Raw genomic sequence first — 218,530 nt, 5'->3', positions numbered from 1 at the left:
AAAGTGGGAAAAGACAGGGAGACCACACCAGAATACACCATCAGTTACAGCTTGCAGAGAAGAGACGCAGCAAGGAAATCAAAGTAACAGAAGTGAAAGGCTCTGACATTTAAAGCAAGGTAAATGCTGAAAACAGTACAAGGGAAAATAAAGTGAATTATTACATGAACCTTGAACCTCTAGAAAGATCTAAAATGGATACAAACTGGAAAAAATTGTCACTGAATTAAAAGCCTAGAGTGCTTTATTTATTGCATAAGTGAAAAATATAGAAAGTAATAAGGCTGTAAACTATATCTGACTTAAAGACTTACAGGAAAACACAACCATAATATGCTGTGTTGAGATATTCAGCCTCTGGAGATGCTGAGGCATTCTTCTATTACTGTATTTTGACATTTATTTTGAATAGCCATGAGTAGTTCAGGAGGTAGGCAAAGAGGAAATAAAAAACAAATGCTGCATCAATGTAATTAGGGAACAACACAAGAAAAAAAGTTTTAATCCCCCTGTCAAGTGATGGGGAAAAAAAATACATAAATATAGGGAAAAGTCATTACATATCTGGGGGTTGACTTAATGGAATAACTCAAATAAGTAGCATGAAAGAATAAAGAAATCCTGTTCCTTCTCACTCACAAAAGGTTTTTTTAGTTGACATTCTTTAGAAATCATTTATGAAATGTGCTCATAGTGTGTCATTGTCCAAATTTAACATGTTCCTATAGCTTTTTAAAATCCACATGGTTTATTAATATAGAAAGAACCACAGTCCTGCTACTTTTCATGCCTGTGCTGAATTTTAAGGATAAGAAAAGGTATGAGATGACTGAGGATCAGGCAGGTTGAATTCTGTGTGCTAAACCCCTTACATCTTCCCAGGACTCTGACCAGTTTAATTGTACTGTATGGCAACAGAGGAGGAAATAAGAAGCAGTTGTGCTTTGCAGGGGGCTTTTGGCTGCTCCATAACGTGTGACTGTTGGCCTTATAAAATAGGTCCAGTCTCTCTCAACCTTTGCCAAAACTATTGCATCTCCCTGAAGAGAGGGTATTTTATGGTGAAGGTGAGATTGATTTTTTTATTTTTTGTTTTACCCAGGCAGCCTTTCTCCATCCAGAACCAAAAAAACATTTCTGATGCACTAGCATGTTTCCCTGCTCTATTGGTAAGTAGTGAGATACAGATAGAACAGGCCTATGTATGTTCAGGGGAAAAAAAACAAGAATTTCATGGAGCTCTTTCACTGTTGAGCCTGAGAAGCAAAAAATCCCTCACCTGCAAAAGTCTAATACTTAGCTAAGCGATGCCCTAAGAAATTTACCTTAAAAGTATTCACAAACTCAACTCCTTTTTAACATTGAATGTATTGAAATCCAACTCCTTTTTAATGTTGAAGGTACTGATAGGCATTTTCTGCTTCTAATCTAAGAGAAGGTAGAAGATTGTGGTTTCCTAGATACAGTTTTGGCGCCATGAAGAAGGAAACTTCAAGAATCTTTTGCCATGGTTATCATGATCATCAGAGACAGTCCTGCACAGGGGATTTATACTTCCAAACCTACTGCCAGCCCACATTCAAGTCAACTCCAGACCACAGCCTTGGATGTGTCCAGCTAAAATACTCTTGGCTGTATTTTTCCTGAGGATATTAAATATTGATTGTATCAATGGATGCAAATACCGATCTTTGTATCCAAACAGATTTGTGGACTCACTAGAAATGAGGGGGTTTACGTGTTTTACACACTTTAAACATGACTGTTATTTCGCTCTTATCATTGCATAATATCTATAAAAATTAGAAGGAAAATATCTTTAACCTCATCAGAACACACTGAAACTGAAAATTGAATGCAGTGTTCCTGCTGAAGCCTGAGATTCAGAATTCACATCTGGATCTTTAACCTTGTAAATCTTTGGCTCTCTGGATCTGATTGATGAGATGCATCTTATCCAGGGATAGGAGAGACCCCTGAGGATATCTAGCATCTGCAATCTGCTTCTAGTTCTTAGGAACTGTACTTCCTGTATGGCACTTAAAACTTTAGCATTAGTCAGGAGTTAGTAATAGACTGACTACTGTCAAAACAAGCCCCAGCACATGCATTATTTAAGTAGTAAGATGCAAATATGATTTGAATTAGTCAGCCTTCCAGACAGGTTGAAATATTTGGGAATTTGTTAAACTTGATGATAGACTTCAACTAGGACTTCAGTCCTTTGGCATTTCTGGCCTAGCTGTGTAACTGGGGGAGTTCTGGGCGACTATGCTCATCTGAAAATAAAAATAATTGTAACTTGTAAATTCCTTTAAAAGATTTTTAGGAGAGAATTTGGTGTGTTTACCATTCAAAGATAAAAACATCCTTATTTACATTCCAGCCTGTCCATATAGTGATAAAGAGATGGTCCAATTTACCTGCCATGGCCTCATTAGCAGTTCTGCTGTTTTTCTGTATCAAACATTAATGCCAAGTGTGCACACATGAGTTTGCCATACCTAGAAATGCTTCTACAGTGCTAACACAGGACACTTGGCTTCTTTCAATATTCTTAGAGAGCCATAAAAAAGGGAGCTAGATGGTTAATTATCAGCAAAAATAATTTTGCACAAGCTGTGTTACGTGGTAAGAGTACTTTGGCTTCATGTGTTTGACAGGCTGTTTTCTGACTTAGCATCACTTACTGGAGTTCTTTTGGCATGAAATGAAAGGCAAAACTCGGAGTAACAGGGAACACCGTTTCGTAACAGGACACGATAGCCATTTCTGTCTTCACCTTTTTTTAGTTCTGGTTTTATATAGTGGTGCCAAGGATTAAAGGTGAGATATGTGCAATTCAGTTCCATTTCTCTTGTGCTGTTTTCAGCTGCAGAGATCTGAAAGCTTGTCTTTAAGGTATTAAGAGAGTGGGTCCAAAATGGTGTATTTATTTCAGAACAAGGTGTTTATCATGTAAATTATATACTCCTTTCAGTATTACAGTGACAACCCGAGGGGGCTTTCCTTTGGAGAATCACCCGTGCAACCTTGAAGTCTTTTAAAACAATGCCTTGGTGAGAAATGCCACGGTTTGTGGCATTTATCACTGCCCAGAACAGCTTTTGGAGCAGCTGCATTGACAGATCTGCTGCAGGATTTCTTGGGGAGCAAAAGGGGGAACTGGATGGGCTTCTTTGTTGTACCTAATTGCTCTAGTCTGAACATCCTAGAAGACAGCTGTATTCCTTTCCTCTCACAACCCCACTATTTAAAGGCTTGTAGTAGGTTTTGTATGACTCTTCTGCAAGCAGCCCTCCTTGAGCTCAAGACCAAGTAAGAGAAATCTTCAGCCAAATTCCTTTTGAATTGGAAAATTTAAACAACTTGAGGAAAAAGGAGTAAGACAATGGAAAGTGGAATCCAGCCTTATTTGTAACAGATGCTATTAACACATGCTTAGTTTTATAGCCTATTCTGGCAGCCTTTCACCTCTTTCTTGTGAAAAAAACTTCTAATATTAAAAGTTCATTGCCAGTCCCAGGCAAAAGTGCACAAATAAAATGGTCTCAATATAGCTCAGTATAGCTGATGGTCTCAATATAGCTCATGAAAAATGCATTAAATACCAGTTAAGGATTAAGAATTATCTTTTCATTCCTTTCATCTTTTCCTTTATTCCTGAAATGGGGTGCAAGTAGGGGAAAGGAAAGCTTTGCTGCATGCTTCCGTGCTTTGATGACACCTGTGTGGTGAAATTACTGCAGTTCTGATGTGACTGCAGATAACCAGGGGGCTCAGCATAAACTCAGACCTGAAGCCTGGCGTACTCAGTTATTTCTAAATACACAGCAATCTAAAAACAACCATGAGAGTCTTCAGTTTGGTGGCACAGGGTTTCGTGCTGCAGTACTAATGCAGCAATATTTTTGCAGCTACAGATTCTGTTTTGACCAAGTGGAGTACATGCCTTGCTTTTCTTGGTACATAGGCAGATTTTTAGCACAGAATGTCAAATCAGATAATTTATAAAGTAAAATTAGCGAAATGAGACAGTTTTTCTCACTGCTCATTACTCATTTTTTCTGATAAATTTCACTCATTTTAACTAGATTGTACTTCTGCTTACAGAGGGGCTTCCCGTTCCACTTATCTTTTTAGATATTCAACAGATAATTCAAATTCAAAATGTGAACGGTGCCACTTATTTTTAGAACCTGACATAAATATAGGCAGACATAGGTTTGAAAATAAGTTAGGAGAGACCAGAGAATTCTGAACCATTTGGGTAAAAAATGTTGGTAGACACCTGTTCTAGCTCTCTTTGGTACAGCCTGCACAGGAAAGGGAATCTCTGTCCCCATCTCTTCAGACATCTCCACCTACTCATGCTGGAGAACAGGAGAATGTGATATCATGGTACAGAAGGTGAGATGATCCTTTGTAAAAACTAAAAGTGCTACAAAACTGAATAGAATGAACTCCAGCAAAATTTTCTGTCTGACAAAGATAAAACCTACTCTACATTTTGAAATTTCCAAAATGAGCAGCACAACTGGACTAGTTCCGATACCATCTCTGAGGAAGACATCTCTTGCAGGCATGTTTTATCCTTTTGTTGCAGTGTTGCCCAGGTTGACCTTTTTGGGTCATTATTTAAGTGTTGAGTCAAATGGGGAAACTAATTTCTAGCTCTTGTAGTCAGTTTGAGCTTTACAAGCCCAGGTGGTTCATGGGTTAGCTCATGGGCAAAATAAACAATTTTTCTTAGGGTCCCATATTTGTGAATATTGAAACTCTTTCTCAACTCTGATAAACTTGTCTCTCTGGGGACCCTGTGTGCCAGTGCCAATATATTCTGTGTGTGGTTTTCTGCTCCTGAGAGTACTCATTGCACAGACCCACCTGAGTTGTGTAAGTCCATACTTCAGTCCTGCCTCCTGAATGTACTTGGGGACCTCCCCCATAGCAGATCCAGGACTTGTGTGTCAACTTTTCCAGTACCAATCCCATTGTTGTTTGCACCCAGCTACACAAGCAGATATTGACACCTAAGATGAGATGTAGGCTGCCGTAGGTTGCGCTATGGTAAGGAGTCCCAATTCCCATGGTTTAAGCTGTGCAGGAAGGAACTGGTAGATAAGAAGCTCCAGCAATGTCTGCTCACAGCCCAGAAAGCCAACCGTGTTCTGGGCTGCATCCAAAGCAGCTTGGCCAGCAGAGCAAGGGAGGGAATTCTGCCCCTCTGCTCTTCTGAGATCCTACCTGCAGTGCTGCATCCAGCTCTGGGGCCCCCAACACAAGATATGGACCTGTTAGAGCAAATCCAGAGGAGGACCACCAAGATGATCAGAGGGCTCCTCTGAGAGCACTTCTCCTATGAAGACAGGCTCAGATAGTTGGAGTTGTCCAGCCTGGAGGAAAGAAGGCTCTGAGGAAACCATCTAGCATCTTGCAGTACCTTAAGTGGGCCTGCAAGAGAGCTGAACATTCTACAAGGATGTATAGTAGTAGGACAAGGGGGAATGGCTTAAAAATGAATGAGGAGAGGTTTAGATTAGATATTAGGAAGAAAGTCTTTACTGTGAGGGTGGTTAGACACTGGAAGAGATTGCCCAGAGAGGTTTTGGATGCTCCATTTCTCAAAGTGTTCAAGGCCAGGTTGGATTGGGCTTTGACCAACCTGGTCTAGTGAAAACTGTCCCATGGCAGGGGGGCTGGAACTAGATGAGACCTAAGGTCTCTTCCAGCCTAAACATTCTATGATTGGGTCCACAAATTCAAGATTTCTTTGGTCAGAAAAAAGGAGTCATGTGGTGTTTTGTTGCTGAAAGCGAGAATTGAAGACAGGTGAAGATCAACGTCTCGGTTTCGAAGACTGATGAAGTGTTGCAACTAAGGACTGTTTAAATATGAACTTCTGACTTCAACAACTTGTGTAGGTGCCTCTTCATGCAGCTGATGTGCTCGAGGCACACTTCTGCTTTTCTTACGATGTTCAGAGTGGATTCTGCTGTGGGACTGAGGACCTGCAAAGCTGGAAACATCTGGCTCTGAGGAGTGTGAGGCTGCTGCATCACTCCCCTGGCCAAGCACTCCACCTTTGCATCGAATTCATCATCTGTGGCATCAGACCACTGAGCAGATGATTGCCAAACACAAGGGCTGAAACAAGGAAGAGTGTAGGGACAAAGAATGCATGGTCTAGGGCTGGAAGGGTCAAAAGCAGCCCTGCTTGAGGTGGGACAAAGTATCCAAGGTTCCCCTCCTGACATGAGATCAGTCTTGGTGACACCCCTGTGGCCACATGCATTGATGCAAGAGCAGAGACATGAATCTGAAGTCCTCCTGGAGCAGAGTCATGGTACATCTGGGTGGCTCATACGTGACAAGCCATGCTTGATGCTACAGTGAAAGCAGAGGTGCTCTCACTCCTCTGCCACCCTCACATGCAATCTATGAACATACTAAAAAATTCGATTTACAAATCCAGCCTAGCTTCTTGTGGCACTGTCTGACACCTTTGATCTCTGACTCCGAGTGCAATTTGCAGGGCTGACCACCAGAACTTGTGAAAGCCAACAGACACCACCCATTGGCTTTGACAGCCCCCAAGCCATGTGCCTGGCCCTGGCTGTCTTTAATAGCAGAGCTGTCCCACCAGGTGTGCCATCACATCCCCAGGAGCTGTGGAGCCAGGAGGTGACTCACCCCCAGCATCCAGTGAATCAGTGCCAATGGCAGGGATGGAAGTGAGATACTCAAAACCCCGGGCCTCTGCTCTACCCAGCAGACCGCACCCTCCAGGGTTTCCTGCCTGTGGTGAATTGTGTCAGGTTTTATATGTAAGACAGGCTTAAAAGCAAAAAACAAAAGAAAGAAAAAATAAAAGCCCCCAAAAACAAGCAAACAAACAAACAAACAGTAAAACCAACTCAGTTCTCATGAATGAAAAACTACTCAGGCTTCAAAAGCTTTCTCAGCCTTTTGGGGAGCAGCATATCACTCAAATAACTGAAGAAATGTTGTGGGTTTCCTCTATTTCTTATGACCTTCAGTCTGACTAGCGAGCTTTTACCAATGATAGTGAGTGGTAAACACTCACTGATAAAAATGGTTCCACCTTTCTGGGGAGCCTTTTTATCAGGTTGCCCACTTTGGGAAGAACAGCTCAGAGATTCTAGTCTAAGCTGACTACTCAACTGTGCTATAGAAATGAAGGGCGAGTCAGACACACATCCCCTCTCGCTCATACACGCCTATATTTAAGAAAAGTAAAATTGATACACCGGGGCTGTAATAATCAGACTTGTACATGACATGGTCAGCCACAACTGACCACATGGTGGTAAACACTCATCTAGAAATAGGTGTCTGAGGCTTGCTGGGAGGTGTTATCTGTATTCATAGTGTCACATTCTCTCTAATGGAGTGTTTTTCCCATCAGCCAGATCCAAAATGAAGTGTGCTTGCAAGATCAGTCTGGTTGCTTTACACACGTTGTTCATATTTTTTTGTTTCAGCTTATACAAATATGAGTGAATCTCACTAAATGACTCTCCTTTGAAAGTGGCCAATGGCCAATTTGCCATCAAACATCCTTCCTGTGCTTTTATCATGCTGCAGAGAGCAGGGAGGAGAACAAAGACACAGTGGGCTGGTGGAGCATCATCTGAAGTGACTCATACCACAAAGTGTGGGCTCTTTGGAATGATGCCCTGAGTGTTTATTTCCTTCTATTCTTCATCTTGTTGGGGTGTTTTTGTGTTTTCTTCCCACTTCCCATATCTGCATTTTGTTTGGGTTTACATCTATTCAGTTCCTCATATTCTAATAAAACCCAGTTGCTGCCATTTTGTCAGAGTCTTGGGGCTGGTTGGTCTTTTTGGTGTTTGTTTTTCGTATGTTTTGCTTGGTCTTTTATTGGGAAGAGGTTTTTTATATATTTGACTTATTGGAAGGGGCTGTTACCTGAGGGGGATTTTGCAGTGGCAATGTATTTTCTTTCTTAAAAAAAATTTACTCTTTTCACCAATGTAATATTTCAGCTTAACTTCAACATAACAAAGGTTTTCTCTGTGGCAAAACAGAATCTGTTTGACAAATCCTGTTATATCACATTTGAAATTGTGCCATTATGGCCCTGGGAAGGAAGAGGAGGTGTGGTGGGACTAACACCAGCAGGAGTTAAGGGTGAGCAAAGGTTCAGTCTCCTCAGACCTGTCTGTTAGTAGATCTACCCCTGCTCGCAGACACTAATACATATCCTTTTGCTTTTATGTTGGTTCCACAGGATGAAAACTGAAACTAGGACTGCTCTAAAAAGCACAATGCCTTCCTGAGTGTGAGGAGTAAGCTCTCCAGCTTCACAGTACATCATCTGCCCTTCCTGCATACCTGGTGGAAGATTCCACTGCAGCATCCCTGCAGCTCTTACCACCTGCACAAGACTGCACCAAGATGGTTTTTCATCTGTTGTACTGCTCTGCTCTTCCCAACAGCCATATAGATGAGGGGCAAGGGGCTGACTTACCAGGCTTTTAATTTTTCTGTGGAGCTTTTGCCTCAGCAATCCTTTGTGTGAATGAGTCCACAGGTTAGAGAGAGTGAGCAAGTTTGGGGGATTTTTACAAGTTTTAGCTCCTGTGCTCATGTGCTATTCAGACTATTATCCTAACCCATGCAACAGTTTATCATTCACAGTTGCATTGCTTTTTCTTTGCTGGGGAGAGTTTTGCTGCTCACTGAGTTAATGAGTACCTCTAAGTGTCCTGAGGTGCCTCCATTCCCATAAGGAGCCTTCCCTCATGAGTACCAGCTGTTCCCAGGCACAGACACAGTGGCCTTGGCCCACGCTCTCCAATCCACACCCACGGTCTCCTGACTCTCTCGCTTGCCCAGAGGGCCATGCAGGTCAGGCTGCATTTCTGGAGACACTGGTGTGTGGAATTCCAGGGACTGGGACTCCTTAGCACTTTCCACCCTTCCGGGAGGCACTCTAGGGCAGCAGGGGGAAGAGAGGCTAGTACACAAAGGGAGTTCAGTGAAGCAACAGAGAGAGTGAAGACTTGGAGACAAGTTATGGAGATGAGTCAGAAAGCCTAAGGAAGAGTGAGCTAGCCAGCAGCATGCAGGGTGAGTGGAGGTCATACCTGTGAGCAGTCCAGGAACACCTTCCCCTGCTCTGGTTTGGGGAACCAGAACCCTTTGGTGTCCAAATGGGGTGGTGATGACACCCAGGCAGCAAAGCCTTTCTCCAGGATGTCATGAGGATGGTGCACTGGCTGGGATTGTAGCCCTGTGGTGTGACAGGGGACACAGCCCTCCTGCAGCCTCTGCCTCCCCAGATGTCCAACAGGCCCTAAGGTGAAGCAGAGGTAGACAAGGTTTGATTCTGAATCTGGGGACAGGCAACAAAGAGAGTGACAAGCCTTTTCCTGGGGCTGCCCAGAACCTCCTCAAATGCCCCTCTGGTCTCTGCCTGGCCAGGCTGACCAGGACAGGATGGTCCCTTGTCACCCCCCAGCAAGTTCAGAGATAACGACAAAAGGCTCACAGATATATTTCATGGAAGCCAGCTCAGAAGAAAAAGCAACCCATCATTTCAGGAAACCTCATTTTTCATTTGTAAAACACTTTCATTCAGAAAAAAGGGAGGTGGGGAGAGAAGCAAAGCAGGGTGCTGCTTCTTCCCAACCATAGCAAATACACTGTACAGCAATTTCAGTCTTTGAAAAATGCAAAAATGGGACACAAGGAAATCCAGCAGTTACCTCTTGCTTCTAAGTTACAGTTGCTTGTAATTTTGTTCTAAAATACCCTAGGTTGGAGTCTGCCCCAGTCTATTTTCTTTGCCTGGAAATTTTAAGTAGTTGCTGAACATTTAGCTGGAAGAAAATATACTCTTTCTCCTCCGCTCCATGCTTCAAGAAACTTGGTGACCTTTTCCTCATGTCCCCAGGCTTTGGAAAAAGGACTTGAAATGTGGCAGAACTGTGGCTTGGGTGTCAGGAATGTGCTGCTTGCCTGCAAAAAACCTCCATCCAATTTTTGCCAAGTTATAAACCTCTGAAGAAATAAATCATCCTGCTCACAACACTCCCTAGAGTTGGACTAGAACTAAAAAAAATCCTTCTTAGCTTTATTCCACACCCAGGGCTCCCCATGAGCCCCCTGGGGTCTGCACCTGAGCCCCCCTGCATGGAACTTTGTGCTGCAGCCCCAGGGTCTTGGTAGGGTCTCACCTAGGAGGAAGCTCCCCCACCACTGTAAGAGCTGACAGCGCTGGCGGCAGCAGCCAGAGCCCCGGGGCTCTTGGGGACAAGGCAGGAGCTGGCGATGGAGGGGAGGGCAGACGTGGCTTGGGGTAGGATGAGGGATGAGAGAGGGAGAGAGAAGTTGTGCCTTAGAGATGGTGGTGATGGGAAAGGGAAGTTCCTGGAGCATATTGGGACATACTGGGTGAGGACCAATCTTAAGGATGGCAATTCAGAGCACCTCTGGAGGTGTAGCATCAGGCTACAGCCAAAAAGGGTCCAGTGAAATGCACTCCCATCTTGTTGCTTAATTTTTCTGTCCCTTGCATTTCTGTCTCCTTAAGCTAAGGGAACCACATACCCAGGCACACAAACACTGCACAGACAAGTCAAACGTTGACACCTCTTAAATTTGCCCATGTAGCCTTCATAATATTCTCCTCTGTCTGCAAAATACTGTAAGTGAAGTGCAAAATAGCAATAAAAGAAAAAACAACCCAAAGCAAAGAAGCAGGGTGAGACTTTTGTGATTAAAAAGATTTCCTTTGAGAGTTCAAGGCAAGGTACTTTCATCAACAGATTTTGTAAACAGGCAGGATTGTAAGTGATGAGGGGGTTTGTAAATAAAGGGTTGACTTTCTGAGAAGCTGAACACCCACCACTTCAGACAGCGCTACAGTGGTGACCAGCACCTCTGAATCATGGGCCATGAGGTTTTTCTGTATTCTGAGACCTGTGCCAAAACCATCCCTTATCGCTGCTCTTTTTCCCTAGCTTTGCAAAGAGACTTTTCATGCGCTGCGCTTTCATTATTCACCTCTTTTAACCTCCTTTTGCACCCACAGAGGTACCCAGCCCTGGGAGGACATGGTGGGTAATCACTCCAGTCAGTCCCAATCCTTAGTCAGAATTCTGGCATGTCCTTCCTAATTAGTATAATGGATGCAATTGCTCACAAAAGTAGGTTGCTGAGGCCTGGGGTTGGTTGGTGTTGCTTTTGATAGGTATTGATGGTTGCTCTGTTCAGTCAAAAGCAAGGTATAGGCCTGGAAGGTGTAGGCCTACAAAGGTGTAGGCCCTGGGCCTACAGCAGCCCCTCACTGCCGCCACTGGCACCATCTCACCATTTCTCCAGCCGGCTCCTTGCAGTCCTTGGCAAAGTGACAGGTTGTGAATTGTTGTCACATGCCCCCCACCAACACCTCATCTCTGTACACTGCGTTGAGACCCTGACTGCTAATGCAGGGCTGGAAAAGCCTCCTGCCAGCCCTGGTCTGTAGCTCTGCTGATCCTTCATTTCTCATCTGCCTGTGAGCAAGGACAAACAGGGAGCAGCATCAGCTCCTGGAAATGCTCCTTTCACCACCAGCTAGGACAGCACTACCAGGGCAAGGGCGAAATCTGAGATATGAGCTCATGAGGGAGAGTTATGGGCCCTTCCTGGAGCTGGGCACCCCAAAGGCTCCTTGCAGCAGCCCTGAGTACCCAGGGCAGGTGCCAGTCTCATGCTTAAGACTGTAAAGGGGTCCATGGTGTGATTTCTAGGTCTTTAAGCATATGACTCCATTCAAAAAATTCTGTCCATATTTTAAAATTTCTTTTCAACTATCAAAACTGTAATATTTTTCTTATCAACCCTCTCATTATATCACTTTTTCAAAGGTGGCAGGGGAGGGATCTAGTTAGTAATGTTTCCACTCTTCTGCCACTTGCCCCATTGACTTAGACAGGAAACTTCTGAGGGCAAGAAATGTCATTTATTAGAAGCCACTGCAGCTGCCAACCTCATTTTGGTTTGGTGTCTAGACAGTAAAGCAGAAGAGGGCATTAATAAAAATTGAGCAACCAAATGCCTGAAAGTTCTTGTTTGATGGTCTCAAGCTTACCTTCACATGAGGTGAAATCAGACCTGCAAGTTTTTTGAGGGTTTTTGTTGGGTTTGGGTTTTTGGTTCTGTTTTGATTTTGCCTCCAACATGAAGATGACCTGATTTGTGTATGTGTCTTCTGCATACACGTGTGTGCTGATTGTGCCTGCTTCTAGTAATGGAAGTAGGAAACTTCATATAGGATGTGCTACTTTTTCAGAAGTTACACTGTTAGTGCTGGAAAAAGGAAAATCAGGTTGATTCTTAAAGTGACCAGTATAGAAAGATATCCCTTGTTTTTAAATTCCCTAACTCCAAGTAGGGTAGCCTCAGTGTTTAAAAGGAGATAAACATTTCTGTTTATCTCATCTTCTAATCACGTGGGCCAAGGACTCATGTCTGTGTGAATCTTTTCTAGAAAAATACTTCAGACTGCTCCATTGAGCTCTCTTCTGGCTGCTACAAATCCCTGTTTATGTTGCCATGGCTTTATAAAAATGACAGGAGAAGAAGAAATCAGCCCTCCATTTATACATGTTCTGAATTGCTGTCATAAACAGAGGCCTGGATTCATCAGTTTGGGAATCCTTGAAGTGAAAGCAGCACCAATTCCCATCACCATGCTGTGCACTGAGAAAGGGCAGCAAGAACGCTGTGGCTCCTTGAGACATTTGGTTGGTGAATCTGGGGATCTTCTGAGTTTCAGATAAACTGGGAGGCCTATTTCTGCCTGCAGCACCAGCGTTCCTGGAGGTAAGGTCAAACCACCACTGCTCTCTTTCCTTCCCTCTGAGCACAGGTTTTGAGCAAATGTGCTTCCTGGCATCAGACACCTCCCTTGAAAATATTAATCCAGGAATAATCCATGCTCTGCATCATCCTGCATTGCAGGGAAACAAACCTCTTAGTTTTGCAGCTTGGCTATGTTTTTTTTAAAAAATTAGGGGTTTGGGGAGGAGGGAAGAAAATCAGGAAAACAGCAATGGTAAGGGAAACACTAATAAAAATGTTCTTGGTCTATCCCTGGGGGAAAAGAAGAGCCCCACTTTCATTTAAGATGACATAAGCCCCTCACACCCCTCAACAACTTTCTGGAGGATGAAGTCTGCTCTCCAACATGGCCTTTGCAGAGGGATCCCCACATCCAGGAGCAAAACAGCAGCTCCAGCTTGGCCAGCAGCACTCAGTTGTCCCTGCACCCCCTGCACACACTTCAGAGCTGCAATTCATACAGCGACTGCTGAAGTAAAAACAGGAGAAATGGGGACTATATATAAAAGAGCTGGAGTAAAGTCAAGTATTGGATTCTGCTTCTCAGTAAGTCTGCTGTTTTTAGAAGAAGCCAAGCTTTGCACACCCAGCCCCTGAGCAGCTCAGCCCTGCAGTGCTGCCATGAGCGCCTGCAGTGGGGCCCCAGCCTGCAAGGAGCAGCTTTGCCTCCAGGCTCTGCCTCGCTGCCTGAGCACCCAAAACCACACTCCACTGCATCACACAGACCTGGCTCCTAGAGTGCCATCCCCTCTGCTGGGCTTTCTCTCAGCACCTATGGAGCATAGTTCTGCAGAACCAGGAGTACTCCCAGCAGGCTGAGGGCTGAGCCTTGAAGTCATTGATTTTGGCAGGGGTGAAGAGGTGTCCTCCTCATCAGTGAGCCTCTGCTCCACCAAGGTCAAGCCTCCTTTGCTCATCCCTGGCTGCTACTTCCAGGGACAGCAGTGTCTGGGCATCTCAGTATCTCTGCTGAGTCACCTGCACCCATGCATGGCACAGGTGTCAACACCAGAGCAGGCAGGTGACTGGGGAGACTGGACCTGGCCAGGCCCCCACTCCTGATTTCAAGCTTTCTTACTGGTGTGAAGTACTTTTGAATGGCTTCCCTTTGATATTATTTTATTTTATTTTATTTTAATTGTTTCTTGGAGACGTTTTTCCCCAAGAAAAATCTTAAGGAAATCTTGCTTTCCTCCCATCCCTTGCTGAATTTAAAAAAAAAAAAACCAAACTAGACAACAAATAAAAGCCCAAATTCCAAATGTCACAAAATCCCCTGTTTCTTCTGCAAAACAGAATTCTTATTGTCCCACAGCCCCAACTTATTGACAGGCAGAGGCAAAGCAGACAGACCTGTGGCAGCAGTGGGAAAGAAAAAAAAGCACACAAGAAGGAAAAAACACAAACACTTCCACTTGGGATGCAGCTCAATTCCCGAGGTGCTGCTGCTGTGAGCGTTGCCCAGGCTGCAATGAGGTGATGGAGAGTGTGGGGTCAGAGACATTCCCACCACCCAGGACAGGGGCTTTCCAGATGCCATGGGGCTGGAGAGAGGTCTAACATGGGGCAGGGCCATGAAAACAACACCAAGGAGTTTGTTTTGCTGTCTGTCAAAGCCAAACTAGCACAGGCAGTGACAATAGAGCTGTTGCAAAAAAATGAACACCAGGGAGCCACCTTGCCTCCCTCCTCAGTCAGTGCTTCTGAATTACAGGGAGGCAGAAGTACTAAGTGAGAATAAACAAGCAATGGGGAAGGAAGAGTAGAAGGCAGCTCCATTCAAACTGGGTAAGAGAAAAAAACAACTTTAAAAAACAATCACTGGTGTGAAGTTCCTGATGCCAACCACAGAACAAAAGGAACTACCCTTTGGTCTAAGTAAATGTGGTCAAGTAGCTGCTCTCTCTTCCGGCAGGTTCCCAACAGTAATGAGGGTTTTACCTGCAGGTGAAGCTTCCTGGTCCCTCTCAGCAGTGCCCAGCCCATGCAATCCCCATTTCTGAGCAGCAGGATCTGCCCTTCTCAGGAGCAGCTGGAAATGAAAACTATTTCAGACAGACAAAACATCCAGTACCATCAGCTGTGGACATGGTTTGAGAACACAGGGCTGCAAAGCCCTGGAATGGCAGGAGCTGTGTGGTGTGGACATGTGCATCACACAGCCACGCCTTTGTTAGCTTTGCTTGGGGCACATTCTTGGTTTATGCTGTTGTGAGGGTTTTTAATATCCTGGAGAGATTTTGGGCACACATCTAGTGGCATTAACTCATCTCTGATTGCACAGGAGGCCCTCTGCCTCTCCTCTCACTGTTTTCCTGGGGATGCCCCTGTGGCTGATGGTAGAGGATGTTGCAGGACACACTTGCAGGCTCTCTCTTCCAAGGCACCCAGCATGGCCAGCATGGCTGTGCTCAACCGGATGCCAGCAAAAATGTGCTGGTGCATTGTGTGTTGCAGGATGAGCTGTAGCAATGCTACTTCTTGGCTGCCTTTGTTATATTCACCCTGCCACCTTCTCCCAGACTTCGTAGTGTGGCACCACACAGAGCTCCCAGCTGGAGCCACCAGTGCTTAGTGACAGAGAAATGCCCACACACTGCCAGAGAGCTTGTCTGATTTGAACCAAGACAAGACACAGTCTCACCAAAACCAGCATGGGAACATCAGGATGGGCCAGAGGTAATGCCAGTCCAAGTATGAGCTTTTCTAGATTTATGCTGTTCTGTACATCTTTGAAATGACAGAACTAAGTCCAGAGCATATCCCCTCTGTTTCCATTGACAAAATATATTAGCTGGTGCAGGACAGGGAGAAGCTACATACTTACTTTATTTTTGCCGTGATGTATTTGAGGAGAAACAAGACCTATTAGAAGGCTGAGCCTGACTTAGTACGATGAGTTTGGTGCCAGCCAGGGCTGGCAGACTTCAAATCAGAGTAAGAGCTGTGAGTAGGAGAGCAGCAGTGCAGAGGAATCCCTGCTCCAGTGTGAGAGGCATCACATACTTGGGAGCCCAGAAACTGTCCCTCTCTATGCTGCATCTCAGTTCCAGCTCTCTTGCAAGACACTGACTGAAAGATTAGGCCATCGAAAGGCTGGAATTAGTTATTTATGGGCAAGTTTCTTTTAAAGTGAGTTTTGATACAGAAATATTTTCTCCTCATGCAAAGTCATCTGAGGTGGTCAGGAGGGAATTAATATCCTGTAGGCTGTCCTGCAGGATGGAACACCCAGAATCAGTACAGGTGGCCTTTTTATCTTTGTAATCATAGAAAGATGAATTCAGACAGGCAGAGACAGAGACTCTTAGACACTTTTGGGTTATCATGCCTGATACAGCCAGCAGGAAGAGTCTGATTCACTTCTGGAAAAATGTTACACCACAACCAGACTGCCGAGCCCTTGGCTGCAAAGCAGGCCTGCAACTGCTGCAAGCACAAAGTGAATCAGCCACACCACGGGCAGGCTTTTTTAGGTACAAGCCTCCAGCTGACAGCAGGCAGTGGGAGCCTGGCTGCCAGAGAGAGAGAGAGAGAAGGCAGCTCAGCACTCCTGGCAGCCAGACCTCCATCTCCTACCTGCCCGTGCACAGCCCTGGTGTCTTTTGCTCTGTTTCACCCACAGCAATTTTGGGTACCTGCCCCTCGCACTCACGGGCACCGTTCCCATGGAGGCCCCCCGTCTATTCTTGTAAAGGAACCGATTCAAGTAAACTCTGACTCTATATTCCCACCTTTGCTTGACAAACAGAACAGGGAAATGCCATTAACACGCAAGCCTTCCTCAAACTACCTTGTTTTTGCTGCCAGTCACAGTGGAAACAACACCACTTCCTCCCACATGCTGTCAGTGCCTAGACTGTATTATTTGCTTTTAATTGAATTAAAACCAGCCCATTGCTTTTTTGTTATCCTATACAAAGTGCTAAGTTCTGCAAACACCTTGCCAGAGTGACTAAATCAGATGGTGAGATAATTATTTCCACCACATCAGTTGCTTCAGTTCCAAATTGGCCATCAAAACACAGGCAGGTGGCTGTGAGGTTCATGGAATGTCCTCAGCAGTTAGGTAACACCACAGACCCACTCCCAAATAACTGAAATCATCTCTGGTTTTTTAAAACATAGAGTTTTCTCTCAGGGGTGACATCTCAGCCCACAAAGTCAGTGGAGTCAGAATTTTGAGCCTCCACCCCAGCCCTGTCCTTCTCCAGCTTCTTAGATTGTGTTACACCAACACCTCAGTTTCCACTAAAATAATATTTATTCTGTGGTTGTTACTGCTGTCATTAACGCGATTGCACTCAATTTACATTATTCCTTGCAGAGAAAAGAAAACCTTTGCTTTGATCATCAGCATAAGAAGTGATAAACGGCACATTTGCTTTGTGTACTTCTCTTAAAACTCACCTCCTTCCAGAGCATTTAAAAGCAAACCTGAATGATTTCTTACAAATAAGCACAGGACTGTTTCAGGGGTGGAAGAATGGCTTTGGGTAGCCTTTAATCATGGGTTTACTCTGGACATACTCCAGACTTTTATTCGCCCCTTAGCAAACCTCACCAGGTGTTTCCCCACTCACTCTGGGGGCAGGTTAACTTTCTCTCTTGCCAGGCAGAAGACCTTGTCCCATGAATCCTTCTCAAGCATCGGGTAGGTGACCTTTGCCTGGTGCATTTAGCCTCTTCCCTCCACCCATGGGATGGGGGAAAGGAGCAGTGGCTTCCCCAGCCCAGCCCACAGAGGGGCTGCAAGGGGCTTGGGGAGAAGATGGAGACAATCAATGTGCAAGGCTTGGCTAAATGCTCATGGAAAGGGAAGGACATCTCTGCTGGACTGTGTGATCCAGAGCAATCCCATGCATTCTGGGAACATAACACTTCCTTGCACCTGTGCAGCTCACAGCAACACCTTGCTGGAGCATGGTCATGGCAATGGTAGTCCAAGGAGCTGGGCTTTCCGAAAAAGAGTTGACTAGCAATGGCAGCCTGTGCTTTTGCATCATTGGCAATAAAATCAATGATTAATTGAACTATTCACTACTTAAAATCAGCCTTCTTGGCCCATTAAACCCATGGCAGTCTTCGTGAGATTCCCTGGTGGACTGGACAGGAACTGCTGTCTTTGTTCCAAAAGTAATACTCTTCACTTTCTATCTCCAAACATGGAGCTGGAGATGTCTGGGCAGGAGCAGGAGCACGTGGGTGTCTGTGGGGAGATACTCACCTAAAGCCAAGGAAGCTTAGCTTGACTTTGTTGAGGAACTGAGGAAATATTCAACATCCCACTTTCACTAAGGCTTCACCACATCAGGACCACTTGCTAACTTTCACTCCTCTTAAAAACGTTCTTCAGGCTATGCTCTGCTCCTTATCTGATCTCTGGGCTCTCAGTTCCTTCTCTATGGCCACCTTTGTCTCTCCCTCAACATCATCTTCTTGTCTTTCCACCTGGCCCTGCTGTGACCTTGGCTATATCACTGGCTGTGGCTTTGCTGCTTTTTTCATCCTCTCCTTGTCCCTCTGCACAAAGATCCTTCAGGTCCTCTCCAACAGCTCTGAGTCTCCTGATTTTATGTCTCTGTAGCACTGGGTTTAGTCTGGGTCACTCTATCCCAGCTCATGAGCTACTTTTACCCCATTCTCCAAGTGTGGATAAAAGCCTCCTGGCAAGGCCTTCCAATAACCCTCTCCTCCAGCTCCTCTGGACCCAGCCACACACCTAACATTGACTCCTCTAAACACAACCAGATCCTTTCTTCTGACCATCATCATCCTCCATCCTCTTCTTCTTTCCTTGCCTCCCTTCCTCCTGCTTGCCAGAGCACCTGTGGCTGCAGCATCCCTCTTGCTGCTCCGCCTTCTGCTCTTTTTCTCCCTTCAAGCTCATCCTCAAGCTTCCTCCCCTATTCCAACCACAACTCACTACTCTGTATTCCTCAAACTCCCCCTTGCCCTCCACTTACCCCATATTTAGCAGCCCCACTGTCACCTTCCCTCATGGCCAAGGCCCCACCACTGCCCCTTGGGAGGCCCTTTCACTCCCTTTTTCCTCCTCCATCCTCCCCTAGGATGGTCTCCAGGCTCGCTTCTGGCCCACCCTTATGGTATCCCTCTCTCAACTCTCACTGAGCAACTCCAGACATGCCCTCATAACAGCTCCCATTCCCCTCATATTCCCCCATAACTGACCCACTGACCCTGTGTGGCCACAAGCAGCAGCTCATACCTCTATACTTGTCCACGTCTTTTCCCAGCCAAATTTAGCTTGTCCTTCTTTTTTTTTAACTTTCTTTTTTTTTTTTTTTTTTTGAGGGGAAGATCTGTCTTTATACACTGATTCTTATTTTTACTTTTTTTATGCCTTTCCTGCTCCCCATGTCTGCACGTGCTGCCTTATTTCTGAGAACTAGCTGACTTCTCCTCGTGGCCAAAACCCACTAAAACCCACTTCTCTACTTCAGACTCTTGCAAAAGGCAGAACGCACTAAATGGCCCTAATGAGCCCCAGGTATACCTGCAACTGAACTGTCCTCAACCTGCTGTCCTTCTCCACACTTTGTCCTTCCATTCACTGGGTTCATGCCTGCAGCCACTGTCCTCTGCCTCCTTCACCCAAAGATGCAGAATTTTTCCTGGCAAAGACGCGTTTTGGCTGGAATGGTAGAGAGCAGTGCTGATGATCCTTACATCCTGCCAGACTAACTTCAGTACTATCCTATCCCACAGGGCTTTGCCAGAGGGGCTGGAAGAAGAGGCTGCACATGAGCATTCACTTTCCCCTGCCCACAGTCAGCCTACCACCCAAGCTGCTGGCCAAGGGAAAGGGTTGTTAGTGCCAAGAGCTACAGCCTTCATCCTGGGAACACCTGGCATATGAAAGGAGGAAAAATGGGTTTATTGGGCCCTAGGGGTATGTGCTTGGTTTTCCACAAGACCTTGCAGGTAAGGTGGAGTTCTGGAGCAGAAATAGCCTGCAGTGCAGCATCGGGGCGTTAATAAGGCACAAGGAATCAGTGGACACTCCTCCTCTGGTGGAGTCCGAAAAATTAGGTGCCTAATATGTGTTGAGAGCCTGCAGCAGATACTGATTTGCACCTGATCTTGTTTCCTCTCCCCAGGCCAATATTTTCACAAAATGTTTAGGGTGTCATTAGCACCTCCTTCACAAGGGAATAAACCCTGCCAATTGCGTAAAAGATTATTGAAGAAGGGTGAGAGTGGCTTGCTAGCTGCACACACACACACACGCACTCTCTGTATGCAATATCTTCATTTTTTTACCTAATGCTCTGGTTTTGACATAAATTTAGCAATCAAAAAAAGTAGTCAACCTTCACAATATAAAAATGAAGCCGGGCCAAATAACTTAGCCAGATTATCTGCAGCTAGCAGGCTGCAGGATGGTAAGCAGCACAGAAGTCATGCTTCAACTTCCTGCATTCATCGTCCCTGCGCTCCCCTGCGTGCTGGAGCACCCCCCACCACTGCCTCCCAGAAATGAACTCATTCATTTCCAGAAAACGCCGCACCGCCCCCCTCCCTGCGGCTGGGACCCCAGGTGCCCCGGGTGCCTTTGGCTTTTGCGGGGGTGCAGGTGCCCCCAGGACGCAGATCCAGGAACTCCACGTGGGCAGCTCCCGGGAGAGCGGCAGAGCGGGGATGTGCGCGCCGGGGACCCGGGACGGGCTGGGCAGTCCGGCGGCGGCGTCACCTCTGGAGCCGATGGCGCAGGTGGGACCGGGTCCCTGGGCACACGCAGCCTATCACAGCTCCAGCCTTTCAACTTCCTTCTTGCGGTTTGCGTCGCCTCGATTTATTCATTTCCTTGTAATTCGCAGATAGACATCGATGCTATATTTAAACGGTGCCTGTAACTGTGTGGGGATTGCAGGTAAGCCATTTTATCTGTAGAGTGATGGTTTTAAAGGAAAGTGAGACTTCAGAGTCATTTTCCAGGCTGGCGCTGTCTGCGGGTACGGGTGACCCGCATCCACGCCCAGTGCCACCACGCAAACCCCCCTCCCTGGCCCGCGGCACCAGGCACAGAGAGCTCCCAGCTCCTCCAGCTTCCTGCCACCAGCACCGAGAGGGCCCTTCTGCCTCTGTCCCACACAGACTGCTGTACAAAGCTCAGCAACCAAACCAGCTAATTAGTTCAAATAATAAAATTGCAATTAAAACTTCCAGGATTCCGTTATATTGGGGGTGGAAGAAGCTTAAGAAGAAAACACTGTGTTTGGTTTTAAAGGGTGAAAAGGATTTACAATATTACCATGCAAACATCTGTCATTTATTTCACCACTTTCCTTTGGAAAGTCCATGTTAAGCAATGGAACATAGGATGGCAATCTATGTTAAAAACCACAGAGCAGCCAGTTCTCTGGATGGAGGGTCACCAACTAGTTCGGGAAAAGATGAGATAAAGGGTGAGGGCATCAAGAACTCTTCAGACAGAGTCTGGATTTTTTAGCTGAGTTGTGAAACCCCCATTGCTCTAAACAGCTCTGACCTTTCCTATTTCTTGGAGACTGACGTCTCTACAGCAGATGAGGTCACTCACCCTGTTTTTGAAGTCTCTCTCTCACTACTCTTTGCATGGGTTTTTTTTCTGTGGGAGGGGACAGTCATGAAGAGGGCTAAACCTCTTGATCATGTGTGAAAAAAGGAAATGAAAATGAGCTATTGGAGATGTATCAAGCCCTGACCCATAACTTTAGTTTCTGAGGATATAAAATCATGAAACCCAGAAGTTTGAAAGGAAAAAAGTAGGATATCTAGCTCTAAAAGTGATTTTATTGGAGGCTATATACTCTGTGCTAGAAACCAGAAATGCTCATCATTTGCTTTTATGAGACAGTTATGAGTGGCTCTGACAGGAGCATGAGAAACCACTGATTCAATCACCCTGAGAAACTGCAATTTGAGTGTGGTGCCTTGGGTGGAGAGAAGCTGCACACCAGCTTCCTACAGGAAAGCCTAGCTTAAATGATTGCCATGATTATATTCTGCAGATCAGTTCATGGGCTTGAGGGTCAGAATCACAACTGGGAAGATACAAGAGCATCCTGCTCACAATTACAGAAATTGTGGTGCTGTCTAGAGACTAACCTTCAAAGGTAGTGCCCCGTCCTGCTTGGCATGCTCAACTAAGAGGCACTGTCTGCCTTTAGGTCTTGCTGCCAGTGTAGAGGAAAACTGATAGAGGACCCAAGAGAGAGTCAAAAGGGTTAGCTAGACCACAGCAAGGTACCTAGCAATGTCCATTACTAGATGGCTGCAACCACCAGGAAAAAAGGGAATTTCTTGATGACAAAAGGGAATTTGCTGAGGCATATTAGTCCAGGAAGAGAAGGCATAAGACTGTATGAGACAAATAGTCCCTGGTATATGAGTAGGAGTTATCCATGGACAATGACAGGCTAATGCACTTTGGAGACACACGGCAGAAGTGCTTGAACCTGAAAGCATCTGACCACTGCCTGTGCTGCACTGGCCATTCCCAGGTCAGAGAGAATCTGCATCTTGCAGACCTGAGGAAATCAGGGCTCTCTATCTGCCTGATCCAGATTTAAACATCTTCATGAAGGAAGTGAGAAGGAGCAAGATGAACAATACGGTGAGGATGGGAAGAAATGTGCTTCATGTACACACTGCACTTGGACTGACATAGCCAGGAGAGCTTGGAAAGCATATTTCAGGTAAGATGCAAGTGTCTGCTCTAGCTTCACCATGTTCACATGGACATTCACAGAACTTCCTCTGGGAGGTGGTTTCATTGATGCTACATGGACATAATTTCTGCCGGGCTAGGAAAGGTAAGCAGAAGGACAACCAGAGCCCCTAAGTTTTTGGATTTCAGACATTCCTAGAGCAAGAATTCAGAAGCCTGGTCTCAAAATCAAAACACAGAAAGCCTAAGGGTCAAAGATGAAAACACTTCCCAGAAATATGGAGGGAATGCATTAGCTGTGGTTTGTGAAAAGTCACCTGGATCTCTCTATTCTCTTAGCTTAAAAGACAGAATTTTTTTGCATAATTCATGACCTGTCTTTTGTAGGGAGCAGGAAATGATAGCTGAAGTCTGGAAGACTGATCTGAGAGAAGTACCCAGCACAACAGGTCTGGCCTCAGCTGGCAGCACTGTAGCTGGAGTGGCAGGAGGCTGCCAGCTGCTTGCAGAGACATTCAAGGCAGTCGTGCTGTGCAGAACAATAAGAATGCATTTGTGAAATGAAGTCCTGTGTTTCATTGCCATCGTTTACCAGACACTACTCCTATCTAAGAGATGAAACCTGGACTGGGCTCTTCACACCCTTGATAATTGCCTTTTCATGGAACATCACCCTGGGCAGAACCACTCAGACATCAGCTGTCCAGTCAGCCTCTGCGAGGGCCAAGCAGAAAAACAAGTCCAAACCCAGAACCAAGGCATCTAGCCTACTTTTCAGTTTCCACTTGGGCACAGGTGATTGTCTTTTCCTATTGCCAGCTGGCAAAAGGACAGTGATAACCCATCCAGTCAGTGTGTTTGTAAGTTATTTAACATCTATTGCTGCAAGAGTCTTATTCTGAGACACCTAAGTTAGCTCCTCCTTCACTGTCATTTCAGCACAGTCAGGGCATGGAGCATTCCTCAGCCATTGGGCCAGCTGGCTCCTGAAGCCCAGCAGTGGAGCTGGTTGTGGGTCAAAGTGGATGTGACCACTCCTCTGGGATGCAAGGAGGATGTGCACACCTGACTACACACTTGGAAGTTGAGTGCTGGAATGGCTGCACACAGCTACCTCGCAACTACTCCGAGTCACAGGGACCTGGTGACATCTCTTCAGAGTCAACCAAACTCATAAGCATTAAATCAAAAATCAGTAGCTCTCAGCCTACTACCAGCCAGATGAGAGTTCAGATAAAAACCACCCTAGCAATCTTTATTATCTTACCATCCAAGTTCATCTAAATTTGACACAGAGTTCTGCCTGGGAAAGGAGATACGATTGTTTCAATTTGCTTGGCCTCTCTGGTGAGTGCTCTTTCTCTTTCTCTCTTCCCTCCCCCTTCCTCCCCCCTGCCTCTCTACTAGTATACACAGACAGTGATCTGACAGCGTGCAAGAGAAAATGCTTTACTTTTTCCTGAAAGCCCTGTGCCGAGGGTGGTGTTTCCCCACCTCCACACTGCTGACAAACGCTGATGTAAACACCATGAATGTGCCCATCTAAAGGCCACAGGGGTTTTCACGTGAATCCTGCGTTTTTTCCACAAAACCCATTACACTGTACTTCAGCTTAAAATATATCTCTTTGTTTCTGGTTAACCTACAACCCCTCTAAGGCTAATATAGTTTACAGACAAACTACTCAGCAGAACGAAATTTGGAATATAGGTGCTTCTCTGCTACAAAATCCTTTCAAGAAACGGTTGCAACTGTGGCTGTATTAAAATCAGAAAAACCAATACTGACACAAAAAACGTTTGAAAAAAAACCAAACAGTTATGCCTTCAATGTTGACAGGAGTAAAACATGTCATTTAAAACGCCACCGAAAACATAACAGGAAGGAAGCAGACCTCAGAAACTATAAACAGAATTTAACAGAGGTAGGAAGTACCTCAAATGCTTTCACGTAGTGACTGTAAAAAAGATACTAAAAGGAGAAAATGTTTCCAGGTTTTTTTTTTTTTCTTGTTTGCTTTTTGTTTTTTCCCCACTTTGGAGATTCATAGTTATTTTGAACAATAAGAAATGGTCACAAAAGTAAATGCAGCTTTAAGTTGCAAAACAATTTATGGTACAAATAACAGCTTGATTTTCCTTCCACTCACCCCCCTGCGCCATTCCTCCAAGCAAGTTGTGTTTGGCCAGAAATTAGATGGTGCTCTTCTAGCTCCTCTCCCTCCCTCCTTCTCCACAGCTGCTGGCTTTAAATTATGCTACTTCAAGGACAATAATTAAAAGCACATTCCAAAGCCAAAAATTATAATGCACCTTGATAGTCAATAGGAGTCTGCACAAAAAGAGAAAATACTCTCCCCCCCCCCATCTTCAGACACTTTACAGATCTCATGACTGTATTATTTCACACCTTGCTTGCTCTGTAAGCTCCTGCACCCAAAAACCCCTCAGGACCCTGATTTCCAGCAAAGAGGGGCTACCGGGTAAACTCCCTCCTCTTTGCAACTCCACTACTTTGGTTTGCTTTACCATCCTCCTTTTCACCCTTTCCTAGCTTTACTTACTTTAAAGTGCACTGGAAACTCTAACAACCAGGAACCAAGTGGCAGTCAGAGGATCCCTACATGCTGGGCTGGGCAGGAGAGCACCAGCCTGGTCCCCCAGCCCCAGAAGCCCTGGAGGGGCAGAGCATGGCAGCACCAGATCCCCAGCTGCAGGAGCTCTGCTGCGCTGACCATGGACCTGGAAACCAACAGCCGAAGGGGAACCTCTCTATTTTCCTTTTTTCTGCTACCTGTGGCTAATATTGCAGACATTTCCGTAAACAAAAATCCTTACCTTTTGACCTTTCTCTGCACTTTTGGCTCAGAACAGAGTTCCCCATAGACAGCCAGCAGTGCTGCCCAGGTTCACAGTGCAGAACCACACGCGTTAGATTTCTCCCACTACTGAAAACAACACATACGCACCGAGTTGGTAGGGAAATAGAACTTTATTCCAAGACGTGAGCTGAAGCAATGAGCATATGAAGCAACAACCACTAGAAAAAAAGTGAAAAACACATCAAATATTTGTATTGTACCAGTTAAGTCTGAACACAGAAGTCCCTTTCAGTAAAATGTACGCACAGGACAAAAGCACATGCGAATCTCAGATGGTCACCCAGAGCATTGCTTTTAATGTCTAAGAAAGAGGTCTCCCCTACAAAAATCTTTAGCCAGGAAAAAAACCCTTCAAGTAACAAAGTAGAAATGACCTGTTCATTCTGCTTGGCATTGTGAAGAAGAAGAGGGATAATATATCCCAAAAGAGTATGCATCTTTAAGATGTATAAATTCAAATTCCCTAACACAAGTCTGCTGCCAGACCAAGTACCGTTTTTTCTTCCTCATTTAGGAAGTCAAGTGAAGTATGTCTGCTAAACACAGGGAGATCATGTTCTGGAGTGAAACCTACTAAGACCACATGGGCTGCCTGCCAGCAAGGAAACTTCATTGACACACACACCCAGAAGACTTCTTTGTCTTTCTAAAAGCACCCTACCACTGAAAGCTGCAAACTGCATCAAATTCTACAAACATTCAAACAAGTATTTCCTTGACTGCCTTAGTACAGAAGGCTAAATGCTGCTCTCCTTGAGCTCTCCTTTCACATTCATTTCAGTACCACTGGAAGAAAGCTGCAAGTGCACAAAAACAGCAGAGTTGGCTCTGTCCAAGTCACGGGTGGTGGTTATTTTAACCTGGCTTATGTATGTGACATCAAAAAGGGGTAGCTGGACCATTTCTGTGCTATTTGCAAGGTCTGCCAACTTAATTCTAATGCATACATACATACATACATACATATGTACATATATATGTGTATGTATAATGCATGCATAGTAGCTTACAATTATAAGAAAAAAACAATTTATTTATAAACCTGCTCTTTGGGAGTCTAGAATTTTAGTGGTTAATCCACTAAATCCACAGGTAATATGAGTTGAACGGTCACTCTTCTTAACACAGTACCATAAATGCATTACCTTAGAAACTGCTATCATGGAGGCTAATCCAATAACAACAATGGCAGCAACAAAATTCGTTGTCAGGACAAGTGTCAGTCAGACATTAAAAAAATATGTCTCTGAAGAATTGCATTGTTTTCAAAAATACACTGAAATATTCTATACAAGAAAATAGGCATCACACTTATGAATCTAAATTTATAACCACGTACATGTATTAGCTATTCTCAATAAACCATCTACATTTGCTACCCACCTATAGTAGCTACAGTTTCAAATTGGGAACACTGCAAATTTATGTACTTTCCCTGAGATCAGTAATCCAAAATAAATAGCCCTGCAAAGGAAACAGTGTAAACTCTGGATTTAAGTCTTCGGTATGGATCAGTCCTCAAAAGCCAAGAAGAATATTAAAGCAAACGTAAACACAGCAATCATTTTGTCAGTTTCGAGTTAATTCTCAGCAACAGTGGAACCCCATGTGAGACGTAGCATCCAAATGTTGAAGACCTGTCAATTTTATTGTACAATACAGTTGTCCTAGTTGCTCACTTTCCTATCATTGTACCCCTGGAGGCATCCAGCTGGGATTGTGGATGTCCAAATCGTGACCCAGATCTGCTCTTCCACTCTGCACAATCTTTACAGTGCCTTTTTAAAACCACTCTTTCTGAGGTTCTTACTCTTGAATAGAGGAATGGCGAACAGATGTGTGATAATCCTCTGGACTAGTCACAAGTTCTGGTAAATCATAGCCTCTCAGCAGATGTCCACTGTTTTGTTGAGCAAAGTAATACAGCTGCCTGGCAAACATTGGTTCAACCTTAAGAACAGACAAAATGTTAATCAGACATGTGACAAAACTTCACGCTCCTCATCTTAGTTATTCAGGGTGGTTTTAAGTTAAAAACAAGTTGGGGCAGAACAGTTCTGCTTCCTGGAATGGGAATACAATTTCAATGGTTTTACTAATGTCTGTTTTAAACTAGGTCTTGCCTAGCCTAGCCTAGCCCTGCTGCCCAGTGTCTGCACACACTCCTTAGTGTCTACCTGCACACACTCCTTACCTTCACCACCTTCATTATAAGGGACTGTAGCAGTGACACAAATGATGTATCAAAAATTGCAGCCCCTTAGCCAGCCCCAGGCTGTGAGCAATGCCCACAGGACACACATGCCCACAGCCACTCCAAGTGTTTAAATACACATTGAACATGCCAAAAGTCTTGTCTGCACTGCAAAGTACTTTGAGGACTTAACTTGAAATGTTGGAGCCCTCAGGTAGGCAGAGATATGTTGCCAAATGACTGTGTCTGAAGTTAGATTTCAACCTAACATTTTAGGTTACTTTTGTTTCCGTTCATTCAAGCTCTGATGAGAAATTTGTTCAACCACCAAGTGGGATTTGTATGAGTTAACACTGCCTTCACTTCTGTCTCTTCAGAAACCACCACTCCCTCTCAGAGCTTTGGGCTCTGACTGTAAATATTTGGGCTGTACACTGAGAATAAACACCTGAAGCTCTCCTTACTCTCAGTGAAGGACAGGCTGATGACACTTGTCCACAACCCTCTCCTGCTGGTCAGCCAATACCTCCATGTTAAAAGACACAGGCACTGTTTTGGAGGAAATAAATGCCAAGGTGGAGATGGGAAGGCAGTGGGACACGTGCCCCAGGCAGCTTTCAGTGCATTACTGTTTGGTGGGATGGTAGGGTCCCATCAGCCCACAAGCCAGGACAGATCAAGAGGATGAGCAGACTGAGCAATTGGCAGAGGGGAAGCAAAGCTCTGGAATGAGCAGGAGGTACAGGCTCACAGAGAAGATACCAGGATAAGAGATGGATAAGGGGGCTGGAGGGAGGATGGTATAAAGCAGGGATGGAAAGCTGGAAAGTCAAAATAAGAATGGGAAAAAGTTGAAGGAGAGTCAGGGATGGGCAACCATCTCTAACTAGTCATTGCACAGCTCAGGATGGATTTGTGAGCTTCTCAACTTCCACCCCAGAGATCTGCCAGGCAGCAGTGTGGCAGCACAAAAGCTACACAGCTAAGCAGAGGCCACAGCTTATGGTAGAAATCTGACTTGGCACCCATCCTGCTACCAAAGGGGCTTTCAAAAAACTTAAGAGACACCAGTTTTCTTCTCAAGGATGCAGTAAGCAAAGCCCTGCCACTAATGTGAGCATTACCACCTCTCTTGTGGTTTTATGGGCCAATACAGCCAATTCAGAAAGTACCTGGTCTCAGTCTCCACCATCACCCTCTCTCAGAGAGCATCCTGAAACAGCAGCTTTGAGTGTGTGTGAACTGAGGTCAGCCAGCCCATGAGCCTGACAGCTACTGAACCCTGAAGCTGCACAGGCAGCCCCTGCATCCTATCAAGGGCTGAGGCCCTTGAGATGCAAGCTGGGATTCTGGAGCACCTTCAGGTGCAGTGAGTGTAAAAGCACCACAACCTGCAGTGGCCAGGCAACCCAAGCAGCTGCACAGCTGGGCTGGTGCCAGTAACAGCACAGCCCAGCAGTTCCAGGTACATTTCAGCTTTAGATGGGATTTGAAACAGATCAAAAAATGCTCTACAGAGAGGGAAAATCAGGTGCTCTGCCCTACTGAGGGCTTCCAGTCAGTCCCTGGCAGATCTGGGGATTAAACCTTGCTCTGGAAAGTGCTGCATCTTCAACAATTTACTACCTCCCTCATAATCTACATGAGGCACAAAAGCCTGACTGGCAGATTCATATCCTCCAAGGAGTGTGCTTCTTTTAGGTAAGGCAGAAATCCTACTTACATGGGCTGTAATTAGTTTCCTCTGCCTCTGTGGATCTGGAAATTCCTCCCCAAAGCACAGAGCGACCTGATATCTCGGCAGCGGACGTCCATGGTGAGCAAAGGCTTGCAGCTCTGGGAAGAGAGAAAGTACCGTGCTCTGGAATAATCAGGCAAGCATCACACAGCTACTCACTCACTCCCACCACCAGCATGGGAGAGAAAAACAGAATGGCAAAAGGAAAAAAATGTGTGGGTTGAGATAAAGACAGTTTAATGGGTAAAAAGAAACAAAGAAGACAAAACAAAGAAAAACAAGTGATGGAAAAAGCAATCACTGGTGACTGGCTGATCTACACACGGCCAGTGCCCAAGCAATAGCAACCTCTGGCAAATTCCCCCATGCCCTGTTTTACTGCAGAACACAAGGTCATATGGAATGGAATAGCCCTCGGCTGGGATTGTTGAAGCCCTGACTGTGCCCCTTCCCAGACTCTTGTCCACCCCAGACTGCAGCCTGTGAGGGCAGAGTGAGACAAGGAGAAAACCTTGACATTGCGCTTGCACTGTTCAACATCAGCTGTATTGTCCCTGTGTTATCAGCACAAATTGTCCCTGTGTTATCAGTTATTTGTTTAGGTCACAAATCCAAACCACAGCATCACAAGGACCACTGTGAAGAAAATTAACCCTGCTCCAGTCAAAACCAGTACAGGCCAGTAAGACTTTGTGGATGACCTTGGAGCACAATGGAGAAGATAAAGTAACTCCAGGGGTTGATGAGAGAGGTCAGGAAAAAGACAAAAGGTAAGCACAAGACACTGAGTTTGGAGACATTCCCTGGGATCATGGGGAGCTGGATATTTACAACACTGCAACTTTTCTGTTTACTTTGTCTCGCAATTAATTTCATATGCACAAACCAAGATGTCTTCCAGTTAGTACTTCTAAGGAACCCTGAGTGCAGACACCTCTGGTACCATTCAAGGGAACCATTCAAGCAGACACACAAAAGCAGCACTGAAATGGCTTGGTAGTGCCAGAGACACAAAATACTGCCAGGCCCAAAAATTAGCCACAGCCAGACTGTGACAGAGGTGAGGTAAGGTCACTGTCACACTGTCATTGTCACACTGAGGTAAGGAAGGGGAAAGGGCTCTACTTCAGCCATGTACTGAGCCAGCAAAAGAGCTTTCTGTGTCTTCTGTGCCCCTGCACTCTCTTTGCTAACCCATAACCTAGTGCAAAGTGAAATGATGAAATATTGTTATTCTAATAGTCAGTGTCCCCTGTGAAAAGTAGCAGGGGAGGCCTTTATAAGGTACTCCCACTCAGACCAGAATCTCCAGTGTTGTGGACCAAATGTTGTTGTTTTGATACTGCATTTCCATCCAGAAAAGAGAAAATTCAATCTAACACAATATCCTTGCTAAAGTGTGTGTTGAGTGTTGTGTTTCTACACAGCTGATAGATAAATATTCAATTTTAATTTATAACCCTGTTCATGCTTTCTGGAAAAAGCTGCAATTAACATTAAAACTGATGTATTATAATGAAGCCCCCTCCCTGCTAGAAAGGGAAAGGAGAGCCTTTGAACTTGACATGACAAATGCATCTTTTCCCAAAATACACCCCTGCCATTCCTACTCTAACTGCAAGCTTTTCAGACCAAGGTGTGGATTCAGTGGCTATCTCAACCCTGGCTTGGACTACTACTCCTACTGAGAGGGCCAGTAAAACAAGTAAAACAATGGGCAGCTTGCTTAAAACATGGAGTAAAATGAAGCTTTCTCCAAAGTCTCCCCAGAAACCCCTGAAGTGTGCCATACCCTCTGGGGATAAGTCAAGAAAGAAGAGATTTTTCCATGGGACTCTGCTTCCCTCTGTGCTGTTACAGGACAAAGAAGGATGACCCACCCAAGGCCAATCCAGCTGATGTACGACTTCTTTCACCTTCCTCTTTCCCTTGTTTTACTTGGCCTCAGCAATTCTCCAAATCCTGAGTACCTGTGGGAGTGCCCATAGCACAGAGCTGGAGAAGAAAGCCCTTTCTTTACCACCACCAGGACAATCCTGGTTTGAGTTCAGCCCTGCACTTCTCCAAAACCTTCTGCTCGCTCTGTCTTCCTTTCTAGGCCCAAGTGCATCATCCAACATCAAAGGGCTCCCCCTGTGCCTCCCCAAACCCTTCCCACTTCCTGATACTCCTGCTCCAGCTGCCATTCCTTCTGTCCCACCAACTATTCTCTGGCTGCCACCCTCACACTCCAAGCTCTCTTCCTCTGCTCTCCTACTCTCTACCCAGCCCAATTTACAACAATTACCATGCATTTACCTCTCTCCACAGAGAGCATTCTCCTGCTTTCTGATTTATTGCCCCATTTTAGCTTTCTCGGCAGCAGAGGCTTCTCAGCCCAGGCCCCAGTGTTCCACTGCAGTTTGCATTTAGGGTTCAGCTCCTCAGTGGTTCCCCAAGAGCTGTAGCACTTCTGCATCTGTCCCCTTCTCTGCTGTTCATGATTCCCTCTCCTGGCAGAGATCACCTGCCTCTCTTCCCAGGGGAGTCCCAGTTTCCCAGAGTAGGGGAATCCCTGAGCTTGCTTGCAGGCTGAGACACCAGCACATTCAATTCACACAGCAGATGTGTCAGGCCCATGGCAACTCACTTCCAAACTGCACTGAGCATCATCACATGCAAAAACTCACTTTGCACATGCCACAGACCGTGACTGCAACCACACACTTGGGTTTGCACAGGCACTGGTGCATAAGTAATTTAGGAGGGGTGAAAAATAACTATTGCTTGAGCTTATCTTTGGGGTGAGGCGTCTAAAAAGAGATGTCCTGTCAACCATTTGGAAGAACCCAGAGCACATCTAAAAAACCACCTGAGAAAAGGGAAAGGGATTTCCAAAACCATCACCAGGCACAGAATTATACATCTTTAAATTAGCATGTGATTGAAGCCCAACCCAATGCCTGACCTCAAATTCCCCTTTCTAACTGTCAATTCTCACATCTATATAAGATTTCTCTCTTTAAATGCAATTTTTTCTTGGCTGTTTCTCTAGGGCAACGTATCAACCTTGGAATATAAAGTACGCTAAAACTGATGATTTGGATTTCATTTGTTGGGTTTTTTTAAATTTTGCAAGGCATTATTCCCCTGAGAATATCATGCCAGTGCCGATGCTCTGTTCTAGTAAGAAAACACACCAAACCATAGCAACTTAGTTCACCTCTAAGTGATGCCAGAAATATCCAGAAAGGACCAATATCTATTCCTGCCGCCCAAGCTGTTCTCTGGGACAATGACCATCTCCCACCAGTTCCTCAGAGTGGACAGCTCTCCTCTCTCTAACTGTGCAGGTGTGCTGGGAAGTGGGGTTGAAGCTTTGCCCCTCTTCCCTTCATGGGCTGTAAGGAGAAGGCACTGTCCTAAAGCACTCCCCTGCTCCCTCTGCACTGCCTTGTGCAAAATGAGACCTTTCCAGAGAGCTCTGGTGCGGTATGCACCTCCTTGCTCAGAATGTTAGGCAGTCCTGAAATTCCAGAGCTTGTGAAACCCTTTTGAATTCCTAGATATCTTTTACACACTGGCACAGACTGAAAAGAAGGCTTGCTACTGAAATTTGTATACTCAGGGCAAGACCTCAGACTTGCTCTGGGTCAAGCTGAGCGGAGTGCAAGTGCAGACCACAGACCTATCCAGGACTTAGACTAGCAAATCCAAGATGAGGATCCAATTTTCTGTGTCAATTTATGGAAAAACTATTTTGCTAGATTCCTCCTTATGCTTCATATAGAAATGTGAGAGATTGGGTGTCACCAGCTGAGCCTCAGCTGACTCCTGCTGGTCTGTGCAGGGGCATTGAATGTGCAGAGAGAAAAAATTTATAGGATTGCTCAGGACTCAAGCACCTCTTGGCTGCATTTGCCCAGACGTATCAAGAGGCAATTCTCACTTGAATGAAAAGAGCACTCCCATAAAGCTGATTTGGACAGTGACCAGGTGACATTTCCAAGAGGGTATCAAAGCCACAGTGGGAATTACCTGCTAAGAAGCGCTGAGTGTCGAAGAGTTTGCACGTTTGGTCCCGCTCCAGCTTGTTGGGTCGGTCACTGCAGAGCGCCATTGGCCCATCCCAGTAGATCCTGCTTTGGCAAAGTCTCTTAGCGTAGAGGCCATCAGGTGCCATCCACAGAATTACTCCTCGTTCCAGGTGGCTCAGTAGTTTTTCTATGTTCTTCCTCTGGCCATTATCCTCTGGATAAGGGAAAACAACTTGGTCCAGGCTGCTGACCTCGTAGCTTTGGCCGTGGGATATCCTACAGCCCTCAGGGCTAGAAGTTGTCACCTCCTTCACCAGTATTTCACGGTAGTACAAGCAGATGTGGAGTCGGCAGTCTACAAGGAGAAACAAACACACAAACAAAAAACAATCCCTGTGATAAATTAGTATGGATGTTTAATGTTTCGGATCTGTGCTAAGGCCAAGAGACAAGTTTGCGTAAGATTTCTGAGCCCAGTGGTCAGAAGGTCATATTAGTCAAAAAAATAAAAAGAATATAAATACTGAAATTTTAGGGGCACAGTAGCATTAATGCTCTCTCATCTTATTAAAAGGGCTACTGATGCGTGGGAATTTCGTAGAACTAAAATCCCACCAAGTTCACATTTCCATTTAAAAGGAAAAATCTGCACAGAAAAAGTTGATGTTGGTCACATTTTCCAAGCTCACGTCACAATTAAACCCACGGGCTCAGTACACTTCCTCAGATTTAACAAGGAAGTAGCTGTGCTTCCCCCCAGATTTTGCATAGAAAAGGCTCCTGCACAGGAGACCTGCAAAGCTGCACTCAGCTGCCTGGAGAGAAGCAACTGCTGGCTCCAGCTCCAACAGGGCTGTACCTAAAATCCCCTGCCTTGCCTTCAAATGGCCATCTGGTCCACCTGGCTGACTCCTATGAATTCACACAGCACTGAAAATATATATAAAATACACACATGTGTGTACAATGTATGCTCACATACACACACAAAGACAAACACATCTACACACCCACACTGACCCTGACTCAGGAGAACAATCCCACTTAAAAAACCCACCAAGCAGCACTTTACAGGTCTATCCACTATCTCCATGAAAAGCACATTCCCACACCTTTTCCCAGAATTACTCAGAAAGTTCCCCAGCATCCAGACATCTGCAAACCTGGCTGAAAAAACTTCCCTTTTCTTTCCTGAATGTCTTTTTTTTTTTTCTCCCACCAGGAATAACAAAGCAGAGCAAAGCCAGATGGCACCAACAGGAACACTACAAGCACTACCAATTTTAGGGGGGGTTCTCCCAAATGAAAACCTGAGCCTGAAGTCACTGACACTCCTAAATTGCCAGACTCCCCAGGGAAGGCCTGATTTGGTGTCTTACCAAAGCAACCCAGCACTAACACCACAAGCCAGCCAAGCACTTTCATAAACTTTAACCACCTCCATCCCTTGGAGCTGGGGCTGGAAGTGCTCAAGTATCCTGGAAAGCAGACTTACAACCATACACCTAAATTCACTCATTAAAGAGGATTAACTTCCTTTTTTTTTCTTCTTCTTTTTTCCTTTAATCTGAAAAGAGAGATGGTGCCTGGGCAAGGCAGAAGTGTGAGTCTCTTACCAAGCTCCCCAAGAAGCCTGGGGGATTATAGACCTTACCTGAGAGAGCGAGGGCTTCACCAGACCTTATGCTTGGCTCAATCGGGATGCCAGGAGTCTGGGACTCAGGAGGAGCACAAGCATAAAAGGTTCCTGTCACCTGACAACCTGTTTTCACAAACAAAAGTCAGTGACAGAGGCCTAAATCCTGGAGGAAAAGCTAGGGCAGAGATCACAGCAATGCAAAAGTGAGTTTTCCTGGACCCCAACAGGAACTTTCTCTCTCTTTCCCCTTCTTCTTAAAAAGCTCCTATTTCCCAATTCCTCCAGGTAGGCCAACTCTACCAATCACTCCAGATGTTACCTGGACTATATTTTCAATTGGGTCAGCATGAAATAATCCCTTAGTGTTTCTATATTCCCCCTAGTCCTTTTCCTTACTTAACATGTTATTCCATTAAAGAAATAATTTAAATTTTTAACTAGACTACAGTGCTCTTAAAAGTTGCCTGCATGAAACAATTCATATTTCAAAAAAACTTTACTCATGATGGGTATAACAATAAAGCTGGGATTAACACTGTTTAAATGTAGGTGAAGAAAAATATGCAGCAGAAGATTATTAGGGTTTTATTAGCAGAACTACTATTTAGAACTACTAAACTGTTCCAACAGATGCCTTTGAGTAAGTGGATTTTACCATGGACAACTGATGTTTTTCCTGTTTCTTAATGCCAATAAAAGTCTCTGGAGGATGATGCAAGTGACTGGCAGACAAGAACGCATTACCTTTCCCAGTGGCAAAACTCACCAGGAGCTGGAGTAACTGGGATAAAAAACACCCACCCATCTCTTGATGCATTTTATAGCCCAGTGAGAAACACAGTATCAACCACTAACAACAGCCTACAAATTCAGCAAAGGATCCAAATGTGTGCAAGTGCTGCAGAGGATGTACTTCAGGGCAGAGCTCATTCTGCTTGCTACCTTGATTTTTTTATTAGCAAATAACTCAGCTAAAGAGCAAAACATTCTGCCTAATAATTCCAATATACTGCCAGCAAAAGTTGCAGTGCACTGAGTATTTACTTTTTAGCAGATCCAAAGATTTCTCTGCATCAAAACCACCAAAGAGTTGTCCTCTGAAAACATAGCACCTACTCCAAGGGTCCTTTCTTGCTTTCCATCCTTTCCTGCCCTTCTGAACCAAGTGGTTCTCCTCACAAATCAAATGCCTGCATCCTCAGGTGAGTTACCCTGCAAGGGTCTACAGCACACAGCTCCCTTTCTCTTATGTTTTATTCCCTGCAAGCTTCAGCATTGCCAATTTTCACAATTTGGGCTTTTTCCTACAGATGCAGAGCTTGGAAAGCCATGATTGTGTTAGGCTCTGGTACTATGAGATCTTTGGGGAAGGAAACATTCCTTTATTCTGTTTCTGCTGTACCAGTCCCAAGAGAATCTCAATCCATGACAAGTTGTCCCACTGCCACAGCACAAAAATAAAGTAATAATTTCAGCTTTCCCCTAGGGAGAATAATGTCAGTCTAACCCACAAAGCTGGAGGGAAAACCTCTCTGGTGTATGCCTCAAAAAGTCCAAAATCAGAGAGAAAAGCTAAAGAACATATGTTCCCATTTGGGGTTTTTGTGAGGGCTGGTTGCCTTCTTTATTGCTCAGGGCTTTTGAGACAGCTGAGGACTTTTGGGGGCTGATTTCTATCAATGCAGAGAACTGCACAGCCCACACACCACACATACAGTGGCAGTGGACGCAAGAGCCAGGACAAAGGTGGCTCCCTTTCAAGGGAACCCAGCCCCCCTCTACATCCACATCTGTTAAATCAATCAAAGCCACAAATAATGAGCCTGAGGAATCTGGGGTTCCTCCAGGTGGCCAGCCTCAGCAAGCAGCCCCAAACAGGGGTGTCTTACCGTTTTCACAGGCGGGCCCTTGCCAGTGATGGCCGCGAGTGGCGAAGGGGATGCTGGCGCACTGGTACGGAATGTCGGGATGCGGCTGCTCCGGGGCAAACTCCCTCCAGTTCCGCTCGTGGGGCACCATGTAGTTCGGCACCTACTCGATTTAATGAGGTATTCTTTCAGCAGGCAGCTGTCACAACTAATGCTATGCATTGCATCAGCTCTCTCATCTCAGCTCCTTGATTTTCCCTGCCAAAGCCCATGGAGGTCTGAGCTGTGCCCAGGCTACGCGGATGGCACTTGGCCACCACCACCAGTGAGGCTCTCAAATGAGTTTCTCACCACTGGTGTAAATAATAAGAGGAGTGGAATAACAAAAGGCAGTCAAAGCACTGCTGGTAAATGTCTGCTTGAAAGAGCAAGGCTTCATTGGGTGCTCACATTCTGGCACCAGGAGAATGGCAGTGCACTAGGAGCTGCTGTCCAACAGAGAAGAGCTATTACTCTGGGATAAACAACACCAAGGGAAATCAATTGCCCTGTGGCCTCATCTGACATTAGAAAAGTTGCTTCTCAATTTCTCAGTTCTCATAATGAAGTTTCTTCACAGGGAGAACCTGAGAGCCCCACCAGCAAGGACAGGCATAGCACAGAAATCGCTGCTCAGCCTAGAGGCACCAACCAAACACTCAACTAATGCCATACCTGGGATGGTAGTGCAGTGTAAGGAGATGTTATTGGAAAGGGATGGTTCATCATTAATGGCTGTTCCTCCATGCTGATCTGTTTTGCACCTGTGTTCACCAGAGGAATAAAAATAAATTACGTCAACCACGTCTTAAGGAAATCCGAAATCGGCACAATAAAGGCAAATCCACACAACCTGCCACTGAACAGAGAGAGGCCAAAATGCCTTCCAGTGCCCACTTGGGACTGGACGCCCTGGGCAGTCTGTCCCAGTGAATCCAGGGGGATTCTGGATTCTGGGCAGTCTGTCCCTCTGGGCTCTGCAGTGCCCCACAGCACAGTGTGTCCCAGCCTAGTGCACAATGATGCCAAGCCTTTCCTCTCAGGCCCTGCCTGGCACCAGGGCCTTCTTAGAGAGCAGGCACAGCCCTGCCCCTGCCCTGGAGGCTGCAGGCTGGGCATCCCTCACTCCCAGCTCTTTCCCCCCAAGGCAGTTACCTACAGTCTGCCCCAAAATTGCTCTTTCCTGTATTCAGAACCTAGATCCAGCATGCTTTTTTTTTTTTTTTTTTTGCCTGTCCCTTGAGCCACCTGCTTGGCTCTCACTACACAGAACTGGCAGGGAGGCTCCAGCTAAAAGAGCAATTCCTCCAGTGATGTGCAGAAGCCTGTCTGCATCTTCCTGCAGGGGCTCCCTTTCAGTGCTCCAGCTCAAACGCCAGCAGTCCTCCTGCAGACACAGCCTCTCAAGTCACAGAACAAGCTGCACTTGAGCCCTCATTTTGGTCCCTTGAAAGACTTAAAAAGGCTGCAGGGTCATTCCAGAAAAGCACACTTCAGTCCTCATATGCTTGCAATGAGACATTTTCACATTCTGTTACACAGGGAATTTGAGATGCTTTACCTTTTTTGGCTCCTTCTGGCACTATTCTGTACACTTTATAGGGATCTGAGATGTCCAGCTGGCTTCTCTCCACCAGTTCTTCAAAGTCATTGCTCTTGTTCAAAGCACACCTTAATCTTGTCTTCCAGGTAGGGGGATCTGGTTTATCAATGCCCTCTCTGAACTTTCCTTTAAAAAGAGCCCAAGCCTGGAAACATTTCAGATAATCAAAAGAGCAGGAAAATGGAAAAAAAAAAAAAAAAAAGGAAAAAAAGGAAGAAAAAAAAAAGAAAAAAAGAATCAAGTACAAGGCATAATGCTTGAAACAGCATACGTGTATGTGCTTACATGTGCATGAATTGTTCACGAATTTACTCCCCACAGGTTTAGGCTAAAAAATAGCAGCATGGTAAGGTACAAAAAGCAGTTTAGTGGCCATAAGAAAGGGGAATGAATGTGGAAACATATGTGCTGTGGTCCCAGAAGCATTTAGCTCCACGCAGAGAACTGGGGAAGGGTGGGCTGTCCCACAAACACAGGGACACTAGGGCAAAGCCAGGCAGCGCCCAGCAGCAGCCAAGCAGCAGAGGCAGCCTGCAGAGGCAGGTGGCAAGGATGAGATGGTGAGGGGCATCCCTCGTGCCCTGCCAGCATTCCATCATCCCAAGCCCAGGCTGAGCCCTACCTTGAAGAGGGCGGCGTCCTCCTCGCGGTTGTAGTCCTGCTTGCCAGCGTGCTTCCAGGGGATGCGGAAGATGCTCTTCTCGTCGTTCTCCCACACCAGCCCGGGGTACTTGCCGCTGTCTATCTGGTCGATCAGCCACTGGCGGAGTTTCCCATTGCCACAGCTCACCGAGTTCATCCCGCACTCGCCCGGCTCCAAGTTCATGCCACTCCTGTCACAGGTTGGGCAGGGGGTTTCGGGGTGCCCCACCAAGCTGACCTCTCCACACAGGTCCAAGCACCGGCTCTCTGGGAGGCTGTTGAGGGGGGGGAAATGGGCAGGATGTGGGGAGAGGCCAACCCACAGGTTGAGCGCTGGGCTAAGTCCCCACCAGCGGTGCCCAGTCCCTGGTGCCACACACACCGCACCAAACAGCAGCCACGGCGTGCTGGGGGCCCTGGGGGCCCCGGGAAACACGGTACAGAGCCTCAGGAAATCGGGCACAGCCCCCCACAGCCCTCCCCAGGCACTGCCTGTGCTGCAGACTTTGACAGACTTCCCCCTGTCCCAGCACTGCTATGCGTGAACAGACATCAGTCGTTGAAGTTTTTGTTGTAAGTGACTTAAGGCACAGCTCCCTTGTCCTGCTGAGAGTTCAACTGGGAGTTTACTTTTCAACCAAACTAGTTAAAAATTGCGTTGAAATAGGTTTGCCTGTGACGGCGCACACATATGCTATCAGACATGCCACGCACACGATTCCGAGGGCTTCACACACAGTTATGGTTTACATGGCATCTATCTATAACACCAAAGCAGCTTCCACAAGCTCCCTTCAGCAAGACACACTTGAACACATGATGTCCTATACATATCTACCCCTCCAACTGCTTCCAGCACGCACACATAGCAACATTCAAATCTATACGCTGCATATACCTAAAAGTGGAAAGACAGCAGCCCACAGAGCCCGGCATCAGGGCACTTATGTCCCCCGGGACGTGGGAGCTGGCAGCCCACCACACGGAGCCCTAGAGCTGCACGCAGAGGCGCAGGCGCGCACGGACGGAGAGCGGCGCGGCTCCGCAGGGATGGGAACGCGCCGGGAAGGTGCGAACTCCGGGACACCGGCACCAGGGACGGGGACCCGGCGTCAGGTTTGTCTCACCGAGCTGGTAAATGCTTGAATGCCCGAAATCTTAGGGATCACCAGGGATCTTTGCCTCTACCCACGGGGAGCCTTTCCGAGATCCTTGCCCGACAGGCGCACACTACTGTGGGCAGATGGGCAGCACCGCTCCGCACCCCTTACACCCCTCCGCAGGGGCAGCATCCCCCTGCACACCAAACTCGGTCCCTCGGCATCTCCCTTGCACATGGTGCGTCTGGGGGATGGGGCGCGCTCGGGACCTCGGCTCCCCAGTGCGGAGCCCGTAAGGAGTCCGTGCGAAGACCCTAAAAAAGTCGCATTCCCCCCTTTCACTGTGCACGAAGCGGATCCCTCCCACACATTCCCGCGACCCTCCCGAGAGCAGCGGGAACCGGCCGGGCTGGGGCCGGTGCGCGCCCTCACCTCAGGAGCAGATAACGGGCGGGTGTTGTTTCTTTTGCTTTAAATTAAGGAAGAAATAGAATGAGGCGGGGGGAGAAACAAAAGGGAGAAGAAAAAAAAAAAAAAGGCAAAGGGCTCGCTCGGGTGCCGACAAGGAGCCACAGGAGAAGCGCCCACCGGGCAAACCGAGGCGCCCGCACCGCCCACCCCGCCCTGCCCGGCCCGCCGGGAGCGCCGAGCCCGACGGGGGCTGGCCGGGGGTCCCGGGGGCTCGGCCGCCCCTCGCTTACCTCTGTCACCGTGCTGGGAGCGGGCAGGGGCCGCCGGCTGCCGGGCGGCTGCTGAGACGGGGCGCGAAGCGGCTGGGCCGACGGCACCGGGAAGTTTATATGATGGAGGGCGTCGTGCCGGGCGGGGGGAGGCGGGCCCGGAGGTGGAGCCGGCGGAGGGGAGCGGAGACTCGGCGAGCTGGAAAACATCTGAGGCAGTGACACATAGCCATTGCTGGTAAACACGGTGCGGGCGGGAGGGCGTGCAGCCCGGCGCCCTCCGCGTCCCTGCTGGGTTGGGTTTTTTTAAATCTTTACAGACAGACGCACATACATAAATAGCCCAGGGAAACTCCTACCAGTGAGAGCCGGGCGGCTTTTCCTGTAAAGACCCAGCTCGCTACACCCACCAGAATCGTCCTAGACGGCGCCGGCCGGGCCCCCGGGATGCTCGGGGAGACGCGGGGGCATCCGCGCACCAGCCCCCGCCGTGCCCAGGTCGGGACCCCCGGCCGGCACCCTCTGCCACCCAGCCCCTCTTTGCTCGGGTCACAGAGCCGGGATCGCGGAGTGGAATGAGACACACACCCGCCTCCTTTCCCCCCCAGGGCTCGGGCTCTCCCCGTCCAGTCCATTCCGTGTTTGGCAGCCCGAAAGGTGTGAACTGGGGGGCAAGGTGGGGTAGGGCGACACCAGCGGCGCCGGTCCTGGAGGCAGCGAGCCCCGATGGGGCGGGAGCGGGGAGAGCCACCAGCTCCGGCCGGGAGCGGGGACAGCCACCAGCTCCACCGGGAGCGGCTCCCTCCCCGCTGGGCCCAGGGGATGCTGCCTCCGCAAAGCAAAGCCCATCTTGAGGCGCCAGGGCTGGAACCCGCTGGCTCGCCTGCCCTCAGAGCCTCCTGCCCCAACGTGGTGGACGAAGGAGCGAGCTCCGGGCTTGCATGAAAGTCTCTCTCGCCGCCTCTCGGGTTTCAAGCACGTGTGTCGTGGCACGACACTCTGGTTTTGGTCTGTTCTAACGTCCCCAGCGCACATGCATCCACATCCTCTCTGTGCAAGGTCTCAGGTCACAGAATCTGTCACCGTGCTGCGCCGGAGGTTTAGGATATTAATTGCAAATCTTCAACGCCATCTTCTGAAATTTAAATGTAATTATCGCCGCGTTCGGAGGGAGAAGTGAGAAGTGCAGGCGTTTTCAGGTACTGGGTTTGTAACACACCATCAATCCTCCAAAAAAGCATTGGCAGGGCCAGTATGAAATCCTTTCAGTCATGAGCCAAGGCACCTTTGGAACACTGGAATACATGTCTGATATTGGAGGTGACTGCTACCATAAATCAAGACAAGTAACCACAGCTTTACCAAAAGGCATCTGAAAGACTTACTAGAAATCCAGTTTCAATTTGCAGGGTTAAGACTGTGTGGTACTCAGGGTGCCAGCTGAAATTTCACTAAGTATAAAACCATCTTGAAATATATCACTGTAAAAAGAACACTTCTCATGTCTTCTCTTTTGTGGTTTTTAAACCAGGAAATTTGGGACCAGGGTGAAACATGCAGACTGGACCTGCACTAGGTCAAATCCTTCATGAGAAAAATTAAAACCTTCTTTCTCAAATACTGGAGAATATTAAAAAGAAAAAATAGTTGCTGTTGTCCAAAGAAAACCATGTATAGATGGAGAGGTAGGTAAGTTGCATGTCAAGAGAAGATAAAGTCAGTCATGAAACTCCCAGAGATTACCTATGTAGGAAATTACCTCGTTGCTTTGGTTAATTTGGTTGCTTTGCAGCAAGAATTCTATTAGAAAACTGTCTCTAGTTGCCTAAATGTTAGAGGAGATGATTAAAGCCAGACCCCTACATGCACACTCGGCCTTTGCAAATCAGTCTTCTCATGAGTAAGACATTCTAATCTCATTAGCTTTGGTGACTTCTTTACACAGTGTTTCTGGACATCCTAAATCCATTTCCATTTAGGATGGCAAAAATATGTAGAAGCACCATTTTGGTCTGCAAAGTAGGAAGCTCTGATCAATACCTCAGCTCTGGTGTCTCCATTAAATGCTGCATCTCTGGGTGCTGTTTGCATATCTCAAGAGACTATTCCTCCCTAACCAGCCTTGCTAGTGACATGAACACTCCAGCACCTCACAGCCTGGCCTGTTCATCCATTTCTGGTGTTTTCCACACCATTGCGAGTGCCTGACTCTTCAAACCTTACCGAAAAGCCCTGCTGCCTTCATGGAAGTTTTCTGAGTTAATGCCTGAAGTCCTCTTGTGAAAATGCTCTTGCTGCTGTTTAACCACGGCAGTCACTGCTGGGCCCCCTGTTTTTCACACTCTTAAGGTCACACTGACTAAAGGCATGCCAGGAAAAGTGACTGTTTCTTCTCAACAGTCTCTAACAAGCCCTCAGTGCACAAAAAGATGGCTTCTGCTTTCACCAAACCCCTCTGAAGTCCCAGCTGACTCACCTGGGAATTGCACACAAGGTACAAAAGCAAAGAGAGACGGATGCCATGTCAAAGCAGCTGCCAAGGGCTCTCTGAAGTGGGTCCCTACAGAAAAGGGCAGTGCAGAGCCATGAAGGACACATATTAAATGCTCTTGCACCCAGCAGTTTACTCCTCCTTTCCTTCAGGAAGGTTTCCCTTCCTCTCTGGCTACAAAGGCTCTCCTGTCTCCCTAAAATACCACTGGGTGAACTCAGTCCCAAAGCCAAACAGGGACCTGTTGTCCCCTGTAGGCTGAGGACCATAAATCTGGCAGCAGAGACCTTTTGAGGACTGTGGCTTGTTCAGGAGCTCCCTCTGCACCAGAGACCGTGAAATCCCCTCGGGCATCAGCACAGGGGAAGTTCCATGGTGCAGAAGAGGAACCTGCAGAGGGGAGTGAGGGGCACCCACTCCGTGGCGCTGCTCTGTCCTGGGCTGTCCTAGCTCTCCTGGCTCTCCTGGGCTGTCCTGGGCTGTCCTGGGCTCTCCTGGCTCTCCTGGGCTGTCCTGGGCTGCTCTGGCTCTCCTGGCTCTCCTGGGCTGTCCTGGCTGTCCTGGGCTGTCCTGGGCTGTCCTGGCTGTCCTGGGCTGTCCTGGCTGTCAGGCTGCCCTGGGCTGCTCTGGCTGTCCTGGCATTCCATCTGCACATGGCTCTGCTGGGAGTTTGCTCATGGGGGCAGCTCCTGGTGCTCAGTAAAGGTCTGGCCCTCTGCACTCTGGCTGCAGCCCAGAGCAGACCCACCAGTGAGCAGGAGCTCCTTCCCCAGATCTCCTCTCAAGTGGAGACCCTGACCAGGGCTCTTCAGGAGCCCAGCAAACCTTGGGCTGAAGCCCTTTGACAAATGACATTGGTAAAAGCATTTTCAGAAGTGCATTAAGCTCCTAAAAGTATTTTTGGAAAGCCCACAGCTACCTGTGTACACCTTTAGCTGTCCCAAAACCTGTTCCCTGAGATGGAGGTTGCTGGTGGCACAGGTTTCTACCATGGAGTTTTCATCCCTCAGAAATCCTTGTCAATCCCTGGTTGCAAGTCCCTGTGGAATGATGTCCTCCACTGCCCAAAGCAGCAGCACAACTCAGACCCAAACAGGGGCACTCTTAAAGCCTCCCAACGCCACACTTCAGTCAGCAGCTCTGAGTCATGGGGTTGAGTTCAGAAGTCATTCGTACATCAGAAATATGTCCGTGGATGTAACTGAATGAATTCAGAGACACTGTGGATATTTGGGGCAGATTTCTGATTACTTTGGTTTATTCCAGCAAAGCACCTGCTCTGTAAGCAGTCTAACACGGTTCAAACAAAAATAAAAAACAATTTTACGCATCTTTTATTGTAGCAACTTCAACTCCTGGTGTCATAAGAGCTGCCTTCTCATTTTGGAAGGGTATTTGCAGTTCCTCCATTTAAAATACTGACTCCTAAAACAGTATTAGTCAGTTATATATTTTCCATAATACTAATTGCAGAGACATTTTAAACTACTAGAAATAAAGCAAAGTGGCAAGCATAGCTGTGTCTTTCAAGCAGAAGAGCCTCACAGCCCAGTTGACATTATTTTAGGTGGATTTGGTTAATGTTTTCTTTTCTTTTCCTGTACTTCCCCTCTCCTTCATAGCTAATAATATTTCCAACCAATTCCCATTAGGCTGCTTTCATGCCTCTGTACATCAGCCTGTGCATGGGTCTGAAGGAACCCTTCACCACCTGTCCTCACTCCTAAGTCATTACAGAATCATGGATTCAGTTACATTGGAAAAGCCCTTGAAAATCAGCAAGTGCAACTGTTAACCTAGCACTGGCCGAGTCCACTGCAAGATAAGACAATACATTAACTGCAAAATCTATTTTTTAGAAAACCCTGCAAATTAGCATCGCATACAAATGCTATTCTGTGTCCTTCCTTTGGAAAGAAAAAGTTGGGAAGCACACCCAACCAGTGTGGCACACAAGCAGTGTGGTGCCCTTCCCCAGTGCCCAGATGTCAGGCCAAGAGCTTGGAAACCCTGGGTTGGCACTTTAGCCTCTGAAAACCAACAGCAAAATTTTTATGGACTTCCTGCTCCTCAAGGAAGGAGGCTCCTTGCCTCCTGATTGAACAGCCTACCCATCTCCCCAGAGCATTTCAACCTTTGGTATTCCAGCTACTTTCATCAGCAAACAGCAGTCATGAATCTAAAGAAGAGGAAAACTATAGGAAAAGAAAAAAATTAAGTAGTTTTCTAATTAAAAAAAAATTAAAATAAGGAAAGCGCCTGATGCAGGCCAGGAGCTGTTGAGAGCAACTTCTCCCTTAACTCAGATAATCTCAGCCTTCATCTCTGCAGGGCAGCTACCAAGGACTGCCATGGACTGCTGGCATGGAGGCAAGGGAATCCTGGTCCTCTGCTGGAGATGTGAGGCACAGCATGGCCGTGTGTCCCCTATGCCCTGGAGCAACAGGTCCAGCTCACTGTCACCTGGGAACCTGTGCTACCCTTCATCCAGTGGAAAAGGCAAATCCAAATTATAGGATTTATCTTTTTTTCATGTCCAACCTCCTTTATTTGCAGTTAAAAAGATGGGGTGTCGGGTAGGAACTCCAGGCCAACAGCCCACCTGACCAAATTTATTCAACTATGTTGTGTCCTCAGAGTATTTCCCATAAAGGCAGTTTACAGGCTGCACTCAAAGACATCCCAAATATGATGAGCACTAACAAAAAAAAAACACTTACTGCAATTTGATCACAGAAGTAAGGCCAAACTAGGGATGGACTCTCATCACAGTGGAGAAGTGGGACTGCTCCAGAGGTCGTACCTGATCTAAACGTGATTTATTACAGCAAAGAACAAGGTAAAGACTGAATTCCTGCCTTGGACACATTCCATGTTTGGAGTCCATTTCCAAACTGTGGGACACACAAGGAGAGGGCCAGGCTGACTGTTGTGGGACAAATATAGAGCTGGTGACAGGAGTGCTGTCACCTGTGCGTCTTGCTGGGGACGCCCTTGGGATCACTGTCTTAAATACAGTCCTCCAGCAAGGAAGGAGTTTCCAGGGAATTGGGGAGCACTGAGCACTGTGTGGCTGACACATTGTTTGATTCCTGGCACATTCTGAACTTGTCAAGAGTCTGTGGCTGGATGACACTCAAGTGCTGGACACCCTGGGATGCTGTGAGAGCCCCATGCCCTGGGGAAGGGAGGCTGCATATACAACCACTTAAAATACTTTAACCAATTGTTGCCAGCTTTCATACCAGGAAATGTAAGAAATGTGCTTGGGTTCCTTTCTCTCTAAGTTCAAACCCATATGATTTTCTGGGTTCAAAAGATCAGCTTGGTTTTGTATATTATGGAGTTGAGGTTCCACTTCCAAGGAAGTGAGCTGCAAGGACCTCTGTTAAAAAAGAAAATTACTTGGAGAGGGGAGGGATTAGGGTGGCACAACAAGAAAACTCACTAAAAACTAAGCGCTATTTTAAAAAACCCACAAAATATATACTGCATATGTATCATCCATTTTGCTCCTGCTGTCTACTACAATTGTCCATTAAATTTAAAACTGTCTGGGGTTTCTGTCCTTTTGAACTGGAGCATCTTTCTGAAAAGCAGTGCAAAGCAGGAATTAAAATGATAGAGAAAGGAACTCAGGTGGAAGTGAGCTTTGGGAAGTTCCACAAAAGTCATTGATGTGGGTGCCACTAGGATTTAAAGAAACTGGGAGGATTGCCAGTGGCACACTTGGGGCATATGCAACACTGTGCAAGGAGCTTCACCATTTCAAACATAATTTGGTTTCATCCTGTCTTGATTAGCAAGGGGTAAATCCCCAGCCCTGATTTACTGAACAGATGGTGATGACATGCAGATCGTTGTGAGAAGGAGGTGGTGATGGTCTAGCAGTTTGTTACATTCTTCTTTCTGATAGACAAAAGAGGAACCCAGAGCCCCAAAGGAAAAATACTTAGTGAGCAAGGAGGGCTATAACCTAAAGTATTTAAAGAAAAAGAAAAACCCATTTATCTATTGCTCTTCTTTAGGCACCAACAAAAATTACATGCCTACATTTTGTGTTGAGGAGAGACCTGGCTCATCATTCACAGGGGCACAATGTGAGTTTGGCTGTGATCTACAGGGAGTGAGCAATCAAGCCCTAAATGAATGTACCGTGGTATTTCACTTTGAAAAGAAGCAGCTCGGCCCTATTAGATGTGCAGGAGAATGATTTAAAAGGAAACAGGTTTTTGTAAACAAGGATTTCGGTGGAGGGCGAGAATGAGGGGTAGCAAGTCAGAATTTCTCCTGCTATCAGTGATCAGTCTAGCACGCACAGAAACTGGTAAAGGCTTTCTAAAAGTTTGCAGAAACGTGTAACAGCAAATCCAACCAAAAATCACTTTACAGCACAACCCCAGATGAACCACTGGATGTTCAGTGGTTTCAGCTCTAGCCCTTAGATCAGCAGGCCCCACAAAGCTCTCCACTGCCAGCTGTCCTGGGCAGGGGCTTTAATGCAAGATCTTTCCCTGCAGGAGGAAATTCATCCTTCTGCAGTCCTGTGACAACTGGGACATTTGTGTTACAGTCCTCCTTGTCAGGTACCTCTGTGGATGAGAGGGAATGAGAGCATGGAGAGTGCTTGACAAGCTTGAAGTAACCCCTCTCTCCTGGGATGTCAGCATCTTTCAGCCTAAAGCAGCTTTGGCACCTTTTGCATCCTGGGTGATGGAGGATAAACCCACTAAATGTGAGGGGAAATTCATAAGAGCTGAAATGTTGTCAGAAGACAACAGGAGGAAACTCCACAGCATTGTGACATAGTGAACACTTCAGAAAAAGAGATTTGGCTGCTTTTGGAAATGTCTCCCAGAAAAATTAATATGTTAAATAAAATAATGATACAGTATTACATCTGCTCCCACCTTTCTCCACCCCAGATCACAGCAGCTCTTGGTATCACTGGAAAAGGAAAGGCAAGTGCAGTGCTGTATCCACAACTGTCTCATCGGTGGAACAGCACCTGGGACCACCAAGGGCAGATTTACAGAGGTAGAGGCTGAAGTTCTCAATAGAAGTGAGCTGCTGCCTTCCTTCCAGTGACATGGGAAATACTCCCCTTATTAGACACATTGCTTGCATGGCTTTATTTCACTCTTTCTCAGGAAAATTCTGAAAATTCTCCTAATTTTGCCTAGCAGTTGATGCAGGCCCACAATGCCTTCTGAGGACTGAACAGCTGCAGTGACTGTTGACAGCTGATGCTGCCTGGATGGCCTCTTTCATTGACTTTTGTACCAGGTTGCTCTTTTTTAGTGGTGAAAAAGAAGAGATCTTTGCATGCATGGCTACTCATGGTTAGCATGAACAGGAAGGATGCTCTGAAGGGTGACTTACTAGCATGGGGGAATGCATCCCTTTTGAAGCAAAATATTTTTTTTCACATTGTCAGTGATGAAAGCTTAGCCACACACACTTCTGCTGAAGGTAGCTGCATGCTAGAAAACACCAAGAAATTCCCTCACCCACTCAGCATTACTCATTTTGTTACATAATTTTATTTTTTTTCCCCTTTTGCTGTGGATTGGGTCAATAAATACACTGGCCCTTAAAAAAAAAACAGCTGTCTGTTATGCTTGTTTATAGCAAATGCAATTTTGGCTGTGACTGAGTGGGAAGGCACCATGGGCTACTGGTCCCAGCAAGATGGTATGAATACCTAGCCACTGGTTTTATTGCAGCACCTCAGGCCCATCGTGGGACAGCTCACCTCTGGATATTCAGACCTTACAAAGGCCTACAAAATCCTCTTGCAGTGCTCCCCAGCTCCTGCTGTCCAGAAGGACACAAGTCACTGGCTGCTGTAAGAAGGATATTGTCAAATGTGCTACATTGTTTTACAATTTTTTCTAACCCTTTTCTTTCATTTAGTCCTTGCAGATGGGAGAATTTATTGGTGATATGAGCAGTGAGATAAAATCCCATTTCATCTCTATGTAAAGCAAAATCCTGTTATATCTCTCTATTGCTACTTGAGCCTTTCCCCCACACTGGTACTGCAGCTGGCTGCCTTGAGAAAGGGGGAAAATTTTTTAAAAATGAAAGAAATGACCATTTGGTGGCCTTAAACTGCTACTCAAAGCACCAAAAGTCAGATCCTGCTGTCCCTGAACTGGGGAGGAGTCCCCCCTCTTTGCTGACTGGGAACAAAGTGTGCAGGCCAGGAGCTGCCTGTTGCACAGGGACAGACAGTCCCAGTGCTGCCAATGCCAGGGGCTGCCTGCTGCTACACTGCCCCAGTAGCTGTGAATTATGATGTTTCCCTCCACAGCTGCAAGGCAGTGACTTTTTAAAAGACTTTTTTAAAAGGACAGACAGCAGCATTTAAGGGGATGCAAACAAAATTCCCTGCTGACACAGTAAAGCTTCTTGAGTACCAGTAAATGCTCCACATAAAATGGCAGATGGATTGGGTTTCTGAGGCATCTCTGGGGCAAGGACTTTACTGCCACAGTTACTTCCAAGTCACCACAGCACTGACAGCACCGTATGACTGACAGCAGTCCCAGGACACATCTTCAGTGATGTTGTTCCCAATCCTAAGCCTAAACTCCAGCTTAGACCAATATCCATTTAATGTGCAATGTATGACAGAGACCAGTGCCTAGGTAGTCCATGTCTGGGATAGGTGTGTGCTCCCACATCAGGCAGTCAGATAAAGTCCTGTCATGTAGATTCTGGGAAGGGTCCAAGACTGGTGTTTATTTTTCATAAGGCAAATGAGAAACATATCATGGAGTACTGGAGAAGCAGCAGGACAGGCTGTCCTCATTAGGGGAAAAAAAGTGTTTGACAGAGAACTCAAGAACATCATTATTGCTGCCCAAGGCTCATTTGGAAATCCATATTAAAAGGGCTCTGCTTGGGACCAATTCTTTCCTCTTCCCTCAAAGGTCCCCTGGAATCATGTTCTCATAATTTTGACACTCGCCAGAGATCAAATAGGATCCTTTTAGCATCTCTCAGTCTATAAATTTACACTTCAAAATACTAACTCGCATTTCCAGAGCGCAGAAGCCATTCAAAGAAGGTCACAGATGCCTCCAGTGCCTTGGAGTGAGGATAGTTGTTGGTGCCACTAAAGAGCACAAGCAAAGGATCTGATGTTATACCTGCAGAACTGAGAAAAACTGTTTACCTCGGTGCGCTTCCATGAAGCTCCTCAGAGCTTAAGGGAGAAGAGGTTGTCCATTCCTTTCACCTCTCTGCATGGGCAGGAGTTTAAAATACAAAATACTAGTACCAAGTGGATCTGCTCAGGAGAACATTGGAAGTCAGCATGGGCTCATGTAGCCTAAGTCTGTAAGTCCTAAATCTTACCATGAAATCACAGAGTACCAGTCTGGAAGGGACCTCAAGTCTCATCTGGTCCAACCTTTCTTGTCAAAAGCATGGTCTAGACAAGATGGCCCAGCACCCTGTCCAGCTGATTCTTGAAAGCATCCAGTGTTGGGGAATCCACCACTTGCCTGGGGAGATTATTCCAATGCTTGATGCTTCTCATTGGGAAACATTTCCCTCTTGTGACCAATAGTAATCTCCCCAAGAGTAACCTATATCCATTACCCCTCATGTTTTCCATATGACTCCTCTTAAAAGGGGGTCTCCATCTTCTTTGTAGCCACCCTATAAATACTGGGACACAGTGATAAAGTCCTCTCTGAGCCTTCTTTTCTCAAGCTGTTTGTCCACCAGGACCAACCCCAGGTCTGGGTAGATCCCAATCTGTGATACAGTCCTGGATTATGTTTTCCAAGAAACAAGGTATTACACTTGTCCTTCATCAGGTTCTTGTTCACCAGTTCTTTCAATCTATCCAGTAGGGTGGCTCTCCCTTCCCAAGTGTCCACTTCCTCTCTCAGTTAGGTGTCATCACCAAGTTTCATCAGGGTATCCTTGATCTCATCATTCAGATCACTTATGAGGATATTGAACAGCATTGGAACCAGTTTTCTCTACCAATGCATTCATGCTCCTTCCTCATATTCCTGCTCCACAATACTGGAAAGTTGCTCTAACCATTGGCCTGTCAAGTGCAGCTCACTGGCAGCTGGTTTGCGGATTCACTTTGGACTAGAACCATCAGTTTGGTTATGTTTTCGTTATTGGTTCTGGGGGGCTTTTTGGTGCACTGAGATACAATAGTCAATGTAATTCTCCAAGTAAGTGTCCTTTTCCTTTCACCTTCTGATTACACACATTATTAGCCATCCTTTTTGCCCTCTCATTAATTCCAGAACAAAACCTTTACCTCACTGTGTATTTCTCAGGAAACTCACACAGTTCCTGAAAGTTCCTCCATTTTTTCCTTCCAGCTCCCACAAGTGCCACTATTTGCTTGTAGAGTTTTTCCCTTGTGATAAAGCAGAAGGAAACCAACAGACCAAAATCAAAGCCTGACTTGGCTTTCTCTAAAAATGTCATTATGTTTTTCTCCTTACCTTCACTAAGCTAGAGCACTATAAACCCCCTTAAGATCAGCCTATCTGTTATGACCGTTCACCTCCAGGGGCTTAACAAGTGTGCACCAACACACCAACAGTGACAGAAACCGAGAGTCACTGATGCGAAGTTCTAGAAGACTGTAGGAAAAAGAGAAATTTGGTGACAGCCAAAGTCCTATGAGCTTTTTGTCCAGGAGTTAACAAATGTGCACCATGGCTGCCCAACACACCAACAGTGACAGAAACTGAGAGTCACTGATGCAAAGCTCTAGAAGACCATAGGAAAAAGAGAAATTTGATGACAGCCAAAGTCCTATGAGCAAATGACTATGAGCTTTTCTCTTCTACTAAATGTTATGTGTTATGTTTAAAGATGATCCAGCAGATACCTGCATAACTCAAACTACTCTCTTGTTCCTTGTTCCTGCTATCAGATATCAGGACACACCACCTTGCTGGAAGATCTTTTGAAACCTTAACTTTGGGCTATACTCCATCAGTAGTCTTATCTAAATAAATAAATAACGCCTCTCTAGAGGGGATCTTCATAATCTCTTCCCACGTCTAGTTATTACTGACAGGTAGAAGGGAAGATATATCATAGCAGAGGTCTTCCTTTTTGTGACTGCTATGACTCCACTAAGGAATGACTGTGTACCTGCAGGGCCTGGCTAAAGTCATCCCTGAAATGTGAAGCTGCTGTTCCATGAAGCTGCAACAACATGTGACAGACCACAAATATTGATCATCCTGCTTTGAAGGATGGCCAAAAAGCAAAACTGCCAAAAGCATCGATGACTTGTGAAAATGTGCATTAAAGGCTTATCTTGGGGTTGCACTCAAATGTTTAAAGCTTCCCCTGCAGGTGGTCAGGCTAATCCTCTCCCAAACTGAACCAGTGCACAACCAGCTCCCAGCTCCCTGGGGTAAGGCTCATGCACTTTGCCAGTAAACCACATGGGTCTGTCCCAGCTCATCAGCCCTCTGAGAAGCCAGGGCATGCTGTGTCACAGCTGGGATGCACAGCTGGCAGCCCTCCTCACTGTGCAGGTTTCACTCAAGGTGATGGAGACACGACCCTATTTATTACCATCTCCCAGGAGAACCGCGGCCATTTCACACAACTCCATTGTCAAGTATTTCCTTCAGGCATCATCTTGGCATCTGCTATTGAAATGGGGTTGCTAATGTGTCATTCCATCCTTTCTCAAAAAAAGCACCCAGCTGCAGCCTACCACTACTTACAGAAGGCTCCTTCCTGCTTTAATTGCAGCCTCTTGTGTAAATATCCACTGCCCATCTGCCCTCCCTCCCCCAGCAAGCACACAGGTGGAAATTCTCTTGCTCAGAGGCTCACAGTACTTTATGAAATATTAAATTAGAATATGGCTGGTTTAAAACAGCTACTAATGCCTTTCTTCTACAGCCCACAGAGCATTCTTGTAACCAAAGCCACAAAAAAGGAGGTATTTTTAAATAAGCTGTGGGGATTGATTCACCGATTACTGTCTCTTCCTCCCCTTTATTGTTTCCCATCAGAGCTGGCAAATCACTCTCAGAGCACTCACCAAACCATGCTCTCCCTCCTCTTACCTCTGCTATTTCCACAGCCTGGTCCCCACACGAGTTATTTTCAAGTAGGTAAATATCTATTAGTTTCTAATCACCCTAATATACATGCTCCCAACTAAAAATGGATTAAACTGTTTGGCTTTCTTGAACAAGTGATCAGCACAGAATCCAGCAACCACCTCCATTCAGTCTTGAAGGGAGGAAGGAAAGCCTGGAGGGACTAATAGGATCATAATTACCCAGCTTAGTGCTCAAGGCAACCCTGGAGAAGACAAGGAGACTTTGTCCATCAGTAGAGAGACAGGGGCTTCTCCAATACACAGAGTTTGCATCTACTCCGGCTGGAAAGTTAAGGATTTCTTTTTTAACTGAGGTGCCCACAGCAAGCACTGCAAGTTCCCCAGCCCTGCATGAAGTTCACTGTGTTTCAGGCCACTGAGGCTCCCTGATCACTCACTCTGAGTCCCCACACACTGACCTTCCCTCAGAAATTACCTGAGAGGTGGCACCGACAGCATTTCACAGAGCGCAATGCATTCAGAGAAAAACAGCTAAGTCAAGCGGGAGTCCCTTCCTCTGCTGCCTGGAGTTTCCAAGCTGTCTGTGGAAATGAATCAAATTCATGTCTTCCATGAAGCAGTCCAAAAGTAGCAGCAGCAGCTTGGCCAGGGAGACACTGATTTTGTTCTTCCTCCAGTTCTCATCTGCCAGAACAGCCTTTATTAGATATATTCACCATATGCACTTTCTTTCCAGAACAAGAAAATCAGGACAACACTTTTTTTTTCTATCACCATAGCCATATATCCAAAGTACTCTGGAGAATCCCTTTTACTTTCTTTTAGCTTGCAGACATTTTCCTGGAGGACATGGAAGGTATCAGGACATGGCTCAGGAGCTCTAACCACGTTATCCTTAGCTATTCCAATGTTTTCATTTTTTTGCCATGTGCTATTCCTCCTTGGCCTGCCATCCGCTGCTCCCCCCATCATTCTTGAAGTCACAAGCACATTATGTATCCCAACCATTTAATTTTTACCTGTGATTTTATGTCCAACCGATGCACCAGAGGGACTCATTTCACCTAGGACAGTCACAACCAGAATTGCTCTGGGCCTCTTTCTCTTCACTCCATTTTTTTTTTTTTCATTTAGAAATTAAGACAGCTGCACTTTATTGTTAATGTTGAAATACAGCGAACGGTTCCCAGGGGAGTAAGATGTCATATGAAAATACATCTCCCATCTACATCCAACCACCATCCTGTGCACCTTCATATGCAGGTGGGATGAAGGTGTTGAGACCCCCACAGCTCTTTGCCCTGCCTCAGGATCTCTCTGTTACGAACATATTTTACCACCCCTGAGATGGAGGGCAGGTACCTCAATTGAAAATACACAACCAACATTGATGCAGTGCTTTTTATCCAGGGCATCTCAAAGCTGTACCAGGGAAAGTTGTGGCTGCTTCCCCATTTTACTGGGAAAACGAAGCAAACCAGACTGAAACAACCTGCATAATCACACAGCAAATGGTAGGAGATTTGGTAAGAGAATTCTAAATGCTGCTCAGTCCAGCATTTTATGGATTGGGCAAAGGTGAGGGACTCAGTATGCCTTCTTGGCAAGTCAAAACCACAAGTCCTTTGTTTCAAAAAGGATTATGGAAACTTGTAGCCTGTCTTACTGCAACACTGGTGCTCTTGCCACCCTTTCTATGCCATTAATACAATTTGTGCATTATCAGGGAACGCTAATTCTACGGGAGAGAAGCTCAGCTAGAAATATGTGAGATCTCCCAAGGGAAACATTGATGTATGGTGACCAACCCAGGGAAATGAAGGTCAACACTAAAAGAAAAGAAAATATTGTAAAGTATCTAAGACTATTTCAGTGATAGCAGAGCACAGAGTGCATTTCCAATGAATTACTATATTACATTAATACCCACTGGAGGTTATACCTTTTCCTATTCATCCTCCAGACTTATTACTAATGGTTAATTTCATACAGCCTTACCCAGCTGAGAGATGACAGAGGCACACTTGCACAGCCTCCAAAAAATATGTGCAAAAATATGAATTTTTTGTTTGTTTTTTCTCTTTTCTTTCCTTCTTTTGAGACATTGAGGGATTTTATAAGCTGTTTTGCTAGGAAAGTCATATGCTGCAGACTTAACTTGCAAAGACTTCCAAAATGCAATCCTTGGAAAAATACAGAGTGAGCAAGCATATACACAGCTGTAATTCTGACACCTTCAACATATACTTTCTCTAAACACACAACAGAGTTTTCCCTACTTAGAAACTTTCAACTAAGTCCCATCTTGCCTTAAAATGTAAGAGAGAGGATCAAGTAAAATGTTTGCAATTAGTAGTAACCTGCACAGGATGCAGGTCCACCAATGAACATTGCTTTTTGGCATAGAAATCAGAAATAAAATATCCCTTTTGAATGTTTTCAATGACAGGCTCAACACTGTCATGGATCAGTGTTACTTATCCAAAGCATCCAGTGTTGTACAAGAGCCAGAAGGCCACAGAAGATGACAACATCCAACAAAAGGCACATCAAGCTCCGGAGAAAAGCCCCAGTCATAACAGGACAGATACACAGACAGCCAAAGTGTACCTGTTAATACAATTAAGTAAATCAGCCACCTTACAACAAGAGCATTTATTAATATAAATACATACTTACAGGAAACAAATTGTTTACAAGCCACATACTGGCACTTACCCTGACTTAAGAAGTCTGGGATAAATAGCAGTTATTTAAAAAAAAACCAAAAACCAAAACACAAAACCTCACAGAAACCCACACACAGAAAACAAAGGTAAAAGGATGTAAGGAGGGGAAGAAATGCAATAAATTGTAACAAAAAGCCCATTCACTGTATTATCCGCTGACAAATTAAATAAAAACTCACTTGCTTCCAGGGAAAGAAGGGAAAAAGGAGAATCAGAACTCAGACTTTCAAAGGGTCCATTTGTAAATGTCTTCTCCCAGGTCTAACACTGTGCTGCCAATGCCTGTATGAATAATGACCAATCAAACAACCTAAGAACACTTCACACTTCAAGTAGTTTCAGTGTATTGGTTTTGATCTCTCTACTCATAGTTCAATAAATAATGGAGGATAAAAATCTGCACATTCATAATTGTCCCATATGAAATGGAAACTGGGCTCAGGTCTGGCTGAAAATCCCACTTTTTGAGGCTGCTTGCAAGTGAGTTTTAGTCCCAGTTCACTGCAGATGTGTTTGGCTCACATAAGCAGAACCAAGTCTCCAACAGCTCAGTCTCAGGGCTGAGCTATGCAGCTGCTCAATGGCAAAAGGACACCTCTTGCTCACACTTCACTAATGCCCACTCCTAATATTTACACTAGAAACTACATGGAAAACCACAGGAAGTCACCTGTGGTGACTACAGGAAGTGACCTGCTCACAAGCTACTCAGTTTTGGTAAAATGCAGCTGGCATAATTCATTAGAACAAAACACACATTCAAATATATAAAGAAGAATTTTTCCTTGGCTGAGAGCAGAATAATAATATTGGACAGAACAGCTAAATGTAGCAGTCAAATAGTTAAGCACAGGAGCTGGGCCACATGGAAAACAAGACCCATATTTAAAGCTCTGCTGGGAACAAAGTATGAAATTAGCTGTTTCTGTCACATGCCTTGTGTCTCCAGGGGTATCATCAGAAACACTGCACAGTGCAACATCATCTTCCTCATGCTACTATTTTCTACAGACCATCATCATTTTCCTCCCGCCAATGCAATCTTCTTGAGGAGGTGGAAGGACTCTCATAATTTGCGGGCAAGGCCAAAACTCCTTATCAGGTTATAAGCACATCTAAGGAGATGCAGGTTTGCCCTCTACTTCCCTCATCTGACTGCATGGTAAGACAGGACTCCAGGAATCAGATCAAAACTGCCACTTTCCAGAACTCAGAACAGTTCCACATAACCCTGGAGGGAATGAGATACACAGTCAGGAACAGCAATACAGCACCATGGTTCCAGCACAATTTTTGCATGTGATTTGGTTAAAAATTACCCTTGAAAAGTACTATGTGGTCAAAAGGAAGATTAAGCAGTAAAGCAGTTTTCATTTGGAAACTGCTGTTTTCCTTTAGGCAGAGGAGAAGCCTTCTCTAAAGCTTATGAGGTTTCCCTAGATCAGAAGGGATTATACGTTAAGCATGTTTTCTGTCTCATCAGTGTTGTAGTGTTGTAGCACATATATTTAAGACACTTCTATGGATAACAGATGGGTGAAAGAAGGTAATTCAAGTGTCACATAGCAGGCTGTATTGAATTTAAAGACATGAAGAGGACTGAAACATACATTAATAAAATCCGAGCTGAAGATGAATTATGTATTATGTATTATGAAATGTATTTGAACAAGAGGCATCTATCACTTCAGAGCTATCTGCAGACACACCTACTTTATTCTAGTGGAGGGTATTACTGATTAGTTGAATGCCCAAGATTCCTTAGGAATCCACATCCACACATTCCCAATACTATATAAAATAACAAATGCTGGGAGAGGAAGGAGAGGGGAAAAAAAAGACTCAGAACTCACTGTGCCTGAGCATCTAATTCTGCCTTCATGATAAGGGAGTCCCACTGCAAAAATAGTTCAGCCTTCAGCAATGATTGAAATGGCCATGAGATCTGGCTATGATCTGACTGATAATAATCTCAGGTAGGCGGGCTTTTTGGTTTAGGTTTGGATATTTTTTTTTCCAATTGCCTCTCTAAGCAGAGGTAGAGGTAGTGTCAAGCCAGAAATTCAGTGAGTTATCTGTGTGAATTTGAACGAGGCATTTCCTCCCTTACACTCTAAGTTTTTTAATGTTTTCCCCTGAGAATCATCTGCCACTTACATCAGCTTCCTCTGATCACTACTGAGAGCCTTGAACACTGGCAGCCTGAAAACTAGATAAGTTTTACAGCTGGTTAAGCCCTGAATCAGTGTGCTATGGAAAAGAAGGTATTTTGAAATAATAAAAAACATAGGATTCACCACATAGCCCGTTCAATGATGGGCCAGCAACATGCAAGATCCTCTTGGGAGACTATCAAGAGGTGCTTGTGCTGAAGATTCTTGAACTCACCTGGAAGTAGTCGGTGAAAAGAGGGGTAGTTTCAAGAAGTCTGTGTGCAGGAGAAAAAAGTAATCAAAACAACAAAATGAGTTAGTCTTGTATTCTTACTGTACCTGCAAGGGATACAAACAGCGAGTAGAAACCTTCTGGACACTATCATTGATTTCAAGAAATACAAAAGCAGATCAGGTGTTAACATTTAATTTTATTTATAAAAAAATTGTAGAACGTATTAAATACAAACATTTGGAAAAAGCAATCAAGGCTTCGCTAAGATGCCCAGGAAGAGGAAGACAGAATCAAGAAGCTTACCAGATTTAGAATTTTTAAACTAGTGGAATAATTGCTATAATTTTTCACTGACATCTTTATAGGTGGTGGCCATTATAGCAGCCAAAGTTATTATCCCTTTTAAAAAACAGATATGATTTGCCATATCTTCCCACTCAACCACAAAATGTAAGGAAGCAACTTTTTCCATGTTAAAAAACTTAGTAATAAATACTATTAATGCATTTACCCATTACCTACATTCTAAAACACTAGACATTTGCTTATAATCACACATGGATATCAAGTTTAGCCCAAAAAAATCGATTATACATTTCAAATCTGAATATCCAATAAGGTGTTATAAACTTTATACATTTTCCAGTGAACATCAAAATGAGGACAGTGTTTTGAAGTACAGAAATAAAATAACTGAATGCATCATCTACACTACAAAGGCAAACTCCTAAGAGGTGAATTGGGTCTAGTCATGTTCCAGATAGCTGGAAAGTCCTACAAATTACCACTGAAAGTCTGGTTGGAAGACAAATCATGTCACATTCTCAGCCTGCATTAGCTCCTCTCCCTCTCTAAAAGGCTAAAGGTGAGAACTGTAGCTCTCTCTTCTGCACCCATGGTAATTAGGGAGCAAACCATCATTCTGCTCTCTACATGGACCAACCGGACTCAAGTTTCCTTAGACTGCTGTTGCTCTTATACTGCTCTTACCTGCAGTATGCAGTACACAAAGACCACTACACAAGATGTTGAAGGTGGAAACTGCAGGAAATACCCCTTTGCCTTTCAAAAAGAGAGAAGCACTTCCACTCACTGACAATATGGCATTCCCTCCGTCTTCCCAGCTTACCCTGTATCTGCTTTGGAGCTGCAGCGTAACACACACTGATGTTGGCTATATGGCCTTAAAGCCAAACTGAGTTGCAAAAAAAATTCTGTTCAAGGGACTGACTCTTTGGAGATAACCAAACTATTTAAAAAAAACAGTGCAGATTAATCTTGGACACGTGAAAATTAACAGATATCTCCCATTCTGCCTTGTATGTGCCAGAACAGTAAAAGAACTGCCAACTTACCAGCACCCACAGTGTTACTGAAAGGACAAGAGTGCCAGGAGTGTTATAGGATACACAATGTTGGCAGCCGGCTACAGGAAGGACTGGCTGGATACCTGCAAGACCACAGGCAGAACACTTCTGACAAAGCTGCCCTTTGGGGATGGGCTGATGCTGCTCTCTGTATCCTATCATGAGCAGAGGGTTGAACAAATGGACCCGCATCCTGAACGTGTGTCAGACCCTGTTACCGAGGAAAACATTTTCCAATTTTTACATCTACCCTCAGAGCACAGAAGGGACTGCCAACATGGACAATGCTGGGCTGGAATTGTTAACCAAGATTATTGTTTGCAGATCAACATCTTCAGAACAGCTAAATACCCCTCTTACCAGGCAATCACAGAGCAACTGCTGGATATACCAAACAGGCAGTGGTTCATTTAGCTGCAAGCTTGAAAACAAGGTCAGTTCCAGCACTTTTCCCAAATCTAGCAACATCCCTTACTGCAACAAAGACATGATTATACATCTCTCATCCTGCTCAGTACACTTCAAACACTTAGTGCAATGAGAACCCTGATGCAGGCTTGACCTCAGATGATATGGACAGGTCAGTTCCACCCCATTCCCTTTTTTCCTTTTAGGCAATTATTGATATGCATGACCCGTATTTCACAAGCCATAACATATTTTTTCATGATACTTAACAAAAGATATTTAACAGCCAGAGTTTACTTGACCCAAAAGCCTTGCTCCCATCCAAAGAATTCACTGCCACCTGCAAGCAGGAAATCACATGTAGAGGAATCTTGTGAAGGAATGGGAGGCCAGAGTACTGAAGAAATTGAAAGAGACACAATTTGGATACTATTTAGTATGCTGATTGCTTCTCACTCAGTGCTCAGCTTTTAGCATGATACATACCACACTTGAACAAAAGAAGGGCTTGGTTTTAGTTTTCTATCTTGGCTGTTTGGGTGGTACTTTTTATTTTCTAGAAGAAAATAAAAAGTTTTATCTTTTTATCTTTAAGAAAAGTGGGCCTTCCATCCTTCAAGTCAAAGACAAGAAATCATGATCTTGGCATGAGGGCCACCCCAAATTACACCATCATAAATTAATACATTGCCCAGCATCCCTACTGACATGTCTGAAATTACACTCTTACAAACTGCTTCAGTCAGGCAATGGCTCCATTCCAGAAAAACACAGCGTTACCAAGAGCGGAGTATGGCCCCTAGTTTCAACCTAGTTTTAAATATATTGTACAAATGCATTCCCATAAATCTGATCACAGCAAAATATATAGTGGTGTTTGAATGGCAGGAAAGTTGAATTCCAACAACTCGATCTTTAAACCAGTGAGAAATATGGGAAATTTTAAAAGAAAACAATAAACTTCTCATATACAGACATTTTGAAATATACGTGCACATGCACTCTCGCACACACACGCACCCACTTACTTCACTCAGTGTTAGATTAAGATTACACAAGGCAATTTTCAAGGTTGCATTTACAACCACAATGACAAGAACAGCATTTTTGAGGTAGCTGAAGTCAAAGAGCAAACCACAGCACAAGCAAAGAAACAGGTGCTGGCACTCACACCGAGCCCACTCTTTGGAGATGCGCTATCGTGTGCGCAGGGGCGTGTGCTGAAGAGGCACGTGTTCCATGGGGAATGAAGGTCAGTGGTTCTGGAGACATGATAAACTATTCTCCAGAAAAACTGATGTTGGGAGACCAGATGCACAGTCAAGGGAGCACGGCTTCAATCACTGCACATCAGCTGAGCTGTGGTAACAGCCTGGGTGCTCTTGGTCTGTGGCAGCTCTGCCGACAGCTCAGTCTCACGGGCACTGAAGCAAAGACAACTGTGGCGGTTGAAGGTGTTATTACTCAGAGCTGTCTGTCCCACTTCTCTCCTAGATGCCACTGCTGGGGGAAAGCTACTTGGGCCCCTGTCTCATCTGCTCCAGCTTTCAGCCTGCACTCAAGTTCACACCCACCTCCACACTATTACCTGCCAATGGACTGTGAGCAGGAGCAGCAGAGACCCAGACTCGAGTTCCCTTCTTCAGGTGCAGTTACACCTTGGCCACACTAAGAGTGCAGAGATGCCAAACTGCCACAGCTTGAATCACCAGACTTCATCTCTCCAAGCCCTTTGCTAGCCTACAACAGGAGGAGTTGAGCTAACCTCACAGCAAATGCCAGGCAATGTGGGCAGAAGGGGACATAGGTGTGGCTGGCAGACAGACTGCCTCAGCCACAGTCACTGGATCCTGTCTCTGGGCACAAACAGAGCTTGATCCTGCCCGAATTACCAAACTGTGTGAAACACACTCATACACACACACACATAATGTCATCAAGAAGCTTTCTATAAATCAACAGTTTGCATGGCTTACTGCTGAAAGTCTTGAAGGTGGGATGGAAAACATGGCAAGATGTTTTGCAAAAGTAGAAAGAAAAAAAAAAATCGACCTCTTGCAACTAGGTCTCTGTTGTGTAGTTGCTGTATGAGAGTGATGGCACAGATGAGAAGTTGTTATTCCACTGCCTTCCTCCAGTAGTCTGATGCAACTCTGCCTGCTCTTTGTATTTGCTCAGAAGATTTTTGGCTTCTTGCAGATCCTGAGAAGAGTTTTCCCCATATTCTTCTTTCAGCCACTGCCTGAACTGGAGAAATTGAAAAGACATATACAAAATTATGAAACAGTAACATGAAATGGGTGGAGAAGTAATTCTTCTTCCTGTCCTACAGAATTTCAATAACCTTTAGGATCATATATAGGTTAAAGAAAAGCACTGCAAATATTGCATGACCATTCAGCATGGAATGCACAGCACAGGAACACATATTTGAAATCACTGAGACCCCTTACATCTCCTCAAATGACACATCTGTGGAACAGTTTAGCTGAGTGGACTAATACAGAGTAAGGAACACCTGCTGGGAAAGGACATCCTGGACTTGAAATCTCCCGGTTCCTGCTGCATACACAAACAATAAGAGGAATTAGCATGGAAACCAATATGATCAGCCAACTTGCCCAAGTCACAACAGGCTGCAAGAAGGTTGAAGATCAGAAAGTGAACCACTCTTACAGGTTTTTTATTATGAGCTCACAAACACCAGTAGTAAAGAATGTAGTGTGTATATCCTAATAGGTGTCTTCTAGAAAGAAACAGCCTATGAGTTTTACAAGCTATAGAATAGGACCCCATATGTTACTGATATGAATGACTGAATTTGGTACATGGTAACATATGTACCAGGCCCAGCTGATGGTCAGTCCATCTGTATCCTGCTTTGAGAGTAACCAGATATAAATGATGAGAAAAGAATCAAGCAACAGCAGGGCAATAATGCTGGGACCTTTACCCTGGCCATTTCCTCAGTTTCCAGCAATTTTCAGCTCAGGTGCTCTCAGAGGTTGAGGCAGTATCTTTGTGTCTGATAACACAAATTAATTCTTTTGTCATGATATCTCATTTTAAACCCCCATTTTTTTTACCACAAGATACCTGTATTCCAACAAGCTCCATAAGTGCATATTGTATAAATCCCCCATTCTTTTTTCTTGATTTGGACCTGCCAACAGATAACTCTGTCTTATAGGAAAGAGTGGAAATTTCACATGTTCGCTTTTTCTATCCACTCAGCTCTGACACTTTGCCTGCTGGAGAATTTGAGTCCAGCTGAGGATAATTCCAGCTGAGGAACTGCCCAACTCCTGATAATTTTGTTGAGCTCACCTGCAGAAGCAGCTAGTAAACGCAGACTCCAACTGTTGTGTCCCAGTGGGGATAATATTAATTTTCCAAACCTTAACCTTCATAGCTTTGTTGTGTTTGGGGCTCATGAAATAGCTTGATCCATAAAGGTAATTTACTAGGATACTGGGAGACAAGACCTCAACATAGATACTTCCTCCCATTCCTTAAAGAGGTCCTCAGGCAAATCTGAAGCCTCAGGCTACCATGTGGAAGTTTGGAACAGGTGCATACTATGTCATGACCTTAGTGACTAAACCTCATCCTTTAGGACCTTTAAGATCTAGAGGACAACATTCCAGAGAGGCCACAGGATACCACCACCCTTTAGGGGAACAGCAAAACACCAAATGCTGCTGAAATCTGAAAAAAGTTCACGCCCTTGGCAGATGGCATCATTCCACCGAAATCAGGTGTGTAAACAGACACCTGCTGAGGATGTGGTTGCTCTTAAGAGACACTAAGAAACTACAGCCCAGCCAGTGAATACAGGTGGATACTTCTTTTTGCAACCTACTGCCTCCCCCTCAGTGAATAAAGACAGAATGCACAGTCCATGGTGGATGAAAAAAGAGAGACGTTACTGTCTTTATCGGGCTATTTGCATACAGCCTTAATTGTCATTGCTGTTAGACCAAACCAATTAGAGTAGAAATGACTGTAAGGGAGGAAGGAGACAAGTCTGGAAAGTCCCTCTCTGTCTTTTGTCTCTTAAAAATCAGTTATTCTACCATTTACACCAGTTCCAAATGATCCAGGAAACATTCAGTTACATATTAAAAAAAAAACGCAAATATTTACAGTTGCTAACTGCATCATGCAAAACAAATGGTAATTTCTAAACTCTGAACTTTCTGCAGCAGAATGACAGGGATGGAATAAAAAAAACAACATCCTTTGTCTTGTGTATTTTGCTTTCCGACTTTGGTTCACCTCTGTTGTTATTTTTAATAAGCACAACAGGCACAAAAGCCCACACAACAACAACAACATGCTGAGCAATGGAAAATGGAAGGGACGGCCACAGCAGGTTGGTAATGTAAGTGGAAGTCACTAATCACCCACAGGGAGCAGGTCTTTTGCGTAGGATGGGGTTTTTTTGGAGTAAGAAACTAATTTTTGTTTTATGAAACCCCTTTAGCTATCCTACCCTTTCATTGATTCTCCTAGTCCTACAAAACCTTCAAAAGGCTCACAAGAAAAAAAAGGTTCAGATCTGAGGCTGCCCTAAACATAAGAAAATTTATGAAGTCTTAGCCACAGAAGGTGGGAGGGGGGTCACAACACACAAATCACAATGAGGACTTAGTTTAACTCCTGGACATGAAGGATTTGTGATGATGATTTCTTTCCTGCTATTCCAAATGAATGTGTTGAGAGGAAACTCACTACTTTTATACAACTGGTAGTTATAGGTTGGCCTTTCACCTATGTTCTGAGAACTCACCCTTTACCTTTTACCTCTCTAAAGGTGTTAATCTTCAACTGCGTCTTAGCTCACATGAAACAACCACCAGACAGCACAGTTGGGCAGGAGGTGTTTAGATGCTGTGCTTGATCCCTTCTCCCATCCAGCATTCCCTGATACCTTCAGATCTATCTGTATCTCCTTAGTAGAACTGGCTGGGCTGAGAAGCCATTCCATCAAAGCAAAAACAGGGAGTCAGATAAACCACACAGACCAAAAATAGTGAGAAGTAGCTCATGATCTGACTTGGAGTTGTGTTTCCCAGCTCTTTGTTGTAGCTCATTTACCTGATCAACATCATGCTTTTCGAATTCCTGCAGCTGTCTCTGGAAGCCCATGTTTGGATTGGCACAGGACCTCGCCGCGCGGACAACTGACAGCGCATCTTCCCAGCCAAAGTCTGTGATGGTCATGATGTAGGCAACCACCAGTGTGACACTCCTGGAGACACCTGCAAGGCTGCATGGAAAAGGGCATGCAATACACTGAAGCAGTGCTGCACTTTACGTGTCACAGCTAAAAGCATTACTTCTCAACATCACAGACTGCAGTGTTGCTTGCCATGAGGAAGAAATACTATAATATTTGAGTTAAATGGCTTTGGTGCTACTTTTTTAAATGCAGTAGGAAAAAATCTACATGATCAAGAAAGTGAGTTTTGAATGGTAATTCATATGAGGCTGAAAAGGAAGAAAGAAGTATGAAGCAGTCACAAAAGCAGGGGACAGTGCACACATTCTAAGTCAGATTTGGGTTTTAAAACAGCAGAAGTAAGTCACCCACTTTCTTTCTTCTATTTATAAAGATCAGAGCAGTGAAATAAGACTGTTTCCTCTCCACCATGAATAAAGGCTGCAATTTCATGGGGGCCAAAATGAACTTTAACTGAACCAATAAGAGGTACATATGTCTGGTTGCTTGAGTTCCTCTTTCTGCTATTGACTGCATTGTGCAGCTTAAACTCTCAGGACTCCAGTTTCCCCAGATGAAAAGCTGGGATAGAGTAAGAATCATTCATTATGCCTGGTTGGACAACACTGGACAAACTCAGAATCATTTCTATTGAGAGTATAAAGAATGTGTTAGAGTTATATTTACTACAGTAAAAATATAGTTACCAGACTCTTTCACCATTTTATGTTTCTGAATACTTCACAAATTTATGTTTTTTAAAATTCTATCAGTATTCAGACTACTTATTCTACTTATTGTTTTCCATACACCAAGACTAACCAAATGGCTCATGCATAGCCCTGTCATGAGTCAATAGCAAAGTGAGGATTTATACTCAGGGCCTGTGTACAAGTCCAGTGTTCAAATCATGAGATGACTCTGATTCCAGATATAGACTCAGATATGTCCTTTGGACATACAGTACAAACACCACAACCAATAGCAGAGAGCAAGAAAAAACCCAGGGTGGGATTTCCTTTTCTATTCTTTACAGTCCCAGGAGCGTCTCTCCAATCAGGGTCTTGCTACTAACAAATGCAACATTTGAATGTTCAGCAGTTTAAAGAAAAGAAAGAGGGGAAAAAATCAATTTCTGTTCAAACAGGTTTTTTTAACAACTCTGAAGTCACCAAAACAGCTGTTAGAGAAACTAATCAAATTATTAGGATTATGGAAATCACATTTAGAAATACAGTGATTAAAATGATGAGAAATAAATAGTATGTCTTCAGCCAACACATTCCTAGTCAAATAAATCCTACAAAAATGCTTGATAAGAGAAGGTCAAGAATAATTTCTTGGGCTCCTTTCATCTCCAAGCAGCTGCCCACCCCAGAGACTCGAAAGTCCTAGCATAAGGCTTTAAAAGCATTTGCGAATCTTCTGGGGCTTTTTGAATAAAGGGGGCAATTCAGTCCAAGAGGATTTTGCTACAGAGGGGAGATGACCACTAATTTATTAAAATTATGAACATCCAAATCAAGGTAGAGAAACCCTTAAAAAGTTTTTTTAGTGAGCAGTATACATACCAGTGAACTAAGCAGCCTTCACCTGTGAGCCGGCACTCATGGATAAATTTGATGCTCTCTCTGAAATGCCTTGCTCTGAAAACAAAAGCAGAAGGAGGATAAAGAAAGTGCTGCATTTAGTAAAATCACTACTTAGAAAGAAAGAAATATATCCGAAAGCTCACCTCACACTGTTTCTAGAATTTAGAACTGAATACAGGTCTTACAAAGTAAAAGTTATTGTCTGCCAATGAAACACAGAACTCATTGGCATAAATTATTTGCCACTCTATCCAAGTAAGAAACTGGTATTTCAGGCACTACAGTGTGATAAACTTTATTCTGGTGACTGTCAAGTCTGTATTTCAGTCTGTGTTTGATTCTTCTTTAAAGCAGTGACTTGACCTCACATGTCCTTGTGTGCTCAGATGTCAGGTGGAATCCAGAACAACTGCACGAGCAGCTCTCCAGACATAATGTCCCTCACAAAGAGACACTACCTGCTACCCAAACTCATGCTTAACTCTAACTCCTTCTTCAAGCCATGTGGCTAGGGCATGTCTAAGCATTAAGACTTTCTGCTTGGCTATGTGAAATCACTTCCTTTTGTCTCTGCTATGAAAAAAATCTCAATTCAAGCCCTGTTTTCTTAAGTTCCTTCCAGTCTTTTCCTTTCAGACAGCAGTACCCCTTCTGCCCACATTCAGGGCGTCAGCCTACAGCCCACCTGTTTTAAAGCAGCAGAGGACAAAACCTAGAGAAGACTCCATTTGCAAACTTCAGGGTTTATAATCTCATTATCCTTTACACACACCCCTTTCACTGTGCCCCTTAAGTGGGGCATAGTGAAGGACAGCAAGCAGGCAGCTGTCATCATCTGAGTGAATATGCAGCACTGCCTCTTTGCATTCCAGTTCCAAGTTGCTCACCCTGCCTTTCCACCTGCGAAGCCTTTGGCGCTGCCTGCAGTTTACCACAGGTGCAAGCAGCACCTCTTAGCTCAGCAGAGATGGATTTCACAGTGGCCTTTGAGTGCTCTCGCAATTCAAGCTCACTAGCAGTAGCAATGGAGGCAACACAGGCAGAGGAAAGAGGTTCTTAGGGGGCAGTCATTGCCAGGCTTGCTGGCAAGGTCAAACCTGAAAGCACACTGCGCTCAACACCCATGAAACACAACGTCCTGTATTCAAGATGTTTCCCCTTTCTGGGTGAATATTATACCACAAGGGTAACAGAAAAAAAAACCTCAGCCCAGCACCAGCAGCCACACAAAAATCAGGAATACCCACATAAAAGGAAGCTTCCCTTCCTGCCTAACAGTGCAGCTGCTGATACTGTAAATTCTCCTGTCCTGAAGGACAACACTGATGCAGAGTGTCACTGCCTGCAGAACTTGCAAAGGCAAGGATATCTAACTGGAATAAACAAAAAGGTTCCCAAGCACGGGACTCCCTTTCCAATGCAGTTCCTGCATCACTGGATACAACATGGAAAACACATCTGGAGAAGACCTCGGCAGCTTATTTGGAAAATCTCAAGGCACAATGCACTCCCAAGCCTTAGGACAGCAGGTCAACTCAGGCTTTTATGTTTCTCAAGGAACTGATGAAGCATGCGGGTAAATGAAGACAAAGCCTTACAAATGCATGTGTACTCGGACTGCCATGCCAAACCACTGTCACTGCTGAGTTCTAACAAATCATGGTGCTCAGGTCTGCCAGGGGAGCACAAGAGGTTTCACGTAAACAAACTTAGAAGACAAATGAGATCTCTGGCTATATGTGCAAGAGGCTTTGCTATTGCACAATGAAGAGCTTAGCAGAGATTGAAAGAATTCACTCAGATGCAGCTTGGTTAGGTCTGTATTATCTGACCTGATCTTCTTTTCTTTTTCTCTCTAGAAAACCTGGCCAGGAGGGCAGCTTCATGCACCAGTGAATTTGTTTCAATGGTCTCACACAAGTTTTGGTAAGACACTTTCAACACTCTGGTTTGAAAAATATCTGTGACTGAGCATATAACACCTTTGCAAGGTAGTAAACATTGTGAACTCCATTCACCCAGTTTTCTTCACCCTTCCTCACTGCTGGTGCTCAGTCTGCTGATGTGCTTTCAAGTGTGTTTACAGGCATTCATGAAAATGAGAAGAGAAATACATCTACAATTAGTGCTGCTCTATAGCACCCTGGCCCCTCCTCACCTTGAGCCAGAGAAAAGGAGGTTATGTACTCCTCCACAGCCCTATGGCATCAGGGTCTCTTCTGGAGCAGCAGACACAGTTGCCTAAACTCATTTTCAAGGTTATGGTAACACCATATTGAGATGAAAACTAACATTGAGGACCAGTTAGCTGTGTGGCAAGTGCCAGACACAAAGAAGAGAATGTTAAGTCTTACACTAACCACAGAACAGTTGACTATCATCTCTAACAGGAAAGCACTTGACAAATATGTTGATTTGCAGCCCATTTGTTGGACTTCGGGACAATTTATTGCATGGTATCTGGCTCTTGCATCTCCCAGCTGAAAGCTGGGTCCTGAACTGCATCATCTTTACACTGGGAAAACACCACAGGAAGAAGCACCAGTACAACACCCCTACCAGGATGCTGTAGAAGTTATCTGCACTTACGCATTAGCATGCTGCATAATTCAAAACTAGACCAAGAGCAGAGTTATGATACCAGAGCTATATTTTCATTTGTTGCTAGTTAGACTTCTACAAAAATTTACAAAGGTTAAGAAGACAGCATCCAAATCAGATAGGACAAAGCATCTTGATGTTTCTTTGCTTTGGTGATGTAAAAGGAAAAAAAATCCTACCAAAATTTTCTCCTCTTAATAGGTCATCTGGCTTCTGCATTATCACCACTAAGCACCTGACTGTTGGATGTTAATTCCTTAGAAACAGGCAGCCAAAGACAATTAACTGGAACAGGGTAGGAAGGGAAGATTTTATTTCTATAGAAATAACTTCTTAGTGATGACTTCTATAGAGGATGACATTTCTGGAGCAGTTACTGGCCCAAGGTAAAATTCTCACAGACCAGGGAAAACATTGATTTAACATCTAGGAAGTACCTTGAGTCTGAAAAGCAATTGCTTTCTCCCTATGCCTGCTAGGGGCAGAACAGGGGAGTAAAATAAAGCTTTTGAGACACTTTAGTGAACACCCACATGCTAACAGGGGAATCCCTGCTGTATTTCCCTGGCAAGTCATCCCTCTCAGGAAAAGATCTCTAGCACTAAACAAGTTTTCTAGGACTAAATGTGCATTATACACACAAGAAACCGGAGGTTTCCTTCAGAAAAACTGAGCTGAAGTGCATTAAGAGCTCACAGTCCCAAAATTCAGTGGGTAAAAGGCTTCCAGCTGGTCCTTGCTGTTGGGAAACAGACAAGAGAGCAGAGTGCACCCCATCAGTTGTGCCTGATGGGCTCATTGCTAAGAGAACACAAGGACCTGCAATACAGGATGCTGCTTGGTTGGTTGTTTTTTTCTCCCTAGAAAGAAACCAACAAAATCCTCCTTTAAGAAGAGGGTAGACATGCAAAGATGTTGCAGAGGGACCAATTCCCTTCCTGTTCCCTAGCCATCCCTCCCTCCACAGTGGGCACAGGCAGTATGGTTAACCACTCCTAGATAAGACTGCATCCAGTCCTCACAGGCTGAACAAAAAGAACTTCCTCTTTCTTTCAGAAGACTGCATGTGCAAAGCAAGTGATGGTGCTATTTGTGAGCATCATGATTTGATTTTACTTGAAGGCCTGGACTGTATAAAGTAAAAGAAGAAAAATCAGTTACTCATCAAGTTTTATTTTAAGTGATTGAATGTATCAGTATTAGAAGTAATGACGTTTGCTTGCAACCACCTGATACCAAAGCAAGTATTTTAGATGCCTGCAGTGTAACAGAAACAATACTCATGCAAATATTCTATCTTCTTACTGAAGCCTTAAGAGCCTTGGTACTGTGCCAGACAGCTCGAGCACAGGAGCTGGTTTTGCAATATAACTCCTTGATATTTAACAGTGAGGGAACTGTACATTGATTAATGTTCATCATAAATGCCATCCTTTCTCTTCCCATTCCCAATTGATCTCTATTAACAAAGGAAGCAGATTTAGAAAATGTTGTCAAAAATGCTACACACTTCAAAAAGCCAATGAACAGTTAATGACATGTGAATGTTTTCCTCTAACCTCATATTAGCTTTCCTTCCCAAAATGATACTTCTTCAAATGTATTTATTTTTATTCTAAAGATTAAGGCCATGGAAGTTGTCCATGACAAAGGCATTAGCTCTCTGCTTTCTCATTACAGACCTGAAATTTAGGGGATTAGGGTGTTTTTTATTGCGGGTGGGGTGTGGTGCTTTTTTTTTCCCTTCCCCTAAAATCATGACAGAAATGCAGAATGAAAAGGCAAATCATCACACATCAAGTGCCACATTGGAATCTTTCTAGAGTATGAGAAACACATGCTCTAAAAATATCTCCCAAAAGCATGAGCCAGAAAATTGCTGTGATACAAGAGAAAAGCAGTGCTGCATTTCTTTCTGTACCTAGCAGGCCTCTTTCCACTACTTGTTTCTCTACCAAAACTTGGTAGCAGGATGTGGCTGAAACCCCCTTCACCTCTCCCCAACATAAACAGTGAGCTCTAGAAGAAAGAGCTGGTCACCATCCAGGTTCTTTTGTTTTGACATCTCTTTGGAATCAAGACTTGCCATGCTCAATTAAAACCAGGGTAAATCAATTAGCGTTACATGAACTTTAGCAGAGGTGAGAAAGAGCAGGGCTTGGCACCCTAGTTGCAGTATCTATGGCCTCAAGGTGAGAGTCACTGCAGGACAGAAAACTCCCTGCCACGCCAGCTTATACTAAGAGCAGCAGGGACTTCTGAGGCAGGTTCAAGAAGTCCCCAGCAGATTGTCACGGCGGTAGTTTGCATACAGGGATTTTGTTTTGAAGGCCCACTGTGAGGAATTTATTTCAACCCTTGAGGCACCAGGCTTCAAACATCTTTCAAATATTTTGTTTTGTTAATGGCTGCAGTTGGCACTAAAAAGAAAAAAAAGAAGGACCCAAACAACACAAAGATTTACAAAAACAGTGGCTAGAATAAACTGTGACTGAATTAGGCCCAGATTCACTAAGGAATTCCTGAAGTTTAAGGCCACAAATCAAGAGTGTTTACATACTGAGACTCCTACAAACACACACAAAAAGCAGGGTGAAATGAAGCGTTACTGTGTTTTCTTAACGGATTAGACCCCACATTTGTGTAAGACTCATTAGAGATCAGAATCAGAGCTTTCAGCAAATTTTAAAATAGGCATCATGGGATTTCTGGGGTTTTGTGATTTACTTTTAAAAAATACTTACAAGTTCTGTGAGGGTGAGTCAGCAGCAGGAATGCACAGATACTTCATTCCCTGTGTAAAGAAGCAAAAAGGTATGAGAAGAAAAGATTCAAGTTAAACACATTCATCCATCACAGCACAAGTCCTGCTCTAGACTGGTGGAATATTAATGATTTTGAGGAAGCAACACCATCATTCAGACAGAGATCATCTCTATACAGTCAGATTTAAAAAGACTTGCTTTCACATTGCTATGGCGCCAGCATATAGCTTAGTCATGCATCTCCCAAGGCTCAATAGTGAGCTTCTAAAAAAAGGAGCATCTATACGAAAAAGATCTAAACTTCTTTCTAAAAACACAATTGTTCTTACATTTCTAGGAAAATGAAGCTGCATTTTCTCCTGCCCTTCTCTTTCTCTGAACAGATGTTACAGCCTGAAATTGTGATATGTAGTTTCTTTTAAACTCACACAATCATTTTTCTTTACCCAGTTGATAAACCAAACAAAATTTATTTCAAAGAAGAAACATGTTTGTGGTACAGACTTTGGTTTTTTTTATTTTTGGAAACCTTCAAGAAGGACAACCATAAAACTCATACTTTTTTTCCACAAAGTTAGCCTCTCTTTCTTAGTCAGCTATCATAATAAGTTACCAGATCAAGTAGGGAAGTTAGATAATCATTTCTGATGCATTAAAAATGTCACTGGATATATTTAAAACAGCACATCTACAATCCTACACTACTGCTTTGCATTGTCAATGCTCATTTCAACTGTCATTTTATTTTCCAAAGTTTTTTTGCTCCTATGACTGTTAAGAAATTGAAAAATTCTGAAAGCACATTTAGGTGACTTCTCAAATAGGATTTCCAGAATACATTCTGCAGCTCAGACACACAAAACTACATTATTCATGGGAACTCTATTAAATTACCTCAGATGCTGAGCTATGACTTCTTCAGATGCACTTGTAAAAACAAGAATTCAAGCAAAAGGGTCATTATAAAATGCAACTAAATCCATCCTTTTGTAACAATGCACACTCCTGTAATAATCCAAATAATCATGTTTATGTTGAACATAAACATGTTCAACACCACACATGGAAAGTCGCAGATTTATGTACAAGAGATGCTTTGCCAACAAGGTGGAACAATCTGCCACCCACCAGGCATTTTATTTGCCAGCTGGGGAAAGAAGAGGATTTTTTACTGCTCAAGTGTGTGGCTACCTGAGGCAGCATTATCTACAAACCCTTTGCTTCGCTGGCTCAGAAACCCCTCCATATTTCCACTATATATACTTTGTTCCTTCACTTGCCATTGCACAAATAGCTCTTTTACAAGAGATCCTGACCCCAGCACCATGACACACCCCTGCAAGGTGCACAAACTTCACCACTATGTCAGAGAGATTGTGGGAAACAATCAGAAACAGTCAGAAACATTGTGGGAAACCAGGAGGGCTCCACAGCCAAAAGCTGATCCAGAACAACTTATATAGATACACTCATTTAGAAAGAGAGCATAGCAGCAATACGTATATTGATAGGCTGCTGAGCCAAGGATAATTAATTATATTGACAGATTAATTACAATAATAAGCATTTGTATGACACATCTGAGAGCTTTGTGTTGGACACTAGGATCACTTCAAGTGAGTCACTCCAGTAGAACAAGGGCCTGAGACCCGAAAGTAAATTTACATGCTATTCTTTCCCCATCACCTCTAGCAACTCCCTACCATCGAAAAATTGAAAATTGAGGACAGGAGATGGGTTAGCTCTGGAGCGCAGTACGTGCCAGAAGGTTCTCTTCTCCAGCACACACTGACGCAAGTTGTTCCGCAGATTTCAGAACCCATGGCACAAGCTGAGTGCAGAGGGGCTTTCAGATTGTGCTCACTCTAAAAGCAGAAGTAGCACCCAGCACAAATATAAGACCTGCAATGTTCCTTTTTTTGTCATGGCTGGTTAGTTCCAACTACTGCAAGCAAGCATGAAACCAGCCTATGAGAGACCGCACATGGTCCCAAATGGCTCATCCAAAGCCTGATCCTGGACATCTTCAGCATTTACAACTTCCAGCGAAGTCCACAGCACACTTTTCATTACTGGGCTTGCAAATGCTCAGCATCAGCCTGTTAGCTTTATTAATAAATCTTCTCAGAAAGGAGATGGTTTAAGTTACTGGAATTTGGTATTTTGACTGATGTATATCACCTGTGTTTTTGGAAGGCTGTGGTGATGGACTCCTCCCTGTGAGGAAATAATCACACACTCAACTCAGAAATAGTTAGAGGTGGGATTTCAAAAGTACTGTGCAGTGACCTAACCCATCTCCCACAAAAATCAACAGTGAAACTCTCAGCAACTTCGAGCCAAACACAGTTTGGCCAGAGCTGGTAACTCCTGAGGATCCCACCCTACCATCTAGTTTTGTTTCTCTTGGTTGAAATAATAATTATAATAATGGGATCAAATACCATTCATCATAATTGTATACTTGAAATACAACATCACCACAAGATTGTATGAAGCAGGTATTCATACACAAGACAGCATTTTTTGTGTAGATATTCCTACATTGATTGCTGCAATTAGATTTTCCCCACACACACTGTATAGACTTTCTTTTTTTTTAACATATCAGCAATAGGAAGACACAATTGCTGAACTCTGCTGTTTGTGACTCTTTTTGGAAAAAAAACTAACCAGGATCACAATATTTGTATATCTGTGCCCCAAGACACTACTGTCTTTCCTGTGCACATAACCTGCAGATACCGTCGAAGAACTGTCCCAAAGGGACCTTCCAAGCAGAACAGTTTATGCCAAGCAAACAAACAGCTACCTACAACATTTAATATAGGGTACTAGCATGCAAGGAAGACAGAAACACCACTATTTTCTTACCTAGCAGTTTGTTTGCCATTCTCAAACTGCGAAGCATAAAATGTTAGGTGACAACAATCACCGGAACAGTGACTACAACAGAGTAGCTAAATCAAAGACTGTTAAAACCAGCTTCTTGTGAAAATTTCAACAGGCTCCAAATTAGTCTCTAGTCAGCAGTTTCATTAAATAAACCTGAATCCAGCTGCAGGTGCAATATCCCAGTTGAACCAAAATGGCATATTAATAAAGATAGAAAGACAAATACAAATTTTACGCCAACCATATGGAAGTCTTTCTTTACATCTTTTTAAATTAAGGACACTTTGTTGCCTAAGAATGACAATTCTGTAAAATTATTCAGTGAAGGAAGGACAGAACAACTCAAAACAGGTATTGTGCCAACTTCACCTACACACACCAAATTATGCTACAGAGCAGCTCATTTCAAAACATGTCTTTTATTCGAAACAAAGGGAAAAGCTTGCAAAGCCTAAAAACTGATGAAAAGAGGAACACCTTTTAAAATCCTATACAAAGTAATACAACCCCTTTATTTATTGCATATTCTTACATATATATTGTTATTCAAAAATTTCTTCAGCTGACAGCTATGTCAGTCATGCTTTATCTCTCCAAACACACTTTTCCTCAGAGTATCCAATTAAAATCTATTGCTCCAGCCTTTTTAATTACACAGAATCTATGTATATTATTAGGTAATATAACATCCCAAACATATGGAACAGGTACAAACCCAAGCTCCTAGGGCAATGAGATGCTGAACACAGAATTTTTCTGCTCATCTCAATTCACTACTTTCCACTTCTTACTTTGAAATCACTGCACAGTTTCCTTTCTTCATCAATCACTTTACCACCAAACACCCCTACCTTCCAACACACACCCCCCCCCCAGACTTTTTGCTTATTACTTACATGGTGATCCTAACTGATGCCACCATCAAATAAAAGCAGTGCTTCCATTTCTTTTGGTTATTTAACCTGTTATCATTGTCCCAAAAAAAACCCCAGTAAAATAAAATATAATTTACTTTTTTTGTTTTCTGTTTCAGCAGAGTAACCACCAAAACTAGATTTCTCTCGTAGGCCCTGAAACTGAGTGCTGCAGTTAAACCGATACAGTGAGAGCTAACAAAACTATGGCAAGTATTCAGATTTCAAGATTGTCAAAGCTGAAACAAGGGAGAGTTAAGTAAAATTTCTAAAATTCACTGTTGTTTGAGAAACAACAACACTTTCATCACAGATTCTGGAATTAATAAGCCAGTTCTACTGCAGTGAAGATCAAGGGATTAAACCAGATTTCAGGTGCATACATATATATGCAGAAGCCTTACACTACAGTCAATAACGCATTAATGGAATTCTGTCAATATTCAAACTTCTAATTATTTTAGAGGTTGATTTACTAAGGTTGGAAATTGAACAGTTTTGTCACATTTGGAAAAGTCAGTAAGACTAAAGAACAAGACTCTCCCAATATCATTAGTTTTTTAAAAAGATAATTACATCTTTGCTATTAAATCCAGTATTTCATTCAGTGCTCAGGAACACAACAGTCTAGTATAGGGAAAACTCTCTTTCTATTCTACTTAAACAGAATCTTATTTTTAAAACTCCAACTTCATTTTAACTAAACTTGTAAAAGCTGGAATTTGGGCTTTTTTGAAAGAACTTGTAGAATTTTGCAGTAGCAGAATGACATATCTCTAAGTGCCAAATGTCAGCTAATGGATCAATGAGTGAAAACAGGACCTTTGCAGAGCACACACAAATTCAATTGTACAATACCAAGAATGATTTCGGCTCTGAACAGGATAAAGTGCAAAAAGTACTGCAAGACAAATGCAGTATCTATACAGATGGCTGCTCCTTTGCAAAGATCAAAGATATTCTGAAGTCATTGAGAATGATAATCAGTTTGATTACATCTTAACTATACTAATATGTGTTTTATATGTGAAAGGAAACTGCCCAGTGATTCTTATATAAAATGAGCACTCACAAAACAGCTTGCACGAAGATAAGAAGGACTAAAAATGCTACTCATCATTTCATGTTCAGTGGGTTTTCCAGTAATGTTTTTACAGATGTTCTTCAGAATATCATGTTTGCCACTGCTGTACATACATTTCTGAGCTTCTAGTTAGCATTGGAAGCCTGAATCTAGACTGTCAGATTTTAAAAGTTGAGGAGAGGGGGAAAGAACATCAAATTACAAAATTTCTGCTCTCCAAGGGCAAAGAGTAGGGGGAAGGGTCCGTAAAAAAAAAAGTTCAAAAAGAGCAGTATTGTATTTTTGGCATTAAACTTTTCTATTTAAATTTATGTAAAGATACCATCAACGATTTCCAAGAATTTTTTTTTAAACATAAAACCCTAAACTTATATTTGTGAACCAAGATGCAAATAGAAAACCTCCAGCACCTGGCAAGTTCTTTCAGGTTAGTCAAAAACCATGTGTTAATTTGAGTCGTCACATCAACAGATGAGGACAGGAGGACTTATTTTTGTTTAGGGGCATTTCAGCAAAAAAGCTAAAGTGGGAAACAGCCGGCACAAAGCTTCCTCAAGCCAAACCAATGAGAGTTTATAAAGGGTTTAGTCCAGTAATGTACCAAACTGAACCTACTAAACTGAAAACCGTTCAACCGTTTGTTTGTCCTTTCAGTTACTTTCTGTAGCAATCACCATTAGTGCTGATTTTATTAATGACTCATAGAAAATGCATTTGTGTTTCAGCCTAGGATAACCACTAATTGACTTGAGCGAACAACACACTCAGGTTTGGCTTTGAAAAATATTATAAACAAAATTGGGATTACATGAACAATGTGAACAGCAGCAAATGGGATGCTTCTGCAATAGAATTCATATGTTTCATTCTTGCTATCAGGAATAATACAATGTCAGAATTTTTTACAATGCTGGTTCATAGTTTTCTTAGGAAGTAGTCTCAGTGACACTTCTGAAAAGCTCCTTAAGGCTGGAATGTGCCAATCACAAATAGAAAGTGTCCTGTGAAAATCCTCTTTCCCCATCTCTAAAATTAAAAGAGGCAAATGTTGAAAATTTAAGGATTTTTTTTAAGTGCACAGAGCTGTGGTTATTATTTCTAATTCTAACCCTGAATTCTTGTTCTAACCTGTCTCATGAAAGAATGCAGAGTGGGAGAAAACACTAATGGCTTTGTATTAAATTGTGGTTTATCTCCTTCAGGACATACCAAGAGTATTTACAGGACTTCAGCTGAGAGGAAGGACTTTGTTAGTCTGTCTTAACTACATGATTTATTCAAGCTCCCAGGCATGTCAGGGCATATCTGAGCACTACCAATCACACTTATCCCTGAACCCTCAAGGGGGTCCCTGAGTGCTACAATAAAACAATATATCACAACTGCCTCTTTCTTTAAGGGAATGCTGGAATATGATCACTGCACCTCTGGAATAAGCTCACTTTACTTTTTACAAGGGCATACAGTGACAGAATAAAGAGCAATGGGTTCAATCTGAGAGAGAGGAAGTTTAGATTAGATACTAAACATAAATTCTTTACTGTGAGGGTGATGAGACACTAGAGCAGGTTACCCAGAGAAGCTGTGTAGTCACCATCCCTGGAAATGTTTAAGGCCAGATTGGATGGTCTAGAGGAAAGTGTTCCTGCCCATCCATGGCAGGGGGGTTGGAACTAGATGATCTTTAAGGTCCCTTTCTACCCAAACCATTCTATGATTCTGTGATTAGAAGTGTGGGTTAACACATTCCACATCGTGTCCTCTGCAGAGGCAGGTCAGAGCACTTGTCCTGTTCTGGTTAACACCAAAACCAAGCAATCAGAAACACCAGACATCTACTGGTCTCAACATCCCTCATGCAAACAGCTCACAATTGAAAGCTCCAAGCAGTCCTCATCCTCTCCTCCCTGCCACCTGCCATGACAGGAATGTGCTTCCCTCGACACAGCTCATGTGTGATGAGCAAGTCAAACTATGAGCTAATTTAGTGCATCACCAGAGCAGCCTCTGCCAGGAGGACCCCATCATAAAGGCCTGGCCTGACACACTTTAAAAGCTGCTTTGTGCAAGTCTGTTGGCTTCTTAGTGGGCTACTGGGGTAATATTTGAAAAATTAGTCAGAGCTCCCAGCTTCACAAGCAGAATCAATGCCCCAGACAGGGCATTACTTCAAACTAGAATCATCTGGTGCTGCTACACCTGAAAGAAAAATGGTAGCTGTTTTGCTCAGCATGGTCTTCTGAAACATCTCATGAGGGGAAACCTTTACCATGAAAAGACAGTGAAACATCACAGAGGAAAGTTAAGGGTTTTTGTTAGAAGAAGTGCTTGTATACTTTCTCTTGAAGTTAATACAATGGCTGAAAACCAAACAGCTTCTAACACTGGTGATATACGAGTTTAGTGCTACGGATGGAAATGCAACAGTCCAACTTGACTAAATTATTGATTTGTAGAGCTGGTCTTTATACTACAGCCATGACCTTGCTATATGATAATAGCACCTCTGATTTTGAAGGCTGTCTTACCATCTTCCTCTTTAACAGTTCCTGTAAGTGTTTGGGTTGGATCTCAATGACAACAGAACCTGCACATGCTGCCCAGTGATACCCAGCAGGGCCTTCAATTGTCATGTCACCAAGATGCAATTTTCATCTATGAAAGGCCTTTTACAGTTCAAGACTTCTGCATGCTATCCAATATTGCAATACAGTTTTAACAGATTGGCTGTTTCCACTTCCTGAGCAGTACCTCTCCAGAATAAACATATGTTGATGTTTTGTGTTTAAAAAAAAAAATTACAGCTGATTGGTTTCCCAGTATTTCCCTTTTTAGTTAGTTCATGTTAAGCAGTGATATGCCTTTGAGTCCAGGCAAATGCTTTCTGGACTACTATCTCTGTGAGGACAGGCCTCAGAGAGTGAGGGATGAACAGATCAAGGGCAGCCCTGCCTAGAAGGACTTGGGGGTGCTGCTGGATGAGAAGCTCAACACAGCCCAGCCATGAGCACTCAGTGGCCAGAAAGCCAACAGCATCCTGAGCTGCATCCAAAGCAGTGTGGCCAGCAGGGCAAGGGAAGGGATTCTGCCCCTTTGCACTGCTCTGCTGAGACCCCACCTGGAGTGCTGCATCCAGCTCTGGGGCCCTCAACACAAGGAGCACATGGACCTGCTGGAACAGAGTCCAGAGAAGGGCTACTGAGATGCTTGTTTAAAGGGATGGAGCACCTCTCCTATAAGAAAAGGCTAAGAGAATTGGGATTGTTCAGCCTGATAAAGAGAAAGCTTTGGGGTATCCTAATTGTGGCCTTCTAGTCCATGAAGGGAGCCTACAAGAAAAATGGAGAGGGACTTTTTTCCAGAGCATGTAGTGATAGGACAAGGGAAAAGTACTTCAAACTGAAAGAGAGTAGGTTTAGATTAGATTATAGGAAAAAATTCTTTACTGTGAGGGTGAGACACTGGAACAGGTTGCCCAGAGAAGCTGTGGATGCCCCATCCCTGGAAGTGTTCATGGCCAGGCTGGACGGGGCTCTGAGCAATCTGGTGTAGTGGAAGGTGTCCCTGTCCAAAGCAGGGGGCTGGAATGAGATGGTCTCTAAATTCCCTTCTAACCCAAGCCATTCTCTGAATCTATAACTACAAAATAAATCACTAAGGCAGCCTTCAGCACTTCCAAAGTTATCAGGTGAAGAAACTGGGGACATAACACAGGACTTCTTTTTTTTAGGGTAATTGCTGCTATACATACACATAAAAATATTAACTCAATCCAGAAAGTGCAGCCATGAGAGAAAGAAGTTTCCCCAAACTTGGAATAGAAGGAAAGAATTCGAAAACTTAAAGGAGATAAGACCAAAGTTATCACATTAAGTGCTAACTGCAGATATTATAGGTTTCTATAGTCAGAACCTACATAGCTGCAAAATTGCAATCCACAAACTGTGCTAACCAGATTACTTGCATTGTGCCAGAGCTGCCACTTCAGTTCTTCTAAAAGAGCTGACTGCTTTCTCAAAAAGCACACATGTATAGTCTAAAGATCATGGGTAAACATGCAAGATTATCAAGCTCAGCTAAAACTGAATTAAGACTTAGAACATTCAGCCAGGCTTGAAAAATATGAAGCAAGATTCCATATCTTAATGCAAGCTGGTATGAATCCATTATCTATACCAGGTCTTCAGGCTATGACCATTTATCTTATAAACATTTCTCAGTTTTTCATAGGTGTTCATTTAGCTCCTCACTATCTTCCAAAGGTCTGAATTTAGCAGCCAGTTGTACACTTTATTTTTAATTCATAATCTTGATTCAGCACTTCCTCTTGTGATTTCCCCAGTTGCAAGCTTCTCATCCTTAATACCTTATGAAACAGGTATATCACAGCATTCAGCAGTGATTAATCTGGTGCAGAGAAGTTATACATCTCCTCCACAGCATCCTTATTTTTCCACAACTTCTATTCCTCACACTTACTGGTTCTGTTCCAGTTACAGCATCTTTTCATTGCCTGTATTCTATTAATGCATTTGACTGTTTACCCAGGGAGTATGAAAGATTTTTCTAAAATATCATCACAGAGCTTTTTAACTGTTGTGCCCTTTCAGTTCCCTTTCAGACTAAGTTTTTGAAACCCTATTTCTATTAGAATAAAAATTTTACAATTTGAAAAGAAAAAAGTATTTAAAATTCTTTTTAAGACAACCTGTCTGAGAGTTCTTTACTTCCAAAGTTACATTTCATTTAAGTTGTGCAGGCTGCATAAACTGATAGACTGGACAAAAGAGATTTAAAAATCATAGATTGTGCCAAGTTGGAAGAGGCCAATCAGGATCATCCAGTTCACCTCCCAGCCCTGCACAGGACACCCCAAAAACTACACCAAGTTCCCTGAGAGTGTTGTCCAAATACTTCTTGAACTCTGACAGGTTTGGTACTGGTGCCCACTTCCCTGGGGATCCTGTTCCAGTGCCCAACTACCCTCTGGGTGAAAAACTTTTTTCCTGAAAACCAACCTAAACCTACCCTGACTCAGCTTCATGCTGTTTCCTTAAGTCCTGGTCATGAGAGTGAAGAGATCATTACTTGCACCTTTGCTTCCCCTCCAGAGGATGCTGAAGACCACAATGAGGTCTCCCCTGAGTCTCCTCTTCTCCAGGCTGAACAGAACAAGTGACCTCAGCTATTCTTCATATGGCTTTCCCTCAAGGCCCTTCACCACACTCATGGCCCTTCTCTGGACACTCTCCAATAACTCAATGTCTTTTTTATATTGTGCTACTCAAAACCACACATAGTAGTTCAGTCAGCAACCAGCTTTTCTCTGCCTTCTCCATGCCTCCACCCACCCACCATATCAACACTCATGGAGGTAGTCAAATTCAGGAAAAAAGAGGGGAAAACCACTGCTCTGGAGACAGCACATACCAGATTAAGATGATATTGTTAATGGCATCAGAATACAAAGGAAAAACAGATAACTGTCCTCTTAGGGTGCTCTGGCCAACTCTGCAGAATGAGGGGGAAAAGATCAACATACTGAAAATAAAAACCAAACAAATATTCTGAAGCCACAGAAAACAAAGAAAGAAAACTGACGTACATACAGAGGCACCACACATGCAAAAAGCTAATCTTAATGCAGTTCCTCATTAACTGAGGGAACAACTGAGAGCTTCTGTGACAGGGGACAGTACAGGCATGCCCACATGAACTCTTGTTAATTTAAAATCAACATTACTGTGATTGTTATGATGTCTACCAGATGAGTGCAGCATCAAAGCTTCCTGTGACACAGCAGGAGTCAATCTGACAATGATAATGCTATAAATAAATTAATGCCAAAGGACTCCACAATCACAGGCGACTGGTAATGGCATTCATACATTTACTAGATCAAACCCCTGGTGCAGGTCAAGAGCAGCAGCAAAATTACTGGCAACTGACAAATGTGTGGTGGACTGTGAGAAAGAAGCTGCTGGTTTCAGTCCATTTCCTGACTGATGGACAGGTGTCTGCAATGCTCACAACAGTCACCACAACTGGCACCTCAAAATGTCTCAGACAGACCGAGCACTGTGAAATGCTCCAGCTCTAAAATGCAAAGTGTAAAGACTGCTACAACCCAGCCTCACCTAAATCAACTTCCACACAAAAATGAAGCATATGAGAAAACCCACCTTTACCTCTGGAAATATATTCCAGCAATTGCTAACCCGCACACTCAAAGTCTTGCTTCCTTCCAGTCTGAATCTGAGACACGTCATTTGCCAGCCACAATGACAGATATTGCCAGCCACAGACCCGATATGGACTTTCCACACAGAAATGGGACCCACAGAATGCCTATCCATCCCTGCCTCTCTTTGGGGATGACACCTCCCTGGGACTGGGTCTGAGCACCTGTTCGACAAGAACAACTCAGTACTCCTCCCTCTCCCAGGCCTCACACTGTCCTCCTTCCTGCTTTGCAAACAGCAACCACTGCCCAATGCAGCAGAGGAAGCATTCTTCCTTCTACCAGCATTTAAACCTGTGGTTGTGGGGAGGAATAATGAGAGAATGAATTAGAATGCTTGTAAATTCAGCTTCTTGGACATGACTGTCCACCACAGCCTACACTTTCCAGAATGAGATGCAGCTATTTTCAAGCTGTTGCACAATCCACATCAACAGTCTATTTAGTTTGGGCGCACATTCATCTCCATATAAGCCCCAGAAGAGGGTTAAACACCTGGAAAATCCAGAGATAAACACCTCAGTGGACCTGCGACCATATTCTTCTGTTATGATTAACAAGATCTACCTTTACACATCTTAATTCGAGCAACTGGAACAAAAATTTTTGTCATCTGCAAATGTGCTGAGGTGCACTCGATCCCTCTGTCTATGTCATTGATGAAGATATTAAACAGTAGTGGTTCCAATACAGACCCCTGAGGGGCACCACTCATGACTGGTTTCCATCTGGACATTGAGCTATTGACCCTCTGGATGTGACCATAAAAGCAATTCCTCATGCACCAGACAGTCCAGCCATCACATTCATCTCTCCAATTTAGAGAAGGATGTTGTGGAGTACCATGTCAAAGGCCTTACAGAAGCCTAGACACAAGACAACCTGTTGGATGGATCCTACAGGTCGTTGCCAGACAAGCTATTATCTAAAGCACACTTGGAGACATATTTCCCCATCTACCTTTCAGTGTCTCATATTCTGAATAGAAATCTTAAAACCTAAACTAATGGAGAAATAGAATAGAAAAAGCAGGTGGCAAGAAACCTAATTATTCTTCTCTGCTCATGGCTCTTATGTGGATTTATAAAACATCTGTGAGTGTCCCATGGGCAGCCATCCAAAGTGCTCTGAAGGAAACAACTTGATTCACCAAGGCTGCTGCCCCTGTGCATCTGAGGAAGCATACATGGTGCTGCTGGACACTGCTCTCACTCATTACATATGAAATAACAAACCTGGTTCCATATGGCATGCACACTTTTCTCTTGGACATGCTACCTGCTACCCATAGGGCTTCCATGAGATAGATATTTGTATCACAGGAGGTATAAACATGCATCTTTAAACTACAAAATTCTCACCAAATTGCTTAAGATCCTGTGTAATATTGGTACACTTTGTTGGAAAAATAGCCTTAGAATGCTCTCTGAATATATTTCAAAGTCAGTTTTATTAGAGGAAAAACTTCTTTGAAACATTTTATGCAAAAGAACTAAAGAATATGGAATATGGCAAGATAGTTCAGGCCAGATTTTGGCAATTTTTTTCCAGTGTAAATCACTTGAAGTCTTACAAACAATTCTGTGTCTTCACTTAATGCAAGCTAGCCATGTCTAAAGGTGTAAGAAGTCTTAGAATTCAACTAATTTTATACCTACTTTTTTCTGTTATTCCAGCTTGAAAGTACTCATGACTTCCGAAACTTTGATTATGAGCCACCATGAATCAGACATCCATAAGGGTTTGTAAATGGTGGTTGAGATAATGTCCAAAAGCAAATTACTTTTTTTAAGTATATCTCAGTAGACACACGTAACCTAACCAATATAATACTTTGTTGTGAAACTCTTCAATCGTTTTCTAATAGCTTATAACTTAGGAGGAACTGAAGCAACCTATACCCAAAACCTAAGTCACACAGGAAAGCATACTTTTTAAAAGGTACTGTGAGCATTTCAAACAACCAGGTAAAAACAGTCTGTAACATCACAGAGAGGGACAATGCCTCGAGTTACTACAGCAGAAAACAATTTTATAATCCATAGCAAGTTGGTGTTCATCACACAGACTGATGTTTGTTTCCATTTCTTGAGTATTGCATTTTTGACTATGAATGACAAAGAGAGATTAGGCATTCTCATTCTCTACCCACAAGACCCACTGTGTATAGAATCAGTACTTCTGATAAACCACTTTAAGTGCTCCACTCAGATGTATTATTGCATCAAAACGGTGATGAAACTTCAAAATCTGACAAGCAAGATGTGGTTTATTTTTGACTTCTGAGAGTTAAAGTATGCATCCATATTCTTTGTTCCATACACAGGCAGAAAAGACCAAATTCTCTTTGATAACATGCTACTAATACAGTACTGGCTTTTCAATATCAAAAAACACTTACCCTCCTTAGCATGCACAGAAAGCTTTGTCTAATGAATTATTTGTAGAATTTCCTACAGGTTCCTACATCTCCTACAGGACTAGGGAATTCTGGAGATAAAATATTCTTAGTTAAAGACAAAGGCAACTACTGCAGAAGCAAAGGCAGCTTTTTACAGGTGATCAGCATCCACATAAATGCATACACATGAAACAGGGAATCTCAGGGAAAAGATATTTCCTTATCACCGCAATTGCATGTTTAGAAGTCTGAATAACATCAAATGATTTCTGAACAAAAAGTAATCACTTTCCACGAGTGAAATTTGGTGAGAAAGGGATACACATAGGGAAAACATTTCTATTTGATTTCAGTGGACATGAGAACAATCCCCAAGCACAATGTGGACACACAAGCTGTAAACAAACCCACCTAAAACCTGGCACGGATGTAAATAACAAAGAAAGTAACCAAACCTAGCAAAAGTTTTCTAGGCTTTTGTTCCTGAACAGAAGCATTCAGTCACAAACAATCACTGCAGTAAGACCATGACTGATAAAGTAATCAAAATTAGCTCAGCTCCCAAAGAAATGGAATTTGAAATCCTTACACTACTTTAGGAACTGGGGAGGAGTTTTAAAGGAACTATACTGTATGCAGAGAAAATCGAAGGCACAGTTGGAAGCCGGGGTGATTAAAGCAAGTCCATCCTCAACCAGTTAACACTGTTCACGTGTTTGTTTATGTGCCACTGTTACTTTTGAGACGCTGCTGTGAACCAGATTGGGAACAGAGCTGGGTAAACATAATCCTTCACGACTTTTGTGGTGGTAACTAGAGGAAGAAATGGTGCCCTGGTTATATTTAAACCACAAAAGCTCCCAGTTTATTTACCATGCAGCCTCACAAACAGATGCATCACCACAAGCAAGGAGGTGGTGTGTGGGCTGCCAAAACTACCACCATCACCACCACCACCAGAAGCACTGGCCTGAGGCTGCAGCTGATCTGTACCATGCAGCTGATCTGTCTTCCTACTTTTCTAATATGATAAAACAAAACAAAATTCCATTCATTTTAAAGACCAGCACCCTAGAGGCAACATGACACCTCCTTTACTCAGCACAAATGTTTATCTCTTCAACTAAAAGCACTCTTGAAATTCAGTCTGTTTCAGACTTAACAAGCATCAGGCACAACACAAGTCAAATTGACAGTGTAACAAAGTCAACAGCTAAAGCACATTTTATTTTATGAAGCACATTTATAAATCTGCTGCAGCACATTTATAAATTCAAGGTCAACCCAGAGTTTACTATTACCTTGATATTGGGGTTGACTGTGACTACTGGGGACACCTCTTGTTTGGCTTACCTATTGACTTGCCTGGGAGAAGTGGAAATTCTGTAGTTTAAGAATTGAAATCACTGGAGACATTTTGCATGAAGAAAAAGAAAAGCAGAGATTCCCAGCAGCATATGAGGGCTAACACCAACTACTGCCTTACCCACGATTTTGCCACATTTCATGAGAAGTGGAATGCAGGGAAGGAATGAACAAATTTTAGAGGATAATAGTTCCTGACATAAATCAAATAGCCGGATTTTAAGATGTAGCAAAGCCCAGGCAGACTCCCCTCCAAGGTAAGCTGGTGTAAAGAAGAAATCATAGCATTCCAACAAAGGAGACCTGTATCCTGTTCCCAGCTCCTTCCCTGCTCAAGATAACACAGTAAATACAGGTCTTCAGATGAGTTTCCCTTCAGTAAAATGGGAATAATACTTTATGTAAAGTTTTGAAGACTACAGATGCCCTGCTATTTTAGATCTATTATGTGAGGATCACTGGTTCCTCCCACACTCCAAGCCTAAATAAGGCAATTTCACATAGAAAAGGACTGCAAACTCATCTGCCATAAAGATTCAAGGAAGGGGCCCAAGTACACAGAAGGGTTAGTACTGGGGAAGGAATGTTGTTTATGTGATGCTTAAACTCCCCACAGAACGAAACTTACCTTTACTATTAAATTAATAACATAATCTCATTATTGTGTTATACAGATTGACAGTGTAGTTCTTTTCCCTTGTCAGTTACATTTCTTGTTGTTATAACAGCAGCAACAACAAAACCTGTGACTGGATCTCAAAACTACAGCTTTCAAGAAAATCAGTCTCAAAACATCAATTGCACAGAACAAAAAATTAACCCCAAGATGACTGTGACAGTCAACTGCAAAGGAATGATTTACTATGGAGTCCCCCATAACTCTTACCTCAAGCATAGGGCGGGCACTGTCATGGATTGAAAGAATGTGCGTAATGTTATTCTTACTCAATTGTTCTACATCTCGGGCATCTGTGATAGAGGGAAAAAAGGAAGATTTTTTTTAATCTCTTGAAATAGCATTTCCATTATGCACGTTGAAAAGTTACTTATTGTTGATACATTTCCTTTTGAAGCTGCATAAAGTCAGGCAAAACCTCAAATGCAGCTGTTCTAGAACACCATCATCAGAGTGGGTAACGGGAAGACACACTTCTAACTCCAAAACAAATTATATACTATATAAAGACCAAGCTTAAGTGACTCAGGAATGTGTTCTCAAGTCAGAAGTTTCATGTATTTTGCATCTGAAATGTAAGTCTGTGCGTGCCTGTGTGCAGGTGATGGCCATCTGAACATGCACTCAGAGCTGTACAAGAAATATCTGACCTCCTCTCTACCCACAAATCCCCCTTCAGGGAATACATTTTCACTTGGGAAACAGACCCTGTGATATCCAGGTCTGAGAAGGGAAGCCAACCATATCACTTGAATTGAGGTCTCTGCAGACAAGCCACGACGATAACAAGATTCTTACTTTCAGTGAACCAGCAGAGAAAAATGTGCATTTAGCCAATACAAATGATAATTTTAAGTCTAAAGAGACACAGGTGATAAATATATCAAATGTATAAAAAAGCAAAATGCTACAGCAAGGAAGTGCAGTTGTGAAAAGGTGGTTCCTAGACCTGTAACCAAGGGGTTTCAGACATTCAAAACTGGAAAGAAAACTGAGGTGACTGAAAATTTGATGCTAGATACGGCAACACCATGGGCTTGATTCTATGAGAAAAAAAGGGTAAAATAGACTATCTGTCATCAGTGAGCAACTTTCCCCATACTAAATTATCAGCAGGTCAAAAAACAACCTGAAAGAACCAGCAATACAGGTAGAAGTTAGCTTGTGCCCATCTACTTTTGACCTTTTTGCTTAAGAATGGCACAGCACACCACGGTAATACAGCAGTGGTTTTGTGATGGGAACACCTGCCTTCGAAACCTGCCCATACAATCTTTTCACATTAGCCTGGTTGCACACAAAAAGAGAGCACTGACCACAAAGGTTTCGAACCGGCTCTCTCTAGGTACAAAAATAATAGCATCACCTGTACGTTCTTTATGTACATGCAAGAGTTCAATTAGCATCTCTCGGGTCATCTTATCCACTTACTGTAACGTTTCAATGCCTTCTCTACATCACAAAGAAGAGCTGGACATTTAATTATACTGCCCCATAGACAAGATTCAAGTGAGCACAGTAACAAGCAATGAAATTTAAACCTAATCCAATTATGAAAGCTTCTCTACAGCTAATAAAATGAAGAAAAGAGTTAAAACTGCAAGGATTTTATTCACTACTGCTCAAGCCTGCATGATCAACACAGATGCCTAATCCTTCAGGAGAGAATTAACACAAATTCTATCTGAAACAGAATTAAAGCCTAGCTTCACAGAACAAATAAAATTTCCTAAAAATTTCAGAGAAAACATTTCAAAGAAGAAATGCTAATGCTCGCCAGGCGACATCCTCTAATCCACCTGACCTTCAGATTTTTTTAACAGTTTGTAGGACAGTCTCAATTCCTTAGGGAATGCCTAAGCAGGCAAGGATTTGGAAACCCAGAAACCAGCCTAAGTGCCCCTAAAAATCAGTTTTCTGTCTCACAAAGACTAAGGGCAGACTCCAGAGCATGCTGGCTGGAATTCATGGTGTTAAGGTACACCTAGCACAATGTGAGACCCCAATCTCTAATTATCAGTATGACCTATGTGGTAAGAAATGTCTTGCCACACAAGGCAAACTGCTTTAAAAGAAGATATGATCCAAATTAAATGCTGACTGCTTTGAATTAGTTTGAAAGGCCTAAGACTGAAATACCTTAGTTCTTCAGTTAACAGAGACTCAGGCTAAAGGAATTTCAGCAAATCAAAACTATACACTGAGATTTCAGATATTCCTAGAAACAAGCTGGAAATGGCCATCCCAGACCTACATGACCAGGTAGCCAACAAGTCCTTAATATATTGGGAAATAAGCATTCAATTCACTAAAGTAGAGGAGAAAAAGCTTCCCAGCTACTTCTGGATCTAAACTTCAAACAGTTTACAAAGGGGAAATTCCCCTGGTTCCCCAGCACCTGCCTTAAGTCTCTACAGATACTACAGATAAGGCTATTTAAACAGCAGTACAAATAATATATCCTGTCACTCACAGTCTCATACCATAAATAACAAAAAAAAATTTAGAAGTTATGTAAAGAACCTCCAAAAACCAAAAGAACCACCACCACCACTGCAATTCTAACTTCTTTGCTGTAGCACAATGCTGTACAAGCACATGCAAGCTCACATTTTGAAATCACAGTGTGAAACACCCCATTTTCAAATGTTATGATTAATCCTACCTACCAGAGCCCCCTCCTGTGCATCCTCTAAAGGGTGCCTCAAATGCAGTATTATTCCTCAACAACAGCTTACCTAACATTCTGTGTCATACAGCAAAATGCTTCTAAGCTAAGATGTGGACTTTTGAGTAAAGCCTTTGGGAAATTCTCTCTTCACACAAAATGACACAATTCACACTGGGGAAGTCTTCCTCTCTCCCTCCCACATTTAGCCTTTTTTCCCTCAGTTTCATACTGTGACTCCAAGCTTGACCTCTACTCAAGCAGAGAGCTACAAATACTTGTATACAAAACCAATGCCAAAGTCATCAAAATGGGACTGCGGCCTCAGAATTTGTCTCCCTGCAGCTCTGGGAAGCCTTACTGTGTGCTGGGGAGAAAATCACCTAGTGCAGTGTGCTTCCATCCCTGTCACCAAAAGAGAGACACAGCTCCAACCACTTCAGTTAAGGCACATCAATGACTGAACAACTCCAACAGTACAGTGGTGAAGTCTCAAATGTACCTACAACCATCCTCTCTGCCTTCAGTATTTTAGTGCCTCCACGGAAATGCAAGGTGAGGGATAAGGACTTCCTCTTAGACAAGGCAAGTCAGCCCAGCATGTACAACAGTATTAAGTCTCAATCTGCAGATGTATAGAGACAATTTCATCATCATAACATCATCTTGTTTTTATTATATAAAGCAAAATTTTGTCTACAGTTTCTCTTCTGCTTTGGAGAGAGCTAGATAGAGAGACAGCCACCTAAAGAAGAACATCCTCTGCAGTGGTTCAGAGCACTAAGAGCTATTACTGAGAATGGTTTCCCATCAGGAGAGCTTTGTTCCTGAATCCAGTTATGTGCAGTTACAGACACACACACACACACACAAAAACTGTGTACGTGAACAAAACCTCCAACTCTCCTGTGTCCACTTCACACTTTGTTCTAAAATATATTTTGTCCCATCCTCTCAGAAGGACCTTTTTGGGGAACAAGAAAGGTGGGGAAAGAGGTCAGTATTCTGTTTAATGGAGTACCTATAGTCTTCCTTCAAAAGGTGAAGCTGAAAAAGGAAATGGTACCTCCATCCTCTCCTGTTTTCAGTATCTAATATAAAGCCTTAGGAAATGGAACTTAAAAAAATAGTAAGCAGATGAGAACAGGAATTAACTGACTTTAGAAACACAGCAGAACTACTTGGTGGGCATTGCCTTTTTATACACTTAGTAATGGGAAGGGCAGAAACTTCCCCAAGACTCTCCAGACCATCCACAGCAATACTGGACTCTTTGGGGAAATTAAACCTCATATTGTGGCTTTCCCCTTCAAATTAAAAAGCCCCCAAATATTCCATGGAAAAAACCTTGAATGATTACAAACAAGGAAGAACACAAGCTCTTTAATATTCAAGGTAGAAACACTCTTGAGTCTCTGGTTTCTGCTACTGCCACACCTCTTGATTTGGAAGCAAACTGAACACCCACTAAGAATCTCTCATCAGAAGAAATAGATTTTGTTTTCCATTTGTGCAGAGAACCAGGCTGTCCTGTCAATCCCTTAAGGAACAAAGCAACCATTTTTGTTGTGAGCACAGGTGACTTTAAAGGGCCATCAGGTTTCCAGTGCAGAAGACAAGTGGACATGCAGTCCCACAATAAATTCTTTGTCTTTTGAGAGGACCGCATTTCATCTGTAAGGTACAAATGAAACAAAACAAATCTTCTCCAAAACTAGAGGCAGAAAGAGGAGTTAACTTCCTCTTTCTTTTCCCTCATTTTTTCCTCTTAGCCTGCTACTCTGCCATTTGCAAAGAAATAACTACTCCTTCACTTTCAAAGAAAAATCTCAAGTGCTGTTTCCTTCTGGGCTTTCAGACCAGACTCAGTCTTGTATTTTATATGGACATCTATGGTTCTTCTTGAATTTTTCTGCCCTCTAGCTGTGCAATCTCAAATATAAGCTCTCAGGAGCATGCCACACTTTTCATGTGCTACTGATGAGCTGAATCATGCTTATAGAGCCTGTGAGATAAAAAGCACTTGAACACATGCCAAAATCTGTGCTTATTCAGGAAAGATTTTCAGAGACATACTCAAGCTCTGTCGACTTAGGGGGATTTCAGGAGATACTTCAGTGCTTTTCATAATCAGCACTACATGTAACTTTCTACCCTAAAGACCCTTAAGGTGATTACTAAAGCCTCTCTCAAGTCTATGTGCTTAGAGGTTTGTGAAGCACCAAACAAAGCAGAAGCAGCAAGCTCAGCTCCCATTTCTGCCACAGGTTCATTTCACAAGCTGTATCTGGGCCTCAGTTTATCTCCCAGTCAAGTGCAGAATTTGCACTGCTCTGTCATAGACTGTATTTAAATTTACTAGGCTTAAAAGCAGAAATATAGCTGAATGGTGAATAATAATTCCCCAATCAGAGCAATTCCTGAATGCCTTCTCCAGACAACAGCCCTCCAAAATTAGTGTTTAACATCTCAAACATCCTTTCACTCAGCAGAAAGGCACCCATCTAGAAGAACTGTGCCTTTTCCCAGACTGCCAGGGCTCCCAGAGGTCTCCCATGCAGCAGCAAGACAGGAGTGTGAGTAGGATGGTACTTTGATTGAGCTCTGGAAACCAAGCATGCCCAGGCTCCCTGAGGAGCCACTGGGGAAAGACTATCCTCCAGAGGGCAGATCAGAGCGATTTACAGACATTCCCCTGACTCAACTTCAGGAGAAGCTGCTTCCTCTCCACCCCAGCTCAGGGACTCAGACAGTGCCTAGAATCCTCAGCCCTGTGTCTGGGCAAGACACACAACACCAGGGATTCAGTGTTTCCTCCTCTTACTGACAAGATGCAACTTTATTCAATTTCAAGCTATCAATCTTAAGCTGAAAAACAGGAGACTGATCAAAAAATGCATTACAGGAAATAATTTTGTAAATCTCTCCCTTTATGAGTAGCTAGTCATTTCAGCTGCCCAAATCAGGATACTCTGACCAGTCCCAACTGCACATGCTGCTGAGTATTTCTCAGTCAGTGATCCCCTTCGTGGCAGCCTCAATGCTCACTAGTCACTTTTTAAAAAAGTCTCACAAATCAGAACATGGCCCAAGAACATAAGGATCAAAGTCCTCCAGAAAAATACACTGGTAATTAACCAACAACCTGTTCCTAAATGGGATGACTTCACCGCACAGAGAGCTTGCTGCAACTACTCCTAAGCAGGGAGGCAAGGGGATGTTGAGGCACAAGGAATGCAGAAAAGGGTAAGAATTGTAAAAGCACGCTCTCGTATTAGTGAAGTACTGCAAAACCTATCTTTTCCTCTCCAAGTATGGTAGCTTATCTGAGATTATAACAGGTACTTGTGAGGGGAGAATGTAATGATTAAATGCAATCTTAGCAAAGGTCATAGCAGTAAATAAACGGACATTTTTGTTTGTATTTTAATTAATTTAAAAAACAGACTCCATAAAACAAGCACTGGGGTTAAAGTCTTTCCTCTCTTTTCTGGAGGTAAGCAGAGGCATTACACCCTCTGCTTTTTTCAGTGAGGTTCCCAGAGACACCTCCCAGCCACAGCACCTCCACCTGCACACCTCTGCTCTCCACGTGGGTGTGACCTGCCCTGCAATTCCAGGGCCACTCCCAAGGCACACAGGGAGAGACAGGGCCACAGGCCTGGCGTGGGCAGAGATGCTGACTCACTCTGCAACCCTGGCCAAGTCCCCTGCTCTGAAAACAGAGCTGCACCAGCAAACAGATGCTCCTGCTGAGTTTCACTCCCCTGGGCAAGGGCTTACCAGTGGGATGGCCATGGTGAGAGGGACTGATTGGGAGCCATGTTACCAGGGCCCATCCTGCCCACCCTACCTGAAACCTAAGGGACTCGACTATCCAACATCTTCCCAATTCCACCCCTTGCCTGAATTACTTCAGGAAGAGAAAAGAAAACAAAAAGAGGAAGTAACATGGCTGTGACCAAGTTTTAATTCTGTCATCAGACCATGCAGTGGTTCCATCCAAAGGCTTTCAAAACTACCCTTTTGGCCTTATTTTCTTTTTTTTTCCTATATTTTTCTTTTTTCCCCTTTCATTATCAGCATGAAATCACCTCTATCCTCTCATTTTCCTTACCACAGCACGATTAACTCCCTCAAACAGTAGCCACTGTACTTGTGTTTATAGTGTGGCAAAAGGCAGCTTTTAACCTCACATGTACCTCCGAGCTGCCTTACAAACTTATCAGCTCCATGTCCCAAGGGGCAGCAAGCGCTGGATCCATAGTATGGGTCAGCAGATCCAGAAGCAGGTAAATCAGGCAAAAACCACTGAACTCGGGTTTTGGTATGCAGAGGCGTGGAAGGAACAGTGGGCATGAGGCAGAGAGAAGGTGCAACACCATCTAAATCCAGTGTAGATGTTGCCAGCCTTAACAGACTGGGTGTGGTATCAGACTGCCCAGGAAGGACAGGATATCTATTGCAGGAGCCCCTGTGAGCCCTGCTTTGCTGTTTTACCCAAGCATAGGAAAGATGGGGTCCACATCTATGTCAGATACACTGTACATGCACAAGTGGTTTACTTCTGTGTAGAGAGAGAACTGCCAGAACTGCTGCTAAGGAAGTGTTTTGAGAACAGGTCATTTATTTGGATGTCTGCATAAAGTTTTCTGTGATTTCTAAATGTGTCTGTTTTTCTGTACACAAAAAATAAACCTTATGCATGAAGGAAAAAAAATCCATAGAAACTTACATCTGCAACAGAGACAGTGTGAGTATCAGTGGTCAGGCTGCAAGCAGCAGACATATCAGTCTCACAAGCGGTGACAACAGAACTCTTTAGCAGTTGTTATAAATAACCAAAATAATGAAAGCAATGAGCAGGAGGTATAGGAAGCCTTTACTTATAAGGAGGACTTGCAATAAGCCTTACAAAGAATCTGCCTGGCCCACAGGCTTGCTTGCCAAGCACGGGAATCGTTTAAGGCAGGCCAATGTTTAGGAATTCCAGCTGAAGCATGCTCCAAGGAGATGGTATTCATTTTACTTTTCTCAAAGTACTTGCAGCACAGCACACAGAGGAGAGAGCAAACGAGTGCTACCAGGTGAATCCAGACATGAAGCAAGATGGGGTTAAAAAGCTACAGAGATGCCAGAGAATCTGAGTGCCTGCAAAACACTTTAGGACTCTTGCTAAGTAATCCTAGAGATAATAATAAAACTAATCTTACCTTTAAAGTTGCCAATGAACAAGCCAGGCAGAATCTGTGAGAAAGAAATATAGTATCAAATATAGATATCTTGTGGTAAGACAATTTGACAAAGTTCAATTTGCATACAGGATGGAACATACTACTTTAGCAGATTATTGTGAAATGCAATCTAAAACATGCTGACAACTTTTGCAACCTTCTCAGACCAGATAGCTCTAGGCATACTGTGCTTTGACACCATTCCTTGGCAGAAGGGGGTTGTTAATCGTGGGGATTCTTTCACTTAATGGAGGCTCTCCAAGGACAGCAAATGTAGTTTACAAATTACAAAGCAGCCTCACAACACAGCTCTCCCCTGCCCCCCGCAGCAGGGTAACAGCTACCCTCATGGAACTAATGATGAAACTTCACAGAGCAAAGGTGATTTGCCTAAAGTTGCTAAGGAAGCTGGACAAAGCCCTGCAAAATGACATCCTTCGAGGCTTTTGAAGTGTAAAGCCATGCAAGTCAGGGCTGCAGCACTGTGGAGCTCTTAGAGGAAATCACTGCAAACAGTAACTTGTGTGCTCACATAGCAAGAGAACTGCTGAAAGTCTGTGAAATGCATGTTTCTCTCACAGATCTACCCCTTCACCCCACACTCTCGGATGCCTGCACAGGGGTCAGTTACAGGACATTCTTTAACTTCACTTCAGACTCCTTCCATAACAAGTACCAGGTACCTGGGGAGTATCAAGGTCTGCCAAGGACCAGCATGTGCTTGAGGGCACGTGCACGCACAGACACAGAGGCAGGTGACACTGTAGTGCTACCCCTCCTACCAAACTTGGGAACAGCAGTACAGACATCAAAAACCGCCAGGCACACTGAACTGCTGGCCAAGATTTTTGTCCTCTGCCACGTGAAGTCTCTGACCCACACCCACATCCTTTGAGGAGATCAGAGCTGTGGTGGTGAAACCATACAATCCATTTTTCTTCAGTCCACATATAGCATACCACCAATGCAGATACATCAGCACTGACTTCCTATAGCCTTAGCAACACCCCAGTGTCACCACAACAGCAGCAACAGCCTCTCAGGCACAGCTACTTAAAAGGAAAACTCCACCTATTTAGGAAAGTCATGAAGGACTTTTCATCAGGGATCATTGCCACAGACTTGGTTTCACTGCGGCCCTCCTGCTGAAAGGTGACCCAGCTCACCATGTACAGGTTAGCAGGACCAGCAAAAGAGGCTGTAAAACAGCTTCTGACCTGCCCTAACTTCACAGCTTTCATCTGGTCAAAGCATCACTTTCGCTGTTATTTATCGAGCCTTTCGGGAAACAGAAAGCTGCAGCACCTCTTGCACTCCTTGCAGCTTTGGTTTGTGCAAACATTCCTCCCTTTAGGCTTTGCTGGGTGATCACTCTGCCTGCTCTGTCTCTGTGTCACACCAGCTCTAAACACAGGGCTCAATTCCCCCCCCCCCGATACAAAAAGACACCTTCTCCAGGACCCTTGCTGTACCTGATTGCTTGTAGACCCTTGCCTGAAAATTAAGGGCTGATTGACAGCACTGGTTCATCAAGAAAACAGTTCTTTAGTATGGGCACCTGTACATTTTGCAAAAAGAAGCTCAGATAGATTTCTCCCTTTTTTCTCCCTTTTCCTTCCCTCTTCATTTGTACAAATTCAACATTCTTACAGAGACAGCAAAAATGCCCAGGCCAGTTTCCAATGCCAGGGTATGGTGTAGGGTAAAGAAGCTTTACAACATCCTGCTGTCCCCTTCCATGTGTACAAGACTAATGGTTTCAAGGGCCAATTCAGTATTTCAAGCACTCTCGATGACATTGCTAGTAGTGCAGCTCTAATGCTGCATCCCAGGCTAGGAAAATGAAGCCTGTAGCTGTTCCAGATAGGGCAGTACTCAAAAGTCACTGCCAAATAGACTAATTCTACAAAAAAAATCATGTTCTAAAGCAAAAGGGACTCAAGTTATGAACGAATTTCACTAACAAGATCACCCCAAAGAGCTCCCTCAACTTCAGTATAAAAAATTAAAAAAAAATGTAAAGGCTTTCTGCTATTTTGAAATAACTGTCTGGTATTTCCTATCTGCAGCACAGATCTTCCATCACACCATTACTGCTGTAGACTATGGCATTTTAGACTCCAAGACATTATTTCTGCATCAAATGTGTATTCTCAAGAGAGAATAAAAGCCTAATTTCAATTCACAGTCATTAAGCTTTGACATTAGAAATTAAAGATAGTGAGGAACACTGGGGGGTTGCAGAAATGAGGTTTCTTATTGGCAAAGGAGGAAAAATCCAGAAGTCTGCATTTGTGCATCAGGAAGCAATGCTGTATGATAGACAGGTAATTAGGACACCGTGCAACCAAGGACAGATGTTATCCCTGTTCTACTAGTCATTCTAAAAGCAAGAAACATTACTATGGGTGAAAGCTACCTGAAAAGAAGTGAATCTTTATGTCATGCTGACTAATAATTCAGCACTCAACTATGGCTGGGAACTTTCAGCTGTGTCATCTCACACTGCCTTCAGTAACTGCAATTCCAGGCTGTGCAAAATGAAGGCTGATGGCAGCTAGGGGCGTGTGAGAGAGAAGGGGTGGGAGTCAGAAGAGTAGAAAAATAAGGTGGTTGTTTTTGTGAACTTCTCAACCACTGCTATATGAATAAAAACAGTAGCATCTTTATATGATCCGAAACATTGAGAAAATGACCACAGACCAAGTAACCGATGTAAAGAATGCACGAAGGGACAAGGACAGCAACGTCTGTCCTAGTTTGTACCTCGCATGAGAGCAGCTCATGCTCTCCACCTTGCACAAAGACTGAGCCCTGGAACAGACAGTAGTTGCTAATGCTTCTGTCAGTCCTCTCTGACAACACACCTCTCTGGAAAATGGCTTAAAGGGCTACTTTGCTGCTGTTTCCTCTATCAACAAATGCTTATAATAAAGCATCTAACTCTTGCCTAACACTGCTTCTGGTTGTGTTAGTACTGAACTCTGGAGAAGTCCATGGGGCTTTCTCAGAGATGTTGGGGCACTGCAAAAGGAGAGGACAAACCTACCTTTGTCCAGTAGTACACAAGAGTGGCACACGTCAGTGAGGGGGATTTGCTGCTGACATGAACTGGCACAGCTTCTCTGACTTCCATAAAATTAGCTACCTCAGCTGTAACTAGCCACACTGGTTTAAATTTCTTATTAATCCACTCCTACAACAAGCAGGGCTTATCTGCCCTTTTCATAGAGATAATGCTCGAATCTTCTGAAGAGTTTACATGAATAACTGTCAGTTAACTTTAACAGCTCTAAACAACAACTAAACCCCAGGAAGAGCTCTTCACCAAGATCCTGCTCACAGATAGTCAAATCTGGTCACCATCTCAGCCTCTAGACTTCAGCTCCTGGAAAACATTTCTACATTTCAACCACAGGCTTCAACTTGAACTTCGAATACAAGTCAAAGTTAGACATTAACCATGAACACAAATCAGACTACTGAGACAATTTCCTAAGTCAGACCCCATTACTCATTCTGTAAAATGTATCTCTTAGAAATACAAGAAAAAAAGGTGAAGTACTGAAAATTAATACTAGGCATGTCAATGCACATTCACAACCTGATTCTCCTTCTCTGAACAGAATAAAAAAGGTGTTTATGAACAAATGCTTTCAGTTTAATTCAGGAAATGTCAGAAGGCTAGGATGGGCTTTAGGAAAAAAAAACTAGGCCAAGCTAATTTTACAGAGAAAATTAGCAAAGAAAGATAAACCTTACTTAAAAAGAATGCCAGGCCTCCAGCCCTTATCATTCTAATGGCCACGTGCAATTGCTATTTGCTATGAAATACATCAGTATAATGGGACAGAAAAATAAAGAAGGGACCATGCCATTGAGAAAGGATCAGTATTGAGAGGCTGTAGCAATCCCTGGAGCTCTTTCTTACCACACCCATTCCAGGGATCATTAATCCTCTTCCCTTGGCATCTGTACAAAGGGACTCCTTAAATGAAATAATCCATCATCAAATAAGCTGATTATTTTTTCCTACCATCTGTATACAGATCTACCACGAGAAACACACTTCAGCTGGAAACTAAGGCAATTTGTATTGACTGACTACACTGAGTCAAGCAAATACCACCTACATCTGCACTGATGGTTCCATGCTTCCCCTTGCCCCTCCAGCTTCGCTGACTCACGAGATCAGGAGGAAGAGATGATCCAGAGGCACATTCGGAAGGTGGCAAGTTCCAGACCAACATGTGGGATCCCTACAAATATAAACCCTGATGGCCAGTACCCAACATGACTGTAGCCTCCTTAAAGGAGCCAGCCCTTCTCAAACTGCTGAACAGCTCAACCTCTTGGATACAGCTATAAGAAAGGGGAGAAAAATCCAAGTAGTGTTATGCCTGTCCTAAAAGCACCAGGTGGTACATGTCAGGGCAACATTTAACAGAATTAAAATGACCAAACTGGCCAGTCACAGATTGCCAATTCCTACCCACATAGTACCACAGTAAAATGCAATGCAGCTTCAAAGGGCTGAGAGTTGTCCTTTCAGTTTTATTTTTTTTTCTCCCCAGACTGCAACTTAAGCATCCCATATTGCATCCCTCTAAACGTTCTGATAATTTCAAGCATTCCAAGAAAATTACTACAAATATACCAGAGGCCTAAAACAAGTTTCTCTAGCTGTATTTCTTCCTAACTGGCCATTTCTAGAAGGCTAATATCAATGAGTGGCTAATATTACAGCATTATTCCCAGACTTTGAAAGCAAAAACTGAGAAAAGGACCAAGGGAGGTTCTACCTCCTACACACTAACTCGATTCCTCAGCAGTCAGATGTTTTCCCTGCCAAAGGTTTCTATTTCAAGGTCTCTACCCATAGGATGGAAAGGCTTCCCCTTCCAGGTGGTACACTAAGCACTCTGGATGTTCAACAATTTGATGACACTTCCAGGGGCAAGGATGTCAGACTGGGACAAAATGTGAGGAGCTATTTCTAGCTGTTCTCCTCTGTTTTGTCAGAGGCCACACAGCAAAGCTACTCCCAAAGCACTCAAAGCAGGATGTAAGACAGAGGAGATGACTCAACTTCTGTTCCTCATAGTAAGCTATATATAAAAGGCTAGTTACCACCACACTTTCAAACCTGGGTTTTAAACAGAGGTGGAGATACTGAGAAAAATCACAGTGGCCCCTAGGTAACCACCATGACATGCCAGGGGAATCGGTGCGTACAATAAGCCCCCTAGTGCCAAAAGGCCAACACCCTCTGCAAAACAGATCCATCTTCCTTCCTCTTCCTCGCTGCGATCTCCACTGGGGCCGAGCGCTTTCCTGTCCCACCGCTACCGTGCGGGCCCAGCCCATGTCCAGCGGCTGCTCCTCGGCCCGGGAGCGGAGCAGGCTGTGCCCAGGTGACCCGGCTCGGCACAGTGCGGCGCCCGCTGACAGCCCCGCGCCCCGGCCCCTGCTGCGCCTCAGGGGCTGCCGGCTCTGCCCCACGGCACCCCCGGGGCTGGGGGACGCAGAGAGGGCACTGAAGCCCGGCGCCGGGGGCACGGCGGCCCTCGCCGACCGCGAGGAACTGGCTTCGCTCGGGAAGGGGAAGCCCAGGCACATCACCGAAACCAGGGCCCCCCTCCCGCCCGCCTGCCCGCGCTGCGGCTGGGGAGGAGAGGGCGGCGCGCCCCGAGGGAGCGGCGCGGCGGCGGTCTCCGTCCCTCCGCCCTCGCCCCGAGGCGGGGGACCCCCAAAACCCAAGGGAAAAGCCCTCTTGCCCTGGCCTTTGTTCCGAAAGCGGGTGCCCGCGGCGCCGGGGCGAGACAAAGGCGGGGGCGCCACGGCACCCCGCCCGCCCCGAGGCGGGGAGGGACAGTCGCCTCCGGCCCCGCCGCGCTGGCCCGCACACATGCACTCGCGCACGGCGACAACGACGAGCGGGGTTACCTTGTTCATCCCATTCCCCATGGCTTAAGCGACCCGCACGCCAGCACCGCGGGAGAAGCCGTCGGCCGCTGCTGCCAGCGGCGGGTCGGCGTTCATGGGACAGTGCTTGCCGAGGGGGGACTGGGGACGGGCTAATTGCTAATCAAGGGCGGCCGCTGCTCGCCGCTGTCGGACAGGGCGAGGCGCATCCCTCTCGCCCTGGCCGCGGCCGTCGCCCTCCTGGATGCCGGGCGGCTGGGGGCGGGTTTCCGCTCGGCCGCCCCCGGGAGCGGCGAGAGCCGCGGGGCCGCGCTGCCAGGATCCACCTCCCGCCGCCGCCGCCACCGCCCCACGCGCGGTGCGGGCCCCGCGGGCCGCCCTGGGGCTTGTAGTCCGCGCCGCCGCGCCGCGCCGCCGCCGCCTGCCCCAAGGAACTACGCGTCCCAGCGACCCCCGCGCCGGAGACCTGCCCCACCTGCCGCGGCCGGCGGCGCCCGGCGGGCGTTCCGGGGAGGATGAATAAGCGCCGGCCGCGGTGTCTGAGGGGTGGCGGCGGTAGCTCTGGCTCCTGTGGGTCGCTCCTAGGCACGGACCGCCCGCCGCCAGTGCGCCCACGGAGGGCAGGGCTGCGGCATGCGGTGCGGGAGCGGGCAGGTGCTGCCCGCCCGCCTCTGCCATCCGGAAACCCGTTTGGTTTTCGCTATGGAAGGGCTCTGGCAGGAAGCACCAGGCCTTGGGCACCGGGGACCGCTGCCGCAACTGCCCGCTCCCAGCCCGTGCCGCTCCGGTGTGCGCTGCCCAGCCGTGCCGCTGAGCTGAGCCTCCCCGGTGTGCCACCTGTGCCCTGTCAGGGCACCTGGGTGGCTCCGGCTGTTCATCCCAAACACGCTGCGGGCACGCTAGCATCGCGGGTAGACAAAGGACATTCGTGTCCCTAACTCAAACAGACGGACACACAGGGGAGAGCAAATAGTTTGACGCAAACATCGCAAGATCATAGTGACTGAGGTGGGAAGACACTTCTGGAGGCTGCCTGGTCCAACCATCTTCCTCAAGCAGGGAAAGATGCTTTTTGCTGAGCCATGGCAGGCGTGGCTTCAAAGCCATGCTCACTACTTCCACCCTCATGCTTCGCTCCCTAATGCTCAGTACAGCGTGACATTATCATGTCACATCCCTCTACCCATGGGGATGTATTTTTTCGAGGTGTGGTGATGGGGATCTGGTGGTTAGTGAGGGAAATTTTATCCCAAGAGTTAATTTGATAGGGGATAGACAGGGGTCAAATACACAGAGATGGATACTACTGCATAAGGTCTCTCCCAATAACCAGTGCAGTAACACTACCTAAAAAAACTGAAATCCTTAGTGGCTCAAATGTAAGACAAAGGAGGATGCTGCTGTGTAGCCATCATCAGATTCCCTGTGCATTTATACCTGTGTCAGTGGTAGATGTATGTAAAAAGTGAAGATGTCATTTTTTTGGGCTCACCTTGGTAGGACTGGGCAGGTCAGAGGCGTCTGCAGTCCAGCACAGTCCAGTGAAAGGGTGAAACACGGTAAAGCCAATGGGCAGCAAGGCCAGGTATGAAATAATGGATTGATGAACTCTGTAATGGATAGATTAGTGACAGGGGACTCTTACCTAGTGTCAGTGGTTGCCAGTACAAGCAAACTCCAAGGGAACAATTTCACAACGTCCAGTTGCAATCAAACATTGGCATTCTCGTACTACCCTTGACAGCACCTCTGTTCCCCTTTCCTTAGGCAACGCTTGACGCTTGTCTGACCCAAGACCAAACTAATTCAGAGAATGAGCCCTGTAGAAAGCTGAAGAATCACAAACCCACTCCCTGTGGGATCAGACCAGTGCACACAGAGACAGGGATCAGGACCAGCCTGATCAAGAGCTGATGCTGTTCCCATAGAAGCCAATGGCACGCCTGAAAGCCAACAGAAGTTAAGTTTGAGTACATAAAAAGATGGAAAACCATCCCTGAACTTCTTCCTCCCTGAGGCTCAACAGAGTTTGAGGGCTGTAATCATGTCATCATCAGCCTCAAAAACATCAGAGCAGTCTCTCTGTAAAACCAGGAAGAATAGCCATCAGATTTAATGTGCTGCCCCTTCTCATTTCTCCCTTCCTACTGATGAAAAGCACAGCAGTGAGGAGCTTTATCTCAGATATCAGCTTTAATATTTCATTGGCAAAGCTCTCCAGGATGTAATTTACTTTATTCTTATGCCACACAAAATATGAATGGGGTCCAAACAGCATGAATCACAGCTTACCATAATGACTGCTAAACACATTGTATCCCCAAAGTGAAAGTTGTCAGAGGCTCTGGCAAGAAGGATAAAAAGTAAAAATATCCATAATAACTGCAGGGATCTGTGTTGTGCTAAGAGGTCCAGGATAACTGGGAGGCATTGTGGTCAATTTGCTGTAAGCCTGGGTTTGTCAATTTACTTCCCTGTAACTCAGTTCCTTTATCTGAAAAACAGGAATAACATTATTTCTGAACTTTTTTCAAAGAGCCCTGGAAAAGTACTGTGCATGGGGAGTTAATATGAAATTATTATATTAGGCAATACATATGCAAGTAATACAAGTATATCTAATTTAGTATCTGACATTCTTCTGAATAGAAAGTGTTAAACATTCGCATTCTTCTGAATGGGAAGGGTGATCCTCTGTTTTAATTTCAAGTTTTGTGACTCTCTTCAGGATGCCTACTACATCCTGCACTGTTTTCCCATAATAAACTTTTATTGCATGCGTGCAATGTTTTACAGTGAAAGAACAAAAATTAGAGTGAAAGAATATAACATAACAAAATTAAAAAGCAGTGAGAGGAAATCCACTTCTCTCTTAAACATTTACCCTTGTGTATAGTATATCCTTTGCCTCTCCACAGATCTACAGGGGCAATCCTGATACTGTTGCCAGATCTGCCTCTCTTACCCAGTTATTCCAAAAAGTGATTGTTTTAGTTCTTCAGCCAATTGTTTAATAAAATACTGCAGAATGCATTTATGGGGACAGGTCTTCAGTAAGCCTAAATCCTCATAAGGTGTTTATTCATTGTCATTTCTCAAGATTCATTGTTACTTCTCTTATTCCTTTTGCTTAGTATCTGCATGGTTTTTAATATTTTGAAAGTTCATTTTAAAAAGCAAGCTATCCTGAGATGGCTGGACTGAATAAATGAAATCAGAAATAAGCAAAAAGCTCTGGCTGAATCTTATAGTCTTCAGTCAGTATCCCTGAAAAGAGATCACTTTAGCATTGCCTGTAATCCTACAAATCCAGGGATTTTCCTACTTCTTTGTGATATGAGGATCATAAATAGAGTAATCCCCACTTCTTGACTTCACACACAAATGTATCTGGCAATGTCAAGTCTTCAACAGCAGTGACTGTCTTCTAGGCAATTGCCTGAAAACTAACAACCAACCAAACTGATAATGAAACTGAATCTTCTTAAAATTCAACAAAACTTCTGCTTTGACAGTATGTTAAGTTTACTATGTTAAAAATAAGTAAGTAAATACTCTGTAGTTCTTATCTTCTGATCTCACTTTCTCTAAACCCCAAGGTCACATGCAGCCATGGGCAGAAGGCATGTCAGCTATCCGTGATCTGTCAGGAACTGATAAGACCTGGGCTGGGTTCCTGGGAAGCAGCGTCACAATTTAGTTCTCAGAGGTGGCAAGAAGGGAGATAAAAAGGATGGTTGGTCAGAAATAGCCAGTGAGATAGTTTTCCTCTGAAACAGAGCAATTTTACAGAAAGGAAATGTTTCAGCAGAGATAAATAACAAAATTTTAACATTCATAAATAGCACTGGCTTTGTTTTCTAACTGTGCTGAGAGGGAAATCAATGGTAGGGAAAGACCTTGGAGGACTCATGCCCTTTATTTTAATATTTCTGCTTGGTAATAAACATTGCCAAAGCATTTCAAAACCTGTTTTCTCTGGATAGAAGAGATAACACCTTGATTTGCTGCCACATAGCCTCAGACCAAAGTTCATTAATTGTTTGATAAATTCACTGTCTTAAGGTGAAATTTGGCTTTTACTATATCTCTGTGAATCTGCAATAGCTTCATCAAAATCAATGATTTTGCAGCAAGCTTTAAGTCCTGAAAACAAGGGGAATTACCACTGTGGTTTACTTCAGTGAAAATCAGCTTTCAGGAAGCTGCTCTCAACAGGCAGAGTTGCTGGAAGACACTACTTGTACTCCTCTTGCTTCCCCTTTCCATTAATGGGTAATAGCAGCAGCTTGTAGAGTGTGCCAGGATGTGAGGGCTGAGCCAGTGGATGAGGCCAAGGTGGCACAAAGAAGGACTTTACAGAATCCGGGGCTTAAAAAAAAAAAAAAGAACCAGCAATTCAGACAGAAGGAACAATGCCAGCGAATGGCTGCGAGAAGCATGTAGGATAATTTAGATGTAGGTTAGCTGCCATGGCAACCATGTGCCAAATTACTGCACTTCTGTGTCTCTAAACCTGCCAGCAGCTAATTTTGTTTGTAGGTACTTCAGGTTTTAAAACAAATTAAACCACCTTAAAACTCATGAGGGATTGCAAATGACGTGCAGATACTGGGACTGCTGTGGGATGCTTGGTTTAAACATTTAGAAAATAGAGATAGGAAAAATAATAGCCCTTGAAAATTCTGATTTCAGTAAGGGGCTAAAAATATGTAATTTCTTTAACAGTCATAGCAGGCAGTTTTAACCCTGTTTGTACTGCCCTGCTTGTACTGCTTTGCCTTGACCTGATATTTATCAGGTCAACCTGATACTTTTACCTCAGATGTGTTTATAAGGAAGAAAGTGGTGTAAGCAGCAGCTCTGTTTATTTTTCACTGCAGGAAACTGCCATGTTATAAAAAGAAAAAGACATTTTCTTTTACTCCAGGATTCTTTGTAAAATCTTAGATCCCTAAGGAATAGAAACAAGGCTATCAAAGAGCATGCTGCAAGGCACATGCATATTATTAGTTACTAAGAATAGTCCATTGCTGAGTGTGAGTGAAAATATCCAAATGCATTCCCCTGATAAGTTAAGCATGTATTCCCCTCTCTGGGCACGCGTCAAAGTGTCCTCAAATGGAAAAATAATGTTATAATAGCCTAACCTCTACTTCCAGGCCATGTGCATGTAATCCTAGAGAAACACAATAGTCTTCACAACACCTCTAATGGAGGATGTCCACAGACCATTACAGCCATTGGACTCCTCTTGTGGGGTCCATGGAAACTCTTCAGAGTAGAAAGAGGTCAGTTTTTGTGATCTTCCCACTGAAACTTGGTGAACATCATTGAGATGTTCAGCCATTCGTTGAGAGGCATTAGGGTTGACCCCCAAAAATCAGCATGAATCTTTGAATCAAGTGCAACAAAAAGCTGTGGTCAATGCCAGGAGATAATTCCCTGTCCCTCCATAATCACATGATACTCACTGTACAGTGTGGTATTCAGTAATCAGGGCCTGCCTCCAGGCAGAATGCTGGACAGAGATCTTTATTTTGAAGGCATTTTCCCAGTAGCTTCTCCTTAACAGGATTTGTCTTAAGATCTGTGTTTGAAAAATTGAAAACAGTCTCAATTCTGTTATGTTTTCTTGGCCAAAATTTGAGATAATAGCCCTTAAACACCACAAATGAAAAACTAATACAAACAGTTATGTGACCACATTCTCCAAGAACATTCAGTTACCCTGTGAGGCCCTTGCCCTGTTGCTTTTGTGGCTCACTCTTGTTACAAGAGTGATGTCATGGAGCATTAAGTATTTGATTTTTCTTGCAGAGTTTTCACTTGATTTCATTATTTTAGTCTGTTGCAGTTATCTGTGTCAGCAGAGTTGTTCCAAAGTTGCTTCCAAGCTACATGGTTACCTAAAAATTCTGGCTCCAATGCATCTGTGATTCAGCATGTCCAAAGCCGAATTGTGCTGTCTGGGAGTGGTCTGTAGCACAGCTGGGAGCAAGAGATGAGTGGGAAGCAGAGCACAGAGCATTGTTTACAGCCAAGAAACCTGCCTCTTGGAGTGTCTAGGTGTAAACCCTTAAGATGTTCTCAGGTTAAGCACCAAACTCAGTGCCCCTTTCCTTCCTGCTTTCTGCAAGTTAAAGTTAAAAATGTGTTTTCTCTCTAAGTATATGGCCACCTGAGACACCCTGGATCAGTATGATTCCAATTACCCTCAGCAATGGTTAAATACCTTTGTGGATGTGAATCATGTCAATCTCAGGATGCAGTAACAATGCCAGGACTTCAAATTCTGCTGTTGGAAAACCCCTGTTCTTCTAACATCATCCCCTGCTGAGCACTGTGTGTCCTGAGGAAAGCATCCACTGATGACAGACTGTCCCATTGGTGTGACCCAGTTAAGTACAGATGGAGACCTGATATGTAACCTGTGCTCCACTGCACATGGTGTAAATTCAGGGTCATTAAGCCAAAGATATTTTCAGATATTATGACATCCAATATGCCTTGTCTGGCATTACAGGCACAGTCATCAGTAAAGGTGTGTCACAGAAGCATTACTAGTCTTCGATGGCTACTGTTTGCTTTCAGGTTGGCAGTTCATTGGTCTTCTATTCAACAGTGCCTCCTTCTGAGGGAAAAACTCCTGGAACTGCTGATATTCTCTTCTCTGCTTACACTCTGCTCTCTAAGCCAATGTCTGTCTATTTTTGCATCTACGGAACCCCTTGCAGTTGCAGGAGATATTGATACATCTGTCTCTGAACTCTTCAGGTGTTACTGTGATGCTTTATTGTGGTATTTTGGACTGCCAGTCAACCCTGACTAAAGCACCAGAACACTCAGTAATCTTCTAAACTGGCAAGGGTTAATCCAGGGTTTCCTTGTGATCTCTTATGAGGTTTTTTGTTTGTTCTGATGCTTTGTTCCTTTGTCTGGAACTTGAGACATTTGTTGTCAGGTTGTGTACCTCTATGGTTTCACTTTCCTTTGTGGCTCCAGGTTAGATCTCATCTCTCAAACTGTTAATTTGACATAAGGGTATAAGAGCAGCTGTTCTAGGCCATAGCAAAGATCCATACAGCTCCATCTTCTCTCAGCAGTGGCAAGTAGTGGATACCTATGAGAAACAGGGTGAGTACAGAAGGTTCCTTCCTCTTTTATATCTTCCAGTTTCTGGCAATCAGCAGGTCAAGTTTGTGAGCCAAGGGCACACCCAGTCCCTGGACTGAATGTTAAGCTGGTGGTTTTGTGGTGACATTTACAGTGACTGCAAGAGCTCCTTCTGGAGTGACAACTGCTTATTCAGAAGCAGTTATTTGGGCTGCATTTATTAGGGCTGTATTTTTCGCATATGCACTCTTTTGTATTTATCAGCGTTGTATTTTTCTGCCATTTTACTACCCAGTCAGTTGATAATGTGAGATCCCTGTGTTACTTTCTCAGGCAGATTTTGGTTTTGACTGTTGGAAACAGCTTTATATCATTAGCCACTTTGGCTATCCACCATCTTTTTCCAGCCCATTTGTGGATGTGTTGGACAATGCAGGACCTGTCCTGCTCTCCTGTGCTTGCCTTTTTGAAAATTCCTTTAACTGATGATCAGTAGCTTCCACCTTTGTTTTTCATCCTCTAACCCATTACTAATTCACAAAAGGATCTTCCTTCAAGCAAAGGCTTTTTAATGAGCCCTCTGAGGTTTGGGGAATCTTCTGAAAAAATTTCTGAAAATGCTATTGTATAAATGCTGGGGGAATTTGGAGTGCTGGAAAGGAAGGAGATGTATTGGCCTTTGAGACCAGAAAGGTTTTAGTTTTCTTATGTTCAAACTTCCCCTTAACCTGAGAAAATGGTGTAGTCTTCCAGAGCACTACTTGTGAAAAGGCAGCATATTTCCAGTGAAATCCATCTGGCAATGCTGATAACGTGGCCTGAATGTTCAGCTTATTAGTAGAACTATGAAGGGGTTTTTTTTCATTTACTAATTTCTTTGGATGCTGTTTTGTAAGCAAGAATACTTTTGTCTCTTCATAATGAACAATTGTACTCTGTTCAGAAGGAGTCAAACCCACTGAGAGGGAATGCAATATGTGAACTCCAGTTAGACTTGGGTGGAGTTAATGCAAGTTTATACTGAAGCCCATGAAGGCACAGTCAGGGTTTGCATCTTTACTGCGTAGCAGGAACAGCTTCTGCTGCCAGTGAAGTCAGAATAGCTTAGTCACTGATTTCAGTAGGAAAAGGAGCACCATTTGTCATACAAGATACACTTGACCTATCTTTTTGTAAATAATGAAAGAAGATGTTTCAGGAAATTTCACAGTGTCTTTATTCATTTGATTATTATTCCACCTGCTTTGATGGTAACTTTATTTGTCATCTGTCAGAAAATGAAACTCAGTTTATACTCTTAATATCTGAATAGAGCTATAATGCATGTACATGGGCTTGTATTTAGGAGTGGTGCCAACACTGAGTAATTTTAATATATCATATGGTTGATAATATCTGAACAAATATTCTACAATAAGTCACTATAGAAATGAAGGTAGGTTTCCTGTGTGGCTTGCAATATTATACTAAAATACAAAAGAAACCTGACTGGGTTTCAGTTCTGAAATAATAGATACTGAGCCATTTTCAGGTTTGCTCCATATTGCCAAAGTGTTTAAACAGGTGTGTTTCACAAAGTTTGTGAAACAAAAGCTCACCTCAAAGTAAATCAACATTAGGAAGCAAAACCAGTGCTGAGTGATAGTGCTTAAAAACTGAGAAACAAGAGTGGTTTTAAACAGCAACTGAAAAGACACTTTGATGTTTTTTAAAGCACTCCCCTATAGTCTAAAATAATTTTAGAGTTTTCTGTGATTATGTACAAGACACTGTATCTTATATCAGGGTAGTTCTGTAGTTTGGATTATGCCCATCAAACATTCACTATTTTATTGTAATATGAGCATGTCAGCAGTTTTTGAAGATTAAGAAAACATGCTTATGAACCCAACTGCTAAAACCCACTATTTTTTATCTAGAGCACGTGTACAAATGGGGGAAAAGTGCAATAAACCTAAAGGCCTTGTTAACTTCTTGACCGGCAGTTATACTTATGGTTTGTAGAAACAGACAAACTCCTTTGCAGTGAATGAAAGGGTAGGCCAAATATTGTTTGCTGAATTCAAGTGACATCTGTAATCAACACCTTAACTTGCTGACAGCCAAGAAAGCAGCGTTCCCTTGCACTGTGAGCTGAACACCTCCCATTGCCGCAGAACGACAGGTGGCCTCCCTCTGGAACACAAGGCTCAGCAGCAGCACAGGCAGGAGGAGTATTTGGGTCAAAGAGTGCTAGCAGAGGCAGAGGTGGATAACGTGACCTGAGGAGAAATTAAGAAAATCTTAAGAATTCTGTCTGATTTTATGAAAGTCTCTAAAACCTTTAATTCATTTGAATTCACTGAAGGCAAATGGCTTCATGCCTTTAAGTGTACAGAAACCTTGTGACAGCAGTGTAGCTCTCTGACATGACTTAGGAAGATAAGACATGAACAATGGGGAGTTATTAACATGAATAATTTTCCATGCAAATTGGAAGCACTGCAGAACAATAGGATGGCTCTGGCTTAATGGCATCAGGTTTTCTGCAGAGTTGAGTATAAAATATCACAATAGGAAAGAAATAATGGAGTCAAAAGCTACTAGAATAAAACTGCTTTGAAAAATTAGCTCAGGCAGGCGGACCACAAGATCCCTTTTCTTGAAATTGTTTCCAGAGATTCGGTGCCCAGAAAATATGCCTGGAAAGCCAGAGCTAGAGAAAAACCACAGCTTTTCCAAACCTGAAGAAGTTTACAAATACAATGTGTGAATCTAAACATCTTCACCAGATTCACCTTCATTCCACACCTTGGGGTCAGCAGGATTATGACAGACGCATTTGCATCTATATTAATCAAATATGTTGCATCCTTCAATATAGGAAACAGAGAAGCAACATGAGAAAGATGAGCAAGCTAAATTTCTCCATGTCTCTTGGTGTGTTGTATTCAGGAGAAAGGATGTAGGAAGGAGGAGGACTAGTGGAAGATGAAAGCTACATGTTCCTTGGGGTAGGTAGTTGCTGGTCTGTTTTTCCCAAGACTGTATCTCTATTACATGGGATACAGGTCTCAGCTGAGCAGCAGAGCTGGTGCTAGTCCAAGGGTCAATATCTTATACTGGTTGAAATACCAGTCCCAAGAAGTTCAAGGGAAAAAGCGTTCTCACAAAAGATAACAGCTCCCTGCTGTTCCACTCCCTGCCTGTTCTGTTCCATCCTTGCTGAAGCCTCCTCCACTTACATACACCTGACACCCGTGGGAGTGATCTAACAGAAGTGTTTCCATTTGACATTTTCATGGACAGTCTATGGAGCAGCAGGATGCTCTCTGAAACAAGCAGACCTCTTTTGATTTATTCACTCCAACACTGAGGATAATTTTAGAGCACAAATGACAGGAAATCATTTTTTGTGCAGTTCATCAGGAAATAGAACAGGGCAAAGCACCAACTATTGAGGAACAGGAGCTGCCCATGCTGCATATTCAGCGACTGTCTGCCTGTAAAAGGAATTCAAAATATAATGTTCATAAAAAGGGTTGATTTTCCTGAGTCAAATCAAACTACCGTATGACTGTGTGTTCAAAAACTGCCAGTGTAGTTTATGTTCTATTGGAAACCAAAAGATGACAATCAGCCAGTTCCAGTCCATCAAGTGCAACACTGACTGAAATCAGCAGAGCTGTATCACTTGCCCCTAAGTCTGAAAGGTATCCAACAAATTGCTGACATAGAAGAGATCACTCAACCATTTCTAGTACTAGGGAAGGAGGGAGGGAGAGATGGAAGGAATTATACCCTTAGAACAAGATTGCTATAAGTCTGTGTTTGGGAAGTCTACACTGCTGCTGCTGCCTTTGTGAGTCTTTCTGTGGTTACAGGCAGGATTTCAGTCTCTGTGCACCTTCTGGTGCACTTGGCAGTCTGGCACCTTCAATGCATACTTGATTATCTACTGAAAGTCTTGATGCTAATTCTTAAAATTAAGAAGCTGTTTTCCTCTGCTCATGTGAAATGAGAAAGTAAATTTGTTTGCATGTCAATTTCTGTTGCAGTAATGAATCATCACTCAATACAACAGCTTTTGTATTTTGTACACAGGTTTTCTGCCTATGTGGAAGAAAGACTACCCTGTTTCTGCAGTCTGATAGCATAAATCCAGCCAGATCTCTCAAGTTTGTGATGGCTTCTTTCCTTCGTGAAACTTTTCTCCACACTATCATATTATGTCCCTTAATATATTTTATGCAAACTTACCACTTTCAGAGTGGCCAAAATAAAATGTGACACAAAGGGAGTGTTCCTGTATACATTGAGTCAAGGTGTGAAAGTCCTTGCTTCCAAAGCCTGAACTTTTTCATGCAGAACTGAATCAAATATCACCTCCTTTAATTGGTTACCTAGCTGCACAGAGGTAAAATCAGAAACCCCTTCTTCAGCACAAGCGATAACAGGTGTTCCTATAGAAGGTGGAATTCTTCTATGGTGACTTCAGAACAGTGTCAGATTTAAAGTGGCCTTTGGCTCTTCTTGGCTTTAGACACAGATCTCTTTTTAGTGAGCCTTCAGTGACCCTCTTGTGATGTTAGTTTGGTGGCTGACCAGCGAGAAGGTTACTATTTCAGCAAAAATGCAGGAGAAATTGTGACAGCTGTGTGGGCAGCAGCAAAATCAGAAGCACTACACTTCTTGGAAATGAAAGACAGGCTTTGAAGCTACTTCAAGATTAAGAAACAGAAGAAAACTATCCAGTTCCTGAGACCAGGATGCAGCCTTAGCTGCATCCAAACATCAGCTTGACTGGAGTCTTACCTCACAACTGCACTCACTGGCACATTGGCAGTGAAGCCTAGATGCACAACCTTGTGAGGAGCTACTGTACACTCCAACAGCTAATCTAAACACAGACAAGGTGCATGTCCCTCCCTAGGACCCAAAATGTTACTCAGCAGTTGAATAAACATCCAGGATGCTGTTTAGCTCTTGGCCTGATACATGCTTTGCTTGCTTGTTGTGTGCCTATGACATTCAAGCTATAGTTTCGTTATTTTGTGGCCCCCTGAGACACCCTTTTTATAATACAGTAGATCTGCCTTGCCTTGTGTGTCACAGTGCCTGTGGCATGGAGGTGAGAAAACTGAGCTGATCTAGCACCTTTACAAGTAAATGGCCTTACTAGTTGTGCAATGTAACTCTCAGTCTCAAATATTATTACTTATGAATTTTTTCCATCACAGTTAATATTCTTAGTAGTTTCAATTGTCATCTATGGGTAGAATTTTCAAAACCGCAAAGTGTCAGCCTAACTCTGCTTTCAGCAAAATCGACAGCATTTTTATTGACCTTGAGTTTGGGTGATGGCTGTGCATTAATAAAGCATTCATCTTGTATTGGGACAAAAAGAACCTCCAAAAGAAGACCTGCTCCTGAAAGCATTTAGTTAATTAAATCTTTCTTTTTAATTCTGTCTCTGCTTCCCCATAATATTTTAAACATTGAGAAAAGTTTCTGACCATGAACATATCAAACAAATGTGGATAGGTCAACCATTGAAAGCAATAACATCTGCAAAATCATGTAAGAATTAACTGTCTGTCTACCAATGAAAATAAATTTTAAGTTCTCTTATTCCTAGTGCTCATAGGAGCCTTTTAGAAAAGTCTCAACTCTTTCTGGACCATACTTCAAGGGCTTATACAAAATTGCTTTTGACCTGCCATTTCTGAAACCTTATTCACCGACAACTTCTGGCACTTTGTCCTAATGCTGAAATCATCCTTTTAAAATTAATGAATGTACCATTCTCCAACATCCTACCCAGTCTTCTAGAGTTTCACGCCTGGTCATAGGAAGGGTGGTTAAGCACTCAAACAGGTGCCCAGAGAGTTTGTGTGCAGCCAAAACCCAACTGGGCAAGGCCTGAGCAACCTGATCTGTCTGTGACATGCTCCCTGTTTTGAGTAGCAGCTTGGACTACGTGACCTCCAGAGATCCCTTCCAACTTCAATTAAGTCTCGGACTCAATGATTCTGCTTCTTTTTCCCATGTACCACCCACTGCTATGGGAGATCTCACACAAAAATGCAGCTATTGTAGCGCTCTCCTGCTAGCCTTGGCCTTTCACAATTGTTTTTTCCCTAATAAATACTCTGCTTCAGTATTTTCTCATGGTGTCTAGCCATCAGTTTAAAGGCAACACAGAACTTCAAGCCTTTCTTCCAAAATCCTCCAGTTCAGTCTCAGTGTTAGGTATCACCTTTTTCTTGTCCAGCTTTTAAGACTACATATTCAAGCTGTATCTAAACATTGCCATTTCTTTGTACATTAAATCTCCTACACTCATGCCTCCCTGACAGTAATGAGGGACCTAATATAGGGTTCCAGAGATGTGAGCTTTATATTAGTATTACATCTACTTCTGTACATCATTTTGTGCAGGTTATTTGGTTGGGTTTTTTCTGCATTTTGATGAGTCACTTCAGATATTCTACAGTTTCACAGATTTTTTTTCTGCTTTCCATTTGTTTTTTCTTTTATTAAAAGCTTAATCTTTTAATTGTCTTAATCAGACATTTTTTAAAAAAGGTCATTTCTAAAAACTGAAATTAAGATTAATACCATAGTCTTAGCTCTCCTTCTAGCTCTCATGTCATATCTTTACTATTGGATGACAGGAAGGGTGACTGCAAAGATAGTGAATTTAAGATTCATAATACTTGATGTTGTTTCCTGCATTTCAGTAAGTCCACAGTGCAGAGCTTCATATGAATTAGGAGTACTTCAGTTGAAATACATGAAGACTTTGAGACATCTAATTTACATTTTGAAAGCAGAGTCCTTTATTTAAAACCTCCCTTTGGTATCTATTTACCTATTGAAGTCTAAAGGGTAAACATAACCAAAAGCTGCACCTCAGAAAAATAGGGATGGCACAATTTCCACCCTCTTAACCTTCTTCAGAATATGACAATTTTAACATCTTTCCAGCAAGGAATATATTTTAAAGTATGTTTCCACGGAATAACTGGATATCCACTATTTTGAATGAGTGGAGAGATTTAAACAGAAATTTAAAAAAAAAAAAAGTCCCCCCAAAAAACCCAAACAACAAAACACCACCATCAGGTTGTACTGCTTCAGCTTTTAAAGGACAGCCTTTTAAGAAATGCATCTTTTCTTATGCTACAGCCTTTCAGGAGAGATTCCACTTTCTAAGAAAATCAGTGAGAGTAACTTCTGTAATTTCATCTTGGTCCTGTATGTTAGGCTAGGATATGCAGCTGAAACTAAAATCTTCCATACAGTTTCTGTTTTCTGCAAGTATTTTTGAATATCAGGTGACATATGTGGGTGGGGGAACTTCAAGATTAGCTTTAATCAAATCTCAGCTTTTGCAGGAACTTCCCAAAGCCTTTCTCACCCTTTTCTCCTGACTGAAACATTTTGCTAGTTTTGGGTGCATTCCAATTAGAACCTAAAATATTTTATTTTGGTTTGCTGTCTTGCGATGTTCCAAGTATTCCCAAGTTTCATTTCACGATTCAGATCTATCCCTTTAGCCTTCTATTGTGAACCTAGCCCTAAAATATTACTTCTGTATCTGAGATACAGACCACATTCAAACAAATCTGGTGATTTCCAGAAGACTTTTAGTCTGAATAAGGAAGATAAAAAATTGATCTTCCACCACAGGCAATGAAGACAGAATTAACAGGACTGAAGAAAACTGAACCTGTAGAGAAAGCAGCTTCTTGATACCATTTTAGAAAGAAAAGATGAAAGATAGCTTCTCTATGTTTCTGTGTAGAAATATCACTCATTCAGGAGTGATCAGCAGAAGAGCCTTCTAATGCAAGAGTGTAGTTTCATAAAGTGAGAGTCAAAGAGTGAACAAATAATCCAGAACAAACTCAATGCTTTTAACCATCTTTCTCACGTGAAAAAAATATTAATTTTAAAAAAATGGCAAATGTAAAGTTAGAGCTGGAACTTGTGACCAGAAAGAAGATACTTGGGGAAAAAAAATATTTCACACAAAAAAGGCCCAACAGGAAAAGCTATTAAAATGAGTCCTTACAGTTATTTAGTGTGTAATATAATAGATCCCTTTTCTGGCTGAGAATTTTCAGGATGTCATAGAACATGTTGTAAATCATACCAGAAGCCATCAGTTTCTTTCCAGTGATAACTGGTTAAATACACTGTGATTTTCCTCCTCGCTTTAGCTTGCCTTCAATTGCTCATGCCTTTTCTTTGGCTTTCTCCTTCTTCTCACCTCACAAGTATTAATTTTTTATTGGCTTTCCTCATTTAACATTTTGTCTTGCCATCATGATCTTTTCCTATTCCACTATTCCAGCTCCTGGTCTCTTTTGCAGACAAGCATTTCTTGTCTGCCTGTTTCTCCTCCCAGCACAAATAACCTTGATTATATTCTATTCTTAATTCTGCTACTTCTACAGATTTTTCGCTCTCATTTCTGTTGGAATAAGATTCATTAGGAAGCAGGTAAATACAATTTTATCAATAAGGCAAAATGCCTAAAATTCACATACACATTGCCAATATTCACATACAGGACATTGACAGAAATGTGAGCAGCCTTTTTTTTCTCCTTGAAATCAGTGCAATGTAAACAAAGCTTTTCCTGTTGATTTTAAAAATGCAATTTTTTTAACTCTATCAATTATTTCTAGTTGTTACTTTCCAAAAGCTATGTTGCTTCTGTTTTTTTGGTTTTTTTTTTTTCACTATGTACCATTATTAGTTTGGGTTTGTTTTGATTTGTTTACATTGCATTGGTGAGGTTTTCATGCTGGGTGGAGTTTGCTTTTTCCAAACCATCCACTCAGTTTTTCTCCCTTAGTGCATTTTAATTTCTTTCAACTAATTCATCCTACACTACCAGTGTTTTCCCTTAACTAAATACAGCTATTTCTTGCAGTCTTGATACTTGAAACATGGAAGAGCTCTTTCTTTTAGAATTATTTTGTAACATGGTCTCTACTTAGCAAATGCACCTAACTGATGATTTTGGATACTCCAGGTATGTTGCACATGGTACCTGTAAGCACACTCTCTAGAGCTGGCTTTTTTAATTACATCTCGGGCCCCCACCAGTTCAGTTCCTGGCAATAGAGTTCAACTAAACTGTTTTCATCATAGTCTCTAGTGGCTTCTTAACTGCAGCTTACAATTCTAGCACTGCAGCCTTCCAGTTCTTGGTCTGCTGGTCATTCTTGGAACAACTACATCATTTCTGAATATTTCACACTCATTGGTTTCAGGGTCTCCATTCTCTCCTGATTCTCCTCCACCTTCTGTAAGAGCTCACAAAGTCTTTGGAGGTATCTTCATTCCACCCCAGCACTGCAAGGAGGATGGGGTGTTCTATCAAATCCTGGGTTTGGTTCCCTTCTCCTGCCCCTTACCTCTGAATAATCACTCCCTTGGTTCACTTAACAACTGCCTACTCATCACTCACAGATCCACGTTTCCAGTCTAGGCATGAATCATTTTAGCCAGGCTAACAACTCAGCCTGTCTTTCCCAACAGCTCACTCTGGCTGTGCAATCATCAGTGGAAGCTTAATATGGTTAATTGTTCTCCCCTAGTAATTGCTTTCCCTGGCTTTGGCAACATAGTCTTGCACCACGCAAGAGTTTCAGCAAAGACAAACTTTCTACAATAAGATTTTTTGTTTCATCTCATTTTTTGAGACACCTCTTTCTTATCCTTGCTTTTTTAAATCATGTGAAATTTAACCCAATCAGTTTTGAAAGGACTTGATTTGTAGGACCCATCACAGTCTAGACCCTACTCTAGTGACTGCATGTTTCCTATTGAAATGCTGAATATGAGAGGTCCTTTCAAATATCTTGTTACACCTGTCACATTTTGAGATCTACACCTTTGCTTTTTTCTTTTATCTTGCTGATGTGTGCCTTCATGTTTCCCCGTAAAATGCTCCATTACAACAAATGTGAGTCCCAATTATGTTGACAGTGAAATAATTTAAGTTCCATCTTCCTTACCAGGCTGTGTTCCACTGTTTTGTTTTTGGGTTACTCTTAGATTATAAGCTCCAAGATGAAAGAACCACCTTAACAGCAAAGGGGTTTATGGTACCTGAGTAAAAATAATAATTTTTATAGAAATATATGCAAATGAATAATGTCATGTCCTTGTATTATTGTATGGTTCTGTGCAGAGTTCCTAAATACTATAATCCTTCTGTAAATTACACATTTTCCAAATAAAATTTACTTCTAAAGTACTCTAGGCACATTGCAAATAACTGTGTATCAAGTTATTTAGTTTAACCTTTTTTACTTACTGGAGCCATTGCATCCCATATTTCACCACAGTCAAGTAAAATGACTCCACTGAACATGCATGCTCAGTCTGGAAACCCTGGGAACCAATAAGCAATTAATAAATACAGTACAAATTAAGAGCTCTGATGAGCTCCCTAACACTTATACCTGAGCAGATTTATTTTAGAATACCTTTTTTTTATAAATCTGCATCCAGTGCATTGCAGGATAACGTCTACATATGCCAACTATTAGAATGTGATATGAGTGCCAGGTAAGCGACTATGCTGTTGCATGAGCAGAAAAATAAAAGCTTTTTGCATATAAGGATTTATTTAAACAGTAAAGATTCTTGATCTATATATGAAATTTTATGACAGTGTAATTGAAAAGAACTGCTACAGAGGAATATCCTAAAATTGCCGGAAAATAAAAATATGAATTGGCAACTAGAGAACATTTATAAATATACTGTGTAATCACTTTACTCTACAGAAGCATATGTAAAAAAGTTAGGAAAAAATGGTAATAATAGAAATAGCTTAAGGAAATAGAAATTCTGCATATTATGAAAACTTCTTAGAAGCAGAAGTAATTTGACTTCTAGATTTTTTTCTGAATTTAATGAGTTTGCTTTCATCAAATGCTGTATGGCATGATATATTTAATGTAACACTACACTCTGCTGAGTGACATACCTAATTTAAGGAGGTGCCAAGGTAAGGAAAATAAAATAAACCTGTGCTTCTCACCTTTCAGGGAAGTTCTTACAGGATCCAAAATTGATGAACATTTTTATCAACATCTGATTATTTCTTAATACATCTTCTGCTGTCATCTAACTTATAGTTTTAGTAAGATGGGGAAAAAAACAGCACTGTGCTTTTTCTAGTCCTTCATCAATAGTAAGTTCAAACCATTTCCATTATCATTCAGCTAGAAAATTAAATTTCGGTCTAAAGATCCTGTGAAATAAATAGAAAACTTTCCTTTGGTTTGGATAGGTTGAAAATTACTTCTTTTTCTGAGTTGCTATCACAGAACAAATTGTTTAAATGAAGGCAAACTTTTATATAAATTTTCACCCTAAACACAGCATAAGATAATGTCCACAGTTAACTTTACCCAGTGATCTGTAGTCATAAGCAGGCCTCGTAAAAAATGTGGAAATAATTTCCAGATGTATTCACAAGGAGCTGAGCTACAGAGCCTGGTTCCTGTCCCACTGCACCTGCCCAGGTATTGACATGTGTACAGGTACAGATATCTTCCCTGCATAATGTCTCACCAGTCTGTGACCCAATCTGGTACATGAAATTCCTGCATCCCTACTAGTAAATCTAAGCTTTATTTTTTAATTCTGCAAATATCAGAGGCCTCCTCTCTTCTTCTTTCATCTGATGAAATCTCAACATGTTCACTCAGCTTTTCCCCACTGCTTTGTGAGGCAAAAGTTCCCATCACTTTCCGCAACATGCTTTCACCAACTTTCCAAACTTGTTATTTCCAGGGAGTGGGACCAAGATGCCAGCTTGTTTCACCATGGAACAACTAGTAGCCTTAGGACTCAAGTCTACAGGTCTTCTAAGTTCAGTTACCTCTACTGGTGTACACTGAAGATTGCCTACAGAGATGCCTTAGTTTCTCTGAAGCAGTTTCTAGGTCCTTTGCACCCCTCTCACCTCTTGTCCAGCTGCCTGGGATTCCCCCAGCTGTGGCTGAATGTGGATTTCCCCCTAAATGGGGAAGTTCCCCAGAAGAGACAGGACTTAAAGAGAAATAAATGCAAGTCTCCAGTTGTACTGAGCATCGAAAAGATTCCCCAAGGGACTAACAGAGGGATAAATATTTTCTTCTCATGAACTACCTCCTCTCTGAATCTTCTGCTCACCCTTCAGAAAGAAGGAAAAAAAACAACACAAAAAGCAAAGACTGAAAAATAAGTACAAGAACCTCGATAGCCTAGCAGAGATGCAGAGTCAGAAATGGAAGCAGGGATAAAGAGGATCATGCATGCAGAAATGGAGTTTCTGCCTAATACTGGTTTTGAGAAAAGGGCCTCAGCCCCTGGGAGCTTGACCTCAATAAGGGCTGAGAACAACCTGAGGACCACATTCTGCTCTATCACATTTGAGAAGCAGAGAGGAAAGATGAAACTCTCAGGAAAGCCAGAACAGGGACAGTTGGCCCGTGTAACAATTTTCATATCCAGCCCAAGATATTTCTGGAGGAAGTAAATCAGAACAAGAGGGCAGGATAGGCCAGTCCAACTGACCTTGGAAGGGGTCTGGCTGTGTCTGCAGGTCCATTTTTGTTGCTAATGATGCTCCTTTTGTAAAAATACTGCCCTGTTGCCTAGCCTGATGACGACACATTAATCCAGTCCTACTTCTGAAGAATCAATAGGAGTTTGATATTTGTGGGATCATGAAAATTGAGATCCATGCTGCGCCAGACATTGTCCTACTGCATTTAGTTTAACTGCACTGACATATGGATGAGGGCAGAAGAAAATCTCTTCATTTGGTGCAATTTTTTCTCTACTATCTACTACTTTGAAACTTCCCCTTTTGTTCCATTTTATTCTGTGTTCTGTCCTCACAATTCACACACTTTCTATTCTCCATATTCTTCTTCTTTCATTTTGGTTTAATGATTCAGTCACATCTTCTTTGGGGTCAAGAAAAGCTTCACGTGGTGGATGTGAAAAGTGGGGGCATTTACAGGAACTTGGAAGCATTTCTATAAACATTCCTATCAAAAAAGGAACACTTTAAAACAGAATTTGGGGTAGGGGTTTGGGTTTTTTTCAGATGAAGTAGTTTCACAGAGTGTCTTCAGTGGTTTCCCTTTGCAGAAAGAAAGAAACTAAAAATAATCGTTATTAAAACTTAAGGGTAAGATCTGAACAGTTTCAGAATGAGCTTTAATTACCTCAGCACTTCTTGTGTCTGATAGTGACATCTTTTGTTTACACTGAAGTAGTGCAACCAATATTCTTTACTCTGCATTCTTGCTTTGAAGAGTAAACTTTGTAGCTGCACTTCAGTGGACATACATTACATAGTATGAATTCTTTCACCCATAATTCCAGTTTTGCCTTTTCTCTTGTGTCAGTGATGAAAGGAAGATTCAGACAAACACTGAAATTAATAACTTATATATTCTGTATCTGAATCAGATCCTGAAGCTTCCAACTTGACATCCCACTTCCTTTCTTGCATCTACACTGCATCTTGAGAAGAAAAATTTTCCCTAGATCCTTATGCCACAGATACTAATCCATGTTATTACTTTTTCCCCCTATTTTAAGAAGGCATGACTGAGAAAGAGCCACAGGGGAAAAAAATCTGTATTAATAGTTTCCTGTGGGTGTCTGTCAATATATCACAGTCTAAATCAGGGACTGACTTTTATGTGAAGAATACAAAAATTAAAGAAATTAAAAATTAATAACATGAATCTCAATAACCCAATTTTAATTCTTTAATTCTTCTTTTGCATGTACAGATATTTTAATAGTGACTCCATTACCAAAGAAAAAATGAACTTTAATCAAACATGAAATCAAAAATCCTAGAAGGTAAAAATGCTGGTCAGAGTAAAACAGTTATTTTGATATTTTACACTAAGAAAAATTCTTAATTTTATGAAAGAAAATAAAGCAGCAAAATGAGTATCAGTTAGAGACAACATTACTTTACACACACCAGTCTTGCCTGGAGATATTTGGGTCCATATTATGCTCTCTTCAGATTGATGAAATAAGCAGTGAACAAATGATATAATGGAATATTTTGACCTATGGCAAAGAAATATGACTCTTCTACTAAGCAGTGCAGTGAGATCTGTGTGCAGGTGTTCATGTCAAGCCTTTTCAACTGTAATCTGTTGCAGTCCTTCTCCCAGAGTCTGGCTCCATTGTAGATTTAAACACACCAAAAAACCTTCACCTCTGGGGTGAAAAAACACCTCAGATCCAGGTGGCAATCATGCCACATGGCCATGTCTTGGTTTACGTCAGTGAAAGACCCAAGTCAAGTTCTGTAAGAGGCATCAGAATGCACCTCTTGATTAGCCTGACATGCACCCTTGGCCTGCTGTTGCTCTACCAGTCTTTAGTACATAACTTATTTCAAACTGCTAGGCAGCAAGTTAGAGCACTAAATGCCAAGGCAAGAGTAAATGCTGCATGGTTTTATTCAAATATGCTTACATTATATCTTCAAATAACTTTGCCATGTGTAGCACAGTTATAGGTGAAACCAGTAGCTGCCTCTAGTCTAATAACCCTGTATCAAAACCCCTCAACAGATTTGACTCTTCTCCCCCATCTGCTGCTCTGTTCTCCCCTCTACAAAGTCACCCTGTCCTAAGGGCAAATTCCCAAACACCTCTGGTTCCCCATTCATGATGTCCTCCAGAAGACTTTTGCCAGTTGTCACCACAAACAAGGATTTATTTTGAGACTTCAGACAGGTGAACATTTCTTTCACCAACCATGATGTGTTTCTTTCTCCTGGAAATGGACAGGTATGTGGCAAATGAAGAGTCTGCCAGATTTTTGCCACTTGAACTCAAATGCAAAACCAGATGAAACAGCCACCTTCTCCACTTCCCTAAGTGGCCACACTGGACCTGTCAACCAGACTGTGCAAAGCATTTGTACTCACACAAAAAGAGTGGAAAATCTCTACAGTGCTGTCCTGGGTTAAGAAAAAGGACCCCCTTGCAATTGTATGTGCAACTCTAGCCTGCTCTGAAAACTCTTCTGAGTGGGAGTAGTGAGACAAGGCAGAAAGCTGGCTTAGCTCCTGAGAGTGCCAGATGGCAGAGAAAGCTTGTGATGAGATGCAAGGCACAGAGAACTTTCCAGGACAGAAAAGTTCCAGAAACTACCATCAAGGAAACAAGCCTGTGGGAAAAGCAAGTCACAGTCTTTTCCAACCAAAATTAGGCTTACTTTAGGTATCATTGAACATTCAGTCTCTTGTTGTCCTGAAATACTGAAGAGAATGACCAACTACCAGATACAGATGGGGGTAAGCAAGCAGCTTACATTTTCTAAAATCTTTGAGATACTCTAAATGCCTTTCCTTCATGCCCAAGCCAAACATGTTCTAAAGAAATTCCATTAGCACTCTAGGGTTCATACAAACTGTTTTCTATTGATACAAACATCAGTTCATCTACTTGTCATAGAAGGGCCACAGTGATTTTCAAATCACTTCAGATAGTGAAACGCACCAGATAATGACAGCTATTTAAAGAAACACCACACAATTTCTACACACTAACCAGGAAGTAGATTCCTCCTAGCACACAGAATGAAAACAAAACCTTTCACAGCAGGGCCTCTTGTATTTTCTTCGCTGTCATCAGTTTGTTGACTGGTCCCTGAGAAACTTCTCTTTACAACATTGCATTTTGCTGTCATTCTACTACCACTCATTCAAAACCTGGAGGAAAGCACAAAATAATTAAAGGTGATCTCAAATTTGTGACATTTGCAAGATATCCAAAGCTGGTTTTCCACAGACTTCCTCTGAATAGAGCTGGGCAATTTGTTTCATCATTGTGTCGAGCTTAATGCAGGAACAATTTATTTTTCACTTGAGTACAGTAATAGCAAATACTGTGCCAGTGGAGTAATTCGGATATCATAAAACAAACATAAAATTTTGTTTGCAACCTTTAATGTGCTCTTCAAAGAAAAATTCCAGGTGAAGGGAAGAGTGGTTGCCCTGTACTGGGGGCTGAGTGCTAACATTTAGGAGTTTTCTATCATGAATAACCTCACCATGACCTGTGAGCTGCAGTGAGCATACACAGCGCCTTTATCATCCTTGCTACCTATTGCTTCTCACTTGCAGAGGATGTGGGTGCTGTGGGTTACCAGAAAATGTTGGTAGAATACGTTCCTCTTGCTTGAGAGCACAGTTCACAGCGAAACCAACTGTTCCTGAACAATTCCATACCACAGCCTTGGATCTCATTCATACCTGCAGGGGAGTTATCAAGCATAAGGTTGGGACCTGCACAGGAGCACTCTTGTTTCCAAGGCAATCTAATCTCCCTTCGGAACAATGAGCTGAAAACACTGTTCTAGTGCCCTGTGAAGGAGTGAAAACACATCGGGGATCTTCTGTCAGTTTTGGTAAATGTTGGCTGTAAAAGTCAGTGTGGTGGTCAATTCAAACCGTTAGTTACAGATTCCCATTTAAATCAACCTGAAGTGCAGTTTCATTCAGAACTTTTTTCTCAGGCCGACTGGATAACATCATTCAGCACATTAAATATTATTTCTCATCTTCCTATATATTTGGCAAACCATTAGATCCCTAATAAAGGATGGAACTTGATAAACCTGAGATGATTATTTTCAGCTTTGCCAGGAAACTATTAAGTGTACATAACAAATTTATCTTACTGTATATTTGCAATATTACAAAAAACACTGGTTATTGAGTCTCCCAAGTGACCTCCATGAAATTAAATTTTCTAATAATGTGAGAGAGGAAAAGGATATGTTTAGAAAGTAAACTGTGTAAGCTCTACAAATAAAAAACCGAAGAACTACAGTTCTAGATGTAGAAAAAACCCTCTCTGTAAAAAGCATCTGGGAGTCCACCAAGCAGCCAGGGAAGCTCCAAGGCCACAGAACGAGTAGGAAGGCATTGATTCCAGTTCAAGTTTTTAAAATTTTATATGCAGTCAGTGTATTAAGCTTTTGGATCTTTTGGAAATATTCATGATATAAATTTAGTGAAAATGGCTACCTCATCTTTGCTGCATTTGTTAATAGAAAATATTTAGAAAAAAATTCTACTTTGGAAGAAAAAAAATGTAATTCTGTGCTTTTGTGCAGGCCTTATACTCTGTCCTTTACTTTTATTACATATGAGAGTACACACTTTTCATGTAAATGCAGGCATATGCACATACATGTAGTGACTAAAAGAAAAAGAAGTTCACAAAAAAATTAAACCAAATTCATGTGGCAGGAGAGATGTGCTAGTTTTAATCATACATACAATTTCAGTGGAGACTTGGGTATGAAATTGCCTGGCACACACCTGAAGCAACAAGGCAAGAGGAGCATTCTGTAGCATCTGTAATATACCCAACCCCATAGCTGTGCAGGAAGACTGGGAGGAATAATGATTTTCCTGGAGCCAATATGCCAAAGGGCAAATTTTTTCACATGCCTATAAACAAGAGGTGGGTCTAGATTTGCCTCACCATCAAGTGGGGACTTCCCTTGATGGGAAAATCATGAGTATATCATGAGCTTCTCTGTCATAGTGATTTTCCAGGCAGGTCTGAAAGGGACTAGAGTAGTGTCTACAAATCCAACCCTTGATATTAAATTGAATTAATTACAGAAAGTTCAATGAAAATTTCTTAGCACACTGCATTTGTGGAAAAAAAAACCCCAAAAACAAAAGCTAAACAATCACCCATCAAAGGCAGCCCATCAGTACACCACTATCCTATTTCTGATCAGCTTCTTATGGTGAGCACAGAAGTAATTGGGAGAAGTTCAATTTGTGTAAATTGTAACATATCAGCAATACAGTATAACTTCATGCAAAACATCAGCAGCCGACTTCCTCCTAGTAACAGTCAGAAGTTGAGCTCAAGAAAGATCAAGAGGAAATCATACCGGTTTACTTTTTAAAAGAACACTTAGAAAATTCACTAGAAGATAGTGTTAGCCTTTAATAAAGGGATATGATGAGATTTTAGGATCTTTTTTGGTTTTTAAAAATTTGTTTTCAAAATAAATTATTAGAGTTTTGGTTTAGGTTTCATCTCATGTTTATTTCCCCACACACTTCTAGAATTCCTTCAAACCACAAATGAATTTCTTAAGAGATCAGCCTTTTTATCTTTTCCCTTCTCTTCTCAGAACTCAGACATTCCAACCCAGAGGGCTCACGTTTCAAGGCAGGAAGACTTCACACTAATCAGTAAACTCGAGATTTGCTCAGTTACTAGGAAATACCTCTGTATTCAGGCAAAGTTCTTCTAAAGCAATAGAACAAGAAGGCAGTAAAATTGATACAAGACAGCATGATGTACCTGTTCAGATTTTTGAGGTGAAATTATGAATCTTGGCCTTTTCTCAGGAATTTAGATTAAAATCACAATACAAGTGTGGCTAATTCTCTGCCTGTTGGAAAAGGCAACACAGAATCCCATTGCTGGGACCATGCTGGGCCCAGGGAGCACTTGCAGGGAATATACAAATAGTAAAATCAGAACTCTACAGTTTCACTCAATTTCTGAAGAATTAAAAGGAAAGATGTTATGCATATGGTTTAGGAAGGATATTGAAGTGGCCAATTTTGTCTTTTTCAAAGCCCTGGAAAGCAAGGCAAGAGACTGATGAAGGGATGGGTATACTCAGAGAGGCAGCAACCATCAGGGAAACAGCAGCAATTGCTTCCACCATTCTTCTGTTGCCCCAGGAGCATCTGAAGGCTTTCCTAAGCTCCACCTTATTTCATTTTCCAATTCGTCCATCTTTGTCTACCTCTACTCAGCCTTGACATCCTTGGGCTAGTACTGGCACTGGGCTGCTCCTGGCCAACACGTTGTGAGTCGCCACCAGGGACATTGTGGCACTATCTGTATGTGAGGCAGTCTGGGCCACCAAAAGGGGAAAGGCTTTCTAAACAGGCGTGGAAATGAAACAATGCCCAGTCACAGAATACAGTTACAAGGAAATGAAGGCTCAAACAGATCCTGGAGAAAGGGAGGCCCACAGGCTTGGTGGTACTTTTGTTACTCATAATGTAATTTCATTATGTATGTGGTCCCTTTGCTTTCTCTCACAACTTCCTTTTCAAAAGCTTGTGCAATACACATGCTAAGATACCACACTACTGGTATACTGGGACCAGCTTCTACATGGCTCCCAGACTGCTCAGGATCTGGCCTTTTTTAATCCCTTCATGCAGCCTTCACCATTTTTGTTGCATTTTCTAAGTGAGCTCAAAGCCTATTCTCTTCAGAGTCCTTCTGCGTAACGCTCAGCAAGGCAAATACAAAGTCAAATAAATCCCAAAGTATTCAGCAGGACTTAGACACCTCGGAAGGAAGGAAGGAAGGAAGGAAGGAAGGAAGGAAGGAAGGAAGGAAGGAAGGAAGGAACTTTTAAACAACTCCTTTTTCACAAGCTTTTCCTGCAAGAGCTCTTACAAGCCAGCATTGTAAAGTGAGAAGCTGCAGAATCAGGCTGCAGTTTGATGCAATCAATTCACTTCACAGAACTTTCATTCACAGGGTTCAGTATTAAGGCAGGTACTTCAACGCGCTTTTTTCTTTTTCTGAGTGCCTTTTTATTTTCCTGCCTGGTAGTTACATGGAAAAGACACTATAGAACAGACCTGATCTCAACTCCTCTATAACAGCTCCTCCATAAAAGTGTTGACTGACAGAGATTGTGAGACGTCTGTTTGTTTTGTAATAGAGACAACTGCCAAGAATCCTAATATTATTTATTAGTGTTCCATGGATCAAATCCTACAGATGCACCTACTGGGGAAGTACATCTGCTGAAGTTCTGTCACTGGGTTCCTCTTAGATTTAACAACAGTAGCAATTCAAATCCCGAGAAATTCAGCTCATCCTTCCTTTCACATTGCAAATACGAGCTAAAGATGTGAGACGTTTTCTGAATATGGCTTCATTTCCAAGGTAGAGTTTTGGAATACAGACACAGAGATATAGCTTCGTTAAAAACTGGGTTAAAATCTTTTGGCTTCACTTTTATAGATGAGGTGGCTGTAATTGCAGCTGTACTTAGACTGTCTGAAGTAACTGTTAGCTATTCTAATTAATGCTAATTAATTAGACATTCTGACATTAAGACCTGCCAGTAAAATTTAAGATATTTATGCAGGAAACAAGATATTTATGCAGAAATAGCATCTTGGACTGCATAGGTTGGCTTTGTAAACACAGGTTATCAAGTAATAAAAGCTGACATTACATACTGAGGTAACTCAGCTGAGTGCTTAAACTTTGTACCCCACAAATGTTAACATTAAGTAAAGACTTGTACCCAGTTTAGGATGAGCCTTTCTGTTGACAAAAAAAAATTATTTTATTATCAACGGTGAAGATTTACATCCAAGACTCACAGTCTTATTTTCATGTAAGTTATTTAGTTTTGATTCAGGATCCTACAGAAGACTTGTTCTTGGTTTTCATGCTGACAGCTGTTTTCCTGTTAGTCCTCTACACTATCTGAATGCAGCAAAGGTTGCTCTATTTGGAAAATCACGTACAGAGGGAAACAAAGGCTCACTTTCTCTTCTTTCACATTGCATGGCATCATTTACATGCAATCATTTCCCTCCACACACCCACATTTTTCATTTAAGAACCAAAATTATAAGTACAATTTGGCACATGATACTACACAGTCCTGGGCTCTGGGAAAAACAGAGTTAATCTTTAAAGCCTGAAGTCCAAACTTGCACAAGCTGCAGCTCAGCCCTTGGCTCTGCATGTGTCTTTCTAACTCTAGGGGAAGCCAGAGGAAACCTTCCTGAGCAGCACCCCTAACACATGGCAGCACATGATTTCTGCATTTTTTAGATGCTTCTGGCTCTGAGACAGGTCTCCCTTTACACAACATGTCCTGTAGCACAGAGGGGTTAGTATGTCATGTAACACACCTTCAGCCCAAAATCATTCATCTACTCAGCCCTCACCTCTACATTCTGCAGGGGGCCAGGAAAAAATGATGCGGTCTAGACATCTGACTAGACCACTGCCATTTCCTCCTCATCACACAAATTCTCCACCCCAAGAAAAGATCTCAGCAGGGTTTAAAGGAAAGTGAACAGTAAAACTGTTCAGTACAGCTGCTGAGTAGGATGGTATGGATAAAAAAAATTGTTAGCAAGGTGCTCACACACACAGATCCTGGAGGTATGCACAAGCATACAGTCCAAATCTGCTTCAAACAAATGTTATTTTCATAATCTTTTATATAAATCCCAGCATGTAATTGTAAGCAGGCAGTTTTCCAAAACACAATTGTGTTGTGCAAGTGAGAAAGCAAATAATAGATGCCATGTACTACACAAAGAACTATCACAGTGTCATTCTTCTCTAGAGGCCTTTCAACATAGTGAAAGAATGATTTTAGGTTTTATACTGCTCCAGGGTGGCAAGTCAAGCCACCTGGATATGGCAATCAAAGTGAAATTGAAATTTGTCTTTGAGAACAAGACGTTCCAGAAGCAATGTCATGAGGAGAGGACATGAGCATTAAAAAGTCAAGTATCAGCCCTCATCAGAAACTGTAAGAAGAGCTTTAGGAGCATTACGTGCCATGTCCATGCAAATAAAGAGATTAGTCACTACATCATAAGGGATGAAACCATTACAATAAGTGAACACTGAAGGCAATACATTCACACAGCCTTAATCCAAGTCATGCCCCAGCACATGTGAGGCTCAGCAGAAGCCTGGCATGTTTCCAGCAGGCCTGAAAACACCACTGTGCTTCAGAACACATTGCTGGGGAGAATCGTTTGACTAAATGCCTCTGCAGCAAAACCACCGACACCTACAAGGTTACGCAAGCAGCTCAATGTTTGTTCTATGATATTGTTAGAGCAATGCTCAGAGAAATCCAAGTGTGATCCATAAACCATCAGGTTATGTATTCTATTACATCCAAATCTGCCTGGACTGCAACAGATGAAGTAAAAAGTTTGAAGTCTGCCATGAAACAGAGATGTTTGAAAGAGAGCAGTGTATGCACATCTTGGTTAAAGATTTTGGTAGAAAATGAAGGGAAAAAAATCAGTTTCTGTTAGTCCCAGACTAAATGTTCCCGTTCAAATCCTATTGTATCACTAATAAAGCAGATGACTACTTACCCACAGAGGTTCCTATTCTCTTATTAGTTTTTTTAAACTCAATTCCATGACTCATTTACACAGCCCAGGAACATGTAGTGCACGTTCTTGTTCCCATTTCTCTCATATTTCTGTTTATATTTTCCTATCCTTTCTTACAGTTAAAACAACCTTGGTTGAAGAGATAACCCTATTACATGGCAGCAAGGCCTCCTAAGATCAGCTCTAAACCACCGTCATAATTTACAGCTCTGCTGTGGAGCAACATTCGGTCACAGCAACGGTATTCTTGAGCAGAGTGCATCCAAGCTTCATCACCCTTGGCCCCTTTTCAAGCAGGGGGACAGGATGCTGTCAGCATTCATGTCACTTGTGGGCTGTGATTCCCCAGAGAAACAGCAGCAGCAGCAGCAGCAGGGGAGACGCCCTTCCTCCCTTCGCTCCTGGAACACTCATCTTGGGCACTTGGGCTGACCTTTTGAAATAAGCATTCATGAATAACCAGCATTTTCATAACCTTAGCCTTAAAGCCCTTCTTTCAAAAGTAGCTTTTAGTTTCTGAGAGCTCAACCCAAGCTTGCTCTCATGAGTGCCTATTGCCAAGGGTTCTCTAAGGACTATGCTGATACAAGGGTTGAGTGGCTCTTTGATGCTCCCACTCCATCTGTTTCAAGACAGGCATCCAAAAATCAAGATAAATGAACTTGAGTGAATGACTGTTTCAAACATGAGTCTGTGCTACTTTCTCATGGCCAAGGAGATTGTCAGTGGAAGAAATGAATTGTTCTTACTTCCCCAGCTTGCACATATTCCCTTGACTGTCCTACCTCTAAACCACAAAAATTTTTCATATTTGTATATTCACTATCACAAACACTAATGCACACTTTTCCAGGAATAATTGTGCTATCATTGCAGTAGTTCCAGAATGAGAAGAAATTACACATACCTTGCTATGCTATCTTCCCACAAGGTAAAACTGCAGTAGGGAGGGATTCTGTTATGGGACAGAGCAATTCAAAGGGAGAAAAAAAGGCTATGATGTCTCTTTATCCAAAAATGTATGGAGAATCCTTTAGGTTGATCATTTGAGTTTGCAGAGAGAGGAGAGGGAAAGGAACTTATCTCTTTCAGTTTTCTACTTGGGGTTTTGCTGTAAGCTTTGACTGCTGCCACATTAACTTGTCAGGTTGAACCCCTGAACCACAGAAATTAATCCCAGAACAAACTCTTTTGGCCTGTGAGGTGGTGTGAACACAGGATGCTAGATGACAATAGGCCACAGAAAAGGTCAAAAAACCCAATGGGGGAAGCAATGCACATGTTGAGTGCTGTGAGAATCATGCTGAGTAGCTGCACGGATAACTGAATTTGGGGGATTTCTCAGCTCTACTCATTGCTCTTGGGGTTTGCAATAGTGCAGGTAGCAAAGAGAGGGGGAGGGGAAGGGGCTGGGCAGCACAGATGTGTGGCAAGGAAGGAATTCTCAAATGTAAGGGCTCTATGTCAGCAGGGTTGGATCTGCACTACTAGTTAGGCTGCTGCAGGGAAGTAACTTTGTGCTTGTGCCTTTTGCGTGGGAGGTCTGGGAGCAAACGGGGATAGCCCACAGCAACATGAAAAGAAAGAAGTATGCATATAGCTATATGACTAATGGCCCTTAGTGCCTGGGACAGACCTTTCTGAGCCATACACAAGTCTCTGCCAACTCTTTTACGCACACCAAGCTAGAAGCAATCTAAAGCAATGGGACACCCTGAGTTGTGTGAATTTTAGTTCATACTACGGCAACAAATGTAATATTTCTCAAAGCAGAACTCCCAAAACACAAGGAAATAATTGAATTAATAACAACTTGTATGAATATGTAATTTTGCATTGCTCTAACCTCCACTCAGTCAATTGCCAAAGCATTGTATTGGTCATCCTGTAAAGCTGTAACATCTACCCTTCAGGGCAGCTTACCAAACTAGCTTCTGCAGTGTACTGTAGGAACATCTCCTTATGTAGGAATGCCTTCCTCGTTTCCCTGCATGGGGAGGAGGCATATATGGGTACTGGTTACATTTCTGTGAGGATTACCCTTGCACACCTCTGGTGACTGGAATCCCAAGGGGGCTGTAGTAACTATCAGATACAGTAACACTCCAGCCCGGCAAACGCTTACATTGTTATAAACCATATCAATGTTATAAACCTAGTATTTGTCTGAAAGAATCACAGCCTGTAAGCAGCCCATGGCAGCACTCGGGCCCTTACCTGGCAGGTGCTAAGAAGTTGGGATGCAAGCAGTCATTTTCCAGAGGGCCACCAACCAAACCCCAGTTGCTCCCCAGGGCAGCCCTTTGCTGGCTGCAGCCTGCACAGGGTCCATTGACTGAGAGAGAAGGGCCAACACGGACATCCTGGCAAAGAGGCTTTGGGCTCGGGAGTCCCAGAGCTACAGAAAGACATTATCTGCAGCTAGTCAACAGTAATGCAAAAACAAGTGGTATCAGGAATATATCTTGAATCATCTGCTTCCCCAGCCATTTTGGTACATCCCAGGGGGACAACTACCAACAGGCCTCCACTCCCATACACAGAAGTTGGCACGTATCTTTTCCCAAGCATGCACGTGCTGATTATTTTATTTTTCCCCTTCTATGTTATAGCCCAATGATTAAGACTGGAATTGAAACCCTGTCTCCCTGGAGAGAATTTTATCATAGGTTTCGCACTTCAGGGCACCTCAGCCGCGAAACTGTAGAAGAGCAGGAGGTGAGGACAGGGGGAAGACAGAGCACCTCCGTGCTGGAGAGACTCCCACGTGCAGAAGAGAGCTCAGGCAGCAGCAGCTCTTGCGCAGCACGCGTGTGGCCTGCTGGCTGGCCCTGGTAGTGCAGAGAGGAGTTTGGATCCCAGCTCTGGCTCCAGGGATTTTCTCTGTGTTTCATGCTACACAATTATTACCTATAAAATTCCAGGTCAAATCCTAAGTTAGAAAGTTTTCTCCTGGTGGATTTTGAGCATAACAGATTGGACAGAACACAGTTTAATTGGCTGAAGTTTTGTCCATAGGCAGATTGGAGGGGGTTGTATCTTTTTGTCAAGTCCATCTTAATCTCTAAGCATCAGTTTGCCTATCCATCAAACATAAATCATTACCCTTCGTTTGTATCAAGTACTATGATGACAACATCTGTTCTAGGAGTAAACTGTTAAATGTACAGGTGAAACCCAAGGTATCTAGATTCTTTATCTGCCATATAAAATGGACCAAGAAAGGATGGTGGAAGCAACAAAATATCTGCTCAGCAGAGCCACACCTGGCAAACACAAGAAAGATTTTGAATTCCCTATTTGTTTTGCAACTACCCGGACAAGGGAGAAAACACCCCGGTATGGGGGTGGATCTGCTGCTCCACGCAGCTCAAGGAGCTCAAAGCGTTTCACGGTGCCGTTCTCAGCTCTCCAGCACCCCCAGCCGGGCTTCGGCAGGGCAAGCGCAGTCCTGACTATTCCGTCGCTCACAACAGGCTCAATTAGTTGGTGTCAGGGCACTAAAGAAAATGAGACGTTGCTTTGCTCCTACTGAAGCCTTAGACAGTCTGGTTTTGGTGGAAATCCAGAGGGGCCTCCCCCCAGATTATGTCCTCTGCATAACATTTTTCTTTTGAGCTCCGGCTAAATAGCTGGATTTGTTTTGAAGCCAGTTGTCACTGAGCTGCTCACTATTTCCAGTGCCAGGTTGTTAATCCTGAGCCTGGGCAGGGCACTGTGTGTTAAAACTATTTTTCTTTGATGACTCTTTTATCAGGTTGGCTAGTGCTCAGCTCATGGGTTGGTGTATTCCTGTACAGGACTTGATCCCATATCATAGCTTGACTCCAAGTCAATGAAAGGCTCGACAATAAGTGGAAAGCAATCACCAAGTTACTGTCATGGGTTCGTCCCACAACAAACTGCCAGGATGAGGTCATGGCACTGAGGTCACCCACTGAGCAGGTGGGTGCTGCCTCTTCACTTCCCTGGCTTTTCTCCCCATGGCCTTTGCAGGTGCACAGAGTCACCTGTAAGCAGATGTTTCAGACTAGTACCCTGGCATGTGAGAAGAACTGTAAAAATTGCTTTGGAAAGAATATCTAATATTAGTTGCTTCTGAAAGGAAAAAATGAAACATAATGCCACACATGTCACTGGACTCACCAGAGGCAGCACCTTATGTATGTTCTGCTGCCTCTCTATGGCTGATTAGCTGTATAGGATTTTTATCCCTCACCATAACAGACTTCAGGCAGCAGCTGGGCTTCTTTCCAGCACCACTTTTCAAATCCAAAGAAGCATCAGCTTGAATATGAAAACAGAATGCCAATATGATGCATGGTCTTTTCTCCACAATAGACAAATGCAAACCTTACATTAGGGATAGAAAGCAATTTTGATGTGCAATGACTATTGAAACAGGTCTCCCAAATTTTTGTTTCATATAAGGGAAGAATTATTGGCATAGAAAATCTGCTTAGTCCCTTCTTCACCTCTCTCCTGAAAAAGCACACAATCTTTAAAACTGTGTTTCAAACTTGTTCAAAGTCAGATAGGTAGATTTGTAGAATATCAGCAGATTTTAAAATACCTTTCAGAAAACAATGCTCAGATGTATTAGAGTTCTTTAATATCATAGCTAGTGCATTGTCATTCTCAGTTCAAATACTCTATATAAAGTACCTTGCCCTGAAATTAAACTGCTTATTTATTGCCTCTTTAAGTACCAGTCAATATTAATTTCACTCTATATTTACATTGAATATTTCACCAGTAGTTGAGGGAGAGTGCAGACACTTCCTATTGCCTTTTGTTATCACAAATGGGGCAAAGAAAGACAGTCACATTATGCAAAGATTCTCATTATTCAGATGCAAAGACAAATCCTAGGTATGCTGTCCTTTACAGACAAAGACTGAATTCATAGTCAGATTTGAAACTTCTGCCTCTCTTCAAAAGAGCATCTCAGGCCAGACTCCTCAATCAAAAATTACAGAAGGGATTAAAAATTTGAAAGTAACAAATTTGTTTTTGACTGAACTAGTTATCTTACACCCTAACAAAGATCTGCTAGCAAAAGCTGCAATTCCATTTCAAATAGATAAAAGCCTTAGATATATATTTAATTGATATAATTTTATAGTGTTAAATATTTAACATCACAAAGTTTAAAAATAAGCTAAACAACTGATAAGAGATGTTTTCTTTGACATTATCCCTGTTCCTGGTTTGCTTTTGATTTAGAGAGTGTATTACAGACTTAACCCCAGAGGTTACCATGTTCAATTTCTGTTTCTCATCACCATACAGACAGGCTGAGAAGAAAACAGGTCACAGTGAGAGGCTGTTAGTCCCACAGTCTTCCTGCTTCCTTCCTTCCTTCCTCCCTGTTGCACAAGCCCATCAACCTTTCTGCTCTAAGGAGAAAGATCAATACAAGAGTGACTGTCATCTTTATTACATGACAAAACAAGCCTAGGAACAGCTACAGTGTTATTGTGACATGTATGGGGGGAAAGACCTATCTTTTGTTGGATATTATTTCCAAGTTTCTCCTTTTTTCTTCCTTTTCAGTGCAGAACCACAGTACTCACTGCTTAGCACTGTTCCCCCAGTAGCTGTGTTCTCTGCAAAAGTCACGGAAAACGAATCTGAAATAGGATTTCTCTCACGCTAATGGTTTGTTAGCATTGATTTCCTTGCTGTTTATTATCACTGGCAGCAAAGGTTCTTAAAACATTTTGTCTGGGGCAGAATTTGCATTAGGGATTAAATGCTCGTCCGTGGGGGTGGCTTCACTTCTGCTGTAAAGGTAAAACCCTCGCACTGGGCGCTAGAGGGCACAACAAATATCCTTTAGATACACAGTGTCTTAAAGCATTGTTATACTGTGAACTTCGTATCAATCCTAGGAAAAGGCGTAAGAACAGATCCTGCGCAGTTATATCCTAATATATTTCATTTATCCTAATTAATTTGTTTTCTAAGATTCCATCCCTTGCACTCTAACCCACAATATGCAATTTGTATAGAAGAAAATGCACACGTACACACACAAATACAGTATTAGCATTTCCACACGAATTTATACAACAGCTATTGTGCATCACAACATTGTGTGCTGTGTCATCTGATAAAGTGGGAGGGAAAACTTTCATCTAGTTCAACTGCTGAAGAAATTTGTGTTTATGACTCAACTATTTGCTGCCTTGAAACAACAAACCTGGCTGTTTCAGAGTAGTTTAGATGGAAGTGCTGAGCTCTCCCCTCCTGGATCCAACGGCAGTGGGAATGGTTCAAAGCTGCACCAGGACAGGTTCAGACTGGACATTAGGAAGAATTTCTTTAGCAATCACTCAGTGTTCTTTCCCTCTAATCCTCCCCATGGGATTTATGAACAAGAACCTCACCTTCTGCAGTGCATCACTACAGCACTCATCTGCTGTTGCACGGTAAATGTTTCAGCAATTCTTGACATAAAGACTGAAGCTTTCCTGTTCCAAGGTCATCCCAGTGCCTAAGTAATAAAATGATAACCACTTTCTCTCTTTTCCTTCACTAAAACATAAAGTATTTTTCTGCAGTGAAACAGCTTCAACAAGAACTGATGATGTACCCACTTCAGAACAAACAACTTGCAGTTTGATGTGGGGGGTCATTCTTTAAGAATGGGTGTTTGGTTCCCCTCAAGCTGAAGACAGAATTAAATCCAACTCATAAGCTTTCTAAATAGGTAGCCCAATAAGCAAATACTGCAGCTATTAAAAAAAAAAGTATTTCCAACCTCCTTTGCTATGTGCCCAATGCCTGCCCTAAGAAAATCAATAGAAAAATCAATTTTTATCAAGTTCCTTAATTAGATTTTCAGGGAATAAAAGTTATTCATCTTCTTTAGAGAGTTTGGGGCTACAAATAAAGAGTAAAAGTATTTTAGATAGCAGTAGGGAAGTGTACCTACAATACATCTGAAGAATAGTATTTAAGCTACAAACCTGTGCCAAATTCCTCCAACAGGAAAGTCGTTCATAGAGCATAAGGGTTGTTTCTAACCTCTATGAGAACTAAGACCAGCACAGTGCTCTGAATGCTGCTCAGGAGGTTAGACAAGTGAAAGTTATTTTGAGTCTCTATGAACCTTAAGAGACGCTTATGGAAGACAAAACAACCAGACTGGCCTCACTTTTAAAATAAAGGGCTTTGAGCTGTCTATCACCACACAGGAGTAAATCTTCTAATTATGACAGATAATTTCACACACTCGTCAGCTCAATGCTCCATAGCAGTCAAAAAAGTACAAATTTTACATCAGGAATTATATGCACCACAGAGCAGAAAATCATCAGACTACTGGATATATGCAAGGCAGGTCCACAGTGTGAAAACTATGTGTAGAGCTGGTTCCCTCGCTTCAAGAAATGATACGGGGGCAAAGAGCACTGGGAAGGATTGAAAGTACAGAGAGGTTTCTGCAAACAGATCGCTCCCGAAGAACAGTCCAGGAAAGGGGTGGTTCAGCCGGCATACGCTGCAAGTCCACAAAATCACCAGCGGACAGGGGAAAAGAGCACGGACTGACCCTTCACTACCACTCACAGTACAAGAACTACAACTCTGGGGTTTCAAATGAAACCAGATGCAGAGGAAAAAGAAGCCGGAGCCGTGGCTGCGGGCGGCGCCGATCCTGATCCCGCCCCGCACTGGCGCTGCCCTAGGGCCGGGCCGCCGGGAAGAGTTGGACTCGGTGATCTTTGTGGGTCCCTTGCAGCTCAGGATATTCAGTGATTTTATGAAGGGCCGCTCCCAGCCCCGCAGCAGGTGTGCTCCGGGCCCCGAGGAGCAGGTAAGGGCAGCCGGGCTGGCGCTGGGACCGTTCTGGAGCCACTTTCCAGAGGGCAGCACGAGACTGGGATTCACCCGGCGATTCACCTCGTACCTGGTCCTGATGTTTCTCACCAGCAAATCTCTCACTTGAGTTCTCAGGCAGTACCAGAATATTAAGAGTGAAGCTCCCCAGCGCTCCCCAGCAATGGCAGGTAAGAGCAAACGCGGGTGAAAACGCTGCTCGCTCCAGGGTGGCCGCTGGGCACCTCAGGGATGGTGCCCCAGCCGTGTTAAGTTGGGACACTGAGGTCTTACTTTTCCAGACGACTGAAATTACCTGCAGTAAGCGATGCCTTGGAAAACTCCAGTCTCTCTAAACACTCCGCCTTAGCGCCCTCAGCTCTATCAAAAGGGAAGAAATCTGGCAGCTTTGCAGAATCAAACTTAGCACTTTGGGGAGCTTGTCCATCTCCAGGCACTCCCTAGAGTTCCCTGTTTTCTGGGAGCTGGTAGGAACAGCAAAGAGGTAACTGCTCCTTGTATTCCAGAATAACATATAGACAAGGGTTTAAAAAATTTGCACACAGGTTGAATTTATGATAGCATTTGACCCACAAGTTTGAATTGCCATTTTTGCATAGCTCGTGTTTCATGGACACTGCGTACCCTCGTGTAATTGCCCCTTATCATTTATGTTGAAAATGAGCTGTTGTTTCACCAAATATTCAGTTCAGTTGCTACTAGTTTTCCATGACACAATAAAATTGCCTGTCACTTGACAGGTGTTGCTCCAGGCTGAACCTGTACACCAGAGAAACTGACCTCAGGAGATGCCTGGATTTTTGCCTTGGCAGTCAGGAAACAGGCGCTGCATGTTTTGCAGACCCTGTCGTGTTCAATAATCCCTATAAATTTTGCTCTCTGGTTAACTATAAACAACTGCTACAGCATAGAAAGTATTTCCTTGTTGACTCAATAGGAGGGAGAGTGTTTTGCTGATGTAGGGCAGTGTGACCTGCTATGGAACAACCCCTCTGTCCACTGAGTTCCACCTAGGAAAGCCCAGTGTAGCACAGAACTGCTGGGCTGGGCACATACAGCAATCAGTGCCTCAGGAGTCACTCAGTGCTGCTGAGCAGGAGTCAAATGCTGCCACTGCCACTTCTGCTTTCACTGCTTCTGTGTCCTTGGGAAAAGACACTACAGAAAGAGCCAGGAATGAGCCCCAACTCTACAAACTGTTCTGCACCTGCCTCCTAGATTCCAAATGGTCTCCTGGTTTTCTTTCTGCCTCCAGGGAAAAACGTGCTGATCGTCTATGCACATCAAGAGCCCAAGTCCTTCAATGGGTCTTTGCTGAAGATTGCTGTGGAAGAGCTGACCAAGCAGGGCTGCAGTGTCACCGTGTCAGATTTATATGCCATGCAGTTTGAGCCCAGAGCAACAAGGAATGACATTGTTGGTGAGCCCAGCCAAAATATTCCTCTCTCAAAAAAAAAGTGACTTGTAAGGCCCCTGTCAGGTATCAGAAGGCTGAAAACAGTCTCCTGAAATCCTCCCCATGCTGAACAGCCCCAGCTCTCAGTCTGTCTTGATAGGAGAAGTGCTCCAGCCCTCAGATCATCAAGAGATTAATGAGAAACTTATTTCATTAATAAGAAACGTATTCGTGACCAGACACCTGCATTTTTACAAGGCCGCTCCTGAACATGACCTTTGTATCACAGTGAGACTGCTGGGAGGAAGAAACACATTAGCACGTGTCCATAATCAGCCTCTAAAGTCCATTTCTCACGGAGAGGAAATGCCTTCAGATACCACTCTGGGACTTGCTAGAGTTGAGTTCACGAGGCTACAACTGCCCCTGTCTTCTGCTAGAGATGGATGATCTGCCTGTGGAATCAGTAGAGCTGGCCAATGCTGGTTGCCCATCCCTTGGTGAATTCCCCAGTTTTAGAGGCTGTAAAGCAGCTCCATAGTGCTTACAAGTGCAGGATTGCCTCAGGAAGCCCTAAGACAGAGGCAGAACAATTAACAGCATTCTCTTAAATCTTCCACCTGCATACCCAGAGTCCTGAGGCAAGCTTAGGTCCTCATATTGCACTTCCTGTGTTGCTAGAGGAAGGTGAAGCTTCAGAACTCTGAGACCCTACATTCCTCTCCTTTTTAAAATCAAGTGACCATCAGCTGGGATGGTGCTGAATATCCAACAAAGACAAGAACGTAGGAAAAATGGAAAGCAGTAACCCAGTTTAGAACTGTGAATAGCAACCGGCACTCAGCTCTTATCTGGCACTGATACTGCACAGGGGGCAAGGAATGACTGTTCATTTCTACCCACAGGTCACCTGCACAACTCAGAAGCTTTCAATTATGGTGTGGAAACCTGGGAAGCTTACAAGAGAGGAGGTTTGTCCAAAGACCTGGTTGAAGAGCAGAAGAAAGTGCAGCAAGCAGACCTGCTGATTTTCCAGGTCATTAGTTTAAACACAATTCTGTTGTGATGTTGACTTTAGGTAATGGTACAGTAAAAACTACAGATCAGTAGTACAATTACCTGGGTCATTATTAGAGCAAATCCAGTAATTGAATAGCACAGTGATGCAGGTTGAAACAACAGCAATGCCATGAGCTCCCCAACACTGGGTCAAACTTCCTGATGGATGCACAAAGACATATGTGACCATGGATGTCAGGCAGGCTGGCAGAAAGCAGAAGAAGGATTATTTCCTGGTCAAGGAGCTGGGGGCAGGCAGTGAAGTCAGGGAATTGGGCTTTCCCAAGTAGACTGTTCTCATTTATTGCTGATTTGCAGAAACGCTACTGGGAATTGATAACAGAGCTTTACAGCCCAGCTCTATTCTCCACTATGCCAGCTCTGTCCCCAGTGTCCACAAATCGCAAAGAACTGTGAAGGGAAATAGTAGCCTTACATTTCTTTGTGTCCCTGTTGGCCTTAGACATCTCTTTATATATTCTTCTCTCCAAAGTTTTATTAAATTTAGGATGGTGCCATATCTCAAGTAAGCATTTCACCGTAAGTCATTGTCATTTTCAGACTATCACTTCCCAGATAAAAACCATAAGACATCCCCTGAAGGAAGTGGTTGCCTTCTACTTTCCACGTGTAAAATGCTTTGAAGAGTTGAGTGTGTTCTGGTGCAGAAAATAAAAAATAAATTTAAAAAGCCTGTTAAGAACATCATGAAGGAATTCAAAATTTGCTACAGACTAAACTCACCATTTGTAGTTACTGTGGTGGTTGCCCAGTTTCCATTTTGTTTTCACCATTAAGCCGCATGTGGTTACATGTTTATAGAATTTCTTCTCTGTGTGCCGTGTGTACAAAGCTTTAGGGGTAGTGATGCAGCCCAGTATAAGAAAGAGCCCATTAAGCATTCAAGATGATGCCATGGATATGATAGCTTTGGATGCAATCCCATGGGCTAACTGGAAAAACTAGAAATGAAAGGTCCAAATCTTAAAGAAGTCTTTTTCTTTTCAGTATTGGATTTGGGGTTATGATGTCAGCAGGGTTTGAAAAGAAGTCTCTCCTCCAATCCCCTGGCCTTTGTCACCAGACTGTCAGATCAGAGCTGATCACCAGATGTCCATCCTACTAATAAGATTTTCAATTCGTTTGCATTTCAGCCATAGGAGACATGATTCTGTACAATTCTAAGTCTGAATTAAATGGCACCCTCCTACTTCATCCTATTCCCACTTCATTCTGGATGGAAGCCCTCACATGCACCACAGTGTTGGGGTGCTGTAGATGCTCGGGTCTGATGCTCTGAAGTTACCACAAACAGAAAGCACTTCAGCTTCTTTTGCCAGGCATAGATACTACCTCTACTGACAGAGAGCTGGAGAAGGTACATACAGGATCTGAGCAGGTTCAGAGGATTAGTCCTATCAACCAGGCCTAAATGTGGCCCAGACTCTCTGAGCTAACCAGGTAATTTTCTCTTTGCCTAGTTCCCCTTGTTTTGGTTCAATATGCCTGCAATCCTGAAGGGCTGGATGGACAGAGTCTTGGTCCAAGGCTTTGCTTATGATTTGTCAAAGGTTTATGATGGTGGTTTGCTCCAGGTATGTTTTTGGAATTGTCTTATTAAGGTCAAGGCTTGCACCATGTTCTATGGGGGGCTTGTTCATTCTTTTCCATTGTAGTTGTTTGGAGCTCTGACTTGACACTATGTTGAAGTAATGTATCAGCCCTGCTTCACACAAGGGTGTCAGACACATAATTCCTTTTCCTTAACCGGTCTCTTCCCAAAGACACACGGTCCACTGTCTAATTGTATGGCAACAGTCTTGGCCTCAGAACTGCCCTTCATGTAAGGTCTGGGAAAGAAGAAGTCACCCTCTCCCCTAGATGTCCCTGCTGTCCAGGTTCACCTGAATATCTCTTGAACCGTTCAGGCGCTCTTCTTTAAGTATGTCTTAATTAACCACTAATTTCCTCATTCTAGGGCAAATTATCCCTCTTTTCTTTCACCACGGGAGGAGGCCAAGAGATGTATTCAAAAGAAGGTATCGGTGGTGATATTCGCTATGTCCTGTGGCCCATGCAGGTATAATATATGGACATTTGGTTGTTGTCTACATAATTTTTTATTATTACAGCTATTTTTAACAATCGTTTTATTGGGAGTTTTTTTTATGAAATACAATAATTAATAATCAAGTTGTCAGTTCCAATGATCTGCAGGTTGTAGACTGTTACCTAAAATCCTGGGACTACTTTACAAGTCCACTGACTTTTAAAATTGTTTTGTCCCCCATCCCTCCAGATTAGAATGTAGATAAAGCTTAACACTGCCAGCCTTTTCAGTTTCCCTGCTGTTACAGGATTTCCTTGAGCTCAGCCATGCAGGATTTCTGTTCTCTGTGGTTTCCCAATTCATGTAGGATGCAGGGTAGGAGGGGAGCCACACATTACCCTGGCAGTAACAGTCAACACAGGGAAGTTAGCATTCCTCTTTTAATTGCTACTCTTTTTTCAGAAGTTCCCAGCATGGTTTGGAAATACAGGTGGTAAGGCAAGTTTAGCCAGCTTCTTCTTGATACAATACAGGAGATGATCTAAAATTCCATGGTCTCCTCCCCGTGCAGTTACCAGCTGCCTGCTCCTTTGGAGCTGTCCAACTGCAGAGCTTGCAGGTCAACATGGCAAAAACATGAAACACAACTCTAAATTCAGAAACACACCGAGGGAAAATGGCAAGTTGAGCTGATTCCACAGGTACTAGCCTTTCTACAGGAACCTTTGGCTAAGCCAGAAGCAAAAAGTTAAAAAAACTCCATCTTAGATGTGGAACACTGCAGTTAGACACCCATCTGAGGAGTTTCAAACTGAACAATGAACTTTTGGCCTCCTGTGAACCTTGCAAAGTGAACAGTGAACAGCTGCCAAAGAGGACGGAATCCCCAATTCTGTGGGATTAACAGCAGTTAAAAAAAAATTCCCCAGAGCAGAATAAATGAAGTTGCCCTTATCTCGCAGTATCTTGTATGCTATTCTGCTGTATGCCTTCAGTAGTGACTGCCTGTATAGGTAGTGAACTTCTGCAATTTAGTTTCCTTTTCCTGATAAATGCACAGGTTTAGAGAACCTGACTGATATTGGGTCAAAGAAACAGAACAGACTTGAATCTTCCATGTTCTTCAAATGAAAGTAAGAGGAAATATTTCCTGAGGCATTTCTTTTTTTTGTTTTGTTTTGCATCCAGCATGGAATCATGCACTTCTGTGGTGTCAAAGTCCTTGAACCTCACATCTGTTATGCTCCAGAGAATGTCTCTGAGGAGAAGAGGAAGGAGATGCTGGCTGCCTGGAGCCAGCGTCTGAAGACTCTTTGGAAGGAAGAGCCCATAGACTGCTCTCCTGAGTGGTATTTCAAGTAGTGTTCAGGTGCAAGACTACAGAGAGAAGATTTTCTTTTTCTCCATTCTTTTTGATGCTCTATCTAAATACCTGAACACTAATCTCCTAATTCCAATATATTTTAAGAATCTTGAGTACTACATCTAGCAGTTTAACTGACAACGTGGCATTTATCTTCAGTGATTCCCAAGAGATTCCCTTCAAGGATGGGTGCAAAACTCTTTGTTGTTCTCCTTGCTCACATAAACAGTGTCATCCTGCTTCCCTGTGCTTGATAACACATGTGATATTTCATGACAGATGAGACCATTGCTGCTTGTGAAACAGTATGTGGCCAAGTTTATTTTAACACTTTTTGTACCAGTTGCCACTTTTTTTCCTTTGCCAGGGAATATGGTGTCCATACTCAACCTTTAAAAGCCCAAGATAGATTGTGATAGCGCTACACTTGTGCCTTGGAGCAACAAAACCATGAGTAGTGTTGCAAAAGGATGTACCATTGCAAAGTGTCTTAAACAGCTGGAAAGCCTTGTGGGCAGGCCTAGGCTTCTCCAGATCCAATCTAGGCTTCTCCAAATCCTATCTCTATAGCATTATTAAAGTTATGACAGATACTAGAAAAGGGAAAAATTAAATATCAATGTAATGATATGTGCATGAATTGCCTTCCTTTGTAGACTACAGCTCCCATTTGTAAAGTATGCATATTCCCAAAGTAGAGAGAAGGAATCCTGTCTGTTGCCTGCCCCCTCACAGTAGTCAGTGTTGGTGTTTGGGTCTGGACGGTGTTTGCTTCCCCTCCAGCATCAGCATCGATGGGCATCGTTGGAGATCTCCAGCACCAGCAGTTAGTTAGGCAGAGCACTAACCCAAAAACCTGCAGGTGCACTGTCTGTCTGTGGGTCAGAATCTATGGGACAAATGAATTGTCTAGCTCTTAAGACCCAGGATTTTTACCTGGAACTGTAGCGGGATTATTTTTGTGCTTTAGAGTTGTTAACCCTGTTTGTTCATATGGCAAAGGGGGGGGGGGGGGTTCTCACTCAGCTACTGAATTTATTTTTCTGACCAACTCACCAAACTGCTGCCTTTGCACTTTGATATTAAAAGAATGTGGCCTCTGTAAGAGCTTGTCCCCTGAGTCACTGTCAAATGACACCTAGGCCTCTGTGCATCTGCCACACCTGCTTTGTGGCAGTCTTGTCACACCCCAGCCTTACAGTTCCTTGGGGACTAATTGGATAATAAACATGCTGAGGTTCTGGAGGCTCAGTGTAAGCTGATACACCAGACTGGGAAATGCCACACAGGGAAAGGGTCAGTGTTCCTGTTTGCTCCCATATGAAGTGAAGGACCACATCCAGCAGAGACATTTCCCAGGAAGCAGAGCTGCCCCAAGCTGTTGCAGATGTCTGCTGTGGGGCATGTGAGCCAAAATCTTTAGGCTGCAGAAGCAGGAAATTTGCTTTGGCCTAACAGCTCTGTTATAGGAAAAGGAAACTGAAAGGGAATAAGGAAGAAAGTGTTACACATCTAAGTTGTGGGGAAAGCAGATTCACGCCTTAAAAACTTAAGGAGAACAACAAAGTTACCGAGACAATTCTGAGTACAAATTTTAAAATTGCATAGAAGAGAAATCATCCTTCTCACTGTGTTCAATTAGCAGACTAGTCAGGAAAGAAGGAAATTGAGGTAAAAGCAGAAGTTCCAATGTCAAACCAACATTACTGCTTTAGATCAATTGCAGAGCTTAGTGGGGTTAACTATTAGATGAAGAATGCCAGACTGACCTGTATTTTGAGGATACTGTGCTTGACACTATGTGGCAGACATATGCCAGCTCCCACACATATGATAACACTAAGTTTTAATAAGATGGCTGAGATTTTTAGTACAAAGTATGTAAATGGTTGAGATTAATGCAAGTTCAGTTACAATTAAAAGAAAACTAACAGGCTTATTAAATTCTCATTAATGCTAAAATTGAAGACTTCTGCTCAGATAAATTCATTATGGAGAAAAGCACTAAAAATGTACCAATCTTTTTGTCAGCTTCAAGATAATCTTTCCTTCTCCTCAATAAGAATTAAGACATTTCTCTGTAAATTCAGATTGCATTTCTGGATCAGTTTATTTTCCCTATTCATTTAATAAAGGAACGTCCTAACTGGCAAGACTGACCTCTAAGCATACATACAAGTAAATTACAGTTTCTTTCTTTGTGTAGTGCTTGTTGGCAAATCACCACAGAATGAGACTGACACATTTTTAACCAAGCAATTCTTATAAATTCAGCCATCTCTCTTCCTGCCTTTAGACCACACCTTTGGCCCCATACACAATGCAAAGCTAAACAGCAGAAGAACCAAACCAGACAAACCAGCCAACCAAAGAAAGGAAAAAACCCCTCAGAGGTCAAGTGTTATCAAAAGATTTCTGTAATGTTTGGGTTTGCAGAAGACCAAAACTGAACAATTGGCCCACCAGAGATTCCATATCTGTATTTGCATTTGCTTTATTTACCTGACAAATGTCCCAGACTCTCTGGACTGCAGGTTCAATAATGCTCTCCTTGTGACACCTCACAGTGTGGATGGACACAAAATTGCTGCATTTAAACTACAGTGAGCTCAGTGTCACAATCAACATTTGGTCCTGAGTCTCCTCTTTACAGTAAGTGTGATCAGCCCTTGCATCAGGAATTGTCAGAGCATTAAACTCCTGTTCTCTCAATCCCAGCTGATCCAGAATGAGTAGAAAACAGGAATGTGCTGGTCCTGCATCAGTTCCACTCATTCCACTGTCAACTTTGTTTCCCCAGGGAAAACGACTGCACTCAGCATTTTTTTTTCCCCCCAAGGTCTCGAAATGAAGCTGGTTATTAAGTTTGTCCATCATAGGGCAGTTTTGATACTCATCAAGACTATCAAAGAGAAAACTTCATCTTGGAAGTGATCACCAAGGCTGTCCTATCTCTGCAAACCCACAGCCACCCGCATCCTTCTGTGTCCCGCCTGTCTTTCCCATGAGAAGGCTGGAAGGGAGGAGCCCCTGCTCCCGGCAGATGCACGTGTGGGCGAGCACAAGGCACAAAGCAGACAGTGCCATCCCTGAAAGAGTAGATAAGGGTAGATGGATGGTTTAGGAACACTCATACTGCATTGCTAACCATCAAAGGAAGAAATTAAAAATATAATTGTGGGCTGCTACTGCCCTACCCCGTTGATATGCCCCCGCTCTTCTGTCATTGCTACTTGAAAGCACCATAGGGAATGCAACAGTTCTCCAGAATGGGAAAGATCACAGTAAAGACATTAGACACTCACCATTACCATCCTTTTCACAGATGAATGGCAAAGCAACGGCCCTTATGTAAAGAACCTGTATTAACTACACACCTGACATCCAGAGGAGGCTGAACTACTTGGCTTATGGCAATTCTTTTGGTTATGTATTCCTGCAACTGTCCCAGGACTGTTATGTGTGATAGTAACTCTGTTGACAAAAGCCTACTTCAGGCCTTCCTGAACAAAAAAATCCCCAGATATCCAGCTCCAAATCTTCCATAGACAAAGGCATTTCCAACATGCCTCGAACTCCCAACCTGCTCTCAGTCTCAATAACATTGCCAGGTTTTCAAGGCTCATAATGCCCAGAGAGCTCAGGCAGTGACAGAGTTATGGTGTGGCACTGATGGGACGGCCCAGATAGCTCAACAGGTGACAGAGTTACAGTGAGGCACCGATCACAGCCCCCAAAGAGATGGAGCAGCGGCAGAGTCAAGGTGTGGCAGCAATCATGGTGCCCAGAGAACTGAGGCAGTGACAGGGCCACAGTGTGGGAGCAACTGGAATGCCCAGCGAGCTCAGGAAGCAACAAAACCACTTCTTGGGAATTATCATAGTGGCCAGTGAGCTGAGGCAGTGACAGAGTCAACGTCTGGCACCAATCCATTGCATAGAGAGCTCGAGCAGTGCCACAGTCACCGTGTGCCACCTATCACAGTCCCCAAAGGGGTCGACAGACGACAGAGCCATCGTGTGGCAGAGATTGCACTGCCCAGACAGCTCGACAGGTGACAGGGCCAGGGTGTTGCACGGATCGTAGTTCCCATAGAGCTCGACAGGTGACAAAGTCACGGCCTGGCCACGATCGTGGTGCCCAGTGGCTCAGGCAGCGACAGAAACTCTGCCGGCAATGATCGCAGTGCTCGTAGAGCTCAGGCGGTGACTCAGTCACTGACTGGGCGGTCCCGCGCCTCTCAGAACCTTCCAAGCCGCCTCCTTCGCTCCGCCTCCCCGGAACGGAGGCATTACTTTAGGTGCCTTAGGGGGCAAACCCCATTGCCAGCGGCGCCCCGGGAAGCTGTTGGGGCCTCCGAGGCCAGAGCGCGGTAAGGCAGTAGCCCGGAGCGGGAGCAGCTGGAAGGGCCGCGCTGCTGCACCGAAACCGAAACCACGGCGGCGACCCCGCCAAGGGGGGTGCGAAGGCGTCGCCACGGTGTGGTCCGGGAGGGCTGACGGGTTCCGAGGTGAGGTAGCTCGGTGTCGGTGTAGCGCTCCGTCCCATCCTGCACCGCCGTGGAGGGGCTCACGGGGAAGGGGAAGCGCCGGGCGGGGGAGCATTGCGTACGAGAGGAGGCGGCAGCAGGAAGCCGCCGGGAGGAGAAGGGCGATATGGCAAATCAGCCAACGAGGAACTAGGCCAGAGCAGCTCTGCTTTAGGGCTTCCCGGCTCCTCGGAGAGTAGGCGCCTCTGGCTGCGGCCAGGCCGCAGGGGCTGAGCGGGAGCGCCCGTCTCCGACAGCTACGGCCCGGTGTGGCGCCGCAGCCGAGACAGCCTTTCCCGATTCCCTTACGGAATCGTTTCTGCGACCAGAACCGACTGTAGCAGCTTTGCACGGGTATTGGCTACTGCACAGATCCCATCCTTTCCTCTTCCCACGCTGCCTCTGCTCCTGTGAAAACTTCTGTTGCATAACACCTTTGTTTCCCTTGAATTGGCTTCTCCTCCCCTTCCCGTGGGATCCTTTCTGTAAACTGCTAACTACCTGACACAGGTATTTTCTTTGCTATTTCCAAGAGAAAAAAAGAAAAAAAAAACCTTCCTTAGTGAAAAGATGCATCAGGTGAAAAATCTGAGCAGAAGGGAAAGGTTTGGATGGAGTGGGTTATGACATTTACAGCAACAGATCTGAGATACCCTGTTTTGAATCATCATTGACACAGGCAATATTTTTGTTATCACCTGCACACCTGTAGCAGCCTTTCTGTTTGCCTCCTGTTGGTCCTTTGGGTACACCAGCTTTGGCTTCTGTTCTTTATTCCATTCCATTACTGACTGATAACTCAGTGGCCACCAATTTTGCTACTTGTAAAGGTGCTAATTTTCTCCAATTAAAGTTTATAGCACCTCTTAAGAACTTAGGTGCTGGGAGCATCATTAGACTACAAAGGCTCCATGTTCTTTCATATTACTGTGCTAATGTGCTCAGCCCTCCTCCTTAACCATGCAGGTCACATCATTACAGATTTGTAACTGCATCAGATCAGTTACAAATCGTTAGAACTGAGCAAAGCACTTTTGAACAGTGATTAGGAATATCACATGATGAGCTAATGTCCAGGTTATGATTCTTGTGACTTTATAGGCCCTTTAGGCATTAAAGGAGAGGACATAACCATGGCGTTAAAAAGAAAAATGCCACAAAGACACTTAGCACTGTATTATCCTCTTCTAGAGAACACCAGCCATACTGGTGGACAGAAATTCCTCTCTTCTAGCAACTGGTATTAAAAATTTTCATAACACATGTTGGTACTTGGTATATATGAACCCAACTGAATACAAGTGTTCAGAATAGTATACAGAAAAAACTGCTTTATAATGAATCAAGTACACAGATGACAGCTACTTGACAGAACATAAATTAACCACTAGAAGTATGCATAGCTTCTGTAAGGGTTGGCTAAATTAAGCTACAAAATTTCTATTATCTTAATCACAGATATGTAATTCATGAATTGGTGTGTCCTAAGTACTGAGGATACATATAAATTACCCGTATTTCAATAAGAAGCAGTAAGGTTGGAGTGAACCTGAGTCTTTGAGGTTCTGTCCTTGGTTTTTTATAATTTGACATTTCAACCTATCATAAACCAATATCTCATGTTAAATAGCACACCAGAATAAGTAGTCTTTGCTTTAAAGACTAGCTAGACATGGTTTCCTGTGATATTCATTCTACAAAAAAAAAAAAAAAAAAAACCAACAAAAACAAAACAACTCTGGGTTTGAAATAAGTCATCAGATCAGACAGCTTCTATTCAGAGTACCTCATTATTAAATAAGAACACCAAAAAAAGCAGTAGCATTTTACTATGCCCATGGGGAAGGTTCCCTCCCATCTAATAAGAAAATTCTCTCTTCTTGAATGTTACCCAGTTCATTTCAACAGACACATTATGATTTTAGAAGTTACTACATCTTTTGAATTTCCAAGACTTTTGGTCATAGTGACTACATGTGGCTTGGTCGGAAGGAATAGGTAATTAACATTATAAACAGGAACAAGGAACTGCATTGGTTGCAGTTTTGGGCAGAGATATTTTTTGCCAGGCTATATGGTATCGAATGCCAGTCCCAAGCTATCAGTGGTATTAATGCAACTTTAGAGATTCACCATTCAAAAATGCACATCTACTTTGCATTCACAAGAAAAGCATGTGCAAGTCTTATAACTACTACCTAGCTGCATAATTGCTGTTAGCATGGAAAAATTAACATACATAAGTGACTTCAAACTTATTCTTGGAAGGGAGACCCAGATAAAGAAGCAAAATGTTAGTTTATGCCATGTTTGACTCTGACTGAATTTAGGCCCCATGTACATATGACATCCACCCCATCTGCACAAAAGTCAGTATGACCATGCCAACAAATCCAGAGAACCATCACCAGAAACATCCAGGGCTCAGCTATGAAAAGCAGCAATGGCACTGCTGAGTCATTTGTTGCCTGCTATTTGATTGGCTGTAAAGGAGAAACCAAAACCAAACCCAAACAAAACAAAAACCCCAAAACAAACAAACAAAAACGTGACAAAAAACCAAAAACAACCCCCCAGAAAAACCCCTACCACAACAAACAAAACAAGAACAATTTCCTTTAATCATTATTAGGCATAGTAGGACTTACCTTCTTACTAAATGAATGCAGCCATAGCCTCAGGCCTGTGCTCATAATGCAGGCTAGCACTGCAGCAAAACAAAGCATGCATCATTTTGAAGTCCATAAAGCCAAAGCAGAAAACTCTGAAGAGAGGACACTGCTCTAGGTGTAGGGAGGTTGTTCCCTATCTGTGCTACAGCAGCCTGTAGAGTCTATATATGCTCTTTGAAAAGAAAGCTCTTGCTTTATCTCTTCTACAGGCAAATTCATAATTTTTTAAAAAAATAATTTATTCTTCCCTGTTTTGGTTGGTCAGTATTGAACTGATCAGACCATTTCCAACTCAGCACTGAAATGTCTCTCTACCTCAGGTACCTACTTTCCACACACACTAAGTCCTTAGATCCCAGGTTTCCCAAAGAGGGTGTGGTAATGAGGCAGTCAAAATTAGGCTACAGCTGATGTTCACAACAACATTAACCAATTTTTTCAATTAGAGATTGGATGATACAAGTGCACAATAGTTTACAGGAATTGGCAGTCATTTGTTGGTCTGGAAAAACTTGGGAGTCCCTTTGCTATACAATTTAGAGCTCTTAGTTACCCAGAGGCACCAATCTAGTGTTGCTGGTAGTGGCACTTAGAGGTGGTGCCTTTCTCCCAGCTCCATCTGTGTCTGTGCTGTAGTTACCCAAGATGAGTGCAAAATGAACAGCCCTGCCAGTCTCTTGCACTTTGTCTTTTCTCAGCAAACTCTTTCTTTACCTGATATAAGGTGCTTAAGTTAAAAACTTAGTGAGGGGGGAAAAAAGCAGAGCTTGTTGGCTCGCACCAGTGCTAGCAAAGCAGCTTGCTGGCATGTGCTGAAGGCAGGGGCTGTCTAGACTGGGAAACATTAGGCAAGAGAGTACTGCAGCCTTATCAAAGGATTAAAATTATTCTGGCATCCACTTGTGCTTACTTACCTATTACCTATCTGTTACTTACCCATTTCATAGGATCCCCCAAACTCTTTTTTTGTCTTGATGCACTTAGGAATTACTACAAGCCTTCATAATTTCTTTGTTCCTCTTCTCTTTAATGGGCAGAGGAGAAGTTGCCATACATATTCTTTCCTAGCACTTGTCACCTTGAGATCATGTGCAAATAAGTTTCCAACAGAAGCTGAGTCCTTCATTTCACCCTCCATTTGGTTGTTTGGCTTAAGCTTTAAGCAAACCCTTTAGAGCTAGGTTTGCAAAGATGCCTAAAAGATAGTTTAGGGTTATGTAAGAATCTGGGCACCTGAGAGGCCCGTGTACAGGCAATTCAGAAAACAAGATACCTATCAGAATCATTAGGCACTACCTGCCTTTGGGACCGTGGCTTTTTTTGGTTTTTCTGGGGTTTGGATTTTGCACATATGAAGGGTAGGGACAGTACCGATCTACTGTATATTGTATGGATAAAAACTATTTATCAGCAGCACTTTGAGACTCTCCAGTGAAGAAATTATTTATCAACTGAAGAAATTATATTATCAACTGAATATAACTGTAGTGGGTTGACAGCATTAATCTTTAGGTCTGATTCTGTGAGAACTGCAGCATTTTTGGTTTCCAACTGAGCATTCATAAGGGTCACAAGAGTTTATATTTCTGTCCCACTCCTTCAATGTACACTTATTTAGTGGAACAGCTGAATGCTTTCAATGACACTTCATTTTCTCTCTTTTATACTGCAGGTCCAGGAACACGAGGGTGCTTGATTTTGTTTTCATTGCTAAGCCATAAAGACTGCAGCCATGTCTCTGGAAGACATCCACATGAACACCAAGGATTTGCTTGAAAAGAAACAACTAGATGCTGGAGGATTTGGAACAATTTCTTTATGCTTGCACAAGAAATATGGATTTGTAGTATTAAAAAAAGTGTATACAGGACCACAGCGCACTGAGTAAGTTCTAGATCTCAGTTCTGATTTCACTTCAGTTGGTCTAAGTCCTCTAAATTCAATTAAGACAAACCTAAATGGAGTGTAATAATTTCAGGTCTTTGGCTTCTGGAGATACTTTATGTGGGGAAAAGAAAACAATACTAACAGCTGTCCTGCAAATTTTCTCTTTTTTTCCCCTCTCTTGTTAAGAATCAAGAGGACTCCTGCACACTTAAGGAAATGCAGGAACTCAGTGGCCACACGATATTTTCTAACTTGCAGATATGTTTTCAATGAAGTTGTCCAACTGTAGATGTCCACTAGGAACTAAATGCACATAAATTATCAGCAGGACTCCAACCTCATGTGTGTTAATACCACGAATGTAAACCTGTCTCTCTTGAGAAAGAGCAAGAGGAGAGTGAGCCAAGCCCACTGATTTAATTCAAAGATTGAATGTTGATTTCAGTGGATTCAGGTCACATTGCAGCTCTACTACCTTGCAGCCATAACAATCCTAAAACTCTCCCATGAGTCATCCACTAGAGAGAGACAAAATTCCATGTTTTTTTCTGCTTTGGGTTATGATAAATAAATTAACTGAGTTTTTATTTTGCTGGTAGAAAGCAAATTAAGTATCTAGTAGTTTGCAGCCTGCAATGACAGTTTGGGATGACCACAGTTAGAATGGACTAGCCTGCCAAGTGTATTTTTGGGTTTGTGTTTTTATTTTTTCATTACATAGGCTCATAATTTTGTTATTTCTTAAAATATTGAACCGTAAGTCTTTAGCAACATTTTTAACTGAGCCTAATGCAAACAAAACAACCAGTTTCTTCTCTAGTAATACAGAGGAACACAGATGGAGAAGGCAGTTTCCTTTTAAGTCAGAGGGTAGGAAAGCATTAGCAAGCAGTATAGTTTCAATATTTTCTTACATCCTTCCATCTGATGACTAGAACAGGAACAATAATAAAAATACCATCTCTTCTATTCATTATATAATGGATATTTATCCTTTTTTAAGACCCTTAGAGAGCTCCCAGCTATGTACCTCTGATTATTGATGGATTGTACTGAGGCCAAGGTAATTGTTAAAGCACTAATTGTTAGCAAATGCTGTCATCAATTAGTATGTGTGTGGTTCCCTTGTAACAAATCCATTTTGAACACGAAGCCCTTTGGAAACAAGACCTCTGTAAGTTACCTGTACAAGAAGTAGTGGAGTGCATCTTGATCCTTCTTGTTCCAAGGCTCTTTCAGCTCTGCTCAGTTCTCACCCCAGTTAAAAGATTTGGACATCCAGAGCTACCTACCAGAAGAAAGCTTATGCAGTTTCTGAAAAGCAGGCCTTAAAATCAGACTGAGGAGACAGTCTCTGTTTAAGGCTTCTGAGCAGAATCTTAGAGAATATAACCTGACATGAACAAATCTGTATCAATTAAAAATCAGCTGAAGGTATGGTAAATCTTGCAGGGGTTTAGGGATGTTGACATTTTTGGCCACGGTTTTCATAATGAATCAGTGTGATTGTCATCCCTTTGTTCTTTCTGGGCTGGCACCTAAATTCTGTGTAATTTTTGTTTTACAGGTACAATGTTTCCCTTCTTGAAGAAGGCAGGATTATGCGCAGACTGCAGCATGACCGCGTGGTAAAGCTGCTCGGTGTCATTTTGGAAGACGGAAACTACTCACTTGTGATGGAGTACGTGGACCGGGGGAACATGATGAAAGTGCTACAGAATGTGAGCAGTCAATTATTTCATCCCTTAGGGTTGGTGAGCTGTCTGAAAGGGACAGGATGTTACTGCCATAGTCAGAGAACAGAGTCTTTAATTTCTTATTCTTCTTTTTGTATTAAAAAGCCAGTGGCAGCACTGCTTTCTCTAGAGACAGCAGACAATGGCTTTCCTTTGCATCACAGAGGACAGACCAATTACAGATTAAAAAGTTCTAGAAGGGCTGTAGAGATAAGTGGAGAGTTTGCTAAATATGTAGCAAATATTTTTAAATATGGAGTAACTCTAGAATTATTTTAATACCAAAATTTCAATCCAAGAAGGACCTTAGAGCCATAGAATATCCCTAGTTGGAAGGGACCTTGATAGATCATCAAGTCCAACTTGTACAGGACAACCCCAAAAATCACAACCACCCTCTGGGTGAAGAATCTTCCCCTAATATCCAACCTAAACCTTACCTAACCCAGCTTTGTGCCATTCCTATCACTGACCATCAGAGAGAAGAGATCTGTGCCAGTCCCGCTGCTTCCCATCATGAGAAAGCTGTAGACCATGATCAGGTATTCCCCCAGTGTCCTCCAGGCTGAACAGACCAAGTGACCTCAGCCCTTCCTTATACGGCTTCCCCCCAGATTTTTCACCATCTTTGTGCCTTCCTCTGGAGACTCTCTAATGGCTTTACATCCTTCTTAAATTGTGGTCAAAACTGCACATAGTATTCAAGGTCAAGCCATACCAGCGTGGAGTAGAGTGTGACAATCACCTCCCTCATTGAAAAACTGGTGATGCAGGTTTTTCTTACCATAGCTTAAACAGAGGTACCCTTGGGACTGAGGAACTTTTTTTTAAAGACCGAGTTTTAATTTGATTGTTGTAGTTGCATTTTTTAATAGATGGAACTTCTTGTTCTTTCTTTTAGCTCTCAGTACCTTTGTCAGTGAGAGGGCGTTTCGTGCTGGAAATCACAGAAGGAATGCTTTATTTGCATGAGCAAGGCTTTGTACACAAAGACCTAAAACCAGAAAACATCCTTGTGGATAGAGACTTCCACATTAAGGTATTTGTTAAAATGTGAATGGAGAAGGTTGGTGATTTGGGTTGAAGAACCCACTACAGCCCTGCTGGTTAGAGTTCCTAACTTGGTGGATTTGGTAGCTTAATGCCTCTGTAGTTTAGTGAGTTATCACTGAGAGAGTGTTCCCTGGATCGCTGAATTATGGTGGCCTATACAACCTCTGAGTCTGAGATTTGTACAGTATTCCTCCAACTGTGGAAAAAAAAAATCACTGAGGGCATTAAAAAAAATAATGTAAATAACAAGCCATAAACAACATAAACATAACATAACAATTACATGAAAAATTGCTAATACAGAGTTTTAAACAAAATAGAATGTTTTATGGATGATGTCTTTTGTCCTTTATTGCTGTAATTTCTCCTCCTGCCTCCACTTCCTTTTTTTTTTATTCCTTTCTTTCTTTCTTCTATTATCTTCTCTTTTGTATCCCTCTTTTCCCTTAGTCATCATTTTAAAATGACATCCAGGAGCTACCAAAAAACCCCATCAGAACACTACTTCAAAGAATGGTTTATAAGCCTATTCCAAAGCCCTTCTATTAACTTTAGTGGGGTTTTGGATCAAGACACATAAATATAGAGGCTACTGTGGAATAAACCTGAGGGGAATTTGCAGCAGTCCTCATCAAATATCCTGTCTCTGGTCAAGGTGAGTTGTTAAAATAATGACCCCATTACAGTTTGAAACTATAGAACAAATTTCTGTGAAGAGAACCCTGTCATTTTCTATTTCTCACACATAAATTAGTAAGTAGTTCTTTGACAAGGTTAATATAATACCAAGTGCAGTATGAGCAGCTTGCAGATAAGAATTACAAATTTATTTCTTGTTCAAAAATAAAAATCTCATCATGATCTACTTTAAACATAAATTGTATGGGGAGTTGGGTTTCATCTCTCTTATATAGACAGGACCAAACTAGGCTATGATCACATTTCATGACAAACTGATCTGGAACACAGGATCAAATTCAGAATCAGATAAGACTTCCTTAAGTAGCTTGATCAAAAATACAATTTAAGGCAGCTGTTGTATTATCAATCTGCTTGAATGTGTCTAACATTGTCAATAATTAGAAAGGGCAATAGTTGTTCCAGGAAATTGTAAATGTAGAAAGATTTGTCATATCCTTCTCTATCACTACACATGAACCTGGACTCCTACTTCCCCAGCAGAATGTTGCCCAGATTTTCCTCTGAATACGCAACCTCTAAACATAGCCCAGGGCTGCAGAAATTCAAGAGGAATAATAAGCTAGTTAGAGGCAATAAGAGAGAAAAGTGAGTTAGAAGTGAGGCAAGGTGTCATCTTGCTTTTATCTGAAGTAATTGAGTTACATGACTCTGTTTGACAGCTGCCTATGGCCAAGAGAGACAGGCCCATTTTCTTTCAGCTTTCCTCTCCTGTTGACCTCCTGTTCCCTTGTGTTAGCACTGGTGCTAATGTGAACAGCCTGTCTTGATTTAGGAAGCCAAAGCAGCAGATTACCATTTACCTTGTTGGCAGTGCTATCCTTCTGTTGGGGAGCACTTGGTTCAGCAAGCTGCTTGACTGCCTTGCGCCAGGTCTTCCCAGGTAAGTGTCAGTCCTGGAACAAGAGGAACAGAGGGAGTACATAATAGGAAATGGGGGGAGAGAAGGGAAGGATTACTTGCTTCATCACCAGCCATTTCAAAACTGCACCCTAAAGTTTCAATGATAGCACATTGTCAAGCACACAGTACCCAGGTATCTCTGCTTTAACCTATTCCATGCTATTCTTTTCCATGTCTCTTTGTCATACATATCACATCATTTTAGAGCCTCTTCTTTCCCTCTTCTGAAGGAAGATCTAAGGTGGTTGAGTTAAATGGAATCTGAATGGAAAGGGTAGTGAGAGAGAAGGCATATCTGCCCATCTCATAGGTTGATTCTAGGTTTGAATCTTAGATTCTTCTCCTATGAATCTTCTGTTCTCCTATGAGTGCTGCAAGCAGACCTCACATAAGATTGCCAATATGTGTGAAACCAAAGTTCTTCTATCCTCACATTGTGCAAATGTTCTACACTTACACAATATGAGGATAGAAGAAATAATAAAAGTTCAGCCTTATGGCTCCCAATTGGCAGTGATGCTTTATTTAGAAGAAAAACCAAACCAACCAACCAAAGAAAAACAAAAAAATCAAATCGTTTGTTTTCCTTTTTTAAGTTGTATTTTTTCACTATTTAATTTTTAGATAAGTTATTAGACTTAAGTTATTGGGCTATTAAGACTTGTTAAAATTGACACTGAATGCAATACTTGTTTATCTCCTCTTCATTACAGCACTTGCTCTGATGTGTCTCATTTTTCAGATTGCAGATCTCGGTGTTGCCTCCTTTAAGAGCTGGAGCAGGCTGACCCAAGAAGAAACTGTCCGACAGAAGCAAATGAAGAGCACCTACCAGAACAATGCTGGGACTCTTTTCTATATGGCCCCAGAGCATTTACGCTCTGTTAATGCTAAACCAGTGGAGAAATCAGATGTTTACAGCTTTGGCATTGTGATCTGGGCAATTTTTGCTAACAAAGAGCCATATGAAAGTAAGTTATTTCCTAAAGGATGCTACCAGAAATACAAGTTACAAATATTAAGCATTTAATGTTATAAAATTAAGATTAGTGGATTGCATCACCCATGGCCTAGAATAGCACTGGTTTGGCACCTCATGGCCAGTCAAAGGAATTGCATCATTCCTGACTTCTAAGCATGGACAAGAACATCTGAATGAAATGCAGCCATAAGCTGAATCTACTCACATCTACATGGTGTGGGCACAAACCAGACTTGGTGGCAGAAATTAGCCAAACCTCAGATGGGCCAGGATGGAAACTTTCTTTGATGGACACTATTTCCTGAGGTGGATTAGTTACACATGGAAATGAGAATGATCTCACAATCAGTTACCAATTCTCAGCTGTGTGGTGCTGATTTCTCAACATGCACCAATGGGCTTATGTAGAACGATAGGAGCCAGCTGTGGAATTCCAGAGTAACAGTAATGTTTATAGTTTTGAATGGATTTTTTGCTATTTAAATGGCTAAATGTTGCCTGCATGGCCATCTTTGTGTTCATATCTAGTGCAGAGCTGATGCACCTGAGAAGCAGGTTCTAGAGAGGTACCTCTGTCACTGTGCATGTCTTACATATAAAAGTAAATCCATTGATCTTAAAATAAATCTCTAATCCATGGAAGTCAGGGCAGTGGATTCCAATTCACTAATATAAAAAATTTGTAACTGTAATCTGGACCTCTTTGAAATCCTGTTTTTGGATTCCAATTCACTAATATAAAAAATTTGTAACTGTAATCTGGACCTCTTTGAAATCCTGTTTTACATACCCACAAACACACAGGGAATTATTTCATTGTTTCTTTTACCTATGGAAAGGTAGCAAAACCCATGAGCAGAACCTGATAGGAAATTTTATTTTTCAGATGGTATAAATGAAACCCAGATTTGCTTTGGCATCATGAATGGAAACAGACCAGACATAAAGGAGATCACTGATAAATGTCCAGCACAAGTTATTGACTTAATGAAGCAATGCTGGGATGAAGATTCAGAGAAACGTCCAACATTTGCAGGTAAGGCATTACTTTAGGATTTGTATTTGTTTGTGTCCGTTGATAGCTTATAATGCAGCAAAATATTTCAAGAGTATTTTCCTCTTGAAATAAGATGGGGTGTTTTTTGAAAACTGAAATAGCCATGCACATAATCTGCTCTTTGGTCATAGTACAAAGTATGCTCTTTGTACTATGACCAAAAATGGGATCTGATCCAGCATTTGCAGGTTTGAAAAATCCTAGTAAGTGAATGGAGCTGATTAAGACACTTTATCCTTGATAATTTCTTTTCAGCATAGTATAATCTTATTGATGAAACTTACATAAAAACTAACATCAAGGGATATAGTATATCTTGACCATGACTGAGAAAATATCCTATTCAAAATACTCTAGATTCAAAAGCTGTCCTAGTTATCCTTCCATAAGCAACGTGACTGACTCTGATAGCTAATCATCCTTTCACATGGTCAGATGGCAAAACACTTCCAGTCAGTAGAAGTCTTGGCTGAACGGTCTGGGAAGGAGGCTAAGAGCAAATAAGTAAAAATTCTATATGTCATTGTCTCTCCTTTCTGCCTCAATACATAGTGCCAAAAAAACCCCAAACAAACCAAAAAACCAAAAACACCCCAACAACCTGGAAAACTCGAAAACAACAAAAAGAGGAAAAAAAAACCAACCTACAAAAAAGACCCCAACAAATAACAGGAAACTGAGGTTTGTATTTAGACTGGGGCACCAACAGCTTCATATACAGGCATGTATTTAAATGCTCAGAGGAAATGTGTATCCCATGAGGAACCCACCTACTATCTCCATATTAAACATATATAATCTACTTAAACATATATAATCTACTGCTAATAGATTAAGTTTATGCTTGTATTGGATCTTAGCTTCTAATTTTCCCATATGCAAGCCAAGGAAAGATGCTCTCAGCCACTGATCATAGACAGATTTCACCACAGAAACCAATACAACAACAACAACTCCATAGAAGTCATCCTGTTCTTGTTACTGTTTGAGACTAAATGTACCATGTGAACAAATTACAAATGTATGTATTTGCTTGACTGCCTTGCACTAGGCTTGCACATGGCTTTCTTGTTTCTGACATTATAGAAGTCTTCATTCTTCATTCCTTTTCCATCAAGATTGTTAACAGTACAAGTCACTTATTTTCCTTTGAAAACCATTTTCAGTTAGTTCTTTTATTTTTGCAGAAATCAGTGAAAGATACAAGCCATTTTACTATGAAGAGCTAGGAAAAAATATTGAAGAAGATCTGAAGAATTTAAAAGTGAGTAGCTTTCTAAGCATTTTAAATTTCCCCACATTCCTTCTTCCCAACCCCAATTATGGCCAGATTCTGCCACTTCAACACTGATCATGCTTAACTGATATCATTTCCTTCTGTGATAAAATAGCTGGATTTGTGAATGAGGGCAGAGCACTGCATGTAATTTATCTCAGCCTTCAGAAGGTTTTCAACACTCTCCCCCAAACTACTCTTGTATCCAAGTTCAGATGTTGCTGTCTGGATGAGTAGATGAAAACAGGTTGGATGGTGAGTCCCAGAGGAGAGCAGTTGATGAGTCCTATTTCACCTGCAGGCCAAAAGCAGCTGCAGGAGTGCAGGGGGCTGGGACCTGACCTGGTTTACTCCTCTGTCAGTGACCTGACAGAAACAATGAACACACATAAGGTGTGCACCAAACTAGAAGGGCTAATCAAGACAGTCACAAGAACAAGGCTGATAGCTGCAGGCTGGAGGAATGTGGTGACAGAAACCTTGTGAAATTCAGAAAGCACAAGAGGAATGCTGGAATTAAATAACCCCTGGCTTCAGTGCCAACCAGGGGTTGCCCAGCCAGGGAGCAGCACTGCCAAGAAGAACCTCAGGGTGGTAAAGAGCAGCGACCTGGGCAGCAGCCACAGCCTGCCTGGCACCAGCAGTGTCACAGGCAGCAGATCTGCTCAGACCTTGTTAGTCCTAATAGGAGATGGGAATTCAGACATGCAATGGCTTTGGAGGACAAAGAAATAGCAACGTGCTCCTGATGTGAGGAGTCTGAGAAGACAGAGCCAAGCTCTTCACAGCAGCACATTGTGTGAGGACCAGAGAAAAAAGACAAATACAGAAACAAGAGAGACTCAAACTTGGATGTAAGAGTGAAATTAAAAAAACCCACAACTTTGCCCTCTGAGGAGAGCAGAGCAGTGGCACAAGTTTCCTGAGGAGGTTGTCAAGTCACCATCATTGAAGGTATTTAAACCTGACTGCACAAAGCTCTGAGCTACCAACTCCAGTCCCATAAGTGACCCTGTTTTGAGCAGGAGGTGGGCCCAAGGTCTATTTCCACCTGAGGGGCATGCTGATTCTATGATGGTATTTTGCAAAAGCTCCTCATATATCCACTAAGTCTCACTCACAAAATAAAATGTTATTCATATAAATTAAAAAGTGGCAGAATCTAATTTAAAGTAACTAACATCATAAATTCTTGGCAATTTTTGCCCTGTCTTCAGGCAGTGTCTAATGAGTCTCAGCCTGCTTGAGACCAGGAAGGTATTCCACAGTAATATTAACAGGTAAAAGTTAAAATCAGATCGCTTTCCTGAGTGTCCAAGTTGGTTTGTCTTACTTTTCTCACTGTAAGTTTAAAAACTATGATTAAAAGAAAAATTTCCCGACTGAAAATAAGAGAATCATTAAAAAATTGGCTGATAATGGAACCTTTTTATCACAGATATTATGAGTTTCATCACTTGACTGTATAGATTTCACTCACAGACAATACAGAGAGTATTCTTAACTAAGGAAAAAACAAAACAAACTTCCTTGTGAAACCATTCTTTCACTTTTTTTTAAATGCTTCCTTCTCACCAAGTCTTCAATTGTGGAAATAAAAATTACTCATTTCATGTGATGTTTATGAAGCACCAGTAACTGTTCAAAAAAGCAACAGAGTTTTGCAAAGCGAAACCGATGAAACAGATTTCTTGGACTAATTTGATCAAACTCCCAGTATGAACTATATATATGTCTAATTTACGACAGCAACCCCAAATCAGGACCAAGGCAAATTTTACTACATGCATTAGCTCTCTGCAGATGCACCTCTCATATCATAGGGACAAAATGACTATTTAGGAAATGGGCTGTGGGTTTATTACTTTCTCAGGAAGGAAAGCCTCCATTACAATCAGGGCACAGGTTGTGAACAGTGGATCCAGGGCAAGTCACTGTGTGAATTACAAGTACAGCTTCAGTAGCAAACATGGCTTAGAGAGTTTGGACAGGCAGCCCCCCTGCTGCCTGCCCAGCAATCATGGAAGCCTCCTAACTAAAAGGATCACAGAATCACAGAATGGTTGAGAACGAAAGCAACCAGAAGTCATTTGGTTTAACCCTCCTGTTCAAACAATTCCATTACTCAAGTAAAATCTAAGGACCTATGGTTGTAATGTGTCTTAGAATGTTACCTTTTGCTTTTGGAGGGAAGTAATTTTTTTGGGAAGAGAGAGGTAAGAATTGTTGATTTTTAATCTGTGAAAGTACTTATCGGGTTTAATTTAAAAAAATACTAACACAAACTCTGCTTTTGGAAATTATTTTATGAGTAAGCAGCACTTGGGGAAGTTGAGAAATAATTTTTGCAGGTTAATAAAAAATTACTTCCAGCAAAGCCTGAATAATGGGAACATCAAAAGAGTAGAACAGGAGTAGATTTTGCCTTCACTCTAGTTAAGTGAGGATGAGGGTTATAGAAAGGAAATTGCACTGCTTTTTTCTGAAAATTCATTCTAAACTCCTCTTTTCTAATAATCTTCATAGAAGTCAATGTGCCTATACCTGAATGTTAATTATTTCTCACCTCTTCTTCCCTATTGATGAATGAACTTATTAAATATAGATGCACAGATCAGGATGCATGTTTACTACCTTTACCTCAGCAGCATCCCCTCACTAAGATTGCTTGCCAAAAGTCTGGCTATTAAATATAGGTCAGACAATCCAGAGCCACTCTGGATTAAATTCACATTCATGTTGGCAAAGATATTGTTTGGCCAAGTCAGAGTACTATATACTGCTGTTATACTGCAGTCCTCCCTCCCTTCATTGAAGAAAAGATTTTGCCCACCTGTAGCAAAGCAATGGCTATTTCCTGTCAGGCTGTGCTTTCTGAAAGAGTATGGGACCTTTTGCCAGAGACAGACAGAATCTGTTCATCCAGGTCACATCACAGTGAAGCTGTGCTGTTTCATATTCTACAGGCAGTCCCTTTGTTTAAGCTTTTGCCTATAATTTGATCATTTGTTCTCACGTGCAGATAATGCAGCCTGAATCAAATGAACTGCTGCATAGCATGGAATCCCTTCAAATAGATGCTGCCCCAGCAGATACCAGCAATGGTCAAGTAGGTAAGTCACTAGCACATAATTATTCTGTGTATGTGCCAAAGATAAAGTTGAGTACAAAGCAAGTAACCTTACCATTAAGGGTTATGAAGAGATTCAATTATTCAGCACCTCAGAAAGAATTGTAATTACTGAGAAGATGTTATTTGCTCCCAGAAGTTACACTTATAATTTCCATCTCCTTTTACACTCTTATGCTTTCCTCTTCCATGCCAAAAATTTTGTTCAATATTAAGCTTTACGGTGGTCACTTTGATAATTACTTTTCATACTTGATCTTTCTTCTCGTCTTTTTAGTCATGCCAACTGCTTGGTTTATAGGCTTTAATTTCATTAACACCTTTCTTTTTCCCCCTCCATCGTTTCTTATGAATGCTCTGAATATGACCAAGATACATAATTGTAAATTATTCCTTTGTTTAGGACTTTGCTCTCTAAGGAATCTGAAAAACACTAGTAGACAGGGTTTTTTCCTCTTTTCTGTCATACTTACATCAAATCTTGGATGAGTTGCATGTTTGGCAATTTTATAGAGCTGGCTCTCTAATATGTGATAATATATCTAATATGATAGAGTTAGAGTTTTGTAGTAGTGTATCTGGAATTCTCTTACCAAAGTTTCTTAATGTCAAGGGACACAGGATCTTATTTGCAACACTGATTTACAAGAAATAATAAAAAAATCCAGTAGAAATAAAATTATGCTGAGTTATCTAAGACACAATTAAATTAGTAATGTTAAACTGTAAATGCAACTAATAAATCTTCCCCAAAGCCAGGTTTCCTACAACTGTTCCTCAGTAGAACTGATGGATTTAGGGCAGCCCCACTGCTCTATTTTTAAGTGAGTGTAGTGACATTTCCTGTGCAGAAAGAATCGTGTATGACTGCTGCAGTTTGCAGATGCTCTCAAGTTTTAAGTACAAAAGACTTTGCTGTGAATCTCCACTGCAGAAAGATGCTATCTTGCCAGCCTGTCAGTCAAAGGCAGAGGTTTTTCTCTAGTCAATGGGCATAACTCAGCCAATGGTAGTGAAGGCATCCCACAGGATCTGTTCATACATCTATCTCAGTCTTGCCCTGGAGAGCAGATGCCACATAGTTTATGCTAATACTGAATTGCTAAGAGCTGTCACTTTGGATGGGGTTATTTCTTGTATTAACCATTCCTCCCACTTCCTCTCTAGCAGTGATAGCAAAACAAGCAGAGCAAGTCCTACTGAAGGTGTTCTAATATACAGCCATCCAAAGGAAACTAGTTTTGGTCCTGCCTAATATGGGCTGAAATAATGTAATTTGGGGGGGACCCAGTTCACTAGCATTATCTGAGCTAAATAGAAGCACATACATACACTTCATTCCAGTTTTACAGTGCTCTGTAAGTGTCCCTTGCTTCAAGCAATGTATGGTATTTTCTAGAAAAGCGTGAAGCTTTCAAAACTTTAAGAAAGCATCTACAGTCCTACCGTTAAAAAAATAATTACAAGTAGTAACAAACAGATTTTTATGTTTCTTATTTAGTCTCAGAATGCTACAGCGTCATATAGATTATAACTCCATCTAGCTCAATTCTGAAGTAGAGCTTCCTTTGATACTGAGAATTAGGTTGAAAGGTATAGATGACACAGACTATTTTATCTGATAGACATTACTTGTAAAAAGGTATTCTTTGGAAGAGTATTCATATCATGACATATCCAGACAGAACATTTTACATAATCATTTTTAATAAGATTTTAATGACAAATTATTTGTGCTGTATGAAATTACACCTGTTATTACAGTGGCATTATTTTCCATCCTGTTACACCTCAGTTTTGCACTCATCAAACTCTAGTTAATGCCAGAGGAGACACACCAGTAAATCAGATCCTACAAATGCCTCCAGGAATACTTGTTTCAATGGTTGAAAACTTGATATCAATACAAGCAGACCACACAGTGAATTCTCACATTACTAAAGATAATGAGATTTTAATACTGATAGCTTAAGCAAACCTGTACTTCCTAGATAAAAATCTGTTCTATTTGTCAGTAAAGCTGTGTTTTATTTTATAGAATGTCTTATGCTGGAAGTAATGTTTTATTGAAACCTTTTAGATATACAATAATAATAAAGTAAGTGAATAGGTCATTGCAACAAGTTAAATACTTGCATTTGAATTTTTTCAAACACTTAATGTGCTTTCCTTTCAGATCAGCCTAATTCTCTACACAGCTCCCAGGGTCCCATGACCAGCGATGTTAACGAAGCCCTGTTTGCTCCCTCCTCTGAGAACCAGCCCGTTGAGAGCTGCGAGACCTCATTTGTACCGCCTGATAATCTGGAAAGAAAACTCCAGCATGAATACAACTACCATGCCTTTGGAAGCAGGATGGATAAAGCAGTTCCACCGGTGCTGTACAGCCCTGAAATGATAGAGGAGGAGAGGAGACGGAGAGTTTCCTGCGATCCGTTTGCAAAGCCATCCCCTATTTCTCAACTGAGTGAACTGTATCCAAGAGCTGAAAAAACAGGATCAAACACTAATCCATATTTATGGTCACAGGTAGCTGCAACAACACCAAAACGGAATGTAGATGTTTATTATGGGCCCAGTCCCAACAGTCTTCCAACAGGAAACCTCGTGGATACCTATGGATTGTGTTCAGCCAGTAACTTTAGCCTTAGTAAACCTCCTGTGCCAGAATCTGGACAAAACCTGACGTCACCAACGAATGTAAACTGGTATTCAAAGAATTCAGACACAGATACAGGTGAGATTCCTCCTTCTGCAACACCTATGTTTCTGAAAATACACTTTTCCTCTATTCACTGAAGTGGTCAAGAGAGTTTTGTAGCTCAGGGAACAACCTGCTTATTGCAGGCTGATCCGTAATATAGAAAGGGTGAATTCTTTTCATTAAGTTCTCTTTGTTGACTCAAAGTTAAAACACTGTAGCTTTGACTTCATTATGCTGCTTTCGCTGATGTCAGGCTGCCAATTTCAAATGAACCATTTCTAAAGCATCAGTGTAACAGAAGAGTATGAGACCCAACCAACAGCTGACTCTACCAGCCAAGGAAGAGCAGACAGCAAGTACTGCTAAAGCAGCTCACAAAATCAGGAGCTGCTACCAGTCATTCTAGGAAAGCTGAGGAGAACTTTGACTTTCACAACTGTAACATTCATACCATAGGTTCTACTCGTGAAGAAACACTTGTAGCATTTCAGAAAATAGATACCCATCTATTTTAGTATTTTTTTAGGTAATTTTTAGTTTGGCTTGCAGCAAGCTGAGAGATCCTGAACCTAGGGAGCCAGCAAGGAGCTAAGGCTTGGAACTGGTTTCTCCAGAGAGCTCTGCCTGGTGCTGAGGGAGAGCTCCTGTTGGTGTTTGCTGGTAAGCCATGGAGTAGAAACGTATGGAGACAAAGAAGGAAGAGAATATCGGGCATTAACAAAGCATATAAATAAGTGGTAACTGGAGACCTAGTTACAACTTTGAGGAACTAGAGACAGCATGAGATGCCTGCTCCTAGTCTTGAATATTTTTAGCATGGTGTTATTTTCCAGGTCATCTCACGAGAAAATGCCTAGCTTTTTACAAGCAGAATGCCACAAAGATGTTATTCTGTTGAATTATTAATGCAGAGGCTGTGATTAGCTGTTTATGTGAGTTTATTTACTGAAATGAATCCGAGGGCTGTTATGTCAGAAGGCAGGCATTAGAATTTTCAACATCACTAATAAAGGAAAACCTTCTGTTTGAAAGAAATAAAGAAAATATTTATTCTAGGAAGACCGTGTGAAATAGTGTAGCAGATACCAGACTGAGGTGCACAAGATCTGCATTTCAGTTCCTCACTGACTTGTTGGGTGACTGTAACCCATCTGCTCTTGCTGCCCTAGTATGAGTTGCAGAGCTCATCTGTGAGCATCCAAAAACTCACACTTGGGAGTTTAAGCTGCATGTATGAGGTATTCAAACTGGCAAATTCCACTCTGTAACTGCAGTGTGCTCTGATCCCACACTGCCAGGTACTCCTACGCCCACATGGAATCCCATTGTCCTCTCTGAGATCCAAGGATGGTTAATGCTATTAGTAACTCAGCAAAACCTCAATAAGATCATTGCTTAAACTAGAGTTATTCAAGGAGACACAATCCTGCTAATTAAAAAGCTTCTCATCTCTGTATTAAAGAGCACTGTATACTCACATTGTCACAAATATAGCAGTCATTGTTAAGTATATTTACTTCTCTATTTACATAATGCTTTTGGCATTTCTTTGAGGTTTTTTTCCTTTCTACAGATTACAGGGATTCCACTTCTTTCCCAAGGGGAACATTTGCATACTATCCTAGTGCACCCAGAGTAAGCTCAGGTAAGTGCTGTGGCCTTCATCTGCCCTGGTAGCCAACAGGCTGTGCGTTGCATCCTGACCAGTAAAGCAAAAGACTTAAGGAACTTGAAAAAATTTCTATTATTGCTTAATACCTCTAAGCATAGCTGAAGTTTTCAGTATCAATAGGTAAAACTTAGTGCTGTTGCTATCAGGACCTAAACACACAATTAAATGTGTAATAGATAAATCAAGGACAACATATTCTTTAATGTAAGAACTTTAAAAATATGAGAGCATTGCAAGATCTCCTGTACACCTAACCTAGTCACTTCCTTAGATCAAATTTCAAGTTGCTGTCACTCTGCCCAGCTCTGGAACCACACACACATTTGGAACACTTTGTCCTATCTTAGTTTGCATTTTAGTACAAATTTCTAGCTACAGGCTTCATGCTGATCAGTCTTCATTGGGGCACAGGTCTCTACAGTTCTACTGGCTTGAACCCCTAAAGTCATAATAACAATGACTTTATTATCCTTCAGGAGTTATTAATATATGCTCCTTTAAAGTTGTGTTGCTTGGGGCACTCTGAATTCTTTAATTAACCCTTTCAAAGGCTTGTCCAGTTTCTAAGTGGTCTAAACTACAAAGAAAACTTGAAAGAGGAGGTTTCTGTCTTCTTGACTCTGCACCCTTTAAATGATGACCCAAACCTGAGAAGCTGCAAAGTGTAAAGTCTTGGGAAAGGAGATTTATAAGTGTAGCAATTTTTCCTGTTAATACTGTAATATTGACAAAGTATGTGTATATATTTTCATATGTTATGCTAAATTCATTTTGTTGCCAGATAAGAACATAACAAATGTGAGGTTTTTTTCTATTTTTAACTACAAATATGATGTGTTTCCTGAGTCCTCTGGCTCTCAAAAAAAAATACAGGAATCATAATATTATGAGTAGAAGTAATAATGTTATGAGACATGATAAAATGCATTCCTTTTTTGCAACTTCATCAATCTAATAATGCATACATATAATATTTCTGGCTTGCAGTCCCAGGTTAGCATGTATTAAGTATTCTTAGATTTTCATACATAACTATAGATGCTCACACTTCACATTACAACTGAGTGTGTAGCAAGGATGTAACCATGATTCCAGGTGATGAAATACAGAGCTTGGTGTATCATTTTAAGTATCTGTACTTCAATTTTAGACCCAGGCTATGAGATTCACCAGTTAAGCTAGAGTTAGAATGTTTAGTGGAGAATTATCCAAGCAGAGTTCAGAAAACACTGTCAAGAGAACAGAAAACTGACCTCTCCTAAACTGAATAGTGACTTATCTTCATGCTGCATGTGGAAATCAGACAACAGTAAACAAAAGATCAAATTATGTGTTTTACTAATCATATTTTATGAGCAACATGAAACTACATTTGCTGTCATCTTGCAGAACTCAGACGTCATAACTGTAAACTTGCACTTACATCCATGAAAAATAAAGCTGAGAGGCAGAAGTGAGCCTTTTAAAATTTAAACAAAAAGAGCATTTGAGTCGAGGCTGACCTCCTGAAGCTGTTAGGCAGCAGAAAACAAGACTGCTACTATGCATTCCCAAGGCACAGAGAACATTATTTACAGTCTAGTAACTATCAGCTTGGTTGTGGCACTCTGTCATAAAATAGACTGGGCTTTCACTAAAGTACACTTCTGTATCACTGCATAGCAAAAATACACTCACAGCGCAGTTGACAGTAAATGGTTATTTCTACATCAAGTGCAATGAATATCACTCCCCTTATTAGTGGAACTTTTTCCTCCTTATGTTACTTTTTGACATTTGAACCTTATGCTGTTGTTTGTAAATTTGCGTTAAAGTTCCCTATACAGATGAATCAATCAAGTACAACATAACTAACAGCTCTGGAATTCAAATTGGATCCTACAATCACATGAGAATTGAAGATCAGAATCCGCATGTCAGCACTTGTTCTGTTGCTATGGAAGATATTTATCCTCATTATGAAGCAGTGGGTGTATTTGGTAAGAGAAATATCTCCCTAGTTTTCATGTATTCACCTTATAATTACCTGAGAATCATTTGGTTTCGAATGTATAAAACACGCACTGGCAGAAGCAAGGCTAGGATTGGAGATCCTCACCTGACTTCTAGTTTAAATCATAGAATATCCTGAGGTGGAATGGACCCATGCAGATCATAGAGTCCAGTGCCTGACACAACTCATGGAAAACTAAAAGTTAAACCATGTAAGCAAGAGCCACAACAACTTCATTCAGATAGAAGTTGGACAATTTTGAAATGTAATTTACTTTCATTGATCAATACTGAATTAAACTACCTTGGTGTATTCCTAAGTAACATTTGTGTCTCAGAATATAAAACATATACAACTCTCTAGAAATTCTAGAAAGGGTTTTTTCAATCTTGCAGGTTTAAGTGACAGCCTATGATAGCTTCAGATCAAAGAGCAAATCCAGCAACTGACCCATGAATACACATGTTCTGTCTGGATATTTCTTGCCTGCCATCACTGGGTTATGCTGCCTCCATGAAATCCACTTCTGATTGCATCACTAAGATTCTGTCTCTAGATATTACCAATAACCATTTGGGGTAGGACAGGAGAGAGAGAATGAAAGGAACATAAGAACTGTTGAAAGATAGAATTTTCTTACACTCATCTTCTTCTTGCAGACAATACTACTGTCCTGACAGAAAAGCATCTGAATCTAGTGAGAGAAAAGCTGGCTAAGCAGTGGAAGCACTGCGCTCGGAAACTGGGCTTCAGTGATCCTGAGATTGATGAAATTGATCATGACTACGAACGAGATGGACTAAAAGAAAAAGTTTACCAAATGCTGCTCAAGTGGGTAATGAGGGAAGGTGCCAAAGGTGCTACAGTTGGAAAACTGGCCAAGGCCCTCTTTGGCTGCCAAAGACTGGATCTCCTTAGTAGTTTGATGCAAATCCAAGAAGAATAAGTTTACTGAGAACAGACTTTCCAGAGCTCTCCTTTTTGCACAGACATTTGGAACCTATTTTTTTACCCACCAGTTAATACCTCCAATAAATCAAAAAGTTCATGTCACAATATTTCATCTTCCAAAGGATAAAAAAAAGCATCTTCCTTCCATATAGAACGATTGTCCAAAGATAACAACAACAAAATGCAAGACAAATATCAATTCAAGGAGAATGCATTACACAAAATTTCTACATCCTACTCTTGAAGCATGTTGGTAATCTCATTCAGTTCCAAAGACAGACCTGTTGATTGAAAAACTTGTATAGAAACCAAAATCAACCCTTACATTTGCCAAAAGTGCCAATATTTATCATGCCAGTATTTGACTGGTTGAAGTCAATATTTTTAAAATATTTTTACAATTTTTATTAAATACAGATGTATAGAACACCAGCATAAATAAAAGCAAAACCTATTTCTGCCTTTAAAACTCTGTAATTGATATTTTACAGTTATAACGTTGCATTAGATTTTTACATTGTTTGGTAGAAAAGATTTTACAGGGTAAGAGTCTCATCTGCTTTATGAAATAATGAAAACATACGTTGAATCAGTATGCAATCCAAATTAAAATCTCAAGAATACAAGAGCTTTGAGAAGTGAAAGGTGCCTTATTACGTCTTGACTGAAGACCCATTCTCCTATCTGCTCTGGAGACTCAGTGTCACTACATTCTGAATCTCTTAGGCTGCATTTATATTAGTTGGTTAAATGTGCCTGGAAATGTTACTGGATGCTGCGGGTAAACAGGCTACAGCCTGCTGCCAGAATAGCACATTCTTTAAACCTCCAAAATGCTGTGCAAAGATTATTTCACAGTACTCAAGTTGTTTCTGGAGAACACTGGAACAGCTCTATAGTTGTGCCTGGAAATATTCCTTGTCACTCTGACTTCCTAATATTGACATAATCGCACTGTGCAGTATCTATCAAAGAAGAATTACTGCCAGTTTTTTGTCTGAAGAATTATGCCAAACTCTTCTTATGAGGGACAATACCTCCTGTTCCATCAGATTTACAGATATTTCAAGCAACTGTTTTGGAGCTGGTAATTGTTGAAGCTTTACATAGAGCACTAGGTGTTCATTAGTGTTCATAACTATTCATTTTAATTGTCCAAAAAAAAGCTAATAACTTAGTGAAGTTCCGGTAGAATGGATTTCTGCTCCTTGATACAGTACCCACCATCTCAGTGGAAGCAAAATGAAACTGTAATCAAAGCAAGCATCACCATATTTGTCATCTTTAAACCTACTTAAAATATATTGCATTGCCTTACAGTTTTGACTTAGCAACATGCTAAATTTTCTATAAACTCTTGAGTACAGTATAATGATGTGATTTATCTGTCTAATGTAATAAGCATACACTTCCCAGAAAAAGAAGAATTATTCTTTAAGCAAATAGAGAGATGGGATATAGGGTATCTTCTCTACATCAGTCCATAGAGCTACAGCCAACAGTTACTGTGATAATTCATTAAACATCCCTGGACAGATCACAAAGTCCATTTATGTTCTGTTAATGCTGGTTGCACTGTACTGCTACATCAATTTCTGACCCTCCATTGGTTTTTAAAGTCTCCCATATCTGCAGTCTTTATTTAAACAATATGCAATTTTTCAATCATAAGATCTTTGTCTTATTTGGTACACAGAATGAATGGTGATCATTTAATGGGTCTACATTAAATGCTTCATTTGCTCATTATTAAAGCAAGTCTGAACCTTACTTTCTGAAGCAACAAGGACAGCATGTAGAGCACAAAAATGAAGCATTTTAGAACAAGACTTAGGCATGGGGCTGTCCTAGATCTTTAATGCAGGATGTGGGAGATGAAGGTCATTTTAGCTTTGGTGCTTGTCAAGTCCAGTTCTAGACTACTGCTCATAGTTCAGTGACATTGTAGATGGTACAGAACTCAGCTGAACTCACCTAGAGACAAACTCCTCCACTACAGCCCTTGCAGAACTCAGTCACAGAGAGCACTCAGCTTCCTGGGCAGAAAGGCTAAAATACCACAAGTCCTTTAGCATATTGTGGAAAAACACATAATAGGACACAATGCCTGAAAGCAGCAGCCAGGCATGCCAAATTAGAATACATATTCAATAATAAGGATGATGAACTACTGGGATAAACTGCCTAGGGAGTCTGTGGATCTTCTTATTATCTCTTAATTAAGACTGGTCTTGTTTCTTAAGATAGCTATAATTGAAATCAAAGCTGTAAGTCTCAATACATGGTTAACTAGGTGAAATGTAAAGGCAAATGGTGTACAAGAGGTCCAAGGAAAAGTTAGGGCTCTCCTCAACCTATAAATTTATAGAAACATTAAGTATGGAAGAGAGAGAGAAGCTAATATTAACTTACTGGATTGTTTATTTCATCCACCACCCCATACCCCTCTCCCACTGCTCAAAAAAAAAAAAAAAAAAGGAAAAAATTAAGGATGGAGCTGATTTTTGAAAAGCAACCTTTCATGAGAGATAAAAAAATGCAGGAAAACAATGGGGACAAGGATGAAAGAAAGTGATGTATCAGATGTATAGATCTGATACCTTTCATGGCAAAACAAAGGAGAGAAAGGACAGAAGAGTAATTTCACATCAAACTGGCAAGCCATCAGCCTCAAGGGCAGAGACAGCAGTAAAGCAGCAGCCTTACAGAGATTTTTCATAGGACTGGTGAGGTGCAAGACAGGGAGGAAAAGGCTGTGGGTTGCAGCAGCAGCCCTCCTCATGGTCTGTCCTTGAAGAATAGGAGATGAACTCATCCAGTTATGCACAAGGACATTATGTTTTCCCATTTTAGGGGAGTAAGTGCTTGGAGACTTGAGATCAAATACAACTCAAGTACAACCCCTGCCCAGTAGCTACCCTCATTACACAGCACCCAGTCTGTGCTGAAACTCCTAAATGCAGAGAGGACTGTATCCATGTAATTCAGAGCAATTAATTTGTTTACTTTTGTTACTATGCCACCACTAACAGCGTACAAGCAGCTAAGGAATATGAGGAATTTTTACTCCTTCCAAAATAGTTGCTAAATAATCCCAATTAATAATGCTGCATTAAAAACTCAGACATTGTTGCAAGTATTTGATATGTGACCTCTGAACTGAGCTGGCTACGTACAGCTCCTCTTCCTCAGAGGCCAGTTTCCAAGGAGAGTCAACGCTCAGCACTTAACCTCTGACTAATCAAACAGCTTTAAGTAAACTATGCCACTTTTCTCTGATGGATTTTTCAGCACTGTTCAATGACAAATGAAAACCATCTTTCAGCATGGAGGCACATAGGAAATAGAGCATGTTCCAGAGGCTTAGGGAAACTCAGCCATGTACACAGTGAGAAGGGGATACAGGGAAACAAAGTAGGAAGGATCATCCAGTACAAGCAGGGACACATTACAGCTAAGTAGCACTTGGGAGAGATTTCTTTACAGCATCCTAGTGTCCCCCAAGCATTTTTTCCTACCCTTTCCTCATTGCAGTCTCTACAGACTAGAGAAAGTGCTCCTTGCAGCATGCTAGGTTTCCCTTCTAGCATACCAATTAGCAATAGGAGTCAGCCGACCATGCTCATTTGTTCCTCAACACACAAGAGCAGCTAGTGAAAGTGCAGCCCCTTAATACAGCCCCTGGGGAAAAGGGAAGGGGGAAGGCAGGGTTAGAACAGGCTGTAGAGACTAGAGGTGATCTTTGTGCTGAGGAAGTATTGCCTATGAGTGAAACAAAGCAGACCAGAGCTCTGACTCATGCTGGGTTTCCCCCTCCTCTACAACTCTAAAGTAGGTCACTTCCTTTCTCTTTAGCACAGTTTCCTCATCTTTTTGGTACAGACACTAACTTCTGCCAGAACTAAGATGTGATCTGATAATAAGCATTGTAGCCTATAGAGCTCAGAGAGACACTTGAGAGATAAGAGCTGCTTGAAACAAAAACCCACACTAATTTCCTTAATAAACCAGTAATACTGCTGGGATATTTAATGATGGGTTGCAACTCCTGTGCACCCCACACACACGCCTCTCTCTTTAGCTGAGAAACCTAAATGCAGCACTATAAAGGATATCTTGGTCACCAAATTCATCAAAATAGATTCTCATAACCCCTTCCATAAACCAATAAAGAACTATCTTCTAAATGTTACTCTTGCCTTCTCCAAGGGACAAGCTGTTTCTTCCTTCATAGCTGAATATCTGGAGTAATTTCAAGTCTCTGTGTCTAGAATGTCCTAAATATGGTCAGAAATTATATCCAGATTATGCTTGGATTAACAAGATTGAGATTATATTCAACTTTGAAATTATGAAACCACCTCCCCCTGAAGTGCCCAAGTACAGGTGTGTCAGATTTATAATGCAGTTATTCATGAACATACAAAAGATATGCAGACACTGCTTCAGTTGACAGACACTAGCCTTTGCTAGAATGAGAAAACTGCAGGCAAGCAAAAAAAATCATTACATATTGTGTTTTAGTTTCTTCATCAGTCTGAAATGTTCTTTGAGCCAAGGTATCTGGGATCTTTTCTATTATCTGTTCTGCTTATGACAAAGCATCCTTTCCTTTGTGCTCAGTTAATATTCTAACTAAACAGGCCTCCTGCTACAAAACCACATACTGCCACTCCCCACACTTCACAGCTCCAAAAGTCATGCTATATTCAGTCTTTCTTGTTTGGAAGGTCAATACCAAATCACAGAAATATCAGTATTTTCACATCTTTGTTTGAATTTGGCAATTCCCCACTACCCAAATCTTACCTCTTTGTGGAGCTGAAGCAACAAGATTTTTCTCCTAAGGTGGAAACATAACAATCAACATCCAAGAGGCACAAGAGCCCAAGCAACAAAACAGTCCTGAAGTAGCAAGATATTTCACCTCATAGAAGCAGCTAAAATAAATTAGGCAAAAATAACCAGTCAGTATGTTCACAGACTCAGGAAGCAATGTCTACAACAGTACCTGGATCACGGGAGACCCCAACAAGTCACAGAGATGGCTGTAGCACAGCTAGAGCAGGTAGTGATGGCACTGTGCTGAGCTGAAATTAGGTTCCATGAGCCAGCGTGTGGGAGAGGCCCTAGCTGAGGCTGATTGTGGCCATTAAAGCCAATTAGTGCCCCAATAGCCCTGACAAATGAGCTCCTTCTTGAAAACTCCAGAGTTAAATCCCTGCTAATGCTGATGATTCCAGTGTCATGTATGGGATCGCAGCTCCTGATAGAAGAATCACCTGTGTGGGTGAAAATAAGGCCTCTTGAGAACTGGAATTAGTCTTTCTGCCTGATCATCCAGCAGATCTCAAGGGACCCACTATGTCAATAACTGACTAGGTCTTTTCTAGATGTTCTACAACCTGCAGAAATTCAAAAATAGTAGACACATATTTTCTATCCAACCATGAGTCAGAAGACTCCTCCTTGTAATTTAATAGACATACTGAAATTCTCACTGTTGTGCAGTTTTGTCCCTTACAAGAAGTTGTGAAAAACTCTTCCCCTGGTGTTCAGGTCTATAAGGAACAAATCCATGCAGCACCAACAGTGCAGCCTGGCTGCGGGGACTCTGATGGTTTGTCAGAGGTGACAAAGTGCCACTGTGCAGTAGTGGTGCCCTGCAGAGTATTACCTGGATATGAGGGAAACCCTGCCAGTAGTAGATAACCACAGTGAAGAGTGGTGCAACACTAAGGGGGTCAAAAAATAACAGGGCAGTTAAAAGGGAAATCTGTCCTCAGGAACACATCACCTGCTGAGCAGTGCTACCTCTTTGAAACACTGACTTTTCCTTTTTTCTTTTTTTTTTTTCCTTCTCTATGCAATGGCCAGAACCAGGTAGCTTACAGACTGAACCATCAGAAGTAATTGGACAAAAAAAATATTTTATGGGAGTGGTCAGGAAAACTAGTGCTTCAGTTCTCAACTCTTTCATGTGTGTAAAAGCAAGCCAAAATGCTTTGAGCAGTGTGTGTCTGGGTTGCTCAAAGCTTTTCCTCCTTTCAGCCAGTAATTTATGAAAACATATTTGAGGAAATAGTTAAACGGAAATAATTTATTCTCCCAGGTGCCCATCATTATGTGCAAATCTGCTTTATTAAGACTGGATGTTCTGGTGAACTGAGTAGGTTGAACACAGTTTGAATCTGTGAGTTTACTGTTTGTCCTCAGATGATCCACCACCTGCATTCAGCCTTGGCAGAGTCCTGCTTTCACAGCTCTACCTGGGGCCATTTCCCTGCGGGCCCAGACAGCAACTCTCCTTTAGCTGCTCCTGTCACAAAGCCAGTCCTTCAACACACACACACAGACAAGGGTCTTTTGCCAATGCCATTTCTGCCCAACTGTCACACTATTTTTCTCTCTCCAGACAGGACACTGCCTGTGGAAGGGGTTTCATGGTGCAGGCACTTGGTAGAGGAATGGCCACTTTACAGGCCTCCAATGCTCCAGAGCTGGAGATGACATGCAGTGCAACAGCTTGACTGTGACAGCCTTTTCTACAGAGGCACCTCCCAATTCCTGTCACTCTGACAATGGAGTTAACCCACCTGTAACTTTCCCAGGTCTAGGTGGTACATACATCTCCCCATCTCCCTTTTCTCTCATCTAGGAAGGGCATTTGGATTTACCTTTCCACTTACCTCTTCCCCCACCCTTATACTGTATGACAAACCCTTTCTACCTCATCCTTCAGCAAACATTCTGAGAATTTATGTTTACTTCAGCTTTATTAAGTAGTTGATACGGAGGAAGAATAGATTGGAAGGCATTTTAACCAGCATGAAATTGGATACAAGTTGGAGACCTTTCCCTCTGAAAGCTCATAGTGACACACGGGGTAGGAGCTCCTTTTGATTCAAAGAAAATGCAGAATTCAGAAAAAAATTTACATTTTTACAGCAGGAGACCAAGCTACTTCTTTGTCCTACAGAAAGTCAGCCATTCCCTCCAGTCATTTTCCACCAGAAAGAAACTTTGACAGTGAGACTCACAATAAAGATGAGCCTCTGAAAGTAGCCTAAGAACCGAGGAATCTGCAGGGGCTTGTAAATGTCACCAGGCAAGAGCGAAGGCAGCTTGTCCTGATGAAGGATATCTTGTAATTATCCATACTAAAGACCTTAATCTTAAATGGTTTGATCTGCTCAGGGGATAAACTGAACCCGTATGCTTACACAGTTGAGTTAATCTCTTTATGCACTGGGATTTGTTATGACTGTCATTCGTCTCTAAGACTTTTTAGTTCCATGCACACATATGGCGATGGGGTGGGAAAGCTGATAACTCAGGGCAGTCACTGAGCTTCTGCTGGACTGGAATACATGACACCGACCTGTCCTGAGGAAACTCCTCTCATCCAGGTATAAGGCAGGAGATCTTTAGGTCTGTTTCAAGCTTTGTATCAGCTCTGCAGCTTTCTGCTATTTTCCTCACTATCTTCTCACGCTGGCTGGCTGTGACTCAGACTCATCCATTCTCCTCCATGCTTGGAAAACAGACACCAAAGAACACAGCTGGACACCAAGGAAAGCAGTTGGTCTCCTCGGTGTTTTATGTGCAAATTGTGAGAATGTGCAGAGGAAAGCCAGGCCAAGTGCTCCATTAAACGAGAGCAGCCAGGCTGCTCCAGAAGTGGCCAGCCCTGATCAGTACGGGCACTTGCCAGGGCAAAGCCTTTTGCCAGGTATTCCCCACAAGCAGGCCCTACATATAACATTGGTGAGGCAGGGTTAATGATTCCTGTCCAGGGCTGGGAATGTCTGGACTCTGAGACGCTGAAGGCACGGCCATCGGGGAGGCTTGCACCGCCCAGAGCTGCCCTCAGTGTCCCAGCTGCCGAGGGAGCCGTTCCCAAGCAGACCTGGAGCCACAGACGACCCCGTGTACCCTATGTTTCTCACAGGAGCTTCCGCATCAGGGGCAGTACTGGAGGGGCAGTGCATGGCTTCAGCCCCCATTAGCCTCCCGGGGCTGGGATCTCTGCTCCCCGCAGACACCCCGGGCGCTGCCGCCTCTCCGTTTGTCTCCGCCTCTTGAAGAGGAGGGAGGCGCTCACAGCGCCCCACTCCCCGACGGTGCAGCCAAGCACCTGCACGGCGCTGGGCACTGCTCTACTCTTGGAGGCGGCTGGAGAGAGCAAACCCCTCGACCCTCGCTTCGTGCTCTCAAGCGGGGGCAGCATTATCCCTTCCCTGGCTCCAAGGCGGGATCAGGAACCGGGGAACGACCCGGCAGGAGGGACCAACAGATCCGCTCCCGCCCCGCAGCTCCCGCCAGGTGACCAATCAGCTCCGCGGGGAGGCGGGGCCACAGCCCAGAAGCCAAACCCTTCTCGTCTGCTCTGAGTGACAGAGGCAGCCACCAATCAGAGCGCGGACAGCGCACCGCCCCCTCCCTGCACAAGCCCTGGAGGCGGCCCCGTCTCCTGCCCGGCGGGGAGGACGCGGGAGGGGAAGGGAGGCGGGACACGGGACGGGAGGCGGGCCGGCCCGCCTTCTCCTTCCCTCCCCGCGGGGCCGGCCCGCCTTCTCCTACCCTCCCCGCCAGACCGGCCTGGCTGGGCGCAATGTTTTGCCGGAGCGCGGGCCGGGCCCTCCGGGCTCTGGCGCTGCTGCAGTTGCAGCCGCCCGCCCGGGCAGCGCCGCTCACGGCCCGGGGACCGGCCGCCTGCTACGGGTAAAATCCACAGCCGCCTCCTGCTCCCTTTCCCCAGCTCCCTCCTCCCTTCCCGCGGCTTGGGGAAGGGGGTGTTTGTCAGACAGGCGGCGGGATGGACGAAGCGTGTTAGCAGAGGGGGTGGCGCATCGGATCGGGAGGGTGACAAGGTGACAAAGCGGGGACTCGGGCAGTGTTCTGAGCAGCCTGCTCTTGCTTTCAATGCGCCCCAAGGATCCGTATCAGGTCCCGGCAGGGCAGGACGTGCCGCTGACCGCCTCCCCTCGGCCACCTGCTGCTGGTAAGGGGCTCCCTGGAGGTCGCCAAGAGAACGCATGTATCTAATCTATATCAGGCTGCTTATTCCGCAGAGGAAAGCTGACATAGTGCCATAATTTTTTCCCTTGCACAGATACAGAGCAGGTCGTATTGTAGCACAGCTGAAACAGGGGTAGTTCCCAGATTAAGCTGCGCTCCTGCAGAGTACGAGGTGAAGCACAAGATCTGCCCACTCTACATCTGTGCTGCCTTGGTAAACATAGGCAGTATGTATCCAGTGCTCCTCAAAGAGTTATGCACCTTAACATTACCGATTCGAAATAGCAGGGTGGGTTTTTTTGTTTTGTTTTACCAGAGTTTCTAATTCTGTCAGCCAACAAAAAACCCATTCTTTACAAAAACTTATCAGAAGTGAAGTCATCCTGCTGACAAGCAAACTGATGAAGTGATTTCAAACTCACAGAAATTTGGTATTGGGAGGACTAAGTACACCTTAGGTGTTGCCAGTTCCAATACAATTTCTCTGAGCATAAAATACCCAACTCATTTGTTGTCAGTCCTAAAAGTGTTGAAAATACCCTCTATGTAAACTCCTGGATTTCAGTGGACTTCACACCGAGGCATAATCCAAGAATGGAAAAGCATCACAGACTCAGCAAAATTCTCAAGGCCCTGATGTTAATAATTAATCCTAAAAGCATAGAACCATGTGAAAAAAAAATTGGAATCAGGAAAGCAGAATATATAACTCTGTCTTTTAAACTGTATGTTGCTAACCTGTTTTTAAAAAGGTAACAAGATGTTGATTATTTCTGTTTTGTTAGGAACAGAAAGTGGTTTGGCAATTATTAATCATACACAAAAAACCCCAACACATAATTATTAAAATTTTATGAGAACAATGTGCTGCTATACTGTGGCAAGAACTATGATAAAATACCTGTTAAAATTAATGACAAACTAAAAGATAGCATATGAAAAATAAAAAGAAAAAACATATAAAGAAAAAAGTGAAAGTCAGTATTCAAAAAGGGGCTAAGGCAGCCGTATGAGTGCTACATGCAAAATTTGAATTGTGAGGTGTATAAACCACATCAAATGTGATACATGGACTATAAGGACGTTTAGCATTACAGGCAAACTATCATTTAGATCACATTAGCATAGCCATTCAGCAAAACTCACAAAGTCATAATTACACAATGAATTTCTTTGTGCTGTACTCTTGCCACAGATCTGCATTTGTACTCCAGTTGTCAAATTGGATCTGCACATAAGGAGCTGATACTATTCTGCACAGTCACAGCTTTTATTGAGGCATGTGGCATGATGGGTTACACAGACCGAAGTTTTATGTAAAATCAAAATTGGCTTTGTGTTGAAGAGGTTCTGTGGTTTAACTGCCACCTATGTATTGGGAACATGAGTTTGCAAGCTATTGTTCATTTTTCTTCTAAAAAGGGTCTAAATTAGCAGGATTGTTTTTACCTGTAATCCACCACTTTCAACTCTATACGTACTGTAAGTAGTTCAGACTTTATATATAAAAATTAAATTGTTAATGAATTTCCCAGTGCATATCAAGGAATAGAGATTGTTACTATATCTAAGATTGGAAAACAACATGTCTCTGTGCACATGAAATTCACAGTGATTGAACTCACGGGACATGAATATTTAATCTAGGTAAAATTATGGCTACTCAATAGGTAACCAAATTGCAAGATTTTTATCATATTAGCTTTAAATAAAATGAATTAGGCTGTTGAAAAGATGTTATGCAACCATTAGGGCAACAAATTTGCCTGGGAGAACAGATGTAATAGTTTATTAAGAAGATACTTTGAATCTGTGCTGCTTCTGCTTCTCGCTAGGGATTTGTATCTGGACATGGTTTCTTGGGTCACTTATTTGCATTTACAGATATGTCCTGCTTTGTACTCAAGATTAGTGTAGGGGTTTAAGTGTTGGGGCTGAGAGATGGCCTGTGCAGTCGGTTTCTGTGGTGATTTTTAGTGGGTGGATTTATTGCCCATGTGGTATTTTCCGATTAAGTGTTATATCCTGGTGAGATTACACTGACAGAAATATTATTATCACATTCTTCTTCTCTGCTCTCATCTCAATGCAAAGTGGTTTTCACTGCAGACCCTGTGGTGCATAAGGAACAGCAACAATAGATTGTGGTTTCTCTGGCAGATGAAGAGGCTCAGTTTAGCAAGGTGAACATCAGCCATGTTGAAAGTTATGCTGTGACAGAATGAGGTTTCTCCTCTCTAATGTATTTATTTCAATGTTTCTGTAGCCATGTAAAGCTGCCTTTATAATTTCCTGGTTTCACCATCAAGACTGTTTTCCCACCCCCAAGCCTTTAGCCTAGGTATGAATATACCTAGGTATATTAAGTATATTAAGCCTTTAGCCTAGGTATGAATCACAGTGGTCACAACTGAATAATTCTCTGCTCCTGAGAAGCTTTTTTAAATCTTCTATGCACCCATGAAAGGCAAGCAACCCATTGAAATCTCACAGTGCTGTCATTAATATCTAGGAAAAGTAATTATTCTGTATTCCTGGAGTGACCAGGTAGTAATTAAAATTAACTCTCTGAATCTTTTCCTATTTCTCTCCCTGTCCTTAGTACTTCAATAACATCTGCCAAAATCCAAGTGAATGGAGTCCACCTGCATTATCAGCAAACAGGAGAAGGAAGCCATGCAGTTCTTCTGCTTCCAGGAATGCTAGGTTTGGAGATTTTATCTTGTCTTTGTAGAGCAACCACTTCTTTATCCATTTGGTCTCCAGCAAGAATGCACAAAACTATTTTGTAATGTATTCATTATTTAAAAAAAAAATTGCTACACTTAAAACAGAAGGGAAAATGCAGAGTGGTTCCCATCAATTTTTAGAAGGTTTAATTTACCTTACTGGGTACCTTTTATACAATGTCTTGACTTACCTAGTGGTCACCTGCACTTTTGGTTTTAACTGTGCAAAGGTGGTGTCCAGGACAGGTGGCAAATAGCTACACAAGGTGGAAAATAGCAGAAGGGGGAGAAAAAATCAGGTCAGCTATATTTGTTACACAGAGTGAATTATGCATTCTTCTTTAGAAGCTGGATGGATTCCAAATGAATTTATAGACATAATGTAAGCCTTACAGTTTATTGTGAAAAATTCACTGTTAAAATTCATTTTTTGCTTAAAGATGTATTTTCACATTTTGTTTATTCAGGGCAACATCATTAAGATTCTCAGTGGTTTTTTGAGATGGACAACAGGTTCTGCTAGTTAAGTGGTGTCTGTCCATTGAAAACACTGTTTTTGATAACAACCTTTTAAAATTAACACAGCCTATTTTTTCTGGGTTCTTGCAGTTCTAAAGAATCCATCAGACTTACCAACAGTTCATGGCAGGCTGTCAGTAGGACTGTTACTGTGCTCAGAGTTGGGCAAATACTTAATTGAATTGCTGGATAAGATGATAAAATGTCAAGAACTGAAGAGCAGGAAAAGTTTGTTCTTGGCAGCAATGTTTTCAAGTCTTCATAGAGTTGTTCTTTCTTTCAAAAAATTCTCAAGGGGAGACTGGAAAAAAATTAATACTAGTAATCCTTCAAGCAGTCATATGTACCAGTCTATTGATTTTAAACAGCTTTTAAACTAGCAAAACTAGCCAATGCAAACTCTTTAAACAGAGATAATGTATTTCTTCAGTTGTGAGCAATATTATCATTATTGAAGATTATTTATTATTATTTTTATACATACATTGCTATCATCATAGCAGGCTGTATAAAGCCTCTTTTATAACTTAGACCCGTTGGTGGTATCTGAGGACAGATTTCTCCAACTAAACAGAAAAAACCTCTTAAATGCCTTTAAATGGCCTTTTTAATATAGCAATGGATAGCAAATTTTGTATTTCAGCACATTAAATTTGAACAAGTTTTAATCAAATAGTATTTGATACTATTACCACATGACCACAGCAGAAACAAGTCTTACCTTCATGCTAGGTTACCTTCATTCATAGATAGCTTCGTGCAATAGACAGGAGTACTTCATGTTTAAACCCTTTGAAGGTCTGAGTAATTAATAAAAGAAATGGTTCTGCATCAGAAAAAAGGCTGTATTTTTACATAATAGAAAAATAAAATTATATAATTCTATGCTTCTGTGTCACCACAGTCTCCTCAGGCAACAAAGTATTTAAAGGTCAGCTTTAAGCACCAATAGAGATGATTTATCAAATCATAACTGTCTGGCACAGTGCTTTTCACTTACAAATTTGTAGCAAAATATTCCTGCTCTCTCAGTTTCACCTGTATTGCCCAGGTAATATGGGCAATTTAATGCCCACATTTAAATCTGTCAAATATGAATCCCCACTCAGGTACCTCAGTTTAAGATACTGTATTTAATCATATGTGAGAATGCTGTTCTTGATAACCTTTCATACCTACCAGAAAGGGTTTGCTCTGAACATACTGCAGATACTTCTAAAGATTTTAGTTGTGGCACTTCCTGTCTAAGAGTGGCAATGAATAGTTACAATTAAAGAGTACTTCACTTGTTGGATAACCTCTTCTTTGGAATAAAGTTACAAGATTTCCCCAGTTTCCCTTTAGAGTACGTATACTATGTTTGCAGTATGGTGGTTAATAAAATTGAAAAATTGTAATGTTTCAGGGAGTGGTCAAACGGATTTTGGACCGCAGCTTAAGTCTATGAATAAGCAACTTTTCACAGTTGTTGCTTGGGATCCTCGGGGTTATGGAAAGTCCATTCCTCCATCTCGAGACTTTCCTCCAGATTTCTTTGAGAGGGATGCAAAAGATGCTGTGGATCTTATGCAGGTAAATCTATTATGAGATTTTTATTATTTCTTTTTTTTTTTTAAGTTGTTTTCCTTAAATTTTGAGAAGGAGGAATGTTGTTTCCGGCAGACAGCAAATTATGAAAGACCATACAAATGAAGGCTTAAAAGTGAGCATATACACAGTATTCCAGAAAATATTTTCTTCTTCCACCTATTCTGCAAGATGCATAGAGGTTCAGCAGTAAGAATTAATATAGAGCAATATGCTTTTATTCTAAGACCCTGCCCTAAGAGGTTTGCAGCCAAGAACCATATAAGTTTAGTTAAATGTGTGTATAAGAAACAAAATCTATGCAAAGTAATTTAATTGAAGGGATTATCATACTGAAGGGCTCTTAGAAAATTTTCTATCAAAGACAATCTTGGCATTTTGCCTTGAGCAGCCCATTTTAAGCAACATTTGATTCTAAAAATTAACTTGATGCTTTGCATTTTACAGCATATTACTGAAGTAATTTTTGTGGGAAATCAAAGGCTTCCTGTGACCATATAAAATCTTACTAATTAATACAGCTATTGTGATTATAAAGAATCTGGCCTAAAGCTGTTATTATTTCTCCTTCTTGAAAAATCCTTCAGATTTTTTATTCAAATCTGAGTTTCTGTGTTTCTCTTTTATTCTGTCCTATAACTGCTGACGCTATTTTCTGGTTTAGCTTTAGCTAATATTCTGGCATTTTTATATTAAGATATACAGTCTCTTTGGTCATGTTAAGAAAGTTGGCAAAACATTAAAATTCCAAAAATATGAGGCAAGATTCTGACAGTCAGTCCAACTGTATTTCTATAATAAACTATAACCTTTCTGAAAACCCATCTGAAACTGGAAATGTGGCCTTCCAGGTGGATTCTGCATAGTGAAACAAAGTAAGTCTGACAGCAGAATAGGGATTAAGACACAGATTTGCCCTCTAACCATAAAAGCTATCTCTCTGTACTGTAAATCTTCAATTTCTTCTGCTACACTAGCAAAGAAAATAAAGATGCTGCGCCATGAATAGGTGACAAACTTGCAGTCTAAATGGTTGTCCCCCTTTCTTGTGTCTGATCAAATACTTATAAATGCAAAATATTAAACAGAGCTTTCCCTAAAGGGAATGTAACCATGTAGCTTCCAGCCAAACAGAACAGGAGCTTACCAGTCTCTAGAGCTGCCAAAGCAAATGAGGCATAGCATCCTGTTTTTTTGAAGATGTTTCTCAATATAAGCATATAATAACAAGTTACTAAAGTGTTTCCAAGTGTGGGAGACTAGCTGCTATTTTAGGATATTATTAAGGAGAGCACAAATCCCAAGGAATCATTCCAACTATGATTTCCAGAATATAATGGTTTATATACATCATCCAGCCAAAAAACACATCCATATGGGTGAGCTTTCAGAACCTTTTTTCTAGTCTCCTTCAGATTCTGGTGTCTCTGCTGGAACTGTGAGTGATGCAAGATTTCTGTGAAATAACAAAAGCTGAAATTATGCAGGGTATTTAAGACCTCTATGCAGAAGGCTCTGTTCTGTATCTCCATTTGTGTTCTGTGAAGGAGTTTACTTGAAATAAAAGGTGCATAATGCACCTGAGCCCACTTTGCTGCCCTCCACCCCAATGTCTAATGCTAGCAAAGTCAATAGCATTAAAACAATCATTAGGGAAATAATTAGTGTTGATATTTAAGAAGTTCTTTTCTTCAGAGCCACTGTCCTAGCAAAAGGATGGCCTTGGGCTTTTGTATGTTTTTGTAGATCAACTGCAACTTTTGCTTGTGCTACACTCCCTGTGGTGCAGTGAAAACGCACATGCAGTGCAGAGCGATGTTGTATTGCAGCTCACTGTTGTATGTGGTCATTGGATTCCATTTCACATAGGCCTGGATGGAGGAGGTGACTTCAAAAGAAATTTTTTTCACTCACTGAGTAAAGGCAGCACAAAATCACCCACAAAACTGTGCTGTGCAATCAGCTTTCAGGTGATTGCCCATGTTATATTAGTGACCTGTACTGTAAATAGTTAAAAATTAAAGCAAGCAAAATTAACACCTTATCCAGCACATCTGTTACATCACATTGTTTTTCTGAAGGCTGCAAAGGATAAATTAAATTCCTCCTGCTGGAAAGGCATCCTGAGATACCCCAAAGAATGCATCAAGATAAAGCCTAGTAAACATGAGAAATACTGGAGGCAAATAGATCTCAAATAACCTGGCATGAAGAACAAAAATTTAATCAGCTATTCCATCCATCAGCCAGCTTTGAGCTCCATCATTTGCTATTGGCAGTACAGGAACAGGAGCAACACCAAAATTTAACCTTTACAAGCACTGCTGCCAACCCCCAAAATCTGCCAAGACACCAGGAGCCCTTGAGCAGCACAATAGGCAAAGTTGGACTAAGATGAACTACTTCTTCATCAGACCAGGGCCAACTTCTGATCAACTACAAAAATTCAAAGTTCTCTTTTCTTGCTATGATCTCTCACTTTACATGTTCCTTTCTTTCCTCTACCTTATTTATTTTCTGTTTAGTAATTACAGTTTTGCAGAGTGAAATCTAAATTGGTGAAAACTACAGTGAGCAGAATAATGAGGATAAAGCCGAAACCATCAAAGCCTTATAGGGATAGAAGTCTGCTAAATACTGTGTTGATTAGTAAAGTTGTGACTCACTTGAGCATTAAGTTTACAAGCAAAGTAGAAACTTCTTTTTCTCCCTCTGTAGTTGCTTCTCTCATTGCCTGCATTTTTACTTTCTTCTGTCACAACAAAGCGGGCCTGGACTTCTGACATCACCAAGCACCAAAGCAATTCATTCAACTAAGCAACTCATTCAACATTGCTCTTTTATCCTCCAAAAGTACAACATAATCCTTAATTACATCTAAAAGGTTGTAATTTCTGCAGAACAAAAGCAAAAAACACTGCAGAATATATTTTCTTGTGAATGAGTTCACAAACCACAGTTCCTATATGCAAAACCATTGGTTCACCATCATCCCTCTACAACCTTCAGATAAGTGCCTTTACCTTCCCCACTCTTTCTCCACTGAACATAACACACACAAAATTCTCTCACCTGTGACTATCAATACTCCCTATGACCTATAGTGATTATGAGGAAACAAGGTTTTCAAATTCTAGTAGAAAGCATTATCATAGAATCACAGAACTGGAGTTGGAAGGGACCCATCAGGATCATCGAGTCCAACTCCTGGCCCTGTGCAGGACACCCCAAGAGTCACACCATGTGCCTGAGAGCATTGTCCTAATGCTTCTTGTACTCTGTCAGGCTTGGGGCTGTGACCACTTCCCTGGGGAGCCTGTTCCAGTGCCCAGCCACCCTCTGGGTGAAAAACCTTTTCCTGATATCCAACCTAAACATCCCCCAACTCTTCCCATGTCATTCCCTTGGGTTCTGTCACTCATCAGAATGAATTAAGGTCTGGGTTGTCATATTTTTTTGCCCTCAACATTCCTTTTGAAGAAAGAGGAATTTAGATATTAATGTTTCAAATTGCAACTGACTGTGAAGTAAGATTTTAAACATACAAACTTCAGAAAATTTGAAAAAGCAACTAAAATTTGATACAATCCTTTAGAAAATACTTTAAGCATTTTTTTGGTTGTTACCAAAAAGCAGGTTTTTTTTAAGCTCAGATAGCATCAATAAACCAGATCACTGGCTTCCATTTTTCAAATCTTACACTTTTTCTTAAGTTTAGCTTAATCTTACCATCCACACTGTGATAGTCTTTGCCAACTTTTACACCAAGAGAATTCATGGATTCTTCAAATCATCAGGTTCTCTGAAAAGGTCTTTACTCTCCATTTTAAATCAGCTTTTTTTTTTTTTTTTTTGGAGGGCTTTTTAAAACACAGCAAGAATCTCATAGGACTACTGCCTGTTTCATTAAAGAGTTATAGGAAATTGACAATGGCAGGTATAATTTCTTGTTTTCTAAATTTGACTTTTTAAAAGTATTTTTATGTATAGCAAGAAAACTATGTTTTCTAATTATAAAAGCTAACTATAGTTCAACTACGTAGTGTTGTGCCTAAAACGTTGCAGTTCATTTTCAAGAAATATTTGGCATTTGGCTGTAAAGCCAGCTGATGATTTGCATATAACTTTCTTGTATGAATCAAGGCACTGAAGTTTAAGAAGTTTTCCTTGCTGGGGTGGAGTGATGGTGGAATTACAGCTCTCATTGCTGCTGCAAAGTACCCAAATCTTATCCACAAGTTGGTTGTCTGGGGAGCAAATGCCAGCGTTACTCAAGAGGATGTGAGAATTTACAATGGTATGTAAATGAATTAATTTACTTTCTACTTGACCCAAGGATCTTAGTCATGTGACAGCTAAGTGGAAACAAAGCTAAGGACACAACAAACCTAAAGAGACATGACATGAAATTCACTGCATTGTGAGGTATAGGGATAAAGTTATGGTGAGAAACTCTCTAACAATTACTCTAAGGGTAATGTAATAGATTTTTTAACAAGCCCTTGCCAACTTAGCCTGATGAAAAGCAGAAGTTACAATAGCTTATCAGCAGTTGTCAGAAAGTCAAAATTTTGTTGTTGTAATAAATTTCTAAAAATACATTCCAAATAATGCTATCAAATTTTTTATCTCACATCTTGCACAACCTTTTTAAAACCAGGTCCAGAGATAATTACTGGGCTAGCTCATTACAGCTTTTGCCTCTAGGGGCTATATAACATAGGGAGTAAGAAAATAAGTTCATAACTTACCTTTTAAGTTCAGGAAACAAATGAATCATTCAAGTAAATGTCTCAAGGTGTCTTTACCATTTGCATTCCTTCAGGGTTAATTATTATCATTAGAAAACCTTTGCAAAGTAAAGAAATAGGGGACTTCTGATCCTTATTCCACTCATGTGAAATAGAATCTGAGATCACTGCTCACTAGAAAGAAAATTAGGAAGGAATGGTTGGCGAACTCAGAAAGGGGCCATATTTCCTGTTGAACATAGAAATGAAAAGAGTTAACCATGTCAGCTCTCAACAAATGTAACCCAGTATAATTTCATTTTAGTGACTGGAGCTTGATTTATACCAGCTGTTAAATCTCTCTTGCTTCAGCAAAATTACAAGTGTATGTATTGCACATCTGTATTTACCTCACCTATACTAAAACTAAAAGTGGTAGTAGCAGTAGTAATATATTTTAGTTCAGAAAGCAAAATGCTTTTTAGCTCTGTAAAATGCTTTATTTCTTTACATGTTTTTATAGTTATGATTTTTTTGTTGAAATGCACATCTCCTCCCTACACAACAGACTAAAATGTAAAAGAAAAATTTAAAAAAACCCCAAAAACAACAACAAAAAGCACCCTATTTACATAGAGCACCCACTGCAATATTGGCCTTTGTCCTTTGTAAATTGTTGCTTTCAACATCTCTCCCTGGCTGATAGAGCTCAGAAAGTAGCAGCACAAGTCTTCTACAACTGGCTCATCAGTGTATGTCAGCTGCATTGGAGGGTTTGGCATGAAAGAAAGGTGTTGATTTGGTATCCGTGTCCTTTCAACATTGGCTTCTCCCTTCTCTTTTTAAATTAATGCCAGCCACAAGGATAAAACAGTAGATTCTATATGGGAAACCATTGTTCAGTAGCACCTAGCCTGGAGTGAGCAGACTCATTTCCAATCAGATGCTGTTATAAAATACTCTCAGTCACTGCTACCTTTGTCATTTGGATGGACAGGTTCTCTTTGTTAATTAACACCAAATTCCTTTCTTCCCTTAATTCCCCTTTGAAACCAATTAAAACCTTTGCTAGTGGCATACTTTGCAGTTTGATGATTCAGTACTGTGCTGTTCTCTGCTGTGCCAACCTTGTTTCAGATTTTGTCAGTACAAAGCTGTACAGCTGGAATGTAGTTTAGTGAAAAGAACCCTTTTGAATACCTAGTTTGTGAGCAGTACCAAAAATTTTAGAGGAAAAAAATAGAAAAATCTGATAAATAAATAGCTAAAATGTCAGATTATCTGTACAGTTTTAGCCAGCCTGCCATGAGTCACAGATCTCTACTGAGTCACTTGTTTTTGTCTAAAACTATGGCAAATCTACCATGATGTCAGCTTACTGGAATGCCTTAGTAAGAGCTTCCTTCCTCTGAGAGTTGGTAGGAGCCATGGAAGAACTTCCACCCATGAGTTGATGCAAAAGGCTGGAGGATATGAAAAAGAACTGCCAGGTCTATAACACTGTTATGAAACAGTCCTGTTTTTATACACAAGGTAGCCCTTGAACTTCTCTTGTGAAAGCCTTCCAGAAAGAACCATCAGAAGTTTTAGGACTGAGTCCTTTGAATATTTTGTTTTTTCTGGTTTTCCTTGTGACAAGGAAAATAATAACAAGATGTTCCTCTACAACTGAGAAGACCACAGCAGAGGTTGTACAACTGTCTTTTTTTTTTTTTACACTCTTTCCATACTATTAATTATTTGAAATATTCATTGCAGTTTCAAGTTTGAAATACATATTTGCAGTCTGGTTTGAGAACTTCCCCATATTAGGTGTGGTTTGTACCTTTTTGCTGGAAAGGACATAACATATTTCAACTGTCTTTTGTGCAGGCATCCGAGATGTTTCAAAATGGAGCGAAAAGGTCAGGAAACCACTGGAAGAGCTGTATGGACATAAATACTTTGCAGAAACCTGTGCAGCTTGGGTAGATGGAATATCACACTTTGCTGAAAATTCAGATGGTAAGGCTTTCACAATATTGAACTGAAGCAATTAGAGTAGCAGGCAGTTCTGGATAAAAAAAATCTAACAGTACTTCTAGCAGCCAGTAAAAGGAGGACTCTGCATATGGCATTAAAGGCAGGGTCTGACTCACACTCAGGAATAACACAATTACTCTGTAGATGGTTCACAGAACCAGAAAGGTACAAAGGAAAACATTTCTGGAAAACATTAGCTGCTGAGGTTCTCCTCTTGTTCCACCACAAAACTGCACTATTAAGTCATTGCTTTTGTGCAGACTAAATAGGAAGGATTCTGCTCAGGCAGAATCTTTCTCTCCTCTTCTGTCTCTGTGTCAAAGGATTATCTCTTGGTGACATAGTTAAGACCAAAATTAAGGCATGCTCTTTTCACTTTTTGTGAAACAGAGCTAAAGAACTCTTTTAAACCTTGTAGCATGTGAGTTAAAAAAGAAGGGACTTCAGATTTTGATAAGTCAGAATTTAAAAAGCACATTTAAAAACACTATTGAAGCAGCTCAGGTGTTTAAAAATAAAACAAAAACAAAACTACACAATATAACTTTTTATCCCTGAAGATTTCTGCAATTACTCTTTATAGACCTTTTCAGCCAAGGATATTATGAATAATAATCTGCAGTTTTATTTTGATTCAGAGTGAATTTGCTTTTAATTTGCCTAAAGCAGTAATTCATAATGTATTAAAAAAAAGGAGTTTGTAACTCATATACACATTTTTCTGTAGCTCTGATAATGAAAGACAGAAGGTAATGTACATTAACAGGCAGCAGGTACTACAGGGAAAATATTCCTTCATGTCATATTTTTTCCATAAATTTGTGTATAGGATCAACACAGGACTAGGACTTTTCCTAGTAATGTGATGTAACAAATTATGCTCCAATTTTATTTTAGCTTTTCTGGAATCTCCTTAAAACTATTTTTTTCTGAAGTGCAAATCCCAGGCTGGTGAATCTGTGGCTGTGACATCCCTTCACTGCCTGCACATGCCTCAGACACTGAGATAAAGTGACTGTGATAAAGAAGCCACCAAGAAACATGTAACAGGAGCTGAATTATCTAGATGCTGAAACTGGGTCAGATATTGGGAAAAGCCTAATGTTTGCTTCAAGAGATGAGCAGCTATCAGACTGCAGGATTTTTTCCAGGGGAAAAACAGTTTGCCAACTTAGATTACAGACATGCCACCTTGCAATTAAACTTAAAACACTGTAACTAAGGCAGAGATACAGCAGATATAAGAAAAGGTGTTAATAAAACCCATCAGAGATAAAGGGAGGACAGCAAACCCAATGTTGGCCAAAACCTCAAGCTTTTTTAAAATTAGACTGTTTTCCCTGAATGAGACAGCTCTTAGTGTAAAATACCATAAGAAATGAACTTTTAGAGGGAGCTAACAATTAATGAAACTGAGTAAGTTGCATAAAGTTGCAACAGCCAAGATTCTTCTTGCTGTTCCATGCTTTTAGAGTAAATATAATTTAATTGTTTTCGTACAATACAGTTTTAGGACTGAAAACAAGGAAATAATAGTTTGACTGCCAGCTATGTTCCTAGATAAATAACCTAAATTTACCTGGAGCTTGTTCTGAAAAATAGTCAACATTTCTGCAGGTATTAGAGGACTATGGGTAAAATATTCTAAATGAAAATATTTAACCAGTAGAATTCCAAGCAAAGGCTGCATAAATAACCAAATAATTGGAAAAACTGTAAGACAGCCTCTGACTTTAGAGCTAAGGAAAATGTGCATGTATGAGCATTAATCTTGCAGCTGTTGGTAGCTGCAAGGTGACAATTGCAAATAGACAAAGTTATCCCAAAGAAAAACAGAAAATAAGGCCCATCAAGGATGTTTTGCCCAAAGATTGCCTTGCAAGAATGTGGGAAGTTAGGCAGTGAGTTTGGAAACCAGGTTACTAAGAAATGAGGGAAAAAAGGGGAGAAAAGTATATGAGTAAAACCATTAAAATTCCTTCTAATGAGATTAATGACTAGAAAACAAAATTATGAATGGGTGGGAAAAATAACTTCTGAATAGCTTTAGTACAATTCATATCAAATGGTTATGCAGTTGTGCTGGGTTTGCATGGCCAGGTTTTGGTACCAGGGGGGTTGCAGGGTGCCTAGAAGCTTCCTCTGTGTCTGGCAGAGCCAATGCCAGCCTGCTCCAAGATGGACATACCACTGGCCAAGGCGTGATGGCAGTGACAGCTCTGTGAAAACCAACTTAAGAAGGAAAGAAAAGTTACTGTACAGATGTTACTGCAGCCAGAGAAGAGCAGGGTGAGAATAAGTGAGAGGAACAACTATGCAGCCACCAAGCTCAGTGAAGAAGGAAGGGAAGGAGGTGCTCCAGGACCTGAGATTTCCCTGCAGCCCATGGTGCAGACCCTGGTGAGGCAGCTGTGCCCTTGCAGCCATGGAGGTCCACAGGGATGTAGGGATCCACCTGCAGCTCTTGGAAGAGCTCACACCAGAGCAGGTGGATGCCCAAGAGAGGGCTGTGTACCTGTGGGAAATCCATGCTGGAGCAGGCTCCTGCTGGGACCTGCAGACCCATGGAGAGAGGAGCCCACACTGGAGCAGGTTTCCTGGTAGGACTTGTGACCCAGTGGGGGACTTAGGCTGGAGCAGGCTGTGCCTAAAGGACTGCACCCTGTGGAAAGATGACTCACCTTGCAGCAATTTGTGGGGAACCACTGTTTGTGGAATGGATTCATGTTGAAGTTCATGGAGAGCTGTCTCCTGTGGGAGGGACCCCACACTGGAGCAGTGGAAGGACTTCCTGAGCAGCAGCAGGAACAACCTGTCATGAACTGACCTCAACCCCCACTCCCCATCTCCCTGCACCACAGAGAGCCAGGAAGAAGCTTCTAAGATTTATTTTACTTCTCATGATCCTGCTTAGATTTTGTTAGTAATAAATTCAGTTAATATCCCTGAGCTGTTTTGCCCACGATGGTATTCAGTGGGTGCTCTCTCCTAGTCCTTATCTCAGCTTGGGAACTTGTTATTCCGTTTTCTCTCCCCTGTCCACTTGTGGAGGGAGTGATGGGGAGGCTCAGGTAGTTGCTTGGCATCCAGCTGGGATCAGTCCATTAGAACATTGCAGACTGCAATGAGCCTGGGAGGTGCAACAGATATGAGTACAGCCTAAGTTAATTTGTTCCAAAAAAGTAGCAAATCTTGTAACTTGACAACTGCTGTATCAAAATGAAGGTTAAGGTGGGGGCCATAAAACTCTAAGGCTGAAAAGAACAAAGCTGGGAATGAGATTCATGTATTGGCTTTGAAGAGTCAAAGGGAGCCTGGAGGAAATAGGGAACAGAAGTACTTCATTCTCTGTATCCTTTTGTGCTAGTATCCATTAATAGAGCAAATTGCAGTGAAGTAAGATTTTGGAGAAAGAAATATTAATTATAGTCCTGCTTACATAGTTCTGTAGATTAATCACACACAATCCACAAGGAGAGGCAATATCTAGAGCCCAATGGAGTTCAGAGCCCTTTATGGAAGCAGTTTCATCTTTCATACAATTTTAAACCAAAGTGTGACCTTCATTTGTTTTCTCCCTAGGTAATATCTGCCAACAGTTGCTGCCAGATATTAAATGTCCCACATTTATAATTCATGGTGAGAAAGACCCTTTGGTCCCACAAGCTCATGCAGAATACATTCATAAGCACATCAAAGGCTCTCGGTAAGTTAAATGATGGAATTTTTATAAACCCTCATTGAAGAAATGTAGTTCAAACTCACTGTTTAAAAAAAAGTATTTGGACAGGTTCTCTCTGCCACACAGAGAGCTATTCTAAACTTCCCTAGCAAGTTACAATGCAAATTGGGTAGCTGGACTTTCCTTGCAATATAAAAAGTACAGTATTTTAATAAGCTCCTTCCTAAAGCCCTCTGAGTGAAACCAAGTTCCTTTTCTTCTTTCCACTACACAAACTACTACTCCCTAAGCTTTATCAAAGCAAGCAAAGTTGTTGTTATGACCATTGCATTCCTTTTGCTATAGGAGACCTCATTTCTGTCCTATTCAGCAGAAGAAGGAATTTAGATGCTATGAATGAAGAGAGATTCCCAGTTATTAGAGAAAGAAACAGTTCACTTCTGTTTGCTCTGCCCTAATAATGTGAACAACCTCAGAGGTTCTGTTTCCACCTGTCCCATGAATTTTCTATGTTTTTAAGAAAAGCAGAATGAGGAAAAAAAATGTACAAATGTGCTCAGAAACATTACTATATAAACAAGAAAAATCTGCTTCATGTGTGTTGTGGTTTAACCTCAGATGGTTAAACTCAGTACTACTCACTCCCTCACTCATGGGATCAGGAACAGAAGCAGATGAGTAAAAATGGAAAAAAAAAAAAACCTCATGTGTTGAGATAAAGACAGATTAATAGTTAAAGCAAAAGCCACACATGCCAGCAAAGTAAAACAAGGACTTAACTCACTCCTCCCACAGGCAGGCTGGTGTTCAGCCATCCCCAGGAAAGCCAGGCTCCATCACACATAGCAGTTTCTTGGGAAGACAAACATCGTCTTTCCAAACATCCCCCTTCCTTCTTTCCCCAGCTCTGTATGCTCAGCACGATGCCATAGGCATGGAATATTCCTTTGGTCAGTTGGGGTCAGCTGTCCCAGCTCTGTCCACTCCCAACTCCTTGTGCACCCCCAGTCTCCTCCCTAGTGGGGCAGTACAAGAAGGCCTTGATGCTGTCCGAGCCCTGCTCAGCAATAATAGAAACATCTCTGTGTTATCAACACTGTTTCCAGCACAAATCTAAAACAGCCCCATAGCAGGTACTGTGAAGAAAATTTACTGTATTCCAGCCAAAAACCAGCACAACGTGAAAATTCCAGTAAGGCTTCCTATAAAAAGCTGCTATTTTACCAGCTGAATTTTCTTCCTGAATTGGCACACAAATGCAAGCATTCTATTACTACTTAATAACAGACTGTGATGATTAGCAATAGAGAACAGAAGTAGTGGAGGGGGGGAAAAAAGCTTTTTTATGAATGCAAAGTGTAGGGAACTGTTTTGCTGGTGTCATTTCAGTGCAAAAATGAATGATACCTCTAAGTCAGCCCTGCTGATCATAGTAATACATTCTGCTACAGGAAAGATGAGAACAAGACGTCTTCCTCACAATTTCATGCAGGTGTTTTATTTCATGTCTGCTGATTTGTCATTCCTACATGGCCTGTTCAGAACACTTACCATCCTGCTTGGTTTCACTGAGCTCCAAAATACTCCAGTTGCTGACTAAGGCAAATCATCCCAAGAAAATAGACAAGAATCTGATAGCTTCTCTTTGCAAGACAAGTTAAAGAGAAAACACTGTTAGAAATTGCCATCCAATAAAATGTAAAACAGTGATTCTTTCCATGCCTTTGTGCTAAAGTGCTCCCCTTTATGCTTGTCGGAAAAGAAATCAGACTAATGGTGTTCCCAGAAATTAATGCTTGGGCATATGGTCCTGTTCTTTCCTGGTTGCATTGGAGGTGCCAATTTTCCATTGTGAAGCAGAAACAGAAGCTTATATTCAGTATTCTTTCAGTAACACATGCTTCTACCATCAGTTTTTCTTGCCTTGACTTTTACCTAGTAGTAAAGTAGAAAAAGCTTCTTCTGATTACAGTGCAGATACATTGCTGATTTCTCTCGTGGTGAAAGAGTGTGCCATCATTCTGAATTTGCATGGCATGGCTGGAGTCCGGTAGCATTACAATAGTCAGAAACATTAATGGCAATAGGAAATTGCATGCACAGTGCTTTAGTTTGTGTATCTGTGTGCTGCTTACCTTTCAAGAAACAGACTTCATGAAATCCAGACAGAATTCACTAGACAAGCTGGGTATGTTCACATGGTGCTGCTCTTTTCCCAAAACAAAACAGCACTTGGCACCACCAAAAGGAGGTGATCCCTCTTGCTCTAGTGGGACTTTGACAGGAAGGCAACATAGTATCAGTCAAAATGGTTCCAGCTCTATAGGAACTGCTTAATATGAGTCAAAACAGGACAATTTAAACAATTTCCCATCTCCATATAAAGAAGTGTTCATCCCTGGTATATAAAGGTTGTCTCAGATAGAAAGCAAAAGTAAGCAGAATTTTAGGCATGTCAGACTCATACTTGTATTATAAAAATTTAACCTAATTCACAGGTACTACTTCTAAGCTTTTGGCATAGCCAGAAAAGTTCAGACTTACCTTTTTATTTTAGTGGATGAATGGTTTTAGTTTTGGATTGTCTTTTTGCAGAAAGATTAGACAAAAGTACAAATACTAACCAAGTTGGGGTAATGACAAGAACTCTATGTTTCACTGCCTGGCACAATTACTGTTCTCTGAAAGACGCAGAAGTACTCACGTACTTTACATACTTTTCAAAGATGCATTTTACGTAGGTTTTGGAACTTATCTTCTCTGAAGATCACCCAAAAGTTTTCTAGAAACTGGGTCTAGGACACAAAAAATTGGTTTAGGCTTATTTTATCCTCCCAAGAGTGGGACAAGTAGTATGCTTGCTGTTCCAACTGTTACTGTGGTTCACATTCCAACCACACTCATAAGGACAGTACTTAAAATAAGACTTACTACAATTCCTTACTGGGTAACCAAGGGCAAGGAAAATGCAACAAGCATTTTAATTACCTATATTCACAGAATAAAATGCATAATCAGTGGGTTTTTTTTTCCTCTTTTAAGGTTGCTTCTGATGCCAGAAGGAAAGCATAATTTACACCTGCGTTTTGCAAAGGACTTCAACAAAGAAGTGGAAAATTTCCTACGCTGACATGAACTGTAAAACAAGTCAGAAGTGCTTAGCCTTTGCCTTGTTTAGGAATTTTGGTTGGAATTTCCATTTGCAAGGGAGGTATAGGTAGGTTTGAGTCATGTAAGAAAAACATTAAACATATTTGCGTGAGAAGCATATGTCTTAAGAACACAGAAGCCTCAGCAATCAGAGCATACCATTGTAATGCAAGATTTCTGACATGTCTTTAAACTTACTTGTTGCCACCCAGGCTGAACAGCTGTTCTTTGTCCAATAGAGGTGTTAAGAAAGACAGAAACCATGACCTTGAATACATGCCTTTATGTGCTCTTAATATTAAAGGACAAAAAACATTGTAAGAATTAGGATTCAGAACAGTTACATTGAGAAATCTGGCAAAGTCACAAAAGCTGAGAGGATAATTGGGTACATAGTTTCTAGAAAACATGCTTCACCACCACTATCAGAAGTCATTCAGATGCATGCCTGCTTTACAGAAGTTCCTTTGATACCAGGCGGCTTAAGCCTCATCCTCCTCTCCTTCCTCCTCAAACTCGCCCTGCTCATCAGCAGTGGCATCCTGGTATTGCTGGTATTCGGAGACCAGGTCGTTCATGTTGCTCTCGGCCTCCGTGAACTCCATTTCATCCATGCCCTCGCCGGTGTACCAGTGCAAGAAGGCCTTGCGGCGGAACATGGCCGTGAACTGCTCCGAGATCCTCTTGAAGAGCTCCTGGATGGCCGTGCTGTTGCCGATGAAGGTGGCCGACATCTTGAGGCCGCGCGGGGGGATGTCGCAGACGGCCGTCTTGACGTTGTTGGGGATCCACTCCACAAAGTAGCTGCTGTTCTTGTTCTGCACGTTGAGCATCTGCTCGTCCACCTCCTTCATGGACATGCGGCCCCGGAAGATGGCGGCCACCGTCAGGTAGCGGCCGTGGCGGGGGTCGCAGGCGGCCATCATGTTCTTGGAGTCGAACATCTGCTGCGTCAGCTCGGGCACCGTCAGGGCGCGGTACTGCTGGCTGCCGCGGCTGGTCAGCGGGGCGAAGCCCGGCATGAAGAAGTGCAGCCGCGGGAAAGGCACCATGTTGACGGCCAGCTTGCGCAGGTCGGCGTTCAGCTGGCCGGGGAAGCGAAGGCAGGTGGTCACGCCGCTCATGGTGGCCGACACCAGGTGGTTGAGGTCCCCGTAGGTGGGAGTGGTCAGCTTCAGGGTGCGGAAGCAAATGTCATAGAGGGCCTCGTTGTCGATGCAGTAGGTCTCGTCCGTGTTCTCCACCAGCTGGTGCACGGAGAGGGTGGCGTTGTAGGGCTCCACCACCGTGTCCGACACCTTGGGCGAGGGCATCACGCTGAAGGTGTTCATGATGCGGTCGGGGTACTCCTCGCGGATCTTGCTGATCAGGAGGGTGCCCATGCCAGAGCCCGTGCCTCCGCCCAGCGAGTGGGTCAGCTGGAAGCCCTGGAGGCAGTCGCAGCTCTCCGACTCCTTCCTCACCACGTCCAGCACAGAGTCCACTAGCTCGGCGCCTTCCGTGTAGTGCCCCTTGGCCCAGTTGTTGCCAGCCCCGCTCTGACCTGCGGGGCAGACCACAAGCCACGTGCCACATCAGCGCCCCGGGGACAGACACAGGTGATGCCACTGCCCCTTCCCTCTGGGCCCCTCCCCTCTCTGCTATGGGGATTCAGGCTCCCCAGGGTCCCGTCCATACTCGCTCCAAGCCTTTTCTATGTGTGGAGTTCCAGGAACTCCTCCGTGCCACAGTCACTCACCAAAGACAAAGTTGTCGGGACGGAAGATCTGTCCAAAGGGGCCGGAGCGCACGGAGTCCATGGTGCCGGGTTCCAGGTCCACGAGGATGGCACGGGGGACATACTTGTTACCTGTGGGGGGAACCGGCAGCAGCAGCGTTACAGCCCTGCAGCAGGCAGCCGGTGTCACAGGAGCCCTGCTGTGCTCCCTTCCACCTCCCTGCATTTCTCTGGAGAGGCACTGTCACAATCAAGACTACCGTGTTATCAGAGCCTTTCTGAGAACAAAGGTCTCTTAGAGGAGTCGCTGGCAGATGACAGCACTTGTTCAGGGATATTTCCAGCCTCAATGAACTGTCATGGCTGCCCCATTTATTTGAAGAGATCTGAGCAAGCAGGCACTTACCAGCAGCTTCATTGTAGTAGACGTTGATCCTCTCCAGCTGCAGCTCACTGTCCCCGTGGTAGCTGCCCGTGGGATCAATGCCGTGCTCATCGCTGATGACCTCCCAGAACTAAAGGAAATTTTTGAAAAATGGCAATTAGCCATTTCCAGTGCCAGTAGAAACAGCTGGCCAGTGCCAATCACACACCCCCGGTGCAACCCATGCATTCCGCGGCCCTGACCACTCCCTCGCATGGCAGAGCAGCTGCCGGGTGGGAAGGTGAGTCAGTGCACAAGGGCTTCACTGGCCGCAGCAGCTGATCTAGCAGGAGGCTGACGAGCAGCCATAGCACTGAAGCGCAAGTTAATTCCTTTGTAGCTTGTATCCAAAGGGTAGCCATCTCTGGCTATATCAATTTGGCGTCCTCCCATTGTCTAGCATTGGCTTAAGACCCTGTAGCCACTACAAGATGGCAACACCCGCACACGTTCAGTGGTGAGGGTGTGTGGCACTGGAACACCTCTCGTTCCCTCCCTCGGCAGCCGGCGCCGTGGCCGCAGAGGGGCGAGGCAGCGCGGGATGGCCGCGGCTGCCCGCGGGAAGGCCGGGCACGCCGGACGGCAGCGCGGGCATATCCCTGCCCCGCCCAGCCCCGCGGCAGCTCCGAGCGGCAGGGGCCGGCACAGGGGCAGGAGCCACGACGCCTCAGCAAAGCCCGGGTCGCATTTCGTTTCGGGAAGCGCCACCCGCGGGGCGCGACCTGTGGGAGCGCCCCGCTTCCGCACCCGTCCGTACCTTGGCGCCGATCTGGTTGCCGCACTGCCCGGCCTGGATGTGCACGATCTCACGCATGGTGCCGGTGTCCGAAGCTGCCCCTGCTGCTGTTACTGCCTCGTTCCACGCCGCTCCCGCACTCGCAGCTGCGGTGGCCGCGCCCCTCGCTGCCCCTTAAATCGGGCGGCGCGCTCCGCCCCGCCGGTGACGTGCTGCGGGAATGGCGGGGTGCAGGGTGGGCCCGGCATTGTCTCCCGCGCCCCGGTCGGGCTCCGCGTCCGGGTCTGGGTCCGGTCTGGGAGGGGCAGGCTGCGGGCTCCTCCGTATGCTGAGCGCCGCTGGCTTGGGGTGCCGGGGGAACTTCGCCTTCAGCCGTCGGGGAAAAGGCCGGGATCGCATACGACGTGGCTTATCTTGGAGTGAAAAAGTGAAAAAGAAAACAAAACCGCCTAACTCGTCTTTGCACACCTGTTGGAACTCGTGCCCTTGCTTCCTTCGCCTCTACTATGCCACAGCAGCAAAGCACATGCTGCTATGTTTTGTTAGTACCCTCAAGCCTGTATTTCTAGCTCAGGCCTGCTTAATCATGTTTCAGTATGTTAGAAGCACAAACGTAATTTTCCATAGCTCGGGCGCCTGAACAGAGCTTGAGTGGTGAAGCCAGTTTCAAACACAGAACTCTGTTTTAGATAGTGCTGCTAAACGTGTATACAAGAGGCTCTAATTTCAGGAACACAGAGGGCTAGCATAAAATTTTATGCTGCTGCTAAAGAATGGCTTTTTCTGGGAGTTGGCCAGCAGCAATAGCAGTTTAACACACACAGGAATGGAATATGTTTCTTTTTTGAAAGTGAAGTTATCTTCTTTGTTACCAGACACCTGCCACACCTCATTTTGGAAAACTCTGAATCCTGCTAGTAGCATCTCTGCTTTATCTCTCCTAGAATAAAAGACCTGAGAAAAGTACGTGGTGGATGACCAAGGGAAGAGGGACAGTTCAAGGACAACAAGGAGAATATAATTGAACCAACTGTGATACACACCTGTATCTACACTGCTGCCAAGGAGAGAAACAAATTTCAGCAGGATCTATAATTGATTGTGCAGAAACTATTGAACTTGATTGTAAAATAGTACTTGATTCACAGCTCTAATTTTTTTTCAGAAGTCAAAGTAGCTTTGCTACCCATCTGGCCACCCTGTTGAGGACAGCCTTACACTAGCACCAGGGAAGGGAGATGACAGCCCACAGTGAAGCAAGGAATAGGTTGGTAAGGAGGAAGCAAAACAATGTGCCTTGTGTTCAGCATAATGGAACTGGAGAGATTCACCTTAAAAACAACATAAAAGCACCAAGGGGACAGCCTGGTAATGCAAGCTCTAAAACTTTGCCAAGTGTCAACAGGCTCAGCATAGTTAACATTGTTTATTTTGTGAAGGCTTTTGAAATGTCTCCTTTGACATCCCTGTAGGCCAGTTGATGAGGTATGGCCTAGATAAATGGACAGTGAGATGGAGTGAAAGCTGGCTGAGCTGCCAAGCTGAAGGGCTTGACATCAGAGGCATGAAATTCATGTTGAAGCCAGGCACTGGTGCTGTACTCCAGTGGCTGATCCTTAGCCAACACCATTTAACCACTTCATTAGTGAATTTAATGGCAAGAGAGTGCACCCTCAGCAAGTCTGCTGATGATACAAAATTGGGAGGAGGGTCTGACATACCAGAGGATTGTGCTGTCAATCCAGAGTGACCACAGTAGGCTGGAGAAATGGATGGCTGACAGGAACCTCATGCAGTTTAACAAAGGGAAGTGCAAAGTCCTGTAGCTGGAAAGGAACAACCCACTCACTGAACCAGTACATGCTGGGGACCACCCAGATGGAAAGGAGCTTTTCTCCAGGCCAAAAACAGCCTGGAGATCCTGGTGGACACCAAGTTGAACATGACTGAGCAGTGTGCCCTAACAGCAAGGGTTGTCCAGCAGCATCCTTGTTTAAGAAGGATTGTTACCAGCAGGTCATGGAAAGGGATAAGCTGTGGTGAGATGCATCTGGAGTTTTACATCCAATTCTGGGGTCCCTAATATAAGAGAGAGATGGCCATTTTGGAGTGAGTCCAATGAAAGGCCAGGAAGGCAGTTAACGAAGTGGAGCATCTGTCACACACAGTGGCTGAGAGCTGGGACCAATTTTCCTAGAGAAGGCTCAGGGGATTCTTATCAGTGTGTATAAATACTTGATGGGAAGCAGTAAAAAAGACGGAGCCAGGCTCCTCTCAGAGGTGTGCAGTGACAGGAGGAGAGGCAGTGGACATGTCTTAGCAACACATGATATCAGTGGACACAGACTGAAATACAGAAACCTGAACATAAAAAAACCCCAAAAACAAAACCAAAATCGCTTCACTCTGGTACAGGTTGCCCAGAGAGATTATGGTGTGTCCAGGCTTGGAGATGGTCAAAACCCTACTGGAGACAACCTTGATTAACCTGTTCTAGCTGACCCTGTCAGGCAAAATAAAGGACTAGATTAAATGATCCCAGAGGTTCTGTCCAACCTCCACAATTGTGTGGTAGTATGAAAGGGAAAGAAAGGAATGGAAGGCTCTGTGTGATCAGCAACACCAGACTGACAGTTTATTCATCTCAGTTTCTCACTACAATATACCATTAAATTGCAATTACAATACCTTCAAAACAAGAAGATTTTTGCAAAGGTGAGGTAATAATTGATGTGGGAAATCATTACCACTATCAAGAATGAAGTCAGAATGATCAGAATAGTTAGCATAATACTCAGGTTAGCTATGCTTAACACTATATAAATCAATGCACAATGTCACCAGTTTCACTCTTTTTTTTTTTTTTCCATCAACAGCGGGAAATACTCGTGGCTAAAGAACTACCATATCTTTGCCTGGAATTTGGCTGTTGTGACCTTGAAAAAGTGCTTTGGCTGTATTTTCAAAAGTAGCTCTCAGTTTGCTCCAGTGAATTGACTTTTTTATCAGCTGTAGCTCATTTTCTTCCCTAGTGCAGAAACCTCAGCTGCTGTGAAATGTCATGAGCACAGATTGGCTTAAGCTTTGCAACACAGGGAATTAAGTGTGGTGTTTTTCCATGTGGCTTTTGCAATCACAAAATATTCAGGACTGTGCTGGCACTGAGATATTTTCACCAAATTCTTTAGGAGTTTGTGTTCTTTATAGCCCAGCCGTCATCAGTATTTTCCTTTGACATATTTCAGCAACACTTAATCACAGGCAGCCTTTGTTGTTGTTCACACCACTTAGGCATATACATTTGTACTTGCTCTAGGCATAACCCACGTTTCTGGGCAGTAGCAGGCAGTTACATCTTCTAACTACTAATGGGACTGCAACACAACTGCATCTCTGAGAGATCCACACAGACACTCAAGAGCTTTTTGGGTCCAGAATATTCCTGGCAATCCACAAAGTCCTGGCTTGAAGCATTATGATTCTTCTCTTGAAGACACCTGGACACTCCCTGAGATTTCGTCTTCCCACATGCACATAGTGACCTCCTTTAGAGTTATTCCACTAGGAATTCTTTTATTAGGAAACTAATTCTTAGATACTGTAGTACTGGTCTCTTTGTAGATTCCCACTGTTTCTTTCAGGGTGAGGGTGTAGCGCCAGGTTTTATTCTGAGTACCTAAAGGGAAGTACATGTTTATGCATTCGAGTTCCTTCATCTTCAACAATGCTGAACGTCCATGACCACACAGTGAGCTGAACTAAATGGCAACTACTTGAATGTCAATTCAGAGCCTTTCATTATGGCAAACACTTTAACAAATCTTAGCCATCAAGGATACCGAGATATGGGAGTTCCCTATTGTTTTGGGTTTTTTAAATGTAGCTCTATAAATTCTAAGTCATCAGATATTGCAAATGAAAGCCAAAATTCTCCTGTTCATACAAAGGCAGGGTATGTGTTCAGGAACACCCATGGACCCCTCGGCAGCCAAAACTCTGCCACAGCCTCCTCCCTGCCTGTATCAAGCCCTGCCTACCCAGTTTCCAAGGCAACAAGGAGCCTGGCGATGGATGCTCAAGGGAGGCAACAGGGATCCCACAACATTTTCATGTCTGTCTGTGATTTCCCATTGTTTGAGAAAGAATCACAAGCACACACATAGGAAAGCTTCTCAAGCACACAAAATGTCTGCCCACGGCTTTAGTCTCAGTCATTTGTGATGGCTGATGTCATGTGTTACTCAGATATGTCTATCAGAGAATACATGGCTTTTTGAGTCTTTCTGTTGGTACTCAAATGAGCAGGCTCTGTTTGTTACCTTATTGTTTGCCTTCTACCTGGTAACTATGACATTGCCACTGATGAGGACTGTATGAGGCCACCTTTGGAACATGATGCTTAATCATTTGCAATATGCATTACGATAGAAGAATATTCTGCCAGCAAGAGGATGAAATGATTGTGAAAGTGATTTTAATGCTAGTAATAAAATATCTAAAAGGGGAATCTATTTTTATTTCAATATTACAACTCACTGTAGGCATTTAACTCAATGTATTAAATATAGCAATGCTGAGCATGTTTTTATGAATGAAAAAAGCAGCTTCATTGTAGAGCCCTCTGAACTTTTGTTTATTATACCTGAGGGTCTGTGTGTTTGGCAAAGAACAAAAGAGGAGAGAGGATAAGCATGTGAGAGAAAATCACATTACAGAGCAATTCGGGACACAGTCAATTCTGAAATAACCCATGCAGCTTTTGAGGGGAGAACAGCTTCTCAGTGAATCTAATATTTCTTCCACACCATATGGTTCCTCTTGTGAATTTAGATTATAACCTCTGAGCGTCAGGCATTTCTGTGCATGTGCTTCTACAGGACATAGCAAAGAGAACCCTGCTTCTCTGGCTTCCAAAGTTACCATAATAAACATGATCACATGTCACAAAACAATTCCAAAAAGGGGAAAATGTGGTGATCCTCGTCAGGCAGCGATTTACTGAGAAGAAAAGCAAAACAATGCAGCCTCTCATTATTTCCTCTTGGCACACCAGATGTGATCGGGTAGCAGCCAGATGGCTCCTGCCCCCATCCAGGCTGCATCTACCTTTTTTAGGTTGCTCAGTAGATCAAACACATCTGATATCCCTACAAACTGGGTCCTCCAGTCAAAAGATGCCTAAGATTCTACCACCAATAGAAATGAAATGCTGCTATCATGTTTTCCAGGGCAGTTCACTTCCTGCACGTCATCGAGAACAAGGTACAGATAGAGACTTTGATCTGCTAGTTACTGTTTCTTTTGTTCCTTAGCCTCCTTGCTGTCTTGCAATCTGATAGTTACTTGTAACTCAAACTGGCACTGGGCAAACTCTGAACTACATCTTGTGAGGTCTGCTAAGAGATGCAGTAGTTTGTGGTGGGATTCAGTGTACATAGTTTAAAATTGCCCGGGTTGTCTGCAGGAGAGTTCAGGGTGATGTTGCACTAGGTTTCTGAATCAACCAAATATTTTGTTTTGCTCTCTCCTGCTTCCAGCTTTCCGTCCTTCTTTGCACCTGTTCTCCCTCTGGCACACCACTTAATTGAAGAAAAACGTTCTTCCACCCCCTCAATTTTCTGTCCTTAACTGTGGAGCTAAGGAAAAGGAAAAGACTCGTGAAAAGGTCAGACATGCCCTGAAGCTGGTAGAGGAAATGACACAGAGGTAACACCCGAAGAGGGGCAAGGGGAATAGGACCATCCTTTTTTAGCAGCTGAAGGGTACTGAATCAGCCCCACGAATGGAAGTGGCAGTTTTCTCAATGCCAATAAAATCTCTAATCCCTGCCTGCTAGGGTGGAGTTGGAAATTTCTTGGCTGAAATTTCAAAAAAAAAAGAGCCACACAATTAATTTATTAATTATAAGACCAGGAATAGGCTGGATGCAGAGAAGCTGCTGTAAGAAGTCACTGCTTCAATTTCATTAAGTGTTTGTAAAGCTTATTGTGAGACCATTTGAATTCTGCTTGAAACCTCATTTAATTATTCACTATGGAGACAGGCAGTATCTTTCTATTACATTCATGGAAAATGTGAAAACATTTTTCACTGCAAAACACAGAACCTTTTACTGAATAAGCTACACAGTTTCTGCCAGGGTAGCCACTTCACTTCAGCCACTCTGGAGCAAGTGTGGGTTTTTCACATTCTGCTTAAACTGAACTTTTTAATTTTTTTTCCCCAAAGATAGAGGCATTCTTGCCAGAAATCAAAACAAAACAAAAAAACAAACAAACAAAAAACACACCCCAAAAACAAAAACAAAACAACAACCAAAAAAAAACAACAAAAAAACCCAACCAAACAAACAAAAAAACCCCAAACGAAACAATAAAAAAAAAAACCACAAAAAGATCACAAAAAACCAACAAAAAAACTATGCCTTAAGTTTTCCAAGGAGGCCTAGTGAGAAAAATAACCTGATTATAAAGGATGACATATGGATGAATTGAGACGAGTTGGAAAATCTCTACAGTAGAAGAATCAAATGTTAATAAACAAGAATTTAACAGAATTAACTTGATTTCTTCCCTTACAAGTGGAATTTTACCTGTAAGGGAAAAATGACTTTGACTGGGGAGGAGGGAATGACCTACTCTTAAATTATTTCTTTTTTTACCTAGATACTGTAAATAGATAGCCCTCTTATACACACACTTCAAAAAGACACAATTTTTCTTTCTGGCAGATTCACAAATACCATACTGAAAATAGGAGTGAAGCGAGGAGCAGGGAAACAGTTCATTTCTTGTTAACTTCCCAGGGAGAGGAGTTGTCACCTGCACTGTGTCCTTTGCTGGCAGAATGTCTGGGGATGGGCAGGCTTTCACAGCAAACCCCACATCCTCCCTCTCCTTTGGTTTCCATTGCTCAGAGGACTCCAGCTGGACAACTGTCCAGGAGATTCAGGGCCAAGGAGTGCCTTTTTCCAAAATGCATCATGTCCTGAGGCACTTTCCTGTTACCAAATGCTTCGATTTTGAATTTTCTTGTAGGCAAGCTAAAGATACAACCCATTTAAATGGGAGTATCTGAGAACAAATAGTCTGCTCTTTCCCATTTTAATAAATAACAAACAGACCAGGACAGGTGATTGTTGAAGTATCAAAAGGCAGCTGCTTAGTATGAATGGATTTTAGATTGGAGGTGAAAAATTCTCAACAAGTTTTTGTTTCCTTTTTATGCCTCATACAAAATCAATTCCTTCTCTGTAGAGATTTATTTTCAGCTGAAGAAAAGGGAAAAAAATAACCTTATTCAGATTACCCCAGGCACATATAAAGCATCAAAAGTTCCACAAGCTTTGTTCTGTGGAAATGTAGAAGCAGCTAAAAAAACAAATGGAAAGATGGAGAACGGGACTATTTGTAAGCAAAAAACAGTGCCTTCACTACAATGAACAGGCTTGGAGGAATAATGGAAGGAATAATATTACTTATAACTCCTGGGCAGGCTACATTTCTGAAACATATTTGTTCATTCTGCTTTGATGTGGAGAGGAAAAGCAGAATAGTATCCTTTGGGAGAAAAGTTGTGTATCAAATAATAGGGGATAGGCACATGATTTCTCCAGAGAAGATTTTACCTCCTCATAGCTACTATAGCGAAGTAAAATATTAGGATTCATTAAACAGAAAGCAGCAGTTAAAGCACCTCCCACTGTGAGGCAGAATCTAATATAGAATAACAGCCCCTCTTTAAAAAAAATAGCAATAAAACAATTAGATGTGGGGGGTTGGGTTTGGGTTCTTTTGGGTGGGAGAGAGGGGGTATTTGGAAAGTGATTTCAGTGCAACAACCATGTAACCTGCCCTACTGAAAGGCACTGCTGGGTTTCATCCTGATCTTACACATAACTTGGCTATGGGGATTACAGGGAGAGCAAAGGACAAAGGAAACAAAAGGAGAACTCCAACAGTACTCCCTGCATTAGAAAGAGACCCCAGCTTTTTCAAGTGAGGCAAGAAAACTTGTCCCTCTTGCACCACTTTGCCAGAGTCACTCCAGGCACCAGAGCTGTGCTTTGCAGTAGTGCATGGCAGCACCATCCCATAAGGACTCTGTCAGTCCATCACACTTTCTTTAAGCTCATAGAACTTGCATATCTAGAAAAACCTACTAGCACCACACACTGTTGAGCTATGTAGCACATGATATCATCATCCATGAGCAAATTTACCTGCACAGATTAGAGGTTTGCCTTGTTTTTGTACAGAATTCACTGGAGAGAGAACCCAAACATCTGGATTATCTTCTTTCTTCAGGTTTTAAATCCTATTGCTACTTTGGTTTATTCTGTTCATCACCTCATACCTTCTGGAAGGATACACCTGTCAACAGAATGGGCCTCTGGTTTGATTTTTAGACTAACATGTCATGCCATTTTATACTTAATGCAACCCAATTTTTGATTTCTATTGTCACTTCATGTATCTTGGGAAGAGGAGAATCATTATTGCTCCCACTTCAAAAACTGGAAAACATCTGTTGGAAAACAGATATAAGCTTACAATCCCATTACAAGTTTTGAAATATCAGACCACATACTGGATTATATTTCCACAACAGTGTTGCTGCAATGGTTTAGACTGAGGTTCGAGAAATAACCAGGGAAGGGAAATTAGGAGAGAGGGCGTCCCAGTGCTACCATGACTCCTGCCATTTCTATTCAAATTAAATCTGCATGCTGCCTTGTTTTAACAGCCTTATTTATCTTTACCCTCTTGCACTTAAACAGCAGTCAAGCACTGATTGTTTGCCTTGGTCAAGACACTCTACTAACATGCTTAAAAATTCCACACATTTAACAGAGGGAATTAAAAAAAAAAAAAACAAAGAGATTGTTCCCATCCCCAAAACCATCAGCTCTAATTGTCAACAGCGGAGAATGCTTCCCTTCAGGCCACAACTGATCTATTGAAATGAGAATAGATTACTTTATACTATTAACTTATATCTCAACACAGATCAGTCATTATAAGTGGCTTAATCTGCAGACCACTAAATTTGTATTATCTATCCCCATTTCTTCCAAACAGGGTCCCTCATGCAAGACCTTTAGCCCTAAATATTCATTACATGAACAAATACAAATCTTCACCCAGGAGAGGTTAAGGCAGTCTGATAACCTCATCTGAAATCCTTCCAGTGGTTCTGCTTTCTTTGTGAAACAGAAATACTGCAACCACAAAGACCTGTGAAGACACCTCTGTTGTTTTGCATATAGCAGTCAGCTCCAGTTTTTATAATGAAAGGTCTCCTGGGCAATAAATACAGCTAAAGATCAAAGATAGACAAAAATAAGTACTGCAGTCCCAGGCTGAGAATGAGACTCAACCTCCCTTATATTTGACTTACTATTCCTACCAGGCTTTGAACCCTTCCCTTCAAATCTTCCAGTATCCCCTTTTTCTATATTTCTCAACTCCCACTGAAATGATGGCTCAATCTTTAATTTTTAATGGTTATGATGGGCAAATAAGACATGTAGAATTTATGAAAGGACATGTTTCTTTTTAGAGTATTTCTATTTCTGGACTTTCTTCCTCTAGAAGGAAAAAAAAAAAAAAAAAAAAAAAGCCAGACTAGAAACAACAGGCAAGCAATGTAGGATGGTGTCCTACTTTCTAGTAAGGGAGCTGTAGTGAAATGTGTCACTTGGGTAGCTATATTTAAGGATTAGCTAGAGACAGAGTGTAATTACACTAAGAATTAGATGCTAGACATGTTGAATACTAGTGAAAACTGCTACAATGTCACAGCTGAAAGGAAGATCTTTACTATCAAAGACCAAAGTCTTCTCTTTTAGTGAAACTGTTTAGATTCATTTGCTGACTCAAAGCTATATGATCAACAGTTTCAAGTGCAACCCAGCTAGGTAATTTTAAGGCAAGGTTACTGTGGCAACCAGATACAGTGTTATTTCCCCAAAGGGCCTGAGGCAGCATGTATTAACTCAGTTACTAAAAACAATGTCAATTTGTCTAATATTTAATCCTAGAATGGCTCAAGTGTTAAGAAATACAAGTATGTTGTAGGTATACATGGCTGTATTTGTTTACTGACAGTCCAGGCAGTTTAAAAGCTTCTCACTCTGTACACCAGAAACCAAACCTACAGATGAGAGAAAAGCTTTAGCAAGTGCCTGTTGTCCTGCACACACCAGCGTGTCCAGGCCCATCAGCAAAGAACAGCGTACATTCAGAGCAGTGTCCACAGGCAGAGGACTCAAACCAGGCAAGATATTAGTTATGCACAGCAGCTCCCTTTTCATTCTTCATTCCAGTAATGCCTTGCAAGCATTTCAGCAAAGGATCACAATAGAGGCTGCACACATGTGAATACCAGCTCTTTCAGAGCAGTAAGGACTGCAGTAATTGTAGCATTGGTAGCAGTTCTCTTAGCAACACATTTTCTAGCGCAGGGCCACTCCCCTAAGTGGTGTTTGAATGAACTAAGGACTAAGCTTACAGACTGGGCAACTGCTTAACTCCACGAGGGATTTCACTCTTGCTCTGTGGGAGGATTAGGATCTATGAAACTTTGCTAACTGCTGTTAAGAACGTTGTAGATTCATTCAGGGTTCTTGCATCCTATAAGAACATAGGAACATCAATCCCCCCTCCCTCCCTCACTGTAAAGAAATGACACTTACCTTTGCAAAGATGCACAGCAGGGTGCAGCTGCACTGTTCTCCCCTGCCTGGGTAGAGGTTCATCTCCTGCTGCAGGGACCAGGAGCAAACAATTGCCCTGTGAACATGTAACTCGGACACAGCTGTTGTCAGGGGATCTACAGGTGACTAAGATTGCATGGTAGGCTCTGGTACCATATGGTACCTTCGAGCCTAGAAATCTGTCCAGCATCTCCTGTCTCCTAATGGGAATTGATTTGCCCTGTAGAATCAATCCCTTTACAGTTAAGGGCAGGTTAGTGGCTATTTTTGGGAAACACAAATTTTATTCTTGAAGAGAAAAAGCCTGGGTTTTTACTTGAGGTCTCAAGTTGCCTGCTAGTACAAACTTATGCTTCTCTGCATAGAACTTTTGTATTTAGAGAGGAAAGTTGACAGGAAGATAAGTGAGCTCAGCATCAAGTCAAATCCCAATCAGCCACCCATATGCCTGTAGTATAGTCCCTGAAACAAGTTAAATAAGCTGCTGAATGGCAGTAGGGAAGCCTGCAGCTATCCTGTCAAATCAGTTTTGACAGACTGCAATGTGGGATTCAATACCTTCTCTCTGACCTCTCTACCATGTATGTCCATAAAGAGGAATTACACAATTCAAGTGCAGCGACTTGTTTTTATCAGATAAAGCAGCTTTTGCCTCAGCAATTAGCCACACTGTTAAACACAGGAGTTTCTATAAAGTACCTGGCATCTTTAGCTGAGCTACTACAGTTTGCATGTGCTGCTAAATTCACAGCCTGAGAAATATTGTTTTATTGAGCTTAACCTTGTACTGAGGTTCAGGAATAAACTGAGAAGCGAAGCTACAGAAAACTACACAAGAATTACTTGCTTAATCTAGAGAGAAATAAAGTAGAGGAGACAGTTTAGGACACAAAAAGCCTTTATGTTTGAGAAGTTAACCATTTCAACAGAAGACTCTGAAGTATTTTGCAACTACTGTTACATTGGACAGTCAAGGATACAAAACTGCTGACAGAAGCAACAGTGGAGAGCACCAAATTAAAAAATGCATGCTTCAGCACAACTGCACAGATTCCTTCTCTCAATGAATACTTGCCTGCTCAGACTATACTTAACTCCTACCCATCTCAACTTCATGCCTCATCCTCCTCTCCTTCCTCTTCAAACTCGCCCTGCTCATCAGCAGTGGCATCCTGGTATTGCTGGTATTCGGAGACCAGGTCGTTCATGTTGCTCTCGGCCTCCGTGAACTCCATTTCATCCATGCCCTCGCCGGTGTACCAGTGCAAGAAGGCCTTGCGGCGGAACATGGCCGTGAACTGCTCCGAGATCCTCTTGAAGAGCTCCTGGATGGCCGTGCTGTTGCCGATGAAGGTGGCCGACATCTTGAGGCCGCGCGGGGGGATGTCGCAGACGGCCGTCTTGACGTTGTTGGGGATCCACTCCACAAAGTAGCTGCTGTTCTTGTTCTGCACGTTGAGCATCTGCTCGTCCACCTCCTTCATGGACATGCGGCCCCGGAAGATGGCGGCCACCGTCAGGTAGCGGCCGTGGCGGGGGTCGCAGGCGGCCATCATGTTCTTGGAGTCGAACATCTGCTGCGTCAGCTCGGGCACCGTCAGGGCGCGGTACTGCTGGCTGCCGCGGCTGGTCAGCGGGGCGAAGCCCGGCATGAAGAAGTGCAGCCGCGGGAAAGGCACCATGTTGACGGCCAGCTTGCGCAGGTCGGCGTTCAGCTGGCCGGGGAAGCGAAGGCAGGTGGTCACGCCGCTCATGGTGGCCGACACCAGGTGGTTGAGGTCCCCGTAGGTGGGAGTGGTCAGCTTCAGGGTGCGGAAGCAAATGTCATAGAGGGCCTCGTTGTCGATGCAGTAGGTCTCGTCCGTGTTCTCCACCAGCTGGTGCACGGAGAGGGTGGCGTTGTAGGGCTCCACCACCGTGTCCGACACCTTGGGCGAGGGCATCACGCTGAAGGTGTTCATGATGCGGTCGGGGTACTCCTCGCGGATCTTGCTGATCAGGAGGGTGCCCATGCCGGAGCCCGTGCCTCCGCCCAGCGAGTGGGTCAGCTGGAAGCCCTGGAGGCAGTCGCAGCTCTCCGACTCCTTCCTCACCACGTCCAGCACAGAGTCCACTAGCTCGGCGCCTTCCGTGTAGTGCCCCTTGGCCCAGTTGTTGCCAGCCCCGCTCTGACCTGCGGGGCAGACCACAAGCCACGTGCCACATCAGCGCCCCGGGGACAGACACAGGTGATGCCACTGCCCCTTCCCTCTGGGCCCCTCCCCTCTCTGCTATGGGGATTCAGGCTCCCCAGGGTCCCGTCCATACTTGCTCCAAGCCTTTTCTATGTGTGGAGTTCCAGGAACTCCTCCGTGCCACAGTCACTCACCAAAGACAAAGTTGTCGGGACGGAAGATCTGTCCAAAGGGGCCGGAGCGCACGGAGTCCATGGTGCCGGGTTCCAGGTCCACGAGGATGGCACGGGGGACATACTTGTTACCTGTGGGGGGAACCGGCAGCAGCAGCGTTACAGCCCTGCAGCAGGCAGCCGGTGTCACAGGAGCCCTGCTGTGCTCCCTTCCGCTTCCCCACAATTTGCTGCTGAGGGCATGGAGGGTGTGGGAATTTGCAAAAATCCAGGGATGGGAAAACAAAGCAGCCATTTAAGCTATGCTGGGGCGTCACCCATTGCGGGGAGGGCTGGGGGACCCCTGCCTGCACACCCTATTCCCCCTCCCCCGGGAAGGCCATTACAGAGGGGCATTACCGGTGGCTTCATTGTAGTAGACGTTGATCCTCTCCAGCTGCAGGTCGCTGTCCCCGTGGTAGCTGCCCGTAGGATCAATGCCGTGCTCATCGCTGATGACCTCCCAGAACTGAGGGGACAGACGGGTGGTCAGTGCCGCCACGCCCCTCTCTCGCCCCCCGGCCAAATCCCCGCCACGTGGCGCGCAGGGATTCGCCACGCGTGGGTGCGGCCCCCCGGCCAGACCGAGCCGCTACCGCGCCCTGCACACCCCCCACCGACGGGAGGGGTGTGGCACCGCCCCACCGCCCCTTCCCCCGCCCGCCCGGGACCCCTGCAGCCCGCGAGGGGCTGATGGACAGCAGCTGATGCCCCCGCCCTGCCCTTCTTCCCCAAGGCGTGCCGCACCCACGGCGCCGATGCCCTACCGCGCCTCCCCCTGTGGTGAAATGGCCGGGAACCGTCCCGCGTGGACCCTCGCAGGGACGGGCGAGCCCGATGGTGCTCCGTAGCGTGAAGTAGCCGCCCCGCCCTTTCGGTAGCGTTATCGCCGGGACACGCGGAGCCCGGCTGAGCGGGCACCGCCCCACGCGCGGAATCCCGGGCGGACGAGCGGGTGGCCGGTCCGTACCTTGGCGCCAATCTGGTTGCCGCACTGCCCGGCTTGGATGTGCACGATCTCACGCATGGTGCCGGTGTCTGAGGGTGCCGCCCCGCTACTCCTGCCGCCTTCACCGCCTGCTCCGCCCGCTCCTGCACTCGCCGCTGCGGCGGCCGCGCCCCTCGCCGCCCCTTAAATTGGGCGCCGCGCCCCGCCCCGCCGGTGACGTCATGCGGGAACGGCGCGGAGCCAATGAGCGCGCGGGGGCGGGGCGGGCCAGGGCATTGTGTCCCGCTCGGGGGGCGTGGCCAGGCGCGGGGGGCGCGGCCGGGGCGTGGCCGGCGGGAGCGGTCAGGGCGCGCCGCCGCCGCCCCGCTCCGGTGCTGACAGCGGGGACAAAGGCGCCGAGCGCCGCGATGGGGCGGCCAAGCCGGGCCGGGCCGCCCACGTGTGAACCGTGGAACCTCCCTGCGGCCCCCGTCCCACCCTTCGCCCTCCCGCGGCCGCCGCCGCCGCAGCCTTTTGTTCCCCGTGAAGCGCAGCCTTCCCTGCCGCAGCAGCGGGCGTTGCCGTCGGGGGGGAACCCCGCGGCTCCCCCGCCCCCCCCGCCAGTGTCTCCGTTCACACGGTGCTAGCGGGAGACTCCCTCCCCCGTGGAGGCACCGTGCGCCCGCCGGCATCACCAGGCGCCCGTGGTTGCCGCCCGTGTGCCCGCACAAGCCCGTACCGGCGATCAGGAGCCCCGCGCCCTGACCCGGTTTATCCACCCTCGGCACTACGCGGGTGAGCTTCCCTCCAGCACGGGCTGTGCGCTGATCCTGTCCGCCAGCCCTGCCTGCCCTCGAGCGTTCCCCGCCTGCCTCGCCTCGGTGCCCAGCTCGGCTTCTCTTTCTATGCCTAAAAAGGTCGGATTTGGTCCGAAGCTGAGCCAGGAGCCGCTCTCCAGCCAAGGGCGCTGCTCCGCGCTGTGCCCCGTCCGGCCGCAGCCACCAGCGACCCGCCAGCAGACAGACAATGGCGCGGGGGCTGCTGCACAGGGCCGGGGGCTGGAGGGGGGAGGTTCCCTCAGCTCTGCAGCAAGCGGCTCCCGCTCCTCGTCGCTTCGTTGCGGATTTACAGATGCTGAGGGATGAAGAAAGGAAGGGAGGGGGGAGCAGGAGAGGGTTGAACATGTGGTCCCCGGAGATGATTTCTTGTCCCTCACTTTATTTTTGAGCAGCCCCGTGCGTCACCGCGGGCATTACAGCGGTGGCGGGACGGGGGCCGTGGCAGCGGGCAGGGCACGGCACTTGCCCGCGCCGCCGGAGGAGGAGGAGGTCGCAGGGAGGAAGAGCAGGGGCAGGGCGGCACGGCTCGCGCCGTGCCCTGTGCCCTTCGGGACGGTCAGCCCGGCGTGTCCGCTCCTTCTCGGCATCGCCTGATTCTCACCACGGTCTCGGTGTGCGTGTGCAGCGGAGGGAGGGCGCGGCTCCCTCGGGAGGCTGCTCCGAGCCACCGATAGCCCGACAGGCTCCCCGTAGCCAGCGCCAGGCGGGACTCCACTAAACCCCCTTTTAGTGACCCACTAGATGAGGCTACTTCGTCTATTCTACACTTCAGTTACTCTAGACGTGCAAATTAAAGCACATCACCATTTTCAACCCATATTTCTTCGATATATTTCTTCTTCTTTCCCACTCCTTTGTTCTACACACGTGCCGATGTCCCTAATCTCTCTAACCTGGTTTATGCAGATCGATAACCTTGCATATGGATTACTCCAGATCTGATTTTACTTTCTTCCAAGGCAATCTTCGGCACAACCCGGTTTCCTCTGATTGATATGCCAACGCATCCACACCTTTCTTTTGTTTGCCTTATGGTGAGAAGGCATCC

The 218,530-nt window shown here is 43.1% G+C and overlaps 7 protein-coding genes and 2 long non-coding RNA genes across 15 annotated transcripts; 4 read left to right on the top strand and 5 right to left on the bottom strand.

Annotated features, from left to right (window-relative positions):
- Positions 1–25,521: 25,521 nt before the first annotated feature.
- Positions 25,522–43,780, bottom strand: IRF4 (interferon regulatory factor 4). 2 transcript variants are annotated; one of them, XM_071452955.1, is made up of 9 exons: positions 40,971–43,780; positions 39,150–39,444; positions 38,486–38,672; positions 37,600–37,688; positions 36,907–37,048; positions 35,033–35,140; positions 33,380–33,733; positions 29,348–29,460; positions 25,522–25,588 (listed from the first exon to the last, which is right to left on the bottom strand). In XM_071452955.1, exons 2-9 carry the CDS (start codon positions 39,351–39,353, stop codon positions 25,541–25,543), a joined length of 1,245 nt encoding a protein of 414 aa, XP_071309056.1. In that variant the 5' UTR covers positions 39,354–39,444; positions 40,971–43,780; the 3' UTR covers positions 25,522–25,540. The 2 variants fall into 2 exon arrangements, with proteins under 2 accessions (XP_071309056.1, XP_071309047.1); XM_071452946.1 differs by lacking the exon at positions 40,971–43,780 and having other exon boundaries at positions 25,522–27,380.
- A 15,034-nt stretch (positions 43,781–58,814) lies between these two features.
- Positions 58,815–102,873, bottom strand: DUSP22 (dual specificity phosphatase 22). Of its 4 annotated transcripts, XM_071452899.1 has the most exons (7): positions 102,020–102,335; positions 96,053–96,086; positions 88,382–88,464; positions 72,575–72,624; positions 67,209–67,283; positions 65,514–65,685; positions 58,815–62,660 (listed from the first exon to the last, which is right to left on the bottom strand). In XM_071452899.1, the coding sequence occupies exons 1-7, from the start codon at positions 102,038–102,040 to the stop codon at positions 62,475–62,477; spliced, it is 621 nt and encodes a 206-aa protein (XP_071309000.1). In that variant the 5' UTR covers positions 102,041–102,335; the 3' UTR covers positions 58,815–62,474. The 4 variants fall into 4 exon arrangements, with proteins under 4 accessions (XP_071309000.1, XP_071308990.1, XP_071309015.1 ...); XM_071452889.1 differs by lacking the exons at positions 88,382–88,464; positions 102,020–102,335 and adding an exon at positions 102,474–102,873; XM_071452914.1 differs by lacking the exon at positions 88,382–88,464 and having other exon boundaries at positions 102,020–102,334.
- Positions 102,874–103,496: 623 nt separating this feature from the next.
- LOC139602771 (uncharacterized) lies at positions 103,497–108,389 on the bottom strand. 2 transcript variants are annotated; one of them, XR_011683426.1, is made up of 5 exons: positions 108,234–108,318; positions 107,473–107,588; positions 106,165–106,369; positions 104,291–105,768; positions 103,497–103,608 (listed from the first exon to the last, which is right to left on the bottom strand). It is a non-coding gene; the product is annotated as an uncharacterized lncRNA (long non-coding RNA). The 2 variants fall into 2 exon arrangements; XR_011683425.1 differs by lacking the exons at positions 103,497–103,608; positions 104,291–105,768 and having other exon boundaries at positions 105,899–106,369; positions 108,234–108,389.
- A 158-nt stretch (positions 108,390–108,547) lies between these two features.
- On the top strand, positions 108,548–113,404 carry LOC139602777 (uncharacterized). The gene is made up of 2 exons (XR_011683427.1): positions 108,548–109,135; positions 113,198–113,404. It is a non-coding gene; the product is annotated as an uncharacterized lncRNA (long non-coding RNA).
- Positions 113,405–139,219: 25,815 nt separating this feature from the next.
- Positions 139,220–147,223, top strand: NQO2 (N-ribosyldihydronicotinamide:quinone dehydrogenase 2). The gene is made up of 6 exons (XM_071452876.1): positions 139,220–139,354; positions 140,440–140,604; positions 141,486–141,616; positions 143,121–143,234; positions 143,618–143,719; positions 144,878–147,223. Exons 1-6 carry the CDS (start codon positions 139,348–139,350, stop codon positions 145,049–145,051), a joined length of 693 nt encoding a protein of 230 aa, XP_071308977.1. The 5' UTR covers positions 139,220–139,347; the 3' UTR covers positions 145,052–147,223.
- Positions 147,224–149,275: 2,052 nt separating this feature from the next.
- Positions 149,276–174,049, top strand: RIPK1 (receptor interacting serine/threonine kinase 1). 2 transcript variants are annotated; one of them, XM_071452855.1, is made up of 12 exons: positions 149,279–149,562; positions 153,925–154,136; positions 155,707–155,860; positions 156,777–156,914; positions 159,273–159,501; positions 160,399–160,548; positions 161,757–161,833; positions 164,868–164,958; positions 167,152–167,712; positions 169,253–169,324; positions 171,166–171,330; positions 172,004–174,049. In XM_071452855.1, the coding sequence occupies exons 2-12, from the start codon at positions 153,985–153,987 to the stop codon at positions 172,288–172,290; spliced, it is 2,076 nt and encodes a 691-aa protein (XP_071308956.1). In that variant the 5' UTR covers positions 149,279–149,562; positions 153,925–153,984; the 3' UTR covers positions 172,291–174,049. The 2 variants fall into 2 exon arrangements, with proteins under 2 accessions (XP_071308965.1, XP_071308956.1); XM_071452864.1 differs by lacking the exon at positions 171,166–171,330 and having other exon boundaries at positions 149,276–149,562.
- Positions 174,050–180,845: 6,796 nt separating this feature from the next.
- On the top strand, positions 180,846–200,059 carry BPHL (biphenyl hydrolase like). The gene is made up of 7 exons (XM_071452843.1): positions 180,846–181,019; positions 183,919–184,022; positions 185,970–186,136; positions 190,295–190,448; positions 192,754–192,885; positions 196,486–196,609; positions 199,628–200,059. The coding sequence occupies exons 1-7, from the start codon at positions 180,910–180,912 to the stop codon at positions 199,713–199,715; spliced, it is 879 nt and encodes a 292-aa protein (XP_071308944.1). The 5' UTR covers positions 180,846–180,909; the 3' UTR covers positions 199,716–200,059.
- On the bottom strand, positions 200,004–202,793 carry LOC139602733 (tubulin beta-1 chain). The gene is made up of 4 exons (XM_071452828.1): positions 202,634–202,793; positions 201,859–201,967; positions 201,474–201,584; positions 200,004–201,278 (listed from the first exon to the last, which is right to left on the bottom strand). The coding sequence occupies exons 1-4, from the start codon at positions 202,688–202,690 to the stop codon at positions 200,218–200,220; spliced, it is 1,338 nt and encodes a 445-aa protein (XP_071308929.1). The 5' UTR covers positions 202,691–202,793; the 3' UTR covers positions 200,004–200,217.
- Positions 202,794–214,209: 11,416 nt separating this feature from the next.
- On the bottom strand, positions 214,210–216,844 carry LOC139602724 (tubulin beta-2 chain). Its single transcript, XM_071452815.1, has 4 exons — positions 216,686–216,844; positions 216,076–216,184; positions 215,698–215,808; positions 214,210–215,502 (listed from the first exon to the last, which is right to left on the bottom strand). The coding sequence occupies exons 1-4, from the start codon at positions 216,740–216,742 to the stop codon at positions 214,442–214,444; spliced, it is 1,338 nt and encodes a 445-aa protein (XP_071308916.1). The 5' UTR covers positions 216,743–216,844; the 3' UTR covers positions 214,210–214,441.
- Positions 216,845–218,530: the final 1,686 nt, after the last annotated feature.

This window comes from Agelaius tricolor, unplaced genomic scaffold (assembly GCF_023055355.1).
Source record: "Agelaius tricolor isolate 1412-34295 unplaced genomic scaffold, bAgeTri1.0.p SCAF_2, whole genome shotgun sequence".
Lineage (NCBI taxonomy): Eukaryota > Metazoa > Chordata > Aves > Passeriformes > Icteridae > Agelaius > Agelaius tricolor.
The sequence above is the reverse complement of the archived record's forward strand: the minus strand, read 5'-3'. Positions and strand labels throughout refer to the sequence as shown.

Coding starts and splice junctions, on each gene's coding strand:
- BPHL (XM_071452843.1), top strand. CDS start 180,910: ATGTTTTGCCGGAGCGCGGGCCGGGCCCTCCGGGCTCTGGCGCTGCTG. Junction 190,449..192,753: donor GGATGTGAGAATTTACAATG/GTATGTAAATGA, acceptor TCTTTTGTGCAG/GCATCCGAGATGTTTCAAAA. Junction 192,886..196,485: donor CTTTGCTGAAAATTCAGATG/GTAAGGCTTTCA, acceptor TTTTCTCCCTAG/GTAATATCTGCCAACAGTTG.
- NQO2 (XM_071452876.1), top strand. Junction 140,605..141,485: donor AACAAGGAATGACATTGTTG/GTGAGCCCAGCC, acceptor TTCTACCCACAG/GTCACCTGCACAACTCAGAA. Junction 143,235..143,617: donor ATGATGGTGGTTTGCTCCAG/GTATGTTTTTGG, acceptor TCCTCATTCTAG/GGCAAATTATCCCTCTTTTC.
- LOC139602724 (XM_071452815.1), bottom strand. CDS start 216,742: ATGCGTGAGATCGTGCACATCCAAGCCGGGCAGTGCGGCAACCAGATT. Junction 216,185..216,685: donor GCAACCAGATTGGCGCCAAG/GTACGGACCGGC, acceptor CTGTCCCCTCAG/TTCTGGGAGGTCATCAGCGA. Junction 215,503..215,697: donor TCCCGACAACTTTGTCTTTG/GTGAGTGACTGT, acceptor TCTGCCCCGCAG/GTCAGAGCGGGGCTGGCAAC.
- LOC139602733 (XM_071452828.1), bottom strand. CDS start 202,690: ATGCGTGAGATCGTGCACATCCAGGCCGGGCAGTGCGGCAACCAGATC. Junction 201,968..202,633: donor GCAACCAGATCGGCGCCAAG/GTACGGACGGGT, acceptor AATTTCCTTTAG/TTCTGGGAGGTCATCAGCGA. Junction 201,585..201,858: donor CTACTACAATGAAGCTGCTG/GTAAGTGCCTGC, acceptor TTCCCCCCACAG/GTAACAAGTATGTCCCCCGT.
- IRF4 (XM_071452946.1), bottom strand. CDS start 39,353: ATGAACTTGGAGCCGGGCGAGTGCGGGATGAACTCGGTGAGCTGTGGC. Junction 37,689..38,485: donor GCCAGAAGGAGCCAAAAAAG/GTAAAGCATCTC, acceptor TGGTGAACACAG/GTGCAAAACAGATCAGCATG. Junction 37,049..37,599: donor ACACTGCACTACCATCCCAG/GTATGGCATTAG, acceptor TAAATCGAGTAG/GTGCCGAACTACATGGTGCC.
- DUSP22 (XM_071452889.1), bottom strand. CDS start 102,676: ATGGCAGAGGCGGGCGGGCAGCACCTGCCCGCTCCCGCACCGCATGCC. Junction 67,284..72,574: donor GACTCACCCTCACAGAACTT/GTAAGTATTTTT, acceptor TTTTGTTTTCAG/AGCAAGGCATTTCAGAGAGA. Junction 62,661..65,513: donor AAAAGCATGATGTTGATCAG/GTAAATGAGCTA, acceptor CAATTTCTCCAG/TTCAGGCAGTGGCTGAAAGA.
- RIPK1 (XM_071452855.1), top strand. CDS start 153,985: ATGTCTCTGGAAGACATCCACATGAACACCAAGGATTTGCTTGAAAAG. Junction 164,959..167,151: donor TACCAGCAATGGTCAAGTAG/GTAAGTCACTAG, acceptor CTTTCCTTTCAG/ATCAGCCTAATTCTCTACAC. Junction 171,331..172,003: donor TGAAGCAGTGGGTGTATTTG/GTAAGAGAAATA, acceptor TTCTTCTTGCAG/ACAATACTACTGTCCTGACA.